The sequence below is a fragment of the Dermacentor andersoni genome, chromosome 6, assembly GCF_023375885.2.
Source record: "Dermacentor andersoni chromosome 6, qqDerAnde1_hic_scaffold, whole genome shotgun sequence".
Lineage (NCBI taxonomy): Eukaryota > Metazoa > Arthropoda > Arachnida > Ixodida > Ixodidae > Dermacentor > Dermacentor andersoni.
This window is the reverse complement of record NC_092819.1, coordinates 109,070,393-109,358,750: the sequence shown is the minus strand read 5'-3', so window position 1 is coordinate 109,358,750 and position 288,358 is coordinate 109,070,393. Positions and strand designations below refer to the sequence as shown.

Genomic DNA, 288,358 nt, shown 5'->3' with positions numbered 1-288,358 from the left:
GAAAAGACCACGGGGCGTCGGGCAGCCAATCCGAGAATGCCAAATCGGCCAGACCACAAGAAATAGCGTGGTGCACTGGCAGAACGGGGGCGACACGCAAGAGGACACGCAGGGAGACGCCGGGCAGACGCCAGGAGAGTCCCAGGAAGCGACGGCAGGAGGAGGTCAACCACCGGAGCGGGCGTTGAAGTCGGGCCGTCGGGTTCCGGACCCGAGCCCACCAGGACTTCACCCGCCCGGGGCCTCCTGCCTACCTGTTCCTGTGCGTCGCCCGTCTACCTGAGCGTGCCGTCAGCTCCTCAAGGCCGGTGAGCTTTTGCGCCAGTGGGCAGGACGAGAACAGCCGGGCTTCGGGCCCGAGTTCTACGCCAGCTACCCGGCCAGAACGCCACCTCCGTCTGCCGTGCCGCCTGCTGCCCGAGGCCGGCGTTCGAGCTTCCGCGCCGTGGGCGAGAGGGGAGCAGTCGGGCTACGGGCCCGAGCTCTCTGCCCGGCCAGAACGCCGCCGCTGTCCACTCCTGCCACCCAGCCGCCAGCGTTACCTCGCCTTGCCAGAGCTGGCGCGCACCCGGCGCCCGGTCGGTCAGCTTACGACGCGACCTTTGGTGAGACCGGCGCCACTCCTTCTGCCAGCTTCTCACCGCGTTGCCGCGTCGAGACTGCGACGCGTCCCCGCCCTCGTGGCAAGCCCGGACTCGCGCCCTCGTTAAAGGCCTAAGTGTGTTCCTTACCGCAATGTCTTCTTGAATGTTTATTTTATGCATGCTTTCTTTTTCTTTCTATTTGCTTTATGCCTTTTTAGTTTGATTAAAAGTCTTTGTGTGTGTGTTCAAACCAACGGCTTTGTCCTCAATTGGGTTCTCGGAGGCTCCGCCTAAGAGAACCGTTAAAACATTGAGAACACGAACCTTTTGCCCCCATAAGTGGGTCGTCACAATGGATAACGCAGCTGTTAAATGGCTCACACCCCCTTAATCAATAGCTCATGCCTCCGTAAACGCGGCCTCCCGATTGCGACGACAGAAGTGAATTCTGCGCTGGAATGGTTAGCGATGACGGAGCCAGCTGTGTAAGACGACGACGCTCGCGCCATCGCTGATGAAAGTGTTTTTGCACAACCCAGCCAGCTATGGAAGAACACGACGACGATGAAAACACGAGCAGGGGCACTAGCGCATTTGCGCGGTTGGCGCCGGCGGTACGCGCTCCGCATTTTAGTCATTGTTTGCGGACGCATTGTGCTTTCTGCGCTCATTTGACGGATGTCAGTTACATTGGATTAGAAAGCTTACTGTCTGCACTTTCTAAGTATTATCGCCTAGCCTCAAGCGTTACCTGACTACAATCAAAACAGTGTGAGCAAAAAAGGGCATTTTTGCTGTACAAGCCTCCTTTGTACTGCATTTCCGGCAAAACTGTTCAACAAAATGAAGTTTGCTGTACCATTAAATGAATTGTAATACAAGGCTTCTATGAAGAGATATTACGTGTAAAAGAACTAGAAATTTATATAGGCGCTAATTAAAATGGGCGAAACAATAAAAGTTTATGAATTAATATCTTTTTCCTTTTCAACGCAGATCAGTAGCGTTTAGTGGTTTTCTAGGCTACAGTGCACTTATCATCCATGTGAAGTTGTTTTGTGCTCTGATGAACAGTTCATGAGTTATTATTACTTGAAGTTGGCAATCTATAGCTATACTTGGTCGCGAATTACCGAAGAATAGCAAAACTATTCAAGCTGAAACTGAAATTTTCAGTAATCAAGCAGCAAGACATTCTCTGCGATTCTATGAAGAGAAAATTGCCCTATGTTGATTGCTACGTCAAAAAGCGGCAGTGACGAACGACTTACCACGCCTATAGCCACCATCAATCAGCAGCACCGACCATTTTATATATAGAAAGCTTCAACCGACCCACTGTTGAAATATGAATGGATGGATGAATGGATGGAACGGGGCGGTGGGTTGCGTCACCAAGCTCTCGTTATTATACTGTCTAATGTCCTACCTAGGTTAACATAGAAAAAACAAAAAAACAAAAAGAGAACCCACGATGAATTCCCATAACCAAATTTTCTGACCCCCTTTGTGAACTTTGTTCTTGTACGCCTCCGGTGTTTTGTCGTTTCCTTACTTTTCTTTCACCACTCTTTCAATCGCATCTTACTGATATCTGTGGCGGACATACTGTCAGCATAAAATAAACCCGCAAGCTGCTGCTATACTACTGTACCCGCTTGCGCAGCAACAAAATGACCATGCTGCCTAGCACAACTCGTCCCGAAAAGAAGGGAGGCGGGGGGCATGTTTATTAACTACAGGAGGCCACCTGTCGCCCCGTCACAACCTGGTCAGACCGGAGCATGCTGCGACGGCTAAGAGCAGATTTTTTCCCTTTTTCAATGGATGGATGGATGGATGTTCTGAGTGTCCCCTTTGGAACGGGGTGGTGGGTTGCGCCACCAAGCTCTTGCTATTATACTGCCTAATGTCCTACTTAGGTTAAACAATAAAAAAGGAAAAAAAAACACTATGAACTACCACACCCAAATTTTGTGATCCCTTATTGCGAACTGTGCTTTTGTACGTCTCCGTTTTTTGTCGTTTCCGTACTTTTATTGCACCAATCCTCCAATAGCCTCTTACTAATGCTTGATGCGGACATGTTTATTTTTCCACTGCTCCCGCTGAACCCAAGGGCTTCAAGGAGGCCAGTGGTGCCTAAATCGACCGCTGGGTAGACGTCTTCACATTCTAATAAAACATGCTCCATAGTTTCCCTAGCTTTACCGCAACAAGCACATGCTTCTTCTTCCTTCTTACATCTCGCTTTATAGGTGCGTGTTCTAAGGCATCCCGATCTGGCTTCGAAAAGTAATGAGCTTTCCTTTGAGTTATCATAAATTGTTTCTTATTTTGCTTGTTTGTGCTTGTTCTTCATTGAAACGAATGCTGTTCTGTATGCTGTATGCGTGATTTGCTTTTCTGAGTGCTTGAAGCCTTCTTCCCCTTCGCCGCCGGTCGGCCCGATATTGCACTGCCCCGGGATCTGTCCACAGTTCTGCCCACGGATGACGCAACGAAAAATGCCGACCATCGAGAGGCTAACAGCTTCGCTGTAAAAGGTAACTTGTTGTTTGTATTAGTCTTTAATGCTTCCATAAAAATGAAGCGATGTCACATGGCACGCATGTGTGTTCAATAAAATTCGCTTCGCAGTGGAACATGACACTCAAGCATAGACTGGACGCCACGCTGGGCCTGTGTGCCTGTGTGTAGTGTCCCCTTACATAGCGTACATGTCGGCAAAATTTTGCCACCCAGCCTAACAAGATGTGCTTATGATGTATTTGTCTTTACAGGTTCTACGCCGCCGCAGCGAGGCCAAAAGCGGAAAATGTACACACTGGAGACCGCACGCGTCATAAAACGACTGCGAAACGATACACAAGTATATCGCAAGTTAGCGAAGTGAAAGAGCAGCTGTCGAAAGATTACTAGGGGGGAAGCAGTAGGGCAGTTGATGTGTAATGTGAGCCTAGAGTTCAAACAACTCTTGGTAGCCAGGTGGCACTCCATTATCGCAAGAGGAAGGGAAGCACACGAAGAAATGTCTTGCGGAACACGTTGGTGTGGTCACGCAGTTGTGCGGTGTGACCACTATACTGAAATATAAGCTAAACAGCAGCCTACCATAAGAAAACATTTGCTCTATAATAAGCGTCGCATAAACCTGTTGCAGCAGTTCTGCTATGCATGGCCTATACTGCGCATAAATGACATAAATGTGGTAATGAAAAGAAAACGGCGTGAGAGAAAGTGCTCTGCAAAAAGAATGCTCCAGAAGCTTGAAAATGAGGAAAGATTTTCTTACTCATATTTTATTTGTATTTCCGATAGTTCTTAGGGCTTGCTCCTCATTAGCCTATCTTTACAAAATGTTTCGGCACATTTCGATATTTGCGTAAATATCGTGCAGCGTATTGTGCTTTAGCAGACAATCATTGCTCCAATACTCGCACCTTCATCTTTCAGTATGATTAGGTAGCTACCACACAAGAATAATAGAAAGCTAGAACTTTCTTGAGCTTACTTCGATAAACCTGTGCAAGTACTAACGTTGCTGGACACTTTTGACTTCTGTAGCTTCATTAATATTGTTAGGGTAAGTTAGTGGTAATCGCACACGCTGGTCACAGCTACAGGAGACACTCTACCACTTCCTCTTCGTCTTCCTCGTGCGCACACGGTCCTATCCAACTGCACCGTAACAATGTGGCAAAAGTGGGAGGGGCTCCTTTTAGCAAGTCACGAATAATCTTAATAAGCAAAGAAGACATGCTGTGCCAGAAACGAGCGTTCTAGAAAAGTTGAAATGATTTCGCCTATTTATTGTGTCGACATCAAAATTATTATTACGTATGACTTCCAGCCAATGACAAAACTAGTAACATAGCCCTGACACTTGTCCTATGCTTCAAGCAAATCGCACCGAACGGAGCCTATGGGCTCTGTTAAAGACAGTGCATATCGTGCGTTGAGCATATTAGGGATAATCTTGAAAACCATTCAAAAGAGGCTTGTTCTGAGCAGGTTGCCGTGATGCATTGAATGCAGCCCCGATTTGAGTTACTTTTAAAAATATTTCTTAATGTCCCTAAAGTACGCGTTCATTAGTACCTTTGTGCATCACTATGTACTTGCCCAACCTCAACTGTCAATGAACCGCCGATTGACACATGCTTCTCCTGCATTTACTGTTTCTCGACAAAAAAAAAAAAAGAACTCGGTGCTATTTGTTGCTAGTGGTCTTGGAAATGGGCCATTTATGCCTAGATGATGACAGAACAAATTAAGTGCATGAAAAATTTTAAGAAACATCTGATTATGCCCCTGAGGAATTTCGTCATGATACCTTGTTAGCAATGTCACAGCTCTGACTGACGCTCTAGTGGTCTTACATGTATCGCGAAACAAAGCCAAATATGAAGTTCAGTGTTTGACGGAAGTCCGTCTGGTCGGGATGAAAGATGGTCAAAAGGTAAACAAAAACCCGGGGCACTTCACCGACCAAATAAAGATTTAAAAGAAAAGACGTTTCGGCTCCCACACGGGAGCCTTGTTCACAGAAGAAAAGACGTTCCGGCTCCCACACGGGAGCCTTGTTCACAGGTAACCTGTGAGCTTTATTAACTAAATCTTTATTTGGTCGGCGAAGTGCCCCGGGTTTTTGTTTACCTTTTAACCAAAGCCAAATATGAAAACTACAGACATTTTTAATATACTTTAACAAAGAGATAATGAGACATCCACTCAGACGTAGCTAATTAGAACAAAGAAAACCCATACGGGTTCCTCGTAAGAAAAGCCTCGTAGTTGAAGACAAATTTGTGCTGGTCCGGGACTCGAACCCGGGACCTATATATAATTTGCTGAATATTTATCGGTACACAAACACAAGGAGAGCTATAGAGAACATTTACTAGGCATAGCATGTCTTTATGTACATGGCTATAGGCTTTGGAAAAAATTTCGTGCGTCTATCGAGCCGTGTCGAACGGGCCTTTAGAGCTTATAGTCCTACGTTATCGGCGCGCGGGCAAGCGGCGCTCGACGCCGGGCGCGTCGGAGTAAAACGTAATACTGTATCCACCAATAGTGGTGCCTCATTCTGTCCTGACGTAGTCATTTGCGTAGCGACGTTATCAGTTGTAGCTGGGTCCCTCAAAAAAAAAAAAAGTGTTGAAGGACCTTGGTTGCATCTTGGCCGCGCTGTGTGCAGGACGCGTATCGTTCGCTCCGAAGAAGAAGAACGTGCCCTCAAGGAGCGGCAACGAGAACAGAAGCGCGAATGGGCCAACGGTTCGGGCCCATCGAGTAGCTGTTCCCTCACGGACGAATAACAGCGTGCCCGTCTGGATCGTCGGTGGCAGCAACAACGGGGATATGTGCGGCGACGGCGAGCCAAAAATGACTGACGGCGAGCGGGCCGCTTACGCCAAACAAATGCGGTGCTCCCGACAGGACCCATAGTGTACCGTCAGGGCAGGAACGCCCGCCGCCGACGTGGCTACAATCCAGCCGAACGTTTCCCGGGAGCAACGGCGAGATTCGAAAGGGAGTTGGCCGGCAACGCGTTCGGGGATCCGCCTGCGAGACGACAACAACAACGCACTTATGTGTATGTGTCTTTATTCAATCGATATAGTTATGACACAATACGCACTGCGCTGGTCATCCTTCTTCACGGAGTGGAAGGGCACTGCATTTTTTTGGTCTAGCAAGTGTACCCTTTGTACGAAATGAAAAAGAAGGAAGTTGTTTTTACTGTTGTTCTAAGGATGTGGATCTGCTGATTTTGATAATCTTTTCGTTATTCACAAGTAATTGTTGCGACAAAAATTACTTTGTGCACAGCAAACAAACACGGCGCCTGTATCACTTTACTGTCTATGCGAAATCGTAGGAAGCTGTCCTATTTATGTATGACCGTAGAACAGAATGCGTTAATTTGTACTGAGTAATGAAATATTCAGCTCTAAATATTTGTGTTCTGTATTGAATGCCTTGGCTGTGTGATAGGCTGCTAACAAAACCAGTGATTTAACCACATTTTTCTACCTACTTATGTTTTGCCGAAGCAAAGCAGCTGCGCATCATGGCGTGCTGGCTTGCGCATCCTGAACTGAAAAAGATAAGTTTTCACACAGTTGTGTTGCGCACATGTTAAAAATTATGGGGTTTTACATGCCAAAAACCACGACTTGATTATGAGGCACGCTGTGGAAGGTGGACTACGGAAATTTGGAGCACCTGCGGTTCTTTAACGAGCACCTAAATCTAAGTACACGGGTGTTTTTGCATTTTGACCTCATGGAAATGTGACCGCCGTGGCAGCGATTCGATCCCGCGACCTCGTATTTAGCAGCCCAACAGCATAGCCATTAAGCAACCACAGCGGGTTGCACACACGTTGTGAGTACGACAAGAAAATTAGCAGATGATGGATGTTGAAAACAAGATCTGTAAAAGGAAAACAATAAGAAAAAAAAATAAATGCAGGCGCTCTTGGTTACTGTGGGAGCCTGCAGTCGTGTGCTCTTCGAGCGCATAGCAGACGACAAGCGGATGGCGATTCCCCCTCGCGCGTCACCGAAACCGTTGCCGTGGCAGCATGTTTGATTTTTTCATTGTTTTTCCTTGCGCACGTTCGGCCTGCCATGCACCAGCCAGGGGAGGAATTGGCGCTCGTGTCGCAATTCCCGTTTACCTGGGAGAGGGGAGGTTACCAGCTGACACCACCACCACCACCACCACCACCACCACCACCACCACCACCACCACCACCACCACCACCATCATCATCATCATCATCATCATCATCATCATCATCATCATCATCATCATCATCATCCTGGTTACGCCCACTGCAGGGCAAAGGCCTCTCCCATACTTCTCCAACTACCCCGGTCACGTACTAATTGTGGCCATGTTGTCCCTGCAAACTTCTTAATCTCATCCGCCCACCTAACTTTCTGCCGCCCTCTGCTACGCTTCCCTTACAGCTGACATAGTGGAGTTTTAAACATGAAATGCTTTTAGCTTCCGTTATCGGGGAACTTCAAGTGACCTTGAGCCAAAAGCCACTGTCGTTATCCGGGCACACAGACGAGAACATCCGGGCGTTGTTGTAACAAAATTAGATCATCCTGGCAACCAGTCTAAACTTCAGAAAATGCGGTCACTGGCCCTTTGTACAGGACTGCATTACATACGCTGTATACTGCCTTGGTTATATTCCGCACATTTTTCTATCACCTGATTGATAGTGTGAATATGATCTATTGTTGAGTAGCCTTTACGGAATCCTGCCTGGCCCTTTGGTTGACGGAAGTCTAAGGTGTTCCTGATTCTATTTGCAATTACCTTAGTAAATACTTTGTAGGCAACGGACAGTAAGCTGATCGGTCTATAATTTTTCAAGTCTTTGGCGTCCCCTTTCTTATGAATTACATGAATTAGGATTATGTTAGCGTTCTTCCAAGATTCCGGTACGCTCGAGGTCATGAGGCATTGTGTATACAGGGTGGCCAGTTTTTCTAGAACAATCTGCCCACCGTCCTTCAACAAATCTGCTGTTACCTGATCCTCCCCAGCTGCCTTCCGGCGTTACTTGTGGGATTTCGAATTCCTCTAGACTATTCTCTCTTCCATTATCATCGTGGGTTCCACTCGTACTGTATAAATCTCTATAGAACTCCTCAGCCACTTGAACTATCTCATCCATATTAGTAATGATATTGCCGGCTTTGTCTCTTAACGCATACATCTGATTCTTGCCAATTCCTAGTTTCTTCTTCTCTGATTTTAGGCTTCCTCCGTTCCTGAGAGCTTGTTCAATTCTATCCATATTATACTTCCTTATGTAAGCTGTCTTACGCTTGTTGATTAACTTCGAAAGTTCTGTCAGTTCTATTCTAGCTGTGGGGTTAGAGGCTTTCATACATTGGCGTTTCTTGATCAGATCTTTCGTCTCCTGCGATAGCTTACTGATATCCTGTCTAACAGAGTTACCGCCGACTTCTATTGCACACTCCTTAATGATGCCCACAAGACTGTCGTTCATTGCTTCAACACTAAGGTCCTCTTCCTGAGTCAAAGCCGAATACCTGTTCTGTAGCTTGATCTCGAATTCCTCTATTTTCCCTCTTACCGCTAACTCATTGATCGGCTTCTTATGTACCAGTTTCTTTCGTTCCCTCCTCAAGTCTAGGCTAATTCGAGTTCTTACCATCCTGTGGTCACTGCAGCGCACCTTACCGAGCACGTCCACATCTTGTATGATGCCAGCGCAGAGTATGAAGTCTATTTCATTTCTAGTCTCGCCGTTCGGGCTCGTCCACGTCCACTTTCGACTATCCCGCTTGCGGAAGAAGGTATTCATTATCCGCATTTTATTCTGTTCTGCAAACTCTACTAATAACTCTCCCCTGCTATTCCTAGTGCCTATGCCATATTCCCCCACTGCCTTGTCTCCTGCTTGCTTCTTGCCTACCTTGGCATTGAAATCGCCCATCAGTATAGTGTATTTTGTTTTCACTCTACCCATCGCCGATTCCACGCCTTCATAGAAGCTTTCGACTTCCTGGTCATCATGACTGGATGTAGGGGCGTAGACCTGTACAACCTTCATTTTGTACCTCTTAGGTTTCAGAACAAGACATGCCACCCTCTCGTTAATGCTATAGAATTCCTGTATGTTACCAGCTATATTCTTATTAATCAGGAATCCGACGCCTAGTTCTCGTCTCGCCGCTAAGCCCCGGTAGCACAGGACGTGCCCGCTTCTGAGCACTGTATATGCTTCTTTTGGCCTCCTAACTTCACTGAGCCCTATTATATCCCATTTACTGCCCCCTAATTCTTTCAATAGCACTGCTAGACTCGCCTCACTAGATAACGTTTCAGCGTTAAACGTAGCCAGGTTCATATTCCAATGGCGGCCTGTCCGGAGCCAGGGATTCTTAGCACCCTCTGCAGCGTCGCAGGTCTGACCGCCGCCGTGGTCAGTTGCTTCGCAGCTGCTGGGGACTGAGGGCCGGGGTTGGATTGTTGTGTTCATATAGGAGGTTGTGGCCCAGTACTGCACCAGGGTGGCCAATCCTGCTCTGGTGAGGGAGTGCGTTACCGGTTCTGGTCACCGGGATCAGGCCACACTCCAGGCCTGTTTATCCAATTTTATCATCACGCGGATTTTTTTTTTAATCCGGTGGAAAATTGCACGGCACCGGGATTCAAACCACGGACCTCTTGCACGCGAGGCGGGTGTTCTACCTCTACTCCACCGCTGCTTATATATGCACCGCAACCATTATATATAGCTTTCATTGATTATGAGAAAGCGTTTGATTCAGTCGAAACCTCAGCAGTCATGGAGGCATTGCGGAATCAGGGTGTAGACGAGCCATACGTAAAAATCCTGAAAGATATCTATAGCGGCTCCACAGCCACTGTAGTCCTCCATAAAGAAAGCAACAAAATCCCTATAAAGAAAGGCGTCAGGCAGGGAGATACGATCTCTCCAATGCTATTCACAGCATGTTTACAGGAGGTATTCAGAGACCTGGATTGGGAAGAATTGGGGATAAGAGTAAATGGAGAATACCTTAGTAACTTGCGCTTCGCTGATGATATTGCCTTGCTTAGTAACTCAGGGGACGAACTGCAATGCATGCTCACTGACCTGGAGAGGCAGAGGAGAAGGGTGGGACTAAAAATTAATCTGCAGAAAACTAAAGTAATGTTTAACAGTCTCGTAAGGGAACACCAGTTTACGATAGGTAGTGATGCACTGGAAGTGGTGAGGGAATACATCTACTTAGGACAGGTAGTGACTGCTGATCCGGATCATGAGAGTGAAATAATCAGAAGAATAAGAATGGGCTGGGGTGCGTTTGGCAGGCATTCGCAGATCATGAACAGCAGGTTGCCATTATCCCTCAAGAGAAAAGTATATAACAGCTGTGTGTTACCAGTACTCACGTACGGGGCAGAAACCTGGAGGCTTACGAAAAGGGTTCTACTTAAATTGAGGACGACGCAACGAGCTATGGAAAGAAGAATGATAGGTGTAACATTAAGAGATAAGAAAAGAGCAGATTGGGTTAGGGAACAAACGCGCGTTAATGACATCTTAGTTGAAATCAAGAAAAAGAAATGGGCATGGGCAGGACATGTAATGAGGAGGGAAGATAACCGATCGTCATTAAGGGTTACGGACTGGATTCCAAGGGAAGGGAAGCGTAGCAGGGGGCGACAGAAAGTTAGGTGGGCAGATGAGATAAGGAAGTTTGGAGGGTCTACATGGCCACAATTAGTACATGACCGGGGCAGTTGGAGAAGTATGGGAGAGGCCTTTGCCCTGCAGTGGGCGTAACCAGGCTGATGATGATGATGATGATACTGCCTTGACAAGTTAAAAAAAACATTGCTTCCGAGTTCTTTCTGTTGGTTCACAATATCACTCAAGCTGTAACTTCTAGTACGCTGAAGTTTTATTTGGCACTTCCAATAGGGACATTCAAAAGGCGGATACAGTGCCCCATACACTTGGTAGTCGCTAGAGTGTACAGGAATACGGTTCAGCGGGACAAGCGGCTGGGTCGGCGCATGCTTTGAAGTGATGCGCGCGACGACGAAAAACAACGTCGCGGCGCTGCGATTGAAGTGGATCCGGCCACATCAAGGTGGCGCCGTTGGAAACTGCTGGCGATACTTCACAGAAGGGTCATTCGTACTACTTCGCGCGCTGGTATATGTGTTCAGACCGCTCAAACGGTGTTTATAATTGCATACGACATGTATGTATGCCTTAGGAATAGATGCCTTTCTTTCTCTTCCTTATTTCATTTTTTTAAATGCTGCTCAGTGATTGCGTGTGCATTGTGGCTGCAGTGTCGGCTTTCATTCTACTATGTTATTGTACGGTTCCCTTTAAAGTAAACATATTTTTCTTGTTCTTCAACCAGCATGTAACTCTAGTTTGTGTTTGCTGCGCATATAGTTTTCCATGAGTAGGTCTTGGGAAACGCAGACGGAAAAACTTACGTAAACTTCCTGCTTGTCGCTTCGAACAAACAAAACATATCGGCCCCATCCGGCGGCCTGTACTCAGATTTACGGGAAATATTATAGAAAGAAACTGCAGTGCAACATTCCATTCACGTTTCCGTATTCCTCGCGTAACAGAATGCGGAGTAATTGGTATGGATTCTTTTATTGCGGTCACTTCTCGGGCGCCGAAAACACATTTAGGCAGCCATTATATATGCTAGTCCTTGGCCCACAATCAGTGTGAATTTTTATGCCCCGTCCCTGCTTAACAAAAAAGAAAAGAGAAAGAAAACGGCGCGGTAGTTTAATTAGTGGCTACATAGTGGATATGGCGTTGCGCTGCTAAACTCGAGCTAACGGGTTCAAACTAGGTCGCGGTATTCGATGGGAACGAAATGAAAAAAAAAAAAATAGTGCGCTTCTGTTTAAGTGCACGTTAAAGAACCCCAGGTGGTGAGAACTGAACAGAGTGCCTCATACTCTTATCGCAGACGTGAAGCGCCAGAATTTCTTATTAAAAAAGGAAGGTACCTGAGTTTTTCGACTTCTTTCTGGGGTTTAAACGAAAGAAATTATTCTCGAGTCTTATTTCTGAGAAAAGCATGTTACGCTTATGTTATATTTCATATGTAAGTGTAATGCCGTTACGAACTGTAGGTCCGTTCAACTATGCAGGTTCTGCATTATAAACGGCTCCTTTCAGTTATCTGGTGCACCATCACAAGGACACTAATGAAGCAAAGAAATGGCAGGCCTCACATACAGGTAGAGATATTTGTGGATCTGCTGCGTTTGTTGAAGAAGATAAGTGTGGCACCCCATTGGGCACCCAGTTTTAATGGGTGGCAGACGTGGTGAGACTCGAAAAAAGTTTCCTTGCCTGAATCACGTTAGCGGATATATATATAGAGAGAGTGAGAGAGAGAGAGAGAGAATAACTTTATTGAATTAGGGAAAGGGGGATAGCGGATTAGGAGCTTGATGGGTGGCGCCTGCCCCAAAACGGGGCGTTTATATTGAATGAAAGCTAGGAACGTGTTCAGCAGAACCGATTAGCACCAGTGCGTTAATTCTTTCAGAAACTGGTGCGCCTCTGGGCAACAGCCACGCCTCTCCTGCAGCACAGTAATTCGGAACAAGAGTGCTGCACTTGCATCGGCCCCCCACCTCCGAGACTTCAAAAGCGCTGTTGTGCGTTACATTCGAACTGAAACGGCTATTCGATAATTTTACAGCGGAGCTCCCTTAGGCTAGTTTTCAGCTTTTTACCCGCCGTGGTTGCTCAGTGGCTATGGTGTTGGGCTGCTGAGCACGAGGTCGCGGGATCGAATCCCGGCCACGGCGGCGGCATTTCGATGGGGGCGAAATGCAAAAACACCCGTGTACTTAGATTTAGGTGCACGTTAAAGATCCCCGGGTGGTCAAAATTTCCGGAGTCCTCCACTACGGCGTGCCTCATAATCAGAAAGTGGTTTTGGCACGTAAAACCCCATAATTTATTTTTTTAGTTTTCAGCTTTTTGTGATGGGCGTAGGCAAAAACGATGGCGGCGTCTATAGAGCTAAAATAGCGTCACGTTGCAGTGACAATGGAGAAAACAGTCGAAAAACTGTCAATGAGGTAACTAATCTTTTATTGGGCGAACCTCTGTCCGCAAAAACAATTTACACTCAAAGCACACTGATAACAGCGAGCACAGTCGACGATCGTCGAAATCTGATCTGCGGTGCAAGCGCGTCGGCTTTTAAACATGAGTCATTGAAGGTCCCAGAATAGTCGCTGGTGCCCCCGTGTCTTCCAGAAAGTACTACACAATTCGCGTCGCACATACAATCAGACTACAGAAGGTTCGGTGAGTGAAAACGGGCAGAATCATCGATAACGCTCGAGAAACTTCCGCGACATGCATGCGCATCCTGCGCCGAGCGATAACGTGTGTTAGCCGGTGAAATAGCGGTAACCCGAGAAAGAAGCACACGCATCATTGCTCCCCACTCACAAACATGTTTTCGCGTACAGCACCCCAACAAACCGCTGCCTCTGCAGAAGCGTCGCAGGCAAGCGGCGAGCCCTGCCTTATGACAGCAGCGCCCATTCATTATGGTATCGCAACTGCCTCAGAAGAGCCTTCCGTCAAGCCAAGTACAATGCTTTTGCCACCAGACAAGCCTACCAAAAGCCAGCAATGCTCCAGACACCCACAAATCACCACGTCAGTTTGCAAAACAGATCAAACGCCAATTCGATGGAAACACTACCTCAGAAACTCCCGCAGCGACATCAGAAAATATCAACATCAATTCCATAAACAACTTCAACGACTACGAGGGCTACTTCGACACAGAAGACGGCGATGAGCGTTGACAAAAAAAAAAAAAAAGAAAAGAAACAGGTGCGACAAAAAGACGTAAACGCACAAGCCTACTAAACACAAGGCGATCAAAAGTGCATCGTGTTCCAAGAAAAGAACGTCACCAAGGACCTCTTGAACAACATCACCAGTCAAGACTACGCCTATTGCGGCAACAACTGCGACGACACCGCACGCTATGGCGAAACGTACGGGTGCCGTTTTCTGGCCTTAGAAACCTCCAGCAACGGGCATCCCCAACTTTCAGAAATGACACATCTCATGTGAGCGCACTAGATTTAAGAAGAATGGCCGCAACTGTACTTCGAGGCGCTTGAACTTTATTCAGTTGTGTTAAGAGCTGAGCGTGTAATGGTAACGAGCTGCGGTGTATGTCGTCCGGAACGCAACAGTCAGGCCCGTCCACCTGAGCAATGCTGGACGTCAACGGACTGCAAGCTCTCTTCAGTGAACGTAGACTACAGAACTATCTTGGGACATTGGACTAAGTCTGTATATATATACTTTTCATATATCGGACTCTCTTTCATGCACCCGGATGGATGGATGTATGTATGCTATGAGTGTTCTCTTTGAAACGGGGCGCTGGGTTGCGCCACCAAGCTCTTGCTCCTATTAATCTACCATGTTTGTGGCGCGCGCTTTCTTGGGGGGAAGGGAAATATGTAACGTAGTACAGATGTGGCTGAAGACGAAGGCTTGTGTTCGGGCGATCATGTTAGCGTGCACTCGCAACCCACTGTTCGCGTCACGTGTGTACGGAGCATCACAGCAACCAGTGGTCCCAGTAGCACCTATCGGTCGACATATTGACGTGGCACAATCTCTGAGATATGCCTAAAAAGGAGGCTAGGAACACACTATACTGAAGAGCGGTATTAACTCGCTAAAAAAGAGTTGGTCATTTAATAAGAAACAAATGTTTTTCCTTTCTTTAAGAGGAGGAGGGTTTACACGAGGTACTAGACAAGCGGACACGAATGCACGAAATTTATACCGTAATATGCGTTGGCCATTGTTTAGCATGCGGAATTTGTTTTAATTCCATCATTATATTGAGCTTATTGTCTAAGAAACGGGCCTAGCTTGTTACCGGCGTTGCCATGGATTCAGTGTATTGTCGTGCACTGTACTGTGCGGTACTGTGGGGTAATTTCAATATACGTTGGTGGGCAAGTTCAATGTGCATCTGGTCATAACACCAATGTATTTGTATATGTGACCTTTTCAATATGTGAACCGAGATTAAAGCGCAATGCTAGTGAGCCGAGTGATCCTTGTTTTGAGTCGTGGTGTATAAGTTTCAGTTTCACTTCTTAAGCCAGCACTCTAGTCTGGCCATATTGTGTAACCCTACGCCAGCGTGACTTCATCCTTCTGCACATGATAAAGAATCACGTGACTGGCTAGGAGTCGTGCCACAAGCCTTGGAAGTGTCTCGTTCGTTCCTCTCGCCCGGTGCCTCCACGCTTGGGGCTTTGATCGGGTAGTCCAAGGGTCGCCCGTCGCCTACCAATGCCGGCACTAGCGTGCCATCTTCCTGGTACAACCTGCATCAAGGTGCACTTGGAAAGACTCAGTTACGTCAATTCCCGAGCGCTACAGTGCTCTGTAAATGTTAGGTCCTCCTAAAGAAATAATTGATGGTTACAAGATGAAATACGATGCTAAAGGATGCAGTCCTCTGCGAAAAGACGGGATGGTCGATGTGATGATCATTTATGAAGATTAAGAAATGGGCCTAGTGCAAACTCTTGTGGCAAGCCCTATAATACTTTAGAAAATGCAGAGTTAATGCCTTCAATCACTCTGTACTGCAAGGGGTTCTTGAAGGAGCAGGAAATCTAGGATGAGTGGGTGCATACGGAGTGGTGCAGGATTCATCAGCAGTCTCTGGCGGCAGATGCGGCTGGAAGTTTGAGAAAAGTTTATATATTACGACAGACGATGCATCTATGGCTGAGGTGTGCAGAGCGTACTGAAAAGCTAGAAACTGATATGAAGGAACACTTTCCAGAAAACGTTCAAGGCCAACTACAACGAAATTTTGGACCTCATAGAAAGCCTTGTTTGAGATAGAGTAAATATAGTGGAGCCTTGGATATAAAGGAGCCACGATAGGCTATCAAAAATAGCTGTTTTTGATGCCGAAACGGAAATTATACACCACTATTGTTGTTCGCCCGAATTGACGCATGAGCTACTCACGGCTACTCACGGTGCGCTGCGAAATCTCAGAGTTGTCACGCTGGGACTTAGGTCATAGCGGCAACCACCAGGTGCACTCGTTGCCAGCTTAGGTGCTGCCTAGAAGCTGCTAACAAGAAAACTATGCAATTACTAGCCAAGCCAGTATTTACAAGATTGCTTTAGTGGTTTATGCTGCCATGTTGTAACAAATTTAGCCAAAGTAAACTTTTGTTGCAGTTGGCCTGGCTGACAACCAAGCTGTTCGAAATTAAAGAAAAGGCAAGAAGAATTGTGATGCAAGAACTTGCGGTTAGGTTTAGATGACTCCATAATGCCAGGATTTCGAACATATATGGAAGCTAAAATATGAATTAAAACAGTTCAGTGTGGAAAGACACACACGCACACACGCACGCAAGCACGCACGCACAAGCTAATCTACTAACGAAGAAAGGCTCGACAATGTAATATAACAATTTGAGTTAAAAATGGGCGTTAGCGACTAAGAGCTCCCGCTTGAATTGTTAAGATATGCTAAATCTCATAAACCCCGACTGCGTCTAGTAAAAAAAGACACATTTATTTACAGGGTTCATGTTGGAGCCAGGAGGGCAGCCGAAAGCGTCTGCAAAATCCAGTGAATTGCGCGCAAGTCTGTTACAATTGGCTGAAAAACTGTTGTACGATTTTTTTCGCTTGCATGTCATGTAGCACATCGTAAGAAAGAACACCTGTTCTTCACTAAAATCGTGGCTGATTGGAGCTTCTTTCTCAGCGTCCTTCGACGCATCTAGGTATGCAGAGTAGGCAAGTTGTAATGCGGGAATCTCCGGAAAGACACTTTGGTCACCAGCCCCGCTAACATTAATGCATTTTTCTCTCAAGTCAAAGGCCGCCTCTGAGCTCGCGCTGAGGATTGACGAGACGACGTGCCCGTCAGGATGCCAATGGAGGCCTTCCCAGTCGAGTGCCTTGACCAGCTCGAGGGCAAGAGAGAATCCAAAGCCACCGTAAAACATGGCAGTCGTACCCTCGCTGTAGAACAGTGGGTGAGCGACAGCAGCGATGGCCACTCCCACGCTGTTGACTATATAGTCATACTGGAAATAGGGCTCCGCGTAGCCGACAGGCAGTCTCATCACATATTCGTAGTCAGGCGTCCTGTTGGTCGTGCGCATGTTAAGGATAGACGCAATCCAGTATTCGCCGAAGGATTTCTCCCCTCCGGGACTCGGATAATCCTTGTACATCGCTTCCAAGCTTTCATTTGCGAGGTACTTGGCCGGTGGCCACACGTGCAGCCTGACTGCCTCCAGCTTCGCGGTCAGCACAGTCCTGCTGCCCGAGTCCATCCAGCGTGACGCATTCACTAGGCGTACAGCAGTCGAGACCAAGTGGTTGAAACGCCTGTCAATAAGATGATTTTCACCGGATTTTATTCGCAGCGTGAACTGCATAGATAGCAGCATTACCTTGTAGACTACCTCGACGTGGAAGCCACAAAAGACGGGCTTCGATCAGCGTGTCTGCAGTGGTCTGATCTCCGAACCGCAGTAATAGCAGCCGGCTGTCAGCGACCGGCGCGTAGATCTGGACGTACTGCCACGCCAAGAAGTCTAAAATTTGGCTGTTTCTGTAATTTCGGAAAATTTTGCCCACTACAACCAGAAACTCAAAGTTGCTCACAACCATGTCATCCTGATTCGTCAGCGTGGGGCTCAACGCGGTAGTTTTCTGCAGGTGTTCCAACCACCGGGATGAAGCCAGGCTTGGTGTGTGCTTTTCGATATCAATAATGGGGAACGCGGCTGCATGCTTGGGCGACACCAGCAGGGCGTTGTTGAGGGCCTCGAGCATTTCACCCTCTAAGCGGGCTGCCTCTGTGGCCCGCCGCTCGTTGTCGGGGGCGCTGTTGTTCGTGAATACTTGGTAGAAATGGCTCCAATACGTGACGTACAGCTCCGATTCAATCACGGTGCGATGGTGTCTGAGGTAAAGGGGAAGCAAAGGAGCAGGTTCGAGTGCGACGCTCCACTTGTGTTTTTTCGTGCCCTCACGCGCAGAGAAGACTCTCAAGGAAAACCACAGCTCGACGTGCCATTTGTATGCCAGTGTGATTATCACACTCAGGGCATCGACTTCCTGCTTTGGTTGTTCTGGCCAGGCCAAGTCTAAAGAATTGATAAATCTGCGAAATCCATTTAGAACTGACCCGTATGTGGAGATGTTGCCCATACATGTTTCAAACATCACCAAGGCCTTGAGGCCAATAGGATACGTTTTGGAGCCCTCCTTCAAGGTTTTCTTCAAGCGGAATATCCAAGAAAACATCATGTCTTCCATGACGGATGTGTCGAAATCCCGTAGCAGCCTCCTGTCGTTGGGTGGTGACCACTTCGAACATACGTAAGCATAGAAGTCTTCGCAGGCATCGACGCTGTGGTTCAGTGCCTGAGTCAGAAGCTCCGCATGCAGTCGACAATCTTTTGTGATGCATAATTCTCTGTCACGCCGAGTAGGATGGCCTAATATCACGTACACGAAGGTGAGCGTCATGGTGACGAAGAGGACTGCGGCGGCCACCACGATCGCAACCAATGCTACTTTGGGTGAAGTTCCTTTAGAGCCGCTGGCGGTCTTCTGCGGAGTACACAGCTGAGAAGTGAGATAAACAGCGAAAATAAATGACATGAGCACTCAGCAATATTTTTCTATAAAACAACTTTTTTCGCAAGCGATGGCCCGCTAGGGAGCCTTTACTCCGCGCATTGTAAGTTTACTATCTGCGGCAGCAGTGGTACCTACAGGGACCCTGAAAAGATTTGCACGATTTCGTAGAAACGTACCGAGTCGTTACAGTAGGATCACTGAGTATTTTGTTGAGATCATTAAGATAATTAAGATTTAAGCGCTCCGCGTAAAGCGTGTAGTTGATTTTTGGTTTAGAAATGTGCGTCGTTACCAATCGCAGTGGCGCCGCTCCCCTGTGTTTTCAGCCGCCCCCTACCAGTTGACGTCACTTAGGTGAGCTATACCGATTGGCTACCCAGGTCACGTCACTGATAATTTTTCCAACTTTATGGTGACCAAATATTGTTCGGAATACTAGGAACGTTGGTTAATTTGTTTCTATAAAAAGTAACATAAAGAGAATACACGACAATTTATCAATACACTCAAGCATTTCCGGCACACAGCAAGTGTCGTCTGCTTGTGTTACGTTCTCCGTATTGACGCGAATTGTACGGTCAGTACTCTTTTCGAGCTTTCTTTTCTCGAACACAATAGATTGCTCTTGTTACGCTGTGGGCGGCAAGTCTAGCGATCGGCAACATGTTCAGCTGCGACATCGTGTCTATAAGCAAGGGAACCTGGAAGCGGTTCGGCTGCAGTGAATCGGGCTGTCGGTATCCGATCGGCGCCAGCATACGCGTGTTGGCGGCCGTCACTTCAACCGGAGCATTACTACCGCGATGGAGAGTTTTAGCGTGTCCGGTATTCGGGTAAGCGCAAGTGCAAGCGGACTGGGTTTGGGCGTTTTACCGCTTGAGCAGAGGCGCAAACGAGGATAGCCTGCACGGCGCAGCAATCTGGTGACACAGAGCTTAACAGCACAAACATAGAGCTATAAAAGAAGTAACCAACTCGTACTCTAAACGTTGCTACTGGTGTAAATTTTCTGCAGGAGCGTAATCGTGAACACTTTGTCTTTTTAAATGCTTAAAATGTTTTACACTTCGCTAAAGCAATAGTAGCTCTGTGTTTGACTGTTAAGGTGTGCGCCGCCACGAGGCTGCACCGTGCAGGCCGCTCACGTTTACGCTAAAGCCCCTTTATCACAGCGGTAGTGTTAGGAGGGGTTTTAGTTTGCGCCTCCGCCCATCCGTCAAAAGGCGCAGCTCGCCTGCGATTACCGGAATACAGGACACGCTCGGCGCTGCGACAGAACACCCACAACGCAGGCTGCTTGGATAGCTCTCGCGGTGTATCGATGACCAGGCGGCTAGCGGAGGAGTTGTAGAAGCTTCGCGCGCTGGCTCCAAGATAACCGGAAGTCACATGCTGACGCAGAGCCAGTGAAGGCGAAGCTTAGCCTCCATCACTCAGCGAACGAGTTGAGGAGAAAAAAGCGTGGCTAGGGAGGAACATAAATTGTAATCGTCTGTAGCTCTCTTAATGTGAGACACTTCACTTAAATTGTGGTGCGGATGATTAACTGTAGCTGTATCCTACTCGACTACAAAATTTATCCAAACCGTTTCAGGGACCCTTTAAGAGCTCCTTAGAAGAATTATTGTGGCGCCTGTGTTATGGGCAGCTGCGCCTGCCTTTCAAAGGCCTGTGCACAACTCGGTCATGGCACCTATAGCGAGAGTCTGTCTCCGAAAGAATAATGAGCAACTAATTCTCTCAAACTATTATGAGCTAAGCGATCAAACGGATGAAAAAATTTGCTACTATGCGTTCAAATGGTGGGATAAGGTAGAGTGATTCTTGAATGTGCTATTCACTAAGCATGCAAGCATAGTGTCGCTATTACCATGCGTCTCTAAATTGGTTGAGCACCGTCACGTGGTATTTTTCGCGCCCTTTTCTCTATCTTTTTCTTTTTTTCCGCATCTCGGCGCACTCACCACCATGACAGCTGGCCCTCGAGTTGCCGCGGCGAGGCATTGGCAAGGAGTTTCACATGTTTTGGCTAAATTTCGTGGCTACCCGCGTGATTGAAGAACCCTATATTTGTTTTGTTTCATGACAGGGATTGATTTTAAGGGTATTGAAGGTGCAAACGCCTACGAACGGAGCCTTTTTCTTTGTTATGGGTTACGGAGCTCAGGCATGGGTAAGCTTATGTACGGGTGCTGTTTGTTCTCCGTGCTCGTTCAGATTTGTCTTCCTGATTGCGCTGTCCGCAACAAGTGTGTGAAGCTATGGAGTGCGTAGGATGTGTGCTGTCATATATCCTGCTAGAAACATAACACGTGTTATCGTTGTAGTGCTGAGGGTGCGTAGCTTTGTCAGTCTATGCTTTTGTTAGGCGCTGCGAATATATTATGCGAGGACAAGCTGTTCACTACCAGTGCACATGATTTTGACTATTGGGAGTAGGATTTCTCCGTTTCGCCGTCTAGGCAGGATAAAGTGGTGCACGAGTTTGTTGGCTCATAATGCCTTGGAGCTGCACAAAAGGGGAAAGAGCTCATTGATGGAAATCATTTCTATGTGTAACTTTCGTCCTTGCATGCGCTTTGTTCAGAAATGAAGTACAGGTTCCACTGTGACGTTTTGCGATTGAGAGCCAGCGGTACCAGTTTCTCATAAAGGCGTAGGATCACTTTCACTGCATGCAGAGATGCTGGCGTCATGACGAAACCACGAGAATATTAGAGATGCTCCGCGTTGTTCCCACACGTTTCTACATGACGCTCGCGTTATTCAGGCGACTACCTCACGTGCCTTACGTTCGGTCATCGGGGTACTAACATGATTAAGTTATGAAGCTGCACAAGCTCGATACACGGCAACGATTGGGTTCACCCAGGTACACACGTGCGCATTTCGAGCAGCCTAAACGCATCCGAGTTGTTGAATCGGTAGCTACAATAGTGTTGCACGCACGCAAGCGCATAGCCTTTGGCGTGTACCGGCGAAACCTTCGTCGCAGCCCTTTCACGCCTTGCAAGTGTCTTTAGGAAGCCAAATAAAGAATCTGGCCAATGCAATAGAAATAAATCGCGAAGCGGCTTGATATGTGAAAGCCGCGACAGTGTTTTTGCCTGCAGATACACTGGTCGTAGACGACATAACATTCGAGGTAAAGTTCTGGCAGGTATATGAACATAGTGTACATAACGTATACGTTACTTGCAAGACAAAGAGCTCTGATTTAGGTGCTAGAACTGGACACTAAAATTAATTTGTCCAAGAAAGTAGCCTCAAAAGGCTTCTAACTAGAAGCAGGCAGCCGACCCGATGCGGCAAAACAAGTGCACAGTTACTGTACCGAAAAAGCACATAAAAAATCTGCTTCTTCCAGTTTCATAGCGTTCCATGGTCGCTCCTAGCGCAGCACACAATAATCGAGCGTTAAGTATACGGCGAAAGTTTATGCGCGAATACCCAACGACAATTTTTATGTCTCGCCTCGCGTAACTCTACGGGCGCCTAGGCACGCCCGGAGCGAACGAACAAACTGCGTGGGCGAGGGACGAAGGAAAGCGCGAGCGGCGAGGAACCAGGAGGAGAGGCCAGGCGAGGAAGAATGTCGCTACCGGGGTTGCCAGATTCGGCTATTAATGGCCAAATTGGGCTACTGTTTATGCGGGTTGGCGTCGAAAATTCCGAGTTGACTACGTGGCTATATTTGGGCTATTTTTGTCTTAAGGACTTCCGAGTCCCGAGGACCGCGTCAACACTGACAAAAATACGGGAACACCGGCTTATGAAAACCCGAAGCTCATTGCAGTTACTAAGATATGCGGAAAATCTCGAAAGCTGTGTTTTTAGGCAATGTCGGCGCTGGTAGGACGGCGTTAACTCATGGCTACCATGTTTCTACGGCATTCCAGCGCTAAGATCTCTTCTTTCTGTTTTGGGTTCGGCGCCATCTTCTGGCGGTTCACGCGTGATTAAATAAGGAACACATCACGGCTGACAGCTGTCGACTACGCGCTCCATGTCAGCTGCTATACAGCAAACTATTGTGTGCACTTATACAACAGCTCAAGTATACGTACGCCTGTCGTGGCGCGTCATTTTCACCTGTGGTCCTTCAGTGTTTATCAAGGGTTCCTTATTGCTTGGTTTTCCGGCAAATCACCATGTTATCTATTTACCCAGTAACATTACGTAAATATCCGCAAGTCGCTTTAGACGAGGAGCGCAACGGTTCGAGTCTTCATGTACAGTGCGCGCCATCCTTGTGTAGAGCGCGAGAACGACGGCCGCCGGGGCGCTGCGAAGGCAGCCAGCGACGTCTAACGCTATAGCTGCTGGGTTCGAGATGTCTGGGCATACAGTGGCCAACGCATCTAATCTCGGCCCACTGCCGTTAGACGTCGCTGGCTGCCTTCGCAGTGCCCCGGTGGCCGTCGTCCCCGCTCTACACAAGGACGACGCGCACTGGACATGTTCAGCGAAGCGCAGGAGTCTCAACTGTCGATCAAAATGAAATGTTCTGCTCTGGTATCACCAAGCATCGCCAAGTTGGGGGCTAGCATTAGGAGTGCAAAAAGCAGTGCCGGAAATCCAATGTTCCCCCTGTTGTACGAGCGTTCTTTGTCCCTACTTGCGCTGCTTCTTTCGAACGCAGCTTTCGAAAGCGTATTGTTCAGCCAGCTTTCTTTGACGAAGGATGATCTGAGAACCACATGTCGAATGAGACACTGCGTTAAGTTTGGTCTGGCAGAGAGTGGGGACTGCTGCAAAGATTTCCAGCGAGATGAACCGTTTCTGTCGCGTTTCAGCTCTGCAGTTCTGTATGGTCCAAGTTGCAGTGGGAGTTAGCTCAAATAGGGCTGGATTGTATATTTACTCCATTTGGGTAAATCCCCAGTGTGTGGAGTATCAACTGGCACTCTACACAATGGTTTTTATTTTCTTTCTTTATTTTAGTCAAGCAGCATTGCATTACGTGAAAGTTCTGATTATTTCATGCACTTTGGGAACGTTACGTATTATTACAATGATAAGCTCTGTAAATATACGAAAAGAATGTACGTTCGCAGTGAAGATGGCAAGGCAATTGGTCACTAAAGGTCGGTGAATGCTTGCCTTGCCAACAACATCACCATGGTAACTCGTCGACTTTCACACCGTACTCCTGCGACAATTTTTTCCCTTGAAACTATGCGCATACGAGTAACTGCAATTATAGCTTAATATTTATTTGCACGTACGTTATGACCACTGTAATTCCTCTTTGTTCGTCTTACTATTCGTTACGTTGTACTTTTCTCAGGCATATTTTTGAGCTGTGATGACAAAAAAACAAAAACAAAAACAACTACATTCGATATACATAATAGGTGTTTGTGGTACTGTTACGTCCATATTTTATTATTTTTGGCCACATCGCATTGGTGGTTGGGCAAAGAGTTATTGCCAGTTTGAAAAGGTATGAATATAGTGTTCTACTGCCTTACTATTCTGATGTATAGTGCTTGAATTTCTTAGACCACGGGGTTACTTAACTTCATGACAGCCGTGTGCGACCCATAAAATAGATTTTGTGTGTTCCCTAGAAAAATTACATTTCCTTACTTTTTTATATCGCACTAAAAGTAAAGTACACAGTCCCCCTTGTAAATTTGGCAACACATGCATTCGTGCTGAATTCACGGAAACTCACGTACACGTTTTCTGATTGCACGAATCTTGCCAGCGAATCCCTGTTTAAATATCACGCCGTTCCACTCTTTTTAAAACTATAAATTTTATTTCACCGGTTCTGTTGTGGGCCAGTAGGTCGTCCTGTTTCGTCCCACTCAAAGTCGAATTGCAGCCACAACTGCCGCTTCTTGGCGCAAGGAAAATGCGAGAAGGTTTCAAGTTTCCTCGAGAGTTTAGTGTGCCTCCAAGAAGCAGCATTTGCTGACTCAGCGTCGAGCTGCTTTCGAGTAAATTGAAAGAGAAAGAGAGAGAACGGGAGAGAAATAACATGTTTATCTTGTAAATCAAGCCTATAGGAAAGGCATCCCTATATTAGAGTTGGGGCAGCCTCTTGGGCACTCGATCGCGACCAGCCGAATCTGATCCTCGTGGTTTGCAGCTGGCAGTATTTTGCCCGACTCTTATAGAAAAATTCCTCGGGTAAAGCGAGGGGTGAACCAAAGCTAGCTCAGAAAAATGCTCAGTAAATACCAATAACGTCATGAGTAAATTGGTAAAGAATTCTTCCGTTCTTCGTAACAGTAAGTTGTGCCTGAATCCACGCCTGGGTGGTAGCTCTCACTGGTATTCTTTACGCCGATCTTGAGACCAGCGCTGTGCTAATTGCATGCGGCGGAAATAATTTTAGAGCCGGAAAGACACGCGGAGAGATTTTGACACCATCTATGAGATGGTGTCCAAATCACACGTTTTGGCTATGTTTTTGGCCACTTCTCGCCCTGGGAAAATTTTGGTCTGGCTATTTTTGGGCTACATTTTGAGATCATTTGGCTATTTTTTGTTGGGACCATCTGGCAACCCTGGTCGCTACTTTTAGTTTTATTCAGGGGACTTACATATCACCGGTGAGCCATAACGATTACGGAATGGGTGCCCAGGGAGGGGAAGGGCAGTCGAGGACGGCAGATAATTAGGTGGGTGATAAAATCAGAAAATTTGCAGGCGCAAGTTGGAATCAGATAACACAAGACAGGGATAACAGGAGATCGCTGGGAGAGGCCTTCGCTCTGGCTGCGGACATAAAGACAGGCACGCGACGATGATGACGTCAGGCTCGCCTTGTGGCTTCTATACATAAACGCCTCGAGCGGCCAGTCGCGCGGCAATATTGCGTGTATTCGCGGGATTCTTTCACGCTCGGGAAAGCACATTTATGTAGTACGTATTGAGCAACAGAAAGCTGTGTCGGGAGTTTTTCATGTCACTCTGCAATTTTCTCATTGACACTTTTCATCTAATTATAATATTTGAGAAATGGATTAAGTAATTAAGACTAATTATCTAATTAGGCGGAATAAGAAAAATAATAATTTGTGTATCTCCATGTGACGGGAAACAACATTAACTTGGTTCTGTCTATCTACCTGGCCTTCGCATATTTTTGAATTCGGGCTTAAGTTACCTGGGGCACCCTGTATTGAATCCCTGATTAAATCAAGCAGGCTAGGTGACCAATTGTCACCGCCCCGTTACAAGGGAACAGAAGTATCTCTCAGCGCGTTTCGCGGCATGTTTTGCTTGATCTGCAACGTTTTTACGAAACAAATACTTTATATATTGTGGGCACAAGTTTATGCCCAATCACTTATTACTTGTGTATATTTGGCTTTCTAGTAGGTGGCGTACTATGCTCCGGTCTGGAGCGCAGATGGCGCGGTGTGGCTACTGGTCGCAGGAAGTCATCACTGCGCCCATTCGGCGGTGGATAGGCTCAGATTTCCTAGGCCTCTTATGTAACAATTACGTCAAAGTTCGCGACATAAAGATATAAGGCTTAATTTTACATCGCATTACACGGAATTACCTACATAACAATCTTTCCTATGGGGTGCAGTATTTTTTGCTCGCGGATTCGAGCAGTGAAAGGAGTCTCTCTAGCATTCTCAGCGTTGCGTGCTATCTATGAATATTTTTCGACCGCGCTGACCTTCGCGAGAAGTCTACATTTCTGGACCACACTATCTTCGGGATCGGTCCATCTTTTTGGTTATATAGCCGGAAAGAACACCGGTGTGACAATTACAAGAGTGCTATTTGCATTAAAAGTGACCGCACTTGACTTGGCGGGTATATCAAACAACTGACGACCGTGCTTGTCACTATCTTGTTGATATTACTGGTGCTTGATATTGTTGGCACAAGTTCGGGCGACAAATATATCTTTAATCAACAGTATGGGAATGTCTGGTTCTTTGTCATCACAACATGACAATACATGGAGTAATATTTCTTCAAATAAGACAGGCGACTTGTCGTAACTGCTTCTGAAATCGAGTATTTCCAATTTGAACGAGTGCCCACTTTTAGATACTATACGTAGGGGCAGGCACGTACCCAGGAGTTCTTTTTTCGCGGGAGACCCAACCCAAGGCAACTTTTCTATGCAAATCATGGGGGGGGAGAACTTTACTAGTAAAAATGTTAACAATTCCCACCGTTCGCCATAAAGGCGCGTAAACACGCAAAGAAGAAATGAAATAAGGTGTACCTCATAGGTACGCCTGTGAGATACACCTCTTTCTTACTTGGCAAACAAGGAACAAAATCAAATGGACTCGGGCAGGAAAGAAACGCAGGAAGGAGACTGCCAAGAGCAAGCAAACATGCGAAAGTGTAAAATAAAAATTTCTAGCAGCATTTTTTGAATTGGCTCTGGAATAATTATAGAGGAAGATATATTTGCGGGACAAGTACAGTTCTTTTGGATCTCTTGTTTACTGCTGCACCAAGCTAAATGCGAAAACCGACTAGTATTGTTATTTGGGAATTTGCGTAACGATGCGTGGCCGCCAGTCCGACACAGCCGCGTAGAGCGCAGGACGCTGCTATTCTATACGTACTGCGCCCACCGCGGAAGGTTAGATAAATACCTGTACATAAGCACAGCAGAGAAGTGGCTACGTCAGGCGGCTCGACTGATAACTGTAGAAGCTTCATTCAAAACACACGGAACCATTCTCCACTTCCAGCGGCGTTTTCTCTACTTCCTTTTTAAATAAAAAAACCCAGTGTCCTTCCACTCTGTGAAGAAGGATGAGCGAGGAAGCTGTGTATGTGGACCCCTTAATGGCGAACTGCACCGCCGACGCGGGCTGGCCCGGTATTGCACTATCTTGGGGATATTTTCCTATACGTGGACATGATAGTTGGGAAACTAGCCCTTAACAGCTTCGTTGTAAAAGATTTTGATCCATGAATATTTTCGCAAATAACACAAAAACTTTTCTATTTCCTTGCTGTTTGGTTGTTGCCTCGGCTCTCTCCCTTAGTAGTTCGCTTAATTTCTCAACTTGCGACACTCGTTTCCCATTGCCAATTTTGCACGAAAAGAGGTTTACAATTATAGGGAAAAACAAGACGTGGCAACGGGTTATGTTCATATTACTTATGGGTCTAGTGGGTATTGCAGGGTACGATCGAAATTTTGAAATTTTTGGGATGGCTGTGAGACGTAGATCGCTGAAAGGATGTAACTGGGACCTTTCCAGCGGCAGCCTTTTGAGATTTCGGAACATCGAAATAATGAGAAAGGCGAAAACATTCCCGCATTTTTTTAGTGGGTAGAATATTGTCACGTGGTGGTGACGTTGAATAACACAGTAGTAATACTGTGAACGACAAAACTAACTTTTATTGGGCGAACCTGTGCCCACAAAACAGGCTACACTTATAGCACAACGATAGCGGCGAACACGCTCGGCGATCGTCGAAAATCTCATCAGCGGGTCAAGCGCGTCGGCTTTTATAGAGCAGTCGTCGAATGTTCCAGACTAATCGTTCGGACCCGCGTGCCTTCCACAAAGTTCGACACCATTCGCGTTACGCGATGAAATCAGATAACACAAGGTTCGGCGACAGAACCTTGTGTTAGAAGCATCGATAGAAGCATCGATAACTTTCCAGAAACTGCAGGCGCGTTCCGCGCTGCGCGATTACAGTTGTTAAGCGGCGAAACGTGGTCGCCCGATAAAGATAAGTACACGTGTCAATACCCCCCTCTTAAAAAGCATCGACCCGATGCTGCAAACAAACGAAGGTAATAAACAAAAGCACTCGTAGCAAAGAAAAGAATAAAAATGACGAAGTTCGTCAGCGTCCGTAAAAGGGTTTAAGGCGCACCACGTGGACCTCTTCAGATCGTGCGCGGCGCCGCTGTGAATGCGAAATGCCGTCTGGCACGACCTCATAGTCCAGAGCGCCAATACGTCGGATGACCTTGTAGGGTCCGAAATAGCGTCGGAGTAGTTTTTCACTGAGTCCTCGTCGGCGTATTGGGGTCCAGACCCAAACACGGTCGCCAGGCTGGTACTCGACGAAGTGTCGTCGGAGGTTGTAGTGTCGGCTGTCGGTCCTCTGCTAGCTCTTGATTCGCAGGCGGGCGAGCTGTCGGGCTTCTTCGGCGCGCTGGAGATAGCTAGCGACGTCAACATTCTCTTCGTCAGTTACGTGCGGCAGCATAGCGTCAAGCGTCGTCGTCGGGTCCCTGCCGTAAACCAGCTTAAACGGCGTGATCTGTGTTGTTTCTTGCATCGCCGTGTTGTACGCAAAGGTTACGTACGGCAGCACCGCGTCCCACGTCGACGTACATTGCTAGCATGTCGGCGAGGGTCTTGTTCAGGCGCTCCGTGAGACCATTCGTCTGCGGATGGTAGGCAGTTGTCCTCCTGTGGCTTGTCTGGCTGTACTGCAGAATGGCTTGGGTGAGCTCTGCTGTAAAAGCCGTTCCTCTGTCGGTGATGAGGACTTCTGGGGCACCATGTCGCAGCAGGATGTTCTCGACGAAAAATTTCGCCACTTCGGCTGCGCTGCCTTTTGGTAGAGCTTTAGTTTCAGCAAAGCGGGTGAGATAGTCCGTCGCCACGACGATTCACTTATTCCCGGATGTTGATATCGGAAATGGCCCCAACAAATCCATCCCAATCTGCTGGAATGGTCGGCGAGGAGGTTCGATCGGCTGTAGTAATCCTGCTGGCCTTGTCGGTGGTGTCTTGCGTCGTTGACAGTCTCGGCATGTCTTGACGTAACGGGCGACGTCGGCGGTCAGACGCGGCCAGTAATACCTTTCCTGTATTCTCGACAGCGTCCGGGAGAATCCGAGGTGCCCAGCGGTTGGATCGTCGTGTAGGGCGTGCAGTATTTCTGGACGCAGCGCTGACGGTACAACAAGAAGGTAGCTGGCGCGGACTGGTGAGAAGTTCTTCTTCACGAGCAGGTTGTTCTGTAGCGTGAACGAAGACAACCCGCGCTTAAATGCCCTAGGGGCAACGTCGGTGTTCCCTTCCAAATACTCGACGAGGCCTTTTAGCTCCGGGTCTGCTCGTTGCTGGTTAGTGAAGTCTTCCGCGCTTATTATCCCAAGGAAGGCGTCGTCGTCCTCGTCGTCTTGCGGCGGGGGATCGATGGGGGCGCGCGATAAGCAGTCGGCGTCGGAGTGTTTTCTTCCGGACTTGTATATTACCGTGACGTCATATTCTTGTAGTCTGAGGCTCCACCGCGCCAACCGTCCTGAAGGGTCCGTTAAGTTAGCTAGCCAATACAATGCGTGATGGTCACTGACGACGTTGAATGGCCTGCCATAGAGGTAAGGGCGGAATTTAGCTGTAGCCCAAATGATGGCGAGGCATTCCTTTTCAGTCGTAGAATAGTTGCTTTCCGCTTTTGACAGCGACCGGCTAGCATACGATATCACCCTTTCAAGTCCTTCTTTCCTCTGGACTAGGACGGCACCGAGGCCTAGGCTACTGGCGTCAGTGTGGATTTCGGTATCGGCGTCCTCGTCGAAGTGTGCAAGTACCGGCGGCGACTGCATGCATCGTTTGAGTTCTTGAAATGCCTTGGCCTGCGGCGTTTCCCACTTGAACGCGACATCACATTTGGTTAGATGTGTTAGCGGCTCCGCGATGCGTGAAAAGTTTTTGACAAAGCGCCTATAGTAGGAACACATGCCAAGGAATCTGCGCACTGCCTTCTTGTCGGCTGGCTGCGGGAACTTTGCGATGGCAGCTGTCTTCTGTGGGTCGGGGCGTACTCCTGATTTGCTGATCACGTGGCCTAGGAACAAAAGCTCATCGTAAGCGAAGCGGCACTTTTCCGGCTTCAGAGTGAGCCCTGATGACTTGATGGCTTCTAACACTGTCGCAAGCCGCCTAAGGTGATCGTCGAAATTTCCGGCGAAGACAACGACGTCATCCAGGTAAACAAGGCACGTCTGCCACTTCAGTCCGGCTAACACCGTGTCCATGACGCGCTGAAACGTTGCAGGCGCCGAGCACAGTCCGAATGGCATGACCTTGAACTCGTAGAGGCCGTCTGGCGTGATGAAGGCAGTCTTTTCGCGATCTCTCTCGTCGACTTCTATTTGCCAGTAGCCAGACTTGAGGTCCATCGACGAGAAGTATTAAGCGTTGCAGAGCCGATCCAATGCGTCGTCTATCCGTGGAAGGGGGTACACATCCTTCTTCGTGATCTTGTTCAGTCGACGATAATCGACGCAGAAGCGTAGGGTTCCGTCCTTTTTCTTTACCAGGACTACAGGAGAGGCCCACGGGCTTTTCGACGGCTGGATGATGTCGTCGCGCAGCATTTCGTCGACTTGTTGCCTAATAGCTTCACGTTCTCGCGTCGAAACTCGGTAAGGGCTCTGGCGGAGTGGTCGAGCGCTCTCTTCGGTTATTATGCGATGCTTTGCAACTGGTGTTTGTCGAATCCTCGATGACGTCGAAAAGCAGTCTTTGTATCGTCGGAGAAGACTTATGATCTGTTGCTGCTTACTCATAGGAAGACTTGGATTCACGTCGAAGTCTGGTTCGGGGACAATGCTCATCGGGGTAGATGCGGCTGAATCCGAGAGGACAAAGGCATTGCTAGTTTCCACAATTTCCTCGATGTATGCGATTGTCGTGCCTTTGTTGATGTGCTTGAACTCTTGGCTGAAGTTGGTTAGCATAACTTCCACTTGCCCTCCGTGGAGTCGAGCGATCCCTCTTGCGACGCAAATTTCACGGTCGAGCAGTAGATGTTGGTCGCCCTCGATGACGCCTTCTACGTCAGCAGGTGTTTCAGTGCCGACGGAAATAATAATGCTGGAGCGCGGCGGGATGCTCACTTGATCTTCGAGCACACTCAAGGCGTGGTGACTACGACAGCTCTCCGGCGGTATCGCTTGATCTTGTGACAGCGTTATCGATTTCGACTTCAGGTCGATGACTGCGCCATGTTGATTCAGGAAGTCCATGCCGAGAATGACGTCTCGTGAACACTGTTGGAGGACAACGAAGATTGCAGGGTAAGTCCGGTCATGAACGGTAATTCTTGCCGTGCAGATCCCAGTCGGCGTAATCAAGTGACCTCCAGCGGTCCGAATTTGAGGGCCTTCCCATGCAGTCTTAACTTTCCTCAACTGGGCGGCGATGGGTCCACTCATGACGGAGTAATCGGCTCCTGTGTCTACTAAGGCGGTGACTGCGTGGCCGTCCAGAAGCACGTCGAGGTCGGTGGTTCTTTGTCTTGCGTTACAGTTAGGTCTTGGCGTCGGATCACGGCTGCGTCGTGTTGAACTGAAGTTGGAACGTCGCGTTGTCAAGTCGTCTTTCATCGGTGTAGTCTTGGCTTGCTGATTTAGTGGGGACGGCGGCGTGTCGTTATGTCGTCGAGGTAGTTTCTTCGGTGTCTTCGTCGGCGGCGGAGGATCTTCGTCAGTTCGACGAACAGCAACCGCACCTCCATCGGTTGCTGCTTTTAGTTTTCCGGATATGGGCTCGCTGACCGGCCCCGGGCTGGGCCAGTGTATGGTCGGCGCTGCGGCGAGAGGTAGCGGCCTGGTGATGGCGAACGCGACGGTCGTCGAGAGCTCCACTGAGTAGCGGCGAGGTAGTCGGCGATATCGCGAGGGCGTTCACCTTGCTGCGGGCGCGGAGCGTTGACGGCGAAACCTCGCAGTCCCATCTCCCGGTATGGGCATCGGCGATACCCATGGCCGGCTTCTCCGCAGTGATAGCAGAGCGGGCGGTGGTCGGGGGCTCGCCAAATGTCCGTCTTCCTCGCGTAGGTGCGCTGGGCGACGGGTGGGCGTGCTGGCGGCGGCGGACGACGGAACTGCGTCGTTGCAGGGCCCTGGCGTGGTCGCGGAGGGGGACCTTGACGGCGTGCGACGGCGGCGTAGGTCATCGCTTCTGGCTGGGGCTGCGGTAATTGAGGTTGCACCTCAGGAACCCCAAGCGATCGCTGAACCTCATCTTTCACGATGTCAGCGATCGAAGCTACTTGAGGCTGCGACGAAGGCAGGACTTTGCGCAGTTCTTCGCGCACAATGGCCCTGATGGTCTCTTGAAGGTCGTTCGAACCCAGTCCTTGGATGGCATACTGCGGCGTGTGCCCCTGGCGGTTATATTGCCGGGTGCGCATCTCCAGAGTTTTCTCGATCATCGATGCCTCTGCAGAAAACTCAGCCACAGCCTTCGGTGGGTTACGAATAAGTCCGGCGAAAAGTTCTTGCTTGACGCCCCGCATCAGGAAGCGAACTTTTTTCTCCTCCGACATTTCCGGGTCGGCGTGCCGGAAACGACGGGCCATCTCCTCCGTGAAGATCGCGATCGTCTCGTTTGGCAGCTGCACTCTGGTTTCTAGTAGAGCTTGGGCTCGCTCTTTTCGCACGACGCTTGTAAACGTTTGCAAGAAGCCGCTTCGGAACAGGTCCGACGTCGTTAAGGTGGCGTATTCCAATGCGAAATAGACATGCCGCAGCTTGTCGTCGCTGTCCCAACTGTTTAACTTAGCGACCCTCTCATACGTCTCCAGCCAGCTTTCCGGGTCCTCAAATGTGGAACCGCGGAACGTCGGTGGCTCTCTGGGCTGCTGCAGAACCCTTGGGGCTGTCTTCTTGGTCGTCTCTGGACGAACTTCTCTGACGCTCTTCTTGGTCGTCTCTGGTAGAATTCCGTGTTCCGGGGGCAGCTGCTGTAGCCGGCGGCTTGCTCGATGTTCCGGGACGGCGCTGGTGTTGTCTTTGCGGTCCGGGCTTGAATTACGGCTTGTCGGGGGCGTCCGGTACATGAACGTAAAGCACCTCCACCAGATGTCACGTGGTGGTGACGTTGAATAACACAGTAGTAATACTGTGAACGACAAAACTAACTTTTATTGGGCGAACTTGTGCCCACAAAACAGGCTACACTTATAGCACAACGATAGCGGCGAACACGCTCGGCGATCGTCGAAAATCTCATCAGCGGGTCAAGCGCGTCGGCTTTTATAGAGCAGTCGTCGAATGTTCCAGACTAATCGTTCGGACCCGCGTGCCTTCCACAAAGTTCTACACCATTCGCGTTACGCGATGCAATCAGATAACACAAGGTTCGGCGACAACAGAAAGCCGGGTAGAAGCATCGATAACTTTCCAGAAACTGCAGGCGCGTTCCGCGCTGCGCCATTACAGTTGTTAAGCGGCGAAACGTGGTCGCCCGATAAAGATAAGTACACGTGTCAATATCAATACGTTTCAAGCCTTCAGTTCAGTGTCCTTTTCCTTGATCCGGTCAGCGATCGCTTCCACGCCTCGGCCATAATATTACTGTAACAGCAGGGCAGTTTTGACCACCGAATAGCTGTCAAGTCCCAAGATTAATGGGGCGGCGCATTAGGTAGGAATGTGTGCGGTGAAGAGCGGTGGTGTGGGCGGGCGGGGGGAGTAGCATGCGGCCGCTTATTTATGTTATGTCTAATTTATTTATGTTACGACATCTATCTCTTTCGCTGCCACCCCCCTCCCCCCCGGGGGATACGTGCGTGCGTAATTCAGCAGCGATCGTAATTCAGCAGCGGGCGCAGCTGTGAGACGAGTAAATTGTCCGGTGCACTCACGCGTCTCATGAGGCCGAGGGTGCCTGGGGACAAGGTACCGATCGTCTTGCCACGAGAAGCATTCGCTGGACCCGCGGATGCGGCTGGACTCGGGCGGTGCACCGGCGTAGACACGGTCATCGAAGCGACGGCCGCGCACCAGCCAGACAAAGCTCCCGATCTACTGGACTGTGCAGCAGCTGTAACTGGCAATGATGCCTGCTGGCCTGACACGTCTACGGTGTCAGTGCTCTTCGGTTCCAGCATCCGGCTGCTGTCCGATTTGGCGAGTTTGGGAGCCTGTTGGATAGCAGCGAAAGAGAGCCGCATTCGAGAGCAGTAGCCTGGTAGGACAAGTAAGACTCAAAAACGTTGACAAGTGACTAACTTAGGTGCTTCGACGAGTCCGTGGGGCATTATCGAGGACACGTACGCCAGCTAGAGCACAAAAAGAATCGAAGGTAGCGGAAAACAATGTACTACGAAGCGCGTCTGTCTCATGTACGTATGTCTTTCGTGTAGCTGTGCGCTGTTGCCTTCCTGGTAAAATGTACTGGGATCGCTTTTCAGATATTCTGCCATGACCTAAGAACATAATACAGTGTTGAGGCATGGCTACGAAGAAAGAAATATCCAAAGATATCATAGAATATATTCGGTGCATCCATGTTTAGCTGCTTAAAACAGAAGAATTATAACTTCAATTAGCGTCATGATGTTAAGATAAAAAATCAAACTGACCGCACAGAATTCATAGTAAAATATTTAGCGCGCACAATTGACAAGGACACAGTTAAGGGGGACACACGAGCGCTTACTCACAACTATTTTATTTTCGGAAAGATACCGAACATATATTTACCCCTAAATATTTTACTATGAATTCGTACCAACTCGCGCAACTATCAGTTCTGTCCGGACAGAAGCGTTTAACACTGAAAAGGTAGGTCAGGGAAGTGGGGTCGGCGGGTATATATTGCGGAAAAATGTTATTACGTCATGAACGTGGTGTTCTTAAATGTCTCCGCCATGTGAAAGAGGCGAAGGTTATTTAATCCAAATGTACCCGCCACATTGTTAAAGGGCCCCTCACCAGGACACATAGCAAATTTTGGTTATAAGCTGGAACTTGTTACGCGCCCTCTAGGGAGCATTCTGCCGCACATTTTTTAAAAGTTGGTTCATTAATATGCGAGATATTTTTATAGAATAACTCAGTGCCACGAACCCATGATTTCAGGAGGCAAGCGCCACTGCCAAGAGACACACTCTCTTCACTTGCCTCGTCTTGCGTCCGCAAGCGAAATTCCTTGCCTGCGTTCTCCCATACCAGAGCTGGTGTATCACGTGACGCATACGTCTCGGGCCCAGCCTTCCTTTCATTTTTTTTTCTCTCTCGCTTTTTTCTGTGCGGCGCACTTGGGCTCCCCGGTCTCTCACGCGAGCTGTTGCGTTCGTCTCCTTTCGCGCAGCGCACAATTTTGCGCACTGTGCACGAGAATACTTGACTGGCGGTGTAGGTCAGTGCCACACGAACACTAATCTCGATGCAAGCGGATCACAGAGCATGATCGTGCGCTAGAACACCATTGAAAATGACATAGCTTCGCTCTCTGTGCGCGACTGCACTATATGGGAACAAGCTGGTGAAATGGAAGTGGATCTCTCTTGCTACGGTACGAAATAAAACAAGGACGCGCAGACGTTTGATTTGTAGGTTTTATTATTTCTCTAAACATCAATTCGTCTATCTATTGAAGTAGCGGATAAAACAAATAACTGTTGTTGCCTTGAATAATTCTAAAGTCACGTGCCACTATGAGCGACGTCACATCACTGCCATGTACGTAGGCGCACTTGTGCCAAATACGTCGACTCTCCGGCTGGGAGCGCGGCGCTGGCGAGGAGAAGGGCCAACTGTGTTTGGTTTTAAATTTAAACCCTTTCCGCGGCGCGTAGGGATGTAATATTGAGCAGACAGCATGGTTAGCACACATTGAATGCACTGCGCTTGTCAGCTCAACATGGCCAGACCTGGTGAGAGGTCCTTTAATACAAATAATTTCAAAGCGTACGTTACATGTACCAGCGACAGACAGGAGGACAATGGTGGCACTTGCCGAGTGGTAGAGCTTTGATCAGGGCCCTTGAGACTTTTCTGAAGCGAGCAGCGGTCGCCGCCGTCTCGGATTAGTGCACTCGTCCTGCATGGGGCCAGTGATAACTCAGCTGATTTTTCGGTTTTAATTTTCCTGACGGGAAACGATATTGTCACGACGACCATGTTGGTCGTAGACGAAGTCTGCGCATGATACGTCGGTTTGACTGCGGTGCCGCTTTTGCTGTGTCATGACAATCAGGGGGGTTGCAAACGAATGACCTGCGTGGCACTCTCGTGACTTCCTGGCTGCTGTGGCGGAATGCTGGTTGTGAGCAACCACGGTTACCGATTCCTTTGAGCAAGCCGTTTCTCCGGAGACATTGCCACTTTGGAGTGGTATAAGGCCAGCCCTAGCCTGCGCTCCTAGCCCTGTGTCTGTACCGGAGCTGTTTGCCGTAAACCGAGACGCCAACATGGTATCTTCTTCGTGATGGTTCAGTTCCCTGAGGAGACAACTTTGCTGTTTTGGCCCTTTATACATGACTGTTCAAGGCTAAATGGGGCTAAGGAAAGTTGTAAAGAATCGCGAATAGGTTATGAGAACGTGATGCAGTTAGGTTGCGTACTTCCGTGTACTTCCTTTTGTCTTTCGTACGGGTTGCGCTGCCCACCCCTAGGAACATATATTGATTCACAAACTCGCCCAGCTTGCTGTGTTAATTCAGTTAGGTTACCGAATGACAGATCATTTTGAAAGTCACTGTGAACCCTGAGTGCGAAGAGCATGAGACGAAGAAATTATATCACGACGAAAAACAGACTCTTTATCGCCCGGAAAATGGCCAGAGCCGAGACTGACCAAGGCGCCTGACCGAACAACAGAAGCGGGGCAAGATTGCCTCGAGGCGACTAATTTAGTTCTCTGGACAAGCAAGGTGTTTTTAACTTCAGAGTGACCGCCTGGAATTGCTTCGTAGAGAGAAACATGCTAACTTTTTATGAGAAGTTCATGGTCTCACGGCCCGGCTAACACTCAATGCATGAACATAGTACACAATCTAAGTACCCTATAGTTTTGCCACGTCTACGCAGGTGGCCGCAGGCTACGAACGTTTTCCCCATACTGAACTGTCTCGGTGTGGCTGACCGCCACCCAAGTCATTTGGGTCGGCTGAAACAGAACATGGCCAACACGAGTCCTGGTGATAATGTGTTAAGCTTTCCGAGAGGCACCGAGCAAACATATCACAACAGAAGTATAACTGCTGCAGTGCTGCAAAGCAGTACTGATTAATTCATGCACACCGTCAAAAAGATTTCATTTACCTAACAAGTTATCAGGGCAGCTTACAGGCGCCTGGCTCGATGCAATCCGTTTCTTCTTCGTCTACTTTGTGCTGCCGTGGGACGCCACGCAAGAGCAGCAAAATTACACGTTAACAATTGGTTCTCGGTTAAATGAAAAAACAAAAAACAAAAAACAAAAAAAACATGGAGAGTGGAACCACAACACGCAATAAAAAACGAAACGCGCAACGAACTTGTTGAAATCTGTGTTAAGAAAAGCTTTCTTGAATAGTTTCAAATAAATGCTACGCAAATGAACACATATTGTGCAGTTTTTTTTTATTTCCAACTACGCGGGAGCAGCTCTTCACATTCTTCTCCTGCAGCAATTTGCTGTAGTTTCGCTTAACGGGAAAACGCATGCAAGTGTCTCGTTTTCTGTGCCACGTTCATGGTGTATGGCTACTACGTGCCAGCCCATCGAAACGTTTGTTCTTGGCTTTCAGTATGTGATTTGGTCCCATGACACAAGCGCAGATGCGATACATTCCTACAATTCGGATTTTACTGCGCAAGCAGTTATGATCTCCGTATCGGTTTTTATGCCTGAGAGAGAGAGAGAGAAAAAACTTTATTGCTCAGTTAATCGGAGTTATGGCAGGTCTGGGTGGGGCCCTCAGTCCAGGGCTCCACTGGCTCTTGCGGCTCGCTGAGCTTGGTCCAGGAGGGCCAACTGGCTCTCCTGATCCTCGCTTGCGAGTAGTGCCTCCCACTGCCGTACGAAGTCTGTGACGCTTAGAAAAGGTGAATTGACATTGCTTGGCCGAGCCGTACATTCCCACGTTATGTGGGCCAGCGTGTGTTTTGCGCCGCACCACGGGCAGGTGTCGGTGTAATATGTCGGGTGCTTCTTGTGTAAGAGGTTTAGGTGTGGGTATGAATTCGTTTGTATGCGACGCCAGTCTTGGGCTTGTCTTCTATTTAGTTTGCAGTGCGGAGGGTCGTAGGTCCGTCTCTCCCTCCTCTGATTCTCTAATATGTCGCGCACTGCGGACAGTGGTTCCTCTAGGGTTCTGGCCGCTGCTCGGTCGTTGCTTCCTCGAGCTATGCGGTCTGCCCTTTCGTTCCCGTCGAGTCCGTTGTGCGCGCGGCACCATGTAATGCCATGGTCCAGGTCCAGTCGTGAGCCGAGTATTCTTTGGGCGCTACGCGGTAGCATTCCCCGCATGAAGAGTCGACACGCTGCCTGCGAGTCTGTAAGCACATGAGCCGACTGACCCTTAAAGTCGGCGTCTCGTATCGCCAGCGCTATTGCCGCTGCCTCTGCTGTGCATACCGAGGTAGTCTTAAGCGTAGCGGTTATCGTGGTGACTCTATTGGTTGCGGCGATCGCGTAGAAGTCCTTGCGAGTGGTTGCACTCGCGTCCGTGTAGTAGACGGCCGGATCCTTGCCGAATCGCTTCTGCAGAGTCCTCGTCCTGGCCTGTCTGCGGCCTGCGTGGTACCTGGCACTCATATTTCTTGGTATAGGTGAGACATGGACGTGCTCCCTCCAATCTCGTTACAACAAGTCTGTTTCGTCTCCGCAGAACAAGGGTCGAGCGTTGTATCCCAGTCTTTGGAGAATAGAGCGGCCCTGGGGCGTAGAGCTCAGCCTTTCTCTTTGCGATATCAGAACTGCAGAGGCATGTTCTTCATATTTGTTGTAAATACCCAACCGCTCCATGCGCTCCGTGCTGACTGTGTTCGGGAGTCCCAGAGCAGATTTGTATGCCGTTCTGATAAGAAGGTGTCCACCTTCTTCATTTCAGTTTGGTTAAGTTTTTGGAGCGGCAGGCCGTAAGTAATGCGGCTAATCGCAAATGCTTGCACCAGCCTAATAGTTTCTTCTTCCGCGAGTCTGTTGCGGCTGCGTCCAACTCACCATATCATACGTGCCACACTCTTAACGGTTGGTGTTAAGCTCCGAATTGTGGCATCGACGTTGCCATTCTCTTGGATAAGCAGGCCAAGCACTCTCATTTGGGCGACTTCACGAATGGCCTTGCCGTCGAGATGTAAGTCTATCCTTGGTGTGGTAGTTTTATTACGACGCTTGCTGCGTACGCACATGAACTCTGATTTTTCGGGTGCGCACGTCATACCTGCGTGCCTGGTGAAGTTCACTACCTTGTCTATGGCCTCCTGTAATAGGTTTTGTTTTTCTCCATAGGAACCCCAGTGTGCCCACAACGTTATGTCATCGGCATAGATCGTACATCCGGGGTCCCGTGCTTGCTCGAGTTCTAGGGCCAGTCGCCTCATCCCGACATTGAAAAGAAGAGGTGACAAGATTGAGCCCTGTGGAGTTTCTCGGTTGGGCATCGCGAAAACGTCAGAGCGCGTACTGCCGAACCCAATCGTTGCCTTCCTGTCGCGAAGGAAGGTAAGGACGTACCGAAACACCCTTCCTCCGCAGCCTATGTCTTCCAGACCTTCGAGGATTTCTTCGTGAGAGATCGTGTCAAACGCTTTTTTGACATCGAGCGCGACAACTATCCTGGCCTTTTTGCTTCGTGGCGGGTCCAAAACTTCGTCGCGAAGCATAAGAAAGGCGTCCTGTGCCGAGACGTGTGGCCTAAAGCCAAGCATAGAGTGGGGAAAAAGTTCATTCCGCTCGATGTAGTTGCTCAGTCGTGTTTGGATCACCTTCTCAAAAAGCTTCCCTGCACACGACGTGAGCGATATTGGTCTCAAGGGTTGCAGATCTCTGGGTTTAGCCGGTTTCGGTATGAGTAGGATAGTAGCCTCTTTCCATTCTTCTGGCAGTTCCCTGTTGTCGGACCATACATTATCGTTGAAATAGGTCGCAAGCTGCCGCAGTGATTCCTTACTCAGGTTGCGCAGCATCGCATTTGTAATGTGGCCCAGACCCGGTGCGGTGTTCTTACGGAAAGATTGTGCGGCTGCATAGAGCTCTGCCGTTGTTATGGGTGCGTCCAGCTCCGCGTTGTCAGGTCCCTCATAGTTGTATTGCACTGATGTTGTGTCCAGTACTCCTATGTAGACGCTCTTAAGGTCCTCAATGAGGGCATCGGCCGTGCCATCGTATTCATTTTCAATTAATTTCAGTGTTCTGTTTGTGGTGGTCCGTGTTCCGGTCGGATCTATCATACTGCGCAGAATAGCCCATGTTCGCTTTGTGCTAAGCGTTTCTTTGAGTGCATCACAAAACTGAAGGAAATTGGTGTCTTGCAGCTGCTGCGCGTACTCACCGGCTTCCTGCGCAAGTCGGGCTATCCTGATCCTGAGTTTTCTGTTGTGTCTCTGTCTCTTCCAACGTTTCGTCGGATTTCTCCGCGCTTCCCACAGGTGTAGTAGATGCCTGTCTACTGCCGGTGTTTCGACTGTTGTCGATATTTCCCGTGTAGTGCTTCTGTGTATTCTCCTGATGAATTCCGTCCATTCTGTAGCACTATCGCACGGTGTGGCCTGCCTTTGCTTCTGTCTATAAGCTGTCCAATCGGTTATGGTGGCTTTTCCTAATTTATGGCGAACCCGCGTTGTGTTAACTGAGACACTAATAATGCAGTGATCACTGCCAAGGTCTTCGCCTAGGTTGGTCCACGTAACACCTCTGTCATTGTTGCTGAAAGTTAGGTCCGGCGTGGTATCTTTGACTACACTGTTTCCCGTTCTGGTTGGTTCATCCGGTCGCGTCACCAGGACCAGCTTATGCTCCTCCGCGAGGTCGGCTTGCCTTTGGCCCTTAGGAGTGCCTCGATCATAGCCCCAATCAGAGTGGGGAGCGTTAGAGTCCCCTAGGATAATTGCCCGGTCGTTGCTTTTCACTTTGCGCAATGCGGCCGTCACTAGCACGTCGAACTTTGGCTTCCTATTTCTAGGTGGGCTGTAGACGTTGGCAATAACTGTTTTTGGCTTGCAGCGTCTACATGGCCAGACCGTGAGAACCTGATGCTGGACACCGCAGTTAGGGACGTAGTCCACGCTCACCGCTATGTCCGCCCGTGTCAGTGCTGCTATCTGAGGATGGTCAGGGTGCGTGTGCATCTTGTATCTTCTGAGGTTCGGTATGTTCTTGCCTGGTTCTTGTACGCATATTATATCTGGGGGAACAGGCGTCGCATCTATAAAACTCAAAAGTGCTGCGTGTTTAGTTCTAAGAGTCCTGCAGTTCCACTGCCAGACCTCGAGGTTTTCGGCTACTCTCGTGGGGCGATTAGCCATCTATAGTACTTTCGCTGTCGGTCAGCTCTCTCTCTTTAGGTCTGCGTGCAGGAGCTCCCGGGCTGGCACATTTTCGTTTGTTCGGTCCCTCTTTCGTGGCATGAGAAGAGGAGTCCTCTATCTGTCGTTTGAGCTTGTACAGCTCTGCGAAAAGAAGTTGGATTTGTCGGGGTATGGTATCCAGTTTATCGTCTTTTCCTGTCACCTGTGTGTTCGCGTTCTTGGTTTCTCCTGGCTTGGCTTTGTTCGTGTGGGGCTCATTCCTTTGTTTCAAATCAGCTAGCTCCCTTCGAATTTCTGCAAGGCTGTCCTTTAAAATTCTGTTCTCCTCTAAGATTTTTTGATAGGCTGGAGTCTGAGTTACTGGATCGGCAGTGGGAGACACTATTCGCGCCCAGCTTACCTGTTGTGAGGCGATGGCCGCCGTCTGATGTTTAGCCTGCGGAGCCCTCTCCTGTTTGGGGGCTAGAGGCTTGACATTGAGTGCCAAGGATGTTGACCTAGATCTCTGACGACTCCGCCGCCTGGTACGCGATCTCGATCTGGATCTCGATATTCCTTCTTGTCTGAATTTGGAGGGGGTCCCCTCTTGCCGTTGAGGGAGCTCCGGAAAGTCACTGAGCTCCAATTCTTCTTCTGTTGCAAACCACCGGGGTCGGTGATGTTGAGCAGCTTTGTGCGCTCCGCTTCTCGGTCGGTCTTGTGGTAGTGTTTGCTTCAGGCGTTTTTTGCAGCTTCGGTCGCCCGTGAGGTGCTGCCCCCCGCAAGCGGCACATCGCGGTGAGCACTCGTGTCCGTCTTCGGGCTCGAGCGCCCCACAGATTCCACACACTGTTGTGTCCGGTTGCGGGCAAACGTCCGTGCGGTGGCCGACGCTGTGACAAATCTTGCAAACCTGCAACGAGTTGCGGTATGGATGACACGCCACTTCCCCACCCCAATAGTAGACGAACCGCGGTAGGACCGTGCCGAGGAATGTGATGACTGCGCTCTTCAAGTCCCCTAGCCTTTTTGCCTGGATTATCTCGATGCCCTGGGTACGGACTCGGAGGTTTGCCTTAATTGTCTCTCCGGGCGTGTGCGGCGGCAGTCCATGAATGACACCTCTGACGGCGCCTTCTCCTGTGGCAGCGTACGCACTGAACGCGTGCGTCTTGCCATTGACTGTGAGAGCTGTGATCGTGCGTAGGAGATTAGCTGTCTCTTCCTCAGACGTTGAGACTATTGCGATGTTTGAGCCCTGTTTTATGCGCAGTATAAAATGCTCACCCTTTACTTTGTTGTGGCAGGCCGCGATCACTGCTTCTGCGAGCATCGGTCTGGTTAGAGTTTTCAACGGGAGTCCTTGGTGCGGGCGGAGAATGATCTTGAAGTCATCCCGCGGCAGTGGTGGTAACTTGTTCCGTCGCACCTTGCGTCGGCGGATGGGGGGCGAGTTCTGTTCCTTCTGCGAAGGGTCGTTCCGTTTTGCCTGCAGGCGTTCCTTCGCTTGTTGCCGTTTTTGGCGGAGCGTTAGCACCGTCTGCCATCCCTCTTCGTCGGGTTCTCTCGTAAACCGCCGCAGGTCCTCAGCGTCCGTGAGAAGCGTTGTATTAATTTCATCTTTACGAGGAGTTAAAGCTTCGGAAAAATCCATGCGGTCTTCCTCCGTACCGGGTTTCGGTTGGGACGGCACGCCATTTGAGGCGCCCGGCGCAACAGAAGCGATTTCTTGAGACGCCATATGCGTCGGTGTCTTGTGCCAGACGCTGCACCGACGCGACGCGGCGGCCGCCGCCGCGCCTTAGCTCTGATGCATGCTAGCTCCGACGCCGCGTACCTGGTAGCTTCTTGAAATTGTGGAGCCGCCGGAAACGGGCGTAGGTCCAAGAGGATGGTGTCCCTGGGTTCCGTAGACGTTCACGGTTCTGATGATACACAATTTCGGTTGGTTACTGGAACGGTAACCAACGAAAAAGATGAATATTGCGGAGCTCGAAACGGGTGCTGCTGCACACCTCGACGCCGCCTATCGGTCCGTCTTTATGCCTGAAATATCAACGCTTTATTGTGGCACGATCGAAGCCTGGGAAAGAAAATTGAAGAAAAAATTCACGCAGAAACTCCTGTGGGAGTTCTCTAAGTATGCATAAGCATTTCTGCCACTTGCTCATCTCCACGCAGCCCGATGCAATTTTCACCGTTGTGAAACCTGATCCGACCAGCATAAGCCTTTATGAACCCTTATCGCTGGTTGATAACGTTGATATCGATCGGTACGGTTGATAAGGACCTTATCGCTCGTTATCAACATTTTAGGACTAGACACGACCCTTATCAAACCTTATCAATTGTTGTCAACCTTATTGGATTCTATCTGAGCCTTATGAATCCTTATCGGTTGGTATCAGCTTTATTGCAATCGATCGTATCGCTATGAATTCTTATCTGTCGTTATCAACGTTATCTGGCATGATCAGACCCTTATGAACTCCTATCGGTTATTATCAATGTTATTGATATGAACCGATAGGACTATACGACTTGATCCAGCCTTTCTCAACTCTTAACAGTGCTTTTTAACCTTAGCAGGATTAATCCGGCCATTATAAGCCCTTATCGCTCTTTAGTACCTTATCCATCCACGTCGAACCATTACCAACCATTATGAAAGCCATGAAACCCCCCATCAATCCTTATCATCCTTATTAATTCATTGACTGCTTCTCTGTGTTGCGTGACGTGAAGCTCATGAGCCCTCGAGGTCGGTGGCATTTCGGTTATTGAAGGAGCACCCCAACGTAAGGCGCGAAACGCATCGGGAAGGTGGCGTTTTTGCACGGCAATGAATTTTCGCAAAAATCGGAATTTTCCTGATGTACAGACATTCAAATGACCCTCTCCAGGGGCATTTGAGGAATAACTAAAAAATATGATTCAGATATATTAACCTTCTGCAAGCGTGGGTGTTTAGCCCAGTCGGTAAGGCTTCTTAACGTGGCATCATACGTTCGAAACTCATTATCGCCACTGTTTTAAAGTGCAGCTGTTAGGCGCCCATTGCTGCGGCGAGCGTCTGCGTCGGCGTTCCTCGGCGTAACCGAACGAACGAGCACATCGAAAGATCAAACAGCGAACGCAGAGCACGGCGAGAAATGAAAGACGGTGATAGAGAATAGAGCGCGAGGAAGAAAGCGGAGGAGGAGAGTATGGCCATTGCCTTTGAAGAAAAACGTAATGCCGCGCAAGGCGGGCTCTGCGGCGACGATGGCTACGAGATAGTGCCAGAGTAGCGCGCGTCGTCTGTTCACCGATGACGCCCCCGATGCCATATTGGAAACAAAGCGCTGGCCGAGCGGTGGTCTGTTTGCGGCGGCTGAACAACCCCTACGCGTCACGCACGCGCTGCCTCTCCCGATCTCTTGATTAATGAGGCAGTCGTGCCACACTTCGCTCAGTTTGCAACGTGTCGCACGAGGCAGATTTTGCACACCAGCTAATATATCGCGAAATGAAAACACGTATAGAGGTGGCCCTAAAGATCGCAGTACGGAGTATCGTTTTCGTCGGTGAATTTTTACAGCGACGCTCTCTATGGCAAGGACTTGGAAAAAATGTGTCCGCGATTTTGACAAAACAAATCGTGTGAGCCGATCCTGGTGATAGTGCAGAAAGGGTTCAAGCTAAATTGGCACATACCCCTGTGGGCTCGGGGACCTGTGACGCGCCACTGAACCACCCTTGTCACACGTGGGACCCAAATAGATCCCAGGCACAAAGGTAAGGACAGCTGTTTCTAAAACAAAAAGTAATGTTTTGTACAAGCTTTTCAAAAAGGGACTGTTAAAAACATTTGCGGCGCCAACCGTGCAAACGCTCTAGTGCCGCTGCTCGCACGTCCGTCGTCTTTGTCTTCTTCTACAGCTGGATTTGTTGCCGCTCATAATTCCAGCGTAGAATTAAACTTTTGTCATCGTAATGGGGAGGCCGCGTTAACGAGAGTATGAGCCATTCATTGTCTTACGTGACGGACACTTTTAATAACGGAGGTGATACGCGAATGTATGTCTATATTGCCACGATGACCACAGATTTGGACAATAAATATGCTCGTACTTTTATTTAATATTCTGGGTCACCTCTGTGTCTGGTCACAGGGGAAGACTGTGAGCCTATGGATCAAGACTTCACAGAAAGCGAAGTTCGTGCAGCCCTGTACGACCTCAACAGTAGATCTGCTGCCGGTCCAGATGGCATTTCCAATAGGCTGTTGAAAAATTTGGACGATCATTCCATAAAATATTTAACAGAGTATTTCAACGAACTGTGGAAAAACGGTGATTATCCGAAGGAATGGAGAATTGCTAACACAATTCTTATTCCCAAACCAGACAAGCAACTCAATCTAGATAACCTAAGACATATATCATTAACATCATGTCTGGGCAAAACCATGGAGCATGCCATACTCAATAGACTGACTAAGTATGTAGAAAACAGAAATGTTCTTCCGGATAACCTGATCGGTTTCCGTCCTGGACTTTCGACTCAAGATGCAATGCTTTTAATCAAGCATCACCTTATTCTTGCTAGCCCGCTACATACGAAAGCTCTTCTAGGCCTAGATGTAGAAAAGGCCTTTGATCGCATCAAGCACAGGGCCATATTGGATACCCTCTCGGAGATGGGATTGGGTAAGCGATTGCACAATATAGTCAAATCCTTTCTCGGTGGCCGTTCTGCTTGTCTCAGGTTAGGCGAACTCCAATCGACAACCCTGGAACTTGGGAATCGTGGGACACCACAAGGGTCTGTCCTATCTCCCATGTTATTTAATTTGGCAATGTCAAAAGTGGCTCGAGGTCTCGCGCAGATTGAGGGTATCCACTTTGCTATATATGCAGATGATGTAACAATCTGGAGTGCCGAAGGTAATATGGGACAAACAGAGATCAAACTACAGGAAAGCATTTATGTGGTAGAAACAACACTTGAGGGTATGGGACTGAACTGCTCTGCTAAAAAATCAGAGCTATTGGTATTACGGAGCAGTAAGCGTGGGCGCAAGCCGAACGGATATATCCCAGAGGAAGAACCCCGCATTGACATATTCGCCAAGAATGGAGAACCAATCAGGCAGGTGGAGACTATTAGAGTGTTAGGACTTCTCCTGCAAGCGAACGGATCTAATTGCAGGATGATAGAATACATCTCTAACAAGTCAGAAGAAGTCATTAGGCTTCTGCGTAGAGTTACCAACAAGCATAAGGGGCTAGGAGAAGACAGTGCCATAAGATTGGTACATGCATTCGCCTTTTGCCACTTCTCGTACGTGGCTGGCATGCTACAATGGACACAGGCTGATAAGAACAAGCTAAATGCTTTAATCAGACGACTTATAAAGACTGCACTAGGACTTCCCATCAGCACGGCCAATGATAGCTTATTGCGCCTAGGGCTGCATAACACACTAGAGGAGATAGCTGAGGCTCAACAGGTGGCCCACCAGGAGAGACTAATGGGGACACGCCCTGGGAGGGCGCTACTTGAAGAAATTGGCGTAGAAATTAACAACCACACCAACGAAGGAGAATTATTAACACAATTGCAAGCGGGACTACGAGAAACAATAAAGACGACCCCGTTCCCTAGGAACATGCACCCGACACATAACCTCGAGAGACGGAAGGCAAGGGCGAAGGCACTCCTTCAAGACATAGATCAACATAAGCAGCAGGCGGTGTTCGTTGACGCTGCCTGGGTTAAAAATAAGGATGCGTATACCTCCGTTGTCGTAGACACTCAAGCTAACATACAGGATGCCATCACCGTCTATACCAAGGACCCAACAGTAGCAGAACAAGTAGCAATCGCCTTAGCCATCCGGGCTAATCGGTGGACACATATTTACAGCGACTCTAGAACAGCCATACGCAACTTTACCAACGGATATGTGACACGGATAGCAACAAAATTATTAGAGAAGGCCAAGAGTGAGAGGATCGAAATCCGCTGGTTTCCTGCACATCTGGGGGTGGTGGACGGAGCTCGGAGAAACCTCAATGAGGTGGCAAATGAAGCAGCACGAGGACTTTCTAGCCGTGCTGTTCAAGACCGAGCAACTTACACTTCACCCGGGGAACACAGGGATCGATTATTAACATATAACGAAATCACGAAGCATTATTATTTAAGCAGAAGGGAATACCCATTGCCACACGGTAAGTTTTGCAGAGCCCAAGCGGTCACATTACGTTTGCTACAGACAAGAACATACCCAAGTCCATATTTTATTAACAGGATCTATCCGGAGAGGGAAATTCAAACCAACTGTAATAAGTGCAATGGCATCATTACTCTTGACCACATGCTTTGGCAGTGCCCCGCGGTCTTCACAGACCGTGACAAGGAACAAGAATGGTGGCGGCAAATGCTACACAGTGAATCACTCTCTGACCAATTACGGGCAGTCCAGAAGGCCCGCGATGTGGCTGAAGGGCTCGGCCTGACAGTCCCAACGTGGGAACGGCCCGCGTCAACGTATGGTTGACCTTCAGGACCCAATAAAGTTCTCCATACCATACCATACCTCTGTGTCTTGCGCTGAACAGCTTGGCTGGTCCTTCATCTCCACATAGTGTAAGGGATCTGAATTTTTCCATCGGATACACCACACAGCCTACAGGGACGAATACCCGTGGTGTGGGGCCACACCAACCCTATACCACATTACGTGGCAGTGTACACTACACAATATAGAACACCGCGGCACAAACACCACGACGGAGCAATGGAAGGCACTGCTGTCCAGCTCGGACCTCGACGACCAGCTCAAGCTGATAAAGAGAGCTGAGAAGATGTCAAGAGCCAGCGGAGCCCTGGACTAGGGGTCCCGGCCATTAGCGTTTTTTCTGATTATTATTTTAATAAAATCTATCTATCTATCTATCTATCTATCTATCTATCTATCTATCTATCTATCTATCTATCTATCTATCTATCTATCTATCTATCTATCTATCTATCTATCTATCTATCTATCTATCTATCTATCTATCTATCTATCTATCTATCTATCTATCTATCTATCTATCTATCTATCTATCTATCTATCTATCTATCTATCTATTTTGAATTTATTTAGTTTTATACTATAATTTCTTTATAGTGATTCGCCGTGACAGACGGACGTATGGGCTTCCTCGTTGGGTAGGCATATAGAGATGGAAAAAAATATGTACGATATATATATTGATTGAGTTTGAACCAAGAACTCCGCGAATGTAAAGCGGAATCGATACCAGTATTCCACAACCGTATTACAGCGAAGTGTATAGCCTCTAGTTGGTAGGTATTTCTCGTGGTGTGCTCACCTAAAAACCGGCTGCAGGAAAAGGGTTTATCTTTGAGTTTCTGCGTAACAGAATTTAGTTATCTCGTATATTCGAATTACAATCACATCCTATCATGGCTCTAGGTTCTGCGTAAGTTGTACTTTGCGAATTTTGTGACACTCTTTGCTTTCAGAAAAAAAAACGTACTTGCGCCAGGCGAAAAGCCTACAAGAATGAGTATGTATGATGCACTGCCGCAGAGGTGCGTGCGTGCGTGATAAACGTCGCCTATGGGGGTGGTGCTTGTGCAACGTCGTCTAACATACGCACCTGATTCACTTTCACAGGGTGGAATGGAGGCGTTTTTTTTTCTTTATCGAATAGAAATGCTACCAGTAATACAGAATGAAGGCCACTTACATTACGCCGAGACATGCACCTTAAGCTACACAGTGCAATCAAACCACTAAAATCGTGCAAATAAACACAGTCGCCCAGAACACAGTCGCCCAAAATCATTTCACGCTTGTTCAGAATATTTCTTGTTTTCTAAAGAATGTACATTACGAATTTAGGCTGCCAAATATATGTTTTCCAACCAGGATATTTCATAATTTCTAAAAACATACAAAAATCTTCTGGAAGGCCATTTCTCCCGCACCTACTAAAGAGTTACCCATAGTGCAATTGGTTTCCACCAGAACGTTCTGACGCGGACAGGAAGAGACCACGACACTCGCTGGGGTTTGTAGTGGTCTCTCCCTATTCCGTGTCGGAACGTTATGCTGGAAACCGATTGTGCTATGTGCAACCAACGAGCTCAGGCAAACACTATTCAAAAGAGTTACCTTTGTTTGACACTGAGTCTGGTGCTACAATGGGTGTCATGGGTGTTGCTGATCGGTTCAATGTATTTTTTGTAGTATATTTAATGACGAAGAACCTCTACGTATGCGCACACAGTTTTGTGATAGTTCTTCGTTTATGGATAAGTTACTGTGACTTGTGACTGTATAGGGAAAGCTATTGAGTGTTTGCCATCGTTTTCTAGTCCAGCTCCTGACGGTATTTATACTAAGATACTAAAAATGACAAAGCATAATTTTGATCTGCTAGCAAGCCTATTGTTTCAACAGTCCCTAAGCACTGGCGAAATTCCAGACGACTAGAAATTGGCACATGTGATACCAATATATAAAACCGATGACAAGAAAGTCGCAGTTTCGCCCGAAAGGCGAAGCATCGATTGCGATAGCAAATTAGTGCACAGCTATACGAAGTAAGAATTGGTAGTTTTATCGGCCACATTAACTTGTAAATATAGGCAAACTAGCTAAATTAACGAGCATAGTGCCACGCGCGCACAAGCAAACGTGAACACATCAGACTCGATGGCCGCGGAAACTCGCTGTCAAAACACTGGTGGGAGGAAACGAGGCAGCCGCGGCTTGTGAAGTGGCATTCGTGCTGTCCATCGCTTTAACGCAAACCCAGCGCCCAGAAAACACAGCACGCACAAAACTACGAGCCGCCGACGCACCTAGGCTCTGCCCCCAACGCAGATCGCTCTCAAGCTATAGCCGCGCGACCGCGCGCAGCCGCCACATGCGCAGTCGCAACCTGAGTAGAACACCGCGCCACCCTCTCTCCCCTCACCCCGGTTCCTTGCAACATTGTGTGCCTCGGGCACGACGGAAGACGGCGCGCTTCCTCCCCGCTTTCGTCTCTTTCGTCTCTGTCGTCACCTCACGGTGGCGCCGACGCCGACGGTAGAATTGCGCTTGGAGTGTCGATAATGGCACGCGCTAGTAACCCTGACAGCCGAGGACGAAGTGTGTGTGGTAGCAGTTGCAGAAACGAACAGTAAACGACCGTTCGCTTGGAACTGACTGCTTGCCTTTTCCTCAACGCGACAAAGTGGTGGAAGTGCTGGGTACGCATACGCCCTATGCCTACTGGTCTTGAACCCGAAGCTACCGACGCCAGTACTTCGAGGACGGCAGAAATCCAGCGAAGCAGCCGTCGCCTCCAAGGTGTTCCACCGCAATACAGTGCCATGGCAACTTCTGCGAAGATGTCAACAACAACCGCAAGCCAAATCTGGGGGATACCAAATGCTGCTGTACCATGCATTGTCAACGCGCCTCGCACGCCTAACCTGTTCCACGGCGACACCTTTCAGGACGTCGAAGACTAGTTAGACCATTTCGACCTGGTCGCTACCTTTAATGACTGGGAGGATAGCCTTAAGTTGAAGAACGCCTACTTTTTTGTTTTAGACGCGGCAAGAGTATGGTACGAGAATCACGAAGCTTCATTTAACAGCTGGAAGGAATTTTACCAACTGCTTCGCGACGTTTTCAGCACCCGCTAAAGAAAAGAAAGAGCCGAACAGGCCCTGTCGTCGTGGTTCGAAATGCCGAACAAAGCCGTCGCCATGTTCGTTGAAAACATAACGCGATTGTTTCGTCGGGCCGACCAACTGATGTCAGAAGACAAAAAGGTGCGTCTCTTAATTCGAGGCGTAAAAGAACAGCTTTTTGCGGGCCTCCTACGCAATCCTCCTGCAACAGTGTCTCAGTTCGTCCGTTAGGCACCAGTCATGGAATGCATGATTCGGCAGCGGATCTCGCAGTAAGAACGTCAGGCCACCATGACTGCTGCATGCTCGCTTGTACCTGCAAATGATGACAGGGAATCCTTACCGAACGGCAGATTGTTCGAAAAGAACTCCAGAAGTGTTATGCATCGGCTCTGGCACCTCCGAGTGTCGGGGCTCTTACGGACGTCATTCAGGCGGAAATCAGGCAGGTGGTTTGTCTTAAAACCACTTCTTGTCGGGCTAGGTGGTAGCTGTTCATTATAAAATATGAAGACGCCAAATAAACAGACACACACAAGAGAAGAGAACGGGACAGGGCGCCACTCGCAACTTGTGAGTGGCGCCCTGTCCCGTTCTCTTCTCTTGTGTGTGTCTGTTTATTTGGCGTCTTCATATTTTATAATGAAGGTGGTTTGTCCGTTGCCTGTACGCGCATGCTATTCGGGTTTCTACGCCGTCGACGGCCCGTTTCTCGCAGCCACCTCCTGGGATTCCTCGACGATTCCCAAGTCCAATCGACCGCACAACTCTGCAAGCAGCCTTTCATCTTGGTCCTCGCAAGTCCATGTTATGGCGCGCTCCCGACAACAGTCCGCTGTGCTACCACTGTGGGGAGGCTGGACACTTGTATGGTGACTGCTGCAGTACCGACGGATTGGTCAGCGAGGATACCACCCGGACGCCCGTTGCCCGCGCTATGGCGAACGCCCGCACGAACTCGACGAATACTTGGAAAGCAACCATGTTCCTCCTGCCTCGCAGCGAAGACAGTCAGGATCGCCATCACCTCGTCGGCGTGCGTCACCAAACCGCGCCCGACCCGCCTTTTATTCCACTGTAGTCAACTGTGGAAGCCCGCGCCGGGGAAACTGAAAACGGCGACCTCCGGGGTTGAGGCCGCTGTCATACGAACCGTCAAATATCCTCCGCCGATGCCACCCCCTCGGGACCTACCGCTGACGCCTTCATTAGAAACTGCCAAAAGAACTTCCGCTGCTATTACTGTTTACGTCTACGGTTATCCGGTAACTGCACTTGTCGATACGGGAGCTGATTACTCGGTTATGAGTGCCTCACTGGCCACTCGGCTACGCAGGGTGCTGACAGCGTTGGAGGCCCACACCTGATCACGGCTGAAGGACACTTCGTGTCACCCATAGGACGATGAACAGCTAGAATTGCAATTTGTACTTCGACCTTCGTAGCGTCTTTCCTTATTCTGCCCAACTGTTCCCGGCTGGTTATATTGGGCATGGATTTTCTCCATGATTATGCGACGATCATTAATCTGCATGACTTGTTCATAACATTTTCTAACTATGTTTCTTCGGATTCGAGTGTGGAGGATGACCGTCATCACACGGCTTTACGCGCGGTCGATGACTGTGTGACGTTACCTCCTCAAAGTAGCATCTTCGTCCTCGTTGAATGCCCCCAAGACCAACTAGGAACAGGCATAGCCGAAGGCAACCTCACCATTTTGCTGGATCGACGTCGACTTGTCGAACAGCCGACGGCCTCTATGAACTTAAGGTCCTCCTTTTTGGATTGTGTTCCGCTCCGGGCACACTTCAACGCATGATGGACATAGTTTTATCTGACCTCAAGTGGCACTCGTGTTTAGTCTACTTAGACGATCTAGTTGTTTTTCCGCCATGCTTGAGCAACATATCGAGCGGCTTGAGGCTGTTCTTCAGACCATTCGCACCGCGGATCTGTCTCTGCAGCCCAAAAAATGTCACTTTGGATACGAGGAGATAAGATTTCTGTGTCATATTGTCAGCAACACCGGTGTTCGCCCTGACCTTGAAAAAGCCATGGCAGTTGCTCTGTTCCCGATACCGAAGACAACGCACGATGTCCGCCGATTTTTAGGGTTTGGTGCGTGTAACCGCCGTGTTGTGCGCAATTTTTCTGAGATTGCCGAACTTTTGCAACGACTCATCGTGGTTGGCTGAAACTCTGCGGGCGACGCCTTGATGTCATGCCGTACGAATTATTGACTTTGCCTATCGTCCACGTTAGGTTAGGATAGGTGAGGGCAAAAGGCGTCCGGGTGGCGCGGCGTACTCTCACAGCGGTTACACCCCGAGTATTATTGTCCTCGCGTCTCGCCCGCGTTAGGTTAAGCAAACGTTATGTTTACTGTACGTTACGTTAGGTTAGCGTAAACGGCGTTAGGGTGGCGTGGTGTACTCTCACAGCGGTTATGCCGTGAGGATTATTATCATTGCGTCTCGCCCACGTTAGGTTCGGTTAGGTTAGCGTAAAAGGCGTTAGTTTGGCGCGGCGTACTGTCACAGCTCTTGCAAGGGCGTCGAGCGTCACCGGCGGCCTTTCAGCCTGTCGCGTTGCACCGCGGTTGCTAAGGCACGAGAAAGGTTTTCTCCGGCACGACTGACTCAGCACCAGCGCCGCAGGCGCGAGCGTGTGAGTGCCCACTGCTTCACCTGTTTCACCGCGCCGGCAGCCACCGTCCGAGCGTAAACAAACCCGACCGCACTCCCTAATGCAGGCACGCTTAGCGAGAAACGCATGCCACACGCGCAAAGAAACTTCTCAATAATGCCTAGACAGAGTCAGATATTCTCTCTCTCTCTCTCTCTCTCTCTCTCTCTATATATATATATATATATATATATATATATATATATATATATATATATATATATATATATATATGTAATAAGAAGCCAATAAACAAAGACACCAAGGACAGCATAGGTGAAATAACTTGCACTTACAAATTGCATTAAATAAATTATAAGTTAATGGAAATGAAAGCGAATGAAAAAACAAATGACCGCAGGTGGGATACGGGCACACGTCTTCGCATTACGCGTGCGATGCCCTTAGCAATTGAGTTACCGTGGCGCCGTTTTTCCATTTACTTTCTGGGGTATTTAAGTCCCTCGGGCCCCTGTTTCCTTTCTTCTCGTTCATATATACATGTGTATATAAACGAACTATGTGGCCTCTCACTCTCTCTCCCTCTCTTTCCCTCTCTCTCTCTCTGAATATATATTACGAGAGGAAGGAGCCATTGCATTTTTTGCTTGCTTAGGGGGTGATATCACCACTTTCTCGATGCAGAAGAGATACATGGATGCCTACCCATAAACAGCTTCGCTGTAAAACGTCGCAGTTTCGCCCGATAGATGAAGCATTGATTTCGAAAGCCAATTATTAGACGGCTATACGAAGTAAGCTGTCACGCGCGCATAGGCAAAGATGAACACGTATCACTTGATCACCGCGCACAGATGGAGCCACCATCCTTCTCGGCTGACCGTCGCACGCGCAGCGCACCGCGCGCGGGATCGGTGTTATCACTCTTGGATATTATATGGAGCATCACTACGACGGCGACGACGACGGCAGAAATTTCTCTGGAGTGTCCATATAGTTGCTAGCGTAATTAAAAAAAACGATATGTTCGGACAATCGCGTCCGAACATGTCTTCACACGCGAGGGACGCGTGGACTTCGCGACGGTGCCCCTAGATGGAGCAGTGTGTCCAGAGGGAAACGCGAGAGAAGAGCGTGACCATCGGGCCCAGATGCGTACACACGCATCATACATGAAGATTACCATTGCTTTAATGCTAGTAGCAGTGACATCGACAGCCGTCCTGAGATGGTTTCTGCTGGAATCTTCCTTTTTGTGTTTTAATGGATTCTGCTGCTCCCGCGGCATCAGAAAATCGGGAGGCACTCCTCACGAATTGCCTTCAAGGAGCTTGGAGCTGGAAAACAGGCCTTGGGCAGCGCTCTCGCTGTCAACATGTTTACAATACTGTCACGACGTCAAAAAAAAAAAAAAAAGAAAAAAGAAGATTGACTCCAGGACACAAGAGCAGCATGCGAGAATCAAAAACTAGCTCTCTATACAGAGACCACAAGAGCCGACGCGCCAACTTCGTTTTCTTTCAAAAAGGGAGCGTGGTCACTGATCGTGTCCCTTAATTCGTTTTCTTCTGTTCTCTTGCCAGCCTTTAGTCTTAACAATAAGCCGAAACGTTTTGCTCTTAAAGTTTTATTTGGTCGATGTACCTCCTTCGTTCTCGTGTTCCATCCCGACCAGACGGACTTGGCTTCACTCGAATTCTCGATTAAACAGAACAATTTACACAATAATCGTGAGTCTATAGAGTGCAACAAAAACAGCAATAATTATGCTTCTGATGCACATTTACATTTATTTCCTAAACTCCATTCCTAAAAAAACAAGACAAGGAATCGTTCTAGTGATTCATTTCTTCATACATGACTAAGAAGATGAGAAAGAAGAACACTGCAGAATCCATCGAACGACGTACCCGGTAAGAGTTCTGACTTTTCAGCCAACCAAACGATTCTAGAACTATCTCTAGCACCGAATTTGCAGCAGGCAGCTTCCTCTAAGCATCGCAAAGCGCATTTCTATTGGATGTAGTTATTTCGCGATTTCTTTATTCGTTTTTTTTTCAGTATGTAAGCTGATAGGAAGGATTGTTAAGAGGCCGCTTCGATTCTGTGGACAGCGCTAGGCCTATAAACGACCAAATTTGCTAATAAAATTAAGCGTTTTTATTTCCAAATCACGTGGTTAAGCCCGGCTGCAGATTACGGCAACACGTGTTTGCTTATAATGGGAATAGCGTGAGGCAGTGGCAGGCTCCATTTCGCTGGTGGAAGTCAATGTTAACTCGAATGACGACATCGCTCAATATAGCACTCAGGGTAGGCGTAGCGGGTAAAGAACCATTCCGTCAGCTTTTCTCACTTTCAACAAAGAATGCCCCCCCCCCCCCCCCCCCATAAAACGAGTAGGTATGGTGCACGCCTAAAGCCGCCACAGAAAGCGTTAAACCAGGGAACGTAGACCATCCAGCGCAGATATGTAAAATAAAGCAAGGTAAAGAAATGTACAAAGATATGATAATTGAAAGGCACATTGGAACCCTCGTGAGGGTTCACATTAACCGTGACGCACAGCTTTTCCTCCGCTAATCTGTCAGTGCATATTCGGCCTCTCGTTTGAACACGCAGGCATTCCTGAACGCCACTCAGCCTGAAAACGTCATGTCGCAAGGCACAGAGTCAGAAGACGCTCTCCGAAGGAAAAACAAGCCGCAGCGCGGACGACGGCTTTCGGCTTCTCGGCTGCCGGCGACGACTTCCGTTTCGTACACAGAGCTCGTGCCAGACTCCAGGACGGACCTTCGTCCAGTTGAGAGTCTCAAGCGCGCCGCCGAGGTAGGTCTCTCACAAGAGCCGGCATCCGATAATGGCAAACAAGAACCAGCAAGTGCGAGGCCCGAGAAGTTGAGAAGGCCATCCAAGGGCGGTTCCGAAACGGACTCCCGACTGTCACGACGGAGCAAAAGCAGCAGCGGGATCCGGGGCCGCACAATCAAGCCGAGCTCCGAGCCAGAGGCCTTTTCGGACACCAGCAGTGTCGCCACTGCTGCGCCGGTGCCGGTCAAGGAATGCGACACCGTCGTCTCCACTGCATCATCGTCGGAGGCAAATAGACCGAGTAAAACGACCCTGCGGGACGCCAATGACCATTCCTCGCGCCAGGACACGCTGAAAGGCTCTCGCCCACGTCCATCACCCCTTGAGGTGTCCAGCGCCAGTAACCTCCATGCGGGTGTCGACATATCGCAACCGGTACTACTTCAAAATTCTTGCCATTGTAGTGTAACTGGCACGAATGCAAATCAACTGGCTTCTTTAGAAATACGCTACTATTCTGCCCAGTGTGCCCGGTCCGCCCCTCAATATAATCAAATTCTTCTGTTCTTTGTATGAGGCATCGATAGTCTTTCTTTCGATGTCAAACGCCTCTTTATTCCAACTTTGTTCTTTGAAAGAACGTTAGTCGCTAGCGTAAAGCCAGAGCTTCCGCATCCAAAGCCTGAACTCATGGCAATATCGGTTTATTGAATACGCCGTACACTACTCAGTTCATTTCTGAATCTAAAGTATTTTGAATCTTAAAGCTACACTTCATGAGAGTGGCTTTTTGGGCTAGTTGGTACGTGGTTATACTAGAATGCCAGCAAACTTGGGAGTAGAAAAAAATCAAGAGGCAGATATAGACAAAGAGACAGGAATGTGGCTGGACTAACAACTGGTCATCACTCATGAAAAAGACGTCCCCCAAATCCGTACTGAAGATGTCGTGAAGCACCGCACGTGCGACACATGTGTAGTGTACAGTATTATTTGAAGTGTGGTAGAGATTATACAGGACAAAGCGGTCGCTGTGTGAGTGATCGCATGCGTGAGCATGCAAATCTAATACCCACAGGCACAGGAGGTAATCTTCCGCTGCATTGTAAGGAGTGCGGTTGTAACCCTATCTTCAGTGACGTTTCAAGCTAGGCGAAGGCTAAGACTCAGCAAGAAAGAGTGCTGATTGAAGCCTATCGCATAGATAAACTTGGCCCCGAGAAGTGTGTAAGCACGCCATCTGTGTTCCTAACCAAGAAAGAGCCTATTTCTTGATAACTGTAGACGTGTATAGATAAGGTGCACGTTGACTGTGTTTTTGTTTTGTTGTGCCTTGCGCATGTTCAGTACGGACTTCGGGGACGTCGTCTTCATGAATGAAGATCAGTTGTTAGTCCAGCCACCTTCCCGTCTCTTTGTCTATGTCTGCCTCTTGATTTTGTTCTACTCTCAAGTTTGCTGGCATTCTCCTAGTATAAAGCTACACTTGAGCGAGAGACATGCAAGAGCATAGGTAGCGTCCGTCTCGGCGTCTCAGTAGGCGACTCGTCTGGGTTGGTGCTTGTACTTTAGCCGTCAGGGGACTAAGCTTCGCCCCTCTCAACGCTTCCTAACAGTGCGGCGCATTTCGGAATACCGGCGCCCTCTGTCGCTTCGGCATTGCGACGGCGCCCCATTATACTTAGGCATTATGACTGAGCGCTTCATTTCTTGTATTTCATCTCGTCTATTCATTACCACAATGTTGAGGTCATACACCTCGACCTGGAAACCGCAACCTGTTTTCTACAACGGCACAGTTTAATGTGCACGCGTCACAGTCACCAACATGTAGCCACTATCCTTCCGTGGTTCAATCCTTCGCCTGTGAGCTCTTATACAAAAGCGCCCTTAAGCTAGAAGGGCCATCGCCAAGCAATGCGGAGCGATCCTATGCCCCAGGGTTGCGCAAACTGCCATAGACTTCGTACAGGAATTACTAGAGACAAAGAACACTAGCGGTGGGAATGCTCACCTGCAATAGGAGTATCGGATTTCTGTTATCGTGCTTGTGATTGCAAACATTATAATGACGGAACTTATTACGCTTTATATCTTTCTAAATTTCCGAGCCATCATTGTTTTCTAATTACAGCACGACAATTAATCTCGGCGTACATATGCGCAGTCATTGCGAATGGTTACATTTAATACGCAATATTTTGTTCAAAGTTGTCATTCTGTGAAGTTGCAAAGCCGTCTGAAGACGAAACGACCACGTTTAGGCAAAGCCAAGTGAAGCGCACCATTCCTATGATGGCCGATCCACCGCACATGCTGCTTCATTAAACGTACTAAGACGGGGCAGAATTCACAAAGCTTTTCGTTCATAAGTGATATTTTACATTGACCAGCCGACTTCTCTAATAAAATCTCCAGCTACAGGATTGGCTGGCATTTACTTTTGCGAATAGTTCTACAGTAAGAGCTTTCTGTTAATATGGGGTTCAGGTTTCTCTCTAATATTCTTTTTGTACAAAACTCTGTGTTACGACTGCATCTTTCTTTCCTCACATCGCTGCTCTCTGAACACTCCTCCAAACCCTGTCTTCAACGTACGATTTCGACTCCCTCCCTTCACTTCTCCGTGAATCCGCCTCACGCTCCCACTTCCTTTCACGTGAAACGTGAAATGCTTTCACACTAAATTGCTCGGAGAACTATAGCACAAGCACCACTGTAAAACTATAGCACCACTATAGCACCACTGTGTGTGGTGTGATATTGTTACTACTGTAGTTGTAGACGTAGTTGTTAGTCCGAAAGAACTTGGCCGAGCCTGTTAACGTAGCCCGTTCACTTTTTGGTGCCTCATTGTCTGCTTTCGATCCCGAACGCGCACATTCAAACTAAAGTCGCGTGCCTTCATTCACCAGCCTCCCGAAGACGGCAGCGTGGGCCAAGGTCAACCGCCTGAATCAGTCCGCGTTTTCCCCGCCAGTACGTCAGATTCGAAGACAAGTGCGAAAACCGCGGTTCCAGCTCAACCACGGCCCGGCGTGCCCGGGCATTCAGTCAGCCAGCGCCCGTCAAATCAAGTGGCGTCGGCGCCCTCCGGGCTGAGCCCGATCTCGCCCAAGTCTGCAGGCACAATTTCCCTGCACGACGCACTGGCTGTAGCCAATCCGGACCCGAGCATCGCCTCTCGCGCGGGACTCCAGGTCAAGGCAGAAGGCTCGCAGTCGAAGTCACGGAGTGCTTTAAGCCCTAGGCTTCTCGCCTTGACGGCAATCGTGAGTGCAACGTTCATTTGCGTTGATTACTACTGCGCCTGCCTCGTGGAATTCTCGACTCCCTGTACTGGCCATAGTTGTTTGTGTTTACAAATGCAGTTAAACGGTGTTCTCTGTAGCTGCGCGCTGTTTCAACGTACCAAGCAATATGTTTTGCCCCTTTGCAATCTCATTGTTACAGCCCGTCGAACAAACTTTGTGGGTATGGTATGCGAATGCAGGTGATGGGAAACGCCCTGTATACGGACACATGTCGGTACTGTGTGCAGGCAGGTATACATAATACGTTTCTATGTGGGACGTTTAGCACAACACGCGCCATGATGTAAGCTAACAATTCAGAGAGGAGTGTGCCCATATTTTACCTTTATTTTGTACATGTCCGGCAGGTAAATTAGTAATTGAAACAAGCGTATATAGTTTGTTTATTCGTTCAGGTAGGTTAATATTCAGAGCAATCATTTAAATGCAAAGGCCTAAAAGGAAATTTATAGGGTGCAGCGGCTTCGCACACACAATTGGTCAGCTACAGGCTGTTTCTATACGCATCTATTTCAAACGCCGTAACGAAGGCTGCGAGATACAAAAAAAAATGTGTTTTAAAGTTTGGTTGCGTGCCTGGATTTTAGCGCTATACAAGAGGCGACCGAAAAAAGTAGCCTGTAATTTCTCTCGCCGACCTGTCAAACGGATGGCTTATCAAACGACTGCGCATTGGAACTTATATCAGTGAAGGCAATCCTACGAGAACGCAGTCGCCGCTTTGATATCTAAAACAGATGAATGTCAATGTCTGAAATAATGGACGTGGAATCGGAGGAGGATCGAACACATTAGAAGCTTGAACCCGAGAACCCGAACTTAATCATGTACGCAGGAGCGCGTAGCAACATAGTGCGGCTGAAGCAAGTCAAAGTAAAACACGGCAGCTAAGTAGTTCTGGTTCTACTCTGCGCCTCGATGGAAACTCATTGTAGCAGCGGGTAACAACTTTAACATGTTCATTTGATCTTGAGTCTTGGGAACATCCTCTGGCGCTACGTGTATCTGATGATATGCTCGTACCAGATCTATTTTTGAGAAAATGTTAACACTATGCAGGTAGGAGATCATCTCGTGAACGTGTGGCACTGGGTAACGGTCCGGTACGGTCACGCGGTTCAGGGCTTGATAGTGCCCACAAGGGCGCCAATTGCAATCCTTTGATTTGGGGACCATGTGAAGAGGTGACGCATATGGGCTGGACGAAGGACGTGCTATACCGAGTTCCATCACCTGGGCCTGTCGGACTAGCCGCAGCTCCTAGGGTGGAAGGCCCCGTGGCCGCGCCTAGACCGGTGGGCCTGTAGATTCTACGTGATGCTGAACACTGTGCTTCACTTGGGCGAATGCCTGCGGCTGTCGCCTCAACTGAAGGAACTCTTGCGGGGCAGTGAAGTACAATTCTCCGGACGGACTGAGCAAGGTCGGGTTGAGAGGAAGGTGGCAACAGGGCTTGTCTTGTACCGCTGCACGACAGCAGGTTCCTGCCGCCGCTTGTTGCGGACGTCGACCGACAGGCCGAAGTATTGCAGAAAGCTTGGGCCTAATATGGCAAACTTGTCATCAGCGGCTATGAACATCCATTTAAAGGTTTTCGTGAAACCGAAGTTCAGCGTGAGCAAATGATGTCCATATGTTGGTATCACGGTATTATTTACGGCTTGCAGCGGTGATGCCATAGGATTCTTTCTTTCGGTTTGTGACGTTGTTATTAAGCTCACCTAGGCGCATTTGTCGACTAAGAAACGAGCTGCGTTGTTGCGGTCAGTAATAAAGCATACAGAGGAACGACTGGAAGGCAACGTAGGAGCGCTGGTTGTCCTCAATGCTTGCGGCGGCCACTTCCCGAATGCGCACAGGGTGAACGCAATTACTCGCCGCGCTTGCGAACCGCCGACGATACCAGCATATATTCCGACGCCGAGTTTGTGTTAGCGGCATGTTTGCCTCACTTAATGTTGGCGCCTTCCCGCTTGTACGCAAGGCTGACAGCGTCTCGGTTAGTCGAGGAAGCTCGTCATGCATTTCTGGAAGTTCGTCTCGAGATTGTTGTGCTTGCACGGCAGTCAGTACAGTAATGCGGGCGTGGTGATCGCTACCAGACGGCCGGCAAGCTCGGCTACCGCGGGTAAATCTTCCTACTCTGACGCAGCGACGACCATGCGGACGCTTGAAGGTAACATTTGCAGAAAAACAAAAATATAATCTCGGACCATGTTCCGTCTGGAATTTGTTTCGCCAAGCAACTGCTGCATGGGCTGCAAGAGCTGACTAGCAGTACGGTCACCGAGGTCCGTGCCATGAAGCTATTGCTGCAGTCGCTGTGGTTCCGAGGGCTTAACTTGGACGAGGGTTTCTTTCCGATTTGCATGTGCATTTTCTGCAGGCGGTGCAAGCAAGAGATCCCTTATTTCACTGGCTACGGCCGGCGGGAGACTTCTTACAACGCAGTGGTATTTTGTAAGGTCAGACATGATGCGTCGTGCTGCGAAGTGCGATTCGACTTCTATGAATCAGAGTACGGGTTCCGCAGTCGAAAAGGGGGGCAGCGTACTGTCGACTGAGGAGACTGTCGGGGTGGCGTCTGTCGTGGACGTCGGCGTCATAGTGACGTGGGTGAACCACCGCGATGCTTCGGCACGATTCCGGGTCGCGAATGTTGGAAAGCGCTTCTCAGCAGAGCAAGGCGAGGGAGCATCACGCTTGCCAAACAACAAATGAACTCTTATTAGCTGCTGTCCTCTTGAATATGACTGAAATTGTTCAGCGCGCATGCGCTCTTGGAACTACCGCCAAGGGTCCGTTTTGCGTCGCCATGGGTGCTTCGGTGTCTCGTGCTAGTGTGGTCCGCCTCCTTGAATAATTCAGGCCAAGGACAAGAATTTTGCTATTTTCGACAGGTCATTTTTAAAAATTTCCTAATGCCTAAATATGATTACCCTGCATATCCTTATGGAAGCACAGCTCAGCCAAAGCCACCTAGAGTAAGTTAACTCCCCCCATGACGTCACAGACGTTGCCTGACATCCCGTAAGGGAGAAGCTGTCGCTCGTGGCTTCGGATAGTGTAAGCTTCACCTGTAGCTTGTAACCGACGGTTTTTTATTGTTATTCCATACCTTTACCTCGTTTACAAACTTTAAAGAAAGTTCTGTCACGACGAATATGTGCGAGATGCGCATTTGACCTGTTAGTAAGCCAGGCTGGAATTTTTTATAAAGAAGGAGATATCGTTTACCAACGGTCACTGGGGAAAGCTAGAGCACTTGCAATAGATAGCATTCATATAAAATAAACAAAGCTAATATACCAGGCTTCGATTGTGACGGATATGACGACAGAAGCATCATTTCTCCCAGCAAAACTAAGACACGAAAGTATGAGTATAACAAAAATAGCCTATTATAGATGTGAGAATATTAGCTTTCTCAAAATTTTGCGCAGGTCGTTCAATACACTGTATTACAAGTCAAAATAGACTTGTTCTACAACAAATCCCTAGTTGCCCGGGCACAAACAAAAAATAAACAAAACGGAGAAAAGAAAAAAAGCATACAACATACAATGCCTCGTTTCTTGACGGCTGCCATTCTGATATCGTTGTTCTCCCTGAAACGTGGCTACATCCCGGATTGGATTGGACAAACTTTAATAAAGGTCCTGCAGGACGCAGGTGAGCGCTCAGTGGGCGTCTCCCGCGCAAGGACCGACCGGGAGTACCTGGCGGCCCATTGCTGGTCTTGTAGGAGCGGGCTTCGTAGGGTCTTCTCGTAGTAACCGATAATCAAATCTTCCCTCGCGAAAATTCTTCTAACATATCCAGGTGTGACCGCGTTAGAAAAAGAGGTGGTGGCGTATTTTTGGGCGTCAAAAGAACTATTGCATCGCATCTCATTAACACCAGTTCGTGTATTGAGATCGTATGGACAGAATGCCTAACCCGCAACCGCAAAGTGTTAATCAGAGGCTGCTATTGCCCCCCCCCCCCCCCCGCCCCCTCCGGTTTGAATCGGTGCTTTCTCTCTGAATAGCGCAGTAGCATAAGAAAAACAACATCTTCCAGGCTGATATCGCTTATCTCCTTGGAGGTTTCAATGTTTCACTGACAGATTGGAATACACTATCGTCATCCTGCCAATCGTCAACTGAATTCATGTCTTTAACGTTAGATCATAATTTATTCGAAATTTATTCACGGCAATACCATTTTAATCCCGGCCACAGCGGCCGCATTTCGATGGGGGCGAAATGCGAAAACACCCGCCTACTTAGATTTAGGTGCACGTTAAAGAACCCCAGGTAGTGAAAATTTCCGGAGTCCTCCACTACGGCGTGCCTCATAATCAGAAAGTGGTTTTGGCATGTAAAACCCCATAATTAAATTTTTAATACCATTTTAGACTTAGTTCTTGCTATCGCCCCTGAATCGTTTGGTGAAATGACCTACTTAGAAAGCTTTAGTGACCATAAGTTGCTTCAACTTACTCTTAATGTCCCCCTGCAGTCTACACGCGTCACTAAAAAAACCATCCGTGACTATATCAAAGGCGACTACCACAAAATAAACGAGGAGCTTGGGACTTTTATTTCTCAAACTTCATTACTTTTGTTTTCTGCCCGGTCAGTTAACGAAAACTGGCTTCTTTTCAAGGAAAAACTCTGCGCATTAGTTGAAAAGTAAATCCCGCCAATCAAAATATCAGGTGAAAAAAACTAATTCATGGTTCACCCAATACCTTCGAAGGCTAACGAATAAGTACAAACGGTTATACGCGAATGCAAACCACACTGGCTCGCCCACGGCTTGGGAGAGATATAATCTATGTTTGGAATCTTACTGCTCCGCTGTAAGTTAAGCTAAAGATAAATACTATTCTCACGGTCTACCCCAAAAGGTTTGGCAGGCAATATCGCCTGATCATGGTTGGTACCATATTTCGTTAGATGGTGAAAAGAAAGTTCCGTTTCCTGATAGTGAATGTCCCGCGGTCTTCAACACGTTTTTTCATCCATATTCTCAAATAAAGACCTTTCGCTCATTCCTGAAGTCCCTGATTTCGAGTGCCAGTACATAGGTCCTTTTGATATTACTGAAAAAAGTATCGCATGTCTCATTAGTAACCTCAAAATATCTAGCTCTGCAGGCGTCGATAATATTAACTTTAAAGTTAAAAAAATACAATTTCGATATCTAGCAAAATGTTGTACAATATTTTCCGCCAGTCATCATTATCCGGCCAGCTCCCTTCTCATTGGAAAATTGCTAAAGTGGTACCTGTGTACAAAAGTGGCCGCGGACGTTCCCCTGAAAACTACCGTCCCATTTCATTAACGTGTATATGCTGAAAAATTCTCGAGCATAATACAGCATCTCACATATATTATTAAGATATCATCGAGCGATGTTCAAGAGATGAGCCGCCGCGAGAACGACGATGAAGTTGGTCGGTGCACTTGGCGCGAGCGAGTGTCGGCCTGGCTATCTGGCTCCACTGTAAACACAGACGAAAGAGGCTCTAATAGCCTCTGTCGTCTGTGTCTTTCCACACATAACATTCTGGTGGAGGTCAGCGATCCCCGTCCTGGCCTCGGAACTCTGAAGTGGTCGGCACATCGAGCTTGTCACAACGCCTCCCGGTGACGAGACCGCCTGGGCAACGGCTTCGGCTTGTCCGGCTGCTCCAATTGTCACGGTTGCCTCGCATCGCGACCCTGGTGTGTTCTATCGCCTGGATGGACAGGACGTCGACGAATGGATCAAGCTCTATGAACACGCCAGTGTTAATAACAGGTGGGGCCCAACGATTATGCTCGTCAATGTCATCTTTTATCTCGGTGGCACCCCACACGTGTGGCACCAACGGCATGACGACGAGATAACCAGTTGGGACAGTTTCAAAGGAAAGCTACGGCAACTGTTCGGCGACCCCATTGGGCGCAAGATTGCCCCGAGAAAGGCTCTTGCGTCTCCTGTTCAGTCATCTACAGGGCCGTACGTTTCATACATCCTCGACGTCTTGGCTCTATGCCTCAAAGCTGACGGTAATATGCCCGAAGCAGATAAAGTGGCACATGGGCTAAAAGGCATCGCTGGCGACGCTTTCAATTTGCTTGTTTGCGGCAACGTCTCGACTATCGACGCCATCATAAAAGAATTCCGTCGCCTTGAAGAAGCTAAGAGCCGCCATATCTCACACCACATCAAACGGCTACCCAACACTGCTGCTACGTCAATATGTGAGGGTCGACTGCGTCAGACCACCACCTGTGACGACGTCACCCGTATTGTTCGCCGCGAACTCGAGGCCACCTGTTTGCCAGCTTTCTCCGCGACGCCTCCCGATCCGCCAGCAACCACCATTGCGATGATTCAGACCGTCCTCAGGCAGAAATTTGAGAACATGGGTCTGAACTCCGTGTGTTCCACGTCTCAACCCAGCCTTTCCCAGTTCTCTAGCGGCCCTCCTCGTCCCCGGCAGTCCTTTTCTGCCACATCTCACCGCAACCCGTCCGAATGGTGTACTCCTGATGACAGGCCGATTTGCTTCCACTGCTGTCGCATCGGCCACGTCGCTCGTCACTGCCGCAACCGATGTCCACCACCTCCTTGGACATACGCCGCCGCTTATACCCGCACCTTCTGTTTCCTATACCACCCGCCATGAATCCACTGCCGCTGATGGCCCGGCTTCGAACCTTCTCAACAGCCGCTCGCCCTCACCTCGACGCCATATCTCGTTCACTCCCGACCTCGTCGCTTCTCTTCACCGCCTATCGCCTCCCGGATCCAGCCGGAAAACTATGCACTGCAGCTTATGGAGGTGAAGCTGCGTTGTGGACCCTGCCCTCAAATCCTCTGCCAACGTTACCTACGAACCAAAACCTTCTTCACGTTGACGTTGACGGCTATCCTGTCACTGCACTCATCGATACAGGAGCACATCTTTCTATTGACGCGTGTACTTATCTTTATCGGGCGACCACGTTTCGCCGCCTAACAAATGTAATCGCACAGCGCTGGATGCGCCTGCATGTTTGCGAATTTTCTGGAAAGTTATCGATGCTTCCATCCGGCTGTCTGTTGTCGCCGAACCTTGTGTTATCTGATTTCATCGCGTGACGCGAATGGTGTAGAACTTTGTGGAAGGCACGCGGGGCCGAAGGATTAGTCTGGAACATTCGATGACTGCTGTATAAAAGCCGACGCACTTGACCCGCTGATCAGATTTCCGACGATCGCCGACCTTGTTCGCCGCTATCGTTGTGCTATAAGTGTAGCCTGTTCTTGTGGGCACAGGTTCGCCCAATAAAAGTTAGTTTTTGCCTTTCACAGTATCGCTACTGTGTTCTTAACGTCACCGCCACGTGACACTATTATGAGTGTAGCCTTCCGACGACAACATACAAGCTCCTCACCCCAGCGTCGGCACGCGTCGTGCGCGTTGCGGATGGCGGTACTGTACCTATCATCGGCATGTGTACGGCACGTGTCAGCATCGCCGGCCGACACATTCCTGTCCTCTTCACCGCGATTGCTCATTGCCCCCACGACCTCATTCTCGGCCCGCGATTTTCTCTCCGCGCATTCTGCTCTTATTAACTGCTCTGCCAGCACCCTTCGCCTTCAGTAGCCGATTATCGCAGAACCTTCTGACGCACCCCACTGCCGCTTACGCCCCACCGGCTTTCTCCGCCTGCCGCCAAAGTCACTAGCCTATATTGAACTGTTGTCTTCCCCACCAGTTCCTGATGGCGAGTACCTCGTCACTCCTCTGCCCGACGTTCCACTACAGTATGACGTCACCGTGCCTCACAGTATACTTACTATTACTGAGGAACCGCATTCGCATGCCTCTCTTTAACTTCGGATCCGCAAAGGAAATTGTACCGCAAGGTATTTGCTTTGCCCCCGTTGATTGTCTCGGCGACCATCACGTGGCAGCGTTATCGACCGATGGTTCTCGCGAGCTTAGCATGCCCCTCGCGCCAGCCTCGGGCGCTGATCCCAGCATAAAGAAAATGGTCGCGACAGACCTGTACTCTGCGCTGGCTGAAGACCTTTGCCTAGTATTCTCGTCCTGACGAGATATTTTCGACTTCGACGATCGCCCGTAAGGGCAGACGCTCCCGGTCAAGCATCGCGTTCTTACTGGCGATGCATCGCCTATTCACCGACGACCGTATTGAGTTTCTGCGTCGGAAGGCCGAGTAATTCAAAGTGAAGTGAACAAAATGCTAGATAAAAACATCATTGAGCCTTCTTCAAGTCCCTGGGCGTCACCTGCGGTGTTGGTTAAGAACGACGGCACGTGGCGCTTCTGCGTAGGCTACCGTCATCTGAACAACATTAGTAAGAAGGGCGTCTACCCGCTCCACGTATAGACGACGCCGTTGACTGCCTACACGGTTCCAGCTATTTCTCTTCTATTGATCTTCGTTCGGGATACTGGCAGATTGCTGTTGATGATATGGACAGAGAAAAAACCGCGTTCATCACACTTGATGGTCTATACAAATTTAAAGTAATGACGTTTGGATTATGCAACGCCTCTGCCACCTTTGAGCGTATGATGGACTCCTTGCTCCGTGGTTTCAAATGGTCCACATGCCTCTGCTACTTAGACGACGTCATCGTCTTCTCGCCAAAGTTCGATACTCCCCTTGAGCGTCTAACAACTATACTTGATGTATTTCGAAAGGCGATGCTGTAACTTGCCTCGTAGAAATGTCGTTTTGGCCACCGCCAAATTACTCTTCTGGACCATCTCGTTGACTCATCGGGAGTACAGCCTGATCCCGACAAAACTCGCGCTGCCCGAGAGTTTCCTGTTCCAAGGCAGCCGCAGAGGTTCGAAGTTTTGTAGCGCTATGCGCGTACTTTCGTCGTTTTCTTCCAGATTTTTGGCAATTCTAGACCTCTCACTAATCTTTTGAAGAAAGGCGTACTATTCTCGTGGGGTACTGCAGAAGCGTACACGATTGCGTACAGATGCCAGCGGTCATGGTGTAGGTGCCGTCTTACCCCAGCGTCAGCGTCGCCAGGCTCGCGTTATTGCTTATGCGAGCCGCCTCCTAGCACCATCGGAGCGCAACTATTCCACTATGGAACGAGAATCCCTTGCTGTTGTCTGGGTGGTTGCGAAGTTCCGTCCTTACCTTTACGGTCGCCCTTTTTCCGTAGTCACTGGCCATCATGCTCTCTGCTGGCTCTCATCGTTAAATGATCCTATAGGCCGGCTTGGTCGCTGGGCTTTGAGGCTACAAGAATTTTCATATTCCGTGGTGTACAAGCCTGGCCGCCTGCAACAAGACGCTGACAGGTTTTCGCGTTACCCTGTTGACGACTCTGACTACTCCAATATTGCCAGTGGTGCTTGCGTATTCTCTGCATCACAGCTGCTTCATTTCGCCGACGAGCAACATCGTGACGCCTACATCAGAGCAGTCATCGACCGTTTTGATCACTCTGCGGCCGATGTTACTCTACGGCTCTTCGTACTCCGCGGCGGTACTCTGTACCGTCGTAACCTTTATCTGGAGGCTCTTAGTTCCTCCTTGTGATACGTAAACACCTCTGCTCCACCGTTATAGAATAGCTTGACGACGTACCAACGGCAGGACACCTCGGCGTATCTCGAACCTTTGACCGTGTACGTCGCCGTTTTTTCTAGCTGGGCCTTGCCCGTTCCTTACGACGCAGGAAGCCTTCCCAGCTACCCGCCGGTTACCTGCAGCCGCTCGATATCCCTGCCGAGCCGTTCCATAGTGTCGGGTTAGACCTTCTCGGCCAATTTCTGTAATCTACATCAGGAAACAAGTAGGTTGCAGTCGCGGCGGACTACGCGACCCGCTACGGCGTAACCCGCGCTCTTGTGACCAGTTACGCAAGTGATGTTGCGGACTTCCTCCTACATGATATCATTTTGATACATGGTGCTCCGCGTCAATTGCTAACAGACCGTGGCTGTACGTTTTTGGCCAAAATCAGTGACGACATCGTGCGTGCCTGCTCAATACAGCATAAATTTACCACCTCTTACCACCCCCAAACGAACGGCCTCACTGAGCGTTTGAACCGCACCCTTACAGACATGCTATCCAAATACGTTTCAGACGACCACCGTGTCTGGGACCTGGCTCTACCTTACATTCCCTTTGCGTACAACTCGTCCCCTTTTGAAACTGCTGGCTTTTCCCCGTTTTACCTCTTGTATGGCCGAGAACCGATGCTATCACTGGACACTGTGCTTCCGTCCGCCGCAGCTTCAACTAGCGATTATACCCGTGATGCAATCGCCCATGTTGGCCATGCTTGCCAACTTGCGCGTGCTCGTCTACAAGTGCCTCAAGACAAACAGGAGCAACGCTACGACCTCCGTCACCGTGAAGTCCATTTTGTGCCCGGCACCCTCGTGTTGCTTTCGTCACTATCGCGTAAAGTTCGCCTTTGTGAAAAAGTGCTTTCCTGTTACACAAACCCATATCGCGTGCTCCCCCATGTGACCGATGTCACCTATGAAATCGTCCTAGCCACGCCCACTACATCCTCCGCTGGGACAGCCAGTGACATTGTCCACGTCGCCCGACTCAAGCCCTACAACACTCCACGCGCCTTGGATATTTAACAGCACCGTGACGGCGCTGTTACGATATTACGATATCATCGAGAGATGCTCAAGAGACGAACCGCCACGAGAACAACGATGAAGTTGGTCTGTGCCCTTGGCGCGAGCGAGTGTCGGCCTGGCTGTCTGGCTCCAGTGTAAATAGCCTCTTTCGTCTATGTCTTTCCACGCGTAACAATATGTGCTTAGAAAGTGCATTTAAGTGACATTTGACTAGTATCAGTTATTTATGGTAGTGGTTCGCGCTTACACGGTAAGCGCGCGGCGAACTCCGTGCGCGCTATGCATCGAGGAGTTCATCTGGCAGCCTGTATTGCAACGCGAATGACGAAGGATCTGTTGTAAGCCAACATTATTACGATATCATCTAGAGATGCTCAAGAGACGAGCCGCCGCGAGAACGACGATGAAGTTAGCCGGTGTCCTTGGCGCGAGCGAGTGTAGGCCTGCCTGTCTGGCTCCAGTGTAAACAGCCTGTAGATAGCTTCTTTCTTCTGTGCCTTTCCACACGTAACAGTATTAACATCTTGAATCGAATACCTTTTTCTTTACTAACCAGCACGGCTTCAGCAAAGGTTTATCGTGCGAGACACAGTTATTAGAGTTCCCTACTGACGTACATTCTCTCCAGGACCATAACCTTCAAACAAATTGAATCTTTCTCGACTTTTCTAAGGCTTCCAACCGTGTGGTTCACTGCCGTTTACTTTCCAAATTAATTGCTCTCAAATTAAACTGTTTAATTTTAGCTTCGGTCCGTAACTTTTAACTAATTGTCAGCAATTTACCGTTGTGAACTATTTCACATCACCCTTCACCTACGTAACTTCCGGTGTACCACAGGGCACTCTATTGGGACCATTGCTTTTTCTAATGTACATGAACGATCTGTCCATTAAAATCTCTTTTTGCACGCGAAGGTAGATCATCCGCCTCGCATGCAAGAGGACCGTGGTTCAAATCACGGTGCCGCGCAATTTTCCACCGAAAAAAAAAAAACGCGTGTTGTTAAAATTGCATAAACAGGCCTGGAGTGGGGCCTGATCCTGGCGACCAGAACCGGTAACGCACTCCCTCACCAGAGCAGGATTGGCCATCCTGGTGCAGAACTTGGCCACAACCTCCTATATGAATACAACGATTAAACCCCGGCCCTCAGTTCCCAGCAGCTGCGAAGCAACTGGCCACGGTGGTGGTCAGACCTGTGATGCAGCAGAGGGTGCTAAGAATCTCGGTCTCAACAACGTATATTCCGAAAGAAACACGGCTTCTTATAAACATTGCCCTCACGTGTCGCAGTCACGTGATCGCACATCATGTGAAACAAGCACTTTTTTTCTTTTATACACTCAAGATAGCGGTTGCACGTGCAAAAGCTCAAGTTCTTTTTTTGTCAGTAACAAGGACGGCGTGCTAACGCATTGGTCACGAAGTCTGGTAATCTCGGCCGCCTCAATTATCTCCCGGACCAGCTGGTCATTGTGTTTCTTCAGCACTTTACAGCGTCTAAATTCTGCGGCGCAATCTTTTGAGGGGCAATCCCTGCATCATCATTGCATCATCATCATCATCAATCCCTGCACCATCATTGCGCCGCAGAATTTAGACGCTGTAAAGTGCTGAAGAAACACAATGACCAGCTGGTCCGGGAGATAATTGAGGCGGCCGAGATTACCAGACTTCGTGACCAATGCGTTAGCACGCCGTCCTTGTTACTGACAAAAAAAGAACTTGAGCTTTTGCACGTGCAACCGCTATCTTGAGTGTATAAAAGAAAAAAAGTGCTTGTTTCACATGATGTGCGATCACGTGACTGCGACACGTGAGGGCAATGTTTATAAGAAGCCGTGTTTCTTTCGGAATAAACGTTGTTGAAAGTCAGCGCTTGTGGTGTCTTCTTGTCTCGTCCTTGTCTACATTTTGCGCTGTTACTAGCAGGATGGAAAACCAACAAGCCCAAGCTGCTATTCTAGCGAAAAGAATCTCGGGCTGCGGCTGGCCGCCATTGGAATCTGAACCTGGCAACGTTTAACGCTAGAACGCTATCTAGTGAGGCGAGTCTAGCAGTGCTATTGGAGGAATTAGCGGGCTTAAAATGGGATATAGTAGGACTAACTGAGGTTAGGAGGTCAAAAGAAGCATATACAGTGCTAAAAAGCGGGCACGTCCTGTGCTACCGGGGCTTAGCGGAGAGACGAGAACTAGGAGTCGGATTCCTGATTAATAAGGATATAGCTGGGAACATACAGGAGTTCTATAGCATTAACGAGAGGGTGGCAGTTCTTGTGAAACTTTATAAGTGGTACAAATTGAAGGTCGTACAGGTCTACGCCCCTACATCCAGTCACGATGACCAGGAAGTCGAAAGCTTCTCTGAAGACGTGGAATCGGTGACCGGTAAAGACAAAACAAGATACACTATACTGATGGGCGACTTCAATGCCAGGTTCGGCAAGAAGCAAGCTGGATACAAGTCAGTGGGGGAATACGGCATAGGTTCTAGGAATAGCAGGGGAGAGTTATTAATACAGTTTGAAGAACGGAATAATTTGCGGATAATGAATACCTTCTTCTGCAAGCGGGATAACCGAAAGTGAACGTGGAGGAGCCCGAATGGTGAGACTAGAAATGAAATCGACTTCATACTCTGCGCGAACCCTGGCATCATACAAGATGTAGACGTGCTCGGCAAGGTGCGCTGCAGTGACCATAGGATGGTAAGAACTCGAATTAGCCTAGACCTGAGGAGGGAACGGAAGCAACTGGTACATAAGAAGTCGATCAATGAGTTAGTGGCAAGAGGGAAAATAGAGGAATTCCAGATCAAGCTACAGAACAGGTATTCGGCTTTGACTCAGGAAAAGGACCATAGTGTTGAAGCAATGAACGACAATCTTATGGACATCATTAAGGAGTGCGCAATAGAAGTCGGTGGTAACGCCGTTAAACAGGAAACCAGTAAGCTATCACAGGAGACGAAAGATCTGATCAAGAAACGCCAATGTATGAAAGCCTCTAACCCTACAGATAGAATAGAACTGGCAGAACTTTCGAAGTTAATCAACAAGCCTAAGACAGCTGACATAAGGAAGTATAATATGGATAGAATTGAACATGCTCTCAGGAACGGAGGAAGCCGAAAAGCAGTGAAGATGAAACTAGGAATATGCAAGAATCAGATGCATGCGTTAAGACACAAAGCCGGGAATACCATTGCTAATATGGATAAGATAGTTCAAGTGGCCGAGTAGTTCTATAGAGACTAATACAGTACCAGTGGCACCCGCGAAGATAATGGAAGAGGGAAAGGTCTAGAGGAATTCGACATCCCACAAGTAACGCCGGAAGAAGTAAAGAAAGCCTTGGGAGCTATGCAAAGGGGGAAGGCAACTGGGGAGGATCAGGCTACAGCAGATTTGTTGAGGCATGGTGGGCAGATTGTTCTAGAAAAACTGGCCACCCTGTATAGGCAATGCCTCATGACCCCGAGCGTACCGGAATCTTGGAAGAACGCCAACATAATCTTGCTCCATAAGAAAGGGGAAGCCAAGGACTTGAAGAAATATAGACAGATCAGCTTACTGTCTGTGATCTACAAAGTATTTGCGACGATAATCGCAAATAGAATCAGGAGCACCTTAGGCTTCTGTCAAGCAAAGGACCAGGCAGGATTCCGTAAAGGCTACTCAACAATAGACCATATTCATACTATCAATCAGGTGATAGAGAAATGTGCGGAATATAACCAATCCTTGTGTATAGCTTTCATTGAATACGAGAAAGCGTTTGATCCAGTCGAAACCTGAGCAGTCATGCAGGCATTACGGAATGAGGGTGTAGACGAGCGGTATACAAAAATACTGAAAGATATCTATAGTGGCTCCACAGCCACTGTAGTCCTCCATAAAGAAATAAACAAAATCGCAATAAAGAAGGGCGTCAGGAAGGGAGATACGATCTCTCGGATGCTATTCACAGCATGCTTACAGGAGTTATTCAGATACCTGGATTGGGAAGAATTGGGGATAAGAGTTAATGGAGAATACCTTGGTAAGTTGCGATTCGTGGATGATATTGTCTTGCTTAGTAACTCAGGGTACCAATTGCAATGCATGCTCAATGACCTGGACAGGCAAAGGAGAAGGGTGGGCCTAAAGATTAATCTGCAGAAAACTAAAGTAATGTTTAACACTCTCAGAAGAGAACAGCAGTTTACGATAGGTAGCGAGGAACTGGAAGTATTAAGGGAATACATCTACTTAAGACCGGTAGTGACCGCGGATCCGGATCAGGAGACTGAAATTATCCGAAGAATAAGAATGGGCTGGGGTGCATTTGGCAGGCATTCTTTGATGATGAACAGCAGGTTGCCATTATCCCTCAAGTGAAAAGTGTATAACAGCTGTGTCATACTAGGACTCACCTACGGGGCAGAAACCTGGAGGCTTACGAAAAGGGTTCTACTTAAATTGAGGACGACGCAATGAGCTATGGAAAGAAGAATGATGGGCTAATGTTAAGGGATGAGAAGAGAGCAGATTGAGTGAGCGAACAAACGCGAGTTAATGACATATTAGTTGAAATCAAAAAGAAGAAATGAGCATGGGCAGGACATGTAATGAGGAGGGAAGATAACCGGCGGTCATTAAGGGTTACGGACTGGATTCGAAAAGAGTGGAAGCGTAGCAGGGGGTGGCAGAAAGTTACGTGGACGAACGAGATTAAGAAGTTTGCAGGGACAACATGGCCACAATTAGCATATGACTGAGGTAGTTGGAGAAGTATGGGAGAGGCCTTTGCCCTGCAGTGGGCGTAGCCAGTCTGATGATGAAGATTATGATGAGGATGTATAATATACCAACCCATTACCAGCTTGTAGGACCATCTCATTCTTAAGGTGACCTTCAACGCATTAGCCCCAGCATTGACACTGCTGTTTAATTTCCAAATATTTTGCTCTCAAATTAAACTGTATAACGTTACGGAGGATACGCAGCTTCCTAACTTCACCGTTGTAAACTATTTTACATCACCCCTCACCTAAGTAACTTTCGGTGTACCGCAGGGCACTGTATTAGGACCATTGCTTTTTCTATTCTACATCAACGATCTGCTAAACAACATCTCTTTCTGCTCGCGAATTTTCGCCGATGACTGTATAATATACTGACCAATTACCAGCTTTGAGGACCATCTTATTCTTAAGGTGACCTTCAACGCATTAGCGACTGGTGCAACACCTGGCAAATGATACTTAAATTCATCGAAATGCTAAGTAATGACTTTCACAAAAAAAATTTAAATTAGGTTTTTATTATATAAATACTGATCCAGTAATGGAGGCTTTACTGTACAAATATCTAGGCGTTAATCTCGCACCAGATCTTTCCTGGGCCTCTCATATAACAACCATATGCGCCAATGCTTCAAAAACATTGAGATAAATTCGTCGCAACCTACGTAAATCCCCGCCTAACATCCGCAAACTAACATTCCTGACTTTCGCCCGTCCGCTACTCGGGTTCGCATCTCCGATATGGTCTCCTCATCATGAATATTTAATCTCCATGCATGAAGCCATCCGAAACCGAGCTAGTCGATTCATTTCCGGCAAATACGATAGACATTCAATTATAACTTGAAGCAAGCTTTATCTTTTACTTCGTGCACTAAGTAGTCGTCGCGATGTGGCATTGCTGTCGTGCTCCAAAAATATGTTCACCAAATGAAGTCATAGTCTTTGCTGCTGGAACGTGCAAGTTCACGACGTCTGAATAATCAGTTAAGTTTCACTCGCATCTACAGAAACACGGATGCATTTAATCAGTCAGCTGTGCCACGAGCCATCCGTTTGTGGAATTCTCTTCCTCAGAGCGCAGTTCGCAAACAGATAGAGATAAATTTAGGCAACTCCTGAACAAGCAGTTTCTGTAATAAAAAAGCGTCGCACTTTATGCCATGTTCTGTATACCTGTGTAACGTCACGCAGGATTTTTTTCTCTTCCATGCCTTAAATTGCGTGCGCGAGCAATGTACGTAATAAAATATGTCAGATGATTTGCACACCACGCCTAAATGTAATTTCTATTTATCTCAGTATTGTTAGTATTGTTTCTTCTTTCGGCTTTTCATGCTTTACACTACACCTCTTCTACACGATATTTGATTATGTGTGCGAGCAATGTGCGTGACATAATTTATCCGATGTTTGTTTGCTAACGCAGCTCTGCATTTGTAACCCTGTTTTGCAGCGATTATTTCTACTCATCTGTGTGGTATTATCGCGTACAATTTTCATTCAGTGATGCCCCCCTTACTCAATCCTTCTCATGGGGCCCGTAAGGTATCTTGAAATGAAAATCAGACAGATGTGCAACAAGGTGCAAGCTTAAAAAATTTTTTGCACACACGTTTATTTCTTTATTCACACATCAAATAAACTCAAAATAGCAACACGTGGAAGGAACACTGTTCATACAGTAAAATGCACACATTGAAATATATATTTAAATATGCAAGAAAAGAACGCTTGACATTAGCAGCAAGTGGCTCCTACTATTATGCTCAAATGGGGAAGCACAGAAGATACCAGGCGATATTCTTTTTGAAGTAGTGAATAGTCGGGGTTTCAACATGTATAGTCATAACGGTTAGATGATTGTTAAGGAAGTTCGGAATTTGGTTGGCTATTTTAGCGTATGTGCTGGTGGTTATTAGATGTTCCAGTTGGAAGTGAAACTCGCACACATGAAACAATATAAAAATAAGTACCGGAAGAATTATGAACCTATATTAGGCCACTCGATCAGATTATTTGCAAAGTAAGATGCCATGACGTGGTCAGAGAATATAAGCGTACTAAAGTCAGTGCGAATAGTATTGAAAGCAATGTTGCCTTAAAGTCTGTTGTAAATGGTAACTGTCAATGAAGTTCGCAGTACAAGTAGTGGTTGCACAGCACGGAAGCTGAACCACAGTTCCTCATTTTCAGTAGTCTCAACGGTGAATGTTTTTGTCTTCGCGAGGGGTCTGCTTTACCTTACATTGCTGTTTTTGTTCTTATTTTTTTTTTCAGCTGCGGAGTACACGGAGCACCACCAGTGGCTACGGACATCTCTTCGGTCGAGCAGCATATGCCGTCTTCGCGTCACTTGCACTAACCTTGGCGGTCGTCGTGGCTATTGCACTGCTGCTTATGGCCATGAACCAACCAACCCCTAAAAATTTGTGCATCACGGAAGACTGTCACGCTCATGCAGCACTACTCCACCACGCGCTAAACCAAAGCATCGATGCCTGTGAAGACTTTCGTGCTCACGTATGTTCCAAATGGTCCCCACCTGGTGAGAGGAAGCAGTTGCGAGACTTTGACACGTCGGTCATGGAAGACATGGTGTTTTCGTGGTTATTCGGCTTGGAGGAGACCCTTCGGGAAGGCTCGAAAAAGTTCCCCGTTGGCCACAAGGCATTACTCATGTTCCAATCCTGCATGAGCGGCTCCTCTGAATACGGTTCAACGATAAATGAATTTCGCAAGTTTATCCAACAACTCGGCTTGTCCTGGCCAGAAGAACAAACGCAGCAGATCGACGCCCTGGAGGTGCTCCTCACGTTAGCTTACAATTGGCACATCGAATTCTGGTTCACCGTGCAGATACTCAAGTATGGTGTAGGGACAAGAGACTTCTGGCGACTCTCTCTGGAACCCGCTCCACAGCTGCCCTTCTACCTCCAACACCACCGCAGCGTCATCAACTCTGGGGGATACTACGAGTACTGGAGCCAGTTCTATACGGCATTCACCAGCACTATCCCTATCGACAGTGCGCGGCGAGCCACAGAGGCCGCCCGCCTAGAAGGCGACATCCTCGAGGCCCTCAACCAAGCCCTTCATGTGTCTCCAAAAGAAGCGGCGACATTCCCCCTTGGAGAAATGGAAGTGTACACACCGAGCGTACAGTCGTTCCGTTGGATAAAACGTTTACAGAACGTAACTGACATTCACCCCGTGCTGAAGCAACAGGATGATGTTGTAGTCAGCAACGTGAAGTTCCTGCTCACTGTGGGGGAGGTTTTCGGCAACTACTCGAACCAGCAAATTCTGGAATTTCTTTCATGGCAGTTCGTTGAGCACTACGGTCCGGTTGCCGACAGCCGCCTACTATTGACGAGGTATGGAGACCAGATGATAGCCGATACACTTAGACCAGCATTTTGCGCATTTCACATAGAAGTGGCGTACAAGGCCGTGTTACTGTCAATGCAGTTTGCGCTCAGAATAACGAAGGAACACAGGCTACAGATATATCAAGGATTCCGACGCTTGAGGTTGAAGGCCGTGCACTATGTGAACTCGTCTGAGTGGCTGGACTCGAAGAGCAAGGATTCAGTGGCAGCGAAGCTTAGCACACTTGAATTGGCGGTGTGGCCTCCGGCCGAGTACTTAACCAACGAAAGCCTCGAAGAGATTTTCAAGACTTACCCCGAAAACGAGAAAACGTTCGGCAGCTACTGGATCAAGTCCATTCGGAGTCTGCGCACCGTCAAGAAAGATTCTGCCTACAAATATATGCTAGGGCTGCCACTGAATTACGCACAGCCCTATTTCATATACGACTATTTTATGAACAGCGTTGGCGTGGCCATCGGCGCCGTCAGCCGTCCACTGTACTACAGCGAGGGCACACGCGCCATGTTCTACGGCGGCATAGGGTTCTCCTTTGCGTTTGAACTGGTCAAAGCACTCGACCGAGAGGGCCTCCGCTGGTCTAGGCATGGTGGAGTGGTCACCTCTATCATCAGCGCAAACTCGAAGGCGGCCTTTGATGAGAGAGACAACTGCCTCAGCAACAGCGAAGAACGCGACCACAGCTTGTTTCCAGAGATTCCGGCGCTCGAGATCGCCTACTCCGCGTTTGTGGATGCTACAAAGGAAGCTGAGAAAGAACTCTCCATTAGTGCCGATTTCTCGGAAACACAGGTGTTCTTTCTGACAATGTGCTATATGACATGCAGTATGAAAGGTGTCGTTCATCCCTTCTCGGCCAATTGCAACAAACTTGTGCAGAATTCCTTGGCTTTCGCAAGCGCCTTTAGGTGCCCGCTGGGATCTAAGATGAATCCATTGAAGAAGTGCACTCTCTTCGGATAGCTAAAAGGGTGCCCCGAACAACACTATGAATTACTGTCACCCTAAATGATTATTCACACCTTTTAGCAGCATATTTCGAAGTACTGGGAGCCATATTGCGATCGATGTCACTTGCGCTTCACTCTTTTGTGGGTTTAATGCTTATGATGGAATCAAAACGCTCATCACAGTGGCAAGGACTGGTTTCAAACCGTGCAATGTTATTGAGTTATTACGAAGTGTTAAGTTGTGTATGCAACTCCACTAGGAACTTTAAGGCAGTCACTTATTTTTATTTGAGACAGCACTTTCTCCACATTCCATGCGTTTTCATGACAGCGTCGAGACTCTCTTCACAGCCTTATTTTATGTGCCGAATTTTCCTTATTTAAGTTGACCTTCCTGCGCTTGCGTGATAAATGTGTAAACGCTGTTTTTGTTTGTTCTATTGCAGTTCGCTGTTGACCGATGCGGGTGATATTTTAAAACAAATTCAATTAAGTAATTTCAGTTCCGCGCACCATTTGCAAACAAGGACAAGAAAAAGTTTATATCAAGAAAAACAGGAAATAATAGATGCACTCAGCATAGCGCATGCGTACACGTTCTTCACGGAAAAGAAAGGGGAATACAAAAAGGCGTTTCTCACTACTAAATAAGCAGATAGACGTGTCGCTAACGAAGCCTGTGCCTCTTTTTTTAATGTGATAAGCTTCCAAAAGGTCATGAGCAGTAATATTCTTTTTTCTGCCTAGAATCTTAAGCTTACGAAACCGTCGTTTACGCTTGCAGGCCACGCCATGCGCAGGTAGATGCGCAATGCCTTATCTGCCTTCTTTGTCCGTGTTGCTTTGCACTGCATTGTCTTGAATACAGCGATACTGTCGAATTCGCCATCTCCTCAGCTCTGATTATCCCAGAGGGCTGCTGCGGCCTTTCTGATTGGGTCAAAAGGAAGCCATTCGATAATTACACAATATAATCGGACAATTTCCGGAATAGCGCCCCCAATGCGAGTCGTCTCTATATGTGGCTGTCATCGGCTACCAGGATGAGCTATGCGATCTGTAGCTGGTATTTGGGGTGTGCGGCCCAGCTCAGCCAAATATTTTCATGGGTAGGGGGATGTTGGCGAACGGGACATGCGGAGAGGAAAGACTGCGAGGAGACTTCCAGTTTTTATATAGCGTGACAGGATGCTGCCCGCATACCTGGCAGATGGCGTGGCCCGATCTATGCTCAGTTTTGAATGATTCAGTCATAAGGAGAGTGACAGACAGACAGACAAATAACTTTATTGATGGTCCTGAGGAACCGCATTAGGGTACCTCCCTTTTCAGGGAGTCCCTGCAGCTGTCGCGCGCCGCCCCCACGTCGAGGCCAGAAGATTGTGGTCTTTCGCCCTGTCGCAGGCCCTCTGGACAGCCCGTAGTTGCTCTGAAAGGCCGCCGCTCTTAAGGGCTGCCTCCCAGTCGGTTAGAGGGGTAAGCAATGAGCTGCATAACGCAGGAAATCGCCACAGCATATGAGATAAAGAGCAGTACGCCTCCACACAGTGTGGACAGTGGGGTTCTACATCAGGCTCGAAGTGACTGAATCGGCGCCTGGAGGAGAACAACCCCGTGTGGAGCATGCGAAAGGCCGATGATTGTGGTCTAGTGAGTTTAGGATATGCTAGCGGAAAGGCCCGCCGAGCAAGTTCATAATGTGCCAAGATTTCATGGAGGGTGAGAAGCGAATCCCTGTACAGTCCTAAGTTCGCGCCCGTGAGTCCACCGGAACCGCCGCGGTGTGTAAGACCCCGCGCACAGTCATGGACCAGCTCAATGGTGTTAACAACCTCAGAGTGCACATTGTATCCCATATGGGCCAGGAATCATTTCATATGAAAACCAGCAGCACCATGGGTGCCGAGGTTGGCCGCCGCCTCCTTTGAGATGGAGCCAGAGGCGAACGCTTTGGCTGCAGACCTGGAGTCTGTAAAGATATTGGGACGTAGAGGGTCGTTCATTGCTATAAATAGCTATAACAACCCGCTCGGCTACTGTTGCAGAAACATTCCGCACGGATGCTGAGTTAATGAGAGTGCCATTGGAGTCAACCGAAACTACGGCATAGTGATCAGAGCGCCCGTACTGGGCGGCGTCAACGAAACGCGCCAGATTCGAAGTGGCCGCAGCCACTTTTAACAGGGAACGAGCCCGGGCTACCCGGCGGCCTACATTGTATTGAGGGTGGACGTTACGTGCCATGGGATCTACCTTGAACGTATCTCGGACAATGGTTGATAGGGTTGCGTTGTACTCCTTGATTTCCTGGTGACTGCATCCAACGGATTCGAGGATGCGCCTCCCCGCTCGCGTTGATGAAAGTCGTAATATTTGGGCCACTCGTTAAGCCTCGATCACCTCTGACAGGGTGTTGTGCGTGCCTAGTTGCATGAGACGCGCGGTGCTGGTAGGGAGTGGTAAACCCAGCACGCGCTTGATGCTTTTGCGCATGAGGGCGTCGATTTTGGCCTCATCCCGTTTAGACCAGCGCATCGCGGAGGCTACATAGTTAATGTGGCTCATAAAAAACGCGTGGTAGAGCCTGAGGAGATTGAGCACCTGAGATTTTCGGATGAGAGATGCATCTGCACGTGGAAACTGATGATCATGACGACAGTAGCATGCCATATTAGTGCCCTTCTTTGATTGGAGCGTGGTATTTCTTATATTAGTCAGCTGCACAATCTCAGGCGAATAGACTTAAGGCCTCGAATTGGGGGGCAGGATTCCTAGCGGACAAGCTTGCTAGCTGCACAGAGCTTGTGCAGATCGCAGGCTAGTAGTCGAGCTTGCTTATTTCCCTTCATTCTGAAAGCACCTAGAGGTTTGGATGAGCGAGGTTTGGAAATGGTAATTGTGTCGGTGTCGTACGCTAGTAAGCAAATTGCGTCTGCAGTGTCCTGCGTTTCAGCACTCATGGCAATCCGTGCGTTTATGTGAAAATTTGTGAATGAATAAGATGGACCCACTGCTGCCGTAATCCAGACAACGCACTTACATCCTCAGGATTAAATATGTCACTTTGGCGACGTTAGGACGTCGTCAGGATGTTCTCCAGTGGTACTAGAATTGCACTAATAAAGGAAAAATCAGGCATCCACCCGTTCGTAGCAATCGCTACAAAGGAAACTCATACGGGTTCCTCGAAAGAAAAGCCTCAGAATTGAAGAAAAACTCGTCCTGGTCAGGGACTCGAACCCGGGACCACCACCTTTCCGGGTCAGCCGCTCTACCATCTGAGCTATCCAGGCGGCTAGCAGATGGCAGGGCTAAGTCGAATTTGTCAACAACACGAAGCAAAGGCACGTGTTTGACGTAGCAGTTCTGCGGAAACCCGCAAGGTGGAGTGAATTGCGCTAATTCAGGCGGTTGGCAGTTGGCAGTTGTGTGGTGCGGACGCTTTTTTCGGTGCTCTTCGGATTAGGCGTGGTGAACGGCACCGGACGGACGGACGACTGCGAGAGCGCCGTGACTACATCAAATCGAAGAGTTCTTTCCTTTATTATCTTGAGCATTTAAAATTAGGCTAGTTTTTAGATCTAGGCTAGTCAGGTGAAGTGCTCGCAAAAGAGCACGTCAATGACCTAACGGCCGGGACTTTTCCAGCCGGCAGCTATAGATTTGCATGGCTCATTTAGGAGTTAACTAGTTTAGACAGGTAGTTAGTAGTTATTTTCTAGATGATCAGCTTTTTGCGGTAGTGAGAATTTCATTTGAGCACATGGTTTCAAGTAGTTTTTTTCTAGCTTTTGTGGTAGCGATAATAGTGCTGCTAAGATGGTAAAGCAAGTGAATTGGAAGGAAACACGGTTAAAATCTGTAGAGGAGGCCGAAGGCTCGGATTTTCTGCGCAAATGCTGCGTATTAAGTGCACGCCTGGACAGGGCTGACGAAGTGAACACCAGCCTAGCGTTATGTGCGGATGCTCTAGAAAAGGCGCTAGAGGTAGAGAGGGCAGAGAAGTGCAAACTCCAATAGCAGCTTAGTGAATTGTTGAACGAAAAAATGTCTGACACTGCCATGCGAAGTCACATTGGCGGACTCTCCAGGGTCAGCCACGTGGATGGAGCCTGCACTGGCATGGACAGCGATAGGAAAGAAGGTCAGGCAGGTTCAGACAGGAATAGCTACGCACACGTGGCAACTAGGAAGTCAGGAGGCGATGGAGAGGAGGGGAACAAGCTAACCCCAAGGAATAAGGTCACAGTCAATGATTAGAGGCAGCATAATCTAGTAGTTAGGAGGGAGGAAGAGAATACCGTAGTGCTTATCGGCGGTGACTCAAATATGGGTAGGTGCAAAAGAACTATAACGGAGCGTGTAAACGGTAGTAAGCGGGTAGCAGTCGGGGCATTCCCAGGCAGGACAATGGACTCAGTACTGCGAGAGACAAAAGGCGAACTTTCTAAGAATGTTGCATAGCGCAATTTGGTAGTGGTAGCGGCGGGGCTAAATGATGTCCTGAGTGGCGAAGCCGCAAAAGTACTGGAAAGATTAGCGGAGGGAGTTGACGATTTAAGGGCGATAGCACAGCAAGTCCAGATCATGGTATGCACAGTACCGGAGGTGCAAGGACGGAACGGAGAAATTACCAAGGATATTGTGGCTGTTAATCGGGAGATAAGAATGCTAAGCCAGGATAAAGGCTTTGAAGTGGCAGACATAAACAGACAAGTGCATAGAGCAGGCTTTGGCGGAGGCTTTACACGAGATGGCATCTATTATAATGGAAGGCTAGGAACCAAGGTCGGCTGGTGCCTGGCAGGCCGGCCAGTAACTTTTTTAGGGGGTCCACTGCAGCTTAGGGTGTAGGGGTAGGTAGAAACAATGTAGAAAGTGCCACAATATAGGCTGACGCCAATAAAATCGCCACTAGTAGGTCCAGGAAGAGAACTACAAAAAAGAAATTTGACACCAGGATCAGGTACATAAACATGCAAGGCGGTAGAAAGAGAGCGAAGTGGTTAGAAATAGAACAGAAGTTAAAGGACGAAGAAATAGGTGTATACGCGCTATGCGAAACCCATTTCAGTGACCTAGAAGACCCACCGTTTATTGAGGGCTACGTGTGGAAATGGAGCAACAGAACAACAATGGAGAGGAAGAGATGAGGAGTAGGTATGCTGATACATCAAGGAACTAGTTGACAAACAATAAAGTCAACTTGCAAAGAACATGCCTTGGCATCAGGTGCAATTACCTGTAAAAAGACATGTCTAGGAGTAGTTTATTTATGGACAGGGTACAGACGCAGGCAAGAGAACAAGGATCTATTGAAGTGTCTCAATGACGATATAAAGCAGTTTGGAGAAGGTGCCGATATTATTCTGCTGGGTGACATGAATGGCCATATCAAGGATCTGGATGGATACACAAATTGTAACGAGAAGTTGATGCTAGACTTCTGTGAGCGACACAACCTAGTTATAGTAAATAAAGAAACTAAGTGTGGGGGACAAATCACGTGAGAATCCCGTAACAGGAAACCACCATTGACTGCTGCTTTATGTCGCAGGGGATGTATAGCAAGCTTGCAATAATGGAAATAGACGAAGAGGGGAAGTACAGCCTTGGAAGTGATCATAAGCGTATTAGTCTACAGCTGGGAGCCCTGTTTAAAAGAGAAATGCAGGGAAGTCAAAAAGAGTACGCAAAATTAAATGACAAACAAATAGCACAAATAGCGGCCGGCATAGAGAAAGCAATAGAGAAACATCACATGAAAAAGTGGGATTATAATCAGTTAGAACTACTCATTGGCACAAAAATAAAAGAAGTAAAAGGAGTAAACCGCTGGAGAGGAAAGAGGAAGCCACGATGTTGGTGGAATAAGGAAATTAGGGAGGCCATTGAACAGTGACGGTTGACATCACTGGAACACAGAGAAGCAAAGAGGGTGCAGTTATCCGAAGAGGAAATATGCCAAAAATGGGAATCTTATCCAGAAACGAAACAACAGGTGCAGGTCCTCGTCAAGGCTAAAATAAAGCAGTCTTCTTATTGCGGGCTGGCTGAAGTTCGCGATGCAACTAAAGGGGGGTCAAGAAAATTCTGGAACCATATAAGCTGGCTGGGTAAAGCGAATCACAGAAAGCAAGAACAGATTCACGATGCCGAGGGAAAATGTTTAGAGGGAGATGACGCTGTGAACTATATTGGTTCAGTTATAGCTGAGTCATTTGGGAAAGACGATAAGGTAATCGCCCCAAATTAGGGAGCAACACAGGATAGCACAATAGAAAACAGCTTAGAACTGACCAATCTTAACTGGAAAAAGGCGGAAGCAAATGTTCCAAAATGCACGTCCGCAAGAATAGACGAAATTCCACTCAAGTTAATTAATGAACTTGGCCCAAGAAGCAAGGAAACGCTGATAAATGCATTGGAGGCGGTCATAACAAATAAGCGAATTCCGCACAGCTGGAAACAGAGTAAAATGAATTTGATATATAAAGGGAAAGGCGATAAGACAAACATAAAATCCTTCCGACCAATTACGATAACATCAGTTGTATATAGGCTGGCGATGCAGGTGGTGAAATTATGAATGCAGTCATGAGGTGAAAGTTATAGAATTCTCGGAGAACTTCAGAACGGGTTCGGAAGTTGTAGCCGCTTAGATGATAGTCTTTTCGTGCTTACCCAGTGCACAGAAATAGCTAAGGCTGAAAACAGACCTCTGTTTATAGCCTTCCTGGACATAAGCGGTGTATACGAAATCGTGGACAGGGAACTCCTGTGGAACATATTAAAAGATGAAAGTATCGGTCATGAGGTAATTGATTTCCTACAGGAAATATATCGAGAAAATAATGTTGAAGTAACATGGGAAGGAACTAAGAGTACGACAATTGTTGAGGTGCACATAGGATTAAGGCAAGGTTGTCCTCTATCACCGCTGCTGTTCATGCTTGATATGATAAGTATGGAAAGAAGGCTACAGGGAAGCAATCTAGGGTATAATGTGGCGTACAGATTAGGCGGAAAAGTTGTTGAGCAACGACTACCGGGTTTAATGTACGCGGACGATATTGTGCTGTTAGCAGATAGCCAGGAAGATTGGCAAACTCTGATTAATTATTGTGGAGACGAAGGAGACAGTCTAGGTTTCAGTTTTAGCGCAGTTAAGTTTGGTGGGATGTTTTTCAACGATGCAACTGATCAGGAGCTTGCAATACAAGGCCATGAAATTCCCCCAGTGTCCGAATACAAATAACTCGGGGTAAGGATAAACAAAAAGGCAGATGTACACGGAAACGCGCGAACAGTCTCTCATAGCAAAACGGCGAACAGATGCCGGGATAATGAAACATAGGGCATTGTGGGCATACGACAGGTATGAAGTACTGAGAAGTATTTGGAAAGGAATAATGGGGCCGGGGCTTACTTTCGGCGATGCGGTCCTGTGCTTAAGGGCAGAAATTCAGTTGAGACTAGAAGTGAATCAGGGAGCTGTTGGAAGATTAGCGCTAGATGCCTACGGGAAAACCGCAAACGAGGCAGTACAAGGGGATATGGGCCCGGCATCGTTCGAAGCACGGGAAGCTCAGAGTAAAATTCTATACAGAAAATGCCTGAGCAAATTGGACGATAACAGGTGGGCAGCTAAGATATTTAAATACCTATGCAGAAAGAGCATTGACTCACAGTGGCGGAAAAGAACCAGGAAGCTAACCAGTAAGTGTGTCGCACACAAGGAGGGAGAAAGACAGAGGATTAAACGACAGATTTAAAACGCGGAAGGTAAGAATTGAATAAATTCAATGGAAAAGAAGCATAGCGTCGAACAATATTGATACCGGAAACAGCAGATCAGGAGGGAAACGTTTTATGATAACTCAAGAGGCAGTTCCCTACTCTTTGCAGCTAGGTCAGGATGTCTTAGAACGCGCAGCTATGAAAATAAATTTAACGAAGAAGAAGACACATCTACAGTGTGTGGTAAATCTGTAGAAACAATACAACACCTCATACTAAAATGCGATGGTATCCATCCCGACGTCGATGCGGGCACAGTCGCGCTTTCTGAGGCCCTAGGGTTTAGAGATAACTATAGTCATGTAAATAACTCTGCGGTGGAAACTAGCAAAAGGCGATTGGAAGATTGGTGGCTCAAAAGCAGATAGGTGACAAAAGGTTAAAAGTGTAGGAAGAAGTATTTAAAGAAAATGGTGAATTTCAATAACTTACAACAAAGTTAAACAAAACTAAAAAGCTGTGCATGGTGGCAACTGCCATCACCCCGTTCCAAAGGGGGCGCTCCATCCATCCATCCATCCATCCATCCATCCATCCATCCATCCATCCATCCATCCATCCATCCATCCGTCCATCCATCCATCCATCCGTCCGTCCGTCCGTCCATCCGTCCGTCCGTCCGTCCGTCCGTCCGTCCGTCCGTCCGTCCGTCCGTCCGTCCGTCCGTCCATCCATCCATCCATCCATCCATCCATCCATCCATCCATCCATCCATCCATCCATCCATCCATCCATCCATCCATCCATCCATCCAATCCTGCTGTATGGCCTCTTAACAACCATGAGACATTGTTGAAGCAACTTTACCGGACCTTTGCAGTTCGTTTTCAGTATAGTAATTTCCTGGGAAGGTGAGGCACTGATTTTTGTCAAATGGTGTGTAATTGCTCCTTATAGTTACTCTTCAAGCTTTTCTTCGTACAATAAGGGCCAACACGTTTCAGAGAACTTTCGCTGAGAGAAGCATTGCCCCTAGCAATGCGCAAAGGCATTGCTAGTGAGTTGCTAAAACAAACAAATAGATGAAGTTATCATTTAGTTGTAAAATGTTGATATCAATTTTGTTGGCGACTTCTTTCCTCAGCCTAGTACAGTGAAAGGAAACCTAGGAACAGAAAGGCAATCATTAGTCAGTACAATGCACAGTTGAACAAGTTCATATGCGGTCCTTGAACTTACCAGATTGCGTGTACTACTACGGCAAAAAATTACATCTGATGTGCCCGTCCTTATGATACGTTCAGAACATGTAATACTTTCTTTGAAGAAGACAAGTCTTGAAGAAGACAAGTCCACTTGTCGAAACGTTGGCTCCTGCATTCACCGTGTTCACGTTTTGCTCACTATCTTTGAAGCGGTGGCACAGAAAATAGCAAACATGGAACCAGTGTCATTCCGTGTTTGTGTTCTTCTGTGGTGCCGTTTCTAAATAACTCATCTAACTCTGTTTTAATTAAACTGTAATGAATAGATACTGCGCTGTGTCGGCCATACAGTGAGACGAGCAAAGTTCAACCACCCGTGCATGCAGCTTGAAACGGAAACGTTACACGAAGTTGTGATCGTGTGACCGATCAGTTGGCACTACGCCAATACTACCAGCCGCCAACACACAGCACACAACATACGCGTTGGCATGGTTCCAGTGGGCGTGATGAAGGGTGCAAGCAATTCACGAGCGAGCGGGAGGACACCACAAGCAGTGATTAGTAACTGAAGGGTTTATTCTGAGCTAAGAAGGTGGAGTAAGACAGACAGAACACTCACAAAAAGATATACTCGAGGCAACCATCCTGACCACAGATACCAGCAAATACGGCATGACAAACCAAGAAAGGCACAATGATTTGAAAGGTGGCAGCGCGAGAAAAGGGAATGACAGAGAGGCTTACACGCCAAGGAGGAATAAAAAAAATCATGAGCCGTTCCACTCTCTGAAAATGGGTGACACAGAATTTTGAACAAAGATATGAGCACATCCATTGTCCTGATCGGTGGTCATCGTGACGATAGGTACGCACAAAAATTTTCGTATTAGCTCTGTTCTTAAATGCGTAAGAAGTTTTATGTCTACCCGACTAGAAATTTGACCGTCACGTATGACAATGAATGGATCGTACTCCCATAAGCAATGGATCATACCTCCGTAAGCAAGCAAATAAAATGCTATATACGTGATAGTCGACCAATCTTGAAAATGGTGCCTATTGATAACTAATCTACTCAACATGACGAGACGTGACAAGACGTATAAGCTTTTGCATGGAATGAAGTGATTTTGCATCAAATTCGGGATCCGAGTTTTCGCAGACATCGATTTTGCACACATCGGGAGCTGAGTTTTCGCACACACAAGAAATGTGATTTTGCGCACATCGGAAGCTGAGTTTTAGCACACACGAAAAATACACTGAACCCTAGCCATAAACAGCTTCGCTGAAAAAGCAAAGGCCAACCTAACGCAGTCGTATACGATACGCAAGGCGAGTGGGAATCGGGAACGAGAGAGCGGATTTTACCGGGGCCCGCCGTGGTTGCTTAGTGGCTGTGGCGTTGGACTGCTAAGCACGAAGCCCAAAGTCGCGAGAACAAATCCCGGCCACGGAGACCGCATTTCGATGGGGGCGACTGTACCCGTGTACTTAGATTTAGGTGAACGTTAAAGAACCCTAGGTGGTCCAAACTATTCCGAAGTCCCTCACTAGGGAGTACCTCATAATCAGATCCTGGTTTTGGCAACTAAAACCCCATAACTTTTTTTATTTTACTCAGTGCAAAATTAACCATTCAGTTTTGCCATTCAACGCTTGTGCCATACAATCGCTCGAGCGTCCGTGTCTTTAGGGCTGCGATCAGCCTTACTAAAGGTCATAACATTGTTAGCGTGTTTTTGCGCAGAACACCACTCCGCTAACTGTCAAAATAGATCTCATTTGTCAGCAATCTTAAGCACTGAACAAGTATTCAGCCGAAGCATAGGAGGCCTCGCTTTCATATTTTTAATGGATAAAGAACAAAAAATGACAAGAGTCACCTTCGAACACGCTTTCACTGCATAATGCCACCTCGTTTTCGACAATCATTTGGCTTCGCTTGCTTTTCACGAGATGCCATCAGATAACAGTATGAGGTTTCTTAACACGAGACTTTTATTTCAGGAACAGGCTTACTCGATTAGGTGGGGAATGCAGCGCAAGAAAAAAAAGGATGAGGAAAACACGGAACTCTAGACGAGCGCTGTTCTTACAAGTGAATTTTTATTGCAGGAACCACACCTTTTTATAATGAGCACACGACGCCATATCACATTTCCAAACTGCCGACATAACCTGCTTCGTCCTGAAAGCTTACGTTAACACGCAAACGTTTGCACGTGAACTTTGATAACACTGTGCGCGTGCAACCATCACGCTCAAGATGTTGTAACTGTTTCCATAAACAGTTACAGCAGGAGCTTAACAAGAAAGAATAAAAATCAACAAGACGATTGATTAACATGTCAATTTCAATGCGTAAGCAATCTATGGCGAGCTCCCCTGTCCTGTCACACAAAATGTTTACTACCTTTTATCTGCACAAAAATGACTAATTTGTAAAGTTAAGAGAATTAACCATTATTATAGTGTACATGTTGACGACTGGCAGCTTTTAAGGGACATGAAACTCCTTAAAGCAAGAAAACAAATAGAAAGAGAATACCAATAGATATATGTAGGACTCCTTATAAATGAATGGAGAAGCTTATAGTAGGATTGGGCCAACTTGAAATTTGGGTTTGGGTCAACTTGAAATTTGGACGTGGGCCAACTTGAAATTTGGGTGTCGGCCTACCTGAAATGTGGAATGGATCAACTTAAATTAGGGAGTGCGGAAACTTAAAATTTGGGAGTAGGTCAACTAGAAATTTGGACATGGGCCAAATTAAATTTGGGGGTGGGTGAACCCAACGAGGGTGTATAGCAACCGGGAAGACCGGGAATTCTCAGGGATTCTGAATATCTCGAAATACTCAGGAAAACTCAGGGAATTTTTGCAGCTATCAGGGAAAATTAGCTGTCACTTTAGTGAAAGGGAGCGAAAGTCGCCCTAATGCTGGCTCGAGTAAAAGACAGGAATTGTAACGAATTGTCTTTGACACCGTGTCGTCGGCTAGAGGAGTTGCCAGTGTACAGTCAAGGACCGATTTTCCGAACGTCCGATTTAAGGGCCATGCCAGGTAATGCTGATGGCTTCGCGGCGCCACCTCGTACACCATAGAATCAATGTATGAGAACGTATGAGAATATTTGGTTGGACCACCGAGGTCGTTGCTCTTGAGGTCGAGTGGGTGGTGTCCTCATTCCAGGACTCGAGTGGCCATGGCAGCTCGACGTACTTGCTGGACGAGAGCTTCTTGTCCCGCCAGGGTATTGCCGGTCAGCTGTACCTCCTGCCGCTCATATGGCGTGCTAGGTGTCTTTAAATGTTGAGATTTGCCCCCGCACCCCCTCGAAATGTGAAAGAGTGTAGGGCGTGTGTCGCCGCACCAGGGACAGATACGGCGATATGTATGTGGGAACATTTCGGTGTATCTGTGTAGGTTTGGGAATGTGTTGGTCTGAATAAGTCTGAGAGCTACTGCCTCTTCAGCACTGAGCTTTCTGTGAGGAGGAGGATAAATCCTGTGGTTGAGTCGCTGGATCTCGAGTCGGTCGCAGTAATTGAATAGCAGTGGCACGAAAGTAAAGGGTGGAGATTGATGAGACGATTGCTTTTGCCCCGCTCGGTTGATTAGCGCTAGAGCTAAGGCGTTCGCCCTTTCGTTCCCCTCCAGAGCCGCGTGGCCCGGCGTCCTCGTGATTTGATGGGATTCTTGCAGCCTCGGGCCTGGAATCTGAGCCGCCAGCAGCGGTGTTCGTCCGTTGGTAAAGTTACGGCAGGCCTGTTGCGTGTCGGTAACGACATGAACTTCCCTGCCTACCCTGTTTTCTTGCTTTATTACTGGCGCCGCCAAAAAAGGGCTCCGTGAAACGCTGGCTGCACTCCGCGCTGGCTTAGCTTGGCTCCCCACTCCCCTGCAGTTCTAACTACGGTATTAGCATATCATGACCAAGCGCCATGCTCTAACGGAATAACGCCTAAATATTTGAGTGATAATTTTTATTTATTTATTGGCCACTTCAGAAATACTTTAATCTGTTATTGTATATCTGATTTTTTCTAGTAAAGCTAGCGTGTATTTATGTCTTTATTTCCAGGAACATACTATTACTGATACAGCAATTTTCTACGCTCTTCAGGTTACCTGCCGCGGTGTTTCAGCGGCTATGGTGTTGCGCTACTAGGCACGAATTCACGGGATCAAATGCGAAAAATGCGTCACGGACGAAATGCGAAAACGCCCGTGTCCCATGCATTCGGCACACGGTAAATATTTATTTATTGATACCTCAAACGTCCCAGGTGCGGGGTTTTAGATGATGAGTGGGTTGTTATAATTGTGCGAGGTTTCCGATGAATGACTTGAAGTGGCTAGAATTGGAGTAGTGAGCAGCTTCCGTGGGCAAATGATTCGAGTTGTTCGCTGTTCGAATAAAAAATGAGTTGAAAAGCGTAGTAGTGCGCGTAGGCGGTGGGTATACAGCTCTGAATGTCTGCTGCGGAGCGAAAGGCGATGAGCAAGTGTCATAACCGAGCGAGCAAGAGACGAGTGATAAAACTTACGGTAGAGGGACAGGTGCGCTACCTTTCTGCGTTACTCAAGACTGCGGAGATTAACTCTATGTTTCAGTTCAGTAACGCTAGAATAAAGAGAACAATCGGAGAAATCAAATCTAATAGCGCGGTTTAGGACGGACTCAAGAGCTTTTACAGCGAAGCTGTATACCTCTACCGTCCAAGGAAAGTTTCGTGTCGTTGGCGTGGTAAGCAAAAAACTCCCCATATGTGGGCCAATGCCGGAGATAGTGCAAAGCCGGACAGTCCCGCGGTGGAGGTGAAGCAGGCGTTAAGCACTCCCCACACGTGGACCGATCCCGAAGATAGGGCAATAGCGGCCCGACCCACGGCGGAAGTGAAGCAGGCGTTAAGCACTCCCCATACGTGGGCCGATCCCGAAGATAGTGCAATGCCGGGCCGACCCGCGCCGGAGGTGTAGGTCGCCATCAAGGGGCCCACATACACAGCTTCGCTGGTCATCCTTCGTCACAGAGTGGAAGGGCACTGATTTTTTTGTAGGCTAATCTGATGCGGGTGCTACATTGCGCATGCGAATTCCAGCTTGGGCGAATAAACGTTTGTCGCGTTAGCAGCTTTACGAGGGAAGGGGTAAACTTAAGATTATGTCGGACATAGCCAAGGACATGGTTAGCTTCATTTGCTATACTTGCTATATGATGCAATAAGCTGAGATAATGAGACCCTGTGATACCCAAGTACTTATAAGATTATGCCGAAGATAATTCAAAACCAAGAATGACGTACCTATGTGCTTCGTAGGAAGCTCTGCGGTGAAAGGACATTTCCGAAATTTTTGTGACATTTAAGACGTTAACACAGTTCTACACAAGTTTTCAACCGATAGTTAACCGTTTCGAAGGGAAATGTTGTCATGGAAGCTGTAGATAGGACGGTAAAGGACGCAATCGTCCGCGAATAGGCGACTACAGGAGGAGATGCTAATCGGTAGGTTATTGAATAAAATTAGAAATTCCGGATATAACAGGTGCTAACGAGTAAGTATGCCCATTAGTGCAAACAAGCTGTTTCCCTTTTGTGAGGAAGCCACACCGCCAGTCAAAGACAAAGGGGTTAAAACTTAGGTGTGAGAGCGTACGGAATAGCCGTTTGTGTGGCACCTTGTCAAATGCTTTCTCGCAGTGCACGAACTCTGGCGTCTGTGGGAATATTGTAATCAATGCTTGCGCTGATGTCGTGAATAAATAATGCAATTCTGTGCCTTACAGGATAAATCTTCTTGAAAGCCATGTTGTTGTGGGTAAAGAAGCCAACAGAACACATAACCGGGCTGGTGCTAGTTGGTTTACTTGCATCTTACTTGCAACTGTAAAAGCGCACAAAGACGAGAAACGAAGAGAGTGGACAGGACGAAGCGTTTACACACAATTGAAAATTTTATTGAAAGGAAACAAATATATGCGCACAAAAGCGGAGAGATTAGAAACTTGGTTATATGCAAATAAACGACGTGTTACATTAATCTTGAGGGTACACTCGTTAAAGAAATGGGTCGATTGCTGCTACGTGATGAATTAGTGTCTTTCTTTGGAACTGGGATAATCTTGCCCAGCTTTCAGTTTTGTGGCACCACTCCTAGTGACAGGAACTGTTGGGAAATATGAGGCAAGATGACGCTTCTATGATGTCTGGTATTCTTTAACACCTTAGAATTAATTCCATCGATGACTGTACAAAATTATAACTAAATAGTTTCAATTCATTAGCTGATACCGTGAGGGCTGAATAGTATGTCGGGCAACGTAGGGTAATTAAATGTTCGAAATCGAGCAGTTCATCACTGGGTTCGATCGGGAATACAGAAGAGAAAGTGTCATTGTACTAGTACATTTAGACATCGGCTTAAGAAAGAGCGTTATTGGGATGGCCGCTTAACGAGAGTGTTTTGTGGTGGCGTGGCTTAATTATTTTCGATAATTGTTTTGGATTACACTGCAACATTGCACGTAATGTCGTAGAAGGAATCGTTGCTTAGCTTCCGCTGCAAAGCGCTGAAATGTTTTTTCAGCCGCATTGGCATATTGCCCAAGTGCATGCGTTGTTTGAATATTTGACAGCTCGGAAATATTTCTTGTTTTTGTTGTTCAGCCGTTTTCAGTTTTTATTGAACGAAGGGGATGATGCGCGCTCTATTACATAAATAGTTGGCATGCATTTATTAATTAGGTGACACATTTTGTTTTTAAACAATAGCCAGTTTGATTGAACTGGTCTACCCAGAAAATCAACTAGGAACCAAGTGCAGAAATCAGCTAAGTCTTTTCATGCAGACATAATCCCCTTTATAGTACAGTATTAATAATTTCCTATCCTTTTTAGGGTGTAATAGCTTGCAATGAATGGAACCGTAAACTATTACGTGATCACTCAACCCAGGTAAAATTGTTAGTCATGAGACATTATCAGGATGTGACGTCAACACAAGATCCAGAGTGTGCGCGCTTTTATGCGTAAATCTAGTTGGTTCCAAGATTAGCTGTGTAAAACCAAATGTGGGGCACGTGTTCAGAAATTTACACACACATATTCCTTGATGTAGATGATAGCAGATCAAGCCAGTTTATGGAGGGAAAGTTAAGATCGCCCTATAAAATGATGGAAGCGTCGTGGTGTGCGGACGTTACAGAACAGTCATTCGTGTAGCGAAACAACGAAGGAAGGTTCAGCGTCAGGAGGGCGATAGACCACAACGAATATCACAGATAAATATGAAGCTTTACAAGAAATAAGGTTATGATTCTCGTAGGTATGTCGATTAATGAGCACCTAAGGCTACGGTGGGTAACCAGCATAACACCGCCTGCCCATCTCGGTCCCTCCGAAAGATATCAATATCGGGGAAAATGCAGAACAGTTCAGAATCACCAACAGACGAATTTAGCGATGTTTGAGTGAGCGCAACTATTTTAGACTCAGTTATTTCAGCAAAGTATTGAAGTGAATTATGTTTCGGAAGAATGCTTCTAATGCTTGCGGAAAGAGATGGGAAAGGGTCACACTTGTTTGTGGAGGCATTGCGAGGTAGCTGTGTTTTACATGGAATCAAATTACGGGATTTCACGTGCCAAAACCCCGATCCGATTATGAGGCGCGCCGTAGTGGGGGACTCCGGAAATTTGGCCCACCTGAGGTTCTTCCACGTGCACCTAAATCTAAGTACCCCCCACGGCTATTTTCGCATTTCGCCTCTATCGCTTTGTGAGTAGTGCTTTGCAGCACAACACCATAGCCACTAAGAAACCACGACGGGTTTACATGAGATGACCCGATTGGTAATGTGATCGAATATGATCATCTGGTGGTCCTCAACAGTCCGTAGTCCCCTACTATGGCGTGCCTCACAATGAAATCGTGATTTTCACACGTAAAACCCCAGTATTCAGTTCAATTTAATTCGCTTCACGTTGACTGCCAATAGAAAACAGTGCCTCATTAGATGCCCTTGCATATAGTACACAATCATCCGCAAAATGTGTATCTTACTTTCGATAACAGCACCAATATTAATAAAAACAAGAAAGAGAGCAGGCCCCAAAACGGAGCCTTGCGGCACACGAGTCGTAGCAGCAACATCATCTGAGCAACTCCAATTTAAAACAGCTCTCCGAGCTACTTAACACTGCGTTAAAGCCTCTACATTCACAAAAGTAAGCGTTCATGTGACTGCTAATCCCATCTCGACATATCGAAATTAGTAAGAATGTGAATCGAACCTTGGGTTATTTGCTCCGCTGCTTTTATAATGCCACCATCCTCTCTCAAGTTACCACTAAAGAAAACACTAATACGAAGAAAATTAAAGGACACATCTACCGTGTGAAATTACATTAAATATACTATCTCACTAGAACTTCTGAAACCTACTCCACTTGTTTTATATGTTAAAGTTATGATCAAATAGATACTCTAACAGCATATGAAACTAATTTTGAATTTCTAGCTTTCGAACTGATATCTACATCGTAACATGTATTCTATCGTATTGATCAGATGTGCAAAATAAGTATGGAATCTAGTCACATTAACTTTCTTAAGCTCTTCTTGGCTTTGCATTTCCCTTGAATGAATTTGCGTGCCCAAAGGAATCCTAAAAAGTACTAATACGTTAACTAGCGTACTGAGTTTGTTAATTACTGACGTTGTTCCTTTTTAATTTGCAATATCAGGTAATATTGTATAATTGTAAAGTGGTTTTACAAGTGCGCGCAAACTTTTCTTCCATTTACCATCAGCTAAAATTGTATGATTACAAAATTACTTTTAATCATTGCATTATTTTTTTATCCGATACCATGCACCAGAAATATACAAAAAGATCACCCAAGTACTCCGTACAGATGGTTATCCAGCGAAGTTTAAACGTGTGGCCCCGGTGTTTGTCATTGGGTTAATCCCAATGATTCATTGAACCATCGCGTGCTAAAAGTTGCCGGATCCTCGGTACGCAGTTGCTGCTTGCGCTCGGCTGTACGAACCTGTTCTTGTGCCCGGGCTGCAGTGTCAGCACGGCGTAGATGAGCTCGTTCCCGATTCTGCTCGCGGTGTTGATGATAGAAAGCTGCCTGCTCCTCAGGAGAACGCATGACACGTGACCTACACATTTTGGAGCCGGATAGAAACTGCTGCGCCCGCGCTCGGCTGCGACTGAGGGCAACGACGTCACTACTGGCGCAGCCCACTGCGCGCCTCTTTCCTTTTTTTGGAGCAGGCCCATGGGGTTGCAACGGACAAGTACAGGTGACAGACGGAGGGATGGACAAATCGGCTAGCCATATACAGCTTCGCTGTAAAAGAACGCACTCGTCCTGCAGCTGAAGGGTCGCAAGCATCACGTCAAGGTTGGAATTGCCCTTCTACGGATTAGTTGCGTCCTTGAGAAAAAAAAAAGGGAAGCCGGGCAGTGACAAGTCATTTTTGAACGACGGGCTACCGCTCTAATCATTATCAGAGATGACGACTCGCGCCAAGTTACCGAGCTTTGTCGGGAAGCTGTGATGGTTCATTCCTTAGAAACGGTATTTATTTTTGTTTGGCGACAACTTACGCCGTCGGAGCAGATTGAAAGATATAAAGGTCAGGTGGTGGTAGCCAGGCGAAATGAACTATGCCCAAGAGAGATGTACTTATACAGTCACTTTCTTTTGGAAGTGACGATAATCTTGTATCGCCGAACAGGGCTACCTACAAATTCTTTTTCCCAATAACTTAACAAAAGGCGAGATGGAACCTATGTAGTGCACACGAGTCTGTCCAGATTCAGACGGTAAGATTCACTCACTGACATTTCATTCATTATCAGTGTTACTGAACAAAAAGCATGCTGAGCTTTTATCGCTAGATTTGCGTCCCGAAGTCGCCTTAACCTTGCATAAGTTCCACCATTATGTAATCAAGAGCTCGGCGCTTCTCATCACATATAAGCAAAGGTACCAGCCTCGTCTTCAGAACGTATAGCCAGCGTCAAAATCTTACGGAACGTGGAATCTAAAAAAATGCTTATATTTCTATCCCCTAGGCAAGCAGCGTGGTATTCGGATTTACAATATGTACTCGTCTGGAGTAAACAACAGTTGTGGGTAAGTGTACAGTTTGCGGACCTAGCTGCATTGGAAAGGAACTTATTCGCAGAACTTCGGCCGCGTAATCTTTTAAAATTAAATTATGGGGTTTTACATGCCAAAACCACTTTCTGATTATGAGGCACGCCGTAGTGGGGAACTCCGGAAATTTCGACCACCTGGGGTTCTTTAACGTGCACCTAAATCTAAGTACACGGGTGTTTTCGCACTTCGCCCCCATCGAAAGCGTAAACATTTGACGGCGACTGTGCTATTGAGTACCAGTATTTTCTTTTTTCTGCACGGAAATCTTTAAATTAATGACCTTTTAGCCAAGGTCATGCACTGCTCGCGCCTAGGTAATTTTGAAGACAGCCATCGCAAACGTGATATAGCAAGTATAGCAACTCAACTCTCCTGTATTTCATCGGTATTGGCACAAATGAGGTGTAACATATATGTAAACAAATGAAGGATAATAATATGTCAGGACTATTTCAAAACTTGGCCTGCTCGTCTAGTGTACCCCCCTAAGCTTTTTGGGAAACTCAAAGGGCGAAATTTAAGGTTGAAATTGCCATGTCTTGTGGCATTATGGCAGAAGAGGAAATACGTGTCTTAGTGGGACCACATGAAAGGGGTTCAACTGCCATTGTGCTACTCATCATCATCATCATCAGCCTGGTTACGCTCACTGCAGGGCAAAGGCCTCTCCCATACTCCTCCAACTGCCCGGTCATGTACTAATTGTGGCCATGTTGACCCTCCAAACTTTCTTATCTCATCTGCCCACCTAACTTTCTGTCGCCCCCTGCTACGCTTCCCTTCCCTCGGAATCCAGTCCGTAACCATTAATGACCATCGGTTATCTTCCCTCCTCATTACATGTCCTGCCCATGCCCATTTCTTTTTCTTGATTTCAACTACAATTTCAACTAACGCGCGTTTGTTCCCTCACCCAATCTGCTCTTTTCTTATCCCTTAACGTTACACCTATCATTCTTCTTTCCATAGCTCGTTGCGAAGTCCTTAATTTAAGTAGAACCCTTTTCGTAAGCCTCCAGGTTTCTGCCCCGTACGTGAGTACTGGTAGGACACAGCTGTTATACACTTTTCTCTTGAGGGATAATGGCAACCTGCTGTTCATGATCTGCGAATGCCTGCCAAACGCACCCCAGCCCATTCTTATTCTTCTGATTATTTCACTCTCATGATCCGGATCAGCAGTCACTACCTGTCCTAAGTATATGTATTCCCTTACCACTTCCAGTGCTTCGCTACCTATCGTAAACTGCTGTTCCCGTCCGAGACTGTTAAACATTACTTTAGTTTTCTGCAGATTAATTTTTAGTCCCACCCTTCTGCTCTGCCTCCAGGTCAGTGAGCATGCATTGCAGTTGGTCCCCTGAGTTACTAAGCAAGGCAATAACATCAGCGAAGCGCAAGTTACTAAGGTATTCTCCATTTACTCTTATCCCCAATTCTTCCCAATCCAGGTCTCTGAATACCTCCTGTAAACACGTTGTGAATAGCATTGGAGAGATTGTATCTCCCTGCCTGACGCCTTTCTTTATTGGGATTTTGTTGCTTTCTTTATGGAGGACTACAGTGGCTGTGGAGCCGCTATAGATATCTTTCAGTATTTTTACATACGGCTCGTCTACACCCTGATTCCGCAATGCCTCCATGACTGCTGAGGTTTCGACTGAATCAAACGCTTTCTCGTAATCAATGAAAGCTATATATAATGGTTGGTTATATTCCGCACATTTCTCTATCACCTGATTGATAGTGTGAATATGATCTATTGTTGAGTAGCCTTTACGGAATCCTGCCTGGTCCTTTGGTTGACAGAAGTCTAAGGTGTTCCTGATTCTATTTGCAATTACCTTAGTAAATACTTTGTAGGCAACGGACAGTAAGCTGATCGGTCTATAATTTTTCAAGTCTTTGGCGTCCCCTTTCTCATGGATCAGGATTATGTTAGCGTTCTTCCAAGATTCCGGTACGCTCGAGGTCATGAGGCATTGTGTATACAGGGTTGCCAGTTTTTCTAGAACAATCTGCCCACCGTCCTTCAACAAATCTGCTGTTACCTGATCCTCCCCAGCTGCCTTCCCCCTTTGCATAGCTCCCAAGGCTTTCCTTACTTTTTCCGGCGTTACTTGTGGGATTTCGAATTCCTCTAGAGTATTCTCTCTTCCATTATCATTGTGGGTGCCACTCGTACTGTATAAATCTCTATAGAACTCCTCAGCCACTTGAACTATCTCATCCATATTAGTAATGATATTGCCGGCTTTGTCTCTTAACGCATACATCTGATTCTTGCCAATTCCTAGTTTCTTCTTCACTACTTTTAGGCTTCCTCCGTTCCTGAGAGCTTGTTCAATTCTATCCATATTATACTTCCTTATGTCAGCTGTCTTACGCTTGTTGATTAACTTCGAAAGTTCTGCCAGTTCTATTCTAGCTGTAGGGTTAGAGGCTTTCATACATTGGCGTTTCTTGATCAGATCTTTCGTCTCCTGCGATAGCTTACTGGTATCCTGTCTAACGGAGTTACCGCCGACTTCTATTGCACTCTGCTTAATGATGCCCACAAGACTGTCGTTCATTGCTTCAACACTAAGGTCATCTTCCTGAGTTAAAGCCGAATACCTGTTCTGTAGCTTGATCTGGAATTCCTCTATTTACCCTCTTACCGCTAACTACTTGATCGGCTTCTTATGTGTCAGTTTCTTCCGTTCCCTCCTCAAGTCTAGGCTAATTCGTGTTCTTACCATCGTATGGTCACTGCAGCGCACCTTGCGAAGCACGTCCACATCTTGTATGATGCCAGGGTTAGCGCAGAGTATGAAGCCTATTTCATTTCTAGTCTCGCCTTTTGGGCTCCTCCACGTCCACTTTCGGCTAACCCGCTTGCGGAAGAAGGTATTCATTATCCGCATATTATTCTGTTTTGCAAATTCTACTAATAACTCTCCCCTGCTATTCCTAGAGCCTATGCCATATTCCCCCACTGACTTGTCTCCAGCCTGCTTCTTGCCTACCTTGGCATTGAAGTCGCCCATCATTATAGTGTATATTGTTTTGACTTTACCCATCACCGATTCCCCGTCTTCATAAAAGCTTTCGATTTCCTGGTCCTCATGACTGGATCTAGGGGCGCAGACCTGTACTACCTTCAATTTGTACGTCTTATTAAATTTCACAAGATCTGCCACCCTCTCATTAATGCTATAGAATTTCTCTATGTTACCAGCTATATCCTTATTAATCAGGAATCCGACTCCTAGTCCTCGTCTCTCTGCTAAGCCCCGGTAGCACAGTATGTGTCCGCTTTTTAGCACTGTATAGGCTTCTTTGGTCCTCCTAACCTCACTGAGCCCTATCATATCCCCTTTACTACCCTTTAATTCCTCCAATAACACTGCTAGACTCGCCTCACTAGATAACGTTCTAACGTTAAACGTTGCCAGGTTCAAATTCCAATGGCGGCTGTCCGGTTACGGTATTACGATATTTACTTGCGGTATTTACAATGGTATTTACGGTATTTACAACGTTAAACGTTGCCAAGTTCAAATTTCAATGGTGGCCTGTCCGGTTACGGTATTACGGTATTTAATTACGGTATTTACTTTCTTTTGGTCTTAACATCAGACAGGTTAAACCTGTGCAGTTTAGCCTGTCTAATGTTAAGACCTAAAGAAAGTAAGTACCGTAATTTTGTGACAGTTATTGCTGACATATGTAAAGTCACGTGAAATATGAGCTCCGACTCAGTGGCCATGATGGAACTGGCCCCTGGACTACAGGGCTACATTGACATGCGAAATACTGGTTTAATAACTACCAGTAACCTGAAAGTGTTTAGCTCTGGAACTTTTTGTGTGTCTGCACCGCTGTGCAGTCTTGGGGGCCCCTCTTACCACGCGCATTATATTTCACCTGGCACGTTAACGACCCCCAGGTGGTCGAAATTTCCGGAGTCCTCCACTACGGCGTTCCTCATAATCAAGAAGTGGTTTTGGCACGTAAAACCCCAGAATTTTTTTTTTATATTTCAGCTAATATTTGAAGCAACAGTACATTATTATTATTTTTTTACGACTGAGCTTCCTTTAGCGTCTCCCCACCACTGTTCCAAAGTGATCGCTTAGCTCAAGATGCGCCTGCATGTATTTCAAGTATCCAGAATGCCGTCACGGGTTCAAAGCGAAAGAGAGTTATCTAATCAGATTGCGGGCGTGAGGGAATACTGGCGTACACATTCTCGATCACATTTCAGCGCCCGCGATTGCGCTGCAATATACGACCATTCCAATCTGATGAACCGATGCCTTGATTCGTAGATAAAATTCAGATGAAACAATATTTTGCGCGCAGCCATCGTGGGGCTTTGATATTTTCTTTCCAGCGCAAGCTCCTCTTATAATGAGTTATATTTGTGACAAAATCTTTTGGAACTGCCTTGTTCTTCACATCACTACAACTTGGCAGTATAGACTTGCTACGTCTTCATTGAGTGAATACTGAGAAGCGGACTAGGATTTTTGTTGCGTGTGCGTTTACTCATTTATCCAAATAATTTATTATTCTTAACTGTCTTTTTAATCTAAGAAGTTGTAAATGGCAGCAACCTGGTTATTCACAGAAGCTCTCAAGAATAAAGAAAATAAAAATACTTATTAGTCTGGTTTCGCCTGATGGCAAGGAAGAAAATTTCAATAAAATATCCTTAGGGTAATTAATAGCCTATCCACATGAAACGTTTCATCTGAATTCCAATTTGTAAGCTGACACCCACTCGAAGGTGTTTCGTATTGTGGGTCCTTGAGGTACCTCCAACCTTCGAACAAAGGGTCATTCCCAATTTTTCATATTGAGAAGGCGTGTTACCGTCCTGCCTTTAACTCCGGTTCAAAAAACGCAAAAGACGAAAGTTCTGCGTGGGTAGCGTCGTTAGTCCAAACCAACGAGCTACCGTAACTCACCTCGCCTGTATCGCTGTCATTTAGGCTTGGATAGGAAATGTAGCTTATAAATCGACGCATCAGGAATCCGAAAAAAGCTGCCCTCGACTAGCGCAGCTAGTTTCTTTCATTTTACCCTTCGTCCTGTGAGAGATGAGGCAGGTCGCTGACAAAAAAATGTGCAACAAACTAAAGAAAAGGGCAGATAATGTGAACGGCAAAGAGTTCAACCATGGACGCGCCCTGTTGGCTACCATACACATGGGGAGGGAAAGATTTTAATGGTAATTTCGCGGTAGATGCGAGATAAATGAGGTAAGCATTGCGTCACACCTCTGTGAGGTCCCGGTTCCATGATTTATGCCACGTCTACTAAATTGCACTGTTCAGTTCCTCAACCGACACACGTCCTGTTTCTTCTAGGAGCGAAGTGCGACCGACGGTGGTTTCTGGAACATACTACCATGCATATATATATATATATATATATATATACACACACTTTTCCAAGCGGTGCCATCTCCTCTCTACCTCTCCCACGTGACCAGCTTTCCGAACTTAACTACTTCACACGCTTACACTTTTTTTCCACTGTAACAATCCTAATGCTACGTATTAAAATATATACAGAGAGATGAGAAAAAAGAATGAACAGGTGGCGAGAGTGGACCCTGCAGTACACGCGGTGTAGGCACTTTCAAGAAGCACAGTTGGTCTTTTGTAGCCAAGTTTAGACCCATTTCCCAGGATATCTTTCTCTGATAGTGGTCGGCCTTCGAACCGGGTAATAGTTGCTCACGGAGCAGAGGGTTGAGAGTGGAAGTGGCAGAGAAGATGCTCTGTACTGTTTCGTGGCCCACCGAAAATTGCACGCGCGCTGCTGGACATCCCTATAAAACTGTATATGGGACGTCCAGTCATAGGCAACAGAGGAGCATTGTTTTGCGCTAGCAGATTTCAGGTGAGAGAGAGGATGATTATGGGGATGAAGAGAGGCTATCTTCTGTAGCAATTTAGGATTAAATCAATGAGTGAACAAATTCGTTAAAAAAAAGAAGGACCAAACGTCGGTGGAAGCACGTCTCCGTATATTGAGAAAGGAGCTAGGTACAAAAAGAGAAAAATTCTGTCCAGGTGGCAGGCGAAGAAGCAGTCAAGGCTCGAGAGAATATAAGCGGGAATCCTTAAACAAGTTTAATTGCAGTGTAGATGTGTGATGTAGCGTAAATGATTGGAGTCACCGCCCAGCATGCGTCCTTTGCGGCAGTATAAGCACCCGTTGTTCTTGGTAATTAACGTTTACCAAATACCAATCTCGGCAACTACTTGTTCATCCGCCATACCTCGCCGCGTATCCCTTAGTGACAGGCTCGGTCAACTGCAGCTTGGCTGTCACGACAACTTGCGACCATACTGTGACTCTTGCGGTTACGGTTGCCATACTCGTGACGCTTGCGTTTGCGGGAATACCATAAACATCGGATTACTGTTTTGAATAGATGAAGCGCCAATTGTGACGGCACATTGCTGACGGCGCTTCATCTATTGAAAGCTGTGCACCAACTAGCGCCACAACGTGTTTTACTGCATCGGTTTACTGGACATGCTAGAGAACAGACAGTTTAGAACAGCGTTTGTCGCCTTCCATACGTTCGACGCAAGCACCTTTGCAGTAGGTTACAGTGCGCGTCCCTTCAAGACAAAGGAGAGTTATAGCTCAGCGAGCCAGCATGCCAGCGTGCCTAGTGGGCTAGCGTAGACGCCAGTGCGCATGCGCTGTACAACATGCGCAGTAGCGTCTATGCTGGCCCGCTGTGCCCGGTGGCTGAAAGACGCGAACGCAAACATAAGAGCGCGTTAGAAGACAGGGTGCCGTCTTGGGCCTCATTCCAAACATATCCAAGACAACAACATATTGGCAACCATGCTTTTGTTTCTATGCAAGGAGGCTAATAAACTTCTGGAGTGCCAGTCCCAGCCACCGTCTACGGGAGTGCGTGAACCTGCCGGCGGCCATATTGCTAGTAGAAAAAGAGCGCAGCTCCAGCATAGATGTGGCCGCGGTGTACGCGCGGCGCTCCCTGCACTTGCGGTTCCGCGATGAAAACTGAAATTAATCCCTTTAAGCAGTATTTAAGAAGTATCTAAGAAGTATATAATCAAGAAATATCAGTCTGCCGTTGTGCGCCACTGTTGAATAAAAAATGTGTTGTAAAAAAAAATCATTCAGTGACCTACCGCATGCATCGGCCGTGTGATGCCCTTTCACCGATACGTGGTGCCAGCCCGTATTGGCAGCGACAAGACCTCGAAATATAGTATCCTTATGCTGTTCCTTAAAAAATCACTTTGTTTGAATGAGCCTTCAAGTCACTGATGATGAAGCTGTTGCTGCTTTAAAGTTAGGAATGAGCATTTTTGATTTAAAGGGACACTAAAGGTTAATATTATGTCAACGTGGAATGTTGAAATACCATCCCAGAAACCTCGAAACGCTTGTTTCGTGCGAAGAAGCGACTTATTTTAGTAGAAAATGCGTTCTGAAGCGTCCGCGTACCTCGAGCACAGTTCAAATCACCCGCCCTCCGATCGAGGAGTGGTTGCGTCATGGTCTCATAGTGACGTTGCGCCGTCGGTTAGTAAAACGGCTCCCACAGACGGCGCTACGGCTTTTCTGCACAAAACGCAAACGCGCGGCTAGAAACAGAGCTAAGACAGAGCCGGCAGCAGCGCGAAAGCGGAACTATGCTGGCTAGCGGAAGGGAAAGCGCACGACGATAAACTGGTTCTTTATTTTATGACGCCAACTTCAATGCTCGTTGTAATGGACGACCCTGACAACGACACATTGGCTCACGATGCTGGGCTCAAGTTCAGCGATTTAAGCACTGACGAACGTGACCTGCTACTGAGGGCTCGCACTGCCGGCGTCGTTGCGTACTACTACGACGGCGGCCTGCTTTGAAAGGCACTCCTCTCGACTTCAGTAAGTCGGCGTTGAACTCGTAATCCTCTGGACGAAAGTGCAGCAAGCACGCTACGTGATTTTTCGGCTCTTTGCCAGCGCGCTGTGGCAGAGGTGCGGCACTTAACCACTTCGAAAGGAGAGGTTCACTCGTTGGCACGCAGTGATAAGTAACGTTGGATTCGCCGCTGCAACTGCCCTTGGCCAAGTTCCGCGGACCGTTCGCGCATCCCACGACATCACATGGACGTGGCATTCTCGCTGCTTGTTCCAAATGCAAGTTTCGTGAGCCAGCAAGACCATGCACCGCAGCACGACACGATAAAGAAACAACTGAAACTCCAAAGCGCGCGCGGCGCAAAGTCGAGCGCGCAGAGTCGAGCGAGAACGAAACCTTTCGATCACTTATACTACTCAAGGGTAACGTCAAAATGTTATTTTTTCTTAGAATAGAACAGAAGTAGACAAGTAGCATTTTCTTCCGTTTTGTAATCTAATGAAATCATCTTTTTAATAGAAGTAATTTAGTACTAGGGACATAAATTATGATGAGGAGTGCCTTCGTCATCGGGCTAGTACCGGAATGTCGCTGGGGGGTCTGAAATCGTGTCATGCATTTACCTCAATTTCTCGTGTACTAAAGCTCTGTTCGCGATTGTATTGACGCCTTAGACGTTCTAGAGCATTGCTTTATCACTTTAACTTGACTTGCTGGTAACATTTAGTGTCCCTTTAAACCTAGAAAACAAGAAAAAAGATATCTATGGGCACATTGCTGAGCTAAGCTGCGATAGGCGAAAGCCTATCTATGACTGCCTCTGTTGCTGTTGTCTGAACTGTTCTGCGAATGGACGCCGCCGTGGCCGCGAGAATGGTATGCAATCATAGCCATATGACTGCAAAGTTTGTTGCCGATGTGCGCACCCCCACGCGCATGTCCGCGCTCTCCCATCCCCACTCGCACAGCGCTACTGGCATGGAGCCTCCTCTCCTTGCTCCCATCGCCGATGATCACCGCTTTCCTGCGTCCACCACGGACTGCGCCCGGACACGCATGAGCCACTAAAGGCTTTGGCTTTAAGAGAACGGTATGTCTCAGTATTGCGCAGCGTTTCAGTTTTAACCGGAAAGACTCAGTAAAAGAAAATTTACAATAAGGTTAAGGCGATGATCTGCACGCAGTCGCAAGTCCACATGCGCTCTGATGAGAGTAGCCTGCATGCCAAAGTTAGGGACGTGTGACCTAGCGGTTCAAGGAATCTTTATTTTTTTTTTCGTTTCTGCGTCCGTTCTGCCTGCGTCTGCGAAGAAAACGAGAAGTCGGAAGGCGGATAAACGAAGTGGCGGAGGGAGATGGTAGTGTATTGGTTAGCGTACTCACCTCCCAAATGCAGAATGCCGTGAATACATGGGCTCGAATCGCGGTGGTTTGTTTGTGAAGGCAGCTTTCTGTGCTCTCTGGTGACGGCGAAGCTCAGAATGGGGCGGCAGCCTAACTACAGGGGTCATCGTCAACGTAACAGAATAAGCAGGCGTGCAAGGTCACACTTAAAATTGAAAGTATATTCAGAGAAAATACAGTATGCTCCTGTCGACAAAAAAAAAGTGATGAGTAACAAGCGGTGTTGTTGAGCGAGGCTGTAGACCGATAATGTTTCCAAAGATAGGACCCCGCTGCAATCGCGGTGCTCAGCGGAAATGTACATCGAGAGCATGTCAACTAGCGCATAATTGATACTTCATTAGGTCGTTGCGTGTTTGTGTTGTGTCAAGCAGGAACGATTAGTGTAAGAAATGATACTAGAGAGGAGGTGGTGAGCGAAGTCCGCGAAAAGTGCTTGAGGATAGCCATATTGAACGTCGACGCCGTGTTGAAGAAAGCTTACGACTTCAGTTGCTCAGGTCGACAGAAAGGTTTGAGTAGTAGCATACCGCTGGGCATATTTGGTAAACACAGCAATAGACACACTTTGCGGAACAGAGGAGAGGGACCTAGTGAGTTCGCCGGCCTTTTCGAGCTCTAGCACATTTTGAAAATTGAATGTGGGAAAGTATGACGCACAATACAGTATATGCCAACCCAAATTAATCATCGAGGTCGTACTTGCGCGACACACCATGGTGGCCTGCCACCAGCACAACGAGCACATCAGAGATGTCCGAGGGACGTTTCTAGGGTACAAATGCACATCCCCCCCCCCGAACAAAAAAAAAAAAAAACGAAAATAAGCTTGCGAATAGGGGAATCATAAGATCCAGCACTACGGCGCTTGTTGATCTTGTTCAGGATGTCTTCAGCGTTTCATTCAGCATTTATTTCTGCGAACATTAGTTGACGTTACGTTTATTTGCATCACAATGGTGGGCGTAATCAGGCAAACATTGACAGCATTTAATTAGATGGTGCCTGACTACTTTGTGGAGATTACGTACAACAATTACAACAAACAACACAAACAACACGCTAGCCTACATTGCGGCTGTATTATAAAGGTGGAATGGCAACGTGGTAGCCAATATGGAGAACATACAAATCCCGCACATGTTACTGCACAATAATATTAAATAGCGGTCTCCCTTCACGCACGTGGATAACCATCATTGGAGACTACTTTCGAAACTAACTGCAAGTATTGCATATGTCATACGCAAGGGTGTGCCTGGCCTGGTGGCCAGTAAATGTGACGTAATATTGCGAGCAGCTTCAGCCACACCATGCTAACGGACGATGACACAGAGGCAGTTTGCTCAATTTTTGTGTCGTGACTTTTGCGTCAAGGTGCAAAACCAACATATCCATGTATGCCTTAATATTTAGGCACATCTAGATTTGCAGCTGCCGCGGTAGCCCATAAGGGAGGATAGCAAAGTCACTAGCGAGATAATTGGGGGCACCTTAACGAAGCCGATAAGTCAAAAGCCGTCCACGACGGCGTCTCGTAGACGCTGTGCAATGTTCAGACGTTAACAATGTGTGCAGACTGAAAAAAGGCTGCCACAGAGTGCTTCTGACGGTTAGCGTAGCTTGTTTACTCCGTAGCATCAAAAAGAAAAAAAAGGAAAAGAAAAAGAAAGAACCGTATCAAAAGCCCAGAATCAAACATTGCTCGTCGCGACTAAACGTTCTCAGGATGACAAGTCATTTCCAGGCGACGAGCGGCTACGCTTCATCACGAGCACTGATATCGCCGGCGGGACAAGCATTGTGGCGAAGTTCAATGCGCAGGGTTAGCTTTTCATTATTTTATTTTTTCTTTTGCTGACGTCATCACGCGTCACCGCGGGAAGTTTGAAAACATTAAGGTCAGTACGCCACGTGGTGGCACTCACGCGAACTAAACCCTCATGTCCAGAAAAGCTGGATACGTACGCGGCCCTAGTGACATTAGACATTGCGAAGGCGTATGACAGTGTCGACCACAGTACTTTAATCAGCAGACTAAATAGTGTGAATCTTCCACGGTATATAATTGCATGGATTCAAAATTTTCTAAGCGGACGAAAATTTAGTGCTATCAAAACGGTGTTTCTTCTAAAAGTTACAAACAGACAAGGGGCGTTCCTCAAGGTGCAGTACTTTCCCCAGTATTATTCAATATTTTACTAAATCACATCCCGACACATGATGACGTACATGTATACGTATACGCTGATGATATCGCATTTTTCACGGTATCGAATGATATACATAGCCTATATAAAACCTTGCAGTCGTATTTGAATCACATTGAAATTTGGCTAAAAGGAATACAAATGTCGCTAAATGTCAACAAAAGTGCGATCATTGTCTTTCCCTTAACTTTTCCTATCCGAATAACACTGTCACATGGCCAGGAGATTATTCCGCAGGTACATTCTTTGAAATATCTGTGAATGATTTACACCGAAAAGCTCAATTGGCAGACACACATAGAATACATCGCATCTAAAGGAGCACGCGCTGTTGGTTTATTACGAAGAGTCTGCAGCAGTCGTTTGGAATGCGCAGGGAGACCTTGCTGATGATTTATTGTATGTAGGTCCACCTCATTCTAGAGTTTGGATGCGTGTTATTTTCAGGAGGTCCTACGTATAAATTACGTCCTCTGGTTCTTTTAGAACGCGAATCACTACGTCTGTGTCTCGGCCTTCCAAAATTCGTAGCCCATAATATTTTATATCATGAAACTGACCTGCCTTCTCTTCAAACTCGATTTCGTATACTGACAGCCCAAACATTTCTAAACATCTATGCTTCTCCTCAGAGACGCTCCTACTATGTTTTATTCGAGAACCAACTGCGTTCTTTGAGAATCAATGGCCCAGACTGCATTGTTCCCAGGTAGTTTTTGTGCAGAAGCTATTAGAGCCATTAAAATATCAATCCGTGATGTGGCTTTTCAATATTTACCTACTTCGACAGTTAGTGTTGAATTTGGAGATATATTTCCCAATAACGCTAAGCTCCTCCTACCTATTCGATACCTAAAAGGTTTATTAGATGACCACCTTGAAAACCTCCAAATAAATGCAGTAATATCCACAGATGCTTCTGTCAGTGAAGAGAAGGCCGAAGTGTGCATTTTTTCGACATCATTAAATTGGTCTTTCTCTCTTCGACTACCCGACTTTACGCCAATATTTCAAATAGAGTTATTTGCGATCATCCTAGCTCTACGGAAACTTCCCCCATCTATTTTTTCAGCCGTAATCTTAACCGACTCCTTCTCTGTTTGCTCCGCTTTATCTGCGCCCAATTCGAGTATCATTCTGCGAGAATTTCATTCATTCATTCTCCAACATTTACGCCTCATCCAACTGGTATGGGTGCCAGGTTACGTGGGGCTCACTTTAAACGAGTCAGCAGACGCACTAGCAGCGGCATCTCTTAAAGACCCGGCGGTACTGAGGATCCTAAACCCTTGGGCATACGTCACTTCTGCAAGATTAAAAAAAAATTCCATTCAAGAAGAACATGCCAAATCATGTGTATTAGATAACGCCGATTTTCAGCACCTTAGATTTCCTTGGCACAGCGGATGGTATGCAACAAGAAAATTTGAAGTTTCATTTACGTGTATGCGTTGCCGAATACCACGGCTTAATTTCTATTCCCATAGGTCTGGTTTGGCACCTTCTCCTAAATGCTTTTACTGCAATGAACCCGAAACTATGGATCATTTCTTTATAGAGTGTCGTAGGTTCAACGTGCATAGAAAACGACTTCTAGAAGGTCCCTTCCGCCAACCTGGATTAACCATTACGCTACCTATCATTCTGTCTCTGGGGGCGTCGGCACTAGGACACTGTAATAGGAACGTATGCGACGGCATATATAATTTTATAATGGAAACAAGGAGACTTCCATGCTAATTTTACTGTTTTATTTTCCACAACAGGAAACCAAAAATATTAACTTCTAATTTTAAGAAACTATAGCATGAAAATTATTCTTAACGATTAGAATTCATTTATTATCTCATTTTCAGTAAAAAAATTCTATTTAGGCATTCATTCTTTTTCGAACACTGCCGCCCGATTCATGGCCGATCCCCCGCAGTGGGTTGTGCTATAACTACAGGCACCAAACCAAACCAAATCTGCTTCTGCGGGGAGGCGCCCTTAGTCCAGGTGTACTGCGGCTCCTGCTGTCTCCCGGGCCCGTCGCACCAGTTGCTGCTGGTTACGAGAATCCGAATTAGTCAGCACGGCCACCTACTGCTCGGGTGTGGGATCGGGTATTTGCGGGGCTGCCTTCACATTGGTGCACGCCCATGTGGTGGGGTATAGGGAGGCATAGTCGTTACAACGGGGACATTTGTGTGAGTATAGTATAGCGTGCATTGCGCGTAGTCTGCTTCGTTGGCGGTATGTGTTGGTTTGTAATTATCGCCATGGGACGGCGTCTTCGCGTGAGAGGGTCTTGTGTGGAGGTGGTACTCTCGTCTGTTCAATGTGTGGTGTTGTAGTAGTGCGTTTTATTGTAAAGGTGCGGGCTCCACAGATGCGGCCGTATCCCTCTGTTGTGGCGCCCGGGAGGCATGAGCTCGGGCTACAGCGAGCGCGCGCTAATTTCCACGCAGGGACTCGTGTCCTGGAGTCCATGCTATTTGAACGTCCGAGAATTGAGAGGCTTGTATGAGGAGTTGGTGGGTGACGGAAGATATTCTACCTCTCGCGTAGCTACGGCAAGCTGCTTGGGAGTCAGTAATAATTGTGACGTGCTCGTTGATCAGACTAGAGGTGATGGACAAGGCGATGGCTGTCTCCTCCACTACGAGGGCGCCGGCAGTGCGGACCGTCATCGAGACCACCTCTTGAAAGTTATGGTCGACAACGCTGGCCGTCATGCCTGCTTTTTCGGGGTACTGCGCGGCATCTATGTATATAGTGGTGGGGAGATTGCTATATTTTGTCTGTAGAATCTTTGAGCGAACTTGGCAACGAGCTGCATGATGTTCCGGGTGCATGCTTTTGGGTCTATGGGATACCTTGATGTGCTCCCGGATGTCGGGGGCAGATAGATTGCTTGTTCGTGGTCTCTGCCTTGTGTGGGTAGCCTAGACGCGCCAGGACTGTTCTTCCTGTTGGTGTGAGGGCTAGGTGCTCTCGTTCGCTTGTGAGGTGGGTGTCTATGATTTGTCTTATTGTTTCATGGACTCCTAGGGCTTCGAGCTTGAGTGTGGCTGTTCCCGGTGGTAGGCCGAGCGCTTGCTTGTAGGCTTTCCGAAGAAGTACGTCTAATCGATCTTTCTCCTTGGGAGTGAGGGGTAAGTACGGGGCAGCGTAGGCAATGCGGCTGATCATCAGGACCTGGACGAGCTGTGTTATGTCGTATTCTTTCAGTCCGTACTGTTTGGTGGTGATGCCGCTGACCATTCGCATGATTTGGAAGGTGGTCTGCTTGAGACATTGGATGGTGTATTCGCCTCCGCCGTGCTGTTGTAGGGAGAGGATACGGACGCGGTTTACTGTGGGTACTTCTTTGCTGTCGAGGGTGAGTGTGACAGGGGGTATTTCATTTAGTTTTCTTCATGATTTTTGTCGAACGACTAATAGTTCCGACTTCTCGGGAGAGCATCGGAGACCGCTTGTTTTTGCATATTGCTGGACGACGCCAGTAGCTTGTTTGAGGGCGTCTTGTTTCTTGTTGGAGGGTGTCTTGTTTCAGGCTGGATTTGGCGTTACCGCGAAATCCAGCCCGACTTCGCAATGTTTGCGCTGAAATGTCTTTTCGAGCGTGAAAGAGACATTCTAGAGACAATTCAGAATGATTTCCGGCACCGGGGATTGCTTGGGTGGGCGGTGCATGGAGAGCACGAAAAAATTTCACGAAAAAATTTCGGGGGGAGGCTGAAGCCCCATAAGCCCCCCCCCCCCCCCCTCCCCCCCCCCCCACTGGCTACTCCCCTGGTAACGTTGGGGTCCTGAGTGAGCGAATGCCTATTGTGGCCGTTGCTTCTGGCTAAGCGGTTGCTTAGAAAGGCGAATGGAATTGTAAGTATTACGACCAAAGTTCGCGAAAGTTAGGTTTGTAAGTAAGGATGGTATGGTGAGCCACATTGTCGAAAGCGCCTTTGAGGTCGAGTGCTAAAATCACTCCTGTGTTGTGTGGTGAGATTTGTCCAAGGACTTGTTCCTTCATCTGAAGAAGGATGTCGTGGATGGAAAGGTGGTGCTGGAATGCGAGCATTGTTTCGAGAAAGAGGTCACTGGATTCTAGGTAAGGTTGAAGTCGGTTAAGAATGGCATGTTCCAGGAGCTTGCCTAGGCTGGAAGTCAGTGATGTTGGTCTCGTATTTTCTAAGCTGTTTGATGTCCGCGTGCTTCCAATCTGCTGGTCGCGTACCTGCTTCCCAATGATAATTAAAGAGGTCAGTAAGAGATTGAATGCTGCCGTCATGCAGATTGCGCAGGAGCTTGTTATTTATTTTGTCATCACCTGGGGTGGTGTTTCGTGTGAGTACGAAGAGATTTACCCAGAGAGAACCGTAGGTAATATACACCTTCCAGAAGCGTTTGCGTTTAAAGTGGACGGAAGCATTAACCAGTCAGCAATCGAGATAAGCACGACACGTTTAGAGCATTGGTGGAAAAAAAAGCAGGGAAGAGATTGATACCACCGGATCTCTTACAGTCATGGCTAGCGGCACAAGGTCGATTTTTAAGGGAACAGAAAAGTTAAGGAGATGTACACAAAAAAGCCAGATAAAGACACGTGGAGCATACCTGATTAAATCAAGAAGGCCAGGTCACCACCCCGTTTCAAAGGGGAGGCCATTGAATCAATACCACCATCACCTAATTCCCGGTGATGTTCGGTAATGGGTGTTTCATTCGTTGGCCTGTCAAAAGCGTTTAAGTAAATAAGGCCACATACTTTACAATGTGAGCTATGCTTGGCCCATGATTACTTTTTTAAAAAGCAATATGCACAATGGGATCGCAGTGTGTAAGACTTCGTCGCATCGCTGTCGTCGTATCACTTCGTCGTAGCGCCTCATCAGTCTTGCCTCCTTACAAACCGAAGTAATGACTGTGAGTGACATGTCTAGGAATATACGGGAAGAATTGGCTCATATAAATTGCGGTTTTAACGTTAGAGTGCCACTCAGGGGCGTTTATTATTTGAATTTACTTTTACCAACTTTGTGTACTCTACTTCCGGTCTCTAGAACAAAACAAGCTCATTGTAGTGAAAAATTTAACTATAAACGATAAATCAACGATGCGCACGTTTGTCATAAGAATCCATTTAACGAAAATGCCAAGCATGCAGCTGACTCTTCAAGGAGCCAGCTGAGTCCAGTGTTCGCGTCATTGCATCTCTCTTATCCGAGCTCGTAAAAGGCATCATACCTGAAGTATTGCTTTAAATACGGTTGCCCCCAACAGCACAGAAGGTCTCGCTTCTTGGACGCGGACGCATGGCAGCTAATATCAAGAATCTAGGTTATCGGTTAAGATGCGAAGCGCCACGACCAAACAAAACGAAGAGCGCTTCTAGAGCTTCGAACATTGGTGTCCACGTGCCTGCCTGCGGAACCACAGTGGAAGTCCCACCAACCTCCGCTAGCGCTGTTTCTTTTAAGAGATGCTCGTGCTGCCGCCAGAGGTGTCCTAGTCGGAGCTGGATGATGATGATAAAAACATATTTAGTGACAGGTAAGGGGATATTGAGAAGGCGCACCTAGTCCGGGGCTTCTGTGATGTCTATGACGTCTGGAGTTCCATCATCTGCAGGGTGCCTGTGCGCATGGCACTGAGAATATTTATTGAAAGTATAACCACGTAAAACGGTCTTCGCAACACTCTTCCCAAGTGACAGCACACCATAATTATGCCTATAAATGTACTTGTTCTCGTAGAAAAGTTTTAAACCGACCCAATAAAACAGTGATATACAAAGCTCAATCTTTGCTTTCCCTCAACAAAAAGTTTGCTGTCAGCTGGGCCTTGTTTATGGCTCTGTTGTTTTATTGTGGTTTTTCTTTTCTCAGTGCACATCTGGTAACTTCTTATGATTGCGTCAGACAAAAATGTCCGCTAACAACAAAACGGCAGTGAAAGGATGTGCAGGTCGCATTAACTGCCATCGCATCACCATTTACTAAAATATTCCACCAGAAGGGATGTACCTGTGTGCACGAGCTTTCATTTGGAGAAATGATCTTAAGTCATCGCATTATGGCTGGCTTTCATCGGCTGTCCCGCGGTTTAATGCTGCCATAACAGTGTTACCAACCAGTTTTACGAAGAAAGAACGCAGTGGCCAAAGAAAACCCTAATGGTCTTATGCGGCCTTCGCTCTTGCCCTTAATTGGACACTAGGCACCACTTCTCGTTCAGATGCTTACATAATGGTTTACAGTAATCCGCAAAATTTTAAATAGGAATGAGCTTCACTCAGTATTAATCAATGCTAAATAAATAAATAATATTAATTACGAAGTGGTAACAATAATCGCAAGTACGAAATATTTAAGGAAGTCTACAATTTTTAACAAAATTTCCTAGAGTTTACGTCACAGACGTGTGCTTAGCAGTCATTGCCAGCGAAGTTTCGTGCCTTGGAGAATCTGCACTAGATTTTGCTTGCATTGGTGAGAAGGGTTATAAATTGAAAAGCTGTAATACCAGTGCATGTAATCTTTTGGAAAATATGAACGAGTGCGCACGTGATGAAATACCAGCTATAAAATGCATGCTGGAACACGTGAATACAGATAAATATTTCATGTGCACGGTCCAGATAGTTATTTGTAGCTCTATATCTAAAAAAAATCTGCTGTCTTATTCAATGTGAGGAACAGACCACGAAATCAGAAATATTTCTAATGGCCATATTGACGAAGTACTAGCTAGCCATAACGATAACTGATTACATTAACCTTTACTGGTAATAGTCTTTTTTTTTCTTGTTTTTTAGGCATCGCTCACGGTACAGAAGTTTCATTTAGTTGCTGCGTTCAGATGCAGTAAATATATGAGCTGGGGCAGCGTAACTATTGCGTGAACACCATAAAAGTTTATGTCCATTTTACTTCGCCTGTTTCCACTTAGAATGACGCTGCTGAAGGCTTTTTGGTTTTCTAGTCATTAGCGCACTAAAAAGGCAGCATCATTAAATTTTGTTCAATCCTTCATGGATCAGGCAACACGTAAGTACAGTATTGTGGAGATGTAGGCAGCACTGGCAGCTTCACTCTGACCTTCGAGCAAAGAGGACTTAATTACTTATGCTAGAAACTTCATTTCGTAGAAGAACAGTCCAGAAGCCTGGAGCTCATTGAGATGGCATACTTGAGATGGAACCTGTCTGATAAACAAAAAAGAGTCGGGCACCTCATCTTGCTGGCCAACATCAGTGCACGTGGCTATACAGCACTTCCAAATATTGCCGATTTGAATGCCTTTAAATGTCAGCGAGGCACGTGTGCCTAGTATCAGCCTCACTAATTTTCATGAGACCCAGTAGGAGCAAGTTCTGCAGGAACACCGGCATAGCTGCTCCTATTTCCAAGCGGATTCATGGATAGATCAAGCAAAAAATATGCACGTCTTTAACTATTTTCCATCCTTAGTTGCACAAGTTCCGGCTGGACAGAGGTGATAAAGTTCTACAGGTTTCTCAACTTTTATTTAGTAATGTAGCAAAAATGATTTACTAGGTCGTATATAATTAATCCTCGACATTTTGTCTGAAAATTGAAGGTTGAGCCTTCGGCCCTACAAAGAAGTAAAAATGCCGAAAACACCTTGCATGAAGGTCGTTTATATCAGGGTTCGCAAGTCAGCGTCATAGGTGGTGCCATAGAACAACAGAAGAAAGCGAGTGATCATTTATGAGAGATCGTGGGTTTCCTGGTTCATGAAAAGGAATAATATGGGGCTCAATGTTCGTAAAGCATTGTATACAGATCTTGGATGTTTCCTTATATTGGTAAAAAAGCGTTGCAGCGCGCCTTAAAGTAAAACATTGTCTTCTCGAAAGGTTGGCTTGATCTTTCCTGCAACGATCCCCTACGCGATATCCCGTCTTAAGATGGGACAGCGCATGAACGTCTCTGGACGGTCAGAAAACAAACTCGGCTGGTAATACTTGCTGTATTGAAGGCATTTATACATTTGAAACTATGCTAGCGTAGCACTGCTTGACTAGTGCAGCTCCCTTCGGTAAGCAGGGCTTCCACATTCTGGAAAAACAATTTATTGAACAAAAAGGTGTACTGAAATCTCAACTCAAGCAACCCTTACCCCCGCGCTCACCTGTTTACTTCTTTCTCCCCTTCCTTCGATTAAGTTTTTGTCGCTACACAAACTGACAAACTCTTTGCACACAATCAGCCGAACTCCCTCGCGTTCTTCTCCCGTCAGTTCAACAAAAGGTATCGCGATAATGTCCTTGATAATGGGCGACAAGCAGACAGTCTTTGGATGCGGACAAGTCAGTTCCACATACGCTGTGACCGCAGTGTTTGAGCGCCGGCTTCTTTGACCAACTCGCTGCAGGGGTGAACAACGGCGGCTTAGATGCAATCCAGCATGCGCAGACCCAGACGCACAGTGAGTCCGAGCAAGGTAACCACGCCGAAGTACTGGAAGCCGCCACGCATCCGCTTGGATGGGTCTGCAAAGATCGAGTGCAGGATTAAGGGGCGATCCTTTCAAAAAGGAAGGCAACTGGTGCACAGCTAGCTTCGTCATGAGTTTCGAAGCCACCAAGTGTGTACAGCGATAACTGCTGCACTAGACACCGACTGTGCCACCTGCGGAAGTTTCAACTAGCGACTCAACTGAAGAATGAAGAGAGCTGCTCTCCTCTCTACCCAGCAACTCAAATCCGTTCACGAACTGTCACAGAGATCGGCACCATCGTTTCAACTATCATTACTACCGGTATCACGGCCACTACCATTATCAGTAGAATTTCATAGTCTCCTTTTCTAACTCGCATACGTCTTGGCTCTGAGTGGAGGTCATAAAGATCACGTTGCTGCCAGATTTAACTTGCTCGCCTGATGGCAACTGAGCTACCACGGCTGGTGTCGCTGTAGTCTTGTGCATGATACTTTAAAGAACAACCATGTAATGTCACCATGTCTGGTCATTTCCAAGACATTTTTGCACGCTGCCTGCGTCGATGCCGCACGGGAGAGCAATGTGCGGCTGCTTTCTTTTGTCTCGTGATTTATTTACTAGCAAAATATGGGCAGCTTCATTCGACTGGAAAAGCATTGAAAGCCACAGCGAGATCTACACGCCGCAACTCATCGCTCCGGCAGGCTTCAACAATACGCAGGGGCGACATGTTGGCGTGACGCAGCACGCGATTAAACTGCTGCTGTGCAGAAGGAACAGCCCCCTGGAAGTTATCAGGCGTCTCGTAATGCTTACGTGATGCTCACTCGATGCCAATCAGTTAGTCAACCAGCCGCACCACTAGCGCGTCATTGGCGACACCGAGATAGCACTGCAACGACGCTTACTGCGTCAACGTGCCTCGAGCGTCGCCACAGTTGCCATTGTATTAAAAGATTTACAACGCAGCAAAACCTCGCTTATGGTGGTTTTGGTGACCATGACAGGGATGACGGCAATGTTTGATTAGCCGACGACACCGATGAGCAGTAGAGCTAGAGAGGGATATTGAGCTGACGTTGTGGCGCCATCAAGTGGTTGAGGATAATTGTACAGAGCCTAGAGGAAATATTCTCGAAGCTGACCAGCGTCGGCACTTATAAAGCGCCACCACAAGGTGCGCCATAAATGGTGCCCACTGGTGCAGCAGGTATAGTTTGTTGGCACAGACGAGAGATGCCGTAATGTTTATCGCCATGCCCACGCTTCACCTGAGCGTGAGAACTGACCAAGACCGCCCGGCTTATAGCCGCGGAGCAAATATTGCGGCGAGTAGGCAGTGATCAAGAACATATGCAATAAACATGCATTAGCCATTCTTCCTTTTTCATGTTGTCCCTTCAAACAGATTTCTCGCTTACATACTATTTCATCACCTTTACCCTCTTGCGTAGCTCGTCTTCTGAGTGAAGGCTGTGGAGAGGCCAACGTAACACAGTGTGGACATGGGAAGCCAAATGCCTGCAAGGAATCCTCTACCTCTTACCAAAATTTTCTGTGTGCGCAAAACAATATCCTCGATACTTTAAAAGCCACAACATTATCAACACATTATTCTCGATACTTTAAAAACCACAGAGAGACAGCTCATAGGCCCTTAGCAAATCAGCTGATTTATTAATTTCCCAGAGTGTCATTCCCGACATAGTTAAATTTCGCCTTGCTGTTGCATGGAATTCCGTCATGCTGGCGTTTTGTGCCAGCCAATGAAGTCATAGCTGTCCTGTGAGCCAATCAAAAAGACAAGAAATTCAATTCAAGAATACAGCGGAATTGGTGTCGATAATAACACATATGGATTAAATCACCGGACAAATTATACAAGCTGAAGCCCCCAGGACAATGTTCAGAAAACCAACGCACTTCCCGTGGAGTACCCGATGGCGTAGACAATCCTGCCGGCCAGGTAGACAAGTCCCGCACCAGCAGCGACTTTCTGTAGGATAAAAAGAAAAGCTGCACGTCACACGCTGTTCCCAATAAGTAGCACACGTTAAAGGCCACTAAAAGTCCCTCTCAACATACAGTTTCACACTCAATCATTTATTGATCCAAATGTATGGTAATGCTGATGGCGTCATGCGCTAGGCGCTCCGCCGTCACACGCTCCCATGCGCTTACGCAATAAGCCTCAACAAGGAACACGCGGCGGCGTCTAACATCGAAGAGGCGTACAAAATGCTTTAAGGGGAGGCGCTCTTCCAAAGAAATGCATTTTTAACATTTGCACTGAAGATTTGAATATTGACCTACGCACAGCGTTTTTAAAGTAGATTTCCAATGTGTCATTAGTTTTTGTGTAACTGCAGTATTGCTTGATTTATATTCCACACAATGGGAAAATACAGTGATGGGGGCACATTATGGTGCATTAAATTTTCGCGAGAAGGATTCTGCTGCTGCATATTGATCTCTTTCTAGACCCACAAGTACATCTAATGATTCCGAAACTACAGAAAAAGACAGATCTACCGGCCCCTGCTCTAAAACAGCTGAGCTTACTTCTTCTGCATGAAAAGTACAGCAACCACGTGCACATCTATACCGATGGATCGACTACGTCGTGCAGTTCTTCTGGTGCCGTGGTTATACCAACGCGAGGAATGACACTGCGGTTCAAGACATCGCATGTCACGACCTCAACGGCGGCAGAACTAACGACCCTGCGTCGAGCACTGGAATTCATTGATTGTGAAAGACCTAGAAAATGGGCTGTGTTCTGCGATTCAAAACCAGCACTACAGGGCACGCAGTCAGTTCTCCGACACGGATGTCATGACCAATTGACATACGAAGTTGTGAAACTTTACCATGATGTCCAACAAGAAGGTCACGAGGACGTTTTTCAATGGGTACCTGGCCATTGTGGAATAAGTAGCAATGATTCCGCCGATAACGCTGCTCGCACAGCACATCGAGGAGAGCACAACGTTTCAATTCTGCTTTCGAGGACTGACGCTGCAAAGTAGCTTCGACACCTGGCACGCAGTCTCACAGTGACCGAGTGGAACTCGCCAAACTTACGACTCACGCGACTGCATCAACTAAACCCCTCCCTGCAACTCCGACCCCCACTCGGACTTCCTCGACGTGAAGCTGCGCTTCTCTGCCACCTTTGGTTAGGAGTGGCCCTCACAAAGGCATACTCTACATTAATTGGAATGACTGACAGTGCAGCTTGCTAGGTCTGTGGCACCGAAGAAAACATCGACCACCTGCTGTGCCACTGTCCAAGATATGCCTCAGAGAGACAAGAACTTGCCAAAGCTTTCCAAAATCTGGACAATCGGCCGCTTTCTGTGCAGGTGCTGCTAGAACACCGCCCCCATCGCCCGTCGGCCCATAAAGCGGTGAAGGCGCTTTTGTGTTTCTTAAGGACGACGGGTTTGTGCGACCATCTGCGACTATTAACGCGATTTCTGTAAGACCACACGCGTCAGCGAACTCGCCGCAATTTCCTTCTTTCCTTCCCTCCTCTCTCTCCCTGTGATCTTTGTTTGCCCCTTTCCCATTCCCCGGTGTAGGGTAGGCACCCGGACGTTATTCTGGTTAACCTCCCTGCCTTCTACTTTTCTCTTTCCTCCTCCTCCCCTAGACCCAAAAGAGCCGATGCCTATACGAACTGCGCGTAATATTACAGGAACTATAAAAATAATTAGTACATTTCAACAAACCTTTTTTCACAATACCGTGAAAATAGCCTTGTACACGTATCATTGTCCCATACTAGCGAAATTCCACGCACGCACTCTTGAATATAAGCGCAATGCTGATATCTACTTTAAATTGAAATATTTCATAGAAATAATGGCGAAAATTTCAGGAAATTGAGAAAAATTTATTTGAAGTGTCCCAATTTTATTGCGTAGTTACAATAATTGTACAGGCTGGTTGGCTAGATATCGGCACTTACAAAGATCTAAATGAGCAACAGCAAGATACTTGTTGTGAAAAATGATTATGAAAAAAGTGCCAACGAAGACTATATTTTGACATTGTGCATCCAATTACTCAAAAACTTACAGCTACACCAGCTACAGAAAAGCTAATGACATTTTAAATCTGCATAAAAAAACTCTATAAAAGGCGGGATTTTGAAAACTCTAGCACAAATATTAAAAAAAGGCGTTTCGACGAGCGTCTACCGTACATTAGGGTCTCCTGGCATGTTTTCTTTTGAAGTTGTTACTGAGCGTTTGGAAAGTGGCGAAGAAACATGAAAAATATCGGAACGTGGCGAAGGCACGAACTGCCGTGGGGTTGCTCATGCACAATTTCGACGAAGTGGTTGCTATCCACGCAAAGCGTCGCTTTATCTATTGTTTCGAGCTGCGTGAACCATGCCCTGAAAGAAGTGAGTGAGTTTGAGCACGAATGTATTATTGGTGCAGCGAGGCTGACGCGTTGAACACATTTGTAAAATACATTTCTTTTTTTTTGTCTTTCTGTTGCGGCTCGATTACAAATCAGCTTGTTTATATTGTCACGTGGTGGTGACGTTGAATAACACAGTAGCAATACTGTGAACGACAAAACTAACTTTTATTGGGCGAACCTGTGCCCACAAAACAGGCTACACTTATAGCACAACGATAGCGGCGAACACGCTCGGCGATCGTCGAAAATCTGATCAGCGGGTCAAGCGCGTCGGCTTTTATAGAGCAGTCATCGAATGTTCCAGACTAATCGTTCGGACCCGCGTGCCTTCCACAAAGTTCTACACCATTCGCGTTACGCGATGAAATCAGATAACACAAGGTTCGGCGACAACAGAAAGCCGGGTAGCATCGATAACTTTCCAGAAACTGCAGGCGCGTTCCGCGCTGCGCGATTACAGTTGTTAAGCGGCGAAATATGGTCGCCCGATAAAGATAAGTACACGTGTCAATACCCCCCTCTTAAAAAGCATCGACCCGATGCTGCAAACAAACGAAGTTAATAAACAAAAGCACTCGTAGCAAAGAAAAGAACAAAAATGACGAAGTTCATCAGTGTCCGTAAAAGGGTTTAAGGCGCACCACGTGGACCACTTCAGATCGTGCGCGGCGCCGCTGTGAATGCGAAATGCCGTCTGGCACGACCTCATAGTCCAGAGCGCCAATACGTCGGATGACCTTGTAGGGTCCGAAATAGCGTCGGAGTAGTTTTTCACTGAGTCCTCGTCGGCGTATCGGGGTCCAGACCCAAACACGGTCGCCAGGCTGGTACTCGACGAAGCGTCGTCGGAGGTTCTAGTGTCGGCTGTCGGTCCTCTGCTGGCTCTTGATTCGCAGGCGGGCGAGTTGCCGGGCTTCTTCGGCGCGCTGGAGATAGCTAGCGACGTCAACATTCTCTTCGTCACTTAGGTGCGGCAGCATGGCGTCAAGCGTCGTCGTCAGGTTCCTGCCGTAAACCAGCTTAAACGGCGCGATCTGTGTTGTTTCTTGCATCGCCGTGTTGTACGCAAAGGTTACGTACGGCAGCACCGCGTCCCACGTCTTGTGTTCGACGTCGACGTACATTGCTAGCATGTCGGCGAGGGTCTTGTTCAAGCGCTCCGTGAGACCATTCGTCTGCGGATGGTAGGCAGTTGTCCTCCTGTGGCTTGTCTGGCTGTACTGCAGAATGGCTTGGGTGAGCTCTGCTGTAAAAGCCGTTCCTCTGTCGGTGATGAGGACTTCTGGGGCACCATGTCGCAGCAGGATGTTCTCGACGAAAAATTTCGCCACTTCGGCTGCGCTGCCTTTTGGTAGAGCTTTAGTTTCAGCAAAGCGGGTGAGATAGTCCGTCGCCACGACGATCCACTTATTCCCGGATGTTGATATCGGAAATGGCCCCAACAAATCCATCCCAATCTGCTGGAATGGTCGGCGAGGAGGTTCGATCGGCTGTAGTAATCCTGCTGGCCTTGTCGGTGGTGTCTTGCGTCGTTGACAGTCTCGGCATGTCTTGACGTAACGGGCGACGTCGGCGGTCAGACGCGGCCAGTAATACCTTTCCTGTATTCTCGACAGCGTCCGGGAGAATCCGAGATGCCCAGCGGTTGGATCGTCGTGTAGGGCGTGCAGTATTTCTGGACGCAGCGCTGACGGTACAACAAGAAGGTAGCTGGCGCGGACTGGTGAGAAGTTCTTCTTCACGAGCAGGTTGTTCTGTAGGGTGAACGAAGACAACCCGCGCTTAAATGCCCTAGGGACAACGTCGGTGTTCGCTTCCAAATACTCGACGTGGCCTTTTAGCTCCGGGTCTGCTCGTTGCTGGTTAGTGAAGTCTTCCGCGCTTATTATCCCAAGGAAGGCGTCGTCGTCCTCGTCGTCTTGCGGCGGGGGATCGATGGGGGCGCGTGATAAGCAGTCGGCGTCGGAGTGTTTTCTTCCGGACTTGTATATTACCGTGACGTCATATTCTTGTAGTCTGAGGCTGCACCGCGCCAGCCGTCCTGAAGGGTCCTTTAAGTTAGCTAGCCAACACAATGCGTGATGGTCACTGACGACTTTGAATGGCCTGCCATAGAGGTAAGGGCGGAATTTAGCTGTAGCCCAAATGATGGCGAGGCATTCCTTTTCAGTCGTAGAATAGTTGCTTTCCGCTTTTGACAGCGACCGGCTAGCATACGATATCACCCTTTCAAGTCCTTCTTTCCTCTGGACTAGGACGGCACCGAGTCCTAGGCTACTGGCGTCAGTGTGGATTTCGGTATCGGCGTCCTCGTCGAAGTGTGCAAGTACCGGCGGCGACTGCATGCGCCGTTTGAGTTCTTGAAATGCCTTGGCCTGCGGCGTTTCCCACTTGAACGCGACATCGCATTTGGTTAGATGTGTTAGCGGCTCCGCGATGCGTGAAAAGTCCTTGACAATGCGCCTATAGTAGGCACACATGCCAAGGAATCTGCGCACTGCCTTCTTGTCGGTTGGCTGCGGGAACTTTGCGATGGCAGCTGTCTTCTGTGGGTCGGGGCGTACTCCTGATTTGCTGATCACGTGGCCTAGAAACAAAAGCTCATCGTAAGCGAAGCGGCACTTTTCCGGCTTCAGAGTGAGCCCTGATGACTTGATGGCTTCTAACACTGTCGCAAGTCGCCTAAGGTGATCGTCGAAATTTCCGGCGAAGACAACGACGTCATCCAGGTAAACAAGGCACGTCTGCCACTTCAGTCCGGCTAACACCGTGTCCATGACGCGCTGAAACGTTGCAGGCGCCAAGCACATTCCGAATGGCATGACCTTGAACTCGTAGAGGCCATCTGGCGTGATGAAGGCAGTCTTTTCGCGATCTCTCTCGTCGACGTCTATTGGCCACTAGCCAGACTTGAGGTCCATCGACGAGAAGTATTTAGCGTTGCAGAGCCGATCCAATGCGTCGTCTATCCGTGGAAGGGGGTACACATCCTTCTTCGTGATCTTGTTCAGTCGACGATAATCGACGCAGAAGCGTAGGGTTCCGTCCTTTTTCTTTACCAGGACCACAGGAGAGGTCCACGGGCTTTTCGACGGTTGGATGATGTCGTCGCGCAGCATTTCGTCGACTTGTTGCCTAATAGCTTCACGTTCTCGCGTCGAAACTCGGTAAGGGCTCTGGCGGAGTGGTCGAGCGCTCTCTTCAGTTATTATGCGATGCTTTGCAACTGGTGTTTGTCGAATCCTCGATGACGTCGAAAAGCAGTCTTTGTATCGTCGGAGAAGACTTCTGATCTGTTGCTGCTTACCCATAGGAAGACTTGGATTCACGTCGAAGTCTGGTTCGGGGACAATGCTGATCGGGGTAGATGCGGCTGAATCCGAGAGGACGAAGGCATTGCTGTTTTCCGCAATTTCCTCGATGTATGCGATTGTCGTGCCCTTGTTGATGTGCTTGAACTCTTGGCTGAAGTTGGTTAGCATAACTTCCACTTGCCCTCCGTGGAGTCGAGCGATCCCTCTTGCGACGCAAATTTCACGGTCGAGCAGTAGATGTTGGTCGCCCTCGATGACGCCTTCTACGTCAGCAGGTGTTTCAGTGCCGACGGAAATAATAATGCTGGAGCGCGGCGGGATGCTCACTTGATCTTCGAGCACACTCAAGGCGTGGTGACTACGACAGCTCTCCGGCGGTATCGCTTGATCTTGTGACAGCGTTATCGATTTCAACTTCAGGTCGATGACTGCGCCATGTTGATTCAGGAAGTCCATGCCGAGAATGACGTCTCGTGAACACTGTTGGAGGACAACGAAGGTGGCAGGGTAAGTCCGGTCATGAACGGTAATTCTTGCCGTGCAGATCCCAGTCGGCGTAATCAGTTGTCATCCAGCGGTCCGTATTTGAGGGCCTTCCCATGCAGTCTTAACTTTCCTCAACTGGGCGGCGATGGGTCCACTCATGACGGAGTAATCGGCTCCTGTGTCTACTAAGGCGGCGACTTCGTGGCCGTCGAGAAGCACGTCGAGGTCGGTCGTTCTTTGTCTTGCGTTGCAGTTAGGTCTCCGCGTCGGATCACGGCTGCGTCGTGTTGAACTGAAGCTGGAACGTCGCGTCGTCAAGTCGTCTTTTGTCGGTGTAGTCTTGGCTTCCTGACTTCGTCGGGACGGCGGCGTGTCGTCATTAGGTCGTCGAGATGGTTTCTTCGTCGTCTTCGTCGGCGGCGGAGGATCTTCGTCAGTTCGACGAACAGCAACCGCACCTCCATCGGTTGCTGCTTTTAGTTTTCCGGATACGGGCTCGCTGACCGGCCCCGGGCTGGGCCAGTGTATGGTCGGCGCTGCGGCGACAGGTAGCGGCCTGGTGATGGCGAACGCGACGGTCGTCGAGAGCTCCACTGAGTAGCGGCGAGGTAGTCGGTGATATCGCGAGGGCGTTCACCTCGCTGCGGGCGCGGAGCATTGACGGCAAAATCTCGCAGTCCCATCTCCCGGTATGGGCATCGGCGATACACATGGCCGGCTTCTCCGCAGTGATAGCAGAGCGGACGGTGGTCGGGGGCTCGCCAAATGTCCGTCTTCCTTGCGTAGGTGCGCTGGGCGACGGGTGGGCGTGCTGGCGGCGGCGGACGACGGAATTGCGTCGTTGCAGGGCCCTGGCGTGGTCGCGGAGGGGGACCTTGACGGCGTGCGACGGCGGCGTAGGTCATCGCTTCTGGCTGGGGCTGCGGTAATTGAGGTTGCACCTCAGGAACCCCAAGCGATCGCTGAACCTCGATCTTTCACGGTGTCAGTGATCGAAGCTATTTGAGGCTGCGACGAAGGCAGGACCTTGCGCAGTTCTTCGCGCACAATGGCCCTGATGGTCTCTTGAAGGTCGTCCGAACCCAGTCCTTGGATGGCATACTGCGGCGTGTGCCCCTGGCGGTTATATTGCCGGGTGCGCATCTCCAGAGTTTTCTCGATCGTCAATGCCTCTGCAGAAAACTCAGCTACGGTCTTCGGCGGGTTACGAATAAGTACTGCGAAAAGTTCTTGCTTGACGCCCCGCATCAGGAAGCGGACTTTTTTGTCCTCTGACATTTCCGGGTCGGCGTGCCGGAAAAGACGGGCCATCTCCTCCGTGAAGATCGCGATCGTCTCGTTTGGCAGCTGCACTCTGGTTTCTAGTAGTGCTTGGGCTCGCTCTTTTCGCACGACGCTTGTAAAGTTTGCAAGAAGCCGCTTCGGAACAGGTCCCATGTCGTTAAGGTGGCTTCTCGATTCTCGAACCAAGTCCTGGCGGCGTCTTCCAGTGCGAAATAGACATGCCGCAGCTTGTCGTTGCTGTCCCAACTGTTAAACGTAGCGACCCTCTCATACGTCTCGAGCCAGGTTTCCGGGTCCTCGAATGTTGATCCGCGGAACGTCGGAGGTTCCCTGGGCTGCTGCAGCACGATGGGGTACGCTGGGGTTGCCATTAGGGTTGCCTTGTCCACAATCTTCTTGGTCTTTTCAGGTAGAAGTCCGTGCTCCGGGGGCAGCTGTTGAAGACGGCGGCTTCCTCGATGCTCCGGGACTACGTTGGTGTTCTCTTTGCGGTCCGGGCTTGGATCACGGCTTGTCGGGGGCGTCCGGTACATGAACGAAAAGCACCTCCACCAGATGTCACGTGGTGGTGACGTTGAATTACACAGTAGCAATACTGTGAAGGACAAAACTAACTTTTATTGGGCGAACCTGTGCCCACAAAACAGGCTACACTTATAGCACAACGATAGCGGCGAACACGCTCGGCGATCGTCGAAAATCTGATCAGCGGGTCAAGCGCGTCGGCTTTTATAGAGCAGTCGTCGAATGTTCCAGACTAATCGTTCGGACCCGCGTGCCTTCCACAAAGTTCTACACCATTCGCGTTACGCGATGAAATCAGATAACACAAGGTTCGGCGACAACAGAAAGCCGGGTAGCATCGATAACTTTCCAGAAACTGCAGGCGCGTTCCGCGCTGCGCGATTACATTTGTTAAGCGGCGAAACATGGTCGCCCGATAAAGATTACACGTGTCAATATTGTAATACCTTATAATCTCTTAGAGCTCAGCTCTTAGGCGCCCGTTCCTGCGCTGTGCGTCGACGTTCCTCGACGTAACCTAGCGAGCGAGCACAGGATGAAAGAGCAAAGGCGGAGCGCCGTGGGGGATGAAAGACGCCGATAACGAAGAGAGCGCGAGGAGGAAAGCGGAGGAGGAGGGTGTGACGAAAGCGTGAGAAGAAAAGCGTTGAGCCGCGTAACACGTGTTGTACGGTGACGATAGCTACGAGATGGCGCGTCGTCTGTTCACTGACGCCATCGATAACGCAAGCGGCGAGCGCATCCACCGATCCCATATGTGGAAACTAAGCACTGCATGAGCGGAGGTCTGTCTGCGGTGGCTGCTGTGAATCGCACCCATGCGTCACCCACCCGTTGCCTCGCGTGATCTCCCGATCAGCAAGGCAGTCGCGCCACATTTGATTGATTTTATTTTACCACACACAAAGTACAAAAGAAAATTGCATATGAAGTGTGGTTGGGAAAGTGGGAAAAAAGCGACACACATGTAGCTTGACTGGCCCCACCTCCCAGTACCCAGCAGCGGTCACTTTAGCAGACGTAAGTAATATAAGTACATAGAGACTGTTAAAGTTTCGATATTTGTTTGTTAAAGAATAGCGGACACTTTAACAGAAGTAAATAAAACATGCTAACAAAAACTGAAAGTAGCAATACTTGTTAAATAATACGTATAGGATGGAAACTACTGCATTATGTAACCAAATGAACTAAAAACCAATGATAACAAGTATTATGCAGAAAGCTCTTACAAGTCATTTCTCGAAAGTATATGCAAATTCTCTAACATCAGATGGAATTTATTTAAAACCTGTGGCATGCTAAACTGCATCATCTGAAAACCATAGTTACTGCGAGATCTTGCTACGTGCCAAAGCTCTGTGCGCCTCAAGTAGTGTAAAGAAGCGTTATATTGCAAGTTTGAGTGTTCTCAGATTGTGTGTATTCTTACGTATTTCACATTAAAAGGCAGATAGTAGCTTAAATTTATATGACTTGGCTAATTTTAAAATGTACTGTTTAGTAAACAACTGAGATGTGTGCACATCATATGGCTGCTTGACAATAACTCATAGAGCATTTTTCTGCAGTATAATAAGCTTATACAGAGCTTTGCTAGTGCTATTTCCCTATACGAGATGACAGTAATGCAAATGCGATTCAAACACGGCAGTGTGTACTAAATGGTTGTGGAAGACTGGAAGGAAGTACATACACTTCCTTAGCATGCCTAAAGCTTTCGGAAGTTTAGTATGTATGTGGTCCCAAAGCATCAATTCGTTAAAAATTACTTCCAATGATTTATATCATAAGAAGCCAACAAACACTGACACTAAGGACAACATAGGGGAAATTACTTGTGCCTAATAAATGAAATAAAGAAACGATAAATTAATGGAAATAAAGTGGATGAAAAAAACAACTTGCCGCAGGTGGGAACCGAACCCACAACCTTCGCATTTCGCGTGCAATGCTCTACCAATTTAGCTACCGCGGTGCCGTTTTCCCAACCACTTTCTGGGTATTTATGTGTCCTAGTAGAACCCTGGGAGTGTTATCCAGCGCCACCACTCACAGACTTTGGCGGCGGACGTGGAACGTCCTTTTTGCCGCAGGCGTCACGAGAACGTGATCTTTTTGGGTGAAGGCAACTGGTCAATAAACCGACATATGCTACCTGAAGGCATCAATGTTGCCGGATTCGAGATTGTTATATAGTAAACGAGAAGAAAGGAGGTTAACCGAGGGGCCCGATTTTTATTAGTCATATCATAAGAAGCCAACAAACACTGACACCAAGGACAACATAGGGGAAATTACTTGGGCTTAATAAGTGAAATAAAGAAACGATAAATTAGTGGAAATTAAAGTGGATTAAAAAGCAACTTGCCGCATGTGGGAACCGAACCCACAACCTTCGCATTTCGCATGCGATGCTCTACCAATTGAGCTACCGCGGGATTTAGCTACAAGAGAGATTTTAACGACATAGTGATTTGAGTGCAGGACGTCACCGAAGTTACATGGTACGGATATTGGGTGAAAAAAAAAAACAGCTTTTGTTTTAGAAGAGATTATAATATTGAGTTTTCGACAGACCAAGCACTCAGTTTATACAGAATTTGATTTCCACGTTCTACAAGGTCATTAGCATCTGTTCCTGCTAGAAAGATCCTTGTGTCGTCTGCATATATTATGTAACTGGCTGAAGTTTCAATGCTTACTAGATCTCTAGATCTGCATATATATAACGAACAACAGAGGCCTCAGGATACTGCCTTGTAGAACGCCAGATTTAATTTCGCGGGCTATTGATAATTCTTGGTGAATGCAAACTGATTGATACCTTCTTGATAAGTAGCTACTTAACAAATGAGCTGCAATACCTTGAATTCCATAACAACACAGTTTCTTTAACATAGTAATATGATTTATCCGATCGAGCGCTTTAGAAAAGTCAATAAAAACACTCAGTGTTATCAGTTTATTGTTTATTTGGCGTAATATTAATTCTTTTCGATGCAATAAGGCCATTGTCGTTAAGAATTCAGGTCTAAAACCGTACAGAGGTGGAGTAATAAGTGAATATTTATCTAGAAAAGTAAAGAATCTTGAGTGAATTAACTTTTCTATATGCTTAGAAAACAGCGGCAACATAGATATTAGTCTATAGTTACCTGGAATATTTCTGTCGACGCTTTTTAACAAGAGTGTTAGTTTTGCTATATTAATTTTCATAGGAAATATACCGGTACCTCAAACAAGATTATAAACGTGGCTTATACAAGGAGTGATAATGTCCGGGACGAATATTACTAGTTTCATTTTCATACATCAATGTCTCCACATCTGTTTTTTTAAAGTGCCGCGAATGTGTTTAAAGTGCCGCGAACGAAGTGCCGCGAACACTTAACTACTGTCTGTTGGAGCTAAAAAAATTGGTGACTCGGACGCAGGCTTCTAAATAGTCATGTATAACAGGGTTGTGGGAACTCTGAGGAAGAGATGCGAAGTACTCGTTAAAAATGTTTGCTAACATTGGTCCGTTTAAAATATTGTTTTCTATAGTTAACTCTTTCAACTCGATAGTTGAATTCTGAGAAATAATAACTGAAGAAAGCTGCTGCCAGAAATGTTTACTATCCTTGATGCCATCAAACATATTAGATAAGTAGTCGCGTTGAGCGCTTCGAAGTGTCTTGTTTAGAAGATTTCTATAGTTTTTGAACGCCTGTAATGCATCCAGATTTCGATTTTTCAGAAATATGTTATACAGTTTATTTTTTTTTTGGTTGATCATTTTCAACAAGTGTGGCATCATCAACGGTTTACGCGCGCGTCTCGGTTTCTCAATATTCTTATAAGGAAAATGGTTTTATACCACGAGCTACATATTTCCATAAAGCTATTGTACGCGGTTTCTGCAGAAAAAGAGGAGAGTACGTTGTCCCAATTCGTATTGCTAATTCCATTCCTAAATGGACATAAAGTGCCTGCATTAATGTCCTGTACAAAGGTGGATGGTGTCGTTTTATGCCCCAGCCCTTTTTGCATGTCAACAATCAGATAAATGGGCAAATGGTCACTCAGATACTGCAACTGTAGATGCACGTGCACTGTCTTGTGACAAATTTGTCAGGAAAACATCTATAAGTGTAGCAGTCCTTGAAGTTATGCGCGCAGCACCAGTGAGCATACCACTTATCAGTCAAGGAACATGGATAGTTAGTTAGGTTCGCTTGGAAGTTCTCTGCAGCATGTCAATATTGATGCCTCCGCCAAGCACTAATGCATAATTGGGGGTCAAAACAAAGTAAAGAAGTTCATGTAGCAGCAATACAAATCTTTCAGCACAACCATCAGGGGGCCTGTACAGAACGACAAGTATAATGCGTCCTGATTTCACACAAATCATTTCTACATCAGGCTCAGACCAAGAAAACTTGTCAATGTATTCGTAACTAATTCTTTCAAATATAAGCAAACACCCCCACTTCGTCTTGTTTCCGTATTTAAAAAAGCAGTGCTGTACCCTTAGAGATGAAACACATCACCATGACTTGCAAACCATGTTTCTGTCAGTATGATAGTGGTGAATTCAGTATTTACTTAATTGAGAAAAACACAGAAGTCATCATATTTGTTTTGCGCTGGCTACATATTGAAGTGGAAAAATGTAAAAAGCAACACAGGGAATTCTGTAAGTAGAAGATTATAATTAGGCAGGAAAACAGAAAAAATTATCCATGAGTATGGAGGATAAAGAGAATACGCGAGCACCAGCCAAGGAACAGCTACACTGGACTCGCAAGGTCCTCCACTTGTTTGATCACAGGAGCAGAGAACCCATCTCTTTCACGGAGAAAAACCTTGCCATTTCTACACCAGGCATACTTAGAGCCATTTTGTTTCGCCCAGTGCTACGTTGCGCTACCTTTGCAGTGTGCCCCACGGGACAGATCATCCGCGGTAACCAATATATCGCGAAATGAAAACACGCATGGAGCGGGACTGCAATTCCACATTAGGGAGTATGGTATCGTCAGTGCATTTTAGAGCGCTGCTCTTGGGCACCCGTTGCTGCGCTGAGCGTCGGCGTCATTACTCGGCGTAAGAGAGCGACCGAGCACAGCAAAAGATGAAAGCGAACGCGGAATGCAGTGTGAAATGACAGAAGAGCGCGCGAGGACGAGAGGGGAGGAGGAGGGTACAGTGAAAGCATGAGGCGGAAATTGGAGAAGAAGTGGAGGAAAGGTGGCCTTTCGGAAGCCATCCGTGACTTGGAAGTACCGGGCTCGCAGCGTTAAAGGAAGGAAATGCAGGCACGACAGATGAGGATTATTGTTGTGGGACGAGGTAAGCCCGAAATGGTGTAAACTTAAAAAAGTTTGTGTAGTGCCACGCAAAAGTGTTTATGAGAAGCGAAAAAAAGAAAATAGAGCATTGTCGCCAGCTGCTCCAGTATACCCGGTGCTAGAGCGATCAGCTGGCAGCCATCTTCTATTCCTTTCGGAACGTGACAATCTCCGGCTATTTTGAAAGAAAAATCGGTCTTGTTGGGAATATTAATGCTTCTTTAATGTGTACACATCACATTGACGTGATGGGTTTTTGTGGTTTTTTTGATGTTCCTGATAGACAGGTGGTGTGTGCGTTGACAGACAGACAAAGAACTTTATTTACATGGTCCTGAGAAGCTTTGCCGTAGGGCAGAGCTGCGGGCCGCTCCCACGTAGAGGCTAGTAGGGCGAGCCTAACCGCCGCATCGTAGCCTGAAATCTTTTTACCAATAGCGGAATGCTAATGGCGACAAAGACGTTGAATCTGATGTTTTTAATTTCCTCCAATTATGTCTGATCAGTGCGCACATGTCATATCTAATGCAGAGCTCTCGCAGTTCTTATCACTTCGAGCGACAGACATCTGAAGGAGGTGGGGCGCGCGGAGTGGCCAGAAATATGTTGCACCACTTGTGGCGACCTGATTGCAGTTATAGAATAGAAACAGTTAAGAATAGCTTTACGTCGTAGAGCTCCACGGTGATATGCATATGCATTTTCGCGCTCGCCTGACCATGCTCCACGGCGGTAAGGGAAAAATGATAGCGCGGAGCGCACTAAAGCAGTGGTGAAATGGTGAGATAAAGCCACGTCTGTCAACATGCGCGCGCCCTACGCTCGCCACCTCCTCGTTTTAAACACAGTGGACTGGGGAATGCTACGTGCCAGCGCCGCTTTTTGTTATCAACGCAACATCAGAATATAGAGATACCGTGAGTGTCCTGCTACGAGGGTCATTTGATAACTGCGGTAAAAAGGAATTAAAGGTACCATGTTTGCAAAAAGCAATATTTTATTTTTCAGCATAGTTCCCTTCCAACTCAACACAATTCTTCCGCCGGTGCTGCAATTTTCTTATCCCCTAAAAAGTAAGGATAGCTTGATTCCCTTGAAGTAGTCAGTTACCACTGAGATACCCTCTTCACCTGAAGAAGAAAATTTCTTTCCACCCAGCCACTTGTTCAGATTCGCAAAGGGGAAATAGTCGCATGGGGACAAATGTGGAGAATAGGGTGGTTGAGGCACAAACTCGAAGCCTAACTGCGCCATTGGGACATTGCAGCAAGCTATATGTGGGGCGGAGCATAGTCTTGGTGAAAGAGGAGTTTTTCCCGTGCTAACCCACGTCGTTCAGTGCGCAATTATTTTTTCACTTGATATAGGAGTGTTGCATAATATGGTCCTGTTATCGTTTTGCTATGTTGCAGAAAAGAAAGGTACAAAATGGCTGGAGAATTTCAAATAAACTTCCAGTTAGCAGTCAGCGCTTGTCAGTTGTATTAATTTCCTCGTGTCCGTGTTTTATTTGCGCTTTTTAACCTCGGTTCTACATAGTTCTCGTCTAGGAGGCCACGCGCGAACATCCCGGAAGTGCCATTAGATGGCGCAGCTCGTCCAGAAAGAATCGCGAGGCAGAAGGCCGTTTGCGTGGAATGTTTCACGCCGCAGGCATGCGCGTGTGCGCCATGTATATTGAAGGCAATGCGTAGGCTTCGCGGTGGTGGCACCAGATGGCGCTGACTGTTCTTAGGGAAGCGCGAAAGAGGAATCCCGCTGCATCAAACGCCTCATACAAAACTCATTTCGACAGTGGCAATACGTTGTTTCGCTATATTTCATCATCATCATCATCATCAGCCTAATTACGCCCACTGCAGGGCAAAGGCCTCTCCCATACTTCTCCAACAACCCCGGTCATGTACTAACTGTGGCCATGTCATCCCTGCAAACGTCTTAATCTCATCCGCCCACCTAACTTTCTGCCGCCCCCTGCTACGCTTCCCTTCCCTTGGAATCCAGTCCGTAACCCTTAATGACCATCGGTTAACTTCCCTCCTCATTACATGTCCTGCCCATGCCCATTTCATTTTCTTGATTTCAACTAAGATGTCATTAACTCGCGTTTGTTCCCTCACCCAACCTGCTCTTTTCTTATTCCTTAACGTTACACCTATCATTCTTCTTCCCGTAGCTCGTTGCGTCGTCCTCAATTTGAGTAGAACCCTATTCGTAAGCCTCCAGCTTTCTGCCCCGTAGGTGAGTACTGGTAAGACAGAGCTATTATACACTTTTCTCTTGAGGGATAACGGCAACCTGCTGTTCATGATCTGAGAATGCCTGCCAAACGCACCCCAGCCGATTCTTATTCTTTTGATTATTTCCCTCTCATGATCCGGATCCGCCGTCACTACCTGCCTTAAGTAGATGTATTCCCTTACCACTTCCAGTGCCTCGCTACCTATCGTAAACTGATATTCTCTTCCGAGACTGTACTTTACTTACTTTAGTTTTCTGCAGATTAATTTTTAGACCCGTCATTCGGCTTTGCCTCTCCAGGTCAGTGAGCATGCATTGCAGTTGGTGCCCTGAGTTACTAAGCAAGGCAATATCATCAGCGAATTGCAAGTTACTAAGGTATTTTCCATTAACTCTTATCCCCAATTCTTCCCAATCCAGGTCTCTGAATACCTCCTGTAAAGACGCTGTGAATAGCATTCGAGAGATCGTATCTCCCTGCCTGACGCCTTTCTTTATTGGGATTTTGTTGCTTTCTTTATGAAGGACTACGGTGTCTGTGGAGCCGCTATAGATATCTTTCAGTATTTTTACATACGGCTCGTCTACACCCTGATTCCGCAATGCCTCCATGACTGCTGAAGTTTCGACTGAATCAAACGCTATATTTATTCAATGCTAAACGCAGTACCATCGACAATCGGCGTGAGATGGGCTTCGCGGAAGTTTTTTCACGAGCGTTTCTCTAACAAAATTCGACATGCCGACGTGCTGCTTCGTGCCACATCGCAAGCGGGGTATTTGCGCGGATAGTTTCAGCCGTAATGGTAGCAAGTGCACAAAGATCACATGTGAATTTGGCCGCGCAATGGGCGCGTAGTTTGTTCGCCCGTGTTTCACAATAATCGTAACGGGTAAATGCAGCAGCTTGAATCGCAAGTCACTCCGATATATCTGAAATAATGTGAACAGCATACACGCGCAGTTATCAGTTTTTGGCCAATATTGTCGTATTCAATGTCGTAATCATCTGCGGCATTTGCCCAAGCCGTGTAAGCGACAACAGTCACCTTCCTCGGGGAACGGATAAGATACCGTGTAACGGTGACTGCGAGACGCTGAACCGATCATGTGATCGAATACGCTTGATTTTGCGAGGTCACACTTTCGCTGTACTGTGATCTCGCAGGATCACGTACACCAGCACATAAGATATCGCAGCATGCCGCACTCCTCGGTTTACGTGGATCTTTTCCTAAATAGTTTGCTTTGACGGAATCCTGAATGACTTAAAGATAACAAAGAAGCTGTAGCTCCTGCAGTCAAGGCCTCCCTGCATCGCTGCTTTTGCTTTGTTGTAGTTAACGACGCGTTCATTGTGCAGGCGCAGGAACATGCCAAGGTTTTCTACCCATTTCAATGCGGGAAACGAAGCTTGCTTTAGAGGCTATGAGGGGAACACACTTAGTGTACGTGAGGGCCCTGCAGTCCATTAAATGAAATCTGTAGCATAGCGCCTGTATCCCCCGAACAACTTTTCTGCGCTCATCTTGGGCTCACACGCACGTCTATTCTTTACAATGGTGGCGGGAACATAATGTTGCCATGTGCACGCACATAAATGTTGCCATAATTAAAGAGGTTGATAGCCTCAGGGCGCTTACACTAAACCACCCGTTAGGCGATCGCGCTGCTGTACCAGGGGCAGAATTCCCTGTTCTTAGCTCTGCCAGGCGCGTGGAGTACCTGTCGTTCGCTCACCAGGTACTGACGACCCGACGAGTGCGCAGGCTATGGCATCCAGGCTTGCAACACGACCGCTTGGGGTGCATATGCGATATGGTGCCGAATCTATCATACCGTCACGTGCAACTGCGTACATCAATGCACTATCCCTGCGGTAAGCTGCGCGAACAGCCTGGGGAGAGGCATTACCGGCGCTGACCTCGCGCCTAACGGTGGCCGATCTGTTTAGCTTTGAAGAATTATGCCCAGTATATTGTTGTTTGAAGGACAGCAGGAAGGCATACCTTCCACAAACTACAGCATAAACAACACACCTGACCGCTACCTACACAGCCTGTATAAAGCGGTGACATTTAAGACCACACGCAGTCAGTGAGGAAACAAGTTATGATGTCTCTTTAGCAGCGGAGCCTTGAACCTCGCACAGTCGCGGTTGTGGCGTTTTAATTGCTCACAGTGGGTCCTTATAAGGAGGAAAGATGAGGAGGACGCCGACAGAAATGAAGTTTTAAAGGAAAGAAAATATGTATCAATGTTTTGCGTACCCTACGAAACATTCATGCTTTTAGTCTGTTTTGTCGCAGCCTGTTGCGATCAGCCCCAGGGGAGAATGCGAGCACCGCTTGGAGAACGAACCATTATCTTCTCTATGTCTTCGGAGTCTATGCACTGCCCCGGAAACCTCGGAGTCTATACACTGAAATGGTCCAACCGACCTGGCCGTCACCACACCTCCCTTCAGAGTTCATTCCGCTCAATGTCCTTAGTTTTCTTTTTCCATCTTCGCTCCAGGCAACAGAAGCTGTCATCAAACTTTTGATTTCAGGATGCCTTCGTATAAAAATAATTTCCTTGTTGCGGTCGCGTCGGAACGTTACCAATGCAACCGTTTATCAATCCCGCTACCTCGCGCACAGTAGTACCACAGACTTGTTATCCCGCTGCGCCAATGACAGATTATAGTACTCACCGGGAACTCCAATCCAGCGAGGAACAGCGTCATCAAGAACTGAGGGTAGCCCTCGAGGCTGCACGAGGCAAGCAATAGACGCCACATTTAGATAAGGCGCGTAATTTGTATGAATAGAGTAATGAATAGAGTAAAGACAATTTGTAAGTACCCAGATAAAGGTATCGTAGCAGCGATGCAATGAAATCGTAGGCTACATTCGTAAAACATTGCACCCTTTGGGATGTATATTTGTCCAACAACACATGATTCCAAACGCTGCTTTCTACCATCCATTAATGGAAGGGTCCTGTGGGAGTTCATTAACGGATTTCCACTCAATAAACCCGCATGTTATGGCCACATAAGAGCCCAAGACAAAGTACAATTTCTTTCATCTGCAAAACGTTCTTCTGTTAATCTTGAATGGTTATTTCGAAACAGGTATAATCCCAAAATGTTTAAGGACCTGAGTAATTAGACGAATTTATGAGAAAGGTAGTAAACTAGATGAAAATAATTATAGACAAATTGCAATAATCAAGGTCTTGACGCGTATAATGGATACATTTCTTTACACTTGCATGATATCCCTTTGCGATAAATTTGATATTCTGACTCCTTCCCAACACGGTTTTACACGTAGTCAAGTACAATTGACCTACTTGAAGACTGTAACGATTTTATATGTAAAGGTATTGATAAATATAGTGTTATGCTTGGGCTTTTCTTAGATTTGACAAGAGCTTTTATAACAATGGACTACAACATCATGTTATCAAGCTAGAAAGTGTTGGTTTCCGAGATCGTTATTAGAAGTTATTTTCGAATTATTTGTCAAACCGTCTGCATGTTGTTTTTATAAAAGAAACATATGTTGATTTTACATCAATTAGATATGGTGTAGCTCAATGGTCTGTTCCGGGACCTCTTTTATTTAACATTTGCGTGAATGATATAGCCAACATACAACTAAATGCTGCAAGCTTTCAATATGCTGATGACGTTACACGACTTATATCACACGAATCGTATTCAGACGCCGTAAAACTACTTCAAAAGGACACAATACGTGTGGTCGATTCGTAAATGGTAAACAAATATATTTAAACAATGAAAAAACTACCTTGATATGTTTTAGAAATACTCATAAGACTGTTAACCTAGACCTGCCTATTAAATTACATGGTTCTCAGTGTTTATCTTGCTCTATCTTGCTCTTGCGTGTGTCTGCCGTTATCTCTTTCTGTTAAGTACCTTGGAGTTCATATGGACGATCGTATGCTGTGGGATGTTCCCATTGACTACGTAATGAAACGTTTACGAACAGTAGCACCACAGTTACACACGCTTAAATTTAACGCCCATCTTAAGTTGCGAAGGTTAGTTTTTAGTGCTCTGGGCCAGTCTGTGCTCAGATATGGTATTTCAGTTTTTGGTTCCTGGGCACAGACGAAAGTCGATCGAGAGGATAGGTTATTAGGATATTTGCAAGCACATCGTATGGTACTGCTTATGATTGTTCATACAATAACGCAGGAAATAATATTACAAGTGTCGAAACCTTTCCGGATCTGTTTTTGCAAGCGATACTTCCGCGCGATATTTTCTCGAAACTTCAAAAAATAATACAGAGTAAACGTAAAATGCTAAGTAAAACATACCTTTATAAGTTACTGCACATATATACGAACTACGGTAAAAAGCTTCGAAAATGTTACGTTCCTTTTTATTTTAACCAGTTGACCAAAGAAATCATTGGACAACATTCACAAAACGAAGCCAAATAACAAATTAAAGTATAGTTGCTTTCTGGCTGAAATATTTGTTGGTATTGTGTTTTTAATGCAAGTGTTGCTATCATTAATTTCACTATTGTCTCGTAAACAACGAAAATATTGTGTTCATTTTAGGTATGTTTCTTTAAATTTTTTTACCATATACCGAAGAAATAACGGGAGAGCAATCAAGCCAAAAATTAAACCGATTGTTTTCTTTATTGACTACTAATGCAGCAAAAGATTAGTGCCCTTCTGAAGAGGATTGCTGCATGGATAATAAATGTTGTACTTCTGCCTTCAAAGGAGCGAGCTAACGCCTCCTGTCTGCCTTGACCCGCCGTCAAGCGAGTTGCGATTATGTGGGCACGAAATATCTAACACGTTGTGAGCTTCTGAAATAAATAAATATATATGTATGTATGTATGTATGTATGTATGTATGTATGTATGTATGTATGTATGTATGTATGTATGTATGTATGTATGTATGTATGTATGTATGTATGTATGTATGTATGTATGTATGTATGTATGTATGTATGTGTGTGTGTATGTATGTTGGAAACAGTAATCGTCATGTTCCTTGCTTGCGTTTCCTTTCTTGAAAACTCGGCGCTTCCTATTTTGCTGTCTAGAATACTGTGCCATGCTGATAACGCGCGAGCCATTCGTGACTTGGAAGTACCGGGCTTGCAGCGCTAAAAAAAGGAAATGCGGGCAAAACTCATGATGATTATCGTTGTGGGAACAAGATAAGTCCCAAAGGGTGTAATTTTTTAAGAGCGCCGGCAGCACCAACAAAGAAGCAAGAGATTTAATTGGATACGTGTACGCCGCACAAGGGAGGGGGGGAAAGGAAAAAAGCGCCTTTCCTAAGTTTCTACCGCTCAATGCATAAGTTTTGTGATGAGAATAAGAGAACAAAAATTATTTGTGAGACAAAACGGCCAACAACAACGGAAGTTCTAGTGGTGACGCGGCAGTAGGGAGTCCCGGACCACTTTAGACCACCAAGGACCTTTATCATGAGCCCATATATATATATATATATATATATATATATATATATATATATATATATATATATATATATAACTAGCCACATCGCTAGTTCTCTGGGGAGGCGCGAGCTCGAGATTGCCTGGGCTGCTTTGGCTAAAACGCTGCCTGCTGGCCTCGTGTCCTGTCCGTTTCTTCGCTTTAGATCTTGGTCGAGGTTTCTGCGGTTTTCGAACAATCTGAAATTACGTAGCCGCACTCTGCCGCCCGCCATGCCTGACAACACTAGTCAGACATCTCCACCGGTTTCGCCAGCCATCTTATGTGCCGGTGCCCAGCGTCAGCGAGATCCTGACATCTTCAGCGGTACCGATGAGAAAGTCGTTGAATATTGGCTGAAATCGTAGGAAAGACCGAGCACCGCCAACAAATGGGATGATCTCCCGGAGCTCACCAGCGCGATCTTCTATTTACCGGGCGCAGCCAAGCTGTTGTTTGAAAGCCACGAATTTGGATTGGATTGGATTGGAGAAACTTTATTTATGCCTGCACTTGGGCGCTCGCGCGCCCCGACGAGGGCCTACGTCATCCTCGAAGTTGCCGTTACTCGGCGCGGGTCTCCGCTCGCCGTTGCCGGCTCGCTGGGTCCGTGCCTTTCGAGCGCCTCGAGGACCTGCTGGACGGCCCAGAGCTGATCGTCTCGGTCGTAGCTCTTCGCGGCTGCCTCGAGCCGCGGTGGGAGTGTTCTTGATTTAGCGTCTTCTGGATATTTAATGCAGTCCCACAAGATGTGCGTGTAGTCTGCGGTCTCCCTCCGGCAGACTCTGCACATATCTGTCGGATATGTCTCGGGGTACATGCGATTCATCAGTTTCGGGCTCGGTAGCGATCCGGTCTGGAGCTGTCTCAGTACTACCGCCTCCGCTCGACTCAATCTCGGGTGCGGGGGTGGGAGAGTCCTGCGAGCCAGGCGGTAGGCCTTCGTGATTTCATTGTAATCCGTCATGCGGTCCTTGGTTCCGAACCACGTCGGACGGTCTGTCGCCGGGGCGCGGTTGCTTAGCGCTCGCGCCGCTGCGTGTGCCGTCTCATTATGGTTCTCATTGCGTTCCGACGCGTCGCCCGCGTGCGCCGGGAACCACTTGAGTCGTACTTTTCGTTCTTCTAGTTTTACCGCTCGCAGTACCCGCTCAGCCTCCCTGCAGATTTGCCCTTTGGCGAAGTTTCGCACCGCCTGCCTTGAGTCACTCAGCACCGTGTGGCAGTCTGCGTCGGCGATGGCCAGGGCGATGGCCACCTCCTCCGCTTGTTCCGCTCCGGCGCTTCTCACGCTCGCTGCCGTCCTCGTGGCGCCGGTTGACGCCTCTATGACGACCGCTGCGAAGGCGTTCCGTTGGTATTCGGCCGCGTCCACGTACCGCGCGTGTTCGTCGTTGGCATGCTGGTCACGAAGCCGATTTCCAACGTGGGCTAGCTTCAAAACCAGCATCTCATAAGTTTTCAGCCGCCCGGGCATGCGCAAGCATCGCGCTGAACAATGCCTCCGAAGCCGATCCCAGCAAATTGGTGAAACGTCCACCAGCTACATAGAGGACGCCGTCGATCTCTGTTGGCGTGTCAACCCAACGATGGCGGAGGCGGACAAGGTGCGTCATATCGTGAAGGGCATTTTCGACGATGCCTTTCATATACTGCCGTAAAAAAAAAATCCTGGCACTGTTTCTGAAGTCATTCGGCTCTGCCAGAATTTCGACGAGCTCCGTCGATAGCGTCTTCGTACGCAGCGCCCATCTGTGTCCGACGAAACTCTCTCGAGCGTGACCACCGCTCCTAACATTGACTCAGTGCCGTGCCAGGTAAAGAAGTTCGTTCGTGCCAAGGTCGCTCGCCAGCTCTCGCTGCTGTCCACTGCGCGAAACCATCCTCTGTCCTGCGTATTGCCTGCCTTTTGTCTTTGTCGTCTTGCGCTGCCCCTTCAAGATGTTCAACCAGTACTAACTCACCCAAAAGTCGATTCTTCAACCATTCTCTACTTTGCCTGCCAAGCTTCGCGACGTCATACAGGAGCGAGTTTGCGCAGCTCTGCCTAGTGCCCGCGAGACTCTGCTGGCACCCACTCCCGTTGCCTACACCTAGGTGAACGCACCACTCAGCTATGCCGAGGCTCTCCCACGGCCACAACCTCAGACCGTTGCGCCATTCCCACCAGCCTTGCCACTGTATGCAGCTCCTCGCTTCGTTCAGCCGAGGCACCCACGCAGCAGTGGTTAATGGCGCACTCCCGACAACCGGCCAATGTGTTTTGTGTGTGGTGTGCCTGGCCACGTCGAACCATTTCGCCGTCGCCGCGCACCAGCTTACCGCCACAGCTTCGACCCTGCTCCATATGCATCACCGTCCGTGTCGTCCTATGCATCTCGTAACGCCGGCCAGATGTCTTCATAGTCCGATCGTTGACCACCTTTCGCCAACGCCTAGACGCCGCTCGCTTTCACCGATGCGTCGTCGTACCTCTACACCGGAGCAGGAAACCTAATCGTCGCAGTTCCAGAGGCAGAAACTGCGTCATCCGTGAAAAGACCAAGCCTTCGTTCTTTTCCGACTGATGTTATTAACGCATATGTGGATGGCGCCGCGGCACTCGCCCTCGTCGACACTGGTGCCGCAGTTTCAGTTATTAGTGCCAAGCTTTGCCGTTTTCTCAGAAACGTTACGACGCTACTGACAAACTTATCCCTTCGTACTGCCAGCGTAGACCTTATCACGCCGGTGGCTATGTGCAGTGCTTGCGTAGTGATTAACGGCCTGCTCTACGTCGTCAATTCTTGGTGCTCTATTCTTGTTACCACGATCTCATATTGGGCTGGAACTTCCTTCGAATTAAATCCGTCATCGATGTTTCTCGCGCTGAAGTGGGATTTCAAATGCTTTGTGACGCCCCGCTCCCTGACGCTTGCGCAGCGGAAAATAAAGTATTTGTTGCCGAAGACGTCGCAATTCCACCGCACTTCTCTGCCCATGCCACGGTTTCATGCAACATTGTTGCTTTTACAAGCGAGCTTTTTATGCCATCTGCCATTTCTGTCCGTCACAAATGTTCCCCTCCGCATTTCGCTCTTTTAGAAGTTCATGCCGGCGACAGCAGTGTGCTCGTCTCCAACCAATTATCTTGCCCCTTCACATTGCTTTAGGGGGAGTGCGCTGGCCGCGTCCACTGTGTCGACCCTGCTACCATCACTGACATGCCAACTGGTTCCATAACCCCTCATGAGGTATCCGGGCTGGCCTGCAACCCCGCTCAAGAGCCAACTTCGCCCGATCTTCTGTATAGCTCCATCGCCGAAACGTTGTTTCACGGCGCGCCCAGCTTCTACGCCTCCTCGACAAGTTCCGTTCTTCTTTCGACTGCCAGCATGTGTCGTTGCGCCATACGTCAACTCTTTGTCATGGCATCGACCCAGGTACCAATGTGCCACCAGGACAAAGACCATATCGTGCATCCGCGACAGAACGCCGTGTTATCGACGACCAAGTAGCTGACATGCCCAAGCGCGGCGTCATCCAGCGTTCGGATAGCCCCTGGGAATCTTCAGTTGTTCTTGTTACGAAAGATGGACCGATTCAATTCTGTGTCGATTAGCTTCGTTTTAACAAAATAACTCGTAGAGATGGTTACCCTCTACCCGGAATAGCTGCCTCTAAGGCTAGTTGACTGCCTCCAAGGCGCGGAGTTATTCTCTTCTATCGACTTGCGCAGCGGCTATTGGCAAGTTTCCATGGCCCCAGAAAACCAACCTAAACCGGCTTTTGTAACACCAGATTAACTATATGAATTTCGTTTTCTTGCCGGCTTTGCTAATCCCCCGCAACATTTGAGCTCGTGATGAACAATCTTTTGCGTGGTCTCAAGTGGCAGGCGTGCCTTTGCATACCCACCCATCCGTGTAGCCTAGAGGAAGTGTTACAGTACTTATCTGACAACGGCCTTCAGCTCAACCTGAAGAGGTGCCATTTTGGCGCAAGTTAGCTCACCATCCTTGGTCATGTAGTATCTAAAGGCGGTGTTCTTCTTGACGCCGCCATGCTCCACGCAGTTGCTGATTTTCCCAAACCTTCCTCCATAAAAGAACTTTGCAGTTTCCTTGGCGTCTGTTCTTACTTTCGTCGCTTCATTCGGAATTTTGCGTCCATCACCATTCCCTTGAACCAGCTTCTACGGAGTCACTCGAGCAATTACGCCTGGTCACCCGCTTGTGAAAACGCCTTCGAAGAGTTGCGCCGTCTACTAACCTCGCCACCCATACTGCGCCACTTTGGCCCTACAGCTCCGACCGAAGTGCACACCAACGCCAGAGATGTTGGATTTGGCGCTGTGCTCGCGCAGCGCAAATCTGGATTCGACGAGCACCTCGTTACATACGCGAACCACACCCTCAACAAAGCAGGGATGAATAATTCCGTTACGGAGAAAAAACATTTGGCCAATATCTGGGCACTAGGTAAATTTTGAGCCTACCTCTATGACCACCCCTTCTGCGTAATTACAGTCCACCATGCGCTTCTTTGGATGTCCACGTTGAAGGACCCCTAAGGTCGATGAGCTCGCTCGGCTTTGCGGTTGCAAGATTTTGACGTGCGCGTTGTCTACAGGTCTGGCCACCGCCACACCAATGCCGAGACGCTTTCCCGTTCGTCCATGTTAATCGAAAGCGCTGCCTGCCTGTGTGCCAATGACGAGGTACTTTCGTTCACAGCAGGCTGCAACATAGCGCGGGGCAGCGCAAGGATGCCTGGATTAGCACTCCTCTCCGCTTCCTTTCAAACCCGTCGACACTTCCCCCTCCCCCTCCCTTCTCGAGCTTTGCTCCGTAAAACTTCTCACTTCGAAATGTGGGATGGCCTTCTTTATTATCGGAACTACGTGTCTGACGGCCGCCCGTGGTTGCTGGTTACTTGTCGACATTTCCGTGATGAACTAGGTTCGGCCTTCCACGCTGACCCACAGTGTGCACATGCGGGTGTGATCACGATGCACGCGCGACTTCGCGCAGGTTTTACTGGCGTGGCATGTACTCCTTTGTGTGCAAATACATCCGATTGTGCCTTCATTACCGACGCCGCAAGGTTCCTGCTCAGCATGTCTCTTGTCCACACCAAACCTTTCCGTGCCCTGCCAAGTCCTTCGATCGCATTGGCTTTGACCTGTACGGGCCTCTTCCGAACACAACTTCTGGAATTCCCTGGATAGTCGTCGCCATCGATCGTTTGACATGACACGCAGAAACAACCGCTCTGCCTGCTGCCACAGCCCGTGATGGAGGATCCTTCCTATTGAAGAGCTTCAGTCTCCGTCACGGCGAACTTCGCAGACTTTTGAGTGATAGAGGACGTGTGTTCCTCTCCAAAGTCGTAAACGCGCTCCTTGCCGAAGTCGCATCGTCCATCGCACCACCAGTGCCTACCATCCTCAAACTAATGGTTTGACGGAAACATTAAACCGCATCTTTGACGACATGCTCTCCAAATAACTCGCCTCTGATCAGACTGATTGGGAGCTTATTTTGCCATTCATCACGTACGCCTACAACACTGCACCACTGGCGACCACAAACTTTTCTGCATTCTTCTACTTGCATGAACGTGAACCTTCGACCAAACTTGGCACCGTTGTTCCTTACCGATCCGACGCATCTCTGAAGACGCCTATCTCTGAAGCTGCCGGTCATGCCAAGGAATGCCGTCAGCTCGTCCGTTCCATTATAACCGTCGACCAATGGGAACATAAATATCGACATGACGATGACCACCCGCGTTGCCACTTTATTCCAGACTCTCTTGTGTGGCTTTGGGTTCCAGCTGTTCCTGCTGGCCTCTCATCCAGGCTCGTATCCAAATATCAAGGACCTGATCGTGCTGTAGCGCCGACATCGCCTGTGAACTATATCGTCGAGCATGCCATGCCTCCTATGGACCAACTCTGCCGGGGCCGTGAAACCATCCACGTACAGCGTCTGAAGCCTTATTACGACCGACGGATACTATGTTCACCATGAGTCGTCAGGGTGGCTCCTTTTCCAATGAGGGTAGCTGTAGTGAAGAGGAATGCTTGGCGCTGCAGCCACATCACCAGCTTTCCGGGGAGATTCGAGCTCGAGATTGCATGGGCTGCTCTGGTTGAAAAACGCTGCGAACGCTTCTTACTGCTCTCGTGTTCTGTCCTTTGCTCGCTTTAGAATATATATATATATATATATATATATATATATATATATATAGCGAGGTCAAGGCGTTGTGTCACGGATGTAAATGAGCGTACTAGTTGGCGGTACTCTTCGGCACACTGTGCGAGTTCTGAGGCTGGGCGGTATTCGGATAGATCCGGGTGGTATGGGAGTATCGTATCCAGTGTGGAAGAGGGCTCCCGTCCGTACGGCAGAAAGAAAGGGGAAAATCCAGGGGTGGCTTGCGTGCCTGTGTTTAGGCGCCTGCCACGAAAGGAATAATCGGAGGCGGTGTACATAGAGAGCATATCCCTGAGTGTTTGGTTGAAGCGTTCCGTCAAACCATTAGTCTGCGGATGATGGCTTGTAGCGGTGCGATGAATAGCACTGCACTGACTGAGAAGCTCTTGCACGACTTAAACACGCGGTCTCGGTCGCTAAGCAGCTCGAGTGGCGCGCCGTGGCGAAGAACGAAGCTGCGCAAGGTTAACAAGGCAACATCACGAGCTCCAGTTGCTGGGAGCGCGGCCGTTTCGGCATAACGAGTAAGATCGTCGACGGACACAATAATCCACTGATTGCTTGCATGGGTGGAAGGAAGGCGCCCATACAGGTCTATGCCGTTTCTATAAACGGGCGAGCTGGACACGACAAATGTTGCAATGGGGCAGGCGTGGGACAAGTTATTTTTCAGCGTTGACACTCAGTGCAGCAACGAATGTACTTGCGGACGTGTGCGTGCAGTAGAATCACCAGTAGAATCGCTGGCGAAGTCTATCATAGGTTTTCAAAACGCCAGTGTGCATGTTTTGTGAGTGGAAGTGCATGCACAGGTCGGAGCGCAAATGTCGAGGTATAACAAGAAGCGTTCTGCGACCACCTGACTGATAGTTGCGGCGGTACAACATGGCGACCCGGAGAGCATAATGAGGTACTTTGCGATGAAGGCCACGAGAGAGCTGCTGCGATGGTGTCACCGAAGGCGTAGAGAGAACGTTGATCAACGAGGTTTTACAAGGGTCCTTGCGCTGTTCTGAAGGCATGTCAGTGATATTGATGTGAGCGAAGGAAGTCGCGGAAAGGGAAACAGGCGCAACGTCAGAAGGCACGGGTGAACGGGAAAGTGTGTCGGCGTGCTTGCGTCCTGAGCTGTAAATGACGCGAATATCGAATTCTTGTAAACGTTGAGCGCCCAGTGTCCCTGTAAACCCGACGAATCTTTAATGAAGCCAGCCAACAGAGCGAGGGGTGATCGGTGACGACATCAAACGAATGACCATACGAGTAAGCGCGAAATTTCTTCAAAGCCCAAAGAATTGCTAAACATTCTTTTTCGGTAACCCAGTACTTGCACTCTGCCGTAGTGAGGGAACGCATCGTAAATGCAACTACGTACTCAGAGAAGCCCGGCTTTTGTTGGGCAAGTACAGCGCCGAGTCCGATCCCGCTGTCATCCGTGTATACCTCGGTTGGAGCGGTAGGGTCGAAGTGACGTAGAATGGGCGGCGGAGTCAGGAGACGACTTAATGTTGCGAAAGCCTCATCCAACGCCAGCGACCAACCAGACAGCTGGCCATCGCCGGTGAGCAGTTTCACTAGTGGTGATATTATGGAAGCAAAGTTCTTCCCAAAGCGACGGAAGTATGAGCACAGACCAAGGAAGCTGCGAAGCGCTTTCACAGTGGTAGGTTTCGGGAATTCAGCCACAGCACGAACTTTCTGCGGATAGGGAAGGGTGCCGTCCTTCGAGACTACGTGGCCCAGTATGGTGAGTTGATGAGCTCCGAACCGGCACTTCTTGATATAAAGCTGAAGTCCTGCGCGCGTCAAACAGCTCAATATTTCCTACAGACGACGGAGATAAATTCGTACAGCCCATCGGGAGTTACGAAGGCAGTTTTCGTGCGTTCGGATGGTGCCACAGGGACCTGCCAATAGCCGGACCTTAAGAGGAAGCTTTAGCTCGAGTGCCCCTATCTAAATACATGTAAAAGGAGAATTCGTTTTTCTCGGCAACCACTGCACCAAATTTGACGATGTTTGTTGCATTTAAAAGACAAACGTAAAATGTAGTGACTGTTGGTTTCGAATTTTTTAGTTAGGTCGTCAATTTTTTATTAAAAATTGGCAAAAATCGAAAATTTTCAAAAAACGAAACTATCAAGTTTACAACTCCGTAACTAAACAACTAAAAATGATAATACAATTCTGTGAATTGCATCTAATAGTACATCTCAAGCGGACAAAATTGATATGTGACACATGAAAATAAAAAAATTTAATCATAGGGAAATACAACTTTTGCAAAACCGTTGTAACCAACGTAACAAATTCACGTAAGATGCAAAATGACACATTGATTTTGTCCGCTTTGAATGATCGAATGGATGCCGTTTACAGAACCGCGATATCAGTTTTTGATGCAGAGCTATGAATTTGTAAACTTCGTGCTTCTATTTTTTTCAAACGGTCAAATATTTGAAAATCGTTTTAAGAAAATTCAAGCCCTAAATCGAAATTCCGCTTCCAACAGTCACTAGAATTTAACTTTCTCTTTCAAATGCAACAAATTTCATCAAAATCGGTCCAGGGGTTATCTCATAAAAACGTTTTTGCGTTTTACATGTATTTGAATAGGCCGCGTCGGAGTTGGGCCCGAGCTAAAGCTTCCTCTTAAGTCTAGTGATGAAAAGAATTCGGCTCCCTGCAAGCAGTCCAAGGCATCATCGATGCGTGGCAGACAACGACACTTCGTTGCTCGTAACTTTGTTTTATCGGCGGTAATCGACGCAGAAGCGAATTTAGCCGTCTTTTTTTCTTGACAAGAACAACATGCTACGTCCACGGACTGCAGGACGGCTGAATGACGCCGTGCTGAAGCATGTCGTCGACTTGTTCGGAGATCGCACGGCGCTCAGCAGGGGATACACGGTAAGGGCGCTGTTGCAGAGACGCTTGGGTGCCGGTGTAACTCGGATGGAGAACAGTGTGCGTTTGTTCTATGACGTCGTCTGGCAATCAAACGAGCCACAAAACTGGTGCAAAAGTGCAAGAAGTTTCTCATGGTGTGCCTCTGCGACTTCGTCGTCGTTGGTGGAGCCAAATATTGTTAAAGGTGGGCGATCAGGCGTACCAGTAGAAGGTGTCAAGGCAGTAAGTTGCAAGTTTCCGCGTCGTCAAGGCAGAACATGGATGATACGTCGAGTGCCTGAGTTGTGCTCATACACTATCCACGGAGTAAGGTTGAGGGAACTGGTGACGGATTCGTAACAAACAAGGATCTGGCGCCGTTAGGCATGTCGAAAAGGGCAAATGTTAACGCGAGATTCTTTCGGCATTGAACGGTAACGTAAACACGTTAACTTAAATTGAACGTAAACGGAACTATGGAATCACTAACACCCGCACATGACACGGGGACAAGGGTTGTAATACTGGGTGATATGTTTGTATCGCCGGCCACAAACAACTTTACCAACGTAGGTTCAGACGACGCGGAACACACCGCAGGAAACGCCACTTCGGCACGAGCACAGTCAATAACTGCATGATGGCGAGAGAGAAAATCCCAATCGAGGATCGCATCATGATAACAGGCCGGTAGCGCAAGAAAATCAGTGAGATACACAACATTTTGAATGACGACGCGGGCTGTGCAGGCGGCTGACGGCTGAACATAGTGTGCCCTGGCGGTACACAAGGACAATCGTTCTGACGTCGTGGTAACCTTCTTTAGCAAGCGGTGAAGTTTCGTATTTGTCACTGAAACAGCAGCAACAGTGTCCACAAGCGCAAGGGTACGAAATATATATATATCAAAACGTTTATTTAAAAGAAAAAAAATGCAGAAAGCGAGTGGGTGGAGCCCCTAGTCCAGGGCCCCACTGGGTACGAAAGCCATCCACAAAAACTTCGATCAGGTTTGCTGGACAAATTCGGGGACTTGAAGTTATCGACGCCCGACGCAGTTCGTGCCTTGGGGACTGCGGCATCTAGTTTTCCGCGTCAGAAGGGCCGGGTGGACGGTGCACAGGTGAAAGTGAGCGACGTCGGGGTGACGGGGATCGGCGACTAGCTGAGGACAGGCGTTTGGTCGAAGAGGATCGCTGTAGCCGCACTGAGCTGTTAAAGCGTCTGGAATCGTGAGCAGACTGGCGCATGGCCTCAGTTTGAAAAGGAAGGCGACGGCGACAGAAGCGTGCCACATGTCTTTCATAGCAGCAAAAATAACATATAGGGCGATTGTCCGCAGTGCGCCATGGATTGGAAAACGTAGGGGCTGGTTGGCGTAACGGAACTGGTGGTGGCCGAATGGCTACCTACGCAGAAGGATAGGTTGGTTGACGGGGCGACCCGGCAGCGGCGACTTGCGCGTGCGACAAGGGCGCAGACTCCAGAGGGGGGGGGGGGGGGGGGGATAAGCTAAAAGAAAAGCGGCAGTGATCGCTTCCTGTATCATTTGTCCCATGATTGGGGCCAGATGTTGGGCCTGTGCGGGCTCGGGCGTGCTCGATAAAATTGAGAGCTGTCGGGTGAACTCCTTGCGCACGAACCGCTTGATCTGAATTAACAGGGTATTCTGGTCTCCCATAGTCAACGCCGCGATTGAGTCGTTCTATTCCAGAGTTTCGTTTCCTGCGCAATTCGTCGAAAGTCTGGCACAAGCTGACAACATCCGCTGACAAAATCTTTGGCCAATAATATTTGAAATGCGTCATAGGCTATTTCTGCCAGGATGTGCTTCATCTTATCCACTCGTGCATCGACGGGCTCAGACGCTTACACAAGTGGACGACGTCTTTAATATAACTGGTGAGGTTTTCACCGGCTTTTTGAGCGCGTTCACAAAGTCCCTGTTCTGCGAGGAGCTTGCGTACCGCGGGGCGCCCGAAGATTTCCGAAAGAAATTGTCTTGACCGATGCCCAATTATTATTCCGCTTCGTGATTTCGGAATCGGAGAATGGCGACGCCGATCAAGTAAAATAATACATTGGTCAACCTAGTCACATCGTCCCAGTTGTTGACTGCGCTCACCCTCTGCTAAGTTGCCAACCATTTCTCGACGCCTTGTTCATCAGCGCCGCTGAATATCGGTGGGTGACGCTGAGGCAACAGGCTGGGACAGGCGGTGGCTTGAGTCTGGCAGCCTTTTGTGGTGGTTTCTTCTGGCATCGCTGAGGCTTGAGCTAAGGTACGGCCTCGTAGTTCCAGGTTGGGAGACTAGGAGATTACCTCGCACCTCCAACAAACTGTAAGGGGGTTTATTTACAAGCAGGGCTACACAACAACAGCCTTGGCCCAAGAGCGTCGGTCGCTAGCTCGCGCTCTCCGTGCTGCCGAACTTCATAGTCTTCTCTCAATGGTCCCTGGCTCTATTCCTCAATACAATGGCTATTTGCGCGTGTGCTTCATTTTGGAAAAGATTGGGAAAGTAACAAAGCAATAGTTGTTAGTTCAGCTCTGCGTTGTGTCTGCCTCTTGCCCTCTGTGCCCCATGTTCAAGCTGTTTCTTCAAAAAACGTCACGTGAGGACCGCTTTAAGCGGGAAGGACAGGGATCGCAATCTGTTTCAACTACTTTCAGAGCGACTTTGATGGAATGCCAGTGAATCTCCGCACTGTAGTCAGCGACAATCTGCGTGATTATAGCTTACAGCAGTTACCACCGAGAACACAGTTCAACCATACTGCATGCAGGGTGGTGATAAAACGCGAAACGCTGTGAAGCAAATTCGTAGCCAAGCGGCATGTTTGTGAACAAGGTGGGCATATGGCGGGACCAAATAGATGGTTATTTTCGCAATCCCGTTATTAGCTGTTTTCCAATGTGAACATCTGGAATGCTGACCATGTCTATTGTACTTGCCTTCCGTGAAAGTTACGGGCAAGGGAACTTGCCGAAGAGAGATTATTTGCAAAATATTGCTCCTGCAGATGTATGTACATATTACCGGCATAAATGGTCCTCACCATTGGGAAGGACGCTCTGCAACTCGTGTATTGATCAGAACAAGATGCAATAACAAAATAAATGAACCTGCACTTACAAGTTTTGGTGAGATCTCTGGATGCAGTTGAAGACGATGCTGGTGTCCGAGTACATGGCCGGGTACTGTAGAAAAAAAATTACCGACGATTACGATACTCCTTAATGCGAATTTAGGGCGCAGCTGTTTAGGTGTTTGGAATTCGCTGTATACTGTGGCGAAGAATTGCATTCTGAACGAGAGGGTCCTCTCGACGGCGGCGCTGAGCCTCAGCTCAAGTAGCTCGTTTAGCAGCAGCGGCAGAGGAAGGAGCTCCACCAGTTTCGTCGCTCATTTTTCAGTATGAAAGCGTGTACAGGGGAACGCATGGCTCGCGCGGAGTACATTTTTAGTGGCGGCGGCGCAGGCGGAGTAGCGCATGAGCAGTGGCTCCGAAGCCCACGCCACGCTTTGTTACCATATATGGTATGGGTGGACGCACTCGCCGCATGCCTCGTCACCGTTTCGCCGTACTCTTCCACTTTCCTCCTCATGCTTCGGCTGCACCCTCTTCTTCCGTTTTCCTCCTCGTGCTCTTTTCGCTATCAAAAATAACGTACAGCGCGAAGGACAAGGACTGCGAAGACGGCATACACAGCGCTGTGTATGTCGTCTTCGCAGTCCTTGTCCTTCGTGCTGTACGCTATGTTTGATCATGAATTACCAATAGCTCAAGCAACCACCCTAGTTCTCTTTTCGCTATTGCCATCTCACATCCCCCGATGCGCTCCACGTTCGCTCTTTCATCTTTCGCGGTGCTCGATCGCTCGGTTACGCCGACGTTCAAGGCAGGAACGACTGCCTAAGGGCTGAGCTCTAGAAAAACGCAGGAACTGGAATAAGTGCGGCCGCCTCTCAGTAAGGCAACTCGTGGTAAAACTACGCGAACGCATTCTTGCAATACCCCTTGCACCTGTCAGTATGATTGAAGTGCCATAATACGAATGCGGGAATCGTGGAAACTTAGGTGGAAAGCATGGCACTTTTTTAGGAAAGTATCGCAATGAATTCGCCACGACGGTAAAAAAAAACTTTGCCAGACCAACCTGTTTACGCTTGAGTAGTCAAAGTTTAATTTCACGTGCAACACGATCTTTGTTTCTCACTGCCAATGACACGCTTGCTATTTACTTAGGGAACATCATGAATACCCGAGGTTTTCCCAGTGAACAAGTACCAAAGACAATCCTGTATGTTGAACGCGGAAGCAACGTATAACACTTCGTTGTGCGTTTAATCGTGCTCCTTTCGCCCGTGTTCAACACGGTCCATTATGATCACCAACCAGCCCATAGCCACCTCGTAGTAGTGTAAACCAGCCACCACCCGAATGCGCCAGTCGTTCCACTTCACTTGCGCAAGTGCCTATAGGCTGGGGAATGGAGCTACTGGCATGCGTGGCGAAAGTGGTTGTGACCTCACTATCCCCCTCTATTAGTATTTTTGGCGGTCCTTGTGACCCCGCGTTTATCTTTGTATCCTACTTAGTATGAGTTATTATAAGTTGTTGCCGGGCGATTTGATTGAGCGCGTGCGCATCCTCCTTCTATTTATTCATGTGTGTGTGTGTGTGTGGTTTCGCGCTCTGATTCCTTACGAAATGTTTTGCAAGCTTTTTGTGTGGCTGAAAGATGTAGCTTGTGCCCTTAAAGGGGCCCTAAGCCACTTCTTTTTGAATTGGATAAATGCACTTGACGTGAAAGTGATTTCAGAAATGCTTTGCCACAAAAAGTATTTCGATGCTTACAGAAGAAACGGAGTTATTGGCAATAGAACACCCTCTTCGCGATGCTTCTGCTCCGTCTTCAATGCCTTGCGCGGCGGGGCGTGCCTACAATGCTCCGCCTACTGAATATCAGCGAGCACCCCTGATGTTTAAATTTGATTTTGGATGTTCGCGTAGACGGCACTAATTGTGATTTTGCCGCTTACAACGGGAAAACGTAAGCTAAACGAGGTTGTCCTCAGTGAACCGCAGTGCGCTCAGCCAGCGGACTCATGGCAGCTTGGCAGCACCCACGGCCGTGGTGCCTACGCTACGTATAGCAGCAGACCGCAGCCACATGCGAGTGTAGTGTGTGTACGCAGCGTTTGCTTGGTGCATGACAGTGCTTGTCTGCGTGCTCTCGCTCATATGCTCCGGTCTGGCCGTGCTTACGGGGTGCGCACCGGCTTTTTCCTGCATCAGCTTGACCGACGGATAGTAGCCACATCCGACTTGAGCATTTTGAAGCACTACCAATATCACAATGCAAAGCGAAGTCTGCCAAGGCGTCTAACAAGGAGCGGTCAGGAGTAAGCACGCGCTGGCAATCGTGCGTGTGGTTTGATCTTAAGTTTCACGTGTTTAGAGGCTAGTTGAGTGTTCAAGACTAGTCTAAATTAGCGAGACCCGACGACTACGTCACCGATATGTAGGGTGGCCAGGGTTTATTTCCTACGCTGGTGGCCTCGGCTTCTTTCCGGTGTACGTAATAATTACAGAAATTCGGAAGCAGAGTTTCGCTTATTTCAGCCTGTTTATTAAGCTATATCAATATGCGTAGTAACAGCAGGAAGAAGCGCACTGATCCAAACGCCCTTCTTGATTGATGTCGGCTATTGGCCAATAGCAGCAACGGATGGAAGGTTGAAGAGAGGGCTTCTGCTGAAAAGAGAACACTTGAGAGAAAGGTGACTTCGTTGGCTACCATAGGAGCACTAAGGATCCTGGAGCGTAATATACATCCTCATGACGGCAATCGCAACACAACTTGTGATGCCTGAGACATCGTAAGGCGGTCACCCACGATATGACGCGCAGCGTTCGCCGTCGCGCTGGCATCGTGCGCATACTCTGATGGTTGTTATAGAGCGGATGGTAGCAAAGCATCCATGGGGAGTGTCGGTTCACGGCCAAAAAGAAGATAAAACGATGAACAACCTGTAGTATCCTGGCGTGACTTGCTATAGACGAAAGGAACAAACAATAATGTAGCCTGCTAGTCACGGTGGTCGGCGGAAACATACATAGAGAGCACGGCGGTTATCGTGTGATTCAGTCGTTCGGTAAGACCGTTTGGCTGAGGGTTACAGGGGTGGTGACCTTGCGTTTTGTGGAACATGAGCGGAAGGGGTAATTGATGACATGGGACAAGAAGAACCGCAATCGGTGAGCAGCTGACAAGGAGCTCCGTGATGCAGAATCACATTGTGGTGAATAAAGTCGGCGATATGGGTAGCACAGCTGCTTGGAAGTGCGCGTGTGATAGCGTAGGCGCGTGGCATAATCTGTCGCGATAGCGACCCATTTGTTCCCTGATGCTGATGTAGGGAAAGGTGCGAGCAGATCCAGGCCTACGCAGAAGAACGGCTCCAGTGGGACACCAATAGGCTGAAGGAGGCCGGCGGGAAGCGTCGGTGGCCTCTTGCGTCGTTGACACAGTTCGCAGCTGCCAACATAACTCTGTGCGGAGCGATAAAGCCCAGGCGAAAATAAACGACGCCGCACGTGGTCATAAGTGTGCATAAGATCAAGATGGCTTGCTGTGGGTTCTTCGTGAAGCTGCTGGAGGACGGTAGAACGCATGTGGGAGGTCAGCACCAGCAAGCGCTCAGGACCTACGGGGTATGCACGTTGTGGCGGTATACAGTTCCACTATATAATGTAAACATCCGTAGCGACTCGTCAGAGGCCCCGAAGCTGAGACGGTCGATGATGGAACGTGACGCCGGATCACGCTGCTGTTCTTCGCCGACACGAAGGCAGTGTGAGATAAAAAGAACACAGGCATCATCGGTGTCAGGGTTGGTGTTGTAGGGCTGATCAACGTGATACCGGGGCAGGCAGTCCGCGTCCTGGTGTAATAGGCCAGACTTGTGCACGACGGAAAACGAGTACTCTTGTAAGCGCGAAGCCCAGCGTCCAAGAGGCCCGTAGGATCTTTCAGCGAGGAAAGCCAGCAGAGCGCATGGGGGTCAGTCACTACCGTGAATGGATGACCAAAGAGGTACGGCCGAAATTTGGAGATGGCCCAAACAAAGGCAAGTGCTTTACGCTCGGTAATTGAGTAATTGCTCTCTGGGCAGAGAGCAGGAGGCTGACGTACGCTATGACGCAGACACGACCATGCTGGCGCTGGACAAGGACGGCTCCGATGCCGTATCCTATGGTCTCCGTCCGAACTTCCGTATGAGCAGATGGGTCAAGTTGCGCGAAGAGAGAAGTCGTCAGATGGCGGATAAGCGCAGAAAATGCATGAGATGCTCTACAACCACATATGAAAGGCGTATCTTTCTTGAGACGTTCGATGAGTGGACAGGCGATGTCAGTGAAATTTTGACAAAGCGAAGAAGTAAGAAAACAAGCCAATGAAGGAGCGAACGTGTGTGTTTAAGGAAGTTACATCGAAATGCTTCATGGCTCGAATTTTTTTTTGGGTCAGGTTGGATACCTACACCGGTAACAAGGTGACCGAACACCCTTATTTCACTGCGACCAAAGTGACACTTAGATGGGTTGAGCTGGAGACCGGCGCTGCGAAAGCCTTGGTGAATGACCGACAGGCGCTGAATGTCGTTGACAAAACAATATTGCCACCTTGATAACATAAGCAGGTCGACCATTTGGTGCCTCGAGGAAGCAAATCCATCAGGCGCCCAAATGTAGCTGGCGCAATGCATAGACCGAAAAGCATAACCTTAAATTGGCACAGGCTACCAGGTGTTACAAATGCGGTCGTCTCGCGGTCCATAGCATCTACGGCGAACTGCCAATAGCGACACCCCAGGTCGGTGCCCGAAAAATAACTCGCTCGAAGAAGGAAGTCAAGGGCATCATCTATGCGTGGCAACGGATATACGTCCTTTTTAGTGATCTTGTTGAGGTGTTTGTAATCGACACAGAAACCACAAACACAGAAACGACAGGCGCCGCCTTTTTTTTGACGAGCACAACTGGAGATGCCCAAGGGCTACTAGAGGGTTCTTAATGTCTCTTTCCGCCATCTTGTCGACTTTTTTTTATAATCGCCCATTCAGCTGCAGAAACGCGATAAGGACGACGATGAATAGCCTTTGCGTCGTCGGTGTCCATTCAGTGCATGACAACCGTTGTCTGGCCAAGTGGGTGGGAGTCGAATTCAAAAACATACCGGTACGACGCCAGCCCACGGCAAAGCTCTCCAGTGTGCGCAGGTGGACGCTAGGTTTTGCGCTTACGAGAGTACTCGTTTGCCGTCGTGCACAAGTCTGGCCAATTACATCAGGACGCGGACTGCCTGTCCCGATATCCTGTTGATCCGCCCGACAGCACCAACCCTGACACCGATGCCTGCGCTCTTTCTATCTCGAACTTTCTTCATGTCGGCGATGAAGGGTCCCCGGCTATTATTTTGTCGAGTTCACTGGTGGGCAATGTGATGGATCCTGCTGCACACGTGGTACTTGAAGGGGCTCCACATGTTAGCGTGGAGATCTCGCAGTCATTTAGGGATGACAACGTTGCATGCGCAATTCCGGAAGATAAAATGTGGGCGGATAAGCCAAAGTTTAGTACAGGTAGATAAGCTTCATTGTTGACACTTTCGACAACCGTGCGTGGTAGGGCCACATCGTGTGCCAAGACAACGTCAATAATGGGAGATGCAACGCAATCTTCGTCAGCGACAGAGGTAGAGGTAGCAGATTGGGGTGGCAATTGCACGCACTCTAGACTACACAGTTGCGTAGTCATAGCAGCAAGAGTCTCGGGGGCAGAAGGAAGTTCAAGTTGACGGGCACCGGTGCCACAATCCACGAGGGCTGAAGGTGCAGATAAAAATTCAGTGCCCAAGATCACGTAGTATGGGCACTGTTCAAGCAAAACAAACAGAGCACTTGTCCGATGGGCAGATATAGTGATGCAGGCAGTACACGTTCCAACAACAGTAGGTGTGCTTCCATCGGTGACTGGTACTGTACGCTGCACGGCAAGTGTCGGGACTTTCTTCAGCTTCTCACGAAGACTACCGCTCATCACCGAGATTTGTGCACCGGTGTCATTAAGGGCCGTAACAGTAACACTGTCGACTTGTACTTTGAACAAATTAGAGTGAGTAGGGACAGCCATACGACGATTTCGAAGCCGGGTCAAAAAAGCAGTGCCACCTCCGGGTGCGGCACTCGTTAGTTTTCCGATGCGTAGCGGTCAGGGTTGGCAGGGCACGGGAAAGGGCGGGCTTGAGGCGGGCAAGATTGGTGGTCGTGCGGTGATCGCGACCTGCTATACACATTGGTGCGAGTGTCGACATCGGGCGTGTCAGTCGGTAGAGAGCGCGACGAGTCGGTAGAGAATGTCGAGTTCTGTGTGCTCCAGCCAGTCGGCGACGTCCAACGTCTCCGGCAGTGCCCTGCAATATGCCCAACTCGAGAGCACGCCAGGCATATTGGGCGGATCATCCGGCGTCCTCGACTCAGCTGGATTGCGGTATCGCGAGTAAAAGGACCGTTTCCTCGGTGTGACTGGTCGAATTGGTGGTGTGACTGGTGTGACTTGTGGAACGCGCATGGTGCAGACTGAGAAGAGTCTCAAATTAGCGACGTCACGTCAAACCACGGCTTGAATAAAGAAAACCATAGGCTGGTTGGCCATCGAGACATAGGGCACAAGAGGGGCTGGGGACATTGCTTCTATTTCACCACGAACGATACGCTCCAAAGTGTCCGAAGCAGGCGATTGTAAAGTCGGTGGCGGTTATTCATATGATGATGATGCGGAAGTATTGGGGCGCCTGGTGAATTGCTGGACGAAACCACGGGATTTTGCTTGTTCGAATCACCAACACTCTCACAATAGCATCCACAGTAGCAGAATTCCTGAATACCAAGAGGTTGAATGCGTCATTGGCGATGCTTTTGAGTTCGTGCGCGATTTTGTCTACTTCGGACATGGTACCGTCAGCATTACGCGGAGCGCTAGAATATCCCGAATATACGATATGTATCGTTCAGTAGATGACGAGAGCCAAGTTCTTTCGCAGCGGCCAGCTGACGACTCAAGGGCTTGCCGAACAAGTCGTCCAATTTTTCTTCACATAGGTGCCAGCCGGTCAGATGTTGCTCATGCGTCTGGCACCAGACGCGCGCGATTCCTTTAAGATAAAACACCACATTTGCCAGCATAAGCGTAACGTCCAACCTGTTCTGTTTGCTGACGCGGTCATACCATGAGATCCAATCCTCGACGTCCACGTCATCTCTGCCATAGAATGTGCCTGGATCTTTTGGAAGTGATGAGATGAGAGACGGTGGAGACGGCTGCTGCACGGTAGGTTCCGGTGCGGTGTGTCCTTCAGTGGCCATTGAGAAGGGAACAACGCGGCGACCACTTCGGAGTTCCGTGCTTGGGTGGTGGGGATGAACCGACAGCGTACCCCGCACCTCCACCAGAAATGTTGCACAAAAAGCGTACATTTAGAAATATTTACAAGGGGAGCATCAGCATCACAGGCGTAACAGCAGCCAAGATGGCGATGAGCAACCTCTACCTCTTCTTCATCGGTGCCAGCCTAATCCTGCGGACCTCTTCTGTCTCACGGCAATATTGTCACGTAGTAGGGACGGTGAATAATACAGCTGCAATTCTATGAAGGACAAAACTAACTTTTATTGGGCAAACTTGTGCCCACAAAAGGAAATATACTCAAAGCAGAGCGATAGCAGCGAATACGGTCGGCGATCATCGAAATCTGATCTTCGGGGCCAGCGCGTGGGCTTCTATACATGGGTCATCATAGGTTCCAGAATAATCGCTGGTCCAAAAAGTTCTACACAACTCGCGTCGCGCATACAAGCAATCAGATTACACAAGGTTCAATAACAGACAGCGCATATAACTGTCGATAACATTCGAGAAACTTCCGATACGTGCAAGGGCGTCCTGTCCTGAGTGATAACACAATTAGAACTGTCAACATACTTCTGGTTGTGACCGAATAAGTTGTGAGATGTTCGCTTTGTTGAAATGATAAGGGAGTTGAACCCGAAGCATATGATATGGATAAGCTGTTCTGGCCCTTGGCAGTTCCCATAATTCAACGTTGCGCATTTTGACTGTCATATGCTTTCGAGCCAAGTTGGAGACACGTTTTACGGTGTAGGTATTTCTTCTAAGATCGATTGCGTAGCGTTGTGTCAAAATTCATTCATACATATTCGGCATTAGTAAGAAATCCAGCTGTTAAAATAAAGTATTGTTGTAAGTGTGAGGAACACATAGGATACAACCTATGGCCTTTTCTGTGTGGTATGCAGTGCATTATTATTAAATAGCGTTGTAGTACCCCAGGAAAAAAATAGCAATAGCTTAAATAAGTTAAGAACAAAGATTTGTACAACAGAAAAAAAACTAAAAAGAAACACAGCCTGCATAGTACTGCAGCCAGCTGAGACAAGTTACCGTTTACCATTTCCGCATGAGCATTCCGCATCATAAGCTGCTGAAACGCAGCACCGAGACACTCGACATATAGACCAATTGGTATGATCACGTTATTAAACTGTAGTGGTGCACATGTGTGAACATTTCAAATTTTCGCCCTTAAAAAACTGCCTTTGTTTCGTTAACATTTGTGGTTAAAGAACGATGGTTTGGCTAGTGCGTCATTTTCTTTGATCACGACATCTGTAGGATTCTTCGGGTGACAGGAGTGCTCGTCTCATCTGCATATCAGAATAAATATCCTGGTTTTTTCAGTAGTTACTACATCCTTACTATATATATGCGATAAAGCAAAACCTCCCTATATTATTCCTTGTCGCACCCCTGCACGAAGCGGTTTTAAATAAGATGCTTGACTATTTATAACTGCTCGATGCATGCGGTATTGAACATACTTCCGTGTTAATTTCAAAAAGACGCCAAGAGTGACCCAATAGTTAAAGCTTTCTGGTAGGGTAGTGTGATTTAAATAATTAGAGGCTTTGAAGGAATCCACAAAAATACCAAAGCACGTAGCTGGCGTTCACATACCTCGACGCGAGTCGCTTGAGTTCTAATGACTATCGTGCTCCATTTACTGTCTGTACATTTCTTGTCTCTCAGGTTGTCTCCACATTAGCAAAAATACGTGACAAAGACGAATAAAGAAATTGCACACCTGGCCCACGTGATTAACGAAGGTAGTGGAACACTCGTTAACAATGTCGGCAAACATACCATTCCGCGCGTGATCACATGTGCGATTAAGAGGAAGCTTTAGCTCGGGCTCAATTTCGGTGAGGCCTATTCAAATACACGTAAGATGCAAAAACGCTCTTGGCTGAACCAATTTTAATGAAAGTTGTTGCATTTGAGAGAGAAACATAAATTCTAGTGACTGTCGCAAGTGGAATTTCAATTTAGTGCATAAACTTCGTGGAAACATATTTAAAGAATTCGCAAGTTCGAAAAAAGAATAGACCCCCGAAGTTTACAAATTAATAGCTCTGCATCAAGAACAGATATCGCGGTTCTGTCAACGGCATGCATAAGATAAATAAAAACGGACAAATTGGATATGTCAGTTCATATCTTACGTGAATTTGTTACGTTATGTACAAGAGATGTGCAAAAGCTGTATTTCCATATTAAGTTTTTTCAGATTCATGTGTAACATATCAATTTGGTCAGCTTTATATGCACTATTAGATGCAATTCAGAGAATTGTGATATCATTTTTCCTTGCTGAGGTACAGAGTTGTAAACTTGAAATTTTCGTTTTGTAAAAATCTGCCAATTTTCATAAAACATTAACAACCTAAATCCAAACCTACAAACTAATAGTCAGTAGATTTGAAGTTTGTCTTTTAAATGCAACAAACCTTGTCAAGTTTGGTGCAGTGATTGCAGAGAAAAACGAATTTTTCTTTAACATGGATTTATATAGGAGCATTCCAGCTAAAGCTTCCTCTTAAATTCAAACGCTCTAATTGGGCCAATCCAGTGCGAGCCACCTTGGTCACCGCGCACTCGGAGAAGCATTGCAGTAGTAATCTTAGGATTCATTGTTTGTAAATTATTACAGCTTAACAGGGCGGGGAAAAGGAAACTAAGACACCCATGAGGCTCCGTACTTATGAATGGGTATTTATTCTGCCATTTGACTGTATTTATTTTGCCACCCACAAGAAGAAAAAAAAAGTTCCTACAGAGGTAGTGCAGAATTCCTTTCTGAAAGTGGGAGTGGTGTCATTCACATTTTCTTTGCAGGTGGCTAGAAAAAAAATTATTCGGGTCCCAGGCGCTATCGGAATACGTTTAGACCAAGCTTATTTTGGGTTCTAAGCAATAATTTTTACGCTTAACGAGCACTGGCAAGTACGGCCGGCACGACGAAGCTCGGCGTGTATTCACCTAGAAACCTATGGCTCATCGTAACCTCAATCGTAACACCAAGAACATGTGCGACAGAATGCAGAATATAACGCTACACACCGGACAGAATAGGTCGAGCATCAGGCTGCTGAGCCAGTCGACCAATATTCGAAACGCACCATGGGACGCACAGTTTTGTTGTTTTATTGAGTAATAGCTTTTACTTAGCGACACAGCCGACAGCAGCCACGACATGCCAAAACCCTGGGGTGACTAGAGAAGGAACGCTTCGCTTCAAGAACTTGGTTAAAATAATTACTGAAGCGAGATTGACTCTGCAGTATTGACAATTGTGGTGTTTCGACAAACGCACGTCTCCAGAGAGAGAGAGAGGGGGGGAGAACAGCCCACCTTGACGTCGTACTTCTTTCGCGCCCTTCCGACGCGGAAGGAGAGCCACGCGTTCACCAGGGTGGAGCCCACCCCGACGAGCACTACGTAGCCGTAGTCGCTGGGCACCTCCAGGCTGTATGTAGTCATGGCTGGAACGACGCGACCTGCGAGACGAGCGCATAAACAGGCCATCCTTGGTGTAGCAGAAGCGCAACACCGCAAAGTTGTCGCGAAAGTCGGTGCTTTGACACCATTGGTTGAGTCGTAGTGGCGGTGAAGAAGCAATGGATGTCAAAGTGTGAGTTATAATTCTAGCTTCTGATTGCAAAATTCCCGTCGTAAATCCATTCGCTACGGCATTGCAGACACATCGGCCAAAAAATCAGACCCTATCGCGCACACCACACCGAGCTCTGTTCGTGCTGCGCTAAATTAAAGCTGTAATTTTAGACGCAGTGTATGCTCCTAATTGTCTACGCAAACTCTTTCAGACATGCTATTCGTGCGATCATCTTAAAAACAGATTCTGGAAGTATTTTGCTGTAGACTTATCTTTCTAAACTTCGTTAGATATATCGGATCCACAGGTATTTTCAAGTCAATATTGAGTAGCCCAGTATGTATGCCCTTTTTGCTTTCTATATGAAGTATCAGTTCTAAGGGGGAATGTAAACATGCAATTGTACTGTCATGACTAGCAGAAACGAATTTCAAGTGATCAGTAAATGCACTCGCTATTTTTGAACGGTCATGGGTAGTACAGTCAATGTGAAACATTTAATAGTCATGTGATGTAGGAGCGCTTAGTGGCAAACGTCTGACTGGAGATTCGAAAATAAATTGTGGCAGCAATACAGCATATTATTACTGTTTATTGTGTGCAATTTGGCGTGCAAGGTGAATATAGTAAATACTTCATCTTTAAATCAACCGTCCCTACGCGAGCGCTTTCCTTTACTGCGTTGTTTTTAGTTTCCTTTATCTCCGCCATGCAGAGCTATACATCGAAAGATATTTGTGTACGTTTTTTTTCAAGTTTTTTGTCAAGACGGCAGAAACAAAATGATCGGCACATTCTTTAACTAGATATTTACACTATTGCTAAAGATCCGCTGCGTCATCACAACTAGCTCAAAAGGCATCAAACATGAATGACACCTGGTGCATTATTGAAATAACAGTTCTTTTATTTACACGTTTTGAGGTCTTACGTGCCAAAACCACGATATGATTGTGAGGCACGTCGTATAGTGAGAGACTCAGGATTAATTTTCACCGCCTGGGGTTCTGTACCTAATGCACGGTCCATGGACGTTTTTTTTGTATTTCGCCCCGTGGAAATATGGCCGGCGCGGCCGGGATTTGATCCCGCGCCCTCAAGTTTAGTACTAATTTCTTTTATAGAAACTAAGACAATGAGAAATATCTCAATTTAGATTTTCGTACCAGCCACAGAGAATTAGCGGCTGAGAGATGCCAGAAATACTATACTTTGCATTTAAAACAACCGGCATGGCACTCATAAAGCTAATGTACATCATGCGATCTCCAGGAATATACGCGAAGCTTGCTTTGTTCGGTTCTTTGTTAAAGACACTGACCTTGTTTAGCGGCCATTTGCAATTTAGGCCCAGACAACAAAATTGGACACGTTTAGGCAAGAAAACGCTTCCCTCAAGGTGACCTTCTTGATCTCGAACACCAGAAGCACGTACGGGAGTACCCAGAGTCCATATGCAATAATGTACACCGAAGACAACTGGCCCTGCATGACGCATTTATGGAAGTACTTGCATACACCAGTGAATGACCCGTTACCGTTCCGTTGATGTCTCATCATGACATATGGACGCCACCAGGTTAATGCATTTGCAAGCAAACGTCCACTGACCTTTCCCGCCCTTGGTTCCTGCCTGCTGACGCCGCTTTACTTCCTGCTACAAACCAGCATCCACTCGCGTTTTAAACATTGTTTTGCTGGTTATAGAAGACCCTCCTGCTCTGATCAAGGCTTCCTTTGCGCCTCTTGTTACCTCCGTGCACGGTACACGCTTGGCCCAATTTCTGTTTGTATTGTAGCTTGGTTTGTCCGGTATCTCCGGAATGGGAGATAGATGCCCTAGTTGAGCGTGGGCCGCCGCCGTATGCACTCTTCTGCAGGGTTTTGCGGCGTTCAGAGGGTTGAACGCGATTTGTTTAGCGTGGACGCTTTTCACCGAGGAATTAAAACCGCCTTTCAGGCCGGGGACAGCGTGCGTCCGTATGTTTATCCAGTGAGTAACCGATGGCTCCGCGCCCCACCATATTGGCCAGAAGCTAGCACCCTCAAAGTTAGAAAGAGACAAGGAAGACCTGGTTTTTATTGCTCTGTAATCAAAGCGATAAATATTCATTTACATGCCGGTCTCCAAACAGCGGCAGTGTAGCCGTGCAATAAAACGCGAAAGGTTCCTGCAAGGAACCATAAGGATAGGAACGAAAAAACTAAGTCTCACTCCAGAGTAACAAGAAAGTATTTGTTACATACTGAAACCATTGCCAGAAAAGGAAACTGATGTTCTGGTGACCCCAATGCACCGCGTGACGTTCAACCGACCGTTTGCAAGCTAAATGCAGCACGTGGGCTGGAACATTCGGACGCACTGGGAGACTCTCCCTTCAACAAGATAATCAAAAGGCATTTGCTGCTGCATTGAATTGTACGTTTTAGATGTACCCACTTCGCTGTTTCCAACAACTACTCTATAATTAATTGGCGTGGACAGTTATGATCCATTTATGCTATGTTGATTGAGCGCTTACCGGTTCGGAGTTCGGTTGGGTTCGATTTTTCTCTACTGATGGCGCATACCCACTATGAAGTAATACTGGGCGTGGTTATGAGGATGATAATGATGATGATACCTGATAATGGCACACACCTGCAAAGGGGGATCGGTGAAGACGAGGGCGATAGAATAACAAGAAAACTGGCGGGTCGAATAATGCGACCCAATTTGCTTCGTCTTTCATATTGAATAAGCGACATTTTTAGAGAACAAATAACTGCGTATAAACTGAATGCCTGATCTCTAAGGATGTTTTTTCACATTTATGACGTAAATTTACCTAACATTCACAGTCAACATAATCGATACAGCGCATGATCTGTAGTTATATCGTCAGCTAGAAGAAGAAGAAACATTATTGAAGAATAGTCTGGCAGTTCTTGCTGTGGTGGCCTCAGGTGGCGGCTCGAAGTCCTTGGACTCGGGCGGCACCTTCGGCTTGCCGGACGGCCCAGCGGCGGCGACGCCTACGGAGAAGGTCCCCGGCGGCTCGCGCATCCGGCGCGGCGTCGGGAAGAAGCGAGCTGGAGCCTTCCCGTACTCTGGCAACGGCCGCGATTAAGGACGCGTAGCGAACGCAGCTGGTTTGATTACCGTTGCTGCCGGCACATTTCCAGAGCATGTGTCGCAGCGTTGCTCATCGTCCGCAAGTTTACCCGCGTCTGTTGGATATAAACGCGGATAGCATTGGTGTAAGATAGCGGGGCTAGGGTAGGTGTGTGTGTCTGGAGCAAGCGTAAAGTTACGGCCTCGTTCCTGTTCAATTTATCGTGCGGTGGCGGCAATGTGCGTCTTTCGAGTCTGTAGTGTTGGGTGAGGTCTCTGAACGTGGTTAGGCGATCACCCCACGCCCAGTGTGTTTCTTGTTGCTGTATTTCTGTTGTAGTGTCCCGATCCGGCAGATCCGATGCTCCGCTCTCGGGGCCGGAGGTGGCGGCCAAATTATCAGCGGCGGCTAGGCGCGTGAGACCTCGAGCCGTGGCGTGGGCCGCCGCGTTGCCCGCGAGCGGAACATCGGTGTGTGCCGGGGTCCAGAGGAGGAAGGCTGTAGAATTTTGGAGTTGCGAGGGCGATGACGAGTCGCCGTCGTCAGAAATTTGGAACATGCGGACCGCTTCCCGCGAGACACGACCGCGCGCGAAGCTGTGGATGGCCGCCTGCGAGTCGCTGATCACGATCGCAGCGTTCGGCACCGCGACGAGTGATAGGGCTATCGCGGCATCTTCGGCCGCCTGCGTGTGTCCCGTGGTCCCCGTGGCGCTCGCGAGGCACTTACCCGTGCGGTCTACAACCGCGATCGCGTGTGCGCTTCTCCCTCCTCCATATCGCGCCGCGTCTACGTACACCGCCTCCTTGCTCATACCAAACTTCTTCTGAAGGTCGCTTGCTCTTTTGTTGCGTCTCCCGGCGTGGTGCGTCGGGTGCATGTTCTTGGGAAGCGGCGGGATGATCAGGCGGTCGCGAACCGAGGCGGGAACCGCCTTTTTTTCTCCATGCTGAGTGTGGTACGTGATGCCGAGCGACTCGAAGATGCATCAACGTGTCTTTGACCTCGATAATCGTTCGTATTGCGCAACGTCGTGCGCCTCGATTAACTCGTCAAGTGAGTTGTGAACTCCGAGCTCTAGAAACTTGTCGGTGCTCGCGTTGAGTGGAACGCCGACCGCCCTCTTGAAAGCCTTTCGGATCATACATTCGACTTTGTTTTTTTCGGACCCGATCCACTTCAGGTAGGGGGCAACATACGTTATGCGGCTTATCGCGTACGCCTGCACGAGACGGATCGCGCACTCTTCACGCATACCATTGCGTCTATTCGTGATGCGACGCAAGAGGCGGATCGTGTCATCTACCGAACGACGAAGTATTCGCACCGTCTCTCCGTTATGGCCGTTTGCCTGCAGGTGTAACCCTAGGATTCTAATTTTCTCTACGCGCGGTACGGGAGTACCATCTTCCAATATAATGCGTATGTTGGAGTATTCCCGTTCCTCTTCGCGCAGGGTTTTACGACCTCTCCTTGTGGTTTTGTAGAGTAAGAGTTCGGACTTGGTAGCCGAGCACTCGAGGCCCGTTCCACGCAAGGAATTCTGAACCGCATCTGCGACTGCTTGTAGCGTTCGCTCGACGTGACCGTCACATCCTCCCCCGGGAACCCAGAGGGTGATGTCATCCGTGTAGAGACTGTGATGTAATCCTTCTACTTCTGTTAATTTCTCGGGTAGACCGAGTAGAACTAAATTAAAGAGTAATGGTGATATGACGGATCCTTGCGGCGTGCCGTACGTACCCGTCTCAAATTCCGGCGATTCCTCGTCGCCGACGACGACGCATGCGCGCGTGTGTGCGAGGAAATCTCTAACGTAGTTATGCATTCCTTGGCCTAGTCCTAATGTTCTAATTGTTTTTAATATCGGTTCGTGTTTAACGTTGTCAAAAGCCTTTTTAATATCTAAGCCTAGAATTGCCTTAGTGGAGCTGGTAGTGTCGTCTACGATCTGGTGTTTAAGCTGAAGCAATACGTCCTGTGCGGAGAGGTTGCGGCGGCATCCTAACATGGTGCGCGGGAACGCGTCATCATCTTCGAGAAAGTCGGTCACGCGGGTGAGAACTGCGTGTTCCATGACTTTGCCGACACAGGACGTAAGCGAAATCGGTCTTAGATTATCGAGCGTAACTTGCTTGCCAGGTTTAGGAATCATGATAACGCCGGCCCGTTTCCATGCACGCTTCGGGAAGGGAACCCCCTCGCCAGCACTCATTGATGTGGGCCGCGAGTCGCGAGATTGACTCCTGGTCTAGGTTGCGGAGAGTCTTGTTGGTAACCCGGTCCGGGCCGGGCGCCGATCGAGTGTTTAGTTCGAACAGGACTATCCTGATTTCCGATTCGCTAAATTCCGCGTCCAGTTTCTCGTTTGCGACGCCGTCCTATTCGGCGTGCTGGATGCTTTCGGCCTTCTTAACGTAACGGTCCCGTATTGCGTCGAGGAAGTTATCGCCTTTAATATCTCTTACTAGTCTACGAGTCTTGTGGGCTTGAGCGGCCCGAGCCTCCTCCGGATGTAATAGGTGTCTAAAAAGGCGCCAAGCGCTCGCCCCGGTCATCTGCCTCTCGAGGCCATTGCACGTGTCTTCCGATTGTGCCCTGCATACCTGGAGTGCGTGTTCTTCGATGCCGCTGTCTAATTGTGCTGTGCGTTTGCGCAACGCCTTATTATGTCTTTGGTATTTCCATCTCTTTAGGAGGGCTCGCTTTGCTTCCCACATGTGTAGGAGCCTGCTGTCAATTATTTCGAGGTTCGCCTGTGGCGGAACGTCGCTCGTTGCTGCGCCTACGTCCCTTCTGAGCGTCTCGGTCCACTCGTTTATGTCCGTAATCGGCTCGTCGCCTCGCCCCGCTTCTCGCTTCTTGCGGAACGTGTCACACAAAATATTTTTTTTGGGCAAGCCACGTTTTCGTGAGCGCGCCGGGCAGCGGCCGTCGACGAGGAGCGTAGTCTGTGTGGCGGAACAAAAACGAATAATAATAATAATAATAATAATAATAATAATAATAATAATAATAATAATAATAATAATAATAATAATAATAATAATAATAATAATAATAATAATAATAATAAATTCTGGGGTATATCACGCCAAACACGCTATCGGATTATGCGACACAACTAAGTGGGGGCATATAGAATAATTTAGACCACCTGGGATTCTTTAATTTGCCTCAAAATCCAAGCACACGAGCGCTTTTGCATTTGCCTCCATTGTCGGCAGGGTCCATAGGTAAATACCCCGATCGCAAATCAACTGTTGAGAAGTAAGCAGCAGCATGTAAGTAGTATCAATTCACGGTAGCGGATAGACATCCTTTTTCATCACTGCGTTTAGACGTCTGTAATCCACGCAGAATCTCCAGAAGACATCTTTTTTTTTTGGACCAGGATTACTGGGACTGCCCATGGACTAGACGACTCTTGAACGACACCTCTATTCATCATCTCCTTGACTTGCTGTTCAATAACTTTGCGCTTGGAGGATGACACTCGGTAGGGCTTCTGGCGGGTGTGGTGTGCTGAGCCGTCATCTATTCTGTGACGAGCGCGGGGCGACGGTAAATGAAGCGGTGCATCTCCATGCGTGAAGTCGAATGCAGCCTCATGCCTGGCAAGGACCTGTACCAGCGCTTGCCTTCCGATGTACACAGAGCCTTGCTGATCATGCCAAGCATAATGTCTTCAGAATGGCGATTATCGCAAGGAAAGCAAGCTGTAGAAACGTCCGCAGTTAGTGCCCGCTCTTGAGCTTCATGCGGCTTCAGCGAAGAGAGCGATTTTCAAACCGCGAGGAAGGACAACTGGCGTGGCGGAACAGTTCAGCGCCCACAATGTGTCGACTCCTTTCCTCATGCACACGACAGAGCAGGGCACAAGAATATATTTTTTTAGAACACTTTATGCGGAAAGGTCTAACTACTTGTGACGCTCGGCCACAACGAGAACAGCCGCATTACAATATCCATTACAATATCAATAAAGAAATGCGTAGCGTCGTGCATTAAGCTTAACAAAGGACATCAGAAGTTAGCGTTTAGATTCGCCAAGCTTATCACCACTCAGTAGTTGGAAATCGTCCTGGCGGAAAGCTTTCTTGGCAATTCTCGACGCACCTCGCCCAACAAATACCTTGGCATCTTTGCAGCTTCCATAGATGGCGCGAGACCCGAGGAGCTGCGAGAATTCAGCAACAACATCTTGCCTGTGCCAGATGTGCCGAACCCTATGTGGTCCGGTAAGTAGACTAAATATTTTAATAACTTCTCAGTAAGGGTTTCTCCAAGAATCGGCACTTTGCTGCTGAACGGCTCTGCTAGGGCACGATGGCGTAACGCAGAGAGAATATTGTGTCTTCCGAGCCCGTTCTCAATGCTCAAATTTCCCTTACAAGAATTCTCGTCCTTCGTGCCATCACAATCGTTTGAACTTCCGATGTATACAAGAAAGTAGTGATCAATTATTTGTAAGCGCATATAATATGCTAAATATATGTGAGAACTTTATTACCGATACCATTAACTCAGACTGAAAGACCGTGCGCGCAGAATTCAAGTAAAACTATCGTGCTCTAAGGATTCTGTGGCAGGAGTGAGCTCATTTGTGTGCTACTGGCGGCGCAGGCCTTGGCGTTTCCACTATGCATATTGTGGAGTTAATTTGATAACATTTTTTTCGTTTATTGCTTATTTCTTTTTTCAGCATCATGCCGCTAAAATCTCAATAAACTGCGTTATAGAATGTTGCTGCTGAAGCCCTGCTTCACCTGAAGCATGTTGTTTTCTTCCCAATGTAAGACGCACCAGGGCATTTGTAAAAGGGCATCATTTTGTATTTTTTACAACCGCTTTGACCACGGGTCAAACACTCTAGGTCACCTTGATCCCCTGAGCTCATGCGGGTGCTGCCTGATTTCAATGGTAATCATCAACGTGTTTACTTTTTCACTGCTGTAACCTCGTGTTACAGGATTTAATTTCCTTTCAGATTTTTCTCCTGCCGGTCTTGGGCGGAAACTTAGGTGCCACCCGTATTACGCTAGGTCTTTGAAAGCACAAGCTTTTCTCTGCAGAATATTGGTCATTGAACATTGGTAGATCGTGCAACGTGACGTGCATTTCATTCCATTGTGTCTCAGAGGCTCACATGTCAAACACCAATTACCTGACCATAAGGATGGTGTCGATCATAGAAGAATTGCACTCAATGAGACGAGATGTTTTTTTCACAGGCTTACTCGTGGCTGCTGTGATGTAGCGGCTTAAATATTTGAAACGAACAGCTGTGATTAAAATTCGCCCCTGTACACCGATGTGCGCAAAGCAAGTAAAATTTTGAACAAATTTTAGCTGCAGATTTTCTTACGCTGTTATATTCTTTCAAACTGCCGTCGTGCCAGCGGCGGTACTGTGCTCAATTGTCGGGAATGGGTGATAACCGGAGGGCGTTTAAATTTCAACGCGGATTTTGTCACCCCTCATCGCTGAAGACCGTTCTTACGATCCACTCTTCTTCCCGTTCTGCCTGGTACCAGTTCTCACAAACCGGGCCTGCCTCCTTCCACCGGACCGGGGCATGTGTTCCGGCTACCATCATCACTTTTTTCTATGAAGCCGGCCTCAGAACGTGTCAAGGGTTCGTCTACCGCGGCTGCGGCGGCAATGCCAACAACTTCGCCTGCCTCGACCAGTGTTACGAAGCCTGCAGTCCGAGGCAGCGTCTGCTACCACGTACATAATGCCACAGGGTGTAACCGCAGCTTCACTGCTTCTGATTTTAAGGAGATGCTAATAGAATTATAAAGCATCCGCCATCTGGTGCCATGATGCTAACTTATGGAGAAAGCTGCTCAGTTTAGTGAATTTCTATTCACCTAACGACACATTGCAGTTTTTGGCGTTTTAGTGACTTACCAGTGACTGCTTATTCACGTGAGTAGCCTGGAAGTGGTCTATGTAAAATTTAGGAAGTTAGGCTATGTTCAGTTGCCTCGCCCTTACATTACCTTAAAGGGGGTATATGCGCCATCATATGTCTCTGCTTCCAAACACATGCCAAAAGCGTATTAGTGAACCATCCCGGTGCATCAAAGCTCCTTTTCTATTTTATCTATTGAATACTGCTAGCCAGCAGACCCAAGAAGAAGGGGCTGCAATTCAGGCATACAGTAGCAGGTTTAACATTTCGGAATTCAAAAAAGTGCACAAAACGACAAGTACAAAAGCACAAAAAATACAATGTGCTACTTAAACAAAACAAAACAGTTATGCCTTTTGTAGGCAAAATAAAATTTTAACATCTAACACTACTTACGAAAGTGGGTGGCTTGTTTTCACTTTCACAATCCTACCGTTGACTTTCCATGAACATCTTCTGGGCGCTGTAGTTTAAGAAAATTACCAAGGAATACATCCTGGGACAACTAAACAGAACAGGACGAGTAATTTCGAGCAAGCCATCATTATCATGAACACTTCGCGAAGTTTCGCTAAGAGCGCATTGTTTTATGCCATCTTCGGCTGGTGGCCTCTGAGCGCTCTGGAGCGCTCTCGCGAGCGGCGTTGTCTTCGGCTGGTTGAAAGAGGGCGCGCGCCCTACGTTCGGCTGGTTCTTCTCGATCGCTCTCCTTCATCTTCGAGCGCTCTGAGGCGCTCCGAGCCCTGTCGTCGGAGCAGTCGTCGAGATTGAAACGTCATCGCAGCGCCGCGTCGCTGCTGTTGGCGACAGCCCACCGTAACCTAGGCAACCTAGGCCGCTGCATGCTGGCGTCTCGACGAACGCTCGTGCCGCCGGCGCGTCCGCCGCCGGCGCGTCCACCGGTTTTCTCGGCAGCGCCGGGAGCTTTTGATAGGCGAAACATTGGACGTTGGCAGTAGTCACATGGTTTCACATCTGCCATTTCCTCCTCCGCGAGCGAGTCACACGTTCGGCTCGTGCGCTTGTCCTCTACCTCTGAGCTCGGGGAACGCCGGATCTGCCCAACTCTGCTTCGGGGGATGGAGGCGACCAGTCGAAGATACCATTAGTCCGCACCCTGAGGCAACATTGCAAAAAAGAACTTGTTACCAGCACTCATCCGGCGTGGTCATTCAACCTGGAACAGAGAGTAAAACATTTCCGCGTCCCACACACTAATGGCATCTTCGGCTGGTCGTTTCTGATCGCTCTAGAGAGCTCTCGCGAGCGGCGTTGTCTTCGGCTGGTTGAAAGAGGTGCGCGGCCTGCGTTCGGCTGCTTCTTCTCGATCGCTCTCCTCCATCTTCGAGCGCCCGGAGGCGCTCCTAGCCCTGTCGTCGGAGCAGTCGTCGAGCTTGAAGCGTTTCCAGCAACGTCATCACAGCGCAGCGTCCCTGCTGTTGGGTCCACCGTAACCGAGGCAACCTAGGCCGCTGCATGCTTGCGTCTCAACGAACGCTCGGAGCTTTGGATAGGCGAAACATCGGACGTTGGCAGTAGTCACGTGTTTTCGCATCTGCCATTTCCTCCTCCGAGAACAAGTGACTCGTTCAGCTTGCGTGCTTGTCCTCTACTTATGAGTTCGGGAACGCCGGATCTGCCTGACTGCTTCGGTGGATGGAGGCGACCAGTCGAAGACAGCATAAGACTCGGATTGGTTCTACTGTATGTCATAATAAGGGCCTGGTGATCTAGGATACAATTCGCAGATTTCGGCATTAACACTGACGACTATCCATCTTCGTTGCAAGCATAGGAACCATAACTTATTTGTGTTCATATTTTATATACCAGATGTATCGCGCGATGATGGTAATTTTATTCATAATTATGCTCTTGAAGCAAAAATTGTCGGCTTTGGATGGCTTGTACTTCACTTAGTAGTACAGCAAAAAAATCGCATCACACAAGAGCGGCAGAACACTGAATGTATCAAGGGATTACGACCACAGGCAAAGTTCTGCTCACAAGTTCAAGAAGGCACACAAGGTGGTGCTGGAACAGGTAGCACAAGCATTCAATATTATTTACGTGAGTAATTCCACGAAGTAGCTATAGTACAGAAAAGAGTCTTAGATACTCGCGGTTAGCGCCTTGTCCTGTGTCATTCTCAGCTCTTGCCTTGGCTTTTCGCATTTTATTTACCCACCATTATCATACGCCGCCGAGATGCCCAACATTTGGTAGACTGGGAGACGTTTACTTCTCCTGACGTGTAGACCAAGTGCACTTGAATATAAAGGGTGTCTCAACTATTAGACACCAAGATATAAGAATATGTAAATGCAATGTAGCATTTGCAGCACGCAACAGAACTAAGGTAATCCTGTTTGCCGTCGCTTGGAGGTACTCAGATTTCCTTGCATTCCGCCTAATTGCATAATTTGTAACAATTAATCAACGTATCAAATATATTAATTAAATAAAAATCATCAATTAAAGATTTGAGAGCTACATGAAAAGCTCACGCTACAGCTTTTTGTTGATCAATACGTGCTACATAAAAGTATTTTTGGGAGCGTGAAAGGAGGCCGCCAATACGCGCAAAATAGCCGCGCGACTGGCCGCTCGAGGCACATTGCCTGTATTCGCGGGCTTCATTCACGCTAAGAAAAACACTTTTATGTAGCACGTATTGAGCAACAGAGGGCGGTATCAGGCATTTTTCATGTTGCTCTGCAATTTTCTCATTGAAACTTTTCTTCTAATTCTAATATTTGAGAGGTTGAATAATAAAGACTAATTTTCTAATTATGTGGAATGAAATAAGTTACCTGAGTATCTGCAAGCGACAGCAAACAACAATACGATGGTTCTGTCCAGCTACAAGGCATCAGTATATCTTTAAATCTTGGTGCATGGTAGTTGGGGCACCCTGCATAACACGCCAAATGGCACGATGTACATACATGAACAGGTACGTACCAAGCATGGTACGCACGTAATGTACAACTACGCTAAACACAAGCGCTTTGTGGATCGTTGTACATCCCTTGGAAACATTTAGTTTAGCGTAAGATTAGGCAGACTTAACCAAAACATAACGAGACTACATAGGACGTGAACTGGGGCTTCGAGTCCTCTTCAAGCCAAGATAATCATTCATGAGCCTCCTACCGTTGCTATACATCGACGCGTGTCACCTGACTTCCAGACACCGCAGACGCCGAACAACCTCATAGTGCGAGGGCATTAGCTGTTATCAACTAGGGAGTCAGGCAAATTGAGAAATAGCAAGAGCCTTATATTTATTCGCCAAATGTTATGAATTAATGAATGAATGTTTGATGTTTAATGGCGCAAGGGCCAAGTATGGTCAAAGAGCGTCATGTCCGTGATAATGAGTCCGCAGTGTAATTATGCGTTCTATGAAGTTGGTGTGACGTGGCTGTAAAGGGGCCTTAAAAATAGTCGCTCTAATGTGCGTAAAATCTGTATAAGAAGATTATGGCAATGACGTATGACGTGTACTATGAACTTTGAGATGCATTTAAAAGGAATAATACGATGTGTAATAATATATCAGGTTATAAGATATGCTAGAGCCCTACTGCCTCCTTAGAGCCCTTGAAACACGAGGGCCTGGAGGCATGTGCTACGCAAAACAATTATTGCAGCGGCATCCTCTGGAGTGAGGATGCTCTACGAATTTAAAGGGCTTATAACATGTAGAACGACGTCATTTAAGAAGTTGAGGACTCCCTTGGTGTTAAAAAGCGGTTCCTTACCAAGAAACATACCTTACCCGACCCTCCAGGAGCACGTGGAGGACGGTCAGCCTCTCACCGCATCTGCCACAGGCTGGAGATTCCCTTCCAGTAAGCAAAAAATGATGGGTCCCAAATGTGTGTCCTATTATGAGACGACAGAATAGGACATCGGTTCGCCGTGATGTTGTTGGGGAGGGCCAAGAACCTAACTGTGGCTTTATCACATGCAGTTCGTTATTTATTTCCGCGTCCCACATGTGTTGCCAGTGATTTCGCAGTTTCTTTCGTATGTAAGGTTTCAGATCTGTGAGAGGCACTGAAGCAGTGGTAATAACAGCAGGTGATGCAATTGACGTGGCCATCTGGTCTGTCAGAACGTTACCTTCGTTTCCCCTGTGGCCAGGTACCCAGCATATAATGATATGCTGGTTAGATAGGTGAGCTTTGCACAGGTCGGAATAGACCTCAGTAAGTACAGGATTTTTATGTTTGCAGGGTGACATTAAGGCCTTCACCACCCTTAGGGAGTCTGTATATATAACGGCTTTTTGGAGTTTTGATTTCTTTATATGCTTTACAGCCGACAATATAGCGTAGGCCTCTGCCGTAAGGACACTTGTTTCTGGATATAGTACATCGGATTCCGAAAAAGATGGACCGACGGATGCATAGGACACTCCGGCATGTGACTTGGAAGCGTCTGTGTAGAACTCTGTGCACGAGTGCTTGTACTGAAGTTCTAGAAAATGCATTCGGATTTCGACCTCTGGAGCATGCTTTGAAACTTTTAGAAAGAATACGTCACATTCTGTCACCTGCAAGTGCCAAGGAGGTAATAGCTTGGTTAGGCGCATTACACGATGCTCGAGGAGTGGGACATGTATTTCATCGCTAAGCTCCTTCACACGCAGCGAGAAAGGCTGTCTTATAGAAGGACGATTGCGGAAAAGTGTAGCACACGTCATATCGGTAACGGTATTAAAACATGGATGTTCAGGATTAGAGTGCACTTCAAGGCATTATGTAAAGCTGATGTATGACCTCTGCAGGTGGAGCGACCACTCATTCGATTCGGCATATAAGCTTTCAATCGGGCTCGTTCTGAAAGCGCCAGTCGCTAAGCGGATACCTAGATGGTGGACAGGATCCAGCATCCTCAGCATGCTCGGGGTGGCAGAGTTATACACTACGGCACCATAATCCAATTCTGACTGAATTAGGCTCTTGTAGCGATTCATTAGACACTTTCTGTCACTACCTCACGTAGTCTGGGATAGAAGTTTCTTTAAGTTAATTACTTTTAGGCATTTTTCTTTCAGATATTTAATGTGTGGATGAAAGTGAGTCTATAGTCAAGCATAATACCTAGCAATTTATGCTCTTTGTTGGTAGGTATTTGTTGTCCACACAGTTCTAAGCAAGGATCCGGGACCAGACCTCTCTTTCTTGTAAAAAGAACACAAGAACTTTTGTTACGATTGATTTGAAATCCATTTTTCTCTGCCCACTTTGACACTTTGTTCAAGCCATGCTGTACCTGTCTCTCGCACACTGCGAGGTTGCGGGATTTGAAAGCTATTTGAATGTCGTCCACGCAGGCAGAATAAAAAATGGCCGGTGGTAATGAAGCACGAAGCGTGTTCATCTTCACAATAAAGAGCGTGCAGCTGAGCCCGCCTCCCTCGGGTACACCAGTTTCTTGCGTAAAAGGACGTGACAGTAGATTGCCGACTTTTACCCGGAAGGTAAGATTGGACAAATAGCTTTCTATTAGGCTTAGCATATTACCATGGATGCCCATTTCTGACAACGCTCTTAAGATTCCGTAACCCCACGTTGTGTCGTACGCCTTCTCCATATCGAGGAATATGGATAAGAAAAACTGTTTGTCTACAAATGCGTCATGGATATTTCCTTCAATACGTACAATATGATCAGTTGTGGAGCGCCCTTCTCTGAAGCCACACTGATAGGGATCAAGCAGTTTGCTCAGTTCAAGGAAATGAATGAGTCGCCGATTAATCATTTTTTCAAATACCTTACAAAGGCAACTTGTGAGGGCTATCGGGCGGTAACTTGCCACTGAGGAAGGGTCTTTGCCTTGTTTCAAAACAGGGACCACAATGGCTTCTTTTCATGCGGTTGGAAGGTATCCTACAGCCCAAATGATGTTGAAAAGTGCGAGTAGTGTAGCATGGGTGTCATTGTGTAGGCTTTTGATCATTTCATAGATGATTCTGTCAGATCCCGGTGCAGAGCTCTTGCATGCGCTCAACATAGCTCTCAATTCGGCAATACTAAAAGGATAGTTTTACGGTTCATTCTGTCGACATTTTCTTATGAGTGGCTTAAATTCTTCTATTTGTTTATATTTGTGAAAGGATTGCGAATAATGGTTTGAACTTGACACGCTCTCAAAGTGCTCCCCAAGTAAGTCTGCCTGATCTTACAGTGTATCGCCCTATGTATTTACCAAAGGGAGTGAATATGTTGGTCGCCCTCTTGTTCTATTAACCCTGTTCCAGACTTTTGCCTCATATGTAAACGAGTTGATACTCGATAGAAACGTCTGCCAACTTTCTCTTCTAGCCTGTTGGCGGGTTCGCCTGCCTTGGGACTCTACTTTTTTAAAGTTGATAAGATTCTCTGCAGTGGGAGAAGCGCGTAGCAACCCACAGGCTTTGTTCTGTTTCTTACGGGCGATCCTACACTCGTCGTTCCACCACGGGACACGCCGTCTGCATGCCAAGCCACTTACTTCAGATATGCATTTAGATGCGGCATCTATAATGTAGGCTGTAAAATACTGCACAGCAGCATCAATTCCTAAAGAAGACATCTTATCCCATCCCACGAGATACTAGTGAGAGTTCGGAATTTCTCCTAGTTGGCTGTATCAACCTTCCACCTAGGAGCCTGTGGTGGGTATTCGTTTTCTTTAGATATTCTTAGCAGTATGGGGAAGTGGTCGCTCCCGTAAGGATTGTTGGTAACTTCCCATTCAAGTTCAGGCACTATAGATGGGGAGACTATGATGAGATCAATTGAAGAAAAGGTTATGTTTGCAAGACAGTAATATGTGGGTTCTTTCTTATTCAGAAGGCACGCACCAGCAGAGTAAAGGAATTGTTCAACAAGACAACCTCGCGCATCTATGCGAGAGTCGCCCTACAGGCAGCTGTGCGCATTGAAATAGCCAAGAACAAGATAAGGTTCTGGCAATTCATCTATAAAGGACTGAAATTCATGTTTATTGAATTTGTAATGTAGGGGTATGTAAAGCGAGCAAACAGTGATAAGTTTGTTAAGAGCTCGAACCGCCACTGCTTCAAGGGCCATTCGTAGCTGTAAACGTTGCCACGCTATGCCTTCTTGAATTGCAATGGCAACACCACCCGATGATGCGACAGCATCATCGCGATCTTTGGTAAAAGTAACGTATGTCGAAGAAAGTTTGTGTGTTTTGATTTTAAGTGTGTTTCCGGTAAACACAGCACTTTTGGATTGTATTCGTGGATAAGTTCTTGCACATCATCAAGGTTTATAAGAAGATCTCTGACGTTCCAACGAATTATTTGTGTATCCATATTGCAAGTAAATAGGTGCTGTGTGTACAGAAACAGAAGTAGTAATTACAGAGTTTACAGAGATTAGATTACAGAGCTCTTTCGAGGTCCTGTAACAGGGGTTTTACCCTTTCTGGAGCGTTCGAGGGAGCCTCGCCGCTGCTTAGGCGCTTGGTGCGCCGTGAAGGTAGGTGTAGTGTCCATTGCCTCTTGTGAGGCGCCGGAAACGCGCTCTTGCGAACGAGAAATTTTGCGAGAGGGTCCTGCCTCGGAAGGCAAATCCCCTGCGCCCACCAGCCCGGAGGTCGATGGGGCTCCCTGGAGGATTTGGCTGCGCCGGCCGTTGTCAGCGCTGGAAGGGACCTGGGAGGCTGAGGCAGCCTCGGCTGCGCCCACCTTCGGGGTCGATGGTTCCTTCTCCTCGGTTGACGGAGCAGCGCTAGCTGCAACCGCCGCGGGGGTAGATGGCGTAACTGCCGACTCACAGCTTGTGGGTCGGACAGCCGCCGGAGGCCGTTGTGACGCTGCCCGCTGACGCGCCACTTCGGCAAAGCTGGCCTTATGAAGGTATGCAACCCGCCTGCGTGCCTCCTTGAATGAGATATTTTCTTTCACTTTGATCGTTACGATTTCTTTTTCTTTCTTCCAGGATAGGCACGACCGCGAGTACGCGGCGTGCTCCCCATCACAGTTTACGCAGTGGAGAGCGTTCTCACAAGTTTCAGTGGTGTGTTCTTTGGCACTGCATTTAGCACAGGTCTGGTGGCCTCAGCAGTTCTGTCAACTGTGGCCGAATCGCTGTCACTTGAAGCATCTTACGGGATTTGGGATGTACGGTCTCACTCGGATTTTCACATAGTCTGTCTCGATAGTTTCGGGCAGGTTGCTTGAGCCAAATGTAAGCATTAGAAGCAAGGTATCAATTTCTTTTCCGTCACGTCTTATTTTAATTATTTTAACATTGATCACGTTCTGATCATTCCAACCCTCTAGAAGTTCAGCTTCAGACAATTCTAGCAGATCAGCATCGGATACAATGCCACGGGTAGTATTCATGGTACGGTGTGGGGTCACTGTGACTGGAACACCCCCAAAAGATACAATTTTGGACAATTTTTCATATTGTTTCTGACTGCTGAGCTCTAGGAGATCACCGCTAGCCATTTTCGATGCTTTGTATCCGGGACCGAAAACTTCCGTCAGAGATTTCCAGACTACGAAGGGGGAGATCATTCTCACCGTCTTCTCAGGCTTATCAGAGTGGATGAAATGAAAGAGGGGAAAGTTCTGTGTACGATTGCCAAAAAACTTAGACGTCTTCCGTGCACCATCAGGAAGTGGGGGGAAAGAAGTTTCCATGAAAATACGTAAACATTCGGCAAGAGCGCCGACCGCACACCACGGAGCCCAACGAGGGGACGCGGCAGAGCTTGTGTACAAGCCTTCACGACGCCAGCCGTACGCCGTCACTATAACCAAATATGGTGTACCCAAGGTAGGAGAGCCACACAAGGTTAACCCTTGCCGCTGTGGAGAAAGGAAGTAAATGGAAGAGAAAAGAAGACAGGATAGGTCAAAAAGTGAGAGATAAAGACGAAGGTTTGAGGAGAGAGACACAGGAAAGGGCGACTGTCGATTTCCCCAAGGTGGGTCATTCTGGAGGTGCCGTCTACGTGAAGCCGAGTCCAAAGGGGTGTGTTGCCGCCGCCGAGGGGCCTTAAAGGTCCAACACCCGGCATTGGCTCAACCCCAGGATCCCCTTTTCCCCCGACAGGGCTAAGCCGCGCACGGCTACACGCGGGAGGGTCCAACCCTCATGTGCTCGGGGACGTGGTGTCGCGACACACCAAACGCTTGCTGACGCAGACGCCCCTGCGGGGCGCCTATTTTTATGTCAAGACCAGGACGCAGTCCCAAGCAATCTCTAATCACCGCTGTATTGCGCTTGCGATTTTCGTAATTTCATCACCCTGCCTAAATTTCAGCTGTCCAGAAAGGCAGCTGCACGTTTTTATGCCAATGTCAACTAGAATGTCAGCTATCGCCGTTTGCTCTCTGATGTACCCCACGCTCTGCCTGTCTCTTAACATTACGCTTAACATGTTCCATTCCACTGCTCCTTGCGCGGTGCTTAAATTATTCCAGGACTTTCTTGTTGACTTCCAAGTTCCTGCCCACTTCCCATTTTTTTATTTACTTAGAAAACACCTGACAGGCCCTGTCGGGCATTGAGTAAGGGGGGGCAATGTAGCAAAAAACTGTTAAGTACAATGGAAACAACTCAAAAATAAACCTAAGGTAACTGTACAGTGGCTGAACTAAAAAACAAAACAAAGCACAGCAGGATCAAGCATAGCAGATATATAAGAGGAAGGAGATTATGTAAAACGCACGCACAGGCGTTCACGAAATATTTTACGATCAGTTATCGTGACGATATCATCGGGAAGACCATTCCAGTGGGATAGGGCACGAGGTACAGCAGGTAAATTGAAAGCAGTGGTTTAACCGAAAATGCGCTTGAAGCTAAAATGATTATGTAACCTTGAGGACGTGCGGACGGGGGTTTCGAGGGGTAATATGCATGGCTTATCGTAATGAATATATTTGTGAAATAGACAGAGCAAAGCAATCTTGCGGCGGATGTCTAGGGGCTGTAAATAAATATCGAGCTTGATATGCGTTATACTTGACTTTCGATTAAAATTCCGAGTTATATATCGGGCAGCTCTGTTCTGGATGCGTTCAAGCACGGTTATTAAATATTCTTGGTGTGGTGACCATACAGCTGATGCAAATTCTAATTGCGGGCGTACGAATGTCAGGTATGCTAATTTACGCACGTCAGCAGATGAATTTCGCAAGTTGCGCCTCAGAAAGCCAAGGGTTTTAGATGCAGTTGCGCAAATTGTAGTGATATGCGGAAACCAAGAAAGGTTACTAGTGAGGTTGACACCAAGGTATTTGTAAGTAGTGGTACCTGACGGATTCGTGTTATTTATGGTGTATGTGAATATGGAGCTAGTGTGCTTGCGTGAGAACGATATATTATTACATTTGGAAGGGTTAAGAGACATTTTCCATATATTACACCAGTCGGTAATAATGTGAAGGTCATGCTGCAAGACGGTATGATCGTTAATGAAATTAATTGGTCGGTAAACAACGCAATCGTCGGCGAACAGTCGTATGCAGGAGGAAATGTTTGAAGGTAGGTCGTTAATAAATATTAGGAAAAGCAGAGGCCCCAACACACTCCCCTGTGGTACACCAGACGTGACCTCAGTGATAGGAGAAGGACAATCGTTAACAACGGCAAATTGACGACGAAGCGATAAAAAGTTTCTAAGCCAAGAAAGGGTTAGTGAGTCGATACCTAGATGAGATATTTTAGAAATGAGCCGGCAATGGGCAACGCGATCGAATGCTTTTGAGAACTCCAGGGAAATGGTGTCTATTTGTTGACTATTGTTCATACTGCTGTGTAGATCAGTGGTAAACTCTAGTAACTGTGTTTCACAAGATAGGCCTTTCCTGAAGCCATGCTGTTTCTGAAAGAAAAAGTTTTTTTTGTCTAGGTGCGTGTAAACGTGCGAGGCGATTATGTGTTCAAATAGTTTGCATGACACAGATGTTAGCGATATTGGGCGATAGTTTTCAGGCCTATGTCTATCCCCAGTTTTAAAAATGGGGACAACCTTCGCAATCTTCCAGTCAACGGGCAAGACACCAGACGACAAGGACTGCTTGAAGGTATGATACAGAATGACACTTGAAGTAGACACTGTGTTTTTTAATAGCTTAGTGTTAATATTGTCAATACCACAGGCAGATGTGGTTTTAAGTCCGTTAATGAGGCTAACAATGCTTTCAGTTGAGATAGTTATGGGTTCCATAAATGGGTAATCGTAATCCGGAACCACTGGAATATCGCACTGGTCTTCCCTTGTAGAAAGAGAAGAAAAATATGCATTAAATAGCGATGAACATTCCCTGTCTGAAAGAGGTTGTTGTTTGTCGTCTAGCAGAGAAATATCAGAAGTGTGACCTTGTGTTAACGTTTGCCCAATTTTCAAGTCTTCAGGAGAGAAGGTAAGTCGTGAGCGAAGTACTTGTCTTTAGAAGTGCGTAAGGCTAAAGTGTACTCACTAAGGAAAGTTTTGTGCTTGCTCCATGAGTACTCGCTTGCACGATTTACAGCATTGCGGTACAGACGTTTTTTTTTATTACGTAGTGTTCGAGGCTTTTTTTATTGAACCATGGTTTAGACTTGTCGTTCGCTGCCGAAACGTACGGAATATATTTGTCTGCAAGAGCGAGTAATTTGTCTTTGTAAGGTATCCAGTTTTCGTTAACGGAACGTTGGGAAAAAGACAGCAAGAATGAGTCACTGAGAAATAACTAAGTTCAGTGTTGATGGAAACGTAGTTAGCTTTGTTGTAATGCCAAAAATTTTTTTTATATTTTATATTTGCAACGGTCTTCAAGGGATTACTCATTATTTATTGACAATGAACGATAGCGAGAGCGCAGAAATTAGAACAATTGGAATTGATGCGCGAGTAATGAGTGACAGTATGCGTGACAATGGTATTCGTTCGTTAACCGTGACGAATACATATATTAGAGGCTTTACTGCGCAACATTTGGACGACACACACAGAAGAGAAACACACACCTCAGAGCGCATCACACCACGTTGCGCACATCACACAATGTTGCGCAATCAAGCCTCTAATATGCTATACCAACACGCTCAGTCCTCAACTTTGGCAAATACTTATAGCCATACTATACGGACACTACAAAAATGCCATAGTATATGGAACATGTGCAGTGAGGACAACGTCATTTCTTTATGTACGTAACACGTTAATGTTTGCTAACGGTCGCTTTTCTGAAACCTTCGGCTACCTTACTGAACTTGTGCGTTTTACGGGCCGAAAAACGTTCGAATGAAGGCTTAACTTACCCGGCTTCAAGATTAGGATTAGGCAAGCGACTTTCAATGATATGCAAAAGTTTTTTCATCAGTATATTGATAACTAAATAGCTATCAATTCCCTGTTAACATCACATATTTAACACGCTCGGGGACTGCAGCTTTCTTTGTAGTGACAGAAGTGCACATTTGAGTTCATCTGTTTAACACTCTGAGACAAAGTGTTTTGCACAGAAAGGTTCATAGCAGTCACGACGATGTATCCCAGTCTGTACGAACAAGAAGATAGGCACAAGAATATAAATTTCATTTTATTTATAATGTTGAACCGCAGGGCACGCACTGATATTGTACAACTGAAGTAAGTTAGTATTAAAACATTTTAATTTGATAGAAGATCGATGCATCTCACCAGTTACAGAAGTACGCACTTAAGTTTGACAGCGATATGTAGAATTTCAACTGCAGGTAAGCTTACCGGCTGTGAAAAGGCTTTTAGCAAAATGAAAATTAATAACTTGTCCAAGCGTAACGTTTTCAGTGAAAAAAAATAGCAGTAACACGCGTGCTCTTTTCCAGTTAAGTGCAATCATTCCTAAATCTTTCTAGATATCTCAGCACATAGGTAGGTGTACTGCTGGTTAAAATATAGCACACATGTGTAAATACAATATATAGAAGAGGGCCGACATATAAAGTAGCACACTATGGGGCAAAAGTTACAGCATGAATAAGGTGCCTCAGAAAGGCTGGCGAGCCTTTCGATAGGACCTTAAAATATAGGGTTTTACGCGCCAAAACCACGATCTGATCATCACGCACGCCGTAGTGGGGGCTCCGGATTGAATTTGACCACCTAGGGTTCCTAAACGTGCGCCTATACTTAAGTAAATTGATGTTCTTACTATTCGCCCCGATCGAAAAGCGGTCAGCATGGCCGGGATCTGATCCTGCGACCTCGTCCTTAGCAATGCAGCATGCCGCTAAGCAACCACGGCGGGTGTTACTACAACCTATCTTCGTCAAAGGCATCTGTGCTTGTTAGATGTTGCATGGCTTGGCAAAGGACTGCATTTTACTATTTTGTTGTTCCCATTTAGGCTTTGCGAAATGAAATAAGAAAATAGCGGCAATTTTATGTCCGCTGAGTTCTTTTTTTTTCAGCTCTGAGATCGGAGAGCGCAATCATGTTAAAACAACTTCTATGTGGTTCGCGCAGCGCTGGGTGTTGTGTCCTTGAAGATAAATTCACTAAGGCCGTAATGCATACTGCATACCGTAGTGCACGCTCTCAAAGTGTGCACACCGTAAAATAAAAGTATTTCTCATAATTTGCCCAATACAAGCATGTGGGGCTCCCAAATACACATCGCCTCAGGACCACTAGATTGATCCCTAATAAAGGTTGTCGACCAAGTTTGAGCATTTGCCTCGCAATATGGCGATGCTGATGGCCTGACGACGATGAACGACCTGAATTATGCCATGACGACAGGCTAATAGAGAGTATCGACGGAAACAGAATATAAAATAGCCCTATAACGTAAAAATATCCGAACATGTTTTTATTCGAATCTCCAGACGTCAACGTTGCGTAACCGCCGACGCAAGCATTGGGCGGCGACACGCAGGGTTGTCTGAAGATACCAGTCAAACGCTCTCCTTATTTATAGGATCTCACTTTCGATGGCTTTAAAAACGAATAACATTGCCTACACTGAGCGGCTTGTCTTATCTAATTGGCTGACAAGAGGCGAGGAGCACGCTCAAGAGGAGAGGGATTCGATGGGGCCCAGCAACTGCACTCAATATCGATAACCGGATCAAGAGGGTGGTGCCGGCGTCTGTGATTGGTCCGCTTTCCCTGACTTAGCTTGTGGTGAATGGTCAAAAATTGCTGCGGCGTGCAACGGAAGCTTAAGAATGACGCTGGAACGGATCCTCAACAAAGAAGAGTTGGGAGCACGAGGTCGTTAACGTGCTGAAAGTGCTCAAAAACGTTACACGGCCACGCAAGAAAGTTTTATTATATGATAATAAACCCATGCTCTCCGGCAGGTGCGAGTCGCCAGTGCCTGGGCGACCTGCGGGAGCCATCTTTTATTCCTTTCGGAACGGGGCAGCCTGCGGCTATTCCGAAAAAAATTCAGTTTTGTTCGGCATATTAATGCATCTTCAACGCGTACACGTCACTTTGACGAGGTGAGTTCTTGCGGTTTTATGACGTCGCGTGACAGGCACGTGAGGTGGGTGCAGCCCGAAAATTTGTGACCAATAGCCGGGGGCTAATGGCGAAAAGCGGTCGAATCAGAAATAACTATTTTTCTTTGTCCGGTCAAATCATGCATAATCAGTGTGTACACGTCATATCAGATGGGGAGCTATCGTGGTATTCGTGACGTCGCGTGACAGACAGGTGAAGTGGGGGTTGTCCAAAAACGTTTTTGACCAATCGCGGTTGGCTGGTTGCAGAATTGCAATAGAAAAGTTTGGAATAGCTTCACGTTATAGCGCCCCAGGAACACTCGAAAATGCACGTTCAGGCTTTTTAAACCTTGTCACAGCAAAATGGTGCTATCGCATAAGGCGTAACTGAATAAAGCTTCTTATCACCCAGGTCATGCGAAGTCAAAAATACTGCAATTAGCTAGAAAATTGAGTAGGTAGCAAACGTAGTTTCCCCTTTTTCATCTATTTTTGCAAAAGCCAGGCACAAACGTCGTACTAACCCAGCTAAAGTATTAAGGTGGCTTGGTCATTCAGGAAGTCTTTGTTCCACTGTTTAGTAATCTGTTTGGGTGGTGCAGTCACCGGCGATCACTCTAGATGGCTCAGTAATCAAGGTGGCTGACCTTCCAAGGCTACGAATGTGTCTTTATTTATTTGTGGACTTCTGAGCTAGCTTCCTTGAGATAATTTGTGCATTTAATTAACTATATGTAATAAACACGCCGACGATCACCACGGCAATGTCCATCCTATATAGGAACGAGGATGCGCTGCATTTCTAGTGAGAGTGAGGTGCGTGTCGTTAATTATCGCCGGCAAGACAGCTTGAGTGTGAAGTAAACGGAGCCACATGTTAGCTTCTACGGCCAACTGCGTTGGCAATCTCGATGAAAAGCTCGATGTAGCTGTCGAACTTGGGGTCTTTCGGGCCCAGCGCTGGCAACTTGGGCAGAACCTTGCAGGCCTCCGATCCCTTTCCGTAGTTTCCCCACACCAGACTCAGTATCTCGCCGAACACCTGCTCCACCAGGTTGATCGTGAGTTCCTTGCCACCGACGTCCTCGCAAGGCGCCAATACTGACTCGAGGCAGCCCACCAATTCACCGTACGAGCTGCACAGAAGCGCAAAGAGGTTAGAGTCTCGAAAATCCGGATGGGTCTCGGGCGAGTTAATCGATCGCTCAGTTTTCTTCAGGTGGAAGCATTATCTAAAGCCGTGTGAACAGAACACGTGTTTTGCTGGGCATCAGCTGCACTGAAGCCACTGACACATTTTGTTTTACATTTGCAACGAAAACTCAGCTAGAATTGTCACAAACATATTTATTTCTTTATGCACTGACATATGTTGGGAAAAGCTCGCCCACAGGAAAAGGAATGAAGACGTCGCAAAAAAATTCACAAATCAGCTCATTACCAGCTAAAGAAGACATGATCGTGTAGCCTGCATCATGTAAAGCACGTGAAGTGGTCAAATTGACGTAATATGCATGATTATTAAATATACTAGTTTCAATAGGACTTTTAAAAAACACTTGGGTGCAGTGACTAGATGTATAGCAAAGACTAACACAACACACTTATCTTCTTTAGGAATGTAGAAAATAATGAAGAAAATGGAAGTGAAAGTGAACGAAAGAATAACTTCTCGCCGGTGGGAGCCGAACCTCCAACCTCCGCATTACGCGTGCGTTGCACTACCAATTGTGCTATGGCGACGGCTATAATTTTTTTCATTAATTTGACTATTTATATTAACTAGATCTAGCTCCAGGCTTGTTAGCCAGCGCCACTCAGAGCCAAGGTGGGCGCACGCGGAACATCCTCTTTCGGCCGACGATTTTTTTTCTTGATCATTTCCCTTTTCTTGATCATTTCCTACATTTCAATTTGAACCACAGTTAAGTTCTCCCATGCATTCCTTGGCGTCATTGTTTGCTGGTTTTATGTGAGCATTATTTCCAAAATCGAGCCTCTCAGTTCCCTTTCTTCTCTCCTTTATTCATTGTGCGGGTCCTGAATCAGGCAGCCTTGACGCCATCAGGTAGCATGCGAGGATTTATTAGCCATGTGCCTGCTCTCCTAAAACCACGTGTTATATGACGCCATCGTGCAAAAAATTATGTTCCACATCCGTACACCATGGCTCGGAGTGGAGGTGCTTAATACTCCAAGTGCCAGATTTAGTAAACATAAGTAACCAAGTTATTAGACGAATCGATAGCCGTCGCCGTAGCGCGATTGGTGGTGCAAGGCAAGCGTAATGTGGAGGTAGTGGGTTCGGCTTTCACCGGTGACAAATTTTCTTTTCCTCCACTTTTATTCTCCTTTCCTTCATTACTTTCTAAATTCCAGTTTAAACCACGGTTAACTTCCCCGATGCTTTCCTTGGCGTCATTGTCTGTTGGCTTTACGTGGTCACAATTAACAAAGCCAGCCCCTCCATACCCCTTCTTCTCTTCTTTTTTCTGCTTTAGGCCGTACGCAGATTACATTTTACAGAATTTCGATATTTGTTTAAATTTTCACAATTTCGTGCCTTAATTTATTCGGTTAAAATTTTGACAAAATATTTTGAAATGTTCCAGGCCAGAAATAAAAATTCCTTTAGTATAAGTTTTACCTGTCATCTTTAAGTGAAGCTTATCTGGCAGAAATCGGTACGGTGGTGTAGCTTATTTCCCCGTTTCAGACGCATCTAACAGTAAAATTCTCATTCGTAAAAGTACCTTAAACGAAGGTCGTTCCCCTTCAATACCCTATAGAAATACTGGAAAGCATGAGATTTTACTAAATAATATACTAGAATTGCTTTTGTGCGAACCAGTTTTTATTTCTTTTCACCGAAGATGTATGTCTTCTGACGTTGCCACGCATAAAGTGGTCCCGTGGGATAAGAAGTACGGGACGTATTGGCGCTAGCTCCGATTCATTCGGTCCCCAACTGCTCGCTCCTTGGCGCTATGTAGCAGCATAGCAGAGGTGACCGAGCTCCAACAAAGTTTCTAAAAAACTATAAATTCAGGAGTTCTTTGTGCCCAAGCCACCATCATATCACAAGCTACGACGTAGCGCGGTCGACTTCTGATTAATTTTGACCATCTGGAGTTGCTTATAGTGCAGCTAAGCCTATGCACAGGAACGTTCTTTTAGCAATTTCGAATAACTTTTGTAAAAAGTCGGCGCGATAAGTGAGAAATTTCTTTCTTGCATCCATTAGATCGCCACTTTTTCTATGAGATCTAACAAACCTTCTAAAACTTGGTGCAATGGTTAGCCCAATGAATGTGTCCTTTCCTATGTATATAGGTAGGGTGGCCTGAGCGAAAGCGTCCTCTCATTAGAGAGTATCAGAAAAGCGTTTGCAAACAAACGTAAACGCATTACGTACGCAAAAAATAGCATTGTTCTCCCTACCCATGCTACGTACGCTATTGGGCTACTCTGGTTTACATAGGCTACGTTAAAGTACGATTATCCGGTGTATTCGACGTAAGTAATGTTTGCGTACGCTAAAATATGGCGTTGTCAAACATGGCGACACCCATGACTCTCTCTTCGGTAAGAATTCTGTTGATGGCTAAGCTCCCCCAATCGTTGATCGCCAGTAACTGTTGAAATTGGCTTTCAATTCCCCTATGCTCACATGAAACGTTAGTTCCGAGCGCAGGGCACGTCTAATCCCAGAGATAGTACTGCGATTCCGGCGCCCGTAAGCCTAACCGAGATGCGTCGGCATAGAAACGAAAGGGTGGTTCCTAATTGTTTTGGCTTGGATATTTTTGACACGAGCACAAGATGGCGCTTTGTTTTTGAGCGTCCTCTTTACGTTTGCGTCCCCAAGGCTAGAAGTCTTGATGGAATTCACAAAATAATGCACCGCAAAGATACCTGAATATAACTTACGTGAGTCGTCAAGCGCTATTCAAGAACTCTCTAATGTGATGTGCGGTCACCTGCTATTCTCTCCATGGTCCGTAATACTCTGCTCTTACTTTACATCAGAGCATGCAGTTCAATTGGGTAAATATTGTATTTTCGTAGTTACAATGCTTTTCAGTATTTTCACTCAGTATTTATGCACTTTTTCACAGCGCCGGCACCCCGTAGAATTGCGTACCCCACACTCACCAGCATGCGTAGTCGATCTTGTTCTTTGCGCGTGCCTTGACAGCGGCCTTCTCAAGATTGCTATGGAGACCCTTCAAGCAGGCGTTGATCTTTTCTCCGACGGAATTCATGCAACCAATTGCCTTTTGGTATGCTGTGGACAGCATGACATACATGCGAGATTATGATGTGGCTCCTTGGTGGATGTGCATCTAAATAAATCTAAACAAAGTACGACTATGATCACGAATAAAAGTGTCGGCCAAACACCTGTATTACTTTTTTCATTCTAGCACTCATGGTTAAACTGTATTTATTTGGAGCAGAAATAAGCGAGTGTACGGCAAAATGTTTCGCATGATCTGCAAGGCGGCGCGAGCGATATGCGCAGACAAGTTCATGCGGTTTTTATAGCGATAGGAATTTATATAATTCCTATCGCTATAAAACCCGCATGGACTAAATTCCTATCGCTATAAAAACCGCATGAACTTGTCTGCGCATATCGCTCTTGCCGCCTTGCAGATCATGCGAAACATTTTGCCGTACACTAGCTTATTTCTGCTCCAAATAAATACAGCTTAACCATGAGTGCTAGAAAGAAAAAAATTAATACAGGAGTTTGGCCGACCCTTTCGTCCGCCGCGTTCCGTACGCTGTATGTGCGACTGAAAGCGTGCGAGGGTCAGCCGACGACGGTGGTGCTACCTCGCGTGCGCAAGACAGGAAAGCGGGGAGGAAGCGCGCCGTCTTCCGTCACAAGCAATGCACCGGGGGAAGGGCAGAAAGGCGGGGACGTTCTACTCTGGCGGCTGCTGCTGATAACGCGGCCGCGTGGGTCCTCTGTTGAAAGCGATCCGCGATGGGAACAGAGTGCGCCGAGTGCTGATAGTTTCGTGTGCACTGTGTTCTCGCCGCTTAGTTCGTGTTGAAGCGAGAGGCAGCAAGAAGAACAATTTGCTCCCTGCTGCGCTTTCTCACTCCAGCGTTTTGACAGCGAGTGTGCGCGGTTATCGAGTGTGATGTGTTCATGTGTGTATGTGTGCGCGCGACATTTTGCCGATTAATTTAGTTAGTGAGCGAATGTTTACAACTTTACACGGCCGATAAGACTACAATGCCTAGTTATTATAGCTATATACTAAATTGCAATCGCAATCGATGCTTCACCTTTCGGGTGAACCTGCGACTTCTTTATTCGGCGTGTGCATGAGCTAGTTATATCTACCCTCAAGTAAATTGTATTTGCTCTTTAGAAATGTGGATTTACCACACCTATTGTAATACGTCTTGGAGATGCCCAGATTTGTAGGATGGCTGTCATCTATATGTATGAACCTTACGCCTATCATCTTTCTCAAAATAGTTTTACCATAGCTCTTTGCATTACTGTTAGCTTTGCGTCCTCACTGTTTGTTAACCTGCCACTTAGACGCCAATACATTGGCACTAGTATGATTATATTTGTTTTCATTGGCATTTTGGCGCTTATTCACAGGTTCCACGAAAATATTCTTACAAATAATTTATGCCAATAAAAGTGAATTTTTCATTCTTCATGAACAGATCCAGTATGTATGCGCAGTAGTGTAGTTTGCTGAATTTGTGTTATCTATAAAATATATTAACCAACTTGTACCTTAAACGAACTGTCGCCTCTAGCACGATCACAACTTTTGTGTAAGCAAATCGATATACCTATACACAGAAAAAGTAGTCGTAATATGCATATGGGTCGTGAATAGTGTGTATGGTACCTGTAAGTACACAGCTTCAGAATGCTATTTTTGAAGTGTTATCATAAAGATGGGATGGGGTTTCGAGCCAGAGTTATCGCGTGATGCACATAGCATCACCTAGTGGCAGCAGTCTCGTCACATATGTGTGACACACAAGTTCACGTCTAGACGGAACGCAGGTCAGCAGAGACTAAATAACGCGCAAAAGCTATCATGTTTCCGATGTCATTTACGAGTCATTTATATGACGCCCCTGAAAAAAAAATCTTTCATTTAGGACGCCCTTTCAAGGTGATCTCGTCTGACGCGCACTAGTATTTCGTGTCATTGTTACGGGTGACCCCGTTTTGGGGAGAATCCGGATTTATGCTGCAGCGGGTACAGTGCATACAAAATTGCATTCCGAAGTGGTGCACTTACAATGATAACACTTCAAACTACTTCCTTACCTTCGTAGTGCTTAGAACCGACAGTGCAGGTGGCGTCGTGGTTGTCCTGGAATGCATCTAGGGCCAGCAATGACGCAGCCTTCGGCACCCCTTGAAGACACTCTCTGACAAACTGCTTGTTGCACTCAATCTCCCGTGTGTATTTCCTCAAAGAAATAAAACAGAAAAGAGCAGAAATACAAACGAGCCTCTCGTTAGCCTTTCTTGCGTGGTATGCTACTTGTGCGAGAGTATATCATACAATTCTACAGCCTGGATAAAACACTGTAATATATTCTATATTTGACTGCATAATCGAATTTGGAGCACAGTTTTTGTTAACTTATTAAGACTTGAACACAACGGTTCAGCATGCTTCATTCTAAGAAACGTTTGCACCATTTGGGGCTTATTTTCTCTCTAAACAGTTACCGCCAGTTGCCTTGTTAGCCTTTCCTTTGTCTTAAACTCTGCGCCCGCCACTTTCCTCTAAAAAATCGCATGCGCGTTATCAGGGCGACATAGATTTATTGACAGAAAAGTAGCAAGCGAAGAGTTTTCAAGAAAGGAAACGGAAGCAAGATGGACGACGAATATTATTTTGGGACAAAGTACTCCGCGAAGTGCGTAAACTATTTAAGGGTTCAGTAGAGGCCGCAAAATTGCCTTAAAGTAGCGTGGTAAAAAATAATTAGGCGTATTTTTGGTGATAAATTATTGAAGCCTGTTATTATCAGAGATGAAGTGGCGATGACCGCTGAACTCAATGAAATAAAGAAATTACCCATTGTATTTTCTAACTGCTATTTTCTAATTGCCAGCGACGGGCACCGCTGCCTTACTCGTTTCCTTGACGCATGCTTTCCTTATGCGTTGCCGTAGAAAACACAGTGGAAGATTTTTATTCTTTGTAGCAAACTTTAAGGGCGAACAACTGGAAAGTACTGGGTCTCAAGCTGCGAGATAAACTCACTAATTGAAAACTGAATATACTTGCCTCGCGGTCGAAGAAAAAGTGAAACAGACGATGTAATGATGCTTTTAAACTTACGCTCAGTATGCAACCGTTCACACTATTTCAGTTTATCTTAGAAAGGGGTGGGGACATGGAAACCGGTGCTATTGGTTTAAGGTCAAGACTTTTCTCGCACACAAGATTAAGAGCGCCTTTGCAATCGAACACTGCTGCACTCTCACCTCAGGCTAAGCAATCAACTATTTACTGAACGCACTAACGTTGTAGCTCGAAATAAGGGCATACGCGGAGAATATGCAAAATTGTCTGCAATGTCTTGGATGCCAGCCAGTACACAATTTTTGTGTGGGTGTGTGTGCTTACTGGAGAGTGAATACCGCCCCAAGTTTGACTGTGCAGTAAGGTGTCATGGCGCCATCTCGATGGGGGGCGAAAAGCAGAAGAGCTGATTTTCAGCTTGCCTGAAAAATAATTAGTCCGTCAAATTGATCCGAAACTACTCAGTGCAGCCTGCAGGCGCTCCGCATCTATAGCAGAAGATAGCAGTGTTTGTACATACATCAAATCTCGAGAGCGCAAATGCTGACTGCACCAACGCGTGTATGCCCAAATTGTTGTCCATCCGCCCAAACATTGCCCGCCGTCCCGAAGTCGTTAGGAATCAACTGAAGTGCTATTCAGTGGCTCCCTAAAGTTATCATTTCGTGTACAAGAGAACAATTTAGTTGGCGAGCTCTTCACTGCCGATTAAGGTGTATGCAGCACTTATGAATGAAAAAAAATAAACATACGGTGGCATGGTATACTGCTGTATATGATTCTTGATTGTTGGCGAATTTTTTATTTAGTTCCAGTTTAATATACTGTTACGAAAGATGTTTATTTACAGGGTGAAACGAAATCGAGGAGGAAGCCACAGGCAAGGCCCAGCCGGTGCAGAGCACCCCGGGATAATGCGCACCCTACTTCTTCTTTCTCTGCTTCAGTAGCGCAGTGCTGCAACATATTCCCCGGGGGCAGACGAAGCTCGCTGAGCAAGTTAAAGGGACCTGTGATGCTACTGCTTCAGTGTGGCTACGTGAACAACTTGTATCGCGCATGAACGCCGATTACTTGCCATCACCTTTGCGACGACATAGTTCACATCACTCAAGCGACTGAGTATACCGAATGGTCCCGTGTAAGTGCCGAGAAACTTGCGGCACGATCTCTGTTTGCGTACAGGTGTCCACAACGAAACCTAGTCACTGGGAGTAAAGCTGACGGGGATATGCCGCGCATCATAGCGAATCTTGCTGTTGCCTTGTGAGGACAACGACCTCAGATGCGCCAGTCGACGTGCTTCTTCAGCACGACACAGAGTTCGGGCGATGGAAGGATCTTCTTGAGACGATAAAGGTAGAATAGTGTCCCGAAAGCTCTGGGGAGCGCGTGCGTACAGCAAAAAGAACGGCGCATATCCAGTAACTTCGTGCTTGGCACTATTGTACGCATACGTTACAAAAGGTAAGATGGCGTCCCAATTTTTGTGGTCAGCCGCGACATACATTGATAACATGTTGGTAAGGGTTCGATTCATCTGCTTCATCAGGCCATTGGTTTACGGGTGGTAAGTGGAACGACGCTATGCTGAATCACAAAGGCGTAAAAGTTCTTCAACGATGTAGGCAGTGAATTGCCGTCCACGGTCCCTGATGACCAAGCCGTGGAGCCGTGATGGAATATGACGTGATGCAACAAAAATGAAGAAACATCTGCTGCAGTGCGAGATGGAATCACTGCAGTTTCTGTGTAGCGAGAAAGGTAATCTACGCATACTATAATCCAGTGGTAGCCAGCTGACCTCTTGGGGAGCGGGCCGAGCAAGTCTATGCCGACTTTTCAAAGGGTAATGTCGATGGCCTAACTGGTTGCAAATAGCGTGCTGGAGCAGTCGTCATTCGCTTGTGGCGCTGGCAAACAGTACAGCTGGCGACATGCTGTTTCGCTGTTTTCCAGAGCTTGGGCCAGAAAAATCTGGCGATGTCGATGTAGTGTGCGTGCAAAGCCAAGGGGACCGGAAGTGATATCGTCATGCATAGAATGAAGGACAACAGGGCGCAGATTTTCGGGCACAACTAGAAGCAATGGAGGACCACCAGCCAAGTAATTTTTTTTGTACAGCAAACCATTACGAAAAGTAAACGTTGTTCCTGCAGGCTCACGTGCAACTGCTCATAGGGATTTCAAGGTAGGGTCGCAACGTTGCTCACTCTCGAAGGTACTCAGGTCTGGAAAGTTAGAAGAGGTGGAAACTAGGTAGTCATCGACGTCATCATGGTCAGCTTTAGTGTGCGGTGAAGGCAGACGGGATAGGCAATCAGCATCCGTGTGACACCGTCCGCTCTTGCAGTTAACGGAAAAGCTGTACTCTTGAAGGCGCAAAGCCCAGCGGGCCAACCGGCTAGATGGGTCACGCAGCCCAACGAGCCAACTGAGTGAATGATGGTCAGTCTCTATCATGAATGCACGGCCGTCTAGATACGGACGGAACTTTTGAATGGCGAAGACGACTGCTAGACGCTCGAGTTCAGTAACGGTGTGGTTTTTCTCCGCTTTTGTAAGTGTCTGACTAGCATAGGCAATGACATGCTAATGGCCACCGCAGATCTGAACAAGCACAGCGCCAACACGCCCACCGCTGGCGTCAGTATGCAGCTCAGTTGACGCCTCCGGTTCAAAGTGCCGCAGGACCGGTCCAGAAGTCAACAAAAATTTCAGCTGTTAAAACGCCGACTCGCAGTCAGCAGTCCACAAGTATGGGGTGTCTTTGTGGAGGACAGATGTGAGGCGAGAGGCAATCTGTACGAAGTTCTTGATAAAGCGCCGGAAATATGAGCAAAAGCCCAAGAATCATAGCAGGTCTTTCACCGTGTGTGGCTGTTGGAAGTCGCGAACTGCTGCTATCCATTCAGGGTCTGGTCGTATGCCGTCTTTGTCGACCAGAAAGCCTAGTAAGAGGGCTTGAGGCTCATAGAAATTACATTTGTTCGAGTTTAAAATAAGGCCAGCTTGCTGGATACAGTCAAGAACGACCGACAGGCGCTGATTGTGCTCTTGAAATGTCCGGCCGTAGATAAGGACGTCGTCTAAATAGCACATGCAAATTTCCAACTTGAGTCCGCGGATCACGGTATCCATAAATCAGTAGAATGTCGCTGGAGCATTGCATAAGCCAAGGGGCATAACGTGGAACTCAAAGAGAGCGTCAGGTGTCCCGAAGGCCGTCTTTTTCTTGTTTGAGGGGTGCATGGGAATTTGCCAATATCCTGACCGTCAATAAACAGAAGAGAAATACGATGCGGAGTGGAGGCAGTCGACGGCGTCGTCTATTCGTGGTAGAGGGCACACGTCTTTCTTTGTGACGGTGTTTAGGTGGCGATAGTCGACACAGAATCTCCATGAGTTGTCTTTCTTCTTGACTAGCATCACAGGAGCAGCCCAGGGGCTACATGATTCCTGGATCACTCTTTTCCGCAACATTTCTTTGACCTGCTCGGCGATGACTTTTCTCTCTGAAGGTGAAACACGACAAGGCTTCTGACTAATTGGCGTCGCTTGCCCTGTATGGATACGGTGTTGCATACAAGACGCCGGTGGTGTATTGGACACTCGTTGGTCTTGAGCAACATCGAACACTAGCGAGTGAGCACTCCTTGAAGCAGACACTGCGCACTAGAAGACAGCGACTCGTTAATCATGCGCCTAATGTCAGCAGAATTATAATGGCTGCAATCAGGGTTGGATTTTTTTTCGGCAGTTGACATATCAACCGTTCCGACGCTGACAAGGGCTTGTTCGTTAAAATTTGCTAGCTTAAGTCCTAGCGGCAATGTTATGGATTTGGTTGAAACGTTCACTGTCCACAAACGAGTACAACCATCAGTCATGATAAAGAGGGAGAGAGGAACTATCACATTTTTCTTCAGCGCGTTACTATAATCGGGCTCGGCTAAACCACAGCAAGAACCCGTACGAGGGCGAGAAGTGTTGACAGGTACAAACATTGCAGTCTGAGGGGGCAAACGCACATATTGCGACATGGAGAGAACGTCCGCGGCCACACTGGTGTTATCTGTCATTGAAGTTCGGGCGTCGCGGCGAAGAGAAATTGCGCCAGTGACACAATGCAAAGTTGCCCCCCACTCACGCAAGAAATCAATTCCTAAATAATGTCATGCGTTGCGCGTGCAAGCCCAGTAAATTCACTTCAAAATGTCTAGTCCTCTATCATAACTGAAACAGAACAGACCTCAAGTAGGCGTAACATTTCCCCGCCAACTCTGCGAAAGGTAGCATACTGATCCCAACAAAACATAACATTTTGTCCAAGACAATTTTTGAAGGACAGGATCATAATAGAAACTGCAGCCCCGGTATCAACCAAAGCAAAAGCACTCACATTGTCAACTGAAACATACACTTTGTTTTTAAACAATTTTGCACAGGGGGGTCTTGATGAAGATGAATATATTTCGGCGCCCGCCGTGGTTGCTCAGTGGCTATGGTGTTGGGCTCTTGAGCACGAGGTCGCGGGATCGAATTCCGGCCATGGTAGCCGCATATCGCATGAAGACGAAAACACCCGTGTACTTAGATTTAGGTGCACGTTAAAGAATCCCAGGTGGTCCAAGTTTCCGATGTCCTCCACTACGGCGTGCCTCATAATCAGAAAGTGGTTTTGGGACGTAAAACTTCATAATTTTTAATATATTGCGGCCTCACTCCCGGCGGTCGCACCAGCTAGTTTCCCAGCGGCGGCGGTGATAAGGAGCGACGACGAGGTGACGGAGAGCACCGTTGTCGGGTCCGTGGCAATGGGAGGTTGCGCTCAGAAACAGAGGAGTGACTGCGGTCCGCGCGTCCCTGCTGTAGGCCTTGGAAGGAACTGGGATACAGTCAGGGCTCGTCAGCGGGCACGCGGGGTGTATAAGCATTAAATCGTGGAGCACGCTGCCGACGGCGCTGGCAATACCGAGCAATGTGTCCAGGCACACCGCAGTTGCACCGAATGCGGGAGTCGCGGCTTGTCGCGGGTGGCACCGGTGACATGGGTGTGACTGGTAGAAACGAACTCTCAGGCTGGTTGTAGGCTTGCCGGCGTCCCAGACTTGTAGGTTGCGGTGGCAATTTGCTGTTCTCCGGACGATCAGCATAGGTCCTGCGAGGCTCTCGGTAACTGCCACTGGTGGCATTTGGTGGTGACTGGTGGCATTGCCAAAGATGACAACTGTTCCCCTTCCCCTCTCGGTTGGCGAAATAAAAAATCGATGAACCTGGAACCGCTGTCGTAACACGCGACCGCGCAGCCCCTAACAATGGCGGCAGCTGCCATGCCGAGAGAATGGGTCGAGGGGAGAAGTCGGAGGGCAGTGCGCGTGCGTAATGGTGACCAGACGAACGGGCAGGGTCCTTGCCTGGGCTACGCAAACAAAGTGACTACCGATTTCGAAGTATTGTAAGTTTTACTGACATCGACACCAACAACTGCTGGCACTCCGTGCTGTCATATCTTCATTTCGCTAGCCGAGAGGGGAAGTGGAACAGTTATCATCTTTGCCTATGCCTCTACCCGGTTGTCAGACTAAACGCCGCACGCAACAGCCGCGTCACACCATGGAGGATTTTTGCGCCGATCGTCACTCTCTTGCACGCGTAATCATGGGAACGACATATAAAATTTGGAGTCGGATATCTCGGAGCACAGACACGTCAGAAGAATTCTTCCAAGTGAAACTGTTTAGAAACACGACTGCCTCTAACTTTTAAATACAAACATACCCCCTTACTGCAGTCAAGAAAACTTAATTATTGAATTTTAGTTAATTGGGCTGCTCACAGAGATAAATGCAATCGCACTTTGTGTCCGCCTGGCTACATGGCTTATTTGCACAGGTGGTCTTCGCGTGCCTCCCAGTGCCTAATTTTAAGAAAACCCCAGTGCTTAATTTGGAATACCCGGTATATTGAAATCAGACACCATAAGCGTATTGCATTCCCCAAGCTATCTCTTAAACGCTGTTAGCTGTCTGGGACATGAGGTGTCTCAGTCTAATGAAACGCCAATATGTCTAATCAGTCAGTCTAATCAGTTAGTCTAATCAGTCAGTCTAACCAAACTATCCAAGATGGAAAATTGAGCGAGTTGGTGTGCATTCATGGTAATCAATACATCAATTGAATTAAACGTATTCGCTTGGCCTGAGGAGATAATCTTTACGTACGTGCTTTTTGTAGATGTGCCATGAGCTGCGTTAGCAATCCCTGGATATGCTTGATGTACAGTACCTGGTGAGAGCTGATACTTTTTTTGTTTATGTATTCCCTTGATAGCCTGATGCATACGTGTTGGTTGTTTGTGCGAGAAAACTTAAGATGCGTGTCAGCGCTTGTGATCCTGCTGTGCTACCACCCTTGTATTTTTATTGCTGTACCTATAATCACGAGGAACTTGTTGGACTTGTATGACATCCCGCTACATAGCAGCCGTTCAAGGGTCCACATGAGCAACTTCGTTGGCCTGTACGTGATTCATTAACGCGCTATTTTCATTCGGAAGCGCCGTCATCCTTGGTGGTGCTTTGAAGCGCAAGCTGAAAGTGGTGCGTGCTAAAGCCGGCATCTGCTAGGTATCCCCGCATAATTTTTATTGCGAGAAAAATAGACATTTTTTCATTTGTGATATTATTCTCTACCACGCCATCCATTCATCAAAATATCGGTTCAGGCAAGAAAGGATGGTGTTGCATCTGCTTGTAATTTGGCAGCCTGCCTAAGCCATTAGGATACCTGAGTGAATGGCAAGTGCTGCAAACAAGCGGCTTGCTTCTCTTCCATTTGTTTCATCGTATAGCGAAGAGGTCAGTGTTTATATATTAAGCTGGCGCAGCATATGAGTATGTCGTGAGGCTTGAGGACAAATTTAAACAAGCAATAGATGCTTTTTTTTACACCATCATGGTGTTACAAGTGAATTATTCTCCAATGTGGCCGAGGAGATTGGCGTTCCACCATTATGTAGCTCAGACAGCAAACACAAATTTCCGCAGCTCTATGTCCACCTTAGACTTCCTTGGCATTTGCAGTTTAAAAACCGGGAGTTAAGCTTGTCAAAAGCAGCTAGATCTGCTGCCAAAAGAAAACTGAAGAAGCTGCAGTAGGCAATTGCCAGGGTGTCTTGCAAAACTAAGCGTAACACTGCCTTTCTTCTTCGCTTCAATGACTCGGGGTTTTCGTTTTTCTTTTCTTAATGAGCTTCCCGGCTGTGTCAAATTATTCCATCTGTGCCAAGTATAATTTTTTTTCTGCAAATGCCAGCTATTTGCTTCCCCATTCTTGTTCAAGATGACTTTCCTCCTCATCCAAAGGTCAAGCGATTCTTCTTATGTTGCGTTTGACTTCTTATTTTCGGCCATGAATGCATACAGAGCAGACTGCATGCTTCCTACTTGAATCCAAGATTTCTCATCCCCATATTGAATTGCTAGTCTCGTTTAGAATTGCTTTCCTTGCTTGAAAGCCTGCACTTTTGTCTGGTACACTGAAGTGATTGCCGAGTTTCGTTGCCATGCTGTCCTTTTTGGTCATGGCTGCCGTGCTACGTTTCTTGGATGTGGTGGTCTGGTCAGCTGCATTGGGCAGCTGTCTCTCGAGGTTAGCACCTGCTCCTCAAGTCCGCACAGCGACATGGACTTCCAATTTACATGCATGGGCAAATTGTGCCTCTGGCCTTCCTCGGCCGTGATCTGGCATGAACGGAGACCAGGGGCGTTACCAAACTTTTCTATTGCAATTCTGCAGTCTACCCGCTGCAATTGGTCACAAGCTTTTTTGGACCACCCCCACTTCACCTGTCGGTTCCCATCTGGTATGGCTTGTACGCACTGATTATGCATGATTGGATCGAACAAAAGAAAAATAGTTATTTCTGATTCGACGCCTTTTCGCCACTAGACCTCGGCTATTGGTCAAAAACTTTAGGGCTGCACCCACTTCGCCTGCCTGCCACGTGGCGTCACGAAACCGGGAGAACTCACCGTGTCAAAGTACGCGTTAAAGATGCATGGTGTGGTAAAGATGCACCAGGATTGTGTGGTTAGAATAATGCCGCGAAGCTTCCTTTTGTTTGTTTTATCATTCTTAAAGCAGCCGGCTCGCCGCATTTCCAGTTTTTCTGTGACCAGAGATGCGAACAGGTTTATCTCGATTGATCCGAACCATGCGCGACTACGTCGGGTTCCAGAATTTCGTCATTGTCTTTAGCATGCCCTCTCGAAGTTTCCTTGCGGCTTTAAGCTCGGCCGAGAGCGGCGGCTCAAAGACTTGAAAAATTATAGACCGATCAGCTTACTGTCCGTTGCCTACAAAGTATTTACTAAGGTAATTGCAAATAGAATCCGGAACACCTTAGACTTCCGTCAACCAAAGGACCAGGCAGGATTCCGTAAAGGCTACTCAACAATAGATCATATTCACACTATCAATCAGGTGATAGAGAAATGTGCGGAATATAACCAACCATTATATATAGCTTTCATTGATTACGAGAAAGCGTTTGATTCAGTCGAAACCTCAGCAGTCATGGAGGCATTGCGGAATCAGGGTGTAGACGAGCCGTATGTAAAAATACTGAAAGATATCTATAGCGGCTCCACAGCCACTGTACTCCTCCATAAAGAAAGCAACAAAATCCCAATAAAGAAAGGCGTCAGGCAGGGAGATACGATCTCTCCAATGCTATTCACAGCGTGTTTACAGGAGGTATTCAGAGACCTGGATTGGGAAGAATTGGGGATAAGAGTAAATGGAGAATACCTTAGTAACTTGCGCTTCGCTGATGATATTGCCTTGCTTAGTAACTCAGGGGACCAACTGCAATGCATGCTCACTGATCTGGAGAGGCAGAGCAGAAGGGTGGGACTAAAAATGAATCTGCAGAAAACTAAAGTAATGTTTAACAGTCTCGGAAGGGAACAGCAGTTTACGATAGGTAGCGAGGCACTGGCAGTGGTAATAGAATACATCTACTTAGGACAGGTAGTGACTGCTGATCCAGATCATGAGAGTGAAATAATCAGAAGAATAAGAATGGGCTGGGGTGCGTTTGGCAGGCATTCGCAGATCATGAACAGCAGGTTGCCATTATCCCTCAAGAGAAAAGTGTATAACAGCTGTGTCTTACCAGTACTCACGTACGGGGCAGAAACCTGGAGGCTTACGAAAAGGGTTCTACTTAAATTGAGGACGACGCAACGAGCTATGGAAAGAAAAATGATAGGTGTAACGTTAAGGGATAAGAAAAGAGCAGATTGGGTGAGGGAACAAACGCGCGTTAATGACATCTTAGTTGAAATCAAGAAAAAGAAATGGGCATGGGCAGGACATGTAATGAGGAGGGAAGATAACCGATGGTCATTAAGGGTTACGGACTGGATTCCGAGGGAAGGGAAGCGTAGCAGGGGGCGACAGAAAGTTAGGTGGGCAGATGAGATTAGGAAGTTTGGAGGGTCAACATGGCCACAATTAGTACATGACCGGGGTAGTTGGAGAAGTATGGGAGAGGCCTTTGCCCTGCAGTGGGCGTAATCAGGCTGATGATGATGATGATGATGATGATGAGAGCGGCGGGCATCCTGTTCATTGATGACAGCCGAGCACGTTTGCTGCTATCGCCACCGCGAAGTTGCACAGTTCTTAGTAGGCGCAAGGCAGCCTAATGAAGTGTTGCTTTTAGGAGCCTCAACTCAACGTCAACTGGTTGCCGATTCGTAGCAAGAGACACGATTGAAGCCTACAGCATGTTATGCACATTATAAACTCTCATGCCCGACTGCACCGAAAGGCGTTCCTTTATAAAGTAGTCAATCTTGTCAAGTAATGCATCGGTTTCAGCATGCCAGTTGGCCAGCGCGGACTTAGTTGCACAGTAGTCATTTCCTCTGAGATCTACGCATGCAAGCGTACGCTATTTTATTTCTGTACGCAAGAAACGCTTATGATTGCAAGTAAATGGGCGAAACCTTTATATACCTGAATTTGCTGGCGCAAGCGCATGCTAAACAAGAATACCGGCCGACGCTCCATTGCCCGCCGTATCTGCGCTCGCCCCAATATGGCAGTCACAAAGCAGTGTCTCCACCCTGTGCGGCGGCGCGTTATATCGAGGCACCCTTTGTTGTCTGGTTGAGCAGCACCGTCTGGCGCCCAGCTACGTAAATTCCATGTGCTTCCGCTGCTTATTTTCGTACCGCTGTGGAAAATGCAGTTTTTCTTCTCTAAAGCTGGTTCTTTGTTCTATGCACAAGTCTCTCTCCGACTCCGCAATGGAGCGGCCACGCATTGTTTAATATACCGAGGAGCAGCTGGCCCACAAGCAACAGCGCCGAGAGCAGGAGCGGGAAGGACCTCGTTGGCGTCGCGCCGACGCCTCGGCAGAAGATCAGGCCCGCGATGCCGAGCGTATGCGGCAATATCGGGCCGAACCGGCGGCCCGTGCGACCGAGCTAGTTCGCGAAGCGAAGCAAAAGCGGCAACGTTACGCTGCCAACGCCCAGCCAGATTGCCAGCAATGACGTCGGACCGAGGATCCGGCGGTTCGGGCCCGCAAGGCAGAGCAGTAACAGCGTTGACATTAACATAACCACCGGGCCGCACACTTCAGCTTCTTTGCTCTACTGCTAGAAATCTTCGCACAGCGGGTTACGTGCATCTGATATGGAAGGACTATGCGAGCGACGTCATTGTACTGATTTGCGTGAGTGGCTCATTAGAGAAGATGGGCGTGCGGATTTTTTTTTGAGTTTGCATGTTGTTGCGCCGTGCGATGGTTTTATACTTTGAAGACATTACCTCATCGTCTGGCCTACTCGCTGTGCTTGTCTGTTCATCATGCCCAAACCTGGTGAGGGGACAATTTACAGGATGGAGTGGTCTCTGACCCGGTCGAACTTGAACGCGAGTTCAAGAGACTCTAGGGGTCTTTATTAAGATCCTGCATTACGTTATGGTTGAACATACTTGTTTATTACCACTTGTATTTTTTCTGCGGTGGATTAAGGCATCCACCAAGAAAAGAAAATCCTCGCTCCGCATTTGTTCACACGCGCCTACTTATACTATTTCACAAGTACCCCGCAGCACTGCCGAAGGCATGAGCCGTGCACATGCAATATCCGCGTGCAGCGAAATATAGTTCCAGGGGCAACTAGCTGATTATTGACTGTACTAGGGAGTTCCATTTTTTGGTCGTCACATGATACAGTAGAGAGATAGGCGACAAGTTAGGACCTTTACCCGTGTAAGTCATATACCAAGAACTACTGCGGCAGTTATCGCCGGCAACCGTAAATAGCCACCCCAACAGTGATCACCTAGCAGCATGGAAGTGCTCATAAAGCGCCGACTACCCGCTTCGATGCGAATTAGCGCTTGAAAATGGCTCTCCGCTTCTGCCAGGAAGAAAAAAGTGTCAAAATCTGTCATCGAGAAGCCCCATCTCAAGCTCAGATCAAATCACTACCTATGCTTTGTAATTATTGAGAGCGGGCCTGTTTTCACACTGCCAGGATACAGACTCGGGGCTGAGCCGTAAAATTGGTTTAATTAGCAGATGGCACCCGAGCATTAGCACTGGTGGTGCGTTGACGCTGCGTAACGCTATAACAGACTATTCGTTCACGGCATCATTATTTCTCTGCTCCGGTTTAGCATAGTACGTGATGGCGGTAGCATGAAAACGCCAAATAGACGCCGCGGAGACGCTGTGGTGAGGCGCAGGCGGAAAGTTATAAGGGCATTTGCCTTTGCTACTTGCTAAGGAGGCTGCAGAATAACAGCAGCGAAAGCGTATAGGTGAAGGGAAGCACCACTGTCAGATGCATGGAAACGCCACTTATTATTACGGCAACAAAAGCTTTTTTTTGCGTCAATCAGCCAACAATGGAGCATGTAGCGACAGGATTGCAAGCAGACGCTGAGTAGATGACGCGGCGCGGAGGAGGGCATCTCAAGGGGCATTCGGCCTTCCTATTCGCTAAGAATTCATGTGCACTCTAAGTCAATAACGGACAAAATGAGATTAACTGGAGCTTTTAGTCCTCGCCACCAAATTTAGTCGCCGGAGAGACCAAGTGAAACAAGATGACTGGCATGTCCAAAAATCAGAGGACTAAGTGTTTAGTCTGCGGCTTTGTCTCCGCGTTGAGAGGGAACAACGGTAGGATGTATGGCAACGCTTGCTCTCGTGACGAAGCCGTTGCTCCCCTGCAGGACGCCGCAGACAAAAAGTGCCCGCGCCCACGTCTATTCAACGGCCAGGTTTTCGTCTGGACCGGCATGGGGGTACTCCGTGCTGCATACTGGACAGCCCACAGATATGCTGCACACAAATGAAAGGCACGAATGCACAAATACGACAGTGCCTGAAACTGCATTCGTCGCGACTCCGATAGCCCATTTGCGAACAACCTGTGATAAAAGTGCCCCGAGGAAATCGGAATAAAATGCAAAGCTATAAGAGGGATCCCGTGCAACGTCGCGACAAACAGCCGATAGCGAAACGCACGGTTGAATGACTGTTCATTTACGACTCTGTGTTGAACGGCTGCTTATAGTAACTCCGCGAGAGCGGCGATTAAGGTTGCCTGCTGGGTTCTCGCTAAGCTAAGCATCCGCCGTTCTTGGTGAGAAACGTTTACTGAAAACAAATTTTGGCAATTACTCATTCACCGACCACACCTTGCCGCATATTCTTTAGTAGCACGGTTTGTGGATTACAACTGCGCTGTCGCGACAAGCTACGACCATACCGTGACGCTTGCGGTTACGGTCGCCATACACGTGACTCTTCTTATAGCGTCAGTACTATAAAGATGGGTTTATTGCACAAGTTAGAGAACAGTCATTTCAGAACAGCGTTTCTCGCCTTACATAGTTTCAACGCGAGCACCATTGCAGCATGTTACGGTGCGCGTCCCTTCCAGACAGAGACGCGAATGCAAACATAAGAACGCGTTAGAAGACAGCGTGCCGTCTTGGGCCCCGTGCCAAACATATGCAAGCCAACAAAGAGGTTATGTACTTAAACTTCTCGCGTGCTAGTCCCAGCCGCCGCCTACCGGAGCGCGTGAAGCCGCTGGTGGCGATATTGCTAGAGGAATTACTAGCAATATATTGCTAGAAATATTGCTAGGATCACAATGGCAGGTGTTATCAGGCAATAAATTGGAAGCATTTCATTAGAGGGTGCCTGAGTACTCTGTGTAGATTACGTACGACAATAATAGCAAGAATAGAAATTTATTAGAGAGTATAATTTGAAAACAAGTTCGCTTGTTAATGCAGTGTAGTGAAAAGAAAGTACTTCCACAGTATAGCTGTGGAGGGCGCAAATAGTGAACAGGGTAAAAGAAAACTGTCCTGTAGGTCTGTAGCAAAGTGAATAGACCATTCGCGTCTTGGCAACAGGATAAGGTTGCTCCTGAAGGCAGAAAGTATAGTGGGCAGGTTGGCCAGTTGGTTCTCGCAGCTTAGACAAAGGACGCGTTGACGCCACGACGACACGTCACTGGTACGCCAACAAATAAAGAATTTTTTAAAGTGAAGCTTTCTTTTCTTCTTCCTTCGACTTTTCCGCTAGTGCTGTTGTCTTACATGCCGTGTCGGGTGGGGTTCAGAGCATGCATATACATGGAAGAAGCTTGGAAAAGAGAGAATGTGGCGCAATAAACTCGATTGTACCTTTCCATCGCGTCACATGTGCATAGTGCCCTCTGGAGCTCCCTGGGCGTCGTCACATTAGCCTCTTGACAGCTGTAATTATCCGTGAACGCCCGCAAAAAGCATTGCAGAAGCGGCAGCGCTTACCCTTATCCTAACATGCAAGTACTGAAGAGAAATAGGCAGAGTGGTAGAAAGGGGGCAGTGAGAATAGGCGGAGAATGGGTAGAACCGGGCTATTCGCGAAACGATTGAAACGAGCCTTACCATTCTTCGTTCGCAGTTATCATTTATTTATTTATTTATTTATTTATTTATTTATTTATTTATTTATTTATTTATTTATTTATTTATTTATTTATTTATTGTACCCTCAGAGCGGAAACATTACAGAGGGGAGGGGCAAAAAAACCTTTCTGTGAAAAGAAACACTTATACATGGAATTATATAATGTACCAATACAGATCCAATACTCTAATTAACAAATCAAATCAATACAAATCACCAAACTACAAAACAATGTAAAATGACAAGATGATACAGGTAAGCACAAGCAAACAAGAACAAACAACGAAAAATAATATGAGGTAAAGAACTATTTAGTTACTATTAGTTAAAACATTCTTGAAACGTTGATGGTCTGTAATTTCTGCAGTAGTGGTAGGAAGATGGTTCCACTCTTCACAAGTCCTGGCAAAAAATGAATACTGAAAAGTAGAAGTCCTGCAAAAAGGAACGGCTACTTTATGTCGATGGTCAATGCGTGATGATACATACTGGGGAGGAAAGATGAAATCATCGTGTAGTGAACGATGGTGAAATATGCGGTGAAAAAGACACAAGTGATGAATTTTACGGAGGATATGCTAGTGATGGTAGTTCAAGGCTCGATTTCATATTAGTCACACTTTCGGTTCGAGCATAATTAGACATAATAAAACGTGCAGAATTATTTTGAACCATTTCAATTATTTTGAACCATTTCAAAACAGGGGGGAAAGGACGCTACAGAAAAAGGCGACGTGATACGATAACGAAACTCTCCTACTATATACACGACAGCGGATGCGGGCAAACTGATGGCACTCTACTGTACGTTTCTGCTGTTTCTAAAAAAATAAACACCATGCAAATTTGTCAAGTGGTCAACTGACGCAGGGCGTGCAGACGCAAAGCCGCAATTAATTACCGTAGGGTATACCTAGGTGACACTACTGAAGTGGTCGCACGTCAAATCAACACTTACGGGTCCGCCGCGGTAGCTTTACGGCTATGGCATTGCTCGAGGTCGCGAATTCGATCTTCGCCGCGGGGAGCCAGATACAAAAAACGGTCGTGCACTTTGATTCATGGACACGTAAAGAACACCAGGGTATCAAAGTTAATCTGGAGTACGCCACGTCTGCCTCGATGCGATGTGCCATGTGTAGCAATGACAATGCTCAACCCTCTCATAGGTTACAAACAATGGCGCACAACAATGCCTCAAGCAAACACAGCTCGCTGTATGTTGTGTAATGCGCAGAAAAAAAAGCAGTAGTGCACGCAAGGTAACATTTGGCCATGAACTCACTACTCTCGTATTGCACTATACGCTAAAGAAATCATACGTTCGCACTCAGCATTACCACTAATTAACGTCAATCAAAACAAACAACACAGAAAGCTTGCCTTACATCGATTCGCAAAGTGCGTGGGATCCGCATATATTTTTTTAGAGTATGAATATATATGCTTAAGAATGGCGCTCATGATTGGAATATCTTGAGTCGCAGTGAGCAAAAGCGGCTGTTGTGTCCACTGCAGAATTGGTTTAAACGGCTTCAATCCCATGGCCATTACATCATTGCCAACTTCCGCGAGATCGTAGTCGTCAAAAAGGGATACAAGTGCGAGGGAAATCAGGAGGTTGATGAACGGCAAGAAAGCAGAAGCTTGTACAAGAGTTCAGGAAAATAAAATAGCTTTTTAGCACCCCTGGTCAGGGAGCCGTGCGATGGTTTAGAGTCTATTAACAATCCTCCAAAATATGAACAGAGCTAGGCCGACAAAAATGCGGGCATTTTGGGAAAGGTGAAAACGCTGGAAATCTCAGGACCGCATTAGCTTAAATGTAAAAGATGACCTAAAAATAAGAAACCATTACATTGACAGGGTGGCCAAATTTTGGCACAAATAAATTGGCTGTTGTAGCAATTGAGCTGAAACCTAATGTTGCGAAATAAGGCGACAATGTCGGCAGCTGTTGAGGAGAGGTCAAGTACGTAGGTCCTGTAGCCGACGCCAGCGCCCGGTAGCTGTCAGGCGACTGCACGTATAAGCGAGATGCCTGGTCGTCAGTCGTTGCAGGTTTATTCGAGTCTGAAATATTGGGACACGCACTCTATCACATTAAATATACAGTGCACTGTACGGTGTCATTCTTCTTCGGTTGGTACCAATTCTCGGGCAATGAGGATGAGAACAAATTGTCTCACGTACCGACTGTCATCTTCCTTCAACTGCCAACATTCCTTACCCGGCGTAGTTGCTTAGTTTTTATTGTGTTCGACTGCTTATCACGTGGTCGCGGGATCGAATCCCAGCCCCCGCAGCCGTATTTCGATGGGGGCGAAATGCGAAAACGCCTGTGCACTTAGGGTTAGGCGCACGTTAAAGAACCCCAAGTGGTGCAAGTTATTCCGGCATTTCCCATTACGGCGGGCCTCATGATGAGAGCGTGATTTTGGCACGTAAAACCCCATAATTTATTATGTAACATTCGTTAAGGATGTCCTTGGCTGTCGCACAACTCTTGAATACAAGTGTCAGGAGTTGTGCGCGAGGTCTTTGAGTATGTGGGTAGTCTTTATGGCGTTCGACACTTGCTAGTCTACATTGCGGCTATGTTATAAAAGCGGTACGGCAACATGGTGGACAATATCGAGAACAGACAAATCCCGCATATATTACTGAACAATAACTTTAAATAGCGGCCTTCCTTCACGCACGTGGATAAACGCGACAAGAGACTGCTTTGGGAAGTAACTGCAAGCACTGTACATGTCATTCCCAAGGTTGTACCTGGCATGGTGGCCAGTAAATGTGACGTAAATTGCGAGCACCTTCGGCCATGGCATGCGAACGGACGACGACACAGAGACAGTTTGCTGAATTCTTGTGTCGTGATTTTGCGTCAAAGTGCAAAACCAACATATCCATGTATATGTAAGCACATCTTGATTTGGAGCTGCTGCGGTAGCCCATGCATGCGGATAGCAAAGCCGCTAAGGGAAATGATTGGGGGCACCTTAACGGAATCGATAGGTCAAAATCAAAAGCCGTCCACGACAGTTTCTCTCGTAGACGCTGTGCGATGTTCTGACGTTAAGAATGTGTGCTGACGGAAGAAAGGCTGCCATGGAGTACTTCAGATGGTTACCCTAACTTGTTTACTCCGTAGCATGAAGAAGGCAAAAAAAAAGGAAAAGAAGAGAGAGAAAAAAAAGAACCGTATGAAAAGCACAGAATCAATCATCGCTAGTCGCGACTAAACGCTCTTAGGATGACAAGTTATGTCCAGGCGACGAGCGGTTACGCTTTATCAAAAACACTGATAACGCCGGCATTACAAGCATTGTGGTGAAATTCAATGCGGAGGGATAGCATTTAATTTTATTAGTGGTTTGTTGACGTCATCATCGCGTCACCACGGGAAGTTTGAAAAGTTTAATGTCAATACGCCACGTGGTGGCACTCACGCGAACTAAACCCTGGTATCCAGAAAAGCTGGATACGTTGGCATCTGCGCCATCCGCTCTGTAGCAAATCATGTAGTCTGTTTTAAGAAGCTGTCCAGGTACCTTATGCTATCTAGATAACGTTTTGATTTGGGGCCACGCACAAGCTGAGCATGATAAAAATCAGCAAACTGCGCTGAGTACCTTCATTGTATTTCCTTTAAATATAGATGTTAATGTCACCCTAAAATACCATCGAGAAATAATCCCTCAGCGTGACTTTCTAAATATCTAGGCCTTATATACGACCTAAAACTTAGCTGGCGCAGCCACAACGAAAATGTTACGTCTAAGCCAGCGCGCCCTGCTGGCATGATTCGCAAACGTGATCACCGCCGCTCTTGGCTACGCAGGGACACTATCATTATGATTTCTCGCATGTATGTTTCTCGCATTAATGCTGACGGGCCAGCATTAATGGCTAACCCCCTCGTTTTTCTAGAGCGACAGGCTCTGCGGATTTGTCTTGATATGCCAAAACTTGTCGTTTATAACTTATTATATCGAGAAGCCAGATAGCCCGCGCTTGTTTGCGGATTCCGCATTCTCAGAGCAAAAACCTGCCTAAACGTTTACGAATCATCAATGAGACGATCGCACTATAATAAGGATAAATCTGCATTTTTTTTTCGCGAAGCATGGCCCCGTCTATATTATTCGCAGCTTCTATTTCTGCAAGCGCAACTAGAACGATTAATTGTTCAGGCACACGAGATCATTCCCCCCAAAAAAGCCCGTAAGTATTATTAACATTGAATTTGAAGATGTATCTCCTTCCAATGCTAAACTCATGCCCACTAGAAATTTAAGCGGCCTGTCACTACATCATGTAGCGCAATTGAAAATCAATGATGTAGTAACGACGGATGCATCAATATGCAAAGAGCAAGCGGGTGTACGTATATTTTCTGAGGTGCTATCCTGGTCTTATTCAATACGACTTCCTCATTTTACAACTGTATTTCAGGCAGCATTATTAGCAACTACTTTAGCTTTTCAAAAACTTATTGTAAATAGTTCGACAGTTGTAATAGGGACCGATTTGTAGTGAGTGTGCACAGCATTCACGTCCTCCTCAGACAGTACAGTATTGAATGTACTAGTGCCATTATTCCCTTCGACCTTACGTTTGGCGCGCTTGAAATGGGTAACACGTCACGGTGGTTAGTTTTTAAATGAAATGGGTGAGCCATTTGGGCGTACGTCCCTAAATGAACCAGTCTTGTATGTTTTACCGATTTCTGCTTACATCACAGCAGCTATAGATTTAGAAAATTCATTCTTTTAAAATACTCTGCAAAACAGACATGCCAAATAACAGACTGAAACCATTTGCTCTTCTCTCGAGACAATCAACAGTGTCCCACACGTAAATTGGAAATCTCTTTCACAAGATTACGATGCCGTATTCCAGCACTAAATTTTTATTTACACAGGTCTGGCACTGTCCCCTCTATGCCATACCTGCAAAGAACCTGGAACCATCGACCATATTTATTAACCCGCCATCGACTTGCAACTACAGAAAAAAGTATTTCTAAATTTTATTCCGAAAATTAGCCAATTCCATAAATACGGAAAACATTCTTTCCTTTGGGCATCTACATTGGGTTTTAGCCGCGGGAACGTATGCGTGGCCGCCTGCGAGTTCCTTTGTGGCACAAGGAGAATACCGGGTTAATTTGCTGATTCATGATTTATTATGAATAACGATACCACCCTTTGTAGCTTCGTGCAACATTCGGGTGGATGGAAACTTTCCCTTTCATGACAGTTCCTGCACCACGCGGGATTCCGCCGAACTTATTTGCCATATTGTGTGTCCCTGTGCTTCGAGTTGCCGAATAAATTGTTCTCGAGCTGCGCTGTTCTGGCCTCCTAGCTAGCTCAGATGGTAGAGCGAGCACCCCGGAAAGGCGCTGGTCCCGCGTTCGAATCCCGAACCAGGTCGAATTTTTCAACTGGAAAGCATTGTTTCTGAGAAACCCGTGTGGGTTTGCTTTGAAGGTGCCTGATACATTCGGGTGGACGGCAATTTTACCTTTCATGACATTTCCTCCACCTTGCGAGATTGCGCAGAAGTGATTATTCCTTATTTTACGCAATTCTAATTTAAATTGGTAAAATGCTTTACATTGTATTTTGCTCCCCTTTCAAAAAAGCACATGTTTACCTGCAAAAAAAAAAAAAAACAATATCTCTAACGTTAGTTCGTCAACTGTAGCTCATTATTCGATTTCAACTGTTCCCTCACCTGTATTTTTCCCTCAACGTTCCTCCCCCACGTCACCCGTTTTACCACCGGCTTTCTGACCAATCCCGTGAAGTGGGTACGCACCATAATATAGGAAGTAAGCAAACAAACTCTTTAAAATCCTTTGTCTGCTTCAATTTTGGCTTTGTGCTTTCTACACTTCACCTTGTCTTGTACTTCTAAGTTTTCTTTTTCGCTTTCTCGGTATAACTGCCGGCTTCTTGTACAATCAACCATATTGGTACGTTTCTTGGTTTGGTAAGCAAAGAAGTAAGAATTATTCAGGCTGGGTGTCAGCTTCTTACACCAGTGGTTACTTAGGCCAAGTTGTTACAGGTGACCTGTATTATGAGAAGGAAATCAAACAAAGACTAAAACTGTCTCGGAACGCATATGTCAAGCACAGTCAAGTCATGACCTGGAGCTTACCGCTATCGCCGAAATGAAAAGTGCGCAATTATGACATTCTACTGGTACTAACATGCAGAACAGGAACTTGGAGGTCAAAAAACAAGCTTCAGTGAAAGCTAAGGATTGCGCAACGAACGAGATAACGAAAATTGGTAAGCGCAAAATCACGAGGTAGGAAGATAGGGGCCTGGACACTCTTAGAAAGCACAGGATGAAAGCTGATACTTTACTGACATTAGGAGGAAAATTTGGAGTTGGGTAGGCCACGTAATTCGTAGGGCAGATAATCAGTGCTTTATTAGAGTTAAGGAAAAGGAAACCCAGTCGATACGGCAGAGGGGGAAGTGATTTGATACGGTGTTTAAATTTTCAGGCATACGATATGTCCAACTGACAACAGACAGGAGTATCTGGAAATCTCTAGGAAAGGCCTCCGCCCTGCAGTGTTTAGAAATTAGCTGATTGCAAAATATATTTTATCTGTGTAGGGTGACGCTTTCACATTGTTTATAATTGCATTGATGGAGTATTATATTGTGATTAGTTTTACTGATTTTGTAAACATAGCTAAAAACAACAGAGCGGGTTTTTGGAAGCACTGTGAAGTGCTTCAGAAAGTTCTTCAAAGTATACTTGCATACGTGGAAAAGTTTCTGCCTCATCAGCTGAAAAAGGCCTTGCCAGGCTCCAATTGACGGTGACCGACGATGATATTGGTGATTGACTTGGCAATAGCGGCAGCTAGCTTGCAGCGTCGCTCACGTTCGTCGTTCTACTGATTGCAGATAATAACATCGCCGATACGCCCGTGACAAAGTTCGCCTTGATGGAAACATCGCTCATTTTTTCTGGTGATCGGCGACAGATGTCTGTGACGTCACTCCGAGAAGCGACTGTGCCACCAGGGGGACATCACTATATCAACAGGAACAAGAGGCGGGCATCCTTCACTGCACAGCAGCGGCAGCTAACTTGCAGCGTCGCTCACGTTCGCCCTTCTACTAATTGAAGGTTTGCATTTTGCTTTTAACCAAGAGTTATTAGCATATGTAGTTTTCATTGCTGCTGCTGCTGCCACTGAAGTGTACTGTACTCCCATTTGCCATGAACCTGTCATGTTCAGAAGAAACCAAACTCATAAAGGATCTAAAGCATGATCTGTCTGAAATGCGTCAGTCGCTCAAGAGGGAGCTGCAGAGAGAGTTCCGCGAGGTCAGGGCTTCTCTTGATTTCATGAAGAAATGTTTTGAAGATATGATGAACCGAATGTAAGAAATTGAAGAAAATACTAAATTGAAGGCCGAAAACAGCTTCCTCTCGGGTGAATGCGCCATCTTGACGCGCAAAGTGTTCGAGAATGAACTGAGAATCGTTTAACTTGAGCAATATTCTGGAAACAGCAACGTTGAGATTAAGGGTATTCCTCCGACACCGAACAAAAACCTCGACGTCATAATTAGGGCTGTTGGGGATACAATGAACAAAACAGTTCCAGTGACATTGAGATAAGCCACCGTGTACCAACTCGGGATGCTTCGCGAGAGAATATTGTTACCCAGTTTCATACAGCTGCTAACGCAGTGGTCTGCTTGAAGAGGCACGGAAAAAGGGTGTCACCACCGCTGACATCAGACAGCGAAATTGGTACACATACATAAACGAGCACCTTTGCCCTGCATTGAAAATGCTGCTTGCGAAGACAGTAGCCAAGAAAAACGAGAGATGGCGTTTCTGCAGGACAAAAGAAGGCAAAATATTCATGAGGACAACTGAGTCGTCACGTGTGCTTCGTGTCAAAAAGGTCAGTGACCCTGATAAGATAGGGTAAGCCAAGCTAGCAGAACTTTCATTTCGACAAGACATGGAATTTCATTTCGACACGACACATTTTATCAGTTTCGGAAGTACGCGCGTTGTCGCGAAACAGGAAATGTTCTTTATTTCTGCACAATAATACCCAATCCACTAGAAATAAAGAGAAAGAAATACAATGTTTATTGTTACGTATTGCTTTTCAGTTTGATTTTGGGATTCGCACTGAGACATGGTATCGTGATGCTACAGAAGTGTTGCATATCCCAGTGTATACCTCTTACTTTTTCAACCGCGGCTTTAAAAAAGGGGTCGGAGTTATGATGCTATTTAAAAGTAACATCAGCTGTGTTATTCTGGAGGCATTTTCGAAACTTACTCCTGACTTTGAAATACTCACCATCAAAAGCGGTGTTCGAGTATACAGCGTAATGTATCGTCCACCCGACGCGAATGTTTCCGAATTCTTTACATTTATAGAAACTTTCCTAAGCTATTTTAACGAGATGGCCGACACTGGGATCCTTGCAGGTAACATAAACATCCATTATTTGCAACAATTATCAAATCATAATGAATTTTGTAGAATCTTGCATGCAAACAATGACATCAACACAATTAGCCTACCGACACGAGTGCAACGAACTGCATCGACTCTACTTGACCTCTTTATTACAACCAATTATCAGTACTCACATAAGCGATCACTTACCCATTTTTCTTTTAACGCATTACGCTAACCCATCGAACACATTAAAACCCCTGCATGCCAAAACTTAAGAACAGATAGAGTCTTGTACACTGGAAAGATTTTGCTGTAATTTGCGCCTCGCTGCCGGGATCCAAGTCATAAACTCTACTGAACCAGAAGACGCCTCTACCGCGTTCATAAGGGTCTTTAAGGTGGTGTGCGACCAAAGTTTTCCAAGTAAGTCAAGAAAACGAGCTTGAAAAGCCCATAAGCCATCGGTGAAATGGGAACACCGAAGAGTATGAAAGAAAAAAGATAAACTCCTCCATCGTTTCAGGAAAATAAGAGACCTAACTGCCATGTTTAGGCGTTTACACAACAGTCTAAACAAACAGCTCCGAGGAGCGAAACGGCTACACATGAACGATCTTTTTTCTCGCGATGTGTGTGCGAGACTACACCTAGTCTGGAAAGGCTACATACCGTACTACAAGGCGACCTCAAAGAAGAATCACTTTCATCCATCACCAATAGAGGCGAGACATTAACAGACACCCGATTAGTATATTCTTTTAATGAGTACTTAATATCATTAGTCAAAAGTAAGCATGATCCCAATGTCTTGAGTACCTAACAACACCAATAATGGATAGTGCCTTACTGTTTCGCACTGCGGTGCACGAAATTGCAAGTTCCGTAATGTCCCTGTGGAATAGTATGTTTACCAATGCTGATGACGTTCAGCAAGAACTTGTAAAAGATGCTGTCCATTTAATCACACCCATCTTAGAACATGCAGTTAACCTAATGTTACCCATCGGCACATTCCCAACAGGACTTGAGACATCAAAAGTATCAGTGATATTCAAGGGCGGTGATATGAACGACTTCTCTAATTACAGACCAATTTAAATTATTCCCGTGTTTTAAAAATTCATTGACAAGTTGATATACGAACGCATGTCCAGCTTTTTAAAAAGCACAGCATTATCACGCTGTGCCAGTACGGTTTCAGGAGAAGTTGCTGAACCGACTCGGCCCTTCTGAGCCAAAAAGAACACATCTTGCAGTCGTTTGTAAATCGACTATGCACACTATGCATATTCATTGATGACTCTAAAGCATTTGACTGAATTAATCACAAGTTCTTACTTGAGAAAGCGGAACACTAGGGCTTTAGAGGTACTTTCCTTACACTTCTCACATCGTACTTCCATCATCGTCGACAGCAAATCGCCACTAACGGTTTCCTATCTAAAGTAAAACCAATTCATTCTGGTGCGCCTCAGGGCAGTATTTTAGGTCCATTACTGTTCAAAGTATATGTGAACGATATAGTAAACATAGACACCAGCACAAAATTTGTTATATACGCATACGATACAAGTATTTTCATAACAGGATGTGACCCTTCTAGCCTCATAGAAAAAGGCAACGTAGCTTAAATAAACTTCACGCTTGCAGTGTCGCTAACTCATTAAACTTAATTGCTACAGAGACGACAGCAGTTTAATTTCGCCCTTAACATAAAGCAATCACTATAACCAGCAGATGAAAACTAGGGTCATCAGATATACCAGTATGGTGCGAAGCTAAAAGATTTGGGCTCCTTCTCCTAGAGCACATCACGTGGACAGTTCAAATAAATGAAACATTAAATAAACTTTCAAGAATTGTAGGGGTTTTATGCAAATATAGCTACATCCTGCCTCAGTATATAAAAAATTGTTAATTTATAAATCCTTATTTTTGTATAAGTTATCGTACTGGTACTTGGTCTGGGGCACAAGACAAACTAACACTCAGAAACTACAGAAACTTCAAAAGGAAGCCCTTCGCAACATCGTTAATGCTACACATGACGCACACACAGAACCAATCTTTAAGGCTCTAGATCTATTACCAGTGAACGAGCTTTACGCTACAATGTTAAATAAATGCTATAAATTGGAATATGGAATATGGCTTAGACTGTGATCCTTGGAGGTGACATAAACATCGATGGCTTGCAACAATCATCAAATCATAACGAATTTTGTAGAATCTTGCATGCGAACAATGTAAAATGTTTTTTACGATGTCTTTGGTAAAATAAACATTCAGTCTTGAAGCGAATCCCGACAAGTGAGCATCATTCCTACGAGGCTCCTGCGTGCGCGGCCGCTACGCCCTCTCGAGAGACTCACGCAGTTGTAGTCGCATTCGCGAAGTGACCTCCACAGTGTTGGTCGCAGCTTTTATTCCATAGGGCTCTGAGACCTCTGTAAGGCAACATGTGCCTTCAGTCTGTGCCTTCGCTTGAACCTAAATATGTTAAGGAAAATTAACTCGAACTAAAATTGGCAGGGAACTTTCAGGATTTTGTCAGCGTGCCCAAGCAAAGCCGACAATGACAGGGCTGACGCCGAATCGCTTCGTTATACTCATTACTTCGTTAGAAACCTTATTGACGTTTCCTACAGTATTTACCCTATGGGGACCCCAAACTTCAACGCACATAAAAGAAGACAACATTGCGGCCCGCGAAACCATTACACGGCCACGTGTTCAATGACAATATAATGTAACACCAATGAATCTTCGGCGTGAGTGACACACGACTTCGTAGCACCTGACGCAGTTGCCTCTACAATAGCTGTCTTTTGTTTCAATGCGATGGTATTTTATTTCCACTTTGCTCAACTACAGGGACGCGAAAGTGACGAAACGACGGCGCGGTCGATGACAAGAGCTTGGACCCTGTTACGCGAACAAAGTTCGTCATGGTTGAGCATCATGTGGCAGTGAACATGGCGCGCGGACTACGCTGTTGATCCAGGCTGATCCGTCGCTGTTACATGCCTCCGTTGTGCTCAATGGGCATACCACTTAATTTGTTATGTCAATTAAAATATATAACAGGTCGCGCAGACTGGCGCAGGCTGGGTGCAGCTTGGCCTAGCCTCCGAGATTGGTGAGAAAAACCAGAGAAAGACCACAGTTTCTTGGCTACGTATTGACAGCGACGACGTGGTATTTTCGAACTTGTGCACTGTTTGTGTACCGAACACAGCGGAAAGCTATACATTGGCGTGAAAGCGTCGGGTATTTTTTGGATTCTGAGATAAATCAAGTTCGTTGTATTTATTATAGTACAATTTTACTGCGGTAAAGCAAGTTTTAAGATACACAGGTCTGTACTGGAATTTTAAGCAGCATTTCACTTGCTTGGATTTCGATATTGTAATTACTGTATTGAGAAATTTTCTCAATAGAGTCATCACTCAATACTAAATACGTGTGCAAAGAGCACGCATTATTCTGGAAAATGAAATTAAATTTGCTACACCATATTAACCGACCAATGTCTTTGTATACTACAGGGCGCAGGCCTCTCCCGGCGATCTGCGTCAACCCTACATTGCGCTAGGTGATTCAAGATTGCGCCTTCAAACGTCCTAATTGCATCACACTACCTAATTCTCTGCCGTACTTGAGCGCACTTCCTTTAACATAGCAGCCAAGGTCGTTGAAAAAAGTGTACAATGATGACATTCTACGGGTGCTAACATATGGAGGGAGAAACTTGTAGGTTAACGAAGAAGCTTGAGAACAAGTTAAGGACGAGACCAAGAGTGATGTAACGAAAAAAGTCGCAGTTTAGCCTGACAGGCAAAGCATAGATTGCGACACCATATTAGTAGACAGATATACTAAAAAAGAATAATAGTTTTATCGACCGTGTGAACTGTAAACATTAACTTACTATCTAAACAAGCATGGTGTCACGCGCGCGCCGGCAAGCGTAAACACATCTCACTCAATGAGCATGGGAGCCCGCTGTCAAAAGTCGGGCGTGTGAATGAGCGGCAGCTGAGCAGCGGGCGAACTGACTTTCGGGCTGCTTCTCGCTTCAACACAAACTAAGCAGCGAGAACACAGCGTCTACGAAGCTATGAACTCTCAGCGCACCTAGACTGTGCTCATCGCAGGTCCCTTTTAATGTAGGGCCGGCGTGGTCGCACGGCTGACTCTACTCATCACAGATCGCTTTGAAAAATAGGGCCCACACGGCCTTGCTCAGCCGCGCCATACGCAGCCGCCGCTAGCGTAGGACGCCCAACAGCTCCTCCTGGTGCCCTGCACGGGGCGGCAGACGGCGCGCTTCCTCCCCGGTTTCCTCCCTTGAGCACGCGAGATCTCGCCATCCTCCTCGGCTAATGCTCGCACGCTTTCTCGCACCGGCAGCATACAGGGCGTGGTCACGGTGTGGTCGCACTTGGACTTTATACAAACATCACGTCGACGTCGACGGCGAAAATGCGCCTGGAGTGTCCATATAGCTGCTATCGTAATAGTAATAGTAGCAGCAAATAATAGTAGGTAGCGGGTAAGAAGTAATAGCGGGAAACAGTAAACAGCAGGTAATACATTTTTTAAATATTTATTTCAGCTATTTTTACGTTACTTCATTGTCACAAATGCCAATGTGAATGAAGAGCGATAAGATAACGTCAGTGTTATGATTATAAGGCACGCTTTTGGACAGTTTGTGCAAGGCCAGATTCAACGCGGATGCGCTGGTCCACTCTCTTTAATGTTTCTTATTCCTCGCATGTTTTCTTGTCATAAATCGAAGTGCCCTTGCCACACGATTTCTTGTACTTTTGGACGCAGAAATCTGGGACATCGTCCTTGAATTCATTGTTCACCCACAAAATGCAAGCTGCAAGTAAACAAAAAGAAAGCATTAGTTGTTGCAGACAGAACACACAGTTATCAAAATATGCTGCTCTTTGAACAGACGCATATACAGATTGCACTATGAAAAAAAATTACCATCTAAACATTTTTTTTTTCAAAATTGTCAAAATTTTTTGTACACAGAGGTTAGAGTATTATTGTATTATTATATCATTCATAATCGAGCATGAAAACACGAAAGTTGAAATATTCAAAAAAAATTGATAACACAGCAATTGTCTTCGATTTTCTATAGGACTGCAAATAAATTTGTGAGATTGCCCTACTATGGGTGCCAAGTAAAGGGTAAACGTAAACTGAAATATGCAACTGACTGGTCACGTACCTGTGTGCATTTTCTAGCAATGATGCTCGTGTTATTGTATCTTATCGTGTCAATATTGAGGAGAATATTCCTCGTGTATAACGTCAACTCATATTTGAAAAGATTAAGAGTTGCCAGCTCAACCTGTCTCATGCTAACGAACGGAATATCTTTACATTCCTGGATATGTTAACACTGATGCCGCCTGTCAGAATGTCATCACAGACACCTTTTAGCGCCATTCCTGCCTACTTCAGTAATTAAAACCCATTAAACTAAATCTTTCTTGAAACAACATAACGTCACTATTCGTTAAACGGCTTTCACAACTTAATGGAAAAGGCAGTCAAGAACTCATGGGTTACGGTTTGTTTAGTCCTTAAGGATAGCTGATTTTCTGCCGCTCAACAGTTACTCAAGAGAACAGAAACCAAGATGTTTCAGCCCCCGTATGCGAGTCGAAACGTCTTGGTTTCTTTTCTTTGAACGTTTTTGGTCGGCGTCCGTTTTACCCTTGACTACAATCTACACTTGTCTGATGTGAGTGCATAATGGACGTTTATCACCATTTGCCCACTAATTGATGTGAAAAATACGATAGGCGCTGCTGCGCGGCGCGGCAAGTGAACGGTCTTCGAAGTAGCGCGGTGCACCACCGCTCTATCCTCGTGAGGCATTGCCGTGTTCAATTGTGTCGCAGGTATTCCTGAAGCGAGGTTGGGCCAATAAAACCTTGATGGATATTATGGAACACCCTGTACCTGCCGGTAGAGCTTAATACATCATCACTCGCCCTTCCATTTTCTTTTGCGACGGCAGTTTGAAAATTACGATGAATAAAGCCCTAGTGCCACGTGTTTCCTGTTTTCCTACTAGTAATTGCTGTTGGTATAGGAATTTCTATAGTATGATTTGTTTTCTTTTTCTGAGAGACCATCTCGTCTAGGAGCTCTGATTGTAACACACACGCCAACTGATATATCAGTCAGAAATGCTACACAGACATGGGAAAAGCAGAAAACATTTTCTATTGAAAACTGAACTTTTACAATGCCTAATGGTTCACTATACAACCTAAGTTTGTAACTCAGTTTCTGCGTTGATTAATTTTGAGATAATAAAATCTTGAAAGCAGTGTTCACGCTTTTTCTCCTCAATTCGCTCGTTCGGTATTCTTAGTGATCTGTTGTACGCCAAGCACTGAAATATTCTTGTACGAGGGCTCACGCACTTGCTTGTGTTCATGTGCAGCTTTTGCAGCAAAATTTTTTGCTTGCCTAGTTGGTTCAAATCATTGAACAGGAAGCTTTCCAAACATAGAGACCCGTACGCAAGAGTAGTGGCCAGAAGGAGCATTGAACTCGCAACTCTTCCTTTATAAGTCCAGCACTCGTCCTGTCCACCTGTTCTCACATGTGCACGGCTCTCTCGCTGGTCAGCTCCTTAAAAAACAGTCGCTGTGCGGAACGTATACTTAGGGTTGTTCGTTTTCGGGTTTTATATTTGTTTGAAATCTGGCGGACCAAATTGAGTGCTATTATTCTAACTGATAATCGGGGAGAAAGCGGGTGTTTTTGTGAAACGATTCCGAAATACGGCTTCATTGGGGTAAATCTACGGATGTGCTAAGTAATATACTCCGTTTATTTTATCAGAAGGTATCACACGCTTCTTAACTCTAGCGTGTTAAAATTGGTGTTTGTTGAAGCTGGTAATCGGGGTGGGGGGACATCAGGGTTTTCTAGGAAATACTCTCCAAAATGTGGCGTTCACCGAGCCTACCAGTGCTTTGGAGCACTGGTTGGCTCGGACGAAACGTCGGATGAGAAAGCCGTCACGTGATGGCTATTTAAAGACTCAAGTTGGGCGAGGCAAATTCCTTGAGGCACAACCTGCTTGGTTAAACCGAAGTTTACGACAGGGATGTAAGTACGGTTGGACGTGATAGTCAGAACTGTGTAGGGTACGGTGACATCATACCCCAGCGGAATGCAGAGCAGCGGAGTGATGAGATAATTTCCATCAGGAAGGGGCAGGGAAGATGACAGTTTCCATGTATAACAATGATTTGAGCGACAGTGGAAGGAAGTTGGTGGGGCTTTAGCGGCTGGGGGTTGTATCATAAGTATCCGAAAGAATAGGCAGTTTTAGGCATAGGGTACTGGCGGAGCAGCCAATAAGAATTAAATTCGCTGAGAGGAAATAAAGGACGAGAATGAGGTCGTGCGGGTAATGGAAACTCACGGAAAAATGGCAGCAGTGTGCCGACCGCCGATACTCACGTGAGCTCTACCCATACCGATGACAGGAACATTACAGCCATTGGCAACGCCGACGACTCGTGGGGTTGCAGGAGTAGGGAGCTTTTTAATTAGTCGTCTGGAGGGGAACAAGCTAACCACAAGGAATGAAATCACAGTCAATGATAAGAGGAAGCATAATCTGGAAGTTAGGAGGGAGGAACGGAATACCCTAGTGCTTATCGGCGGTGACTCAAATATGGGTACGTGCAAAAGCACTATACTGGAGCGTGTAAAGGGAGATAAGCGGGTAGCAGTCGGGGCGTTCCCAGGCAGGACGATGGAAGCAGTACTGAGACAGACAAAAAGCGAACTTTCTAAGAATGTTGCAGAGCGTAATTTGGTAGTGGTAGCGGCGGGGCTAAATAATGTCCTCAATGGTGAAGCCACAAGAGAGAGAGAGAGACAAAGGAGAGGAAAGACAGGGAGGTTAGCCAGTGTAAGTCCCGGCTGGCTACCCTGTGCTGGGGAAAGGGGTAAAGGGAATAAAAGGAGAAAGAAGAAGAAGAGGAAAAAAAAAAGGAAAAAAAAAAGAAAATTGACACAGTAACGCGAAACTACGCGCTACAACGTTCAGAGGCGGTCACACAATTGGCATGTCCTTAAAAACTTCAACAAAGCCCTTAAGGCCTTGAGTGCCGAAGCCCGTCTGGACCAGTGTCCTAGAGCTTTTTCCTTTGTAAAGGGGCGATTGTCCAGTTTTGCGAGAGCGGACACGAGCACTTTTCTTCGCACTGCGTAACGGGGACAGTCACAAAGGAGGTGTTCAATCGTCTCCTCGCAGCCGCAGGTGTCACAAGTAGGGCTGTCGGCCATTCCAATGCGGAATGAATAGGAGTTTGTGAATGCCACGCCGAGCCACAGGCGGCACAGAAGTGTTGCTTCCGCTCGTGGCAACCCTGGTGGTAGGCGGAGTTGCAGACGTGGATCCAATTTGTGGAGACGTGCATTCGTGAATGCACTGGTGTTCCACAGATTCTGTGTAAGCTCGCGGGCGAGGGAGCGAAGACTTGTGGCTGCATCTGTTCTTGACAGCGGTATGGGTGTAATCTGGGCACCATCATGAGCCGACCGGGCAGCGTCATCCGCACTGTCATTTCCTGAAATTCCACAGTGACCCGGTATCCACTGGTAGATGATGTTGTGTCCCTTGTTGATTGCGTGATGGTGGAGTAGTCGGATGTCTGCGACTAGTTGCTCATTTGGTCCATGGTTGAAAGGGGACATCAGACACTGAAGAGCTGCCTTTGAGTCACATAAGATGGACCATGAATGTGATGATTTGTGAACAATAAACTCCAGAGCAGCACGGATAGCTGCGAGTTCTGCAGCCGTCGATGATGTGATGTGAGATGTCTTGAACTTGAGGGTAACGCACTCTGCGGGAATCACCACTGCTCCAGCTGAACTATTAGAGGATACAGAACCGTCTGTGTAAACGTGGATGCGTCCTCTGTGCTGTTCATGTAGCATTGAAAGCACGGTTTGTTTGAGGGCAAAAGTTGACATCTCCGTTTTCCTTTTAATACCGGGAATAACAAGAAGAGCCTGGAGTGGATGGAGGCACCACAGCGGTTGAGATGGTCGTGCTGCAGGCGTGAAGTTCAACGGTAAAGTTCCATGGTTGGCGGCAATAATCTTGCTAAACGCTGAACGAGGTCGAGCGGCAGGAAGGGAGGCGAGATGATGCGATGGAAGTCGGGCGAAGTGCCTGATATGCATCCTTAAGGTGTCGACTTGAAGATACGTGTTGATGGGGTGGTCATGCGCGATGGCTATTGTTGCTGCCGTGGACGCACATCTGGGAAGACCAAGGCAAATTCGCAGAGCTTGAGCTTGTACAGATTGGAGGGCACGGATGTTGGTCTTGCCGGTCCCACCCAGTACAGGTAAGCTATAGCGCAGGAGACCAAGGAACAGTGCGTTATAGAGTTGGAGCATCGCACTCACAGACGCACCCCATGACTTTCCCGCAAGAAATCTGAGCAAGTGGGTTATCATGATTAATTTCCTTTTTAGGTAGGAGACATGAGTACTCCAGGAAAGGTCTCGATCGATTATCACTCCTAGAAAGCGGTGCGTCTTCTCGTAGGCAATTGGCTGTCCATTAATTCTGATAACGTATGGTTTCATTGCTTTACGCGTGAAAGCGACTATAGAGCACTTCTCGCAGGACAGCTCCAGACCTCGTGCTCGAAGATAACCTGATGTTAGTGTGGCCGCTTTTTGAAGTCTGGCGCGCACCTGAGGACGCGTCGCTCCTGATGACCAAATGCATATATCGTCTGCATAGATCGACACATGGACGGATTCCGGAAGGGTGTGAACCAGGTCGATGAGCACCAGGTTAAATAGAGTGGGGCTCAAGACTCCGCCTTGTGGTACGCCTCGGTAGGTGTTGCGTTGTGATGACGCACCGTCCTCTGTTTGCACAAAGAATGACCTGTCCTTCAAGAAGCTGGATATCCACCGAAATACAAGGCCGCCGAGGCCGACATCACCCAAGGCGTCCAGGATGGCTTGATGGGTTACGTTGTCATATGCGCCTTTAACATCCAGGAACATCGCCGCTGACAGTCTCCTGAGGCTTTTTTCGTGCTGAACAGACGAGACAAGATCTATGACGTTGTCTATAGAAGAGCGTCCGCGTCGAAAGCCTGCCATAGCGTCAGGATATAACTTGTAATGTTCTAGATACCACTCTAGACGCGTCAGCACCATCCTCTCCATCACCTTTCCTAGACAACTGGCCAGAGCAATGGGACGATAAGACGCCACGTCTAGGGGTGATTTACCTGGCTTGAGCAAAGGCACAAGGCGGCTAGACTTCCATGCAGCTGGAACTTCTCCTTCACGCCATGAATTATTGTACACGTTTAGAAGTGCATGCCGGGCTGTGTGACCGAGGTTTCCAAGAGCTGCGTATGTCACCCCGTCAGGCCCAGGCGATGAGGAACGTCTGCACGCTGCCAACGCCGCCTGCAACTCCTCGATGGAAAACAAATTGTCCATACGAGAATCTCGCGAGATTGGAACATCACGGGGATCACGTGTAGCGAACGATGGCGGTAGACCAGCAACCTTGAAACAGAAGTCCTCCGCTACGTCGATCTCTCTGCGACCTTGATAGAGAGCCAGGCATTTGAAGGGGTGGCGTTGTTGCGGTGATGTTCGAAGACCACGCACTGTTCTCCAAATATGTGAGAGGGGTTTATGCGGATCAAGGGTATCACAGAAGGTTTTCCATCTTAGAGACTGCAGGGAGTTGATCCGACGCTGGATCTTCTTCTGTATGCGTCTCGCCTCCCTTAGGTCGTAGATGGACTTGGTGCGCCTGTACCTTCTTTCCGCGCGACAGCGGATTGCTCGAAGCCGCTCCAATTCTGCTTCGAATTCAGAAAATTTAGGAACAGGCCTAAAAGATCTTGTGGCTTCTTGAGCAGCGGCGTTAATTAGCTTCTCGATGTTGCCAGGCAGACAATCCTGGATCTCTTGGCTATTCTTCTCCATGAGCAACGTGTATTTAGGCCAGTCGATGTGATGAAGAACTGTAGTAGAGTGTGACTTGCGTATGCCGTCGATTTTAACATATGTTGGAACGTGGTCACTACCATGCGTTTCGTTGTCCGTGAACCATTTCACACTGGCACTGAGGCATCTTGAAACAAAAGTCAAGTCCAGGCAGCTGCTGTATGTCAATCCCCGCAGAAAGGTGGGACTGCCATCATTTAGGCAGCAGAGCTCATGATCCGACGCGAAGGATAGTACACGTCTTCCTCGACAGTCCATCTTTAAGCTTCCCCATAGCGGATGATGCGCATTGAAGTCGCCGGTAATAACCCATGGTCCAGGTGTCGCTGTTAAAATTGTACTTAGCCTTGCGCTGTCAAATCGACTCGAAGGTGAAATGTAGGCACCTATGAGCGTGAGTGCGACGTTCTTGCATTTTATAGTCAAACACACATACTGATTGTCGTCATCAGGTGCCACTGGGTGTAAAACATATGTGAAATCGCATCTGATATAAACGATGACTTTGCTGCGGTCGGTACAGGTGGCAGACATCAAAGCTTCATATCCTGATAGGCGGATGGCGCTCTCAACGTTTGGTTCACAAAGGACGATTATTGGAAATTTGTTCTTAAAAACAAACGGACGAAAGTCCGAAATGCGCGATTTAATGCCTCTGACATTCCATTGGAAGATAGACGCTTCCTTGACTTCTCTAAGGAACGAATGTAGAGGAGCAGCCATGGTACTTCTCAAGACCGGACAGTACCGGATACAGGGCATCCAGTATTTGAAGTGCGCCTCGAGCCGCCGGAGTGTGTATGGCGGTCAGTAGTGCTCGTAGCGTGTTCATAAGGGCCCTTATCATGGTGACAACTTGTTTGTCGTTGTCTTGGTTGCTGCCAGAAGGTGAAGCGTGATTCGGCGAGCGTGCTACATCTTGTCGCTCCGCTGGTGGATCTAGCTGTGGCAATGGCGGCCACTCCTCGCTTGAGGCAATGATATTGGAGACTTTCTGCTGAGGAATCTCATTGCTGCTATTGCTAGTTGTATGCGTAAGTTTCTGGACTGTCAGTGGACGCGGTGCATCCTTAGCAATAGCAGTGGGTTTCCTAGATCTTTGACGACGTGAGCGTCGACGTCGCACCTTAGCGGCAGCCTCCCTGTGCGACGAACCATCCCTGACCATTTGCCTCAAGACTTTCGCCTCATTTTTCACATGTGGGCAATTCTTCGAAGTTGCATCGTGAGAGCCCTGACAATTGGCGCACTTTTGGTTTTCTGCACGACAGGCGTCGGAGCTGTGCGACCCAGAGCACCGTGAGCACACGGCAGCGTTTGTGCAAACCGCACTAACGTGCCCTATCCTTTGACATTTCCTGCACTGAAGCGGCTTTGGCACAAAAGGCCGTACAACGTGTCGGAAGTGACCGACCTTGACGTGGGACGGTAGGCTGTCTCCTTTGAAAGTTAACTTGACACACTGCGAGTTTCCCAGGCGACGGGCTTGCAATATGGCAATTCCCTCTGTCGCCGGCTTGATGAGTATACGCAGGTCAGCATCGCTTATGGAATTATCTACGTCATACACAACGCCGGCCGTAGAGTCGTGATGGTCTTGTTTATAGCAGCGTACGTTGATGCTATCCAGCACCTTAACGTTGCTCAGAATGTCTAGCGCGCTGCGGTTTGTGACATCTATAGCGAGGATGTTCTTACGGGCGTTGATCCTTATATCTTTGATCTGACCCGGAACAAGTGCCTCGAGCGATACAGATGTGGCTTGGCGGTTGATCCGGTTTAGATTGTCGCTAGCAGCCACAGGCACATATAAAATGGTGAGGTCTGATGGCTTTCGCGTCGGGATCACAGTTGCCTTACTTGAGGAAGGAGACGTCCTGACGAGTCTTCTCTTTGCTTTGTGCTTCGCTACGGGCACGAAGTCGCTGTCATCCGAGGTTTCATCACTGGTTCCTGAGTAGATCACAGTGTCCTCGCTGTAGGTGTCACTCGGGCGACTAGACCGCTTTCTCGGTGCGGTCGCTGTTGACGTACAAGGACCAGGAACCTCTCCAGGCGACTCCACGTCCATCGCCGTAGTTAAGGGAGTGGCGTCTCCCACAAAGTAGCTTCAAATTCTCAGAGACAAAAAGGCAGCGTTCCACACAGGACACACACAGGGAGCTGATGATTTAAGGGCGATAGCACAGCAAGTCCAGATCGTGGTATGCACAGTGCCGGAGGCGCAAGGACGGAACGGCGAAATTACCAAGGACGTTGTGGCTGTTATTCAGGAGATAAGAAAGCTAAGCCAGGCGAAAGGCTTTGAAGTGGCAGATATAAGCAGAGAAGGGCATAGAGCAGGCTTTGGCGGAGGCTTTACAACAGAAGGCATCCACATTAATGGAAGGCTGGGAGTCGAGATCGGCTGGCGCCTGGCAGGCCGGCCAGTAACTTATTTAGTGGGTCCACTGCAGCTTAGGGTGTAGGGGTAGGTAGAAACAATGTAGAAAGTGCCACAATAGAGGCTGACGCCAATAAAAGCGCCACTAGGAGGTCCAGGAAGAAAACTACAAAAACGAAATTTGACACCAGGATCAGGTACATAAACATGCAAGGCGGTAGAAAGAGAGCGAAGTGGTTAGAAATAGAACAGCAGTTAAAGGACGAAGAAATAGGTGTATACGCACTATGCGAAACCCATTTCAGTGACCTCGAAGACCCACCGTTTATTGAGGGCTACGTGTGGAAATGGAGCAACAGAACAACAACGCAGAGGACGGGATGAGTAGGTATGCTGATACATCAAGGAACAAGTTGGCAAACAATAAAGTCAACTTGCCAAGAACGTGTCTGGGTATCAGGTACAATTGCCGGTAAAAATACATGGCTAGGAGTAGTTTATTTATGTACAGGGGACAAACGCAGGCAACAGAACAAGGATCTAGTGAAGGGTCTCAATGACGATATAAAGCAGTTTGGAGAAGGTGACGATATTATTCTGCCGGGTGACATGAATGGCCACACGGAGGATCTGGATGGATACACAGATTGTAATGGGAAGTTGATGCTAGACTTCTATGAGTGACACAACCTAGTTATAGTAAATAGAGAAACTAAGTGTGAGGGACACATCACGTGGGAATCCCGTAACAGGCAAACGACCATTGTCTACTCCTCAATGTCGCAGGGGATGTATAGCAAGCTCGCAATAATGGAAATAGACGAAGAGGGGAAGTACAGCCTCGCAAGTGATCATAAGCGTATTAATCTACAGCTGGGAGCCCTGCTCAAAGGAGAAATGCAGGGAAGTCAAAAAGAGCACACAGGATTCAATGACGTAAAAATAGCGCAGATAGCGGCCGGCCAAGAGGAAGCAATAGAGAAATATCCCATCGAAAAGTGGGATTATCTTCAGTTAAAACTACTGGTTAGTACAAAAATAAAAGAATTAAGAGGAGTAAACCGCTGGAGATGAAAGAGGAAGCCACGAAGTTGGGGGAATAAGGAAATTAGGCAGGCTATCGAACAACGACGGTTGGCATCACATCTGTGACACTACTGCAACCGCATGTATTGCGTCTGTCTCTCTCAACTAACACTGTTTTTAATACACAGCTAGTTACGTGCCAAACTTTCCCTCGTCGAGTGTTCCTGCTCTAAACCAACAAATGACGCTTGCTGACTAGCCTTCAGTGTTGGCCAAAGGCATTCAACCGGAAACTTTGTTCTCAGTACCAACACTCAGCAAGAAAGAAAATTCTGGTGTGTTGCCTTTCGGCAACACTTGTCAATAAAGGGTTAATGGGAACACGTGAGTGCAGAGCATGTACAAATTTTCCCCTCTGGCAAGTGTACAATTTCCAGCAAATAACTGGTAGGTGTAGGCTTCTTTCGACATGCTACTGCAGTGAACTGGCATTGCTACCACAGCCATGTGCTAGCAGCTAAGGTGCCCGCGCAGTTAGAGAGGCACATTTTATCGCTACATTTTAGTAGGCCCCACTGTACGTATTGTAATGCAAAAAATTAACTACAGTTTTGGGGTTGAATTTTGCGAAAGAAAGTCGGCAGAGACCACCTGATGAACTCAGTAGGATCAGTAGCACACCATCCTTCCTTGTTCATCGTTTGTATGAAGGGCCATTCCAAGAAGTAATTAAATCATCGAACAGTATACCCTAACAATCAGTAATAGTGGTCACACATACGATGTCACCGCGCATAAAAGAAGGTTCGCAGTAAATCTTACAGTCAGCCATTCCATCGAACTTCAAAATGAAGCAGGTGTCGTAGTCTGTATAGGGGACGGTAGCATTATGGAGATGTCCAGGATCTTGAAAGCAAAAAATAATGCAATAAAAACTGGTTGCAATACAATTTCCATTGCCAAATTTATATTTTTTGTATTAGACACGAAGAAGGTCCTGAAGAGAGACGCAAAGGCCAGCCAACCAGGCCTTGAAAAATGTGCAGGATATATCTCTCTAAGAATATATTTCTGCATCTTACGTGAACATGGTAAATTAACACGTTATTTTACTAAGCCAGTAAGCGCACAACGAGAAGTTCGGCAAGTATAATGTTACATGGTGACTATAGAAAGGAAAAAAAATAACACCATTGTGTTTTCTGCCGTCGCTGGAAGCACCTGCCGGACATTTCTTCCTGCGTAACAATACATAGCACTTAGAAGAGTTATAAGCGAGTGTAAAAGTAGACGCTCGCTTTTTTCCAACGGCCCGTACATGTATATTCCTGTGTACGTCCGTCTAATAAAGGCGAAAGCCTTAAGTGACTCGTTGCAACGGCTCATACCTAAATAAACGCGACGTCTAGTCGAGTGGTGCAAAAAATACCATCAGCAGCAGTGGTTCATAGCCCCGTAAGCAAGCAAAGGTGCAACGGCTCATACCCATGTAATCAAGCCAAAAATGCAATGCCTCATAAAGCAGAGGCTTAAGGAAGAGGATGCAAGCGCTCAGAAAAGTGGAGTGAACAGTAGATACATTCATTGAAATCATGCACACAACACACAGAACAGCATATGTTTCAATAAAGAACAAGCTCAAAACAAACCTACAAACCATTAATAAAGCATTGCATGCCCCCCCTCTGAAGCATGCTACGGCCGAGGATGATCCCCAAGCGAGAAACGAAGTGTGACGTGCGAAGCGGCTGAAGCAAGGCGTTTGACCGCGAGTGCTGATTTCCCCTGCTGAGAGGATGCAATATAAAGTCGAAGAGAAACGTCGTTGATGGGAGTCTGACCCCGCTACACGAGCGCGTGAAGCCGCTGCTAAGCGTCGAAAACGAGTCGAAAAAGCCAAACTGCAGAAAAAGCAACGCGAAGATGCGAGACGGCAACGTAGAGAGGAGGCCGAAGCTCGCAGGCAACGGCTTGCCACACGTTTACTCCCCACAGCGGCTCGTTATGGCTTGCAACAAGTCTGACCCCTCAGTTCGTATAACTTAATGCATTACCAGGTGTGCAGATGGTTTTCGTTTTCGCGTGTTACAGGTTTATAACATACTGCGGAACTTTTTTATTAGCTTACAGGACAAAGCGTGATGATAGGCGTTTGTTTTCTCGGTGGTCTGCTTGTGATAAAGAACGCCACTCAGCAATTCTTGTTTTATATAGTTATTTTTATGTGGCCGACTGCTTAATTAGTAAAAGTGACGCATAGGCTCTTCAAGCTAGTTACCTTGTTTCACACTTCCCTGGTACCTCATGGGCAAGTAAGCTTCGAAGCTTCTGGTTCGCACTGTCACCTCGGTTTACGCCTCCATTACAAACCCTCAATCTGGTACTTTTATTGCGATGAGCATTCTTGCGATAGTTCATGCATTTTCTGCTATATTTGTACATTTCTGTGCCCCTAAACATTTCCCCGCAGACTTGGGTCCTTGGATCGTCCTCCATCAAATCGGTAGAGCCTCGGGCTTCTGGGCTAAGATAACCGCGTTGAAACCAAGCGATAGGCAGATTTAGGCAATTGAGTATGTATTACTGGGCACGTGCGGCTCTTGAATGAGACCGTTCACGCTATTTTGGGTAACTGGGTATGTGTTTATTGTGCATGTGCCACTCTCTGATGAAGATTCTTGACTTTTACGCGAACCTGGGTACTTGGCCTTTGCTACTGCATATGTGCTCCATTTCAATGAGCCCCTTCGACGCTAACTTGTGACACTCTGTGTGTTGCTCTTCCATGCACCTTTTTGACGTAAACATGGGTCACTGGGTATATGGCACTTGGTATGTACCGCTGATCAGCAACAAAACTTTCTTTAAAACTTATTCGGTGCGGCCTTGTGTCGGTGATGAGCAACGAAATTTCCTTTATATTTTTTCGGTGATGGTACGTGGCGAACCCGCGTCATATATCTTCGGACACACGCGCATTTCGAGGCGACACCACTAGATGGCACAACATGCCTAGACGCAAGCGCGAGAGAGTAGCCTGGCTGCATACATGCTCAAAAGATGACGCGTTTCGGCGATTGCAATACCGTGTCTCCCAAGATTGCTTGAAAGCTAATCACGCTTACGTCGAGATCCATGGTGAGTGGTGTTCTGTCGGAATTTCAGGCACACCTTTAGCTTTTTAAGGCTGTCAGGTGGCACGAAACTCGTGTGCAACTGCTACACACAGGGTTATAAATCTCACTCATTTGAAAGGTGGCTGTACACATTGAACGTAGCCATCTCGGAAAAGAGACGTTCGTGTTTATCGTTACGGCAGTGCACGACAAAGTTTATTACTTAATATTACAAACTTTAATTTTCTTTAAGGTCTGCCTACAAAATGCCATATTAAAAAGGTGCCGCTGTAATAATACTCAAAGTTGAAAGAAATAAGCGATATGTCCTCAAAGCTTTACGTCAATGATAAGACTGGAACGTTTCTCACCATCAGTACTCACAAAGGTCACATATTCAGGGGAATCTCCTTTACGTATGTTGAAGATGATTGTCCTGTATTGAGAGGAGAGTCAGTGTAAAGAATATAAGTATAAATTTGCGTTATATACGGTATTCTTACTTAAGGCTTTGTCTTTGTCTACTACTTATATTACACCTGCGTTATGTTTACTATGCTTTCGCAATAAAGATCAAAATTTTGAAGCCAGTTTCAAATTACGAGGCCAATAAAGCTGAAGAACTATGCGGTAACATATCTACAGATAAATACCACTCCTATAAGAGTTATGCGTGAGTTATTACGTCTTAAAGCCTCTGAATAAAAACAGCCTTAGCTTAAAAAATGAAATTCTTTACGCTTACGAGTCCCAGACATACGAGGTGTTTAAGAAAATATGTTCAAAATTGTTTTGAACTGCGACAAAACTTATAATTAAATCATTTTATCGTAACGTATATTACCACAGAAAGGCACGTTTACCCGGGCTGGAGATAGTAACTAGACAAATAGTTATAGGAATGATAAAGATAAACATTTCATTTAAGAGTGTCTTATGCCCGTTATCTGAGGTGTTCAGAACCATTTTCAGACGTGCACAATGTTGACGCTGCTAATATTTACAGGGTATAAAATTCTTCACAGTTTCCTCCTGACAATCGGGCTGAATTAAATGCCGAACCGTGTAGTTGTCACGCCCTTAGCACGTGTCCATGAGTGATGTGACACTTTATGCCTCCCCATTGGGAGAGCATGAAGCGAGCATTCTTATCCCGACGCGATCTCGCTCGCTGCCTGCCCTCCCGATGGGAAGGAGTAAACAGTGCCGGCAGTCATGGGCGCCTGCAAAGGGCATCGCAGCTGCGGCCTGCGGCAATGGTCGTAGAGCCCTACCCCAAAGTTTATATATTGTAGATCATCGACACCTTCTTTTAGGCGACACCACTAATTCTGGTCAGCTGAAGGCTAATGCGGTTTAATTATGGACGTTTTAGTCGCCAAAAGAAGGGAATAGCTAGAGAAATAGCTCGATCGAGTGTTGTGGCTATGTTGTCTCATTTCTGACTGACCAAAGTATTGTTTTCACCCACACGTATATTGCGTAGATACGGCTCCGTACCAGTCAGCACGGACCACAAGACCCAAGCCATATCAAATAAATGGTCTCCTGAGTGAGAATCGATGTAAGCAAATGTGGAGAATTGTGCTGATAACCTGTTATATCATGTTTCGACACTGACCGCAACACTGGGACTCGTAGATAGGCGCTGGCCCTGTGTGCCTGCGTTCCGACGATCGCAGCCTCTTGAGGTATGCTACACGGCCAGCTATAATTTGTATTCGCACAAGAACCTTCTTGCTGTGCACGTGATGCTGATGAAACAGGTCTTATTGACAGGAGTTTTATTGTGTGCAAGAAATATAAAGACTAGGGAACATAAAGACGGCCACCTGTGCAGATCAGCAGATACTGTACAAAAGTCTCACATGGATATCTTCCGTTTTCGCTCAGTGCGCGCACGCGAACAAAACTAAAAAAAATGTTAATGAAAACAGAACCTAGCCACGAGAGCAGCGCACTCACTTTAAGTCATTATTTACCGTTCTGTCCAATCCGCCCTTTCACACCCTGAGAGAACAAGGAAGTGCTAGGATACCTTCAGTAGTTGGTGCTATTCTTTAATGTGAATGTAGCGAGAGCTTCTTGCACAGGTTATTTTTTAGTAGCATATCAGCTTTGCCAGAGCCAATTCCTGCTAATAATTCTCTAGTAAAGATCATACTGCAAAATTTATCACATCATAGAAAGCCGAAAAAGTGCAAAAGTTTTCTTGTCATATATGTTCTGATAGACATGCTTAGTTTCTTCCTCTAGACCAGCGCTCGGTTCTTTCCGTGGCGAAAAAATTGCGCTTCGCGTGGGTGTGTATTTCCGCTGCTCCCCTGAGGGCTGTACGTGGAAAGTGTTGTTTGCAATGGGCGTAGCTTTCCAGGTGACAAAAATTGCCCATTACTGTTGCGTCGTTAACTGCAACGACATCGATGCAAACAGAAAAGCGTACACGCCCCCGGTTAAAATCTACTGCTTCTAGTGGAAATACTATCAGAAAAAAAAAACTACCGACAAAGTCGATGACTCTATTACATGCCGCATTCAAGATCATGCACGCTGCCACAAATGCGTCGGAAAGCGCCACGCGTCCATGCGCGGCCATGGAGCCGAGCAGCAACAAAGTTGAAGCACGCGGGTGGCATGATGGCGTCGCTCATTGGTGCTTTTCACCTCGACGCGAAAGTCGTATCTCAGCAGGTAAAATATATGCAGTGGCTTATAGCACAGAGTAGCACTATGTAAGGTTTAGCCGCAAATTTCATGATAACCACTTACAGAAAAATATATTTGCCTTGCACATATAACCACTCACTGCCTGGCATCGCTTAAAGGGACGCTAAAGGCAAGTACTAAGTCAACGTGCACTGTTTAAATATAATTCCAGAAACCTCGGAACACTTGTTTTGGACTGAGGAAAGATTTAGTTTACGAGAAAATTGCATCTAAAGGGCCCAAATACCTTTCTCAAAATTCAAATTCCCCGCCATCCAATCGGGGGAGTGGTGACGTTGCATAGGCCATCACCACCTTTTGCGGCCGTCGATGAGTAAAACGGCGCCCGACAGACGGTGGTGAGCAAGACCAAGTATAGACCACTTTCGTCACTCCTGATGGCCTCTACCAATTCAAGGTTATGCCGTTCAGTTTATGCAATGCCCCCGCCACGTTCGAACGGATGATCGACTCTCTGCTTCAACGTTTGAAATGGTCAACTTGCCTTTGTTACCTCGACGACGTCCTTGTGTTCTCTCCTACATTTGAGACGCACCTTGAGCTCGTTGCAGCTATCCTTGACGTCTTCCGCAAGGCAGGGCTCCAATTAAACTCATCGAAGTGCCACTTCGGGCGCCGACAGATTACAGTGCTAGGCCATCCCATCGATGTTTCCGGAGTACAACCCGACACGAAAAAGGTTCGAGCAGTTACAGCTTTTCCTGTGCTCAGTCTGTCAAAGACGTCCGGAGTTTTGCGGGGCTCTGTTCTTGTTTACAACGGTTCGTGAAGCATTTCGCAGCAATCACTCGACCACCCACTGAACTTCTGAAGAAAGACATGCCTTTTACGTGGGGTTTCCCTCAGGCTTCCGCATTTTCACACCTTACCACGGTTCTCACAAATGCACCGGTCTTGACCCACTTTCACGCGTCCGCACCTACATCGATCCGAACCGATTCCAGTGGTTACGGGATCGGCGCCGTCTTATCGCAACGCCGACACGGACACGTCCGTGTTATAGCCTACGCTAGCCGGCTCCTGACAACTGCAGAACGCAGCTATTCGATTACCGAGCGCGAATGTCTTGCTGTCGTCTGGGCTGTTTCAATGTTCCGCCCACATCTTCAGAAACTTGGTCGGGCCCCGGTCTCCCCCCTCCCTCTCCCACCTAGGAAAAATGAAAACTCTACGCCTCTGCATCTGGTCACCTTCCAACACATGTAAAAGGCTTCCATTATTTCCCTCGTTTTCTGTGCTCTATGCTTGTACAAAATTTCCATTTTATCAAGAACTGGTTTACCAATTTAAGCGGCAATGAACTGCCAAATGCGAACCAGTGCCATTCTTTAGATTGAGCGCATGCTTCTGGATGCTGATATTTAAACATCAATTTGTTTGTTTCTGTTTCTTTGGAAATAAACTGTCAGTTGCGAGTAGCGCCCGTGTTTGTCGTTTCTCTCTTTCTCGTCTACGTCTTTTACGCGCACTTTTTTGTTGAGATGCAATTTTTGTCACTGGGCGTATCACTCTCGGGATGTACCGATGTTCAATGAACATTTTTCACGTCAGCTTGGATTACTCGGAATGTGCCACGGAATATCTGCCGCTCTTCAGTCAACCTGTTTCACGCCATCTTGGGCCGCCCAGTACTTACCACTGCGTAGTTCGGCACTTGAGTGACAAAAATAACGATGAAATAATTTTTTCAGTGCTGGCTTGAATCGCACCCTCGTCATCCGAATATATATTCACTGCGCGAAGAAGAAAGGACGTCAACAGAAACATACGGGTAGACGCGGGCACAAATCACAGGCTTCCAACTGGCTTTGTTTCGTGAAGTCAGGGGAATTTATAAGGGACTTCAATGTAGCAAAATAAGGAACAATCGCAAAGAAATCATGCACGAGGTAGCGACAAAAATTAGCACGGCCACGTGCGCACTAAAAGCACCGGAGAGGCATAATAGCCCATCTAAGAATTCTATTTCTTTCCTTGCTAGTGATAATGAAGGTGAGCTGACGCAGTTGTCACCCCTTTTGGCGATGTATAATGCCTCGACGACTTCTCTTTATGTTTTTTGATTTTGCCTTCGAAAGAAATTTTGTGTTTTCCAGATAAGACAGAGAGCATTGCTGTCGCAGCTCTTGCAGCGCAAGTGGAGATTACTGCCCGTGCCGGTGCGTGAGGAATTTCATAGATGACATAAGAGGTGCATTTAGCGAACTTGCTCTGATCGTTCGTCTTGCTCGAGCTATACTCCTTTTTTGTTTTAGTTAGTAGTGGGCACACTATCTTAAATTTGCAAGGTGCTGAAAAGACGACGCGAATCCTATACCCCTCTGCTACTTTCTTAATGTAGTGGGATAGACAATGCAAATATGGCATACAGAAAGGCCCTTTTTGGTCCAAGTTTCCCTTTTTTCTTTCGGGAGATTGTAGTTCTTGAAGCAGGCTTTTGGATGTGCGGCGAATTAAGTGATGTGGGTAGCCAGCAGACGTTCAACCTGACATTTGAAACTAGACGATACTGCGTGTGCACAAGATTGCTGTAGGGCAGAGAGGTAACTAGACACAATGATGCATAGTTTTGGAAGTTTCGAATGTGCACTCTTGTAACTTTATAGACTTTTGGTAGACCTTGGATTATACGAACGCCAAACGTAGGCATCGGTGAACTGTAATTTGAAGTCTAGAAACTGGACGTGGTTGTCATTAGTCAATTCACGGGGGAAAGTCAAACTTCGTCCCTCAGAGAAGAAGGTGTTAACATTAGTGACCGCTCTTTCAAGGTCATTATTGAAAGAGTTATCCAAAATCACTAAAAAGTCTTCGACATCGCGAAACAGATGTAACATCGGGAGTTTAGAAAGTTATTTTGCTAGGCGTCTATCAAAAATGGTCATAAATGTAACACAGCGCAGGAGAGACCGAGGAACCAATGCAAATACCAGATTTTTGTACATAAATGTGCCCGTCGCGAAGGGTGGCTGTGGAGCATAGGCAAAACTGTAAGAGCTCCAAAAAGTGCTCTGTACTAATGCCAGCTGCATTTTGAAAGCAATGCAATGTAGCTAAAAGGGATGAAAACTGCGTGAGCTCGCCTTATTTATCACTGTCTAGGAAAGAAGTATAATTATTAGATGGGCACATAAGGTCTCTCTGGCGCTTTTATTGCACACGAGGACTTGCTAAATTTCGTCGCTGCTTCGTGCACGATTTTTTCGGGATTGTTTCCTGCTTTGCTATTTCGAAGTCCCTGATAAGTTCCCCTGACTTCACCAAATAAAGCCAGTTGGTAGTCTGCACTTTGTGTTTGCGTCTACCTGAATATTTCCGTTCACGTCGTGTTTCCTTCGCACAGTTTTAGAAACGATTTGCTGAATCTATGAACCGAGCAGCGCAACAAGATGCCTTACTTCAATGTATTCACACATTCGCCAAGCCCGGCCTTCGCGACAGCGCCACTAGATGGCGCATTGTGTTCAGTAGGAAGCGCGAGAGAGCAATCTGGCTGCTTACTTGGCTATATACAACTCGTCTATACGGTGGCTATTCGGCGTCTCGCTGCAGTGCTTAAGAGCTTATCGCACTAATTTAGGCATTCGTCGCAAGATGGTTTCTGCCGGTATTTTTATAGCGTCATCATTCACCCTAAATAATTGTCACTGGCTACATTTTAGAAGCTGCAATGGACCGCAGAATAAAAAAAAAGAAAACTCAGTGCTCTTCCGCTCTGTGAAGAAGGATGACCAGCGAAGCTGTGTATGTGGGCCCCTTAATGGCCAACTGCCCCTTTGCTGCGGGTCGGCACGGCATTGCAGTATCTCCGGGATCGGCCCACGTGTGGGGAGTTTTTTGCTTAACACGCCAACAACGACAGCGAAATTTCCTTGGACGGTAGAGGTATACAGCTTCGCTGTAAAATTGATGAGCCATTCCACTCTGTTAAGGAAGATGACCACCGAAGCTGTTGCACATCACACAGGGATATACAAAGGTACGCGTATTCATTTGCGCCATTTGGCTGCATTAGTGACGATAGCTTTGTGGTCACTGTGATATACACCGACTGGTTTGTTCACAACCTTAGACAGATTCTTTACCGAAGATAAATGTACATACGGCCGTTGTTGAGTAGTTGAGTGAGTCGGATTGGTTTGTGGCGCCTCAAACGAAACTCTTCAAGCACAAATTGAGTGAGACATTTCTTGTACGGTTCTGAAATGTCCACATTGAAGTCTCCAATGATTATCATAGGGGTAGTGTCATCACGGCTAAACCATGCAAGGTGTATGCTCCTTAACTTCTCGATATCACACTTGCGTCTTCCTGGATATATATAGACAGTGTATATCCCAATTCCGTCTTTCGTTCCTACCGAAAAATCTGCTTGGTCGGTGGCATTGTCCTCTTTCGAGTCAAGGTTGTATAGTTGCAGATACACTTTGTCCATTGCATCTATGCGAACGCCTCCTGCTCGTGAGTACATGTGCGGTTCACAAACTATTTACAATATGAATCTTGATTTATTTATGTCATTTATTATTATTATTATTATTATTTATATTATTATTATTATTTCTATTATTATTATTATTATTATTGTAATTGTTAAGTGTGTATTAATGAGGGCTGCTATCACGCGTCTAAGCGATTCTTCACTGTGGCCGCGCTCTTGCTTCAACAAGTCCTTCAGAGGTGAACTTTACGATAGCCTGATACTGAAAAATGTTCAGCGAGGTAAAAAGAAGCATCAGTAAGGAGAGAGTTTTCTATCAGAATGCTCGTGAATTACGCACAAAGGTGAGCGAATTTTTCTTCAACGTCATTTCACCTTGTTTCCCCATCGTTGCCTAAACAGAGACCTTGTTGTGCCCTGAAAGACCATCTAGTGTTACTTACCGCACACTTTTCAAGTTTTCCGACGGGACAGCGATCCTTGTTCATCAAAATCAAAGGGTGATGGGGTACTGATTGCGATAAATTCAGATCCGTTCACGCCCTGATTTAAAATGTGCAATGGAATGTGCCTGGGCGGAGATTTCTGGTGCTGGTAGTAATAGGCTTTTAGTAGGAAATTTCTATGTTGTACCTGATATAATATGTACACGACAATTCTAGCCACTATTGAAAATGTTATATCGGCCAATCCTAACCACAAAATACTCATATTTGGTGAATGTAATACGCTTGGCATTTCCTGGCAAACTGGTGAAATTTCAACCAATTCTGTTTACTTACCTGCCAAGTGCAACTCGCTACTTGATCTTATATACTTTGCTTCGCTGCGCCAATTTGACAGTATTCTGAAATCTCGTGGCAATGTACTAGACCTATGTCTTAGTAACGCAGAAGCTGCGAATGTGTCCTGTGGCAACTTTCTCCTTGTTAAGCCAGATAAATATCAACCCCGGCTGCATATTTCATTACAATTCGCCATACCTTGTAGCAGGAGATTAAAGGATACAGCAACACCTCCGTCTTTTAATTTCTCCAGCGGAGAATACGTGGGTCTTTACCACTATCTTAATAATGTGGACTGGTCTTCAGTAGTAGAAATAACAGATGTTAATGAACAGGTCACGGCATTCACAAATATTGTTCACGATGAAATGAAGAACTTTGTACCACTAAAAGGTGCCAAACGCTTTAAATTTTCCACTGGTTTTCTGTTGAGCTGAAAACAACTTTGAAGCTAAAAGACCGTGCTCACAGGAAGCCACAGGGTAAAAATTAAGAACACTGGCACATAGGTTTTAATATGTACAGGGCACTCTCTAAACGTCTTTCCAAGCATGATTAGTCTATCTATATAGCACCTGTGGAAGCTAATACTTCTAAAAATTCAAGATCTTTGTGGAGACACGTTCGTGAACAGTCACCCAACAATACGAAACAAGATATCTCTCTACTTAGTGGCGACTGACAACCTGTCCCAGTTGTCGCGGGCGCTTTCGCCCTACACTGCAGGTCTGTATATGGTGAAGGGTACAGGGACAGAGTTAATGAGCTTTCCAATCACCCTTCCCTGGATTCAACTCTATGGGTCTCGGAGGAACTTGTCTTTAAGAGCATCAAACGCTCAAAACCGTCCTTTTCGTGTGGTTCTGGTGACATTCCACCTGCTTTGAATAATACGTACGGGTTCTTGCTTTTTCCAGTGCTTACTTGCATCTTTAGTTCGGCTTTGAAGACGAACACATTTCCAATGGCTTGGAAAACAGCGCGGGTCATTCCCGTATTTAAGTCAGGTGTAAAAACTGCTGCGAGTAACTACAGACCTATTTCTCTCCTATGCGCAGCATCTAAATTATTCGAGTCAACTATGCATTGAATAATTTCATCCTGTATTAAACATACTATCTATTCCTCAGCACCATGCATTCATATCGCGACGCTCCATAGCTAGTAACTTCGTTAGCTTTATGATGTATACTTGTCAAGCAGTGTATAAGAAAGGACAGCTGGATGTCATTTATTTTGACGTCAGTAGGGCGTTTGACGTCGTATGCCACAAAATACTCCTTCAAAAGTTGACACAACTTGATCTGCACCACTTTGTCACAGCACTCATAAGAAGCTACCTACGCGACTAGTACTGCTACGATAGCGTAAATGGAAAGTCGTCAGAACTTTATGTGGTTACAAGTGGAGTTACTGAAGGATCTGTCCTGGGCCCTCGTCTTTTCTCGCTGTTTATTAACGTCGTTTCAGCAGTCATTCAAAACCCTTCAATTCTGTTATATCCTGATGACGCGAAACTTTCCAAGCGGTAAAAAATGTTAATAATTGCGTCGCTCTTCAGGATATCACAAATTTTGCCTCATGGTGAGCTGAAAACAAGCTGGTCATAAGGACATTAAAAATGAAAATTGCAAGCTTCACGCGGAAGACTAACAGGACTTTATTTCCCTATAGAGTTAAAGACGTTCTCCTGCCAAGAGCTCGGGGAACTAAGGACCTTGGAGTGTACTTCGATAGCCCTCTGAGTTTCTCGCCCCACGCTCAACAGACGGGGCTGCGTGCACTTCGAACGCTCGGCACAGTATGTTGAGCGATGAGAGACTTCAAACTTCCCGGGCCATTTGTAACTTTATATAAGAGCGCATGCCTTCCGGTTCGCGAGTAGGCTTCCCCGATTGGGGGCGGCACTTGTAAGTCAAATTGTGAACTTCTCAAAAATGTGCGAAAAAAGTTCACATCTATATTTAAACATCGATTCTGTGAAAAGCCTTCCATCTCCATAGAGCTAGCGCAGGCACTAACGTTACCTACCCTCACACACAACAAATGCTACAAAACGGATGTTCATTTTCTTCAGAAATTACAACTTGGAGAAATGTGCTCCTCCCACTTGCTTTCTAATGCGTGATTTTACATTCCGCAGAAAGGCACAAGGAAACAGCGCGCCTTTCAGCCTTCAGTCTTTTGTGACCCTCTATCAAGAGTGCACGCGACATATAACGCCCATTCAGAGTGCCTGTATATCTTCATGCCTAACTTCAATATTTTCCTGAAAGAAGTTGCAGAGGAATTTGAATACTCAACAAAAACTCTCATATCTGTTGTGTAATCCGTCACTCTGTAATCCCTTTTTTCCGTTTCTCCACTTTTGCTTTTATTCTCTTCGGGTACATATTTTACGCTCTTTTAAAATCTGTATTTAGAGAGTATTATTATTCTCTTTTGTGCGTATGCGCGTGTGTATGTGTGTATGCGTGTGTGGGCGTACACTGTTTTTCCTTTGCATTGTTTTGCCGAGTGTGCCCGCACGCCGGCTCTCGAGGTTGTTCCTGGGCAGATTATTAAACACCTTTGAGTGATTGGTTGAATAATAATAATAATAATAATAATAATAATAATAATAATAATAATAATAATAATAATAATAATAATAATAATAATAATAATAATAATAATAATAATAATAATAATAATATCATTATTTTTAGGATAGAGTGCTTGAAGCCTGCTTCACCTCCGCCGCGGGTTGGCCTGGTGTTGAACTATCTCCCGAATTAGCCCACGCTCACCCTTTTTATTGTTGAAGCACGAACACGAAAAATACATGGAACCTTAGCCATATAGAGTTTGACTGTAAAAATTCGAGGTTTAATAGCACACCCTCAACATTGGTAAAACCAGATTTGGAGTCACAATGCTATGAATAGCACTATTGGCACCAATAGGCTACGTAGCTGGAGTTGCAGCTAAACGTTTTGAAAATATTGGGATTATGGGAACTGAAATCCGATGGTTTCCTGCGCATAGGGGGAAAGTGGACGAGACCGGGGTAAACGTCAATGAGGTTGCTCATAACTTGGCACGAGGACTTGTTAACCGCGACAGTCACAACCATTCACCCACAGGTCACCATTAAGCCTGGGAATCTAGATATCATTTAATACCTTACAATGACATTACCAAACATTACTATCTAGGACGCAGGCAATTCGCATTGCCATATTCAAAACTGAACAGGGATCAGGCTGTCTCACTGCGATTATTGCAAACAGGTACATATCCCACGCCGTACCCCATTAATAAAATATATCCGGAGAGGAAGATTAAGATGGACTGGTTAGAACGACAGAAAGTTGAGCTAGTTTGTAAGGATTCATTATGCAAAAAAAAAGGTGAGGCGTGCAGACAGGACTCAAGAGTGAAGAAGTGAAGGCGGCGTAAAGAGTAAAGACGGCGTTCGTGTAGTCCACTTCTTTACTCTTGTGTCCTCTCTGCACGCCTCAACTCTCTTTTGCATAATAACATGGACTGCAACGATTGTAATGGCATCATTGGAATGTCCCGCGACGGTCGCCAATCTCGTTGATGAATGGACACAGTGGGAAAAAGGGATTCAAAGCCCATTGTTTCGAGACCAACTAGGGGCCGTCCAGACGGCCCATGATGTCGCTGAAGGGCTTCGCCTGACAGTGCCGACGTGGGAGCGGCTCACGTTGACACTGTTTTTGTTGGCACGACTTCTAAAGCCTTGGCTTATGAATTCGAGCCTCCGGACCTCCATTGCGATAAATATTTTCAGAAATACACCAAACGTTAAACGAGTCTTCAATGTGCAGTATCCAACCCCCACAGTTTACTAAGGAACGAGAAAATTAGTAATATTACGAGGGGCAAATATTTTCTTTAGAGGAAAGGTTGGATGAGGGGCAATCTCGGGAAAAGCCGGCACTTAATGTTTTTAGCTTGTTGTCCTCAGTGTGGTTCCTATCTCAGTCTCACCAGGTCTGTCAATCTATGCTGACGTAAACTGACAAGTTATAAAAGAGGCTAACCACAATAGTAAAACTGGCTTCATTGCTTAGTCGTTTTCAGAACATCGAAATTAAGATATCGACAGAGTAAATGGAAAATCAAGGAGATTTCCACAGAATCGGACGTAAAACTAGGACCGGTAATGACCGAAGCGAAACGAACCATAATTGATAGCTGTGCTCGTCTTCAGCTTCACGTCAGTCCTAAGTCTAAGAGTATAAATACTATCGGCGCGTGCCTGCATCGCTACATTCCAGGTTTCGTACAATTCGAAGAGCACATATGAGAACAACGTCCGTATCAAATGCCAAAAGCATTCATTACGTGAGCACTATAAAGCATTCCACGTATGAACTTATGGAGAATAATCAAGGCTAGTTCGACGCTAATGTAGCCCAAAGAAGTATATTAGACAGTAAAACATTTCTCACTCCTATCTTTATGCACAGCACTGGCAGAAATATGAATTTTCTGTAATGAGAAATGCTTTAAATCTATGACACCGCTTTTTGGACCATTTGAAGAACGAGTTCACGAATGTCATGCAGCACAAGTCCGACTAGAACATGTGACCGCCAATAGAAAGCTTAAATAACACTTGGGGAAACGAAATGTGTTCCGGTATAACCACACTGAACACCACAAGGGACTTACTTTTCATTCCTTGCCTCATCGGTTATGAACCACACGTAAGTAGCACGGCCAGCATTGTCGTCGTACTGAGTCAGCTGCGCATGCAAGCACTGAATGTCTTTATCACTTGCCGTTGAGTAGACAGCCGTCACCGAGGGAAAACTTGCTATCATCTGCAGAGGTAAACGAATGTTAGTAGAAAGATGAGTCATCTTTAGCAAGCAAAGGAGTCAAGGTTCGTTTTTGCGATGCACGAGGAAACCGTACGTCTTTGAACGAATGCATACAGCCCGTGTTCATTTGTTGTTGTTTTTTTCACATAGAACACGCGTTTTAATACAACTGATATGAGCTACAGCTTTGTTCCAGGTTTCCGGAGAACAAGAATGAAATTTCTTGCGTGAGACATTGTACACTTGTCTAATGCAATATATCTCCCTAAGTTTTTTCAGTTAATAAATGCAAAATTTTTGTTGCAATGACGATAATTAGGCAAAAATGTTGTGAAGTCATGTTGCTTATCGTAAATTTTTACACTGGCGCTACATCTGAGATATCCAACCCACATATGTCTACAAGATACATTTTACTGGCCACGTTCTGTAGTCACTGAGGTAGCTGCCGTGCACTGTTGCAGCTAATGGCGCAAAGTTTTCTACGAGGAGCAACCTGTACGAAGAGTAATATATTCTCTCTGCGAAATAATTAGCAAATGCGAAGGAACGCGTAAAAACAATAATGAAGAGTGTATATATTTACTGCCAGAAAAGCTCCTCTCCCAGCAATCGCCAATGACAACTGTCTTGCCATAACGCGTGGGAATAATATACGACACGCGTGTGCAGATCCTTAATGTAGATCACGCCTGCAGGTGGGAGGTTTTAAGGTCCAGTAACTTATAAGCCAAGCCAAAGCACAAGTTCTATTTTATAGCGATAGCAATTAAATGGACACTACAAGCGCATTTTAGCCAACACCATAGCCTTGGGCTTCGTCGTCGTCGGGAGGTTCCGTATCAAGTCCAAGGGCGATAAAATCGTCACCTTGCGCCGTGTGCTCTGTGTGCGAGCGAAAGCGTCCGAGGGTGAGCCGGCGATCGCGGCTCAATCTCCCGCACGAAAGGGAGGGAAACGGCGAGGAAGCGCGCGGTCTTCCGTCGCGTGCAAGTCTCGGAGGGGAGGGGAGGGAGCAGGGCGCGTGCTACACCACGCGGCCCGGGTGGCCGCATGGTCCCGACCATGTCCTGCATCTTTAAAGCCATCTCATACTTCGTAATTTTTCGTGATGAAAAATACTTCGTGATGAAATAAATACTGACTGTAAGTACACATGAGCGCTGCTACTACGCTGTCGGTACGATTTCTGTAGAGCTTCTGGTTATTTTTTTTAATATCTTCATCCAAGTTAACAGGGAGACCCGGTATAACAGCAAAGTGTACATTATCCATGGAAGAAGAGTCTAATTGAATGGAATGGACAAGCTAGAAAACATTTATTGATGAAGAAACGCTATACAGCATCAGCACCAGCACAAAGCGCCATCATTTATATCCTTAGACGCTACAAAGCTCTCAGACAGCACGTACACCTCAATATGGTCGTTTGGAGGCAAACTCGCTCGTTCGTGTACGGATATGGGTGAGAGAACCAAAAAATGTCGCACAGAAACTCGTTTAGAATTGTCGAAATATGCTTAACCATTGTACCATCTAGTAATCTCCACGCAGCCAGGTGTCATTATCAATCTTCTGAAACTTCATATGACCTGTATAAACGCATGTCAACCCTTATTAGTTGTTAACAACGTTATAGGACTTGATCCTATCCTTATCAACACTTATCAATCCTTATCAACCTTATCACAACGGCTCCGGTCATTCTGATCCCTTAACACTGTACAGAAACTTATCCACTCAAGTCGAACAATTACCAAAAATTATGAGACCCATCTAACCACTCATGACTTGTCCTTATCAACTTATCGACGACTTATCTGTTAGTGTTGGGAGACACCAAGCGCATGAGGCTTAAGGGATTGGTTGTATTTCGGTAGGTGAAGGAAAGCCCCACGGAAGGCGTATTTCGCTACCACCGAAACGCATGAGGCATGTGACATGTGTAATATTAAATTTTCGCAAAGCCGTAATTTTCCTGATGTATATACAATGCTCCAAGTAGGCTCTACACGTGGTGCTAAAGATCGCGTTTGTTCCATTATCACCAAATCTTTCAACAAAACGTTCACAGAAACTGTTCTCCTTTGACATTCGTTCCTTTACCGCCCGTACAACACATTCATATGGTTCACATATATTCACTGTCAGCAAGCATGGGTGTTTATTGCACTACGACGGCACGTACAGCTTCTTCGTTTGTTGCCGAGTCGGAAATTGGATATTGCTGCTATCCGAGACACAAAGATTTAATCCGACGAAAACATAAAAGTAGCTCTATCTCCATTCCTGTCTGACTATAATGTTTGCGTAAGCCCTGAGGAGGCCTTTGCCATGCCAGTTTGCTATGCAATAGGCGTTTCCTCTGCTTGTATGTTATTTGTTAAAAAGCATATAAAATGTGGTGTGATTCATTTCTGTACAGATAGAGGAGAGTGCCTACTATGGTGCGATATTCATATGAGTGGTATGCGTTTTAGATTTGTGTGTGTTTACACCCCGAAGCAGTTACGTGAACGACAATCTTCCTTCTTAGCAGCAGAAGATAATTTCTTTACTTATACTACATTAGTCCCTTTTGGAACCTTTTTTGTGCATGTAACGCGCAAGATCGTACGTTATTGAAGCTGAGACGTAATCCAAGAAGTTATGATTTGCAACGACTCATGTGTTATTATCAGCTTGTGGGCATTGCGGCAAATCAAAAGGCAGGATGTCAATCTAGGCATTTCCAGGGTGCGACGCATGCAAGGCTTGATCAGATTTACGTTTCTCTTAGCGCGCTATCGCATATTTATGATTAAATTGGGATTGTTATGATTTAGTGACTATTCCCGTGTGTCAGCTTTTTTTGGTAACCGTTAATACAGAAGTCGACGTCTGTGCTGAGAGTTGTGGAAATTTAATAACCAATTACTTTCGTGTGAGTGCTCCCTAAAGCTAGTTACTAAGCTTATAAGTCTTCTGTGATGTTGCAAGGACTTGCCATACTTTGCTCTGTGGGAATTTTCCGAACAGGAAGCTAAAACGATAGGCATCGAAGAATCATCAATCTTGGCGTTTGAAACTAAAAGAGTAACTACAATGAATTGTATAAACTTGGCGAATTGCATGAGCTTGACTGTCTGCATCCGCCTCAATGTATTGATGATGTTCATAGTACCAAAGCCCAGTTACAAGCTCTGTAGATAGAAAAATGCAGAGGTGCACTAGAGCGTGCGCAGCGTTTTCTGGAAGAACAGCTTTGCAGTATGCCTCTAGTTGATACACGCCGATACACGCTGCCAAAACGAATACTAGGTATGTACTATGGTGCTGTGATTGTTAACGAGCCGACTATAATAATAAAGTGCTTTTGTAACATTATCAAAATCATTTCGATTCCAAAAACCATTGGTTATAGACGCGTCTGCCAGAAAATTTGTATCGTTTCTGCCCTATTTAAAGCATAATGATTATGATTTGCAAATGTAAACATTGCTATCAACGAAGTAATTACATGCATTGATTGGAATACCAAAGGCAGGACGCAAAGCCCGGATGGGCTTACTGCCGAATTTCAGCAGCGTTTTTGCTCCCTTTTATCACCATTATTACTTCAGGTTCGTCGTGAGATCTTGGAAGTTCGGTACCTACCTTCCACAAAGTATATACGCCACATGTACTATTCTCATAGCCAGAATCAATGACGAGACTAAACTGCAGAACGTGGGTGGATATCGGCCTGTTTCATTATGCAATGTGGATTATAAAATTTTTGCAATGGTATTAACTAACCGTTTGCTAGTCCTGTCAGGATCTGTGGTAGGTCACCATCAAACATGTGGCTTTAGAGGCCGGTATATTCAGACCAACATTCATGTTGAGAGATCGATGCTGCAGTGTCCAGCTCAGGTGACTGGGCAGATAGCAATTGTAAAGCTAGATTTGGCTAAGGCGCTCGACAGAGTGATTCGCCCGTTCCTGTTTAGTGTATAAGAACACATAAATATTAGATCCTAGCTCGTTAGAGGTGTCATAACATGTTATGCTAATGGCTGGGCGAGGCTGATGGTCAACATTTCTCTCTCCTCTTCGGTTAGGCTTTGATCATCAGTAAGACCAAGATGCCCTATAGTTTCTTATGTAGACTGAGTGGGCCTCGCACGTGTTGACCGTAGATCAACTCGACAGGAAAAAACCCCATGCTGGCTTAAGGCACATCCCGATACGCAAACAAGAGAGGTGCTAGTAATCGGTCCCGTGACTTTGGTTCTTCTTGGCACATCTTGCGTAGCATTTGTTAAAGCGTTCCATTAAATCGCTCCACCAGACCATTACACATGGGATGGTAAGGCGTCGAGCTAAGATGTTTGATAGCTAGCAAGTAATTTATTTATCTCATTAGGTCCGATGTGACACAGGAGGCCTGATCACACGGTATCTCACGTGGAAATCGAATACGAGAAAACATTTCTATCGGTCCTCCGGCCTCCGTAGCCAAATCGATCGACGACAAAGCTATCGCATCTGGATATCGTGTAGCGAAATCCACAAGGGTCAGTATGTATCGGTTACCCTTATTTGACATAGGCTTTAAGGGTCAAATGATCTCCACCACCACTCTTTCTAATGGAGTGTCTATGCGACCAAGAAGTGCCTTGCCCACCTTGCTTTTAGGATACGTTCGCTGGCAAGTGTAGCAAGAGCGTACGTATCTTCTCACTGCTTCTTGGACTCCTGGCCAGTAGAAGGATTCTAGAACACAATCAATCGTTCTCTTCGTTCCTTGGTACCCTGACATCAGACTTTCGTGCGCCAAAGTGAGCACTTGGCCACGTAATGTTTGCGGTACTACCACTTGTCGGGTCGTTTTGCCCGAGGGTAGCCGGTAATGACGATACAGCACTCCCTTTACTACTTCGAATGAGTAGGATGCTAATCTTTTGCCTTGGAACACTTGACCAACTTTGTTCCTGCAAGACACTAAAGTTTTATCTTCGTCCTGGACCGCGGCAAGATCCTTCCTGGTTATTTCCAAGGCGCTGAAATCACCCGTGGATGTGTTGGGCTGTCGTTCTCGGCTCTTGATGCCGACCAGCAAAGCGTCCGGGGAATGATCTTCTCTCTTGGTTCTTTTTCCACTTGCTATACAATCTTGAATGGGCTTCTTTTTCATCAACCTTTCTGTCCAGGTTTCATCTGGATCATGAACCTCTCGTAATGCTGGTATATTTTCGATAATATCACATAAAGGAGCTGTCATACACTTGACAATCAGTGCTTCTGTTTTACTTGTATTTACTTGTAACAATATTTACAAGGCTTTAAAGTTACACAGTAGGAGATTCGAGTTGTTCCATATGCAAGCGACGTGACTTTTTCTTCTAATTATGAAAAGAGTGTAAAGGCTGCTCTTGCAACGTTGCAGATTGCGAGCAATGTCAAAGTCGTAAGCGACCTACAACTGTGTCGCCAGAGACTATTCAACCTGTGCTGCCTCCTCATTCGCCCTTTGAGACTGTTAAAGTTGACCTTCTAGGCCGCTTTCCACAGTCGCACAACGCCAACCAAAGGGTAGTCGTATTCATCAACCATCTGATGGGCTACACAGAAACTACCGCAATATCAGCTGCAACAGCATTCCAGGTATCGCAGCTCATGTTTCCCTTTGTAATTCGGGGACATGGTCCTCCAGCTGTCGTCATCTGCGATCGGGGGCGTCGATTTGTCGCTGACGTCATCGACGAGATCTTCCGTTTGTCTGCCTGTCAATTTCGCCGTGCCACACCATATCACCCACAGACCAATGGCCTCGTAGAACTGACCAAGACGCTCACGAAGATGCTATCGATGTTGATTGTAAAAAAAATAGGGACGGAGTGCTACCTACGCGGAAAACACCGCGAAGCATGAAACCACCGACTACATTCCAGTCTATCTTTACGCTCGCTCCCCTCGCAGCTGCCTCGGAAGTTTTCTTCGTTTAGTATACCTCGGTCGCCTATCTCTATATCCCATGCTGTAAATAAACGGGACCCACCATCACAATTTTTATGCACAGCGTCTGTAGTTTCGTTGCGTAATTCCTGTGTGAACAGAGACAGAAATCGGCACATATGCAGCGGTAGTAGAGACGGCTATATGTATGCGCCGACTCATTATATATGTCAGTGTGTGCGGTCCTCTGTGAAGCTATGAAAAGTGTCGCCGTCTCGTACAAAAGATTTACTGACAGATGCACTCCAATCTAACACTTACGATTGAAGTTTCGAATATTGGTACAATGCCTAAGGAATTCAGCAACACGCGGATATTCAGAGCAAGTTTCATTAATAAAGAACCTTATTCAGCGTTAAATGTGCTGACTTATGTTGTTGTGTGCGCGCGAAACCAAGCACGCGTGTTATCGCGTGCTGTCTGCGCATGCTCTCTGCCCGGCTATCTCTTATCGGGTAGCCCGTGCTGGTTTTAAAAGACCGCTCGCACGGGCCCACCGCGCGCAGTATGTAACCTGTTGGCTGCCTGCCAAGTAACAGGAATAAACGTTCTTTCGACGCTACGTCTACGCCGCCCAGTTCTTGGATGCCAGACATGACATATTGGCGACGAGGATGGGATCACCGCCGTACGGAATTCGCAGTGTGAAGAACCTGGCCTCTGTGTAAAAGCTTCCCGCCACGAAGATTTCCCTGCGGTGAAATTCCTGAAACTGGCATCACGGCAGCCGAAACTTCCAAGTGAGTCATGAGTCACATCGGCCACATTGAACCTTTCGACGAGACCACGAGTGACTGGCGCTCGTACGAGGAAAGGCTGAAAGCCTATCTTTTGGTCAACGATGTTCCAGTAGCAAAGAAGGTTCCTGCGTTCCTGAGTCTCATCGGCGCGAAGACCTACGCGCTGCTCAAGTCGCTGACGGCACCGGACGCACCGTCGTCACGAGATTTTGACAGTCTCCTGAAACTCCTGAGCGATCACCTGGCACCGCAGTCGTCTGTCATCGCAGAGCGTGCTAAATTTTACAAGCGGTCACAGCGAAGCGGTGAGTCCATTACCGAATTTGTCGCGGAACTTCGAAGGCTGGTGCAGAGTTGCGAATTTGGAAGTTTCTTGGATGAAGCGCTCCGGGACTGTTTCGTTTGCGGCCTGCTCCGCGAGGACATTCAGCGTGTGTTGTTCACGGAAGACAAAAAGCTAACCTTCCAAAAGGCCGTAGATAGAGCTCTTGCCATGGAAACTGCAACGATTAGCGCGGCGTTCACGCATAACAGCGCATCCCCGGCGTACGAAGTGAATAAGGTTCGAGGCGAAAAGCAGTCTGTGATGTCGGCAAGCTGCTTCCGTTGCGGGTCACCCAATCACTCTAGCGAAGCATGCCCTCATATCGGCGATACATGTTACAATTGTAACCGAAAAGGGCATATTCAACGCGCCTGCAGGAAAGGAAAGAAAGCTAGGGAGGCAAAGCTCCGGAAACGTGTGAAGATGCTCACGTCCGTCCGAAACGAGTCGTCTGTCTCACTTAAATCATTCAACGCAGACCCATTTACTGTACCCGTGAACGTTGACGGTGTCCTACTGACGATGGAGCTTGACACCGGCGCAGCCGTATCCGTCATATCATGGCGCGAATTCCAGAGGTTGTTTCCACGTAAGCGACTTCAGCCAGCATCGTTAAAGCTGCGCACGTATACTGGGGCCATAGTAAAACCGAAGGGTCTGGCGAAAGTCGTCGTGCGCCACAACGACCAGTGCGTGGAGCTTCCCCTGTACGTCGTGGACTCTACAGGACCGGCACTCCTCGGCAGAGAATGGTTGCAAGATATTCGTTTGGATTGGAAGAACCTAGTTTTTTTTAATCACCTTGGTCTCTCTCGAGAAATATCAAAGCACTGGCAAGAAAAGCTGGAAGCCATGCTAGAAAGCCATTCCGAACTTTTCAAGGATGAGCTAGGTACCATCACGGAAGAGCAGGCCGAGCTTGTCCTTCGCGAAGGGTCACAGCCGAAGTTTGTAAAGGCAAGAAGCGTTCCCTTTGCTCTGCAACGTGCAGTAGAAGCGGAACTTGTGAAAATGGAGAAGCTTGGCATCATAACGCCTGTTGCTACAAGCGAATACGCAACGCCCTTGGTACCGGTAGTGAAGAGGGATGGAAGCCTCCGACTGTGTGGCGATTATAAAACCACCGTCAATCCCTGTCTAGAAGTAGACCGCTACCCGCTACCTCGGATAGATGACCTTCTCGCAGCGCTTGCAGGAGGGGAGGAATTTTCGAAGATTGACCTGAGTAGGGCCTACGAGCAGGTAGTTATGGCGGAAGGCTCCCGGAAACTACTGACGATAAACACGCATAAGGGCTTGTATACTATGAACCGTCTGGCTTTCGGCATTTCGTCCGCCCCAAGCATATTTCAAAGAATTATGGACAACATGCTGAAAGGGTTGGAAGGAGTCAGTTGCTACCTTGACGACATCCTGGTCACAGGCAAGACCAAGCGAGAGCACTTCCGTAACTTGGAAGCCGTCTTGTCAAGATTGCAGGAACGCGGTGTGCGCATCCGGCGCGATAAGTGCTCGTTCTTTCAACGAGAGCTCCGTTATCTGGGCCACGTCATCAACGCCGAGGGTGTTTGCGCATCGCCTGAAAAGGTACTGGCACTACTAAATGCGCCTGCTCCAAAAGACAAGCAGCAACTGCAGTCATTCCTTGGGATGGTCAATTATTACGGCAAGTTTGTTCAGCGTCTCTCGACTTTGGCACAGCCGTTGTACAGGCTGCTAAAGCAAACAACGGAGTGGACGTGGGATGCGTCATGCCAGCTTGCTTTCACGGAGATAAAAGCAGCTATGGCTTCCCCTCCAGTTCTTGCCCATTATGATCCGAAGCGACCGCTTCAACTTGCCTGCGACGCATCTCAGTACGGTATAGGCGCAGTTCTTTCGCAGAAAATGATAAATGGATCAGTTCGACCGGTTGCCTACGCATCCCGCACCTTGTCAAGTGCCGAAAAGAACTACAGTCAGATCGAGAAAGAAGCCCTTGCCCTCGTATTCGGCGTAAAGAAGTTTCACTTCTACGTCTACGGTAGGTTCTTCACGCTTGTGACTGACCATAAACCACTGCAAACAATTCTCGGCCCGAAAACAGGCATTCCTGCGATGGCAGCTGCCCGCATGCAGCGTTGGGCGCTGACGCTGTCAGCCTACAACTATGCTCTTGAATTCAAGAAATCTTCCGATAATGCGGAAGCAGACTGTTTATCGCGCTTGCCGTTCGACAGCAGCGAAAAGCAATCAGAAGAAGAAAGCGAAATTTTTTATTCGCTTCGTTTGGAAACGCTGCCTGTCACAGGCCAAGACATCGCTCGTGAAACGAGGCGTGATCCATTACTAAGCAAGGTACTGAACTTCACAAGTGCTGGCTGGCCGTCGCATGTCGCTGAGAAGGAGTTGAAACATTTCGTCGACAAGCGTTTGGAGCTCACAGTTCATCAAGGGTGTTTAATGTACGGCATGAGAGTAGTTGTGCCTTCAAAACACCGAGCCTTCTTGCTTGAGGAACTTCATCAGGGTCATCCCGGTATCGTAAGATGCAAAGAACTCGCGAGGAGCTACGTCTGGTGGCCTGGTATCGACGCGGACCTAGAGCAACACGTGAAGAAATGTGCAGAGTGTCAACAGCAACGGAACGAACCAGCACCGGCTCCGCTTCATCCATGGTCATGGCCGACTTCGCCGCGGCAAAGAGTTCACTTGGATTTTGCTGGACCCATGAAAGACAAAATGTTCCTTGTTGCTGTGGACGCACACTCAAAATGGCCGGAAGTTTATGTCATGCAGAGGACTACGGCGTACCACACAATTCAGTGTCTCCAAGACCTGTTCTCGCGTTTTGGCGTACCCGAGACCATCGTGACCGACAACGGACCACAGTTCGTTTCCGAAGAATTCAAGAGCTTCGTCAAAGGCTTCGGTGGTCGTCATATCGTGAGTGCAGCGTACCATCCAAGCACGAATGGCCTTGCGGAGAGATTTGTACAGACAATGAAATCTGCGTTGCGGAAAGGACGACCCCAAGACTCCTTGCAGGCAACCTTACAGACGTTCCTGGTGACGTACCGCAACACGCCGCATGCGACTACAAGAGAAACTCCAGCAAACCTTTTCATAGGTAGACGACTGCGCACGAGACTCGACGCAGTCAAGCCTTCTGTCGGGGGAAGAGTGGCTCAGCAACAGCTCTCCGATATGGTGCGACGCAAGGCACGTGAGCGACTTTTCAACATCAATGATGAGGTCCTCGTGAGGAATTACAGAGGTCCTGAGAAATGGGTCCCTGGCACTATCATTCAGCAGTCTGGCCCCGTTTCATACAAGGTTCGCGTTAGAACGAATCATGGGGTGCTCATTTGGCGTCGTCATCAAGACCAGCTACTGCTCAGCATCGACAGCTCAAAGCAGAGCATTACGGAAGATTTTATTCCAGACTTCAGGGATCCTGAGAGCGCCAACGAGCCATTTCCAGCTGCGGCCCCTGCGACAACGACCGACCCTCCAGGGGAGCGACGCTATCCACAGAGGGACCGGCGACCTCCTGACAGATATCAGCCATAGCATTAGTTGCATTGTATAATGTGGCAAAAGGACTTTGTGCTCATTAGGAGGAAGGAGATGTTGTGTGCTCGCGAAACCAAGCACGCGTGTTATCGCGTGCTGTCTGCGCATGCTCTCTGCCCGGCTATCTCTTATCGGGTAGCCCGTGCTGGTTTTAAAAGACCGCTCGCACGGGCCCACCGCGCGCAGTATGTAACCTGTTGGCTGCCTGCCAAGTAACAGGAATAAACGTTCTTTCGACGCTACGTCTACGCCGCCCAGTTCTTGGATGCCAGACATGACATATGTACGCTACAATTAACTGTTCTGTATATACCTAGACTCGGTTGGAGCATGTTTATTTGTAGAGAATGAACACATCCCTGTCAAACCACGAATACCAATGCTGTGTCATTTTCCTACTGCTTATCTACGGGCGCCTGGATACACAATCCTAATTTTGCATCCCTTTCCTCGTTTGAAACAGTTTGAACTGGGGCAGAAATCCTAAAAATTCGCATATTTGCAACGCATATTCATCGCGTAATGCATCGAGCTCACGTTATTCAAGCTGTTCAATGAAAATATCTTTAAAAGAATGGTGCAAGGCACTTTTTTAAGACCTGAGGTGTGCAGTTATCACATTCTGAACGCCAAACACCTGCGGTCTTATAATTGTTACTTCCACGGTACTTTTAAAATTTTTGCTTTCTTTTAACCGCTCAATAGATACACTTTGATACACTGTAGATACGCGGTAGATACCAGAGCCTTACCTATGGTAAAGCGGGGCCATGAATACTTTCGTTACAGGACCATGAATCCTCACGCTAAACACGCAGTAAACTAATATTGCGCAGAATCTAACAGAAAAGAATGGCACCTTTCGATTGGTTAATTAAAGCTCAGACTTCTCTTTTTACGAGCATTTTGTCGGCTGCCAGTTGTGGTAACAAAATTACATTTTCGGGGCATGTGAGACTGTAGGACTGCGAGCGATTTGGTGCTTACATTCCACCTTCTTCAGCCAGTAGCCTCAGTATTCTTGCAAACAAGGCTGAAGCGTATGCATGCAATTCACTGATGAAAGTTAATTACCAAAGAATAATGGAAAGTTACCTAATGGGGTACAAGACGTGATAGCTACGACAAAAAGATCTTACCTTAAAGACATCCACAGTTTCATCGGCTGCATTCGCAGTCCCGGCGACCAACAAAAGAACAAGGCTAGTTACAGTTTTTAACATGATACGTTCCATTACTAAGGCTTGCCGAGTCTCGCCTGTCCAGCGAGGTAGGCTTTTATTCCCGGCAATAACTGGCTGTCTGTCAACTGTTGAGCTTTACAGCAAATGCGTTTTGTATCATGCAACGGATGTTATTAAACTGTAAATCTCTTGCTGACGTTGTCACGCTGCTAGCCTTTTTGATGCGACAGCGATATCTTCTCACTTTTCCATTTAATGTATTTATTTGTTTATTTGATTTACTGCTCTCACCGCATACGCTACAGCGGAAGTCGGTGCTGTCGAAGAGTTGAAAAACCATCAAAATGAAAGGCTTGTCGTAAAAAAAAGAAAAGTGTCAGCAGCGAAGATATTAAATATTGCTCTCAGGATAAATATGCACAATAGGGTTTTAAAAACAAAATAGGCACGTCAGTAAAATAGCCGACACTATGTAATTATTATAGATATTTCGGGTCGTTCATGCATGACTGACTTCAATCTCGAAATTTTTTTTAAGGAGTGCTCTCAATATATATGAGATGAATATTTTAGGACTATATCCTTCAGAAGTGCAGTTTGTACAATGCAAAATTATCAAACTGAATATTCACTGATAGTATTGCGTAAATAATTAGACAATTGGCTAATAAACACATAATTTAACGCAAAAATATTAGCCTTTAACCATTCTAACGGAAGCAATACATTAGTCAATATGTAAGTACGCGCAAGGCGGTAAACGTTATTCTTTACTTTAGAAAATCATTCGATAAAATTTACCACCCAGTGTTACTGCTGAAGGTAACCATCAGTTTATACAATGCGTACACATATACTGAAGTCAACATTATTTGTCAAATATAAAGCGGCTCCATCCTCTCAACTTTTATTTCTTCTCCTGAACTTTTTCCTGCAAGTTCAAGCGCCCTTGTGCTTCCCGCCAACTGTCTACAGCCATCCAGTGACGGCGCTCTTGGCATCATGATAGAGGGCGAGCCTGAGGCCAGAATCCGGATGGACGCACGTTGTCCGTTTTCCTGCCCCAGACATTTATTGTAAAGATTTCACTAGGATGCTGCTGGCGATGTGGATTGCCACACTTATTTATTTATTTATTTATTTATTCATTCATCTATCTATTAATCACTTAGTTACTAAATAATATTTAAGAACCCCCAAATATCCCTGTTCCGGGGTTCTACATGAGCAACGATTAAGCGTACATAAAAACAATTCAACAACAGGAAAAAACGCTGATTACAAGAATGCAAAAAACCAATGAATAACAAATGGAAACAAGTTATAAATAGAATGCATTTAGTAGTAAAATAAATAAACGTGGGGATGTGTGAGATTTAGCGCATTCAAAAAACTGTTTAGTTCACTTCATGCATATGTATAAAGATTTCAATACAGCGCATTGCAAGATGAAAAGTGCGAGCGAGGCATAACACTATTTACTATTGTCCGCCAGAGCCGCTTTAAATTTCTGAGAGTCAGTGTTGTTTACTTGGAATGGCACCTGCAAAAATACAACGTGTACCAGATCTTATGGCTGGTTTCCGACGTGCGCACTCATCCATAGATAATGTCATCGATTTCGTCCCGCTTGTTCAACAACAAAAATGTCTGCAGCGACTCCCTGCGGCACTCTTGCTTGGCATATAATGCGCCTTAGATTATACAGCACACTATGTCATTATAGAAGCTTTGATTGCAGCCGGAATCGGTGGCCGCACTTTTCAGTGACTATACAGGTATTTGCCCAACAGACATTTTTTCATGATGACCGAGGATGGCACTACGACTCACCACCAAACATGCCGTGGAGTACCGCGAGGTCGGGTGTTGAACCCGATAGTATTCAACTAATGCTCGTTGGGCTAGTCAGATGCTTGCTCAACACAGTTCAAGTATCTATCTATGCTGACAGCATCTGTACCTGGGCGTCTGCTGCAATGCGACTACAGCTACGAGCAGTGCCATAGAAGACAGTAACGTTAACATCATGTACTTGCGAAAACAGAACATAGAGCTGTCTTCAGAGAAATGCTGCCTTGTTGCAATCACTCAGAAGGCAACGGGGCCTTACTCTGTAAGTGACAATATGCAAGCATTTACAAACACACGCAAACACCACCTTTAGGGTTAATTATGGACTGCGACCTATCATGAAGCTCACACGTTTCGTACTTAAAGAGGAGGTTGGCTACAACAAAACACCGCATCAAATTTCTGGGCGGAAACTGATGGGACACCTCAGTGTGGTCAATGCTGCTGCTTTATAATGCCTTGTTCCTCTATTTCGCAAGATACAGCCTCCCTGTGCTAAGCAACAACTGGAAAACAAACCTGAGTGTACTCCAGCGAATAGAAGCTCCAGCCATAAGGAGATGTTTGGGTCTTCCGAAGTGTGCGTCTACAGCGGCAGTGATTGTCCCAGCGCGAGATCACCCAATGTCAGCGTGCCATGCCAGTGACGCTCTCAGGGCACATATTCCGCGCGTTTCCTGACTACCTCCTTACCCTCTTGCTTCTTTACCTGCTGAAAGGTGACACACAACTATCAGTTGTATAATTGCTGCCAATCGTACCTCGTTGCCATCGAACTACATGGCTGCAGCAAGACCATCCTCCCCTTTGTGGTGCTTGCACAAATTTGAAATACGCCTCAGCATACCAGGAATCACAATGAACGCTAACACGCCGTCGAACGTCCTGAGGCAGGCTACATTAGGACTTTTACATGAAACGCACACTGGGCGCATACATGTTCACATCGATGGCTCCGTCCCACCTACAAGCTCAGCTGCCGTAGTGGTGATTCCAGTAAGATTCGTCCAAATACAGCTACAATTGCCTCATTCATTATGTACGACAGCTGCTGATCTGGTAGCCCTCCGTGCGGCTCTTTATGTCACCTAGAAAGAACCACCTCATTCATGGTCATTCTTCTGGGATTCTAAGGCCGCCCTCCAGAGTTTACTCTCAGCACTGCGCCATTAATCACATGATCACTTCCTTTATGTCGCACTAACACTTGCCATGCCTCTTTTTTTTGCCGCAAAGAAGCAGTGACTGGAACTACTGTCCCGCCTCCATCGCTGCAATCGATGACCCTGCCACCTTTAAAGTTGCGAGGAACGAGTTATTATTAAAATACTCCTCTCTGTAATACCCTCGGGTCATGAGAGTACGAAAATAAATAAATAAATAAATAAATAAATAAATAAACAGCTAATCACAGAGATTAGCTAAGTCCACCATCGAGCAGTTCACGAAGGACACGATGTCAGTGGTTGCCTAGTCATTGTGGCATACATAACAATGATCGAGTAGACGCAGCTGCCCGATCTGCCCATGACGGAGCCCACTCCGTTGTCATTTTTCTTTCGAGAGCCGACGCAGCGGAAGAACTTTCCGCGCTTGCGCATGACCTAACATTGGCTCAATGAAATTCATCCGACTTCACAAAGCGCGTGAAAGTGCACGCCTTCATACCCTGGACCCTCCTTTACAACTAAATATCCCGTGTGAACTTCCACGACGTCACTGCTCCCTTCTAGTCCGTTTATGGCTTGGAGTAGCATATTAAAATGCGTTTTCTTGTCCTATCGGAATGGCCAATAGTCCACTTTGCGACTTCTGCGGGTGCAACGAAACAATCGCGCACCTTCTTTGCGAGTGCCCTAGCATCACTCCGCACAGAGCAACCCTCTCAGCCAGGCTAGACCAACTGGACAAGCGCACAATAACGGAAGACAACATCCTTGAAAATTGGCCCAAATGAACATCAACGCGAGTCGCTATGAACGCACTGCTGCAATATTTGAAAGACACTGGGCTTTGTGACAAATTGTGACTGTACACTGTGTGACGTAGAATAGGACGCTGACGCTGTTTAACACTAGGAACGCCTTCGCGGACTGCATGACAGTGCCCACAGGAACGACCTCTAAGGGAAAGTTGTGGTTATCGCAGAGTGATCTAGCCGGACAGGGTTTAGGGTTGATAAATTTCCACAATTGTTTTGTACTGTTTCGTAGCATAGCCGGTAATGTGGCTGATAAGAAGGAGCGTTTATAGTTTTTAACAAGAGAACCAAGTTCCTCTTCGTTTATGAAATACTCACTTCATATGGAAAGTATGTTAGATTGTTTTGCCGGACGAAATACTTTTTTCTTGTTGTGTTTTAGTCGCTTTAAACTGGTGGTAAACCACAATGAAGCTGGACCTTCTCTTACCGTGATGGTGGGGGCGTATAAATCAACCAATTTTATTTTATTTTTGCACGGGGATCAGTCTGACGCGGCTGAATGCTGAGAAATATCTTTCATGAAATCTTTACACAGGTCATTTAATTCTTTGTTAATGGCGCCATAGTCACCTTTATCATAAAGTGCTAACGTTCTCGTTTGCTTTTTAATGCATTCTAGGTCAGGAGAATATCTACCGCTAAGCACTCGTCATCGCTGAGGCCAGATTCAGGAGTGGTGGATTGTGATCGGGATGGGTTGTGAGCACGAGGTCTCGTACGTTGTACGAACATAGTCTTTATGAGAAGCTCAGATAAGTTGAAACTGAGGCACGTGTTAATAAAATCGCTTTCGATAGAACGCTTCGACGCCGCGATGGCGAGATCGTTCCACGTTATTGAGGGTAAATTCATATCTCTGAGCAATAGTAATGCTGCGCAGGGGTGCGATACGAGCAGAGCATGTAGCAGGTCACGGAATTCGTTGAGGAAGGAATAGTCAGTGTCCGGAGGTCAGTAACACGTTCCTATAATGAAGGGTGGGTGGAGAGCTTGCGAACATATGAAAATGATTTCCAGGTTACTATGGTTAACAAGGTGATAGCAGCGTAAGCTATGGTGAGTTGCAATTAGGACGGCTCCTCCCCGCCTGTTAACGTGGTCGCAGCGATAGATGTTAAAGCTTGGTAAGCGAGAAGCGATTTCGGAATCGTTAACGGAATGATGCAAACATGTTTCAGTAAGTGCAATTATCTTGCTTGCTATAGTGTCAATTAGCAAAGAATTGCAAAGAATCAAGTTTCGATAAAATACTCCAAATATAAGTGTAAAGGAAACGCACACAGGTTCTTTTCTTGCACAAAGGACAGCCTTTAGCTATAGGGGTGACCAGGTACAACTTTCGAAGAACCCAGGTCGTACAAGAACGTCGTAGTTACAATGCTCCGTTTCTTGTGGGGTAGATTGAAGGTGCCACAAAACGTGCACTCGCTAAGAATGAAATAAAAATAAAGAACCGACGTTTCGGGCCCCGTACGGGTCCCTTGATCACAATGAAGATGTAAGCATGAGCGCGCGGCTATTTATGGGGGAGGTGGCGCAGTGTTCGGGTGTATATCTCGGGAAGATTACCCCGCGTCCTGTTTATCGTGTGTCTAGTTGATTGGATGTGAAATGATCCTAAAGCAAATGGGCAGATAAGTGTTTTTCTTTTGCGATGATGGCTGCCGAGCCCCAGTCAATGATGTGTCCGGTTAGTTCGTGATTTTCCGCCAGGGCGTTCGCGGCTGTGTGGCCCTTGGCGACGTCATTCATGTGTTGTTTCAAGCGCCGTTTAAAATTTCCGCTCTCGCCGATGTACGACACGTCACACTCCTCGCAGGGTATCTTGTATATCATAACCGGGTAGTCCGCGTGTTGCAAAGGGTCTTTTGCGCGTACCAGATGTTGGCCAAGTTTTCGGGAAGGCACGTGGGCGATTTGAACGCCGTAGCCCTTAAACATTCGTGCCAGGGCTTCGCTTGTTCCCACTGTATAGGGTACCGCCGCGCGCTTCACTGTTTCTTTCGCCGTTTCACGGCGGGGTTTCGCTGCTTTGCGCTCTTGCGTTCTGAGCAGTTGTCGAGGGTAGCCATTGTTCAACAGGCCCTGGAAGCCCTGGGACGAATTTTTAGGGGCTACAGCGTTCAAATCGCCCACGTGCCTTTCCGAAAACTTGACCAAGAGCTGGTACGCGCAAAAGACCCTTTGCAACACGTGGACTACCCGGTTATGATATACAAGATACCCTGCGAGGAGTGTGACGTGTCGTACATCGGCGAGAGCGGAAATTTTAAACGACGCTTGAAACAACACATGAATAACGTCACCAATTGCCACACAGCAGCGAACGCCCTGGCGGAAGATCCCGAACACATCATTGACTGGGACTCGGCAGCCATCATCGCAAAAGAAAAACACTTATCTGCCCGTTTGCTTTTAGAATCACTTCACATCCAATGAACTAGACACACGATAAACAGGACGCGGGGTAATCTTCCCGAGATATACACCCGAACACTGCGCCACCTCACCCATAAAGAGCCGCGCGCTCATGCTTACATCTTCATTGGGATCAAGGGACCCGTACGGGGCCCGAAACGTCGGTTCTTTATTTTTATTTCATTCTTGGCGAGTGCACGCTTTTTGGCACCATTATGTTTCCTCGCCAGACGAGTTTTTGTCGAACACTTGACTATGGGGTAGATTGAAGTCCTTGTTCTGTGCTCATGCGAACTCAGCTAGATGCTTACGCGCCATCCGAGTGGCCAGTAAATAGTCGTCGGAAACGCTGTGTGGAAAGCCCTTGAGTGTTCTGGCACTTGAAAGGACAGTATCCTTGAGTTTGAAAAGTTCAAATTTGATGACGATAGGCCTATTGTTATTCGGCTGGACAAACACAAGCTGATGTGCCCGTTAAATATCTGCGGGCTGCAAGTGAGCCTTAAGCTTCTCAGCAGAAAGTTTGGTTACTGGCATTTCCGATTGCTTCCACGCCTCTCAGCTCGAGTCATCAAGGCCAAAAATTAGGAGAGGCAGTCGGCGAGCCCTATCTTCGTGATCATCCGTTCTTCGTTCGATTTCAATTTCATCCGATTGTCGACGCAAGATATTTCTCACTTCCAAGGGGGCCCGAACATTGGCTACTTCGTCTTTTGTTGTCGTGATCGATGAACAATGGCCTTCAATTTTAGTTAACGTTTGATTGGTCCGAAAAACATTTATCGTGTGCCGAAAGCTTGGAACGAACGGATTTTATTTCATTAAGAGCTATTTGGCCAGATCGCGTTTCTTCCAGAACTGACATCACATCAGTGGAAGATTCTGTAGTGGCTGCGCAGGTGTTAGGTCCCGGGTTTTCATCTATGTCTCCGAATACTGTTAGTGACCGCACTGAAATTTGAGTACACTTATATGCAATGATGATTCAACCATGTGGATTTGGCAAGACTAGTAATGTGTAGTAACGTCCTTGCGGCGCATGTAGCGAACAGTTGTTGTCTACCTGCATAAACACGAATAGTTGCGCATAAGACAGTCCCAGAGTTTCTCTACTGGTAGGCCCAGTAAAGCTTGAGAAAGGTGTGCTCGGCGTGATGTGGCGCTTTCACGATACTGATGTCGATCCGGCAGACGATCGCTTGAAACATAGCAGAGAAACACAGGGCGGTGCCTCGAACAACTGCGTCGGAAGGTGCGAAAGTTATTTCTGGAATGCCTCCCAGTTGGTACGGTGCTCCCTCCGAGGCGGGTTGGAACCAGCTGCTGACAAGAGCAGACAAGAAAAGACAACTGGCACTCGTCACGTGTGCCCAAAATGTCGCCCCCACGTGGGAGCCAGACCAGGCCTACCTGGCCTAACTTCCAACCATGCAGTGGCAAATAAAGTTGTTTCTTTCTCTCTCTCTCTGGTCGCAGGGTCGTGTGACCGTACACAGACGTTGAGCCCGGGGCAACTTGAATGGGTGCAAGTCGGCGGCGACAACACGTGGAAAACTGCTGTGAGGTGGCCAGGGGAAGGCTATAACGATGGCCTGCAGAAACACGAAGCGTCGCAGTTGCGGCAGTCCAACAGCTTGCCGGCCACTAGGCCCAGTGAAGGTTGAGAAAGGTGTGCTCGGCTTGACATTTCCCTACCACGACGCTGATGTGAATCCGGCAGACTGTTGCTCGAAACACCGCCGCGAAACTCGGGGCGGTGCCTCGAACGACTGCGTCGGAAGGTGCGGATTGAGTGGGCTACGGATACGATGGTCAGTCAGCTGTTGCTTTTAAATGCTAGTCTTCCAGAAATTTCTTAACGTGTAATGCACTTTATATTTCTTTTCAAGAAATTCCAACATTGCGATATTTGGAATATGCGTATCGCTACTTTATTCCTTTTTTTTACACGCAGTACCTCTCACAAAAAAATTTTATTCCTTCTTTTCTTCTGCCCCCTCCACACTCCCCTCACTAGCACACTTTCTGCCATGTTTTCTGTCTGCAAAAGTAGCAACCTTCTTTATATGCCCTAGGCGCCTACCCAATTTTTCCATCCAGAACTAATATATATATATATATATATATATATATATATATATATATATATATAAATACAGAGGATTTGGGCTCGAATACTGGAGCTGACAATGAAAACGCATATAAGAAACAGATGATTACGATACTATGCTTCAACAAAAGACAGTCCCTCACCAGAACAAGAATTTGGCCTCCCTGGTAGAGTATTGGGCCACTCCATCCCAGATGAATCATTTGATCAACCAATGGCCCAACGTCGCTAGCAGCTGCAGAGCACCTGAACAAGGCGGTGGTCAGACCTGTAACGCAGCAGAGGGTGGTAAGAATCTCTAGGCCCGGATAGGCCACCATTGGAGACTGACCCTTGAAACATATACCATCCAAATTCTCTCGAGTGAAGCTAGCATCGCAGTACTCTTTGAGGAACGATCTGGCCTTGTTTGGGATATCATTGACCTTAGTGAGGTTAGAAGAAAGGGTGAGGCTTACGCAGTGCAGCCTAATGGCCATGTCCTCTGCTATGGAGCACTTCCAGACAAGAAGTAGTACGGAGTACAATTTGTAATCCATAAGAACATAGAGGGCAACATTGACGAATTTTATAGGATTATTCAGAGGGCAGCAGTGGTCGCAATAAATCTTAATAAGAGGTATAGAATAAAGCTAGCACAAGCCTATGCTCCAAGCTCCCGTAATGATGATGATGATTAAATAGATCATTTGTATGAGGGTGTTGAATTACCGAGGAGAAAAGCTCCAACTCAGTGCAAACGTGATGTCAATGCAAAAGTGGGGGAAAAGCAGGCTGGTGAACAAGCAGTGGGCAGCTATGGCATTGGTTCTAGCAACACTCGAAGAGAGATGTTAGTAGAATTCGCGGAAGCGAATAAGCTGCGAATAATGAACACCTTCTTCAAGAAGCGCCGGAAAAAAAAGTGGTACTTGAAAGCCCTAATGGTGAAACAAGAAATAAAATTGATTTCATACTTTTTGCCGACCCCAGCATAGTGCTGGATGTAAAAGTGTTTGGCAGGGTAAGTGCAGGGACGATAGGTTAGTGAGGTCTAAAATTCACCTCAATTTGGAGAGAGATACAGTAAAATTGGTCAAGAAGAAACAGGCCAACCTAGACGCAGTAAAGGTGAAAGCGAACCAATTCCGGCTGCTACATACAAACAAATATGCAGCCTTAGAATAGAGAGATGAAGGTGACGTAGAGGTAATAAACGAAACCGTAACTAGGCTGGCTTCAAGAGCAGCAACTGAAGTGGGAGCTAAGGCACCAAAGCAACCGGCACGGAAGCTCTCCCAAGTAACGAAAGGCTTAATATATAAACGATTAAGAACGAAAGTGTCCAACTCAAAAGATCAAATAGAATTCGCGTAGCTGTCAAAACTGCTCAACAAGGAGGAAATACGCGATATTCGAAATTATAACGTCAGGAAGACTGAGGAAAAAGTAAAAAATGAACGCAGCATGAAATCAGTGACGAAGAAACTTGGCATAGGACAAACGAAGATGTATGCAGTGAAAAAGAAGCGGGGTAATATAGTAAGATGCCGCAAAAGCAACAGCACAGTACCCAGAGCAGCCACGATACTTCCATTCGAAGCAGCAACGAACAGGTTGCAGAGGCTCAGCCTATAGCTTGCGATGAAGTTAGAATGGCCTTGCAAGACATGAAATTGGGAAAAACAGCAGGAGAAGTTGGAATAACAATTCATTCAATCAAATATAGAGGAGAAATAATGCTAGAATAATTGGCGGCTCTCTATACGAGTGGTCCATCGACTTCAAATACTCCAGAGAACTGGAAGAATGCCAACGTTATACTAATCCACAAAAGAAGATGTTAAACAACTGAAAAATTATAGACCCCTTAGCTTACTTCCACTATATCGAATATTCACCAAGATAATCTCCAATATAATAAGGCCAACACTGGACTCCAGTCAACCAAGGGAACAGGCTTCCTTCAGGAAAGAATTCTCTACAATGAATCATATCCATGTCATCCTTCGAGTAAATGAGAAATCCACCGAGTACAGTCAGCCTCCATATCGCTTTCATAGATTACGAAAGCGTATTTGATTCAGTAGAGATACCATCACTCATAAATGCATAGCGTGGTCAAAGAGGGCAGGACAGTTGCGTAAATTTCTTGAAAAATCTACAGAGATTCCACACCTACCTTAATTCTCCACAAGAAAAGTGCGAAGAACGTGTGTGTGAAAAGAAAAGTATTCAAGCTATAAACTGGGGAGGCGTAGGGGTGAGATGCAACGGTGAATATCTCAACAACCTTTGATTTGCAGATTCCATTGTCCTGTTCAGCAACACTCGGGATCGGTTACAACAAATGATTGAGGATCTTAACACACAGAGGGTAAGAGAGGGGTTGAAGATAGAAGACAAAGATAATGATCAATAGATTGGCAAGGGAAGCAGAGCTCTGGAGCACCAGTCAGACTCTGGAGTCTGTGAAGGAGTACATTTACCTAGGTCAATTACTCACAGGGGACCCTGATCATGACAAAAAATTTACAGAAGAATAAAAAGGAGTTGGAGCGCATACGGCAGACATTGTCAGATTATGACTGGAGCCTTACCATTGTCATTAAAAAGAAAGGTGTGCAACCAGTGCATTCCACCGGTGCTAACACATGAGGCAGAAACTTGGAGACTGACAAAGAAGCTCGAAAACGAGTTAAGGAGCGCGCAAAGTGCGATGGAACGAAGAATGTTAGGCCTAACGTTAAGAGACAGAAAGACAGCCGTTGGGATCAGAGATCAAACGGGGATAGCAGACATTCGAATTCACATTAAGAGAAAAAAATGAAACTGGGCAGGTCTCGTATTGGGTAGGTTAGATAAACGATGGGCCATTAGGGTGAAGGAATTGGTGCCAAGAGAAGGGAAGCGCAGTCGAAGATGGCGGAAGATTAGGTGGGGTGCTGAAATTAAGAAATTTGCAGGCGCTAGTTGGAATCTGTTGGAACAGGACACGGCAATTGGAGATCGCAGGGAGAGGCCTTCGTCCTGCAGTGGACATAGAATAGACTATTGATTGTTGCAATATATGGTGGAAGCAACGAGCACAATTTTAGCCCATTGAATAAACTAAGTGTGGTGCCGTTCTGCATCTGCTCTTCTTCTGGTACCCTTAGCACAAACTAAGCCCACTGAATAAACTAAATGTGTTGCTATCCCACCTCTCCTTTCCTGGTACCATTAATACAAACTAAGAGCACTGAATAAATAATTGTAGTACTATTCTGCCTTTCCTGTCCTTCTCTTGGAAACCTTAGCACAAATTAAGCTCACTCAATAAACTGACTAGTGCCACTCCGCCTCTCGTCTCCTTCTTCTGGTACCCTTAGCGCAAACTAAGCCCACTGAATAAACTAAATGTGGTGCCATTCCGCCTCTCGTCTCCCTTCTTCTGGTACCCTTAGCGCAAACTAAGCCCACTGAATACACTTTACACTAAGCCCACTTTACCCCAACCTTTCCTCCCCATCATCTAGAATCTCCTTTTCTCCCCTTACAGTTACACCCATCATTCTTCTAGCCATACCTCATCGCGTCGGCCTCAATTTATGCAGAACCTCTTTCGTAAGCCTCCGGGTTTCTACGCCGTAGGTGAGTACTGGTAAGACACAGCTATAAAACACTTTTCTCTCGAGGGATAATGGCAACCTGTGGTTCATTATCTGAGTATGCCTGCCAAACGCACCCCAGCCCATTATTATTATTCTGATTATTTCAATCTCATGATCGGGATCCGCGGTCACTACCTGCCCTAAGTGGATGTATTCCCTCACCACTTCCAGTGACTCGCTACCTAATGTAAATTGCTGTTCTCTTCCGAGACTGTTAAACATTACTTTAGTTTTCTGCAGATTAATTTTTAGACCAACCCTTCTGCTTTGCCTGTCCAGGTCAGTGAGCATGCATTGCTATTGGTCGCCTGTGTCACTACGCAAGACAGTATCAGTAGGTAGTGAATACTAATAAGTCAATCGCTCTGCTACCGCATTTACACCAAGGTAGGGCATTTTGTGGCTAGTAAGGAGTTCGTATTTAGCTAGTGAATATGATGACCTTTTTAAAAGAGGGTAGTCTTGATTTGCTGATAACGTTGAAACTTCCAAGCAAACAGTAGCGCTAACGGAGACGCTACGGTAAATGCTTCCGATAATCTTGACAAGCGATTTCTTGAAATACATTTGCCTCAAAAAGGCTGCGATCCGACCTACAATCCCTGCATTCGACTCTCTACTCACTTATGAACATTCAGCTGTATGATAGTATGATGCAAATGATGGCTATGATTTGCAGTCTTTATTGCCACAAGGGACAGATATGGTCAAAGAGCGTCATGCACGTAGTGATCAGCCGTCAATGAAGTGTCAGTAAAATAGAAATATGATTTGCGAATTATGGATGTCGTATGGCTATGAAAAGGTCTTTAAATAAGTTGCAATAACGTGAGTAAAATATATAAGCGTTAAGAAATGATGACTACGAAAGGCAATGTGTGGTATGACCATAAACGTTTCGTTGTGAAGAGGCGACGAAGTAAAACGTGTCAGTTACAGTAGCACTAGTGCCTCCGCAGGACGCTGAAATGCAAAAGCTCGGATGCACGTGCATTCCAGAAATGTTACCGCAACAGCAGCCTCTAATGACAATATATGCAACCAATCTCTTATAAGTTGCAGTGTACCTACACATTGCAAAAACTTTCAAACTGCCTTAGTATCAAAAACGGCTGTCTGCCATGAAACGTTGTCTGTGTGCATACAGAAATGAATGAATAAACCTTTACTGAAACCTGCCACTCGAGGTGAAAGGGTCCCTTGTTCCAGGAATCCTCCAGTCCGGCCTGGACCGCCCCCCGGGCCCCGGAGCGACGAGTTGGCGCTAGTCAGCCAGGTCCGGCTTGGCTATCGCCGCCTCCCACGTTTCAGTGAGGAGGTTTGGGTCTGCTGCTGCTAGTCGTGTAGCTGTGATGTTTCCGCGGGTGTGTTTGCAACCTAGTAGAATGTGCAGCTGTATAGCGTCGGTTGGATATGATACAATAAGATGCCGTGTGTGAAAGTATCAGTTTGCAAGCATACCAGAAATTACTTTTTTGGCTTCTACTTCCCGACTCTTCAAGAAGACGTCAAATGTCTCGCCATATTTACCACGGGTGGGAGGATCATCACCGGTCAAGTGGTAGGTCCGTGGGCCATGCTAAGTCAAGAGAAAATAAGCTCAGTTCATGGTACATTCTTTACTGGCTGCAAATCTACTAAGTTTGGAATTGTAACGTGATAAGAGTGGAAATTCGACCGCGTCGCAACGACAAGCTGCAAGTGAAGCCCCCCCCCCCCCCCCCAAAAAAAAAAAAAAAGAGAATCAGACGGAAGGTACAACACATGCGGTTTACCTTTCGCACGTCCCTATTCTTCGCGCTGCAGTTGCAGTAACAATATGGAGTTCAATAAAGGTATTAGCGTCCTACGTACATTGGTAAAAGCTCCCCAGCTTTCTTTTCTCATAAAAAACACTTCAAGTACGTGGTGGAGATAGGTATGAAAAAGTTACCAGCTTTCATTGCTATGGATGCGGCAATATTCTCGGCAAGCGCATTACTCTCGATGTCTATATGCTCAGGCACCCGGAATATTACGGCTTCTGCTTTATATGCGTAAACACAGTACAGAACGAAGAAAACACGTTATAAACAGAATTTGTGTGTGTTTCGCGACGCTTAAATAGCATAAATAAATGTTACTGCCTGTTTCAGTTTCAAAATATTTCACCGTCGACAATACCGTAAATGTCTCTGTGGCAAAGCTGTTGACGTGTGGGTGTGGTGCGCCGGATTCCGAGAACAGCCGACCATTTCCTGCATAAAACGCTAGCGTGCATGACTACGTATCTATTCAAGATGCACCACCTCGCCAAAGCCGCTACGTTTGGTAGTTCCAAGGCTCGCTTCCTGTAATAAAACTGCGCATGACAGCTGAGAAAGGCCTTTGACCCTACTCGGCACACGGAAGTGCAATAAAACATTTTTTTTTGTACTTGGAATGTGACATCGTAAACATGCTTGCTTTATTTTGACAGGTACATAGCAGTGATGTTCATGCTGTCCCCTTTCTAATACGACATGGTAATGAACATTGTCGTTGTTTGAAAGTCGACGACCTTTACAAAGCGCCACTACGCCAAAATACGCATCAGTGATTTCGCTTGCCCTAAAACTATGATACGATACAACGGACACTTTTGAAGCGCGCTTTGAACTTGCGCTACCCAAGGGTGCCATCGCAGGAGCGGCTGGTTCCACGTTTCGCTGACCTCCAGTGGCAACGCTGACAGCTGCGTGGTGGTTGTACCGGCACCTGTTCACTGTAGGTTGCCGATTGTCTTGGTTCGATAAATGCCTGTTTGTTCCAGTCACTTCTCAAAACACGGGACCTCAGAATGAGCCCTGTGGCCCTATAGCGTAAAACTATTCCAATGTGTTTTTATTCCAATCTCCTAACGTCAAATTTGCGTAACTGCCAACGCAAGCATCGGGCGGTGTCCCACAGAGTTGTCTAGAGAGACCAATCAAACGCTCTCCTCGTTCATAGGAGGTCACTTTTGTTTGGTTGAAAAACGAATAACATTGCCTACACTGAGCGGCTTGTCTTATAGAATTGGCTGGCAAGAGGCGAGGAGCACGCTAAATTGGAGAGGGATTCGATGGGGCCGAGCCACTGCACTGAAAATCGATAACCGGATCAAGAGGGTAGTGCCGGTGTCTGCGGTTGCTCCGTATTTCCTTCCTTAGCTTGCGGTGGCCTGTCGAAAATCACGGCGGCATGCAACGGAAGCTTAAGAATGACACTGAAATGGATCCTCAGCAAAGTAGAGTTGGCAGAACGAGGTCGTAAACGTGCCGAAAGTGCGCGAAACTGTTACCCGACCACGCAAAAAGTTTTGTTATATGCAACTAAACCCATGCTCTCCGGCAGGTGCGAGTCGCCAGTGTCTGAGCGATCGGCGGCAGCTATCGTTTATTCCTTTCGGAACGGGGCAATCTGAGGTTATTCCAAAGAAAATTCAGTTTTGTTCGGCATATTAAGGGATCTTTATCGCGTGTCGCGTACACGTCACTTTGACGCGGTTGGTTTTTGCGTTTTCTGACGTCGCGTGACAGGCAGGTGCAGCCCTAAAACTTTTGACCAATAGGCGAGGGAGAATGGCGAAAAGGGGTCGATTCAGAAAGAACTATTTTTGTTTTGTGCGATCAAATCATGCATAATCAGTGTGTAGACGTCGTATCAGATGTGGACCTATCACGGTTTTCGTGACGTCCCGTGACAGACAGGTTAAGTGGGGTGGTCCAAAAAAGTTTTTCACCAATCGGGGGGAGCTGGTAGTGGGGCGCCAACTAGTGCGGACAAGCAAACATTGGCTTCCGATATTATCAATGATTTCACGAGGTTTTTCACCCCAAATCGGATTGAATTGCGCACCAACGAAAAGAGCAAGTTACACGGATTCTGTGGATACAGGATTCATTTCGGTGAGTGGACCCTTTCTCAACATCTTCTGCGTTCGAATTTTCAATCTCGGCGTGCAAAGGTGAGTAGGCCTAGGGCTAACACCGCGAGTCACTCACTAGCGCCATGGAAATCGTCACCGCTGAGACAATATCGCCGGAAGACACGAATGACCAGGGCTGGATCGCGGCATATAACCGCAAACCACGCAAGGGCAAGGCCAGTCAATCCCAACGAGCAAGTTCTTCAAGTACACGTGGCAGACGAAGGGACGGTGATCGCACCGACGGACCGAACAGCGCATACCAGTGCCTCGTCGCTACCTCGAGACTCCCTCAGCCACCGAGGGACACGTTCGGTATCATCGTGAGACCCCGAGATGGTCTCAACGTGGCCAAATCCACACCAGTGCAGGTTGAGCGAGCCCTGGCAATGGCGGCAGCCCTGGCTCCTCAAGACCTCACGGAAGACTCCATATGCCCCAACGTAACTCAGAATATCTTCATCATCTGCACCCCCAGTGAACGTAACGCAAGAGCATACGCTACGGTGCAACAGATTCGCATGAAAGACACTATGTATCGGGTCGCGGTATACCCGGCCCCACTCGATAATACCTGCAAAGGTGTAGTCCGAGGCATTGACCTCGAGCTCAACGACTCCCAACTCCGAGAATTGATCGTCACGAAACGCAACCCCAACGCCTTGGAGGTGAAGAGAATCAAGAATACCACAGCCGTGACAATCCTTTTCCAAGGAATGCAAGTACCAAGTTATATCTACTGCGGAGCAAGTATTGTTCGATGCACGCTCTTTCGCAGACACACGGAAGTTTGCTACAACTGTGGCAACATCGGTCACCGCGCGGATGTCTGTCCTAACCCCAGCACCACGTGGTGCCGGCAATGTGGCCTCAAAACGCCACCAGAAGATCACCAGTGTACTCTTAACTGCACCCTGTGCGGCGGACCACATCCCACCGCCGACAAGGACTGCAAACGCAAGTTTCAAGACCCTTACATCGTGCGACAGAGACGCCGCCGCAGACGCAACCAAGGCGGCAGCAGCCCCTCCCGAGGACCGAGCGGCGCCAGTCACCTAACAGTCACCGCGATTCGAGCGCCACCTCTGGAATTTCCGTAGCGACCACAAGGAATCGCTCAGTCACGCCGACACCCGAGCGCCGCAGCGCTCTCCGCAGCAGCCGCTCCCGCTCCAGGGGGCGCCCTACATCCGGTCTCACTAAGGGACTTTAGGTCTCACTGAACTGACGTGGGCCGACCGAGTGCGAGGGAAACACCACCAGCAGCAGCAACGGGACGCCTCATCTACCAAACAGGTAACGCGGTCTTCATTGCCCGAGCATGAGAGCGAGATAGTCACAGCCCTACGACAGGAACTAGCGGGTCTCCGAGCCACCATACAAATGCTCACAGCGCAGCTTAATGACGCGAAACAGCAGATTGAAAACCTTAAATCTCCCAAACAAGCACCACCCCAAGAGACAAACGTAAAAGTAAGAACAGCCAAACGCGAACCCCCTCCGCTCTCAGAGACGGAAGAAGAGAGTAATGCACCGCAAGACACCCTAGACGAAATTCGGCACCTCACACGAGAGAACCTAGAAATATTCGTACCCTAGCGAATCGTGTAGAGGTTGTCGAAAACAAAGTCGCCATAAAAATTAAAAACAAAGCTAGTCAGCCACAACAGATGGACACGACGACGCACCCTTCGGCGCCAATAAACTCCTCGCAAAACCATCATGGCTAACACGACACGGGATATTTTAGAAATTCGGCAGTGGAATTGCGCTAGCTACGCGAAACGCAAATCCTCGATGCAGCAGTACCTCAAAATTCAACCTAAAAAGCCGCACGTAATACTATTACAGGAAATCCTATGCGAAACCCTTACGCTCTTAGGGTGCTGCACCGTCTCCCAAAAAGGAGGAGACCCAGGAGAGGCATGGCCACGCTCGTTAGTAGAAAATGCGCGCACATCGTTCACGACGCCCTACTGAAAAACAGTCGCATCGAGGCAATCCTAATCGAGCTCGTACCTAACCGACTCTTAAAACAAAGTGTTTTTATACTTAACGTCTACAGCTCCCCCGCGCACTACAAACAATCCTTCCACGCAATCCTTACTAAAGCCACATCATTGGCACGAAACTTACCGCTCATTATTGCAGGTGATTTCAACGCCCCCCATCCTTCGTGGGGTTACCCCACAATAAGGCCTAGCGGCAACAACCTCTCGCGCACAATAGACGACCTGTACCTCACCCTGGTAACGGACCACAGGTTCACCACCAGATTGGGTACGTCGACGCGGCGCGATACTACGCCGGACCTCGCGTTATTCCGACATGTTGCAAACAACACATGGACGAACACGCAAGAAAACCTGGGCAGCGATCACTTCGTCATACGCACAGAAATACCAAACACGACCGCCCCGCCCCGTTCATTTACCCTCACAGACTGGGATACCTTCCGTAAGTTACGGAAGGAAGATACGAACACGTATGACTCCTTCGCGGAACTCCTCTCTGCGATAAAGGGCGACGTAACCAGAGCCACGAAAGTCATAAAAACGGAACTGGAGGTCCCAAGGGTTGACCCTCACCTCGCCCACTTACTCGAGGCTAATGGTTCGATACTTGGGCGATGGAGAAAGCAACGTCTCAACAGACGCCTGCGCAAACACATCGCGATCCTCAACCGAGTCATAGACCAATACTGTACGGAGCTCACAAGACTCCAATGGCACGAACTCTGTTCGGCAGTCGACGGCCGCATGCGGACAGGAGGCAAGTGGAACCTTCTGAAACGCACGTTAGACGACAGCCAAACGAAGGATAATCAAAGCCACGCGCTAGACCGACTTCTATACTCAGATAAAGAGAAAGGGAGAACGGAAGAGTCCATCGTGGAAGAAATTGCCAAACGATGCCTTCCGCTAGGCCACGCTCACCCCAACGATTACTCGAGCATAAAGTGCGAAACCACACCCGAACTAGACGTTGCCTTCGCGGAAGCAGAAGTCCGAGAGGCGCTACACAGCCTTAACAGCAGGTCGGCTTCAGGACCCGACGGGGTAACCAACCGACTGTTGCGTAACTTAGACGACCAAGCCATTACATTACCCACGAAAGACATCAACCACGTGTGGGAAACAGGAGAGGTACCAACGCAATGGCGCACTGCCACGGTGGTCCTCATCCCAAAACCCGGCAAACCACTTAACCTCGACAATTTACGCCCCATTTCCCTTACTTCATGCGTGGGTAAAGTAGCCGAGCACGTAATTCAAAACCGAGTGTCACGCTACATTGAGGAACACGAACTCCTCCCACACAACATGGTAGGGTTTCGACCCCACCTATCCTCCCAAAATGTCATGTTACTCCTAAAGAGACAGATCTTCGACGTTAAAACAAGAGACGTTCGAGACATCCTCCCTCTCGATCTCACGAAAGCATTCGACACCGTATCGCACCGCTTCGTACTGGAGTCTGTGGCAGGCCTCGGCCTCGGCCAGAGATTTCAGGAATACGTACGCTCCTTCCTAAAAGACAGAGAAGCCCGACTGCAAGTCTCGCAGCTTAAGTCGGACCTCTACACGCTGGGCTCCGTCGGAACACCGCAAGGCTCAGTCATCTCTGCATTACTATTTAATATAGTGATGAAGGGACTCGCAGACAAACTACGAAACATCCCAAACGTAAACTGCGCTCTATACGCAGATGACATTACCATCTGGAGCCCAGGAGGCCCCCTGGCAGATATGGAGCAGGCATTACAGTCTGCCCTAGATGCCACGGAAGAGTACCTACTGGACAGAGGAATGAAACTATCCTCCAAGAAATCAGAACTCTTACTATTTCGCAAGTCTTGCCAAGGAGTCCGTTACCTAACTCCTCTAGGCGAACTTCCGATCGCTCTACACACAAGAGACGGACAACAGATTCCGCGAGTCAACCACATACGCATTCTTGGGCTCCTAATCGAAGCGACCGGATGCCACGGAGACGCGACCAAACACTTAACCGCCAAAACTGAAAACATGATCAGACTCATACACAGAGTCTCGGGGCGCAGGAAGGGTCTCTGCGAAGATAACCTTCTGCGCGTATACCACGCGTTCCTTATGAGTCACATTAATTACGTCGCCTCTGCCCACCACTGGACGAAAATAGAAAAGACGAAACTAAACACACTAATGCGCAAGAGCATCAAACAGGTCTTGGGCATTCCACAAAGAGCAAGTACAGCAAAGGTTGATCAGCTAGGCATGCACAACAACATCGACGAAGTGATCGAGGCTCAGACTATGGCGCAAATACTCTGCCTATCCTCGTTCAAAGCCGGTTGGCTAATCCTAAACGAAGCCAATGTCTCCCCTTCTCCACATCTCGAGCACGCGGTTACCCTACCGAGCGAAATTAGAGACAACTACAAAGTCTCACCGTTTCCCAGAAACGTCCACCCACAACAAAACGTGTGTAGGCGCCGCGCCCGCGCCCGCGCGATTCTCGACCGCATCGACGGGGATCGTGAAGCCACCGCATTTGTGGACGCGGCCCAGTACGGCAACACATCCACTTTCGCAATAGCAGTCGTGGACGGCAACGGAACGCTACGATCATACGCATCGGTTAAAACAAGCACCAGCGCTAAAGCAGAACAAATAGCTGTAGCCATCGCCATGCAGACCCCACATTTACTCATGTCTTCACGGACTCGCGTGCCGCAATTCGGGCCTACAAATGCGGCAGCGTATCTAAAGAGGTAGCGCGTATACTACTAGCGAGCTCTAAAAAGAGCAAACGGTGCCTCTCCTGTTTCCCCGCTCACATGGGGAAAGACATGCACCCGCAAAAAGCTAACATCAATGAAACGGCCCACGACCGTGCGCGAGAACTTGCCCGCCGCGACGGTCCCCCGGCCTCCGAGGGGCTGGAGATTCAATTTAATGACCCGCTGCTAACATACCAAGAAACCACCTCACACTATCGAAAAGGCAGAACCAAATGCCCGCTCCCGCACGCCAAACTCGAACGCGCGCAGGCGGCCGCGTTTCGAATGCTACAAACGGACTCGTATCCGTGACGAGGCCTACTATGCCACTACAACTCAGAAATCCCGGCAAATTGCCCAGACTGCCCAGAACTTTACTGCTCACTCTCGCACATGCTATGGCAATGTACCGCGTTACCAAAGAGCCCTCTCGCCAGTGAGCCCGAATGGGAAGAAGCCCTCAAAAGCCCGGACCTCAAACTCCCACTCAAGGCCGTCCAGAGGGCCCAAGAACTGGCGGAGCCTCACCACGTTCCCGTCCCGACTTGGGCGTTGCCTACGGTTTCGGCCGGAGGAGTTGCCCGCGTGGGATCTCCAACGGCTTGAAATTCCTGAGAAGTTCAATAAAGTTCTTGACTGACTGACTGACTGACCAATCGGGGAGGGTTGATTTTAGAATTGGAATAGAAAAGTTCGGAATAGTTTTATGTTATAGCGCCCCTGGTTTCCCTAAAATAGATCTTAAAGCTAGCTGAAACCTAGAAACAGTCATTAGCCCTTGAGAACAAAGTCGAATTCCGTCTCTCTGAGTTGATAGTCTCACGCAGTAGTTGCAGTGAAGAACTATAGTGGCAAATGTAAGTCGCATATCTAGCTGTTTATTGGGCAAACGTGCGCCTAGCTATACAAGTTACACTCAGCACAATGATAGCGGCGAGCACACTTGTCTATCGTCAAAATCTTATCTTCACGTTGTAGTGACGGTGAAGAACTATAGTGACACAACGGAAGTAACAAAAATAACTGTCTATTGTTTTAACCTGTTACATGCGAACAAGTAACGCTCAGAACAATGTTAGCAGTGAGTGCTCTCGTCGGTCGTCGAAATTTCATCTGCGTATCAGACCCATCGGCTACTTACACATGACCTATTGAAACTTCCAGCGTAGTCGATGGGGATCGCGTTAGTTCACGAATGTACACAACTATTCTGACCGTGCACCCAATCTGATTATGCAAGATTCCGCGACAATATTGCTACGGAACAGTGTTTACAATGCCGAAGAGGCGAGCAGTGAGAAGACGACGACGACGACGGGCTGTTGCCTCTTGGCCAAGCGCGGCGTATTCCCTTGTAAATATACTTGTACATAGCTTTTTGTCTGCGTCTTCCTACGTGGACGTTCCCTGAACCTCTTCACGGAGCTTCGCAGTGGGCGGTACGTCGAGCCTTCTTTCACGGCTCCCAGCGACGACAAGTCGACTCCGCCGGCTCCGACAGCTGCTGCCACTTCGACGACTTACATCACTTTCCCCACTCCCCGTGATCCTGGCGTATTCTCGGGCAAAGGTGGGGAAGACGTCGAAGACTGGATCAGCCTCTACGAACAGGTCAGCCGCAATAACCGGTGGGACCCTACTATCATGCTCGCCAACGTAGCCTTTTACCTCGGTGGCACACCCCGAGTTTGGTGTCGGACGCACGAAGATGAGCTCACCAGTTGGGATTCGCCTGAGCAAAAGCTCCGAGACTTGTTCGGCAACCCATACGGTCACCAACTTGCCGCGCAGAAGGCATTATCCGGCCGCGTGCAGACGTCAACGGAGCCCTACGTCACGTACATTCAGGACGTTTTGGCTCTGTGCCGCAAAGTTGACGCCCACATGACTGAGTCCGACAAGGTCTCCGACATCCTCAAAGGCATTGCCGATGACGCCTTCAACTTGCCCGTTTTTAACAACGTGGCGACGGTGGATGCAGTTATAAAAGAGTGCCGCCGCCTGGAACTCGCTAAAAGCCGACGTATTGACCAGCAGTTTGCCCGTCTACCCAACACCCCAGCGATATCTTCATGTGCCGACGCTCCTCATCCCACCAACACTGGCGATGTTACCCGGTTCGTGCAGCGTGAGATCGAGGCCGCCTATCCGGCTGCCTTCAACTCCAGCCCCTCCAACACACCTGCAGTCGTGGTTTTCCTGATGCAGGCAGTTGTCCACCAGGAATTCGCAAACATGGGTCTTCACACCATCTGCCCGGCCCATCACCCTGACACCCACCCGGTTACTTCGATTCCGCCCCGTCCCGCATCTTCTTGCCCACCACGTTTCCGCAACCCATCTGAATGGCGCACTGCGGACGACAAGCCCATTTGTTTTCACTGCCGTCGAATCAGGCACATTTCTCGGCACTGTCGCAGTCACTGGAGTTCCCCGACCCGGTCTGCTTATACTGACTACTCTCGCCCCTCAGGTGGCCCTTCTCGTCCCTATGTCGCACGCTCAGATAATGCCGCCACTGATTCTCCGGCGCCGAACAGCCCCTATTCTCGTTCGCCTTCGTCCCACCGACGACAATCTCGCTCTCCCCACCCCCGTCGCTCTTTTTCGCTGACTCCCTTCGGACGCCGCTCACAGCCGGAAAACTAGACGATGCAGCGCCTCGAGGTGACGCTGCATTGCTCCCTACGCCGCCAAATCCTCTAGTGACGTTGCCCACTCATCTGAACCTTTTTGACGTGCAAGTCGACGGTGTTTCTGTATTTGCTCTTATAGACACTGGGGCGCTTTTGTCGATAATGAACGCTGACCTCGGCAACCGCCTGAAGAAAATAATCACGCCTGCCACGACGCCTGTTGCCCCTGTCGTCGATGGTGGAACAGCCCCTGTAATTGGTATGTGTGCCGCCCGCGTCTCCTTCGCCGATCGCTCCACTATTGTGATACTTACAGTCAACGCCCACTATCCCCACGACATCATCCTCGCCTTAGACTTCTTCTCCGCACATTCTGCTCTCATCGATTGTTCCGCTAGTACTCTCTGCCTTGACCTGCCCGTTCTGCATCCAGGTGAACCACACCCCAGTCGCCTCAGTTCCGTCAACTTTGTTCGCTTGCCAACTTGGGCACTGACTTACGTTGACTTAGTGTCATCCCCACCAGTGCCCGACGGTCACTACATTGCGGCTCCTATGCAAGACGTCCAACTTACATACGGAATCACAGTACCTCATACAGTTTTATTCGTCATGGCGAATTGCGTCTGCCTGCCAGTGGTAAATTTTGGCTTGACGACACAAGTGCTGCCACGCGCGATGTCTCTGGCCCAGCTTTGCTCACTCGAAGATCACTCAGTAGCATCTATTGCAGTAGACGACAATTCAGCTGATCCTCCGCTACCATCGCAGTCGGCAACTTGTACCATCGCCGACTTAAGGCTATTTCACATGGCGCGATTGGAGCGAAAGAAATCGTTCTGCAGCGCGCGTTGCAGAGCGATTTTCGCTGACAGCTTTCACATGCGTTTGCAGCAGCGCGATATCCGTCGCAGCGATGCGCAAGGTTGCCTCCTGCTGAAGAAGTATCCATGCCTGCATCGTTAAATAAAAACAACATGGACGCTAGTCAAATATTCGAATTTTCCTATTTTTATTCGATAATAGAAAAGGTGCACCATTTTTTATGTTTAAAAGCGTTGACACTTTACGACAGCTTGCAGTACGGTGAGTGAGGCGCTGCACAACACCGCAAGTATGAGCGTGGGCATGGCGTGAGGCGTCGGTGGGGTTGTTCCGTTTAGTACACTCTAGTTTCGTTGTTGCTATGGAAGCCGCAACTTTTTTGCCTGGTTGAGTATTTGCTTTTGCAGAACAACAAACTACCGTTGAGTGTGCCCGTATATAAGCAGCTGGCGCAATTTGTAGCGATGAAGAGGTTGACGACGGCGGTGATCAAGTGGGTACATGCCTTATGTTGAAGCGGCGTCCTTCTCCCGACCTGGACAGCGTGCAGCTTCTCCTTTCAAAAGAATTGTGTAAGCGGAAGAAAAGAAAAATGTTCATGAAGCTCCTATGCCGCAAACGCTGGTGGGTACGCCCTAAACATAGCTAGAACTGACGCGGGACATTGCCCCACAAAGCTACCAACGCGCGGTGAAACACACATTGCCCCTCCCACATCGCGCCGATCGCTGCGACTGAGCGACGGCGGGACCAACTTGCTGGAATCAAGTCGCGGAGAGCCCACGACGTCGCAGCGGTCGCTGAGCGACGGAATTCGCTGTGTCCCTGACTGAAAATCGCGCCATGTGAAACAGCCTATACAGAAAATGATTGCGCCCGACATGCCGTCCGAGCACGCTCGTGAGCTCTACCGCGTTCTGTTTTCCTACCACGATATTTTTTACTTTAACGATCGTCCTTTGGCCCAATCTACAACTGTTAAACATCGCATTAATACCGGCGATGCCCCTCCTATTCATCGCCGCCCGTATAGAGTGTCACCGGCTGAGCGTCAAGTCATTCACGCAGAAGTTAGCAAAATGCTTGCCAAGAACATTATTGAACCGTCATGTAGTCCATGGGCGTCCCCCGTTGTCCTGGTCAAAAAGAAGGATGGCTCATGGCGCTTTTGCGTGGATTATCGGCACCTTAACAGGGTTACCAAAAAGGACGTGTATCCCCTTCCTCGGATAGATGACGCCCTTGACTGCTTCCACGGTGCTCGCTACTTCTCCCTTATTGACCTTCGCTCCGGCTACTGGCAGATTGCCGTGGACGATCTCTACCACGAGAAGACTGCTTTTGTGACACCAGGCGGTGTTTATCAATTCAAAGCGATGCCGTTCCGTCTATGTAACGCTCCTGCCATTTTAGAGCGGATGATAGACTCCCTTATTCACGGTTTCCAATAGTCGACGTGCCTGTGCTACTTGGACGACGCTACAGTGTTCTCCCCAACGTTCGCTACGCACTTCGAGCGCCTCTCAGCAGTCCTGGACGTTTTTCGGCGAGCCGGTCTGCAACTCAACGCATCGAAGTGCCAGTTCGGCCGTCGCCAGATTACCGTCCTTGGACATCTGGTTGACGCTAACGGAGTGCAACTGGACCCAGGCAAGATCCATGCTGTTACGCACTTCCCTGTTCCGAAGTATGTAAAGGATGTGCGCAGCTTCATCGGCTTTTGTTCATCCTTCCACCGTTTCGTGAAAAATTTTTGGGCCATAGCACGACCACTAACCGAGCTTTTAAAAAAAGACGCCCCTTTCCAGTGGGGCGATAACGAGGCCTCTGCCTTCTCGCATCTAATCGACCTTCTCACAACGCCTCCCGTTCTGGACCATTTCGATCCTTCTGGACCTACCGAAGTCCGTACTGACGCCAGCGGTCACGGAATTGGTGCTGTACTGGCCCAACGCCAGCGTGGCAACGACCGTGTTATCGCTTACGCCAGCAGGCTCCTCTTACCCTGGGAGCGCAACTATTCCATCACTGAGCGTGAGTGTCTGGCCCTAGTTTGGGTGGTTGCGAAGTTCCGCTCATACTTATATGGCCGACCCTTTTCCGTTGTCACAGACCATCAGGCGTTTTGCTGGTTATGCTCACTGAAAGATCCTGCAGGAAGACTTGGTCGCTGGGCCTTACGCCTTCAAGCATATTCGTATACTGTCACCTACAAATCTGGCCGACTACACAAGGACGCTGACTGCCTGTCTCGGTGCCCGGTAGACGAGCCTGACGACGCCGATAGAAGTACCGCCAACGGCATTTTCTCTATGTCTGTCTTCGCTAACATCACCGATGAGCAGTACGGAGACCTATCGCTGCGAGCACTCATCGAGCGTCTGCGCTTTACACCTACCGAAGCATCCGTTCGCCGATATGTCCTTCAGGGCGGCATTCTGTGCCGAAGGAACTTGCTCCCTGACGGATCTGATCTTCTTCTTGTCGTGCCAAAACATCTACGACAGATTGTGCTCTTTGAGATGCATGATGCACCCACTGCAGGACATCTTGGGGTACCCCGCACGTACGACCGCGTGCGCCGCCGCTTTTATTGGCCTGGTCTGGCTCGCTGTGATCCGTGCCAGCGTCAGAAAATACCTCAGGTGCTACCTGCTGGTCATCTCCAGCCCATCATCGTCCCCGTGGAACCGTTCTTTCTTGTTGGATTAGACCTCTTCGGTCCCTTTCCCACGTAATCCTCTGGGAACAAATGGGTAGCTGTCGCAACTGTTTACGCCACCCGATATTCTATCACGCGGGCTCTCCTTAACCGGTTGCGCCACTGACGTCGCGGACTTTCTCTTGCGTGACATTATCTTACTTCATGGCGCCCTGCGACAGCTGCTTACTTACCGTTGTCGTAGCTTCCTCTCGAAAGTTATCGCCGACATTGTGCGTTCCTGCTCCACTCAACACAAGCTGACTACCTCATACCATCCTCAAACCAATGGCCTGACAGAGCGGTTAAACCGTACTCTTACCGATATGCTGTCCAAGTACGTTTCCAAGGACCACCACGACTGGGACATCACCCTTGCTTACGTCACATTTGCGTACAATTCTTCCCGGCACGACACCGCCAGATTTTCTCCA

At 47.1% G+C, this 288,358-nt stretch overlaps 2 protein-coding genes across 4 annotated transcripts; one reads left to right on the top strand and one right to left on the bottom strand.

The window, feature by feature from the left end:
* The first annotated feature begins 78,296 nt into the window (after nt 1-78,296).
* LOC126522233 (neprilysin-1-like) lies at nt 78,297-80,246 on the top strand. The gene has a single exon (XM_055066287.2). The coding sequence runs from the start codon at nt 78,297-78,299 to the stop codon at nt 80,244-80,246; it is 1,950 nt and encodes a 649-aa protein (XP_054922262.2).
* A 38,698-nt stretch (nt 80,247-118,944) lies between these two features.
* On the bottom strand, nt 118,945-269,704 carry LOC126522304 (glutathione S-transferase 3, mitochondrial-like). 3 transcript variants are annotated; one of them, XM_055066338.2, is made up of 6 exons: nt 269,584-269,704; nt 165,379-165,524; nt 154,677-154,741; nt 139,650-139,707; nt 121,255-121,327; nt 118,945-119,380 (listed from the first exon to the last, which is right to left on the bottom strand). In XM_055066338.2, the coding sequence occupies exons 1-6, from the start codon at nt 269,627-269,629 to the stop codon at nt 119,280-119,282; spliced, it is 489 nt and encodes a 162-aa protein (XP_054922313.1). In that variant the 5' UTR covers nt 269,630-269,704; the 3' UTR covers nt 118,945-119,279. The 3 variants fall into 3 exon arrangements, with proteins under 3 accessions (XP_054922313.1, XP_050026989.2, XP_054922314.1); XM_050171032.3 differs by lacking the exon at nt 269,584-269,704 and adding an exon at nt 168,163-168,226; XM_055066339.1 differs by lacking the exons at nt 118,945-119,380; nt 121,255-121,327; nt 139,650-139,707; nt 154,677-154,741; nt 165,379-165,524 and adding exons at nt 223,653-223,802; nt 234,207-234,290; nt 236,872-236,936; nt 249,140-249,291 and having other exon boundaries at nt 269,584-269,665.
* Nucleotides 269,705-288,358: the final 18,654 nt, after the last annotated feature.

Bases quoted from the DNA above. Each gene is read 5' to 3' on its own strand.
- LOC126522304 (XM_055066338.2), bottom strand. From the start codon at position 269,629: ATGGAGTGGCCCAATACTCTACCAGGGAGGCCAAATTCTTGTTCTG. The intron at 121,328-139,649 runs GTGAGTACTATA...TTTATCCTACAG, and splicing joins TCGCTGGATTGGAGTTCCCG to AAAGTCGCTGCTGGTGCGGG. The intron at 119,381-121,254 runs GTGCGTTGGTTT...CGATCTTTGCAG, and splicing joins CATCGGGTACTCCACGGGAA to ACCCATCCAAGCGGATGCGT.
- LOC126522233 (XM_055066287.2), top strand. From the start codon at position 78,297: ATGAACCAACCAACCCCTAAAAATTTGTGCATCACGGAAGACTGTCAC.